Source organism: Ambystoma mexicanum, chromosome 3q, assembly GCF_040938575.1.
Source record: "Ambystoma mexicanum isolate Mex_15411 chromosome 3q, UKY_AmexF1_1, whole genome shotgun sequence".
Lineage (NCBI taxonomy): Eukaryota > Metazoa > Chordata > Amphibia > Caudata > Ambystomatidae > Ambystoma > Ambystoma mexicanum.
This window is the reverse complement of record NC_090926.1, coordinates 597,734,313-598,022,670: the sequence shown is the minus strand read 5'-3', so window position 1 is coordinate 598,022,670 and position 288,358 is coordinate 597,734,313. Positions and strand designations below refer to the sequence as shown.

Genomic DNA, 288,358 nt, shown 5'->3' with positions numbered 1-288,358 from the left:
TGACTCAGCTGGCCATGATGCAGGACAACAAGGCAGAGAAATGGCAGTGTTTCCGATGCGACTACGAGTTCTCACACAAGGGCACGTGCTCGGCAATCAGCCAGGAGCGCTCAGCATGCGGATGGGAAGACCACTTTCGATCTATGTGCCACTATTACAAAGCTTCTAGGTCGAACCAGATGGAACCCAAGACCCACATGTATAAATCTCCCCGTCACCAATCCAGACAAGAGAAACCTTGATATTAGGAGAGGAGACACAACCGGGAGAGATGCAGTGCCAGGACAAAGTGCTCCCCCTCCCCTGAAGCCTGGTGAAAAGGGAAGAGACTACCTGTGCACAGCCACAGTGACAACGAGTTAATCTGACTCCCAGTCAAGTACAGAACGAAGGAAGAGAGGGTGTCTCTACGCCCCAGGAAACCTTTCCTCCTCAGAACACAGCCCCACACTGCCAATCACCTTACAAAGGCAAGCGTTCCAGTTCCTCGTCGACTCAGGCACAACAGTTAACATGATGCCAAAATGCGACCACCAAAAGCTAGCACAAGCGCCACGACTGAAGAAAGCCTGCATGGACATTTATGCATATGGGGTGCAACAGACGCTCCCATGTCTAAGTGTGTTCATGGCTACCTGCAGACATAAAGGCAAGTATGACTGCCTACTCATCCACGTCATCGACACAGAAGCATCCTGTGGGTCCATACTGAGCTTCAAATCAGCAATCCAAATGGGGCTCATCCACATCCTGTACCACGTCATGGCAGGCAAGTAGATTACGCCGGCCACCGTGGGTGGAAGAACATTTTCCAGCTCTCTACAATGGTATAGGGAAATTGAAAGGATGCAAAAACCAACTGCACTTTTACACGTCAGTGAAGCTTGTGGGTCTCACTGGTCATACCCTTACCAAAGAAAGGCCCAGAAGGACAAATAAAGCTGTGCGTGGATATGCATGTGCCTAACCAGGCAATACTAAGGGATCAACACATGTCTTCGCGCATTACCGACATGATGCACCTGCTAAACGGAGCCAAAGTCTTCTCCAGGCTAGACCTGAACAAGGGGTTCCACCAGGTCGAGCTGAGCAAAGGATCCCGCTACATCACGATGTTCACCACACACCTTGGGCCATTTCGCTACAAGTGATTGAACTTTGGGATCTCTTCCTCTGCAGAAATATTACAGGAAGAAATCTGAAAGGTCATATGCCTAATACCACACTGCATTAACTACAATGATGAAATTCTCATCTTTGAAAAGCCACAGGAAGCCCATGATCCTGAAATGTACACAGCCCTCAGTGAAGCAAATCTGACGCTCAACAAGGAGAAATGTGCATTTAACAAAACCACACTCAAATTCTTTGGCCACATATTCTCAGAGAAAGGAATCAAACCAGACCCTGACAAGACCCAGGCCCTGACTGAAGTCCCCCATCAGACAAATGTAGCCCAAGTGAGGTCATTCCTAAGCCTGGCGAGCTACTGCATGCGCTAGCTCCAAGATTAGGAAGGACATCGCTGCGGCAGTCTGCATGTCGTATTTGGACCCCAATCTGCACACAGAAGTGACTGTGGACATGAGCACGGTCGGGTTAGGAGCCATCCTAGCTCAACACTCTGGCAGTGAACATGCCCAGAGGAAGGTTGTGTCATACACCAGTGAGAGCCTCACGGAAGCCGAACAACAGTACTCGCAGGCTGAGAAGGAGGCCCTTGCGGTGGTATGGGCCTGCAAGCACTTCCACCTATTCCTGTATGGCAAGCCATTCACCGTGATGACCGACCATCAAGCCCTTGTCACCATCTATGGAAAGCCTTCAGCCCAGAAGCCACCCAGATGCCACCCCGCATCGCACGTTAGGGGCTTTGCCTGCAGGAATACCAATTTAACATCATGCGTAATCCAGGCAAGGAAGAACAATGGGCCAATTTCCTGTCCCGCACCCGCTACCAGGACCACAATCCTCGGGGGGTAGAGCGGATGGATATATCAACTAAGTCATGCACCACCCCCAAACCGCAGGTCATCTACACAAACCTGAGATTGCACTTCAATAGTGATTCTGGAATTCACGTTTGTACTTCCCTACCCTCTAACCCAGGATCCCACACCTTTCAACCGCAATCGCAATTTTGCCTCTGTTAATTGTACCTTATCTGTATGTCTACATTTCAAAACTATAAATAAAGTGGAGTAAAAAAATCATATGCAGGGTTTACAAATCAAATGAGAGTATTCCAGGTTTAGACCATTGGTAGCGGTTGTAGAATGTTCAGACCCTGTATTTACACTGCATTTACTCCTTTCCACACGTTTATCCACAACACAAAACTAAACATGTGCATTTATGACATATTAAACTAACATATTTAAATAGACAGCAGCTCTGTGCATCATCCCTCCAGGTTTTTTCTCCAAGATGGGTTTCAAATCCCCCAAATGTTTCTGTCCTTGGTGTTTCAATTTCCAACGGATATGTAGCGTGTAGGGCACACTTGTGTTTGGCGTGAAATATAACAAAAAGTGGGTAAGATAACAGTATTTTTGACTGAAAGCGGATAATAACTAGTGCTTAAAAAGGTTCTACCATTTCAAACAAGCTCCCTGTTGTTGTCAGGTAAATTCGCATATTTATTATTGTTTAAGTGTGCAGTACAACTCACACTCCCTTCTCAGTTGGGTAGACCTTTGGGTGAGAAACAAAGGATTCCCATGTCCAGTTTCACCTCATATATTTGCTAGGTAAAGCACGGCTGCCAACCCTCAAATTACTGCCATGTTGTCATTCAAGCCCGGGGTGATTGGACATGTATCTTTCTTTCAGAGCACATCTACTGCAGGCCTGAGGGTTGAGGGAGAAACAGATGGGCAGGAATTTATGAAAATTGGATGCCACGTTCCCCAAAGTTGTTCCCACTGCAGGGGGGGGGGTATGGAAAATGTACCTTGTTGATTTGTTGACAGCAGTGGCTGCATGCCCTTCACGGGAGGACCTCCTGTGATTTTATTGTCTACATTTATGTACAATTTGTCTGCAGATGCTCAATACCCTCCATTAGTTGGTCATTCATAATGGGTACATAATCATCATGAACTAAGGCTGCCTGATGTTCTGCTTATCGATTTGCTTTCACTGTAATATTAAGTGTGTGGGTATGGTTCGTGGTCCTGAGTGGTCTCCAAAATGTTCTCAGATCCATAGACATAAAAGCATTCCACCAGAGCAATGTATCATATTCCCAAATGTTAAAGAGGATCCGTTTACACTGCCGACTTGTTTAGATGGGTAATAACAAGGGGGGTGTCTATTAATGCAAGTACATCTGCTCCGTCAAGCACTCCCCTGTGTCACTGGGACCCTCCACATGTTGCAGAGGATGCACCAAGCAGTCCCTTTGTAGAGGCAATCCTGTGTGTCACTGTTTTTGCACTATACGATTGCCCAAAAAAATGTTTTACGTAAATATGATGGGCACAGTGTTTTTTATCCTATAAGGCTGGGAAGTGCAGGACTTGAGCAAGCTATCAGAGGATGTCTGGACTTTCGGCTGCAAATAGAAACATCTTTTGCAACTTGCAATAAAGCAAAATACAATTTAATGAGATTATGAATTTTAAAGAGTGGCACACTGAATGCACAGAAGTGCTATCTATATCAGAGTGCAGACAACTCAAAAGGTGTTTTAAGTTTAAATTGACATCTCACTTAATTTTACAGGCTTTGAGATTGCAATGTGTATTTCCCACTTATATCAATGTATTTTGATAACACCTGCCCGAACCACCCCCTTTTTGTGAATTAGCGTGAAAAGTAGTTATAGAGACCATATATCAATTATTTTGGGAAAATCCCCTACTCATCCTTGGTTAATTTTAGAGGCATGAGTCTCAGTCATCATCAGGGTAGTCTCAGTCATCATCAGTTTTGCTTCTGCAGATGTCCTTTGAGGACAAGAGTCACCCCCTGGAACAGGAACCTTCCCTTCAGCAGCCCTTAAATTGGTCTCTCTCTTTAATCCATCCAATAGGATGCCTGTAGACTTTCAGCACTTTATAAGCATGTAAATAAAAAATATATAATAACAATAGGAATAAATGATGTTCTTTCCTTCAGCTCTTGCCAATTTCAGAATCACGCTCCTCTGTACTCACCCTGTTTTAAAGTCTTCATAATTCCTACCTTACGTCATCATTATGTCACAGTATGTGATTGGGGTCACAGTATGTGATTGGGCAAGTTCTTTCATTGACCAACCTCATAATTATACACTCCTACACAATAGACTCCTCACTCTCCATTGGATGGTTATGGTTTTTATACTTGTGCCCTGAAAAATGGCAGAGGCAAATGTACTCTCAATTTTTCTAGATGCAAAATCTGTTTTTCCCACGTAGTTCAATGCAGAAATATGACACATTAACGAAATACAGATTTCTAGAATGTGAACCTGCTAGCTCCTCCAGATGCATGCTTAACATGTGACATGACCTGATGGGATATTTATTTATGGCGTTATTCATTTTCATAACTATATTCCCCACCCTTTCCCCCCATAATTGTGGAAAATGAGAGTGTGGTGTCGAAATGAAGGGGTGGTTCTCAGCTTTGCAAAAGATCTAGCACCATGTTTCAAAATCTTATCCTTCAAAAGGTTACATAAGTGATATTCATTTTTGCATAGAGGATCAATGGGAAATATATCCTGCATTTAAACCAAGGGAAATATACATGCCTAGACTTGCCCTGTTGATTTAAATTGGAGTCTCATGATCAGCATATGGCTCTGTTAAACAGATCTACATTACACATTTAGTGGGGCCGTGCTCAAAGATTGATCTAAATCAGTTGACATGGCTCTTTGTGTTCTGCTCGCATTATATTTTGTTCATATGGATGTTTATGAGCTCAGGATCAATAGGTTGCTAACTAATGCACAAATGTACCTTTGAATGGAACCATAAAATAGTATAGGCTTCAACCATCTAGTAAATCCAGATCTTAATCTCTCAGGAGACCATTATTTCTATGTTTCTGGTCTGTCTGTTTATTTGTTATGAGATTGTTCCCTAGAAGACGTCCAAAGGTGGGATGGATTTTGCTCCATTTTGAAATGCAGGCCAACTTGAAGTCAGCAAACTATCAAGCTGAATCAAACACCAATGTTATTAAAACTACACAAAAGAATCACTGCTTTTCCATATATTTAAACTGTAAGAGATTATTAAAATCTATTATATTGTTATAAACTTTGTGCAATAATCTGGCAGTTGTCAGAGAAATAAAACATTACATTAAAATACCCCAAATGAATTATCATTTTTTTTTCAATTTGCATATGTAAAGCACTCACACAACCCGCGAAGGGCATTGCGATGCTGTTACCGGAATTATTTTTTGTTGCGTAATAGTTATTTTTTGTCTTAGTTGCGTATTTATAACGCGCTTAAATACCCAGAGGTTTCTAAGCGTGGACCTTGAGATCAAACCTGTGTTGCTTCGTGTCGTCTTGCTTCCAAGGTGAACATTAAAACTTCTAACATAGTCTGTGTTCTCTGGGTAACAGAATTATATTTTGGACAGATTCAGGCCTCTTTGCACTTTTAATGTTCCATTTTAAACTGATCCATTCTGCATCTCCTGTTTTCATTTGGCATTGATAACAACCCACTCTTTGGGTAGAATGTACGCAAAAGCCCAATGTGTGAGGGTTATCTCTCAGGTGCGTTGTTGTTTAGCTGCATCCTGCAGGTGGCCCATTGTTGTTTAAGTGAGTAAGAGGCAGAGCCCCTCATTAATAAAATGTTGCATTTGTAGGGAAACTTCCTTGGTTAAACTTGAAACTGTTTCCATTGGTCTTTGATGCTCCCTGCCCTGAGCCTTCTGCCACACGCTTTAAAGGAGCAGCAAAGTTTGCAGTTATTGTGTATCAATTTGCTTTAGGGGAAATAGTTTTGGGTTACATTTATTGTGACAGGTTCAAATAAAGTTTTTGTATTAAGTGAGAAAGTGTAAGCAGACATGTGAATATAATCTGCATTGCCAGAGTCCTTTGAAGATCAAATGCACGTTGAGATAGTTCCCATTTGTCTATCAAGCTTTTTATGAGCATTTGCTGTCCAATTTGAATTTTTATAAAGTTTTAATGGCAATGCTACACGTTTGTCAGTGGTGTCATATTACTGTAAATAGGATCACAATTGATACCTGGCCTTCCAATGAACAATCAAAGAGTAGTGTAGTGGAAGTAAAGACAGATGTGCTCTCTCCATAATTGACATATCATTTTGCAACAGAAGGTTTGGAAATTCTAGTTTATTCCTTAAACAAATGGGCAAGGAAAACAATGTTTCTGTGTGATGCCAGGAACCTCACTCATAATGTGATCAAATATTTCAATAGGAATGGGTTGCCCCTTAATTGATCTGCCTACATAGTGGGATGCCTTGGAGCAGCAATCTGGCTGCGCCTCTGTAAATGAAAGGGCTTAACATTTGAAGATTGGGATTCACTTCATTGTCAGGTCTCTAGTGTCTCATTTGAAGGCTTTGGTTTCAATCAGCTGATTAGCAGAGGCAAGTGTAAATGACATGGATTGGTTGTCACCACATTCCTTGTGCCCACTTCATATTACTGATGGTCAACTGTTGGAGTACACCTTATAGATGCACCGTCCCCAGGCAGTGATTTAGTTGTTGGATCAATGCTTGGACATGGGCACGGTACAGGCACTATTCAGTGTGGCCACATTTGGTGAAGGGCCAGTTTATCACATTATTTGCAACATTTATAAGAGGGTGTGAGGTAAGAACAACTCTCTGTGCTCTCTCCCTTCTCCTCCTCTCCCATTAATGGTGGCACCCGGTGGGAGGCCCTTTTGGCCTCCTTCCACTCCACCAAGGACATCATTAATGTTTTCTTGAATAGTACCATCTTGATCCAAGGCCTTTAAGCCAACCTTCTCCTCTTTGATAGACGCTTTCCGTGCCTCATCAATTTCCTTTCTTCTCCTGCTGTCCCCTCAACAGTTTCCTTGCCTACCCCTGCTGTTTCCCCCTTGTCTACCTTGCCCTCGCCTACTTCCTCTTCTGCCCCCTCTGGCTTCTTCTACACCTCCGCAGGGCGTACCTCTGAATTGTACCCCTGCCCGGAAGTCTTTCAAGGATTGCAAACGCACGCTCAGCTGTCAAACACTCCTCTGTCATCTGCCCCCTCCTGGAGGAACTTGACCTCGAAGTCCTCGGTCTCACCAAGACATGGTTCCCGGCCAGCTCTGTCACGAGCTTTGACACTCTCCTCCCTGATGGCTAAAAGATCCTCTCCACGCCCAGATCCAACCGTTCCACAGAGGGTGTAGCCCTGATCTTCCCTGAGTGGATTCCTGTCTCTGTCATTCCTATGCAGGCCTACTCCTCTTTCGAATCCCTTGTCTGCAGGCTCTCTCTCTCCTGGCCATTCTCTTACTGTGGCTACCATCTATCAGCCACCTGGTCAGATCTCCGCCTTCCTCGCTGAGTGGGCGGACATCTGCTCTTCCCTCCTGGTCTCAACCACTCAACTCCTCCTTCTTGGAGACTTTGACATCCACCTGGATGCTTCCTGTCCTTCCACTGGACTCTTTCTTGACCTCTGTGACTCTCTCTCACTCTCTATTCTCCCCTCTGGTCCGACACACTCTGCAGGGCACACTCTGGATGCTCCGACCTCTTCAGACCTCCCCCTTTCTAACCCTCTCAAAACTCCTCTCTCCTGGAGTGATCACTTTCTCCTTTCCTCCTATGTCACCCTCTCTACCCCTCAGTTTAAGCCAACTCCAGCACTGCCACCTACCTTCTTGGTTTTCTGACCCATGAAGCGTGTGTCAGTTGAGACTTTCGCCTCCACTTTCTCACCTTCCGTCCGCTCCACTCTGCAATATCTGACACTCTTGATGTACTAGCCCCCGTCATGAAGATCCGCTTGAAGCCCAAAGTCAATTGCAACTCTTGGTACGACTCAGACCTCATCCACCTCAAACGCAAGTGCAGGGTGGCTGAGCGGAAATGGCATGCTTCCCACACATTCTCTGGCAAACTGGCCTGCCGCCTGCTCCAAAGGCAATACAAGCTCTCTTTCCGCACCAAGAAGAGAGCCTACATCCAAACCCGTGTCTCCGTGGCATCTAACCACTCGGCCGAACTCTTTAAGATCTGCAAGGAGCTGGCCAATCCGGCTGCAGTCTCTACCTCTCCTGTCCCCTCCCAGGCCCTCTGCACAGCTCTGGCATCTCACTTCATCTCTAAAACTCAGGACATCCTGTCCACTCTCTTTCTTCCTCTCCCCCTCCTCCCTGCTCCTCCTCCGACCCTTCTGCGGCCACCTCTCCTCCCTCCTTCTCTGCCTTTCCCCTTTCTCCCTGACGAGGTTTCTAGACAAGTCCGATCTATGAAAGTGTCATCAAAACAGGTCCACCCCTGTTTCTCCAAAACCATCAAGGACCACATTGACACCCTGGCTCCTGCTCTGGCTGATTTCTGCAACCACTCCTTCGCCACTGGAGACCTCCCCTCCCGGTATCAGGTTATATTATCCCCACCAATATCGCCATATATATGGTCGTGGGGTAAGGCCATAGGCAATATTATTAGTGGGGATAATTTATGGGGTTATTGGGACCGGGGGTTGCGCGGGAGTCCCCCGCTCCAATCTAAAAAATGATGGGGGTTGTGGGGGTGTCCCCCGCAGGTTCCATGGCTTAATATCGGCGCATAAATATGGCGATATTCTTGTATGGCTATATTTTGGTGCTGATATTAACACATGGAGCCCCCCCCCCCACCTCCCTGATGCACTCCCTTGTGCATCCTCTTCTTAAGAAACCCTCTGCCGACCCTTCCTGCCCGGCTAACTATCGTCCAATCTCCATCACTCCCTTCCTGGGCAAACTCCTGGAAAAGCTTTCCAACTCTCAGCTTAACCTTCACACTGAATCTGTTGGTTGTCTCCATGACCATTAGTCTGGCTTCAGAGCTGCCAGAAGCACGGAAACTGCTCTCCTGAACATCTGTGAAGACCTGCTCTCTAACCTTGACTCCAACACCCCCTGTGTTCTCATCTTACTTGATCTCTCTTCTGCCTTTGACACTGTCAACTATGCCATCCTGCTCAACTGTCTCCCTGATAACCTGGCTATCACTGATCAGGCCCTGGCTTGGCTGACCTCCTTCCTCTCCGATCGACCCTCCCAGGTCCAACTTGGGTCCTTCCTCTCCTCTATCTCTAGCTCTATCTCAACCTGTGGTGTTCCCCAAAAGTCTAACCGCTCACCCTGGCTGTTCAACCAATACCTGGCACTTCTTGCCCACCGCATTGCCCCTCTGTGCCCCAACTTTCAGTGCTATGCAGATGACACCCAACTAATTTTCAGGCTCCCTTCCACCACTTCCTCTCCTTCTCTCATCCCCGACTGCCTTGAGTGGTGTGCTGCCAATGATCTCTGCCTTAATGCCAGTAAGACTGATATTCTCTTCATCGGCACACCTGCTCCCTCCTTTCCTATCCCTCTCTGGCCAGCCGCCCTTGGCCCTCTTCCCGCTTCCACCTTTGAGGCTTAAAACCTCAGGGTAATCTTCGACTCCACACTTTCCTTCTCTCCTCATATCTCTGACCTCTCTAAGAAGTCACATTATCAGCTGCACCTCCTCAGAAGTATTCTTCCTTTCCTCCCCTTCCACTTCCTCCAGAAGCTCACTGCACTGGCTCTAGAGCTCTGGTTCGCTCTAGGCTGGACTACTGCAACAGCCTCTTTCTCAATCTGCCTGCCTCTTCTCTCTGCCCTCCGCAACTCATCCAAAACAGGACTGCAAGAATTGTCCTTGGCCTCAAGCCCAGGGATCGTATCTCTCCAGGACTGAAATCACTGCACTGGCTCCCAGTGCCAGCGAGGATTAAGTTCAAAACCCTCTGCAATGTCCACAAGGCCTTCTGGGGCCTGGGACCTCAATACCTTCAACTCTCTTTTCCTAAATATCTTCCTTCTCAAGCTCTTCGCTCATCCGCCTCCAACTCCCTCAGGGTCAGTCACTTCTCCAAGCAGCGAGTTGGTGGTAGATTTCTTTCTTCTGCTGTGGCCTCCCTATGGAACAGCGTCCCAGCCCCTCTAAAACTTCAGGAGAACCACCTTTAGTTCTGGAAGCCCCACAAGACCTTCCTCGTTGATTCTGCTTTCTCACCTCCTCTCCCCTGCTGATCCCCTGACTGAATCTGAAACTGCACTGGTTACCTGGCTATCCCCTGATCTCGGGCCCATGTCCCATCCCTGCCAGTTGCTCACCTACACTGCCCCCCTGGCAGCCCTTGCACTCTGGGACTGTTCTGTACCCCTACAGCCCCGACTAGCACTTGATACCTGATGGCTGAACTTACCCTTTCACTTGCCACCTGCTGGCCGCACTTTTATTTATTGTCTTTATTTATTATCTTACTGTTAGCCTATGTACTGCACTATCCGCTCCCCTTTCCCTCAGCACTTTTCCTCTTACCGCCTCCACTGCACTTGCGCGATCTCAATGTAACCTGGCCTAATAGGATCGTTGTCTTTGTCTCCGTCTGTTTCCCCTCCCATGCTTTGTCACGCCTTGAAACACTTGTGTATAGACTAGTTATAAATGCCATATCATATCATATATTATAAGAGAATATTTTTAAGGGGATTTTATGGAGATGGTGGTGCTGTTGTTGGGGTGTGTGATATGAGATGTGAGATGTAGTGGTGGGTGTGGCTCCCCCCCATAGAAAAATGCAGCAAGAAATGGTGATGAAATAGTTACAGTGGTGAGTTGCACCTGACCCTGATCCAGGGAACCTCTTTGAGTATGTGAATAACTGTGCACTTTAGGAAGCCAGCACCTTACTTTAGGTAACAGGTAAACCTTCTTAATAGTCGTCCAACTGGAAGCAACTCAGTCACCCACCCACATACATACATGCCAAGAGTACATGTCTAAACAGTTCAAGACTGAACTGCTGATTTTTGAGTCTGTTAAATCACGAGCCAAATTGGACGTACAATTCTCAAGTTTTCACATCAATCAACATATGATCAAAGTGGTGAACCAGGTGCAGACACTTGGAGTAATACTAGACTCAACACCTAGTGCTCATGCCGAAGCTACAAATGTAATTAAAAATTCCAAGTAGTTTTTAAGACTCCTACGTTTGATGAAACCTTAATGTATCTTCCACAAACTGCGGTACTCTGGTTCGAGCCTTGATCTTGCCGAGTCTGGACTACTGTAATGTCCTACCGGGGGTACTGGAAAGGGCTGTGTAAGCTAATTACAGATATTGCAAAATGATGCATTAAGAATTGCAAAAAATATACCTAGAAGAGACCCTTTCTCTGAACACCGTAGGGAGCTTCACTGGATACCAATGGAGGCAAGAATTCAGTTTAAAATAAACCTCATCACCCATGGATGTTTGTTTGGTCAAGCCCTGTCTTATATAAAAAAAAAACGCGTCCTGGCTCGAAAATCGGTCAGAACTATCTGATCCACAGTGACGCTATTGTTAGTCTGCCCGAAAATAAAACGTGCTAGAGGAAATGGACACTCTTTCCCTGTGTTGGCAGGATGTTTCTGGAACAAGCTCCCACGAGAATTATGGTTCGAAAAAAAACATACTCACCTTCCAGAAGAAGCTGAAGGAGTTCTTGTTTATCTAGATAATTCTCCCCTCCATTGACTGTTGTGAAAGGCTCGTAGGCTGATATGTTTGTGGTTGATGTCCCGCGCCCTGATGCCTGAGGGCTTTCGGCGAGTAATAAGTACATGCATAACACAACATACATGGGATGCCAGGTCACCTACTGCGATTACAGTTACAGCACAACCAATATGTGAGTACCTAGGGTAGTTTGCGGTTTCTGTGCCATGCCAGCTGGAGTTCAACAGAATCGAGGCAAACTCTAAGTGGCAATAACAATTTTGTTTCTAACACAACCCTGGCAAGTCTCATGAGTTCACTGTTAACTGGAGGAGATATACATCAAACTTTCAGAGGTGCATAGTAACACAAGCTGTTAACAGGTTGTAGCTCCTAATATAAACGTAACAGTGAAAGTGAGTCCTTTTTTCTTTAACAGACACACAACTTTTATTAATAAAAACAGAGATGTCCATCCAAATGCATGTTACTTGCTAAACTACGCTCCTGCATAAGGCCCCACTGTGAAGAGGTTACTCTCTAAGCTGCGTCTTCCCTTTGTACTCCAAGGCCAATGTCCTGACCTCCAAATCTAGCAGACGAGCTCCACATTTTTCGACCATGTGGCATTCTTTCCTGACTGTTCAAAACGTGACAAAAAACGTGTAACTTTGTTCAACTATCAAGTTCAAATAAACCACTGTGATGATTAGAAATCCCTTTTGATTCATCATTCCATAATTGTTTGGTATTTTTCACTGCAACCCTCCTTTATGATTGTGTTTTCACTACCCCGACTTCAGTCGACACAATGTAATCAAAATAATATAATAATAAAACATAAAATCAATTTAAAAAAATAATATAAGAAATAGTAATCAAGACTAATAAAATAAAATATAATAATTCAGAAAAATGCAATGCTAATACATAATGTAATTCACAGTGATTCTTAAAATGAATCAAGGTTAACAAAAAGTAATAATTCATGAACAATCCAGTAGTAATAACAACAAAATAGATATTGATTTAAAAAATGAAGATTAATATGAAAAGGAATAATTCAGGAAAATAACGTTAATACAACATAAAATAAAATTACTATTGATCAGATCCAAAATTTAAGAATACAAAAATGGTAATAATTCATGAAGTGCAAGGATAATAAAAAAATTATTTCTTATCTATCATACAAAATAAAGTAAGATTAATCAAAATTATATTAATTCTAAAAATGAATTACATGTTTAATTGTTAGGTTCCTCCTAATTATTTTTAAAGAACGATGTACTTTAATTCTGAGCTCTGCAGGCCTCCCCATCCTCCCTCAAATACTACAGAAAGGGCCTGGCAGTGAGTAGCAAGCCATTACATTAAACAAAAAAAGGCCTGAACAAACAAAATTGCTTCCAGTACCTGCAGCTGGAGTCAATGCACCCTTCGCCCCTTCCTCGCCGCCAGATCCAGGTTTGTAAGCCCACTCTGCCATTGCCGCCCTCCCTCTGCCTTCTCCCTTAGTCAGTGGGTAGGTGTCAGAGAAATGTGTTTTTCTGTTACAGACGTTTGTAGCGGGTAACAATTCAGCCCCCAGAGCACTATTGCTCGTACTAATAACAGCACATGCATACTTTGATATCAGTAAAACAGCACCTGCGAAAAACGTTATAACTTTGTGAAGTTTGTGAAGATGTGTGGTGAACTTCACAATCTCAATGACTAGCCTTACCTTACATGTCTCACAGGTCTTGGCAGAGGAGAGGTAAGGCCGGTCCCCTCTGGTAGCCACCTCGACCTCTGGATGGGATCAAGAGGCAAGATGAAGACCCGATTTAGAGGGAAAACCCTCTGAGGGGGAACAAAACACTCATAGCAGAAGCTGCAGATGGTGATACTTGAGGTCATGTAGTCTCCAGCTGCCAGGACTGTATAGTACAGTAGAACCAAGACTGTCTGCCCGTCAGGGACCGGAACGGGATGCACACAAGGAACAACAGGGCCAGGATCATAGTCAAATGAAGTCACAGAGAGCAGGAGGACAACCAAGATGGAGGGCACAAAAGGAGGACAAGGGAAGATACAGGAGCAAAAACGAATTATGCAGGGACAACAAGAAGGTAAAAAAGCAACGAGGAAAGTTGCAATGCAGCACATCATCTGTGCAGCATGGAATTGTATTCCCATCTGTGGTTTGGTGCCGGGCGGTGGGCACTATCTTGGTATAGGCATGTTTTCTGCATGCGTCCACCATTTTGGTGGATGCCACAGAAATGTGAGAGACTCCATCTTGGTCTGGGACTAAAACGCTTCCAGCATTGCCAAAAGGACTACTGCGTGGGTAGGCGATGGTGATTACTAACACACAAAGTATGCAAAGGTGTAGTCCCGCATCTTCACATAGGGCTAGTTTCAACCCTAAAAGAGAATGAAATCCTATCTCTGAAGAAGAGCTATTCTTGCTCTAAAGCAGACAGGCCTAGGAAATCCGGGCTCTGGAAGAAGGCTGCTGAGTCTAACTTAGTTCTAAGTGCTGCTGCAGTAATTGTGACAAAGTGCTTAGTGTTCTAGAGGGCTGAGGAGGATGTTTAAATGATCTCATGTCAGTAGAGTTGGACAATAATGGAGGCCACCCTCAAAGAGACTATGGAGAAAGATTTGAGTGCACATACCATAACTGTTGTGGAAACAAGGCCAGCTTTTGATTTGACAAAACTGTGGGTGGAAAACAGGTTGCCTCCACCAAGCTTAGTATCTGATCTTTCAGTTTGAATTTTGTTCAATAATCTATGTTTCCTCTGTAAGAAAAAAAAGTGCTGGGGGTTGACCCGAAACGCTCATCTTCCATGAATGCTCCTAGTAACAATTAATTCAATGCACACGTTCATTGAAATAACGCAATAACAAGGTGCATTGATAAGAACTACTAGGATTGCAAAAATGTTAATTTCCTAAGAGATCAACAAATATATGTTTTGGGTAAAAAAAAAGTTATGAAAGAGGATTCAGGAGCGTATTTATTTTTATTGGGACCAAAGGATTTTCTTTTTAATTGAGGATAAGGAAGAAGACCATTTATTGCCACAAATACAATTGTTTCAAATGGCCAGGAACAACAAGAGGCCACTGGGAAAGGGGGAAGTGAGCCGTCTCCTAGGTAAAACAATTACCATGAACAAATGTAACTGAATTGAACTTTGACCCAAGCGAACATCATTTAGATTAATATTCAGGAAAAGCAAATATAAAAATCATTCCACTCGCCCCTTCCCCCGCCCCAAAATCAATACCAACTTAGTGCCTAATAAGTCAGCATGTCTGGGTCCGGGGAACTGTACATTATGCAATCCCTCCTTGCATTGCCCTTCCCTTATTCACCCAACTGAAAAGGCTCATGGCACATTGTCCCTAATCTGTGACACCATCCCACAGTAGTGACAGTATAGTGAATGGCATATATATGTATCTATTATGGCAAATAGAACAGTCCTTTGTGGCCACAGTCTCAAACCTAGTGCTGAAGAATGGTACCTGGTGTGTCCATCTCTCTTTCAAAGTACTTGAATTCTTTCCCTGCCCACAGCATCTTCCCCCACTCCCTGTACTCCTCTGCGCCCACCCCCTGGGCCCCTTCTAAAATAAAACCACAGACACTCTTTGCGGTCCTCTCTGTAAAATGGTAAGATTTTTCCATGCGTTTCTCTGCACTTTGTAATGTGATTTTGAGTTGGTGCGGAGGAATGAATGGACTGTGGTGATAGGCCTACCTCTATGTGGTGCCACATAGATCAACATATTAATATGCTGTACAAAGTTGCCTAATTTGTTTTTCATCTTACACCATATGCTTATTCCATTTTAACTATTGCAGCCATTTGAATTTGTCCATAAGCAGATTTTCCTAGCCCCACTTTCAAATTATCCATAATGTTTGATCTAGCGTTGTTGTCACATTAAAGAGAGCATACATGTGTTGCATGTATACGTGTATGGCACAAATCTAAATGATAAGCAGAGGAGTGCTGTAAAATGGGATGCACCTTGGGGTATACAAATAGGGTGCAGTTGTAGCACATTAGCTAGAATGGGTAGGAGAGCAGAAAGGGAAACTCCGTCGTGGGATGACTAGGATTAAGTGGACTGATCAGTGATTGCTGAGCTGTTCTCTGCAAAGTAGTTTTGTCATGTTCTTCCTAAAAGTGTGGGATGGAGTGGGCCAGTCTTGTCTGCATTGGTAAATTGTTATGAGATAGTGTTCATAGCAGGAAAAGGTGTGTTTCCTGTTTTTATTTACCTCTTGCAGTTTTTTGTTTCCAGCATGTTGATGCTGTGGCTTATGGTAGTGCACTGGCCTGTGGAGGTATCAAGAGGTAGCCATGCAGATCTTTGCGGAAGTGGGTGATGTGGTTGAGTTTTCTTAATCATGTGACGAGGAATGCTGCAGCATGCTGGGCGACTCCCAGATGGACAAAGTGGCATCTGGAACTACGGTGAGAAGTGTGTTGCCATGTCCATATGGTAGATGAACAGGGTTTGGACAACTGATCTGAAACTCAGATCAGGGTGTTTTAGTACACTTCCTTGCCACATTTAACAATTCATTTGATTACAATGTTATTTGTAAAATAATTTTCAAGTATTATTTCTAAATGTATGTAGTCACTTGACATGTTTCGAGTTTCAAAAAACATTGTGTGGTGTGCACCTAGACACAGTCACAAAGAATACTACAAACTTTGACAAGGCCAGCTCTGAGGCCTTGTCGCTCACCCCAACCTCACCGTGCCTGGATGTAAGTAGTCCCCCTCCCCTGTCTTGCTTACTGGCAATGATGGCGTCTCCAGCACTGTGGAATCCAGAGGGAGAGAGAAAGCATTGCAGCCAGGCTGCTGCAGGCCTCTCTGTACAGCAAGAAGCCGGAGCAGCAGCCCTTCAGGAAAGAAGGGGGGCAAAGAAGGGTTGCCATGGGAAGCGACATACCTTGCCCCAACACCACTAACCCACAAGGGATAGCTTTTCTATAATTAAAACCCCACTGGGCCACCACAGAACTTTTTATATTAATAAAGACCTGGGAAAGGTCTTTGAATCCACTAAAACACCAGGGATTTTCTTTTAGTTAAAACGGCCCACGAGACCTGGTCTCCATTACGGTCCATATTGGAAAGGAAAAGGGGCGGGCTTATCAGCCTTCTTTAAGCCCTCCTGTGGCATTCCTCTGTGACATCCCTTGGAAGCAGATAAGTGATTGGACAGGGTAAGTAGCCTTCCTGGGAGGGGTCCTTTTATCTGATCCCAGGGCTTCACATATTTTCCACCGGGGAAATACCTCCCTCACCAGAAATGTAGCTGCCAGTTTTGCATCAGGGTGCATGCAGGGACCAACCTCAAGTCATCGGGAAAATGGACACACAATTACAATCAAATACCTGAAATATTACACTTCTGTATCACATCAACCAAGTCAATGTGAAATTCTCTGAAAGGACTTGAAGGCCGGGGAATTACCCCCTCACTGCTTTCATGGTGTTACGAGAATTGAATTCTTTACAAACTATACAATTCCCTACAAACCTACATACCTGTTCGTGAATGTTTGGTATAAAACACTCCTCCTGGAGTTCTGTTGCTATTTGTTGTTGAGACATATGTGATGGGTAGTGTAGCTGCTCTAGAGCCACAAGAAGCAGTTCTACGGGCATTACTACCTTTCCCGTCAACTCCCATCTCCAAAACAAATCTGTGGGCGAGAGCGTACATCCCCTCTTTGGCCAGAGCTCGTTCTCCTCTTAAGGTACCTTTCCCAGCATTTCTACTATTTGAAGCAAAGGGACTGCAGTATATGGGACTGGCAATTGTACCTGTTGGGACACCATTTCAATTTATGGAGCTTCTAAAAAGGGTAAGCATGCTGCTTCCTTTGCCGCTCTGTCTGCAGCATCATTACCAAGCGCTATTCAATGAGATCTATTAGTATGTGCCGCACGCTTCACTATTCCTACCTCTAAGAGCAATGTTAGCTCTTTGATTAGTCGGGATAGCAGCACGGCATGCTGGACTAGGGTCCTGTCAGATCTTTTAACCCCTCCTTTCTTCCATCTAGATAACCCAGAATGTGCTGTGGAGGTGTCATACGCAAAGGCAGGGTAGATAGTGACTGCCTTCCCCTTACCCTACTCTAGCACCTCGATGAGTGCCACTAGTTGTGGCACATGTGCAGTATAATGGGGAGGCAGTCGTTTGTCCACTCCAACCCAGTGTTCCCCATCCACAAGGGCTAAAAGAGCTGCCCCTGAGTGCCTCTCACCAGTGCCCTGATCAATTATTGATGGCCCATCAACAAAGAGTACCTCGCCTGCTTCCAAGGCATCCTCCTTAACATTCGTCCTCTCTTCTTCCTCTCCCTCATAAGTTGAACAGTCATTAACAGTGTTGTCAGGTTTTACTGGTACAGCTAAGAATGTTGCCGGACTGACTAGGTGACGCCTTACCGGATGTATGGAAGCATTTGACAAAATATCTTCATACCCCGATACTCTTTGGGGTGTCAAAGTAGACTTAGACTTTTCCAAGATAGCAAAAACGGCATTCTCCACATACGTTGTCACTGGGCAGCCCATAGTAATGATTGAAGACTTTTGTATCACAAAGGCTGCTGCCTTGAGAGTTTGTTCACATGAAAACTGACCCTGCATAACCGAATCCAAAAGCCTGCTGTAGTAAGCCAAGGGTTTGTAACCTAATGATGTTTTTGAGCCAGGACTGCTGCCATTACCTTTCCATCTGTATGTTAAAATAGAAAAAACGGTTTCTGGTAATTCGGGGGTCACCAAAACTGGAGCATTACTGATCGCAGTCTTGAGTTCCCGAAAACATGCTCTCATTTCCTCTGACCATCTTATCAGACCCTTCTCCTTCTGTGCTTCCTTAATCTCTTGAAGTAGGGGTCTTGTGTAACTAGAGTAGTCAAACATCTATGACCTACAATAGTTAGAGCCCCAAAAACTGCTGCATCAGTTTTATCGTAACTGGCTGAGGCGTATTCCGGACTGCTTTCTCAGACATCATCTTTCTCCCTGCAGACAATAAAACCTGTCCCAAATATACTGCCTCTGTCGGGCAATACTGCAAATGATCTTTGTCCACTTTGTACCCCTTGTCTGCGAGCAGGGTGAGGAGCTTGATTGTGTCTCCTCGACACTGCTCTCCTAAAACGCTAGAGACCAATAAGCCATCCATGTACTGAATTACGGTACTGGGCACTTGTAAGTTCCCAATCCAATTGACCCAGTTAAAAACACTTGGGGATTCAGAGTACCCCTGGGGTAACCTTGTATGCTCAAATCTCTGCCCACAATACATAAATGTTCTGAGGTACCGGGAATCAGGGAATCGGGGTGTAAGGGGCCTGGGAAAAAAGTGTTTTTTAAATCAATTACTGTAAAATCGGTTGACCCAGTAGGGATGTTACAGAGAATGGTGGCAGGAGTTGGTACCACCAGACTCTCTGCTTCAACAATGTTGTTTGGAGGTCACAAATCCTGGTCCATCCTCCAACTGGACCCCTTTGCTTTCTTCACAGGGTAAATTGTTGTATTACATGGGGATACAGATGGTTGTAAAATGGCTTGTTTTAACAGTACCATAATGGTCTCAAAAATACCTTTGTCTGCCTCCTAGACGTGGGGTATTGCCTAACTCATGGAAATATTGCTCCCGATTTTAATTTAATCTGTACTGCTCCTACACTTTTCAAAAACCCCACATCATGAGGATTGCTTTCTCCAAATCCTCCTTCCAATACGGCAATGTTTTTCTAATGACGAGCATAGTCTGTGGTACTTCCCTTTGCTATATCATTACCTGGCAAGGCACCCCAATCTCAAAGACCATATTTCCCGTGTCTTCTGTGTCCTCAAACAATTGCTCATTGGACAGGCCTCTCAACAAGGAGGTTGGATCGATACACAAGATTATGCGCCAATCGCCTCCTTCCTCATCGGTGCCTGAAAGAACCACCCTGTCCTTCTTGACAACTACTGCTTCTAACAGAATGGTAACAATAGTCCCTGGTGCTGTCTCCTGTGACTCAGCAGGCTGAAACAAAAATTTAAGAGGTACCTGCCATGTTCTATCTTTTATTTCTGGGGACCCAACACAATACGATCATTATCCCATAGAGAAATAATGCTGAATGCACTAGCATCCCGCAAGTTGTGCTGTCACTGTAATACATGGCGGGGGGAAGGGGAAGTGCTGATTCTCACACCGGGTACAATCGATCAAAAAAGTAAATTGACATATTAAGTTTGCTCAGGAAGTCCCTTCCCAAAGAATTTACCAGGATATTCTTACATTATAACAAGGGCGCAGATAAAATGTGCTTACCTACCCTGATACTCAGAGCCTCAGTTTAAGGAACTGACAGGGCATCCCCAGAAAATACCTGTGTGTCCATCATCTTGGCTGACAGGGGAAAATCACCTTCTTTGATGCATGATTTTGTAGCCCCTGTTTCTATCATAAATGAAAACGTCTGCTCACCTACCTCTACTCCTATCCAAGTTTCCTTTTTTGGATCAGTAGTAACCAATAGAACTGGACACATCAGAGATCACTGGGGGCCCTCCTATTCCTGGTACATATGAGCACCAGGAGTTGAATAAGGATTTCCTCCAAACACACTTGCTCCGGTGTAGTGGGAGTCTGTCCCGTGGGGTAGAGGGATTTTGTCCAAAGCCTGTACCATTACCTGGGCTGACATGATCGGTGGGGGCACATAGATATGTGCCATTCCAGGTCCTGGGTTTTGATCAACCTGGACTTGCTGTGAAGGCACAGAGCTTGGAACGTATGGCACAGTTGGGGGAATTCATTTGTGGGGGACCTGCATTGAAATACTACAGCTGGCTTTGACATTCCCGTGTGACATGTCCCATTCTCCCACACGCTCAACACTGCACTCCATACCTTCCATGACCTTCTCCCATCGGCCAATTGAACTGGGGCCTCATATTACGCTCACCTGGTCTCTGCGATGGTGTTGGGGCACGGTTGGAGCCCTCCCTCGACTTGGCTCCCGTGGATCGTCTCTCTCTCCCTGGTGCTGCAGAATCTGCTGTTCTGGATGCTGGTATTGCCCCTGAGAGAAGATGAGAGGCAATGAGAATGGTGTGGTGGTGTCGTGACTTCCCTTGACCCTCTCTTGCCAAAATGAAGTGCGCAACCGTTTTCCCATGCAAGCTCACCTTTTGTGTTGTAATGTTGAGCTATCCGTCCTGCTTCTTATGGCAGGGGCATGTAGAATGGACATAGTCACTTCACTAGTCCGTGGAAGTGTTGATCCAGACCGGCTGTGACCAATCCACTTAGAAGGTAAGTCTTTTGGTTATGATTATAGTTTGTTTATTATAATGTCTTTTGTCTTGATCATATATAGTAATTCTTGCAATGTCTTATCTCTTCCCAATAGGTGTGAAGATGCAGATCGGAGTCATCCCCTGAGGATGACGGAGCTCCCAACGTAGCCGGTAAGTTGGCCTTTATGATGAAACTCTAGTCTCAAGTATGGCGCGGCCAAGCATTCGTTATCTATATGATTTCTAACCTGTTGTGTTCTTTTTCCCTTGCAGGAGAAGGCCGGCGGCGTGGAGTAAATCCTGGATGTTCGGTGCAGCTCTGTGGTTGCAGGATGAATGTACCGCAAAGGAGAAAAAAGGAAGTGGAGCTCTGAGTAGCTGGGTGCCCGGATCAGGTGAGAAGAAGACTCCGACTCCGATAGTGATGGGATGCAGGTAAGAGGCACGCACAGCAATGGAGTAGCTGGAATCAGGTAAGATGCGTCTTCAGTGGTGGAGTAGCTGGGTTCAGGTAAAAGGCGTCTTCAGCGATGGATTTGCTGGAATCCGGTAAAATGTCTTCAGAGATGAGCAGCTGGAATGAAGTGGATGCACAGGTAAGGACATCAGTAAGCGTTACGCTGCAGAAAGGTCCTGGCCCCTCCCTTTAGCCCCACCTAGTGGCTCCACCTTGCCCCTCCCAGGGACTCCTGCACATGCCTTCCAATGATGTTCTTTAGCCACGCCCGGCCCAGCTGCACGTGCCTTAGGCACAGAGTGTGCAAGGCACACTTTTTCATGAGCCTGGCGCCAGAGGCTTGGTCCATTTGGACCCTGGGGGTGAGGAAGGACTGGACCCTTGTCCAGTGGCCATGACACCCCACCCTTCCAAACCTGCCAAATGAACTAACACCCCATGAAAATCCACCCGTATCCCATGGAAACCCTCTCATTGGTCTCGGTACGTACCCATCCATCCATCCTTGTCCCATTCTGGTTTCTATTTGTCCCTGCTGTCCTGATTGTCTCTGCTGTCCCTCTGTGGAGATTGTTATCATTGCCCCTTCTAAACAAATCTTTGCCAACTTTTTCTGAACCAACTTGGCCTCAGCCTTCTGTGCTTGCTCCATGTTTTCCTTCTCCTGCCACCTTTTACAAAAATGCAGAATGTGTGCTTGAATCTCCTGCCAACTCTTGGCCTCTATTCCTACTACTTTATCCAGGTTGTGCTGAACTTCCTTGGAGAGCCCCTTATTTAACATGTGGTACAATAAAGCCACATTTTTGTCCCATGCTCCTCCCGTCTCTACCCTCCACATTTGTTGAATTAATTCAATATGGCCAGTAGGATCCTCATCTAGGTTAATTGTTTTCGACAAGATAGAGTTTATATCGGGCACATCAGGGTACATCATTCTCAATGCCCCCAAATGTGTGCCCTATAATTATTAAAGGCCGCTCAATCATGGGTGTTCATGTTCAATCGAACCCCCGGATATCCTTCTTTTTTCCAGAGCTCATCTGTCTGTTCTGCCATTAAGGCCATGAAAAGGCTTTTGATGTCCCCAATCGCTAACATTATATCGGCGATTTGCTTTTCCAAAGCATAAATCCACTTCCCTGCCCCTGCAGTGAGCGAAGGAAGCATCTTCATTTGATTATGCCGGTCAATGTGTGACCACAGGACATAATACGCCTTCCCCTGACCCTTCTGGAGTAGTGGGAATTGAGTTTCTCCTACTTTTACTGGGTCTTTCCCCATGTCTCCTCGGCCTCTCCATACAGCCATGTGAGCCCCACGGCACATCCAAAGGCCCCATGGTGTGCTTTCCCTAATTACAGCGGGAGGCACAACTACTACCCATGTCCTTCCTCTAAATCCACATTTACTCCCTTTATAACTTATTTATCTAACCTAACAAGGATGTGACCATGCTTCAATATCCCTTCCTCGACCCCCTTCACTTGCCTATTATCTCCTTACTGTTATTCACTCCTGCTCTGTTGTAACCGCATTACTTCATTCTCTGCTAACCTTACTGCTTCTTCCCATTTCTGTTGCTCCTTCTTCTCTACCACCATCCACAATCTATCTTTTATTCTAGTGACAGTGCATCTACTCCCTTCTAAACTCTTTATCGCTCCTTGCTATCGCAGTTCTGTCCTGCTCTTGTTGCTGCAGATCCAATTCCCATGCTGATCTAAATGTTGAATAGACTTTTCTCATTCCACCTTCCATTTGAGACCCATCAATAACTTTTACTAAATAAGGTGTTATTCTCCTTATACCCTAATGATCCCATCTTTTGAAGATTGGAGCCAACGGGGGTGGCACCCCTGTCCATCTTGTAACCGCTGAAGTGGTTACTCGAGAGTATGGAGGTTCCAACTCAGGGTGTGTATATCTTTCTGCGGGCAATGAAGTATAGCACCCTCCTTTCTTGTCCCCTCCTTAACAGTCATAATTGTATGGGTCTTCCCGTACTTTTCATACAACCTCCATAACTCCAAGATATTCAATCTATTTTCCAATTTCAAACTTTTATGCTTAGTCACTAGGAACGTATGCATGTTCTCCAGCATACCCTTATCATAAGACCCTTCATTAGGCTAGGACCTGACATAAATGATTCAATGGAGTCTCCATACTCAAGACCATTGTAACTCAAACAAATGTTCAAAAATTACAATATAAACCCCAAGAATCAAACCCACAGCACAACAATTACTACCTTCCAAAAATCCCCTTTTTCTTTCCCTTTTCTTAAAAAACATAGAATTTCCTGCACTCACTCTTCTTACTGGCCTTCACCACTACGTCGTCTCGGTAATCAGACACTCCTCAGGCACACACTAAAGACAGCATATTACACACGCCGGCAAAAAATACTCCTTACTTCTCTGAGATTTCTCCTTTACTCTTGCATATATAGGAGGGCAATGTTTTTCAGTACAACACTGCTGTATCCATCTCTTCTTTACTAGAACAACACTCCACTACAGTGCTATCCTTTCCTGACTACATGAAGATACCCTCCACTACTTTGATTACGCAAGCTTCGTCCGCACAATCGACTCAAAGTAAGAAGTAACCAAGGGTACACTGCAGAAAGGTATCTACAGGTGGTCTTACCATAAGATGCCACCTCATCCTAAAGCAAGGACTCCTGCCAACCAGTCAAGCAACCTGAAGGATATCAAGAATATTGTTACAATAGATGTGCAGGTGTGGGAGCCCGCACCTCTAAAACAACAAACTAGGTAAAAAGTTAAGGCATAGAACAATGCACTCGCTCCTCCAAACGCACTCACTCTTCCAACCTACTTGACCTCATCTGACCTTATCTTGCCCTATGCAAAAAAATGTAAAAAACAAAATTCTTTCTCTGTTACCCTTTTGCTTTACCTTCCAATGATGCACTCTCACGAAAGTGAACCCCAAAGTGCTCCAACATGGTGCTCCTTTAATCTGGCCTGAGCAGCCAGGCCATGGTACCAATCATCCACGTGGGGTGGGGGGTGACAGACCTCTAACCAATATGGTACCTGTAGCCCTCCTCCTTTGTAGAGCACGAAGACTGGTCCCTGCAGACAAGCTCTGCAGCCAAGATGGGTTAACCAGAGACCCTTAATGTCTCAGAGAGCCTGGGGCCACCCAAGGATAGCAAATGTAGGATTAGACCTTTAATCACTGTCACCAGATTCACACACTTTGTCTGTAAAGCAAGTTTATTGTGCAAATGGCTGGGAGGTGTTAGATGACATCAAAGAGTCAAACTAACCTTTCTCCCCTAACCACACAAAGAACACATAATTTATACAATTTGCAACAGTTAAAACACTCCCAAAGGTTTTTTTTACAGAGTCAACCACCCAAACATGATTGGTTAAACCTATAGAATGGGCCTCATTACACAGATGGCGGTAAGGGTTTACCGGTACCAGTACTTTACCGGTACCGGCAAATCCTTACCGCCTTACTACGAGGTCCCTTTGCGGGTTGGGGAATTTAACGTCTGCTTTTTGCAGGCGGCAAAAACCAACCCACAAAGGGACCAGGGAGCTAATTACGGTACCGCAATTTGCGGTACCGTAATTAGCGCCTTCCCCATTCCCATTATGCCCTATGGGGCAAAAATGAGAATGAGGAAGGGCAATAGTGGAAGGGGGAATTACCGCCCCACCAACCTTGGAATAGGGCGGTAATTCCCCTTTCCACCAAGACGGTGCCGGTATTTTACCGGCATGAACCATGGCGCTAATAGCGCCATGGTTCACCGCCATCTGTGTAATGAGGCCCAATATAACCATATTCCCTTTAGTTCCCACATTTCTTATTGAATAAATTAATCTAAGCACATCCTCTTTAACTTACAATTACATTTTTCATATTTACACTACACCCCTCTCTGGGGCCTTTCTATATTTGGTCACAGTCCTATCTCCTCGTTACACAGTTTACATAGTTACAAATAATTTCAATTATCATGGGTTCCATCTGGTTAGAAACCTTTACCCCTACTTGTGATGCACATGGCTATTCTATGGAAATTCCATTGATGTAAAGAGGAGGAGAGCAAACACATTTCCTATGGATCTATTTTTGGTGGTTTTATCGCCTAAACATGTTGGTGTCCACATTTCATTCTAAACTATGTGACTTACCGTTCCAGCCCACATGGCCCCAACCCACACCTTGATAAATCTAATAAAAATGAATGATCTATCGGTGCTCCTTTCCCCACAAGCAGCCCGCATCAGGTTTAATTGTCCGGCCCTACCAGGTGGCCAGAATCCTCCTGTGATTCAATAACAGACTCCTATAGATTTACAGAGATTGCATCTCCCCTTCACAATACACCTAGACCATAAAACAGACCTGCCCGCAACTGACCATCTGATATTCATCGCAACTGCTGCTGTCTTTCCCCAACCTTGTAGAATTAGTTTTTCAGTCACACAGAGTTCAATTGCCCAACCCAGGTTTTTAGCCAACTCAATTCCTAACTTGTCAGAGAACTCTGTGGCAAAACAGATCTGTATATTTATACTGCCCAAAACCTATTTCCCTAGAGACCCCCTTGCATGTGTACCTATAGATGTATGTTCAGTACTACCTCATCCCCTCACACTGATTTTCCTATTGCAAATCTCTTACCTCTCATGCACATGTAGAGCTTCCCGCTGCCTGATTGTTAAGCGCTATGTGGCATGACACACCTGTATTGTGTTTATATTGTATCAGGAGTTTTGACACTTCTCTTGCAATTCGAAAATGTATCAACTAAAATACAAACAACACTAAAAATAATGCATATCTCATTTCTATTAGCTACATTAGATTCATATTAAATTGCCACATTATGTCAACATTGCTGTCACCCCAGCCACCAATATTGCGCGTGCAATTCAAGCATCTCTTTACCTGTGGGACCCTTATCAACCACCCCAATAGGCACAAGCAGAAGATGCGGGGCGTCGAAGAGGTTTGGTCGCTGCGGACCTCCGGGGGAGAAAGTCTCGCTCTCCCCCCTCCTCCATGGAGAAGAGCAGAGACCGTGGAGGCAGAAAAAGCCAAGCGAGGAAGCGAGCAAAACAGAAGGGAACTGCTGCCTGAAACTAGTGAGTACAGAAGGGGAACACTCATAGCGGGGCGCTCCAAAAACTGGCAATAAGCCTCTCATGAGTTACAAACATTTCAGAAAGTGTTATAAACATGTTTAAATACTGAAGTAAGTGTTTACAAACAATCAAACTGAAACCATTACTAAATATGTGAGTTTTGAATACCGAACAAACTGAAAGCATTACTGAATACCATACAGAATGAAAATAATTAACAAGGATGATTAAATAAGCAAATGATGAGCATATTCTGAATGGAATAAAAGCAACGTTGTGCAGGTGGCAAGTACCACAGAATGAATTGCAAGTATTGGCAAAGCAAGTAAAATCCCAAGAAGGGTGCGAGAAGAGCATTTCCACGAGCCATGTGCTCAAAGGACCGCAGGTTAGAAGGAGACCTGTATCGGCAGGAGCCAGAGAAGTTGTGAGAGCATAACTAAGTGAATTGTGGCCAAGCTAGCCATGACTTGGAAAAAGTAAGCCTGATGCAAGAATTACTCTTCACTGTTAAGGGAAAGCAGTGAACCTTGGTTGATAAAGCAAATGAAAAGGGGTATCAGTTGCGTGACCTGTGATGGGTGGACTGTGTGGTCTATCAATTGCACCTAGACTGAGGGCACCCCTGCATGAGAGCTATACTGACAAACCACAGCCAAGAAAGGAGCATCAGTTGCATGAACGGTGATGGGAGGATCATGTGGTCTGTCAACTGCGCCTAGACTGATTGCCCTACATAGAAATGTAACTGAAGTAGAAGGCAAGAGTGTTGATATCAAGAGGAGCAAGTCTATGAAAATGTAAAGGAAGAGACTTGGATAACAAACGTGGGTTGGCGAACAAGAGAATAGTAACCCTGGTCAGGAGGTTGGGGTGGATCCTAAACCTTGGTGAACTGTTTTGTTTAGAAGTTAGGATTTTCTTGAACTTGGGGAAGGGAACCTCAAGAGACTTTGTGGAACTGCTTTGAACTTTGGGAAGGGGAGCTGGAAAGTAAGCCAGGAGCTGGAAGAAGCTCAGAACTTTATTTGGAACACTATCTCTTGTATTATTGCCATGCATACACATTGTTCAGTTTTAGTTGCAAGGGCAAGTATAGGTTTTGGACAAAGACAGACTTTTAAGTTGAACTTTATGACTCAGACTTTCCTTAGTTTCGTTATGTATAGAAATCCCACATTAGCAGATGTCAAGTTAGGCCTGCAGCCATCCTGACATTTAAGCTAATAAAGCCTTTCTATTTTGAATCGGTTGTCTGTGTCTTGCTTCATGATGGCTTCACAAAACGTATGACCTCTACCTTCACATCCTAAAGTCCCCTGGTGTGAGTTCCATCTAAATCTGTTGCATTAGCTCACCCTTCATTGGGGGGGGGCTCACAGGGAGACCCAGAGGTCGGGACTGGTGCAACAAACCCCCTGCCTAATACCTGGCATGACCCACTTATGCGTGAGATCAGAGGATGGCCTCTGTGGGTGGTCCTACCCCATAGGTGTCCTCAGCCAGGCCACCACTTCCATCCTCTACCTCATGCCATGTTTTTCTTTTCTCTAATCCTTTCTACACACTATACCCATAGCCTACTTAACATTTAAACTACATAGCCTTTTTCCATACTATCCCCTTGCATAACATTTACCCTATGACATAAGCGTGACTGCTGCATTCACCCTTTTTAGTAACTTCTTTTGGTCTGTCTCTCTGTGGCTTGGTGAGGGACCTTGATGATGGGGCCTGACCCCACTGTCCTTCGTTCTGTGGGGACACCCAAACACACTGCAGGGTGGCCCACGCCTCAAAGGGTCTGGCCTGAGTGGGGGGCTTGTCTACATTCAGCACCATGGCATGGCCTCACAGATGATGTTCTTGGCAGGCCTGTCGGGTGAGGGGCCTGCTCGACATCACCGCCATGAATCGCGGCCCATCCATATCTTTGGGGTGGCCTCCATAGCCTGGGAGGGTCACCTATACTCACCTCAGCATCACTGACCACTTTGCAATCTTATGGGTGGTTCCTTGCACTGGGGTGCCACACAGGTCGTGATCCCAGGCAGCGCTGCAGATGTTTCTTCAGCCCGGCTTCTCTCCATCTAGACTGGTTCACCATGGCAGCCTGTGGATTTTCTTCACGCAGGCTTCACCGTTGCACTTGCTTCACCCGGACTGCCTTGCAGGGAGGCCCGGGACTTTTCTCAGACCTATCTGCTAAATCCTCCCGGGCTGCCTGGCACACGCAGCCCTCGAGACTTAGCTGTTGGGCCCACCTCTCCGGCCATGAGGTGAGCCATCCGAGGCACAGCCGCGATGCCCAATTCAGATCACCCCCCCTATGTGACCCATTCTGGGCAGCTCTTTCATGTTTGGCTTGGGCAGCACCGCTCAATTTGCCCAGGTCCTGTGATGTAAATGCCCCCATCCTGTCTGGGACCTAGCAGGGCAAGAGTCATCAGGACCCTGTTGGTGCCTGGGCTGCTCCGGGCACACAGCCCTCGCCCATGGGTCGTCCCACCTTTGCAGCCCCACCCATCAAATGTCTTTGGTCCTGGGGCTGGTGGGGCGCTCAAGGCCACAGCCCCTTTCTTATACCACTCTTCCGTCTATCCTCCTCCTGCTTCTTTCTTGCTCTTTTTTGACCACCCTCTGATGGTTCTTTCAGTTTTTTAAACTCACCGGCCCAGACCATTCTTGTGCAGGGGAGTTCTTTCCCTCATTTTCTTCTTTCCTTTTTTGCTTCAAATTTCCATCCAGCTCCATGGTGGGTTTGTGTATCTTGTACTTAACATAGACACTTAGCACTTTAGTGAACCCGTATACCCAACACTAGGTCCTTTAAGACGAGGTAGCAATACTTTGAGTTGGATGGGGATGCAGAATATACTCAAACATCAATAAAAAGACTGACTCAGGAAGTTGGCAAAGTATGTCTGTTTTAATATCAATTGTCTAAAACAGGGAGTATAACGAACATCCACTCGATCTTCTCACTCAGCAAATTTCATACAAAACGCAGGTTATATAGAAAAAAACTCATCATCATTGACGTCAATCCACATGACAACCTACAAAAACCTACTTGGGAAAGTGATTGGCTTAAAGGGAACATCTAGGTATATGTTCCATACTTGTTCAGGAAAGTGATTTGGTCTCTAAAATCAGGTGGGGCAACTAAGCCCTCCTCTAGTGCAAGTCACTACCAACGTCATCAAATACAAGACATCCTATTGGTTACACAAACTATAGGGCTCTCAATTAAGTGGCCCTCTACAATTGGTTGGCACCTTTGTACCCCTCTGTAATATGCCACACATGCTAGCAGCATGCAGGCTGGCGCCCAGTTGCTGGTGGGCTGGTAATAACCATAGCTTCCCACATAATTAGCCTGCCATCTATCATCACTCTTGCTGTCTGCCAGTCAATTAGCCTTTGACCATGGCCTTGGAAATGTTCTCTGTGTCTGAGAATAAAAGGGAGTATAGGCAAAGTGTCTCTTGGTTTCTATGTAGCTCAACTCAGTATCTATTTTCATCCGACCATGTGCCTGGAGACCATGTTTTAGAGCTTTTCTGTATTTGAAATACTATTAAATGATGAACCTCATATGTCCTCAATGTTCATGCTCCTCACCTCAGACAGGAGTTTGTTCTTTTCACATGTTTTGTAGCTACTGCATGAACATCCAAGCTCACGGTGGCCTTGACTTCCTGGTGCTGGGCCAGCCAAGCTTCTCTTGAATTTACCTATTCAAGGGTCCAGACTCTGCTTAAGTGCATTGTGGAACATCCATAGTCTATATATTCCTATGCATATACGTTGGTGCATCGCCGCAATCTATTTACTACGTAGCCAGCCTTTAAGAATACTTGTCTGCTTGCGTTACTGCGTCTATACAATTGTAAAATGACTTGGCATTTTCTTCAGCGTTTCTGCAGCATGAGCATCGTCCTCTCGAGCCTGAAATGTTGCTCATCTTTAACACCTCTTGCTTAGATCTAATAGAATGTTTATGATCTTCAGCCTCTTTTCTGGATGCATAAGCTCTGCTTCGCATGACATCACCAATCTTCTTTTTTGCTCGATATCACACTTCCTCCGAGATTTCATTCAAATGACCATCATATTGTCATGAGTGCAGATATGGTTTCCTCAATCGGTCCCTCACTTCCAGGATTATTTTCGGTATAAGTATTTTCACCGGGACTGCACGTGTCTCACACTCTGGCTCCCAACATATAGGCATCATGGGGCAGAGCTTTGAGTGGGGGTACTTGGCTCCACCTCTACATTAGTATAGTTAGGAAGAATTCTAAATATGTCGAAGATCTGCTGCAATACAAATATTCACACTCCTCAGATATTAAGCATTGGGCAGCACTACAACTATAAGTGCTGTGCATGTGCATGTGGGGGCACATAACACAATATGAGCAAACAAACAATTGTGTGTTACTCTTTGATAGCTCAACAAGATCCCCAGCATCCGGGCACTTTTAACCATTGTTGGTGTAGCTAATATTATATTCATGTTTTTTATATATTGTAAATGTTGTCAAGCAGTGAAATGCTTTGATTGAATGTTAAGGTAATAATTGTTTTTATCAATATGCACTTTTTTGCACTTTTGAAATAAAAGATGAAATAATTTAGACCACTACAGTTGTCTGTTGAAGCAGAACGCACGCAAATACTGGCAAGTCACTTGAAATTTCTAGTAGGCGTTCTAATGAAAGAATTGATCATTTTATTTAAAGGCAGACAAATATTTCGAGTCATTTTACGATTTAGGTACTTCAGGTTACCCATACACTTTTTTAGCGTGGTTTTTCATTTGATATCCCTGCCAGTGTATTGGAATTATAGGGACCCCCTGAGTAGGACATGACTCAAATTCCACCATAGCCTAGAACTGTCCCTTTGGAAAAAGCCTTCTGCTGGTATATATCACTGGGCGCTGGACTCCATCGTACTCTTGAGAACACACTATCCTCAAACCCACCTTCGATGCACCTTATTGAAGATGGCATTTTAGACAGGTTTGTGACACAGTATACTTTTTAGTTCACCAAAACGTGCTTGATCCTTTTTATCCCAGAGCAATTTCTGGGGAGAGTTTTTTTAACTTATCCATTAGGTTAGCAGCTAGGATGGAATCATTTGGGATAAATCTCCTATAATAGCTGGTTAACCCAAGGAAGGCATGTACATCTCTTTTTCTCTTTTGGTTTTTAGGGTAGGAGTATGTTGGACGGCCTTTACTTTCTTTACCTATGGTTGTATTAGGCCATTTCCGATGAAACTTCCCAGGTACTTCACAATGGATGGGCCCAATGACATTTCCGAAGATTGGCTTTTAGCCCGGCTCTCCTGAGGGCATGGGGATGGACTACAGGCGATGAACATGCTCGGGTGAACTGTCGCTGAGAATCACTATTCCTCCAAATATGCTGTACAAAAACTTGAGAATGGTTCTGGCACGTTGTCCATTAGTTGCTGAAAAGTGGTTTGGCCTCTATGCAGACCGAAGAGTAGGGCCATGAATTGAAATGGGCATTGTGGCATTGAAAAGGCATTTTTTTTCCCCGTCAGCTGGATTTAAGGGGACTTGCCAGTAACCCTTTGTCAAGTCTAACGTTAATATAAACTGATCACGACTGGTCAGGCTTTGTGACTAAGTCAATAGGGGAGGACCAAGGGCTCTCGGAGGGCTCAATGATATCTGTCTTCAGCATTTCCTCTCCTTCTCGATTATTATTTTGGGGCTTTGGGAATCTGTAAGATTTTAAATTAATGGTCTTCCCTGTTGAGGTTTGAATGTAGTAGAAGCAACCCTGTCTGGCTCTTGTGAAAATACCTCAGGGAACTGAGAGTGTGGGTCGCTAATGTCGGTATGTTGGTAAGGTGATAGATCTGAGAACACTAATGCGTTTCTATGATCAGAGTCAGTGAGGAGAGCAGTCATGGTAACAGTGGTGTCTGTACTGGGGTCTATCTTTCACTCCTTGAGCAGGTTGACATGATAGACTTGGGTTTTCTGACATCTATCGGGTTGGGAGATAAGGTCATTCAAGGGGCCTTTTTCCCCCTCAAGACCTCATAGGGGCAGTACCACTTGGAAAACTTATTCTCTGACGTGGGAAGGAGAACTAAGACTGAATCAGAAGGATTGGGTTGCAGTGTGTTTATTGTAGATTGCTTGCTGATGTTCTATAGCTTGTCCCAGATTTATTTTTACAATTTCTCTCACTGCTGCCACATGGGTTCTCAGTTTCTGTGTGGTGTGGGAAATTGGTAGAAGGTGCCTCTCTCTTTCTTTCCAAGTCTCCTTTAGCATGTCTAACACATCCCAGAGTTCCCTTCCATAAAGTAGTTCAAATGGGGAAGATCCCACCAAAGCTTGTGGTGTTTTCTGGACTGCAGACAATGATCAGGGGATCATGACATGACAGTTTTTCCTGTATGTTTCTACTAGTTTCTGCAGTATTCTCGTTAACATCTGGTTGAAACGTTCTACCAAACCATTTGTCTGTGGATGGTTGACCAATGTTCTTAGGATTGTGACATTCTTTTCCTCTTGCATTAATCGAGACATGAAGGTCATGCCTTCATCTGTGATGATCTCCTTAAAAAATAATACACTTTATAGGAAGGGCAATAGGTGTTTAAATGTTTGTTGCATTCTGGGTCCATATGTGGCAGGTCAGAAACAGGCCACAGACACAGTGTTGACATTCCCACTGATGGTTTATTAAATGATAAGAATAATGCCTATATTTCTCTATTGCTATGAGGGTATACTTTCCCTATATAAATAACTAAGGTGCTCTTCAGTCGTCAGAAAGTCTCCAAACAAAAATAGTCCACTGTCCAAAAACTAGTTGTACCTGACACTAACACTACTCTAACCAACTAAATTAAGTCAGGTGAATGACTCCCTTCTCCTGACTGTCTCTTCTCAAAGAGTTTCTTCTTCACTCCAAAGTTCTATGCAAAGGCTATTTTTAAATAGTCTCTTGTAACCTTCTGTAGCAGTTCTTGCAACTCCTTCAGTAGGTTTTTGGGCTTATTTTCTTTTCTCTACACATGTTCAATTGATCCCTTTTTTCCTTCTGTCTTATCCTTTGATCCAGCCTGCTATGACTTTTGGATTCCTCCGACATATATTTTGTTAGCTGGGATAGGTTTACTTGGCGATTAATGTTCTCCCTCCCCTGAGGTGGCTTGTCCTTCAGGGGAGCTACTGGCCTTCACTTTGTACTCATAGGATTCTCTTTCTAATATTCTCCACTCTGCATTTCTTGCTCTATGGGATATTACGCATTTTCTTAGGGTATTTGTATCCAACGCTTAATGATCTCTCTTGTAGGTTTAATCGTGATTCTCTTTCTCACATTGTTCTAATTCCAGTTTATCGTCTTTCTATTCCATATCTCATCAATTTCACGCAGACAAGTTTTTCCAGATGAATAACGCTTCCCCGGGGGCATCCGGGTTCTCCCCGTTACCTCTGGGTTGGTAGGGAAATGTCCCCGGGACCAGTACTCGCTCGGGTCCTCCTCTTTGGCTCAATTTCGCTCTCTCTTGAACTCTGCCAGCATCCCGCTGTTGGTCTTCTCCTTATCTGTGACCAGGTATGGCTGCGGGTAACCAGATGCCTTGCTATTCACTCAGCATGGTGGTTTCAGCTTTGTTAGATTGGAGCACTGCCCATCACAAATCTGTCATGGTCACGCCACCACCAGGACTTGGATTCCTGTCTTTTGGGCTCTCCAGTGCGTTTGAATGCTGGGCTTTCAGCATTTCACTCTAACATTCAGGCCACGTCTGTAAGCCGCCTCTCTCTTTGGCTTCACCTCTCTCAGGTGTCATCCTGTCCGGGGACTTCGCCTCTGTACACTATGTCTCTGCTTCGCCTCTCCTCGGCGTGTCATTCCTTTCAAGTCTACTTTCTCACTTAAATGGAGGGGTCTCCTTAAAGAGACAGATTTGATTTCTTGTTTGTGGTTTTGTCTTCAGCCTGATCTCAGGATTTCATAATGTTATTTATACCATTAAGGTGAATGGCTTAGGGAGTTCCTCAGGAACGGAAGTCCTTGTCCCCAAAGGGGGAGTCTCTCCCGGTGAGGTTGCTCTTGCCCTGAGCCCTAGTGAGGGTGTTTTGCAGAGTGGGCTCACCTCCATAGCCTCACATGAGAGGGCTCCCCTTGCGGAGGAGCGACAAATTCCCTGGATTCATCACAATAGGTACCCCGCTGGTGGACAGGAGGCATGTCCACATCCAAGATTGGCAGGATGAGTCCTTGCAGAAGAATGTGTCTCCCCATCTGACTTCTCAGGTCTCCAGATTATTCTGATAAGAATTGGAAGGGAAGGTACATCGGGTCTCCCAGGAGTAAAACATTCTAGAGCCCAAAGGTAAAATCAGAAGATTCAGTAAACCATCGTAGTCCCACTTTCTCCTCTTTTCTGAGAGTTCAAGAATTCAACCACTCAATAAAGTACAAGGTTCAGAGGCAGAAAGTGAGCACCGGCTCTGGGGATCAGCACTCCCCAGATATCTTGCTCCCGGCTGGCAGGGCACTGCTCCATCTGCTCCAGTGGGGAACAGGCTCAGTCTCTTCAAAGATACCTGGGTATCTGCTGTATCATATATATATCTGGGTCTGAGAGGTCATCAAAAGGGAAGCACTGTGGAATTTGACTCTTGGCCCTTGTGTACAGGAATGCTGGCTATCCCAGCCCTCAGATCCACTGAAAAGTGCCTGCATGCAGAAGGTGAGCTAGCAGCTAAAGAGGAAGAACACTATGTGCCCAGTCACTCCAGACCGCATATAGCAGGATTGCTACTGTGCTACTGACGAGTCTTGTTCATCCCAAAAGTTTCAGGTAGATATAGACTTGTTCCCTACCTAATGGGGGTGTATATGTATGTGGTCAATGTGAAATTCGGAATGGAGACCCTCCAGCCTATCATCCCTTTAATAGCAACAGGCACTGGTTGGCCTCCTTGGACCTCAGCGATGCCTACCCGCATGTTCAGATTCATCCCCACCATCACTGGTTCCTGAGGTTTGAAGTGGGAGGGTCTACACTTTTGGTTCAACTTTCTATTTGGTCTCCGCTTTGAGGGTGTTTACAAAGATCCTTGCACCCTTGCTGGGGAAGATTCAGAAACAGACATGAGGGTGCATTGTTGCCTGGACAATTTTCTTATTCAGGGAACTTCCAAAAAGAATTTTGCTATGGCAGTAGCAAGGCTCACCTCCTTTTAATCCAGTCACAGATTTCCCATCAACAACAAGAAGTTGCATTTGTCTCCTGCTCAAGATCTCTTGTTCATCGGAGAACACTTTCAGAAAAAACTGGGCCTGGTGTGTCTTCGGGAAGACAGGGCCCTTCACATCATGCAGGAGGTGGGACAGATCATTTGGTTGAAGAGGACTTCAATCAGGAGATATTTACCTATTCAGGGAATAATGGACCACTGCCATTATTTGGATAGGGAGGCGTGCTGCACCTGTAAAATAGAATTGCTCATAACAGCATATAGGTTACACCCAGAGTTCTTACCTGATTAAACTGGACACAGACACCATGGTGGATTTAAATCAGGATCCCAACAGGGACCCTCTTCATTTATAAAAATATGTAATCTTTTAACTTAACAATCTGTATACTTATGACCCCTACCTCCACATCTTAAAGTCCCCTGACCTGAGTTTCATCTAAATCAGCTCCATCAGCCCACCCTTCCTGAGAGTGGTCACAAGGAGACCCACGGGGCAGGACTGAAGTAACAGACCCTGCCTAATGCCTGGTACCAGCCATTGATGCGTTGTTAAGACAGATTTCTGAACTCTGACCTGGTGGGCAGAGGTTCAGAAGGCCAGCCTAGTTTCTTGGAACAGGGTAACCTTCTGGACAAGCCAGACCAATCAAGGTAGCATTGGCGGCGGTCAAGACTAGGTCTCAGGAGGGGTGAGGGTAACTGAAAGACCTAAATGAGCACCCAGGGTAAAGGACACTTACAAATCACTGTCAGTATGATTATTATATTATATATTGTATATTAAAAATACAAATACATTTATTTCAAGGCCTTTGAGTTTCACCACACAAATAAAATCACAGTAATACTTCTAAGCCAACACAATCCGAACAATACATATATATACAAGACCAATGGGGTCTAAAGGGTTAATGCATGAAATGGGTCCACAACCTAAAAAGGGAAGCAGGTAGTGCAAATAGGCTTTAGGCCCTTCTGCATCAAATACAATCCTAACTGAAAGGCAGTCCAATCCCTAAGATGAGTGGATCCTATTGCTCAAGCGGTAATGCAGATAGGCAAAACGGGGTCTCTTGAAGGGTCTGTAGCAGCCCAGGAAGGTGAGTGAGGAGATGCAAAATAAGTTCCCACTATTCGTGGAGGGTCTCCCCAACAGGGCAGAGCAGGTTTCAGAGTTTGGGAATAGTTTGCTAGTTCGCACTAGCAGTGGAAAGGAGAGGGGCCCACAGGGACCACTGATGCATAGAAATGGGTGGATGCACTAGGGGCCACCGGTAAGGGTTGCAATTACTCACTGACCCCCAGCGCACTCCACACCAAACTTCGGCAGTCAAGTCCACTTCTGTTGCAGGTTCAAATGCGGCAACCTTGCGGCTCTGCGGCTTTCAGCAACGAAGATACAGCGTTGATTCCCAAATGGGACAGTGGCAATTTCTCCACTCCTGGTGGATGGATCAGGCCAGTTCTGCTGTAGCAGGCTTCACGGCACAGAGTGGCACAGCTGCAATGAACTTGCAAAGTTTGTCACCATGGCTGAGTGACACAGTAACCGCGTATACTTCGATTCGGGCGCACTCACTTTACTACAGACCTGGGAACATCAAGTGTACGAAATTCGGTGTGAGAGTGCCGTGTACACAGAGCTTGTGATGTACCAAGTTTCAAGGGCCTCCTCGAAATGACAGCAGTATCAGGGCAAAGGTCCTGTGCAAGCTGGTCAGCCCACTGGTTGGCCCAGGGACACTTCCGAAAGGGCTTACTTGCAGGTTTTGATGAAGGTGCCGAGAATAGTTGGTCCCACTATTCTAATGTGTCGAAGCATGTTCACAGACCTTCTATAACAACCAGATGCAGAGCAGGATGACAGCTTGCTCGGGGTACCAAACCTTCCAGCGGGTCACCAGCGGTTCCTCGACTCAGCTTCTTAGTTTTAGGATACTTGGATCCTATCCTTCGTTCAATGAGAACTCCAGAGATTGAAATGCTATGGGTGTTTGGAGCCTTCTGTTATCCAAAATCTCCTTCGTGCCAAAACGATGATAACCCAATGGGAGATCTACTCACATACAGGCATATCATATGTGGACCAATCATGGACCATGGTGCTCCCATACATTCACAGCACACCAGACTCTCTGGCACCCAGGATGCGTATTGGAACTGAACAGTCCAGCCCACATCCTGGGGGTGCACACTCAAGGCATGCAGAAGCCTTCAAAATCTTGGCGCTTCGTGGGAAAATGCATGCCCAAGAAAGGACTGACCCGGGTCGGCTCGACCTGGGGAAGGTGAAGGGGCAAGATGGCCAAAGGACAGGACAAATAACCTTGTGGCATGGCCATTTTGGAGCCAGGCCATCTAACAGTGCCAAACACGGTAACCACAGTTTACCTGGCAGGAAACGATTAAAAATACATGAAAAGATAAGCTGCCACCAGCCCTGTCCAAGGCACATCTACACTTCTGCTAAAAAAATCCTTCAAACGTAACTGGGGCCTTTAGAAATGACAGGAAGAAACACGTGCACTATACTGGAAGGTACATTGTGCACTTGTAACATGTTGAAGAAAAGTTGCAAAATTGACAAGGACTAAGGGAAACAAAGTCTCCCTGTACTGACTGTCTTTAAGGGCATGTCAGTTTCCCCAACAAAGTGAGCGAAAAGCCCAGAGGAGTGCAGCAGAAGGCTGTGCTCTTCTGCCAAAGTCAGACTAGGGTCTTTTCTAAAACTCGCCCCTCCCAGACCAAGGACAGGGGGAATGAATTCACCCCTGGATGAGTCTCATGTTCAGGTCGGTTAAAAATTCTGGACAACCCATTAGCATTGCTATGTTGGACACCTGGCCTATGCTCAATAGTGAAGTCAAGGCCTTGAAGGTTTATAGACCACCTGAGCAACTTTGGATTCTCTCCATTCATGTTCACTAGCCACTTTAATGGCTTATGGTCAGTTTGCACAGTGAAGTGGGTCCCATAGAGGTAGAGCCTCAGCTTCCTTAAGGCCCACATGACAGAGGAACATTCTTTCTCTACTGCTGACCATCTAAGCTCTCTGTCCTTAAGCTGGCAACTAACGAAGCCAATAGGGTGTTCCTTACCCTTCTCATCTACTTGTGATAGTATAGCTCCTATCTCAGTGTCAGAGGCCTCTGTATGCACAATAAAAGGTCTTTGATAATCAGGGGCCTGGCACAAGGAGTCTTTTAACCCATTGAAGGGCTTCCCACACTTTTCAGACCAAGTTACCTTCTTGGGTTTCTTAGGCATTGTGAGAACAGTCAGAGGGGCACCTATGGTGCCATAGTCTGACATGAATTTCTGTAGTGTACAGAGAGTCCTTAAAAGGCTCTCACTTGGGTTTGAGTAGTGGGGGTAGGCCAGTCGTGTACTGCTTGTACTTTACTTGGTAGAGGCTGTATCCTCCCTCCACTGAACCGTGTCCAATCTGGCACTTACAGGCCTTTATGGTCAAGTGGGCCTTGCGAAGAGCCTGCAACACAATCCTGAGGTGCTTCACATGATCCTTCAGGTGGCAGTGAAAATGACTATGTCATCCAGATATGCAAGACAGAATTCATCCAACCCATTAAGGACATGATTCACAAGCCTCTGGAAAGTGGCAGGGGCATTCTTCAACCCAAACGGCATTACCCTGAACTGGTAAAGACCTTCTGGTGTTGAGAAAGCCGTCTATTCCTTGCCGTGCTCTGCAAGGGCTATTTGCCAATAGCCTGCAGTGGGGTCAAATGGGCTGAGGTATTTGAAAGCACCCAAAGTATTCATCAGCTAATCTTTTCTAGGCAAGAGGTGTGCATTTGTCTTGGTGACAGCATTCAGAGCCCTGTAATCTACACAGAACCTCAACTCAGAGGTGCCTTCCTTTGGAACCAAAACCACAGGGATGGACCAAGGACTACTAGAGGGTTTAATCACCCCAAGATCCAACATTCTGTTGACCTCTGTCTTAATGTAAAACCTTACTTTGTCTGACATTCTGTATCCCCTACTTTTAGTAGGTACACTATCTCCTGTGTCAATGTCATGTTTGCACCAAGGTGTCAAACCAGGAGATTGTGAGAATAAGGGGGAAAATTGTCTCAGCAAACTTTTCACCTCAGCTTGTTGATCAGCAGTCAGTTGAGGGGCCTCTTGGACACCCTCAATGGAGCCATCTGAAGGACTGACATGGAACAGGTCAGGGAGAGGTTCTGACTCCTCCCCCTCAACATCTGAAGCCAGCAGCAGTACAGCGATTTCAACTCTTGGGATAAAGGCCTTCAGTCTATTTACATGGAACACTTTTGGAGCCTGACCAGCTCTTCCAAGGTCCACTAAATAGTTGACCTCACCCAGTCACCCAGTGACTCCACCACTGTGTAAGGGCCTGATCATTTGTCCTATAAAGCTCTAAGCCTTATATGATTCATGATCAGGACTTGCTGACCTGGTGTGAAACTGACGAGGGCAGCCTTCTGGTCATACCAATGTTTCACCGGTGCTTGTTCTGCCTTCAGTTTCACACTAGCCAGACCCATCAGGAGTACCATTCTCTTTCTGAGCCCTAACACATAGTATACTATGGTGGTAGTGATGGGGGAGTAGGCATCCCTCCTTGACTATTATTAAGGGTCCCCTCACAGGGTGACCAAACGGAAGCTTCAAGGGGCTGAAGCCAACACCCTCCTAAGGTACCTCTATGTAGGCAAACAGCAAGCATGGCAATAGAAGATCCCATTGTCTTCTTTGGGGCTCTTCCAGAGCCCCATCATTCTTTTTAAGGTTCTGTTAAACCTTTGTATGAGACCATTGGTTTTTGGGTGATATGCAAATAAAACTTATAGGTGACACCACATTCCTTCCACATGGCCTGCATGTATTTTGACATAAAGTCCCAGCCTCTATCAGTCACAACTTCTTTAGAGAAGCCAACCCTAGTAAATATGCCAAGTAAAGCTTTTTCAACTGACTTGGCAGCCACAGTCTTCAATGGCATGACCTCAGTATACCTGGTGGCATGGTCGACCAGCACCAGGATAAACCTATTGCCTGAGGATGTGTGGGTGTCAAGAGGACCAACAATGTTGATCCCTACCCTCTCAAACGGTACCCCCACTACTGGGATTGGTACCAGTGGAGCTTGGATTGTTGTGCTACTTTTTATGGAAAACTGGCAGGTGGCACAACTCCTGCAGTGACTTTCTACTTGCACCACCATCTTGGGCCCGTAGAAATGCATGGCTAACCTTTGCTTGGTTCTCTTGATGCCAAGGTGACCAGCAAGGGGCACTTCATGTGCCAGCTGCAGGAGGAAGGGTCTTACGGCAAGGAGAGCCACCAACCTCCTATGGTCTCCTTCTGTAGACTCTGTAGGCTCAGTATAGAGGAGCCCACCTTCCCAATAAATCTTATGCTTCCCAGGAGGTTCACCCTGATGCTGGGAGAAGGCCTGTCTCCTTAGGCCTTCCAGAGATGGGCACACACGTTGGCGCTTACTGAATTAAATCCTGTCAGGACCACCTTCCACTAACAAGTCTTATAGTTCAGGATGGTCATTGGGATCAAAAACTTCAGGCAACACCTCTACCTCATCAAGTCTAGGTGTTTGACCAACTACCTCCACCTCAGTGGTAGGTGAGTTAGAGGGGATGTTTTCTTTCCCTCTTCTGTCTGTCCTGACTCCTTTAGTCTTGGGTTTCCCCTTTGGCTTGGGCAAGGCAGTGGACTCACATGGACGGGCTGAAGCATGAAACTGTCTCAGGCACCAATGAAAAAGTGGCCCGCATTTGTAAATGGATATTCAAAGAATTCTTGTGATATTTAAAGAATATTTATTCAGCAACAATGGTCAAAATTACTAACTGCATAGTGAAGTAACTCTTCAAACTGGCCCACATTGGCCAAAAAGGTGGCCCATTTTGACTGGCCCACACTAGCATTTTGCATTTTTGGTACATGCATTGCCCTATAGGCCAGTCCGAGCCTGGCGACTCATCCATAATGGCGAGGGGGCACCTGCCCAATAGCTCCCTCACCCATTATGGAGGGGCTAAGGGGCCAGCCAGTGAAACAATGAGCACTCCCTCAGCTGCTTTTTCCAGCTGACGGAGTGCTCTTGGGCTGGCTGAACTGTAAAGGGAAACACCATACAGTCTGCGTGTCTGTATGTGCAAGGGGGAGCTCCTGCGCCACCTCACACATATGGACAGAGCAGCCTGGAGTAGGGTGTTTCAGCACCCACACGCAGACCAATGCAGAAGGTACATTTTCTGTTCATTTTTTTTATTTAAACATGTGTACGGATGCGTGTATGATTGTGTTATGAGTGAGTGTATGGTGATGGATGCTTGTGTGAATGATAGAGTGATTGGTGTGTGTGTGTGTATGATTGTGTTATGAGTGAGTGTATGGTGATGGATGCTTGTGTGAATGATAGAGTGATTGGTGTGTGGGTGTGTGTGGGTGCGTGTGTGTGTGTATAGCTGATTTTAGCAAGTGGTGGATAGAGGGGGGGAAGGATGGTTGTACAACAAAGGCATTTTAAAAATGCTAAATGCCTTTGTTGCACAATCCCCCTACCCACCTGCCAAAATCATCTTGTTCGGAGGCGCTGTGGAACAAAGAGGACAGGGATAGTATTTTTTTACTGGATTTCTATCATAGATGTCCAGTCAAAAATACCATGAGTTCCCCTTTGGCACTCCAGCGCCTTGCATACACACATAATCATGTTGATTGTGTTAGACCCAGTGGGGGACAGGGGTGGGATGTTTTTACTGGACATCTATCATAGATGTCCAGTAAAAAAAAGTGTCATGCCTGCCCCCTGGGCTCCCCAGCACCAATTGCAAACCGTTTGGCTATTCACCAATTTGTTTTGTAAAGTATGCGCTACAATGCAACATTTTCACCCATAATTTAAAGAAAAATCCACGGGGAAATCCCCCCCGATTCCCCATTGATTGGTTTGGGGTCCCTCGCTGCACTCGGTTGCTATGGCATTTTTGGGGGAAATAGTTATGCACCGCCACTTAAAAAAATCACCAGCCACCACTGGCCTTCAGACTGTGTTGGGCATGGGACGGGAGGAGCCCAGGGACTGTAGTGGGAGCATAATGGGCGGGAACCATGGGATAGGGGTGGGAGCAGGGTGGGGAGAGCTCACGGTCTGTGATGGGGTTGGGAGAACCCAGGGACTGGGTAGGAGTGGGATGAGGGAGCCCAGCAACTGATGGGAGCAATTGGGGGAGCCCATGGGCTATACTGGGAGTAGGGTGCGTTGACGGCGTGCAATACATACTGTCCATTTGGCATTTTTGGGGGGGCCCGGCTTGAGCAAAATTTGCTCTGGGGGGGGGGGCAGACCAAAAACATTTGAAGACCACTGCTCTGGATAGAGCCAATGTGCTCTGTTGCCAAGTCACTCAATTTAATATACTTGACAAACCTGAAATGCAACAGAATACCAAATGCCTCACATCTGACTTTAAACTAAGTACTGTGAAGAGCAGGATGCCAGGAGTCTGAGGATCACTCGGGAGAAGCAGAGTGACCAGTCTAGCTTCCCACAGATCCCCTTGGCCTAAAAGCAGACAAACCAGTGCAGGAGTTCACAAGGAGCTCAGCTGGATGACCGAGAGAGAGAGAGAGAGAGAGAGAGAGGGGGACTCCAAGGAGGAACTGCAGGAGCCAATCACCGGGCTTGCTGTCAAAGGCCAAAGGGGAAGAAGTTGCGAAGCAAGGTGAATGAGAACCCAAACGTCGCCCAAGCAAGAAGGTTGCTCGGGCTGCTGCCGATACATACCTCTGGGCACCCCAGGCTCTGGCTAACTGCCTGCAAGGCAGGACATGTAGCCAGGTGGAGAGAGACGCCTGCAGAACTGCTGCAGACCCCACCATTCACCCGACCGCTACCGGAGCCTCAAGGAGCAATGCAGCTCTTGGGGAAACCCTGGTGCCTACTGTGAAGAAGGAAACAGGTATGCAGGAATACCCAAGAGGCGTTGGAGGTCCAGGGAAACAAGGGGGTGAATACAATTGATGTAGAATGAGAATCTGGTACCCTGAAGGGACACTGGGAGTCTTGGACCTGCACCCATATGGAAAGAAAACAATAAAAGGGTTGGGGCCCCAAGAAACCCCAAGAGAAGGGAATCATGTTTGGCAGGAGAGTGAACCAAACTTATGTGATAAAGAATGGCGAGTCTGGGATCCGCACCCATGTGTGAAGCCAAGAACAAGCAAGACAGAGGAATCATATGTTTGGCAGGAGAGTGAACCAAATAGAAATGATAACTTCCTGCGAGTCTGGGACCCGCACCCATGTGAAATACAAAAGCCTAACGAAACGAAGAATAAGGGCACTTGGAACCCTGTGAGAGAAAAGCCCAAGAGAGGATAAGTCTGAACCCAGTTATATTGCGAGTTGAGGATCTGCACCCACATGAGTCACAAGAAGATATTAGCTTGGCAGGAGGGTGAACCAAGCTATATTTTGCGAGTCTGGTAGCCTCCCCCACATGAGAGAATTGAGAGGGTCTTGGACCCTGGAATTGATAGAAGGAACCCTACACTTGCTATCGAACTGTACCAAGTTAGCAGGATAAAGAGCTGTAAAAACAAGAAACCTCGTCTTTTGAATCGCTCAGTGACATTTGCCCAAGTGGATAAAAGGGGTTCACAAGCCCATAACAAAGAAAACATAGATAAGAAGAAATCTAGGGGAAAGGAATCTGACCCTAGCCTTGAAGCTTTACATTTGTAAACATCATTTTCATCACCTTTTGATTACTCAAAAGACTGGGAACTTTTATGTTGATTGGAACTACCAAGAACATTTTACTTTGAGGAAGAGATCATCCTTGCACAGTTGGTTTGATGTATTAGTGTGAGGGACAGAACAAGGCTTTTGTGACCTAACAGTGACAGACCTTTTAGTTTTGGACATTCTGAAAGGTTCACTAGTTTTCTTTGCGACAGGGGAGACCACTCTTACCTTTAGGGGTAGATGGGTATGCTTTAAACTCTTTATTGATTAATAAAATTCTATACTGAAAAATATGCCCCCATTGTGTCCCTGCTTTACTTCTGCACCCTTATATATGGTGTCGGAGGTGGGATAATCGTTCACTTCAACAAAATGTGGGGAACCCCGTACGTTTTCTTTCATGCTACTCTCCTCCCAATGTTGATCAATATAAAGGAGTTACAGGGTGAAGAGATTCAGTTAAAAGTCCCCCCAACGGAACCCATTTATACGATCAAGCAATTACTCTTGTGAAGTTAAAAGTCCTAATTTCCCAAAAAAAGCTCATCTATCTGACTACTCCATTGGTCCCAACCAGAAATTACATTTTGTTGTTAGACCCAACAAATACTTCCCACCTAAAGGCAGTTTAGGTATAAAACCAAGTCTAAAGAAACCCCCTCAACTAACTTCTTCACAACTTGTATCAACCCCTTCCTGGACCATAAGTTCAGGGCATGTTTCTGAAGAAAACTCTCAAGAACTTCTAAGAGCCCTGTGACAGACTTTCGTAGACCTCTAGACATTGAAGAGTTTATCTAATAATTCAAAGAAGACCCTTTTTTTTTCCTTCAGGACACCGGAATTTTCTTCTTCTGACCTCCTACCTGCCAAAACCCCAGAAAAAGTAGGTTCATCAGAATATCAGGACCCCTTCCAAAGATCAGTTCAAAAAAACACCATGGGTACCTTGGAAGCTCTCCTGGAATGTCACATAAACCCACCAAGTTGAAGCAGAAGCAATGTTCCAGGAAGATATTGCCAGGATAGTAGCAGCCCAACTAAGACCTATCCTCCCTCATGGGATTTTACAACGATATAGAGAAGGTGAAGATTTAGAAAATGGCTTCCTAAATTTCAAATGATTGCCCCAACAATTTCAAGAGGGAGTTCAATAAAAAAAATGTGTTTTCTAGCACCCTATTAAAGGGAGATTTACAAACGTTCTATCAGGCTCTTAATCTGTTGGGACATACTTCGTTTGATGAAATCAAACAGGCCTTGCTACTCAAAGTGGGTCAGACTGAACATTTTTATAGAAATGAATTCAGAGAGATCAGATTGAATCTAGAGGAAACCCCAGTAGAACTTGGGGCCAGAATCCAAAGTACCTTGTCATTATAGCTGGGATATGAAATCTCTGGGAGGCCCTCGAGGCTATGGCCCTGGAAAAGCTTACAAATAGCCTACCTCCATCTCTCCAGAGACCCATTTTGCAAACGGACAAACTCACTCTGGTCATTGCTATAGAAACCGCCCAAAGTCATGCAGAGGCCAATAAAGTCCTTAGTCTGTTACATAAAATGGATGATGGAAAATAGGATGTTAAAATAGGCCCACTGAGTCCTTCATACCCCAAAATAAAAAAATACAAACTAAAGAGAAGTTAAATTAATGTTTACCAAAAATCAGCAAGACAGGAACCAGAGAATCTGAGAGGGAAGAGAAAAGGCCACTACTAATTAGAAGGAAAATATCAAATCAGAGGGGACTGGAGTATTTAGATGTCCCTTACTAACTTGTTTCTCGTGAAGAGAAAAAGGACATGTGATTAGATTTTGCCCCACATATCAGAGAGAAGAACCCATGGAGGTTGGCTGAATGGCAGGTGAGGCATATGAATTTCTCCCTGACGAAGAAATTGATATCCGTTAATTGTTTTTGTTACACAGAACACTTTAAAACTCATGAACCGGTTGGGATAAATGGCCATCCTGCTTACGCATTAGTAGACTGGGAGCAAAAATACTGCAATCTGACCATATACAAGCCGAAGAGTTGAGGTGGGGAAAACCAGTTTGGTTCACGTGTGTTCATGGTGACCATGAAATATATTTAAAAACCCCAATATCAATTTTGATATAAAACAAGGAGTACATAATGAATTCAGCCATCATACATGGTCTCCTGAAGGAGGTTTTTATCGTGACAGATTTTCTTCGGTCAAATAATAAGTGATCTAAACCACCCAGACACAAAATATTCTCCTATAGATTTCTGGGAAGAAATAGAAATGATTGAGCCCCTACCTCTATGGGATTGGGAAAACTGGAAAGAATCCCACCATTGTAAGAAGACTCTGCAGAATTCAAGTGGGGGCTTTGATAAGAGTAGCCCGACAGAAAGGGGAAATGTATGTGACAAATCTGAGGATGTTGTCCTTTCTCCCCAATGGGGAGACCTTTCCCATGGGCCCAGGGTGACGTATCCACAATATAACATTCCCCCTGGGGCTGGTGCACTGAGCAAGGATCAGATGGGGAAGGAAGCCCCCTTGGGATTGGGGATGACGATTATCAGGGTACGCAGTATGCCCCCGCTGTAACACACCCAACCCCTTCTCTAATATCTAATCCTCCTTCCCACTCTCTAGATAGAGTCAATGTGCTCTGTTGCTAAATCAGTCACTTTAATAAACTTGAGAACCTGCTGAAATCCAACAGAATACCAAATGCCTTACATCTGACTTTAAACTAAGTACTGTGATGAGGAGGATGACCTGTAGTCTGAGGATCACCCAGGAGAAGCAGAGTGAGTGGTCTAGCTTCCCGCGAGTTCCCCTTGGCCGAAATGAATACAAACCAGCACAGGGAGGTCAAAAGGAGCTCAGCTGGATGACAGAGAGAGAGAAAGCCTCCAAGGAGAACTGTGGGTGCCGTGCACTGGGTGGGCTATCAAAAGGCAAAGGGGAAGAAACAGTAAAGTGAGGAGAACAAAAACCCAAACGTGGTCGAAGAAAGAAGGACTGCTAGGGCTGCTGCTGATAAGTACCTCTGGGCACCCCAGGCTCCAGAGAACTGCCTGCAAGGCAGGACACGCAGCCGGGCAGAGAGATGCTTGCAGAAATGCTGCAGACCCCGCCATTCATGTTAACGCTACTGGAGCCTCAAGGAGCAACGCAGCTGTTGGGGAACTGGCAGTACATACCGTGAAGAAGGAAACCAGTACGCGGGTTACCCAAGAGGCATTGAAGGTCAGCAGAAGCAAGCAGTGAATATAATTGTTGGAGAAGGAGGGTCTGGGACTGTGAAGGAACATTGCAAGTCTGGGACACACACCCATATGGAAACAAAACTATAAAAGGAGGAAGGAATAATATGCTTGGCAGGAGAGTGAGCCAAATAGATATGACAAACTGCGAGTCTGAGACAGGCATCCATGTGAAAGGCAAGAGCCTAATGTAATGAAGAATAAGAGGGCCTGGGTACTAGTTTTCTTTGAGGCAGGGAACCCCTCTTAGATTTAGGGATAGAGAGGCGTTTTTCCAACCCTTTCTTGATTAATAAAAGTCCACACCCACAAATATGCCACCATTGTGTCTGAGCTGTATTTCTGCACTCTTACAGTACACTTAAATGTATGCACAAATCGGACAGTTACTGACATGAAAACATATAATACATTATATGACAGAGGGGTGACTGCTGAAGTCAGTCATCCATTTTCTTTGCCTTCTATGGTTCTGTCTCACTGTGGCTGGGTGAGGGACCTTGATATTTGGGCCTGGCCCCACTCTTTATTTTTCTGTGGGGCTATCCCAACATACAGCGGAGTGGCCCTCTCCTCAAAATGTCCTTGGGCAGCCCCATGCCTAAGCGGGGGGCTTGCCCCCTTTCACCGCCTCAGCGTTCCTCACACATTGGGATCGTTTATAGCTGCAGCCCTTCCTTTGGCATCTATGTCTCCACTGGTCTTCAAAGGTATCAGACTTTGAAACTCCATTCCAGTCTCTCCTCAGGTGGTGACCTCTATCCAGTGGTGGTTGAACCCAATTTCCTCAAGTGGTTCCCCTGAATCCTCCCTTACTAGTGGTGATCACCACCAATGCCAGTGCTCCGGGTGGCGCACAATCCTGGAGACCACATCTATGCTGGGGCGATTGGAAGCCATACGACAAGCTCTAGTAGAATTTCACTCTTGGATCAGTGAGGGGCCTAACAGACAACATGATAGCTGCCTCCTATCTTAAACACCACGGGAGGATGGGATCTCCATCGCTGGTCTCTATTTCGCTCAGGGAATATCAGAAGAGTCCATGACACCCTCCATTCACCTCCTTGTCCATCAATCTGGCTGCTTTCTGCTTCATCACTCGCCACTGCTCCAGGGTTCTGTATGGTACGGGCTGTCCTTGCACTGGCCATTTCCTGGCCTCCAAAATTCATTTACATGTTTCCCCCGTCACCCTGGTTTCCAGGATTCTGAGATGAATCAGACTTACTTGGGCCTGAGTACGCCGATAATATCTTTCTTGAATTGGAAACTTGATTTCCGCTCCTCCTCCTGCTGGCATCTCACTGTCCCCTTCTGGGTTTATCTCTGTCCACTCTCAGTGCTTAGTGGATGGCCATCCAAGCTTTTAAGCCCCCTTTGGGTGGTGGTCCATGCAACAGATGGCATTGGGCTCATTACAAGTTTGGTGGTGTGGGAAGAAAGTGGCAGTATTTCCGTTACTGCCATTTTTTTTGGGCAGTAAAGTAATTACTGTAGTGGTTGCTTTAATTAAAAAACATCCTTGGACCCCTCCATCCCAGAAAGTTATCGCCCTATCTCTCAGTTGCCTTAACTTGCCAAGCTGTTGGAGGCTGAAGTGACTCATCAAATTCAGACTTTTGCTGCAGAAAATAAATGGCTTCATGAAGCTCAAGCTGGCTTTCTCCCCGCCCATAACAGATTCAGTAGTTACAGCGGCTCTCCACGATTTAAAAAGATGGATTCACCCGGGGGCACTGGAGTCTTGATGTTTTCGGACCGGTCGGTGACGTTTGACATTGTGGACCACAACATTCTTCCGGGTCACCTATATAACATGAGCTTGAGGAGGACAGCCTGGAAGTGGTTTAAATCATTCCTGACTGAGCTATCCCATCTGATTTTGAGGTCTCCTTTCCAATCTTTTCAAAAATCTATTATTTCTGGTGTCCTGCAGGGTTCATCTGGCAGGATTCTTCTTTGAGACTGCTTCTTTTTAGTTTGTACATGAAACATTTGGCGGGCCCCATTTTTTACATCGGGTTGCATTTTTATATGTATTCTGAAGCCACTCAACTTTTTCTTCATCTAGGTGTTATTCAGCCAGACCTTATGGGAGGTATTTAAGCATTTATTGAACAAGTTGTGTCATGGATGTCGTTAAATCGTTTTTACTCAATTCACACAAACTTGAGGTCTGGCTTTGCAAATATAATCCTTCTCGATCTCTGGGAATATCCATCCCTACACCTTTGGGAGAATTGAGTAGACTTATCTTTTGGTCGTCTTTGTTTGGCATTTGTTCTACCAGAGTTTCATATGTGGTGAACCTGGGGGTCTGGTTTGATTCTGACCTTTCCTTCTCAACCAAGATGAACACAGTTACTAGCAGATGCTTTTTTCAGTTTAAATTTCTGAAACGGATCATTGCTTATTTTGGCATTCCCGCGCGGATTCAGTTGATGAATGCTTTCAACTCAAGCTGCCTTGATTATTGTAACAGAGTATATTTGGACTTCTCAAAGAGAAATATTTTCAAACTTCAGCTCATTCAGAACGCGACTGCATGCCTTCTTTTCCATCTAAATAGGTGGGCCCATATCGGTTAAGTCCTTAAAGATTTGCCCTGATTGCCCATGGCCAATGGGATTACATTCAAGACACTGTGTATGGCTCATAAAGATCTTCATCACAATGGACCAGCTTTTTTTTCATGATCACTTAATATGTTATATTGCAGGCCGACAGCTCAGATCATTCTCGGCTAATTTGCTGGTAGTGCCAAAGATCAAATATCAGTGATGGGACAGCACATCATTTGGCTTTCTCACTCTCAAATTATGGAACAATGTCCACCTTCTCTTCAGATTATTTCGAGTCACACTGAAATTCGACACAGGCTCAAGACTTTGATGTTCTCAAGATAGTTTCCTCCTTCAGTTTCTGCCACTCTTGAACTTGAGGTGAACCCTCTCCCGGTTCCCGGAAGCACCTCAAGACCTTCCTCTTTGCTTCTGCTGTCGCCCCCCTCACCCCTGCTGATCTGTTCTCTCTCTGCACCGTGCACCTGTCCTACCCTCTGTCTTCCAGGCCCAAGTACCTGCTCACCCTGCCACGCACCCGTACTGCCACCGGGCCACCCCTCGCACTGGGGTCTGTATCTGTACCCATACAGCCCCCCCGCATTTCTTCCTGCACTTATCAGACATACCCTGTCTGCTGCCTTAAACCCAGCTGCTACTTGCTGGCTGCACTACCTCTGTTTGTTGCCTTTATTATTTATTTATGTGTTCTTTATTATTTATCTATTTCTCCTCTTCTCTGCACTATCCACTCCCCCCAGGCACTTTTTCCCTTTCCGTCTCCCATGCACTTGCACGTTCTCAATGTCACTGGGCCTAGTAAGATCGTTGTTTTTGTTCTCCCCTGAGCCCCTCCTTTTCACTTGTCGTGCTCTGGAACACTTGTGTACGAGCACGGTATAAATAAAATATCAATATCAATAGGGGCCTGATAATTGACCTGGTAGGGGTCTGACAGCTCGTGTTGTTTGATGTTAGCTCCTCGATGCCTCTTTGGAGGCGACGAGTTGTGCTTTAGAAATCTAATATCATTAACATTAACAATTCCATTCATCTGAAATATTTTTTTATTTTTGGTGGCCCTAACAAAGGTCATAAGTGTGAAGAATTACAATCTGGCAAGTGTGTGGAATCCCTGCTTTTCTATTGTTATCAAACAATAAAAATTATGCTGAGAATTCCATCTCAAAGGGTGGTCTACTAATCAGATTCCCCTTTTCCGTAAGTTCCATGCCAAATGCATAGCATACACCTGTGCCCTGCTGCATCAGTCTCATGATCGGCACCTTTTTTTCTCCAGTAGCACAGAGCAGGTTTAGGGGCCACAGGTGCCATGTTTGACAGCTGCGATGACAGCCAATGCACTGCAGTGCAGAGGTTGCATTTAATTTTACACCTCTGTTCTAAATTCCGTATGATTATGAAACATTGCTTAACTGGTGGAAGGGTAATATAATAAATAATGCCATATCCAATGTGGTATGGTGGTGGAGGGTTTACATAATTATTAAGAGCCACATCTGAATTGTATTTTACACATGTCAACACTGTAGGCTCAGATCAGCTGTGGAAGGGCTGTGTGTATTTTGGCCAGAAAGCCTCTCCCTGCCAGCGAGCAGCACAAGCAACTGACATACTTTGCCCCTCTTTTGATCCTTTGTAAGGTCATGTATCACCTCTCTCCAGCAGGAGCTGTCCTGAGAAACAGGAAACAAGGGGCACACCATAAATAAAGGGATTCGCCTAACACCAGGGTGTTTCTTGACAAAGGGCCTTTGATGCTTTGGGTCTGAGAAGGTGATGTGGTTAGTGTGGGGGAAGGGAGCTCAGGATACTAGAGAAAGGGTCCCAGCCTCTTGTTTCTCTATGCACCACTTCTCCCTTCCTATCCCCCATACTTCCTTTAGCACAAAGCACTTTGGGTATAACGCAAGAAGGCAAAGACTACTTGTCACGAGGACAGGGATTGGACCCCTTAATGCAGGCTTGCTTTTGTCCAATCATATGTGGACTTTGGCCTATAAAGGGGGGACTCTGACCCCTTCTTTGGTACATTTTGGGGTTCATTCCTGAACTGCAAGAAGAATTAATTTGGACTTCTTTCTGGAGAGTTGGCCTTTCCAGTGCCCTCTGCCATTTAGGTAAAGATTGAATGAGCCAAGGCAGCGGGAAGCTCTGCTTCCTACCGACTCTCAGGGGACATTGGGATGAACTGCTGCTGGAGCAAAACCTGCCTCTCTGCCAGCTGCACTGGTACCCACAACCTCAATGGAGGTAAAGGACTCCTGTTGCTGTTAGGCAGCCTCCCATTTTGGGAGAAAGAGAACAAGGACTCATGTCCCAGAACCCCTGAATTGGGACTCAGCAACCAAAGAAGCCAACCAGCTGGTCCTGTATTTCAACTGCACTCAAACGCATTCAACCCAAAGGAAACTGTGGCGCTGACGTTGTCACGTACTCAAAATCCTCGAACTGTTGTTGCTGCATCCTTGAACCAAATTGCTGCTGCACAACATTGCCTTGGCTCGAACCAGAAGCTTGCCGCTGCAGAAGAATTTGAGGCGCCACTTATTGACCAAGCACCTCAAGTCCCCAGCATCTTCATCTTCGACCCATGATTGAACATCGAACCGACTCTGATGGTCCCATGGGCCTGCTAAATTAGAATGAAGAGCACTACATTAAACCGTAATAAGCCTTATTTTGAACCTGATTTGACCCGTTCACATAACGAAAAGAAGCCAGGTTCGACATTGTAGAACCATGAAGAACTGATTATGGTACTTCTGGAAAGCTGCAGCCCCACTGGACCATTTTTGGCACCCTAGAGACTGACGAAGCCCACCTTTTTCATCAAGAGCATATCCTTTTTAACATTGTGGTGACTGCCTTTTTCCTTTGTGCTAATAATCCGAAGTGCTTGCATCTTTACATTCTGCATTTCTCTGTCTTGCTTTACAGAGCTGGGTTTTTGTTAGAATTTGTAGTACAGTTTGTGCTACTTATTGATGTGTTTAATTAAACTATATCTATTTTTTTGGAACCTTGATTTTGGACTGTTGTACTATTGCTGTTTCGATTGCTATGGTTACAACATTCATACCCCTCGTGAGAGTATAGCCTGCTCTCGGCCCATGTTCCAACAAAAGGTGAAGGAGCTATATGGCTTTATAATGCTCCCATTTCACCTTTGTGCTTGGGATCAGTCTTGTTTTGCAGAAGTATGAGGGCTGGGTAGGAGCTTCAGCCACTACTCATCCTTGTACTACCGGAAGGTAGAAGTAATTCTGTTGCAATAAGGCTCCCTCATTCTCTACTATTCATTTATTTATTCAAATTTGTAGAGCGCGCGTCAGCCCGGAGGCATCGCGGCGCTTGTTACAGGCAAAATCTTAGTTACATAGGGTACAGTAATTACATATAATACAAAAATTACAGTGGACATGTATACAATAGAGATGCAGTATATTTACATGGATTCCTGAGCGTTTTAGTTATTTTGCAAGGTATGAAGTTTTCAACTTCTTGCGAAAAATGGGAAGAGAGTTTTCCGCTCTAATGTCTGCAGGGAGGGCGTTCCAGGTCTTGGCTGCAATGTAGGGGAAACTTAGTCCTCTGGCTTTGGCTTTTTTGATGAGTGGGATGCAGATTAGGTTAGAGTATTGCGTCCTGGTAGGACGGGAGGAGGAAGGTTTGAGGATGGTTTCTGATAGATAGGACGGGGCGGAGAGAGAGAGGCATTTGTGAGTGAGGGTGAGGATTTTGAGAGTGATCCGTTCTTTGACCGGGAGCCATTGGGCTGAGTGCCTGGCCTGTATGATATGCTCTCTTCTTGGGATACTAAGAGCGGCCCGAAGAGCATTGTTCTGCGCGACTTGTAGTCTGTTTATGTTTTTGGCAGATGTGCCGGCTAGGAGTGCATTGCAGTAGTCCAATTTGGCTCCAATGGTTGCTCTAGCTACAGAGAGGCAATTAGGTTTGGAGAGGTAGGGCTTGATGGCATTTATGAGCTTGATGGTGTGTGCGGAAGCAGAAGTGATTGCGCTGACTTGTCTGGTCATGGATAGAGAGGAGTCAAGGTATACTCCCAAGGTCTTTACGGCTGTGGATACGGGGATGATGGAGTGGTCAATGGAGAAGTTGGCGTATAGTTTGTCAAGTTTGTCTAGGGTGTTCTGTTGACCTAGTATCATGATTTCAGTCTTGTCACCATTGAGGCAGAGGCCATTGATTGCCATCCATGCCTTTATGACGGAGTAGATTGTGTGGAGTGCCTTTGCGTCTTCGTTGTATGATCCTGAAAGGGGTAGAAGTACTTGTGTGTCGTCCGCGTAGTTCGTGTATGTAATGCCTTATGAGTCAAGTTTGTCAAAGAGGGGCTTGGTGAACAAGTTATAGAGTGTGGGTGCAGTGCAGGATCCTTGAGGGACCCCGCAGTGTATTGTCGTGGGAGTGGCGTTGGCGATGCCTGAGAAGACTTTCATGGCTCTTCCTTCTAGGAAGGAAGAGATCCAGAGGGCTGCTTCTTTGGAGAAGTTGGCTGAGTGTGTGAGGTGTGAGGTGAGGGTCTTGTGATCAACCAGATCGAAAGCGGCTGAGAGATCTAAAAGGAGCAGAAGAGCAGGCTTGCCTTTGTCCATGATTTGGGTGATCTGATTCTTCAGATCTACCAGGGCTGTTTCTGTGCCATGTCCTTTCCGGAAGCCTGATTGCCTAGTCCCGAGAATGGAGTGGGTTTCCAGAAAGTGTTGGATTTGGCAGCGTGCGGCTTTGTCCAGTAATTTAAGCAAAAAAGGCACTGTGGTTATTGGTCTGTAGTTGTTAGGTTGTAAGGGGACGAGAGTAGGTTTTTTTAGGAGAGGCCGGACCCATGCCTCTTTGAGGTTAGCTGGGATGATGCCTGTTTTAAAGGACGCATTGATGAATGCCGTGAAGAGCGGCATTAGTCAATGCGTCCTTTAAAACAGTCAATGACTGGAGGACATCATCTCACCTGCCAACTGCCTAGAAAGCCCCCCCCCCTTCCTGAAAATGTCGTAGGGACATCTACTAGAGAGGACCCCATCTCATGTGCAGAGACCCGGGGCCCATGCCTCAGGGACATTTGTAGGATGGCCACTTGGGCTTCTTCACATGTTTGCTCATCACCAACTATCCTCTGCCCATTCCGTTCAGATCAAGGGTGTGCCTATGCAGCATGCTGTCCCAGAAGGGATGTGTTGTTGCTTGTCTGGGCATTTAAGGTGCACTGGGTTGTTCAGTATACCTGGTTCTGGCCTTCTTAAAGGACAATTAGTTTAATTGGGAATCTTCATTAGTTGGGACTGGGACGTGGAACAGAGTATACGGGGTAATGTTCAGATTACTATTATTATTTATTAATTCAGTTAAATTTAGAATTTCTCACACACATTTATAATCAAATAAAAAATAAAAGACAATATAAAAACACTAAGATTAAGATACACGAGGTAGAAATGATTCACCCTTAAATTCTTGGCATAACTAATACTTTACATCCTTCCTAAACATCTTATATAACCAACAATTACTGATATTACTCACTAATATAGACATGTTCACTTTCAAAGGCCTGCCATACCTTTGTTACTGCAATCAATTAGAAGTGCTCCTTACCGAGATACAGTTCAAACAGAAAGGTTCTAGCATCGTCCTTACACATTCTTTTACAAGACCTCATTACATGTCGGAGCTGTTTAGGGTTCCCGAGGACCACTACATAGCCTACCCACACGTTTGTCCTTGGGGATACCTACCCAGGCACCCTTAACGTCCAAGACAGACAGTTTCATTAGCCTTATTAACATACATTGAAATTATGCACAGTATGGGACATGGGACCTGTACTATATATCTTCGAGGTTTCCCCATTGTAAATTGCATTCTACAAGAAGTACACAATGAGGAGAGCTTGGCAGTATGTTCTTGGTTAACAAACCAATCCCATTCCAATACTTTCTTCCTAAGGGTCTTTTGAAGTAACCCTTCACCTTCACCTTCATTCCATTTGGGAGACCAAGCTATTATGTCAAATAATTGATTGTTTAGGGTTTTAAAATTCCATCAATGCCGAACAATCGCTCTTCCCCACTCCACCCCTAGAATCCCAAACAAGGAGTTAGGTTCTGCACACATGAATTTAATATGAAGTTCCCCTCTATCCATTTTTATTACTGGCGCTATTGATGTCAAACCTAATTCCACCTGCGCTGCTTCTACAGGGGTCGCTCTAGAGACCTACAATATGACGCCAGAGGACACCCTCCAAACAGTTGGCCCGCTCATCACAGTTAGAAAAGCAGCATTTTAAAGCATAGGCAGTACTTGTTATTAGTTTTTGCCCATATAAGGAAATTACACCGCTGAGTGAATATCCTGAATCACTCGAGACAAAGTTCTTAATAGACAACATAGTAGCAACTGTCTTCCTTTGTCGCTTGTCAAAGAGACCTGCTTCCCGGGCACTGATGTCATATCACAGGTAACAGAGGTTCTCTACTCTGTCAACATGTCCCACTGTCAACACCATTTTCTGCTCATCCCTCGTCACTTTGCCAAATCTCATGAACTTAGATGTTAACATATTCACAGTCATTCCGTTTACCTATGCATTCTCCATTATTGCTGCCTCATGTTGTGTATTGTCCATTTAACTGTGGGCACGTTGCCCCTTTAAAACGAGTCATGACCTTGTCATGATTTGTCTCAATAAAAGGGGCTCTTCTGGCATGTGAGGGTCTCTGCAGCAGAGCCCCAGGAAGTGGCAACTCTGACTCTGTGTGGTCTTTTTGTCTGTCCTGCCGTGTGACCACGGCCTGTGCTGCAGCCCTGGCCTGGGTGCCTCCATAGCCGAGGCTGCTGTCGGCTGAGTGCCCCCAGCTCAGGTGGCCAATTCCAGTTATTTGGAATCTGCAGAGTGCCCCCTGCGGTCCGACTACTGCGTGATCGCAGTTCTATTGTCCTCACCGGATGCTCCCGGTATCCTGTGCGACCCGCAATGGTACCTGGGTGCGGGTCCCCACATTGGCGACGAAGGTGGTCCAGCCCTGTGCACGTCTCTGTGCGGGCTGCCGGAAGCCTGTGGCTGCCCAAGAAGTAGCATTGGCTGCGTGGTGGAGGAAGAAGTTGCGTCAGCTGAGTGTGTGGGGAGCGGCGTTGGTTGCACAAAGAGAGGGGCATGGCCTGCAGTATGCCGGGCCTGCAGCGGTGAAAGGGTGGAGCGCTGCGGCCTGGCTGGCTCCCCGTAGTGAACGGAAGGACAGCGTGTCATCACAGCCGGTACATCTTCAAGGTCAGGTGGGGCTATGTGGGTGCATGTGCAGAGCCTGTGCCAAGAACAAAGACTCACTCGGGTGCACGCTCTGTCCCACATAGGACCGAGGAGGAGCTGCATGTCCTTGCGCACCCGGGCCAGCTGCAAAGTGTGGCAAGGCCGCGTGGGGCGTATAATGAGTAAAGTCCCCAGAGTGAGGGGCAAAGAGCCATGAGTGGGGGTGTCCAACCACGAAGGTTCATGCTCACCACTGTAGTGGTTGTGTGAGCTGTCAGCTGTCCTAAGAGGGAGGAGCAAGGACACAAGAAAGCATGCAGTCCTCCATTGAAAAGGGAGACACATGGAGCAGAGAGCGTCCACCTTTCCATGTGCTGCATACGGGGCAAAAGCCACGGGAGGGCTAATATCTCATTAACTGGGAAAAAGAACAAGCAGCACATAATGAACTGCATCCATCTGCTGGTGGGCCCGGTGCAGGAGCACAAGGACAACCCCGATAGCTTTTCAGGGCCCAAAGTGAGGCTTTGCACCCATCAGTGGGGGGGCGCAGTGTAGGAGCGCGAGGACGGCCCCTGAAAGCCCATCAACTTCCCCAGCAAGGAGCCTGCCCTGTGGTACCCGGGAGAAAGGGGACAACAGAAGAAAAAAAAAAAAAGAAGACTCAACATCCAACCACATAGAGGGGGCTGCACTCCACATCCAGCCATAGGGAATCACACGAAGAGACGCCACAGGGTAGCAGCTCCAAGCGAGTGCTCGTGCGACCTGGTAACAAGGAACGGTACGACGTGAAGCACCCATAATGGGAGACGAGGAAAATGAAGCGGTGTATCGACAGAATGGTCAGCTTGCGCCCCTGTGTCCCTTCCATGTGGTAGGAGCACCTGCCGGTCTAGGACCCCGTTGGACGGCGTGGTTGGAGAACCTCGAGCTATATTTCGAGGCCATCGAGATCAAGGACAGGGCGAAACGCTCAACTCTCCTGTATTCAGCCAGGTCGGCTGGTCAGAGACTGTTCAAGAAATAAGAAATAAAATACAGGTAATTCCAAAAAGCTGCAGTAGTATAATTTATAGAAACCAATCCTTTTTTATTTTAGGTGTAGGTAGCCACAAAGCGGATATCCCTTCAGAGTTATCCCATTAGGAGTATGAATGTAAACATCAGTATAATTCAACACTTGAAATTTTTATTTTGAGGTTTTGGTTACAAAACATAAAATGTGTAAAACATGGACGAGGTATGTTTCAAACAAAACAGAGACACAGTTGTAGTCAGAATACAAAAAAACACTTTTTAATATTTTTCAAAAGGAGTGTAAAACAAAATTCTTTTCAGAAAGCAAACAATGTACAATAGAGAAGCACATAGGGTTTACTCAAAAAACTTCCAAATAGTCTATCTAACTTCTTGCTTTGCTCTAAGCAGGTCTGCTGAATTTACCACTAGGGGGAAGCAGACAAAAGATGGAAATTAGAAAATTGTTTAAAAAAAAATATTTACAATCAGGCACGGGAATGCCTTATAAATTGCATGTTTAATTCAATTTGACTGTACTCAATTAAACTGTCCTAAAAGAAACGTACCCAATTATTTAGTGGGTAGTCAAAGGGAGCCGGTAGTAACCCTTGTTGTTACGAAAAGCATAACGCAGTAGTCAGTTTCATAATCTATGAGCACAAAAAAACAACTGCTCATTTTAAAAACTAGCCATATGTGCTCATAGTATTAAAAGCTAAAATATTGGTTTGAAGTATAAATAGTGTATAATGTTTCATCATACCTGATCGGTTGTAGTAATTCAATAATTACCTTGCGGCCCAGAGACCAATCATATGACGCAGCCATTGCAGCACTGAACGAGTACTTCATGCCCATGATCAACCGGGATTATGAACGGTTCAGGAGGAGATGCGCGAGACAAGGAAGTGGAAGAGCCTCGATGCATTTCATGGCAAGCTTTGTGGCATTGCGTTATCCTGCATTCTGGGCAACTTCGAGGATGACACTCAGGATCAGGGCTCATATGATGTATGGCTGTAGCTCTGCTAAACTGCGGAAACAGGTCCTCAGCGAGCCAAGGCTGGGCCTCGATCGGATCCTAGAACTGAGTGGTGCACAGGAGCTGGCGAAGGCGTGTGCCTCACGATGGACCTCTCCCAGCAGCAGCTCAAGTTGGAAGCTCCCATGCAATGGGTGAAGCTGGAGGAGGTGTTGGCTGTGGGCAAATGGCAAGGAGGGAGGCCACCAAGAAAAGGGGAATGGCCAGGGAGAGCGCCAGGTACCACACTATGCCCTCAGTGTGGCTGGGGCCACCCACATGCACATGAGTGCCCTGCCAAAGGACATACGTGCGGGAGGTGTGATAGAGAAGATAATTTTACATGGGTGTGCCCAGCCCCAACACCTGCCAGCATGGTCGGGCCAGCAGCAGGCAATGTTGCAAAGGAGGCTACCGGGAGGAAGCCCCCAAAACAACTGTGGTCCAGGTGGCAGAGGACCACAGGAGGCCATATGAATATGCGGAGTATGAGGATGATGAGAACGTGCTATTTATATCCTGTAGCAGCACAATTGGCCACGAGCGCCATCAGCGAAAGCCAGGGAACCGGAGTGTAACTCCCCAGGGAGGACAGTAAAATCCAGGTATATTTTGATCCCAAAATGGGTCACTGGACCTCAAGTGGGTGCTCAGACTGGAATGCACCACAGTTTGCTGTGATTTCGTAGGTGACAGGTGTGGTGTGCAGAATAAAATATACCAAGGTTGTGGGCCGGTTCGAGGGTCGTTTTTATGTTTGTTTTGGTTTTGTTATAATAAAAGGAGGAGTGCTGTGTATTGCCCATTTAACTGTGGGTGTGTTGCCTCTTTAAGATGAGTCATGACATTGTCATGACTCGTCTCAATAAAAGGGGTTCTGCTGGCACGTGAGGGTCACTGCAGCAGAGCCCCGGGAAGTGGCAACTCTGAATCTGTGTTATCTTTTGTGTCTGTCCTGCCGTGTGACCAAAGCCTGTGCTGTAGCCCCAACTTGGGTACCACCAGAAGCGAGGCTGCTGTCAGCTGGGTACATTTATCTGCCCAGCAGAACTCCCCTACATCACCAAATCTCATCTTAGCAGTCCCCAGCAGAAAGGCTGCGCTGGCTCGGTTGACCACTATCGTCTTGCATTAAAACTGCACTTTGCAGTAACCAAAATGATGGCTGCGCTGTCTAGCCATACATGAGGCAAGATGAAACATGGAACACCCTGAGAATGGCTGCCCAGTGTTTTCTTTATGTGCACCAAAGAATTGAAAAGCAGTGCTGCTAGCGGCCAGAATTTCCCATAGAAAAAGAAAGTGTTCTGCAATTAAAAATGAAGGCACACTGATGCCCTGTCCATCCTTACAACTGTACACAGTTTTGTTCCAGTGAGACCCAGCTATATGCCTCCACCTTCAGGTTGTGCTCCAGCAAAAAGGGGCATTTATCGTTGAATGACAGGCTGTGTCAGGCAAGATCTGGGAAATAACAAAGAACTTCACTCCAAGCCATATGGAAAACGCTTGACTTTGGCAACAAACTATCACAGCCAAACTCTTCACAAGAATCCCTATCTCTCTTGGCTCATGTCAGTTCATTGGACCCTTGCTTTGAACAGATTCCTGTGTAGTAGAAATTGACATTGGCCATGAAAATGCTCAGAATAAAGATGCTAGGAAAAGCCGCATTTGAAAGGAAAGGAAAATTAACCATGTGTAAAATGGTGTGTTTTTACAAACAAGAAAATATCTGTTTAAAAGTGAAATGTTGAATTAAGACCCTGTCCTTGCATAGAAATGTGATGGGTGTTTGTTTTAAAACATATATAGAATATTTAATTCCAACAGTGTTGCTTTCTGGTTCAGAAATAAATAAATACATACATTTGCTGTGAAGCCAGCAATAAACAGGTTTGACAGCTCCTGGCTTCAGAGGGCCCTGCCTTTCCTGACTACAGGATCTATCTCACCCCAGGTGGACCAGCACCTGGGGCATACGAATAGGCAAGGGTGGTGGATCTCGCACCCTTGTCAGACTCTGTGGCAGTGCTCCAGCCTTGGACAAAGGATTTCTGGAACACATAGGTGTGCCTTTCTGGTAGCACCACCCCTCCACTCAAACTGGAGAGCTTCAAAGACAAATCCATGGCAACACAGGGCTAGTGCCTGACTGTTGGCTGTGGGTTGAAAAGAAATGCCTTTGAAAGACAAAGCCGGCCCATCTCGGGCAAAAGACTGTTCTTATTTAATAAAATTTAAGGCGTTTATTTCTGCAACGGAAAACGCAGGAATGCAAAAGTTTAACAGTTTAAATGTAATTTGTATGGAATTAAAACAAGACATTGTGGCTTTCCCTAGCATGTATGGGATGCAAATAGAAAGAAAATGTACATCATGGGAAAAGTGTACATGGTATAACTTTGAAATCGAATGCAAACCTGCTCTGTGATAATAGGTACACATATATAAAATTGTAAAATTTTAAGTGAAACATTTCCTACCAAAACTTGTGAAAGATTATTAGAACAACTAAACAACATCATACAGATATGGGAATTGTAATGACCGGTTCAGTGTAAAATATGGATCTGCTAATGTAATTTTCAAAAGTGCTACAACTGTAAAAATGTGCAATTTATGTCATAACTGATTTTGGCAAAAATAACTGTGGGAGTGCCATGGGCATTGTAAGCACACACCATAACAACTGATGGCATGTCCCTGAAGTCCAACCGGCTGACAGGAAGGCAGTGACTACCACCCCTGACCAATCCAGAGAGGCATGTCCAGCCAAGGCCTGTCCCCATAGTATAATCCTTTGATGTAATCTTCTTTATATAAGGTGGAATCACAAAGAGACATAGGACACACTCTTATGAATCTTCGAGCTCCTGCCTATCCTGACATTCCATATTCATCCTGCAAGGTTCCAGATTCGAGGCCAGAGCATAGTTGACTATCCAGGCAGAACAACCGATAAAAAAACCCCACTAAAATCCCAATAACCCAGGGAGAAAGGGGGGGAAAGCTGTGGTACCTTTTTTGAGAGTATCTTGTGATCAGACCGGCGTTTTGCCCTGCTACCTGCATGCCAGCTCTACCCTCGCTATCCAGTAACCAGACCAGGCCCAGCCTTCCCATTCTAGGGAAGCACGCCGCTGTGAACAGTGACCAGATATTGCCTTGCAGTCCAGAAACCTGATCCGCTGCCCAAACTACCCCATTCAAGGGCATGTTGCAAGTATTTTCCTTCCCCAACAACCACAATCTGCATCCCTTGCTTTGTTACCTTGTATGAGGTCCCATCCCATAGAAATCCCATTACTGCCTTATCAGAAATCCTTAAAACTGTCTGAATCCTCTGTGCACCCTGTCCTTGATCTCCAAATGTTAGCGTCATTCTTCCACTCATTTCTGTCTTTGTGTAAGTCCTTAGTACTATTTTGATTAAATACATTAATTCTCCCTTAAAGAGGGACACAGCGTGAAGGGGTTACAACTACTGCCTAACCTTCTTATTCACGGCTGGCATTTCTCTTTTCTAGCCACTAAAATCTAGTTTAAGTGAAACTTGTCATTTCCTTTCCAAACCAATTTTCTCTGTCAACTGTTTTTATTTTTAAAACCGAATTCCATTCCTGTTACGAATCTCATCCAGTCATTCATTTAGAGTTCCCTTTTCACTTTCATATCATCCCTGTGATGTGCATTTGTCCTTCAGCATAAAAACTGCATTCCTATTTTGTCTGTTTCACCCGTTTTTCACCCATTTTTAAAAGCTCATTTGACATTTAAACTGTGAAAATTAGTAAATGTAATTTCTCCATGTGTGATTTGCTTCACTGTGTGTTCCTTCCAAAGTTGATTTTCTGAATCGTATGCCTGTTACTAGTACATTGCCTTGTAGTTTATAAGCGTTCCGACTTCTTTGAGACAGCCATACTCATTTCTACCTTATTCATTTCACTGCACATGCAAAACAAATATTTACTAATTCCAAGTGCTATTTTGTGCAATTGCAATGTTTTTGCCTCCCATTTCGTGGGGGGAGGTCGGATTTTAATTCTGTTTGCTGCCTAGTATACCTGACTCCTTGCTACTCCTTTCTATCCACCCACAATTCAGTTAATCAGGGTTTAAAAGAGCGCTGCAGGGGGAAATCTTAAGTCGGGTGCTACCTACCCAAACAATAATATTGCTCCCATCAATTGTGCTTTGTGTATATTATATTAGAAAGTCAAACTAAGTGTATTCTATCATTTTACAGTGCAATTATCACCCTACTGGTGATTGCTGCCCAATATTAAATTTGTGTGATTTTGATGCAAATTTAAAAAGAAACAAATATTGTATTACCACCCACCGGCCTGGTTCATGGTCCACTGTGGCATTTGTAAAAGGGGGTGTAAGACGGGTTGGGTGCCATCTCAATCTGAATTGTTAGGAAATAAAGTAAGTGTTAATTGTGTGCTGCATCCTAGGCCAGTGGCAAGAGTCCTGGGCTGCTGTGTGACGCCCAATTAGTATCCTTAAAACAGCTCATGTCTCCGAATCTGGTGATTCGGGATTTGCAGGGTGCCCCTTGCGGTCCGACTACTGCGTGATTGCAGTTCTAATGGCCCTCATTACAACCCTGGCGGTAAGTATCCTACATTACTGGCATGCCGCAACTAACGTGTCCGTGCTGGAGCGAAGCCGTAAAAAGCGGCACATTACGACCCATCGGGCATGAGGATTGCGCCATGCCGGTAATGTAAACTACGCCATCGCATTAATGCCCCCAAAACAGCACCTACCGGCATCGTATGCCGCGTAAGGTGCACTACCGCCACCCCGGCCACTGATCTGAGCGGTGACCGCAATTAGCGGTGACCGTAAATAAGCGGAACCGGAAGTAGCGTCATCGCGGCGGAACGGGAAAGTGCATGGCAGCCATCTTTAAAAACACAATCCATTGGCATCCTCCGCAACCAGTGGACATCCGACCCTGAGACCGGCAAAAAGCATCAGCTACATATTTCCTGCAAGAAAATGCCTAAAGTTGTGAAGAAAACTTGTGACCGCCAGCGGCAGGACCGTTTCACCAGGGAAGAGCTGAACATGTTGGTGGAGACCCTCCAGGAGAACGCCACTGCAGTGTTTTCAAGCCAAATGACCAGATCGGCAATTGCAAAGAAGAAGGCCATATGGGCCCTAGTTGCACAGCGGATCAGTGCTGTGGGAACAGTACCCCGCAACGCGAGACAGTGCCGTAAGCGGTGGGCTGATCTCCGGCTCCGCGTTAGGAGCATCCTATCTGCAAACAGGAACATGGGCATGGCAACCGGGGGAGGATCAGAGTCCCCAATAAAATTGCAGCCCTGGGAGGAAATATGTGCCACTACAATCGGCATCGAGAGCATTGAAGGGATAGGAGAAATGGAGAGAGGAGCCCCGACATCAGGCGATGCAGTTAGGTGCCTCAAATCAAGCCATGCAAAAGTAGTCCTTCATGTGAAGCACAATGTTGCCCTATAGTGTAAATGCAACACATCAGCAGGAGACTGCCTACAGCCACATCCGACCTCAACCCTGTACACATGCAGTATGTACACCATAACTGTAGGCACCCACATACCTCCATGCTACTTCCACACAAAAGGGAGACAATCTGTATGCCCCTGCCTCAAATGTGCCGCATCTAGTAACCAAAATGATGTCAGTCATCACAATGCCCGCTCAATGTCCGCAGACCCATCAATAACACTTTCTCTCCTTTGCTCCACCACAGGCTCAAATTCCGACCTCGACGATGAAGACACTACTGCCACCACACCTGCCAAGAAGGCCAGGACCACAGTGCCAGCAAACCAACCCTCCACCTCTGCTGTACAGACCAAAACCCCACAGCAGCCAAAATCCATGGCAAAAACACAGGACAGGGCACTGACAGGCACCCCAGCAGGCAGCACTGTACCAGCAGCAGCAGCAGACATACCCCAAATGGTGGCCACAGAAGGGACTGGTTCAGCAGGAAGCAGCACAATCAGGGAAACTGCTGCCATTGTAGCTTCCTCGGACAGTGATGCAGGGAATGATGAGGAGATTGATGTAGGACCCCCCACTGCCCACCCTCATTCCCCCTACCTGTCCCAAAGCAGCCCGCATGAAGATGCCACACAGGGGCAATTAGATGATGAGGATTGGCCAGGCTCTCCATGCTCAGTGCATGATGTGCAGGAGGTGAGCAGCCCAATGGAAATACCACTGGCAATATCCATGGGCCAGAAAAACCAACAGTTGTTGGAGGAGATCATCACCCGGCAGCAACAACTCTCCTCCCTCCTAACTGAGCATGTGGCAGAATGTGGGGGTGCAAGGGCAGCAATGGAGCAATGTGCAGAGACAGTGAAGGCTGCAATACAGTCCTCCACAAAGGACATATGTGCTGAACTCGCTGCAGTGTGGACATTGCTCATTGCGTATGTGTGATTTATTGGTGAACAGTCCCCAGTGTCCATATAACAGACACACCCAGTGCCCCAATTGTCATCTCCATGTGACACCCCCCATCCGCGTGTGCTAGAAACATTGGTTGATCAGAGTACGATGCATTTCACGCCCCTCCTGTGCATCGCCGCCTCCCTGAGGTGCTTCCCCATCCCCACCCTCCTCATCCTCATCGTCAGGTGGTTGCAGTTCTGCGTCAGGGGGCAGGGGCACATTTCGTCTGATGCACATATTGTGCAGCATGACACATGCCATGACGATCTTTGCCACCTTCTCATGGCGGTACAGGAGTGCCCCACCAGACCTGCTGATGCAGCAAAACCGTGCCTTCAGTAGGCTGAATCCCTGCTCAATCACCACACGGGTACGTGTATGTGCACGGTTGAAGTCCTCCTCATGCTGGTTCTGTGGGTTCCAGACTGGTGTAAGGAGCCACCTCTTCAGGGGATAGCCTGCATCCCCTGTATGTGGGCAACAATGTATGTGTCAGTCATGACATCTAATTTAAAACATGACGTGCCACCATGGCATGCATTCAACTGTTACTTTGTACCACTTTTAAATGCACTAATGGATTCACACTATGTGACCAGTATATGTTCATGGCTCTCATGGACTGTTTTGCATGCCATCAACCAATGTATGGAGGGGGGTCAAGTGCCCATCCACTGTGTTCGTTCATGGTGTTTGTTTTGGTGACCTGGCACGTGTCCTGTGATATCAACGCTCACATCATTGCAACATTGCTGTCAGCCTCATAATGACCCCAATGAGCACTACTGATGTTGATAGGGACATTTTGTGGGCCTTGGTGTCTGTGTAATGGTGTATTGATGTTTCTGTCCGTCATGTGCCTCCTTTGTGCGCAGTTATGGGGGACAGGGCTTTCAGTTGATGGTGCTCGGTGCCGTGCATGTAGGTGCATTTCGTTGAAGTCAATGTGGTCCGAATCGGTACAATGCACTTGCAGATGGTTGTGTCATGGTTGGGACACATCTTCATTCACATGGTAGGGCTGCTTACATCAGGCATTATGTTTACAGGTGTCAGCTGACGTTTGTGCTGCTTTAGGGTATGAGCTGGCTCCATTGCCTCTGCTACTCGCAGCCAGCTAAAAGTATGCATCACCCCCCCCCTTTCAGCCAGGTGAAGTATGCATCATCCCCCCCCTTTCAGCCAGGTGAAGTATGCATCATTCCCCCCCTTTCAGCCAGGTGAAGTATGCATCATCCCCCCCCCTTTCAGCCAGGTGAAGTATGCATCACCCCCCCCCCTTTCAGCCAGGTGAAGTATGCATCATCCCCCCCCCTTTCAGCCAGGTGAAGTATGCATCATTCCCCCCCCTTTCAGCCAGGTGAAGTATGCATCATTCCCCCCCTTTCAGCCAGGTGAAGTATGCATCATTCCCCCCCCCTTCAGCCAGGTGAAGCATGAATCATCCCCCCTCCTTTCAGCCAGGTGAAGTATGCATTGGTACGTCGATCACCTAACCACTTCACATTTCCATGGTCATGACATGAGACTCACCGAGTAGCCAGGATCTTGGCCCTGCATGTTGCTCCATGTAGCGTGGTATTGTGGAGTTCCTCAGGACCATTGAATCATGGGTTGATCCGGGGAATCGGACACAACAATGTGTGAAGATCCTGTTGGAGTCACAGACCATTTGCACGTTGATTGAGTGAAATAGTTTACGGTTGCGGTACGGTACCTCCATGGCATGTGGGACCACCAATTCCACATGGGTGCAGTCGATGGCACCAATGCAACCAGGTATGCCGGCTAGTGCATGGAAACCCACTTTGGTGTTTGCAATCTCCTGGTCAGACCGAGGTAATGAGATGTGGTCGTCTGTGTGCTTGAGGAGGGCATCGAGCACTTGGATCAGTGTACGTGAGAATAATGGTTGTGAAATGCCATGCAAATGCCCCACTGTGTGCTCGTAGGTGCCTGTGGCCAGGAAGTGGAGCACGGACATTACCTTCAGTAGGGGTGGGATGGCGGTGGGTGTTTCTATCATGCTGACGATGTTGTTGTGTGTCATGTCTACGATGGCGGTGATGGTGTCCCGGTCCAAACTGTACAGGGTGTGGATCTGCTCAGCGGTGAGGTTGAATGGACTGGCTCTGATGCGTGGGATTGTGGGCTGCCTGTGTGTAGCACTTGCATTGCTATCAGGTCCTCCAGCCCCAACATTGCTAGTCCTATTGGAATTATTGTGGAGTGTGACTGGGTGTGGGAAGGGGTGGGGTGTGCTCTTTTTGTACTTGCTGAGTCTGTATTGCCTCCACCTGTGCTGATTCTGTGCACTTGTGGCAGCTGTATACACTGCACATGGCCATTTACGGTTGGATCGCGATGGCGTAATTAGCACCATGGCGGTAAGGTACTTAACAGGCTTTGTGATGGCGTTAGGAGCATGTCTGCTTGGTTCGTGATTTGCGTACCTTTGCGCCATGCCGGTATTTACGGCGTGGCAGGTCGCGTGCGCGCGGCCTTGGTGCAGTTAGCGGCAGCGTTAAGTACGATGCCGCTAATGGCATCGTAGTTAACGGTCACGGGTCATGATCGGCCCTAGCGGAAAACGTTGCCGGTAATCATTTACCGGCATCGTTTTTCACTTACCGCCAGGGTTGTAATGAGGGCCATTGTCTTTACCGGTTGCTCCCGGTATCCTGTACGACCCGCCCTGGTGTCTGGGGGCAGGTCACCACACCGCAGATCTTGAGATCCCAATATATGTTGAGTCTAAGACCACAAGGTCGCCTGCATAGGCAAGGTAGGTTGTTGGATGACTACCCAGGCAAGGCGGAAAATGACTTATTCCTCCTGTCTCTCCTCCCCGTGGGTACTTGCTTGCCCCATTTGCTTGGGTGTTGGCACATGACTAGTCGAGTTTCGTACCCTCCAGGAGTATTTAGAAAATAATTTCTAAAATAAGAAATTATTTTATTTAAGATGCTTTTTGCTGAAAAAGGTCTGGGGATAAAACCGACAGTCGGCTTTCATTAGTTAGGACTGTGACGAGGAAGAGCAGGGCCACGTGTAAGATGTTAAGCGAATAATACTGTGGTATTTTTAGGTCAGGTATATGATCTATTGGGTATTTGCTACAATACCTGTTAAACCTGGTATATTGTGCATCAGGTATTTGTTACGTTAGGAATGCTGTATCTGGGGGTTAGATTATGGGGTATCAGATATGTAATGCATGTTTTACGTCTGGTATGTGTTGAGCTGGATACATATTTTCGTTTTTTGTTATTTTAGGTTTCCGTTGTAGCAGGCATTTCTAAATCAACAGGCTGTTAACGGCAGCCCCTCTGGGCATAAAGGGCGCCTTGTTTGGACGCCGAAAGGGGGTCCTATAAGCGAGGCGGCAGGTTCGGGGGGGAGAGAGAGAATAGAAGCCCCCTCCGTGCTCTGTCACGAACCCCACCCCCACCCGGGCTCCCTGGTGCAGTCCGCTCGCCTGAGATAAAGAAATCGACTACATCTAGCGAGCATGACTCGCGCTTCCTGTCTACGCCTGTCCCCACCAAAGGCGCTGCTTTTTCTCTTCACCAACTTCCTTCCCCCCTCCAACCGCCAAGAGCCAGAGGAAGAGTGCGCCTAGCTAGCACCCGGACACGCAGGGGAGCCCAGCCAACACCCAGAGAGGTATGCGCCCCAAACGGCTCGTTTATTCTGACCTATTCGCCGTACATGTTTCTGTCCTCCCTCTGGCAACAGGGCGCCGCAGCAGCCGCGCTCTGCAGCATGTCAGCGGTCGTAATGTGGGGCGGTGTCCGGGGTTATATGCAGCTGGCCTGGATGCCGGGGAGTCTCCGGCGCTGCTTTGTCATCTCCCGGGATGCGGTGTGTGAACGCCGGTCTTCGTGAAATGGTGTACAGGACCCACAATTCTTAATTTGAACCCACACTCCTCGTGCAATCAGGTGACCGGCATTGTTCGAACAAGGAGCCTTGCTTCGGTGAATGCAGGGTGTTATATTGACATGTGGTCGCTCTTCCGGGAGCCTTCCACCCCCACCCCCCGTCTCTGAGATTGGGCGTGTTCAACCGGGGGGGGGGGGTCGTCACCGTGTAATGGGTAACTCGCTCCCCACAGAATAATCCCTTCAATCTGTTATTTTCTTTAATTGGATTATCATAGAGCATCTGCCGGGCGGGGCTATTCACACCGAGGCGGCATGGCGATGGGGTTGCAAGGTGGGTGGGAGCGAGGCGGCATGGCCTCGAGGTGGCATGGCGGTGGGGTTGTATGGTGTGTGGGGGCGAGGTGGCATGGCGATAGGGTTGCAAGGTGGGTGGGAGCGTGGCGGCATGGGGCGAGGTGGCATGGCGATGGGGTTGTATGGTGGTTGGGTGCAAGGCGGCATGGCGATGGGGTTGCAAGGTGGGTGGGAGCGAGGTGGCATGGGGCGAGGTGGCATGGCGATGGGGTTGTAAGGTGGGTGAGGTGGCATGGCGATGAGGTTGTAAGGTGGGTGAGTTGGCATGGCGATGGGGTTGTAAGGTGGGTGGGAGCGCCAGTTCTTAGTCGCTTTATCTCAGAGGGCGAGTTGTGGTGCTTGCATAGGGGTGACATTTGACCGGTTCACTATAAAGACCCCGCAGCCCACCTGGTGGCATAACGTGACACGAAATCTGAGCTCCGCTGCGCTTGATTGATTGCACTTGGGCTCATACAGACACACACGTGCGCACAGCCAGGGAACGGGGCCGCCGCCCCACAGGGCCAGATCGGGGGGGGGGGGGCACGGGAGAGAGCCTTCACAGTGACAACCTCCCATCCGCACCTTGGCCTCTCAGCCGGAGAGGTCAGTGACCTGCCAAACCCATGTCATGGGTGACAGCGTCAGCCACGGGCAGCCGGAATATAGACAGCCTTGCTTTCCATTCTGGAGTGGAACCGGTGCCTTGGCTCCTCCAATTACAAGAATCCCCCTGCAAACCTTAGCATGCCACAGTGTGTTGGATGAAAAAGCAGGCGCGGGTGGCGATGTCTTATGCTACGCTGGCATTTAGCCCCTTAATGTCTCAATAGGAGCATCTTTTGCCGATTGGACCTTTAATAAAATAGGCGTTTCTATTGCTCTTTCCCACGGATCGGTTTCAGCCGACTAGACTACCGGGGGACCGAATCGGGCTCAAGGAATTTCATTCACCCACCGATGCTTCGTGTCTGGGCGGTGCCCGTCATGTGCTTCTTCCTTTTGATTTAAAGGGGGTTTTCCGAACCGACTCTGGCGAGGGGTTCTAGCTCTTGACCAAACTCTCTGGTAGTGGCTAAGGCGTAATAAAGGTAAGCAAACACATATTCACAATTTTAATATCCAACTCCTTGTGAATCCTGGGTTGAGAGGGGCTTGCGTGACGCGCATCCGCAGTCATTCTCGCCGGCCATCTAATGCATGTGAATGTAGCACAATAAGCGATTGCTACCTGGATTTTGAAATTAGGATTTTAAATATTTTTAAAATGGGCAGGTGGCACCCAAGACAACAGTAAGCATTAAAATGAAACAAAAGTATAATCCATTTAATAAACCTAAGATTTTAAAAAAGGCAAACTTTATCTTGTAATGATGGACAAAGAGAGCACACCCTTTGGTAGAAAAGGGTTTCTGGGTATTGAAGAACAGGAGTCTGCAGTTAAAGTCTTGTAGAAAATTCAAACAAGTTCATGGATATGTCTGAGGCCACTAGGGCCCATACACCAAAGCCAAGGGGAGAGGCCCACTGATCTCTCTATACCTTAGCATCTTTCAAGGTCTTGGCCGCATCAAGCCAAACATTTGGGCACGCCAAACAGACTTAACTGGATTCAACCAAGCAGTGTGGTTTGCCAAGCGGCAATGTTCCTTTGGCTCGAAGAAGCTTGGAACAAGAATTGATGGTTGAGTCGGCGTAACTCTGTGTGGAAGGCTGCTGTGTTGTGTTTTTGCAACTCTAGAAGAGGCCTTCCGAATACTCGCAGGGTCTCGAAATTGCATAGAGCACCAAAGTCAGCTTCTACTGGTTCTTCGAGTGCTGTACGGCTTTTCGCTGGGACACTGAGGAAAGAGGAGTCAGTCTTTTGCCCTCACCAGCCAGGGACACTTGCAGGGCTGCCAAATCAGCAGGCATAGCCATGTGTACCAGTGTAGCAACATCAGGCTATCTTCAGAAAGTGTTTCAAATGTTACCCCGAAACTGTTGGGGAGAGTATCTGCACTCTCCTTGGGAGGCCCTTGTCTTCTCCCTATGGATGGTACTTTGTGCAGCTTTTATCCCAACAAGGTTCTATGGAAGTAGGTCCAAGAGATGCCTCTTCAAGAGGGTTCCTACAGATGATATATCTCTAGGGATCGATGTCCGCTACCTTTGACCCCATAGTTGGCTAATTTTAACGTAAGGGCTTTACACAAGAAAAGGTATAGGGGTGCATAAAAAGCTATAAGAAATCTTGAACTGTGACTTGCAGCACCACTGACGCCCTAGAACAGGAAATCAGTGGGGACCATGAAGCTTAACATAGACTTGTCGGTAGGAGGTTCGAAGCTTCATGCAGGGGGTAGCTCTGGTTCGGGAAAGACCCCAGGGCAGGGTGAAGATGTCTTGAATGTGGTTCCGGCAACATGGGAGGACCCCTTGGGAGCATCAGATGGGAGCGAACATTGCAATGACCCAAGTCTGGATTGGCAGGCTCTCTGGAGCAGCGCAGTCCGATTTTACGTTCCAGAAAGCCTTTCGTCAGGGCAGTATGTTGATGTGTTTCCATCAGAGCTCTGAGTTGCCAGCAATAAGGCAGGAACAGCCCTTTGAAAAACTGCAGCCCCAAGCTAGTCAGCTGCAGGATAAATGTAGACTGACATTGAAACGGTGATGGATCCAGAGCAGGGTTGGACATTGGGTTGGTTAGTTGGTTTAATGAGCCCAGAGGTGGAAGGCACGCATTTCAGGGTTCCCAGACAAATTGAAGGCAAAGGGCTGTAACATGATGGTTTCTTTGTCCAGTGCTGGTCACAGCAGTAGTCCTCTAGGTATAGTCCACCTGCTTCAGATGCTTGGATCTTGTGGTTCGGACAGAGGGCATGCCCCGCCCAGCGGAGGCTGTCCAATAAGGGGCCGCTTGCCACACCCCATTATGCACAGCAACATAAGAAACAACCCGACTGAAGTCTGGGGTTGGACCAGACGGCCCCACAGCCCAATTTCAGCCAGGACATTTACACAAAGCACTCGACGAATCAAGAGCTGCAATACTTTGTAAATACATGCCCTCATAAGGCAATTCCTGATCTGAAAAGGAAGGAAGGAAGGTGGCGCAAAGAATAGGGCTTGTGCAGCGGTTTTAGGCATATGGCACTTAATCACAGTAAATAATGAAGGTGCCTTGCTGTACCTCTGAAAATAAACCTTTTACTGCCACCATCCTGTTAATTACACATGCAAGTAATTGGACAATAAAAGGGACACACATTATCCCAGTAGCACTCCACTGTAGGTAGCTTGTGCTACACTGTAAAACCTAAAGGTGAAAAGCAAAGGGAGACCCATTCGCTCCTCTGTTAGCCCCAGGGACTGACCAGTGCACCCCAAACAAAATGGGAGAAGCTTATTGGGTGAAGCAAAAGGGTCACGCTCGCACACATCACTAAGGATCCAGAGCGCCGGAGAGCATGGAAATGACAGTGCTGTGTCAACTTCACGTAACACAAAGCAAATCTAGGGGACTCTCGATGGATTTCCCACACCTGTATCCAGATATTTTCCCCTTTTATAAAGCTAGGACTGCACCTTCCAGAACGAGCACCTTCAAAATTACACAAGCCTGTGACTATATCTACGCTATGTGTGCAGTAACCAGCAAATATCCCACTGGGATCAGAACACGTGACCTACTCGTGTAACAAATACCATGTCTGTCATGCGTGATTTTAGTATGATCTACATCTGGCTCACAACCCAGGAACGTTTTTGATCAGAATTGGCACCGGATACCTGCCCGTCACATGGGAATCTCTGAAACGGGCAAGTTAACCCAACGCGCCATGTTACTGGAAGTGAAGCCGTCACCTGCAGTTTTTTTATTTGTATTTTTTTTTAAAACATTTTTTTTTTAGGGGACCCAAATTACTCATGACATCACCATCTTCCATCCTGAAGTCCTCGATATGGGTGACGATTATTCCCGGGGTGGAAATTGGTCTTCATGCGGCAGGAGCTGGAAGGAACTCATGGGCATCAGGGTTTCCCTCTGACAGGAATTGACCATTGAGGTCCAGCCTCGTGAACAGAGTGCCTGTAAGAGGATGACTTTTGCTTTCTCCTCCACTGTGGCATGCACCCAAGAATTCACATTCTTTGAGCCCCCGCTTTCCATTCCCGTGTTATATCTATTGCTGACTATTTCTGTTAAATCCTGTCTCTTCCCTCTTTGCTTTACCTCTTCACGTTTTACATTCTCTTTTTCAATTGCTTTCGCATTTATTCATTGTATATTTCTTTTCTGTCAGTTCCTCCGTCTTGATGCTACCTCCTGTTACTGCACTAATACCTGTTACTGTCTCTTTAATGCCACAGATTGCTTCTCCGCTGCCACCCAAGCGGAAACTATTGCATTCGTGTACAGATGGGGAGAAATGGCATATGAGGGGGGGCACACAGCTTGCAGGTGTTTTTTAGTTATGTTCCCACCCAGTTGCTGCCCCATCCCGCTCAAAAAACCTCCCCATGGAAACACTTTGCACTCGCTGTAATCAAGCCTTAACATCAAACGTTGCCCTCAGATGCCTGCCAGTGATTTTTCAAACCAGTCTTTTGAGAGTTAGTGACTTAATTGGAGCTGTAAACTCACTTCTGTTGTAATACAAATGTATTAACCAGGCCTGCCTTAAGCCACACGAATTAAAAGCACTGTGCATGTCCTTCACTGAAGTCCTTCTAAAATCGAGCATTGGCAAAGCTAACAGTTTTGTCTCGTGTATACGTGTAAGGCATTTGCCAGGCACTGCTTATTGGATGCCCAGGCATTCACTGCGTTTTGCATCTGCTAACATCAATGGCCTGTTAATACTACTACGGCAGCGCTTGGTCAGTGCCTTTCCCAGGCCTACACAAAAGCCCTAAGTGTTGGCTTTAGCAATGCTTGTTCTTGTTCTCTCCCCCCGCCCCCCTGCACAGCGAGGCTCTTCTACACAATATGCAACAAATCTAACTTCCAAATTAGAAGTAACCATCACTTTGTGCAGAGTGTTTTACATGTCCTTTAAGGGTTTATTTTTTCAGCTTTTACGCAGATTCCCAGACGTAGTCTGACACGTATGTCTGCTTGGCACCAGTTGGCTCGGGATGTTGGTATCGAGACATCCAGGCTCTTCTAGGCCCAATGCAGGAGCTGAATAGAGCACATCTTCTGGCAGTTTCGAACCCTTTTAATTTATTGATGTCCACTCCTAGAATGTGCTGTGTTGTTAAATAGGGTATGGTTCAAAACATGGTTTACTAGTGACATGAAGTCACCTTGTTGATCTATATCAGTTACACTTACACACTAATCACAACAGCAGCTACACTATCTAGTTGAGCTGCCTGCCTGGGATTGTAACTTGTTCCTTGCATATCTATTTATAGGTTTTATTTTATAGATCTCTATAGGTGCAACATTTAACTAATTGTCCTCTCTACCTGGAATAATTGTCCTACAGGTTTTAAAGAACCCCGCAGCATGTCTGACGGAATACCCCCAGCTTTTTTTTTTTTATTAATAAAGTATGTGGGTAGATCTGTCTTTGAAAGTGAGGTCTGATAATCCCACCCTCCCTTCATAATGTTCTGCCGAAAAGGATAGTGCAAGTATGCAACTCTGCTGTGCCTTCCTGATTACCCCTCATCAACTGCCTGTAGTTTGGAAACCTAGCAGTAAAAAGTGTCTTATGCATTCCCGCCAACAGACTGATGGAGCCCAAATCTCCAACAGCCAGGATCTGCCATGGACACACCTGGTCCTATAATTTATTTATTTATTTTTGCATTTTTAATGTGCTCACACAGCCCGCGGGCATGGAGGCACTGTTGCAGGATTTTTTATTTTTTGCGTAATTGTTTTTTCTTAGTTGCGTATTTGTAACGCGCTTAAATACCCAGAGGTTTCTAAGTGCGGACCCGGGGATCGAACCTCTGTTGCTTCATGTGGTCTTGCTTCCTAGGTGAGCACGTTGCCGCTGAGGTGTTCTATAATTGTGTGCTCTAAAACCAATGTAAATCTAAGCCATGTCTGGTAATGATGACAGTCTTGCAGGGCTCAAAATGTACACTCTCCCCCTAGCAATTGGCTACAGATGATTGACTCTTGACGAGTAAGACCTGGTGTGCTTTGTGTACTGTGTAGGAGGTGCGTGACATACCTGGCTAGTAGCTTGCAACTTGACATTTTGCCGCCTGGTCTCTTAGGATCCGCAGTTATATTGGAAAAACCTGTTTGGTGTCAATTTGTTGTCATTGTTTAGTGTCCTTCCTCTCGGTGCCTCCTGTGTATTCACTGGCTGGGACTGAGTTCAACCCCAAGCAGCCATTTGGGCTGTGCCCCAGCAAAAGCCTTTGTCTTCCCTAGATTTGTCACCGTCTAAGAAGATTATTGCCCACATAGGGTAGGGAGAGGTGCATCGCCTCAAACCAAAAGAGCTCAAACCAGGGTGGTAAGTAGAGTTGGAGCAGCCAGGAGAAAAGCATCATTCCACAGAAGTGTTCCTCCATTCCCAAAGGGCTCCCAACTTCCTATAGCCCCATCTCCCCCAATTCCTGCAGACCAGGCATTCTGGAAATGACATCACCAGGCAGTGTACTCTGAAGCAGCAGCCAGGTTTGTATCCCATATTTACCAGGGGTAAGACCCCTACCACCCTCTCGTTGAATCATATTTTTGGTGACCTGCTGCTTGGCCAAGGCCTACCGTAGTTGAGACTACTGGTAACCAGGAACCCGCTCACTTGAGGTGACATTCCCAGTAGGTGCACTCTAAAAACCTTCCTGGCTGTCAAGGGTAGAAGAAAGTACTTGCCTTGTCGACCCTGGGTGTGGTTTCTCCACAGCACACGGGACTCGAGAAACCGCTCTGATGTATTTTTTCAAGATGGCTCAACCAACATTTCTCTAGCTGCTGCATGCACCAAGAGCCAAGAGCTGGTTTTAACACTCACAGATTTTATGTCTGATATCAGGCCACTGACTTAACCCATTGCCTGCCTGCACTCCAGCCACGTTTCGAGATGGTCGCCATTGAAGAAGAGAATTGCTTCATTCGACCTCTTTGCACTGGCTCACTCGAACAAATTCAAGTCGGTGACTCGACCCATCAACTACCTGCTCTTCACCGGATTCAAGACTATCTCCGCTATAATATTACACCTCATCGCTGGACTGTCTGGACCTGATTAGATTGTCTTGAAGCCAGCAATTCATTTAGAAGCATATTGATGCTGACCTAGCCTGCTCAACACTGTGGAGCCCCAAGAATACATATTGAAGGTATTTGAAGTGGTTCTCTCCTCCTGGCCTGCCTTGAACGACCCTAGTGACTAGTGAGACCCCCCATGTCTACCTTTTTTTTTTAAATACCTCTTCAGTAAACTTGATATTGCTGCTGTAATTTGCGTGTGAACACCCGTCTTCAGACTCAGTGTCCCCTTTATTACAAGTCAACATATTTTGTCTTCCTTTAAGCAAGTGTGTTCTAATGTGTTTGCTTAGTGGGTTTGTAGTTTTTTTTTGTTTTTGTTTTTTTTAGTTTTTTTTTTGTGCTCTTTTTTTTCTAGAACCTTTGTTCGACTTTATTCTTTTTATACCACTGCCCTATTTGTTGTAAGGTCTTCTTCTGTGCTAGCTCCCATTGCACCTGAAGAGTATAGCCTGCCCTCGACCCATGCACACTTGAAGAGTTGAAGTAGTTGTGTGATTGAGGTCACTGCTGATTTAGGAGTGATGTGAGGACAAGAGCTTTTCATTATTGACCCATGTGCTCCTGCAGGGCACTAGGCATTGGTCTGGGCTATTAGGTTGCAAAGCCACCTTTTAGCTGAAACTATTGCATTAAAGTACAGGTGGGAAGAAATGGCATATGAGAAGGGACACAACGCTTGTAGATGTTGTTTGGTTATTTGCCCACCCATTGACTGGCCATGCTAATTCTTATGGTCGTTCCCACCCAGTTCCTGCCAGTCCCCACCAGAAACACTTCCTCATGGATACTCTTTCAGCTTGCTTTATTCAAGCCCTACTATCAAATGTTGCTCTCGAAGGGCCTGCCAGTGTTTTTCAAAGCAGTCTTATGAGAGTTAATGACGAGCAGTAAACACGATACTGATGTAATAAAAATCTCTAAACCAGACCTGGTTTCAGCTACTCTATATATGAAAACTAGTGTCCTTCACTGAAGTCCTGTATTAGACATTTCCCAGGCACTACTATTAGACACCCAGGTACTCGCAACGTTGTATACCTGCTACCAACAATGGGCAGTTAACACTATGGCATTGCCTGGCAAGGGCCTTTCCCAGCCCTACACAAAAGCCCAAACTGTTGGCGTTGTACATCAATTAACTGCACCAGCCTCTCCTCCCCTCCCTTTAGGAAAATCTAATCTCAGGCCGGGGTGCAGAATTTGCACCTGACATTAGATGGTGGTAATTGACTCTTGGCAAGTAGGAAATGGTGTGCTGTGTGCATGTGTAAAATCAAGGCGACAAGTGAATTTGTACGGCTGGCTAGTAGTTTGAAACGTTTTGCACCCCTACTCTCAGCCAGACAAAACAGTCTCACAGAGTCCATCTGTTTGGCCAGCTATATCACTTAATGACAATGACCCCCTCCCTCTCGGCTCCCACACGCACCTCCTCCTCCTCATCACACCCAATGCACCAGAAATTGGTGCAAACTAGTTGTTTATCTTTTCCTTGATCTGCCACGTGCACAGGTATGTTCTGGTAGTGTCTCCATATCTTCCACTGAACCTTCTTCCTACCTACCTCACAAACGCAGCTTTCTAATGTATACACGAAGGGGTGGGGTAGTTGTATTCTGCCCTATATATTTATGGCATTTCCGTAACGCCCAAACTCTAGGGTATCACAGCGTTTGTACAGAAGAGACGTAATTAGTAGTAGGAGGACCAACGTGCATAGGAAGCAAATTCAGGGGTAAAATGGTGGCTAAAGTTGTAGACACAGTGTGTCATTAATTTTATTTATTGAATCACAAGGTTTGAGTCTTGACCAGCTTCTTGAAGGTAGCGTAGGAGCGATTTTCTCAGAAGAATGGAGGTAGGGTGTTCGCGAGGGTGGGGGCAGTAACAGCGAAGCTAACACAGCCACCTACATATATAAGCTGGCAAAATACCCCTGCATAAAGAGCATGCATTCTCCCAGCAGACAATGGGGAAACGACAGACACACCTGCACTTACTCCCTTTCTTCCCCACGCACAGGCCCATTGCGCCCCCTGGATATGGGGTACAGAGAAGTGCTACACGACAGAGCTCTAATAATAACACTTTGAATTGTATTGTACAATAGTTTCGGACTATAGAATATTGATTTCGAAATTTAATCGCCTAAAATATCCGTTTGAGAATTACTAATTGATCATTTTACATCTAAAAACAGAGTAACTTCCTCTGCCAAATCTTATCTCTCATCTCCTGACCTTAAAAATTAGAAGAGGAACATTTTGGGACAGAGGTGCAGAATGAATTCAATGGTAACTTTAGAACATTTCCAGTTCTAGCTTGAATGTCCAAATATCCCCCTCTCCCACACCCCAAAGAGGCATATGAGAGGTATGCAGTTGTTCGGATTCCCCCACCCCCCCAAACATCTAAAGCAGCGGTCTTCCTCAGTTGGCCCTCCTGCCTGAGGGTATTATACTAGAAAATAAGGGATGGTCCTGCTTCTTGGAAGTGCCAAAATTGGCCTCGGAGCTCTCATTAGTACTTCGAACTGTTGAAGCTAAGGTGGACATTCCTGGGGGGCATTGGAGGGATTTCCCAAACTCAGAACTTCCACCTGTGCTTACATTTTGAGACAAAATCCCGTGATATGAATACTCTGTTTTTGAGTATATTTTATGCTGGAAGGTTTTCGTACCCGGCCCATATCCCAGTTGGCAATCTTTCCACGTGTTCCACCCACATCATTGACGTTAGCTACACACCAACTATCCTTAAGAGAGCAGGCAACCTATGGCTCTCCTGGTTTTCAGACTGACTCCCTTCAGGCCTAGCCAGTATAGTCCATGGTGAGGGATCCTGGCTTTCATTGGCCAAAACTACAGGCTTTGTCCACCTCCCTTTTAAAAATGAGTCCGCCACATCCTAAAATGTGGACAAAATGCTTATTAGATGGCTATAATGGCAAAACTACTTTTAATCGATATCGTAGCTTGTCACCTAAAATGAGTGCATCCCGGCTTCAAGGAATTTAGCTCCTGTGCTAAACCTTACATGGAATTAATGAGTGCACGTGCTAATGGGCAAGGCCAGTAGAATGCCTAAAGGCATTGATGAAACCGTCCACCTGGGGATTTAACTCTGCACCAGGCCAACCACCACACAATGTTAATGCTTACCCGCAACAAAACCGTGTCTTAAAGCTGCCTCACATTACCACTTAAAGGGATGGTCTAGTAAAAATTTGTATTTAAAAAATAGATAGGCAAGATAAAAAAAAAAAATACTAGCATTCTCCGTTTTAAAACTTCCTATGTAAAATTTTGAGCTATTCAAGCTCAAAATTCGCAAAAGCAAGCACATGGGCGCATCCATTTTGTGAAATGGAGGCCCTCCTGTGCTGGCTTTTGCTGTTGCAGCACTAATGAAGGAAAAGCCAGCCAGCTGTAGTAAACAAAGGGTACCGCTGGGTGGCTTTCCCTTCATTAGTGCTGTAGGCGGAGGACGGGGTCCGGAGACCAGAGCAGGAAAGCTGCAGCTGAATCTCGGTAAGTGCTATTTATTTTTTTTTAAAAATAAGCACTAGCTGCGTTTTTTTTTTTCTATAAATTTTCCGGGCTGGAGGAGCCCGGAAAACTTAGAAATAAAACCGCAGCTTTAAAAACATTGTATTTATGTTTGCGGTCGCTTTTGAAGCGACCGCAAACATAAATAAAACGCTGCGGGTTTTCTTTCCAAGTTTCTCAGGCTGCTCCGGCCTGAGAGCCCCAAATGGGAAAGCAGATTCAGGCAGAAACAACGCGGCATTGCGGAAAACAACCGCGTTGTTTCTGCCTGAATCTGCTTTCCCATTTGGGGCTCTCGGGCTCCCCACGGGGAGCCCGAGAGCCCCAAATGGGAAAGCAGATTTAGGCAGACAACGCAGCATTTAGCATTTCCCATTTGGGTCTCTCGGGCTCCCCACGGGGAGCCCGAGAGCCCCAAATGGGAAATCGGCTGTAGGTAGAAACACTACACGACATGTAAACATAACCGCGTTGTGTTTCTGCCTGCTGTGGCTTTCACTTTGGGTCTCCGGTGCTCCCCTGGGAGCACCGGAGACCCAAAGTGATAGCCACAGCAGGCAGAAACACACGCGGTTGTGTTGGGAAACGCTGCGGTTTTTCTTTCCAAGTTTCTCAGGCTCCTGAGAAACTTGGAAAGAAAAACCGCAGCGTTTTCCAACACAGTAACGTTGTATTTATGTTTGCGGTCACTTCAAAAGCGACCGCAAACATAAATACTTTTTTAAAGCTGCGGTTTTATTTCTAAGTTTTCCAGGCTCCTCCAGCAAAAAACGCAGCTAGTGTTTATTTAAAAAAAAAAAAAAATAGCACTTACCGAGATTCAGCTGCAGCTTTCCTGCTCTGGTCTCCGGTCCCTGTCCTCCGCCTACAGCACTAATGAAGGGAAAGCCACCCAGCGGTAGCTTTTGTTTACTACAGCTGGCTGGCTTTTCCTTCATTAGTGCCGCAAAAGCCAGCACAGGAGGGCCTCCATTTCACAAAATGGATGCGCCCATATGCTTGCTTTTGCGAATTTTGAGCTTGAATAGCTCAAAATTTTACACAGGAAGTTTTAAAACGGAGAATGCTAATATTTCTTTTTATGTTGCCTGTCTATTTTTTAAATTTTTTTACTAGACCATCCTTTTAAGCCAAAGCAACTTTTCTTTCCTCCTCCTAGTTTACCCCACCTGGCTTCTACCACAGCCTGAAAAGCGCCATGTGGGCCCACCAATGGCAAAGACCATGCCATTTAGGACCCAATAACATGTCAAACCTTGGTAAAACCAGTCATTTTGACTTTTGTATTGGGGGAGGTTGTGTGTCTATTTGGTCTAACGTGCACCAGGCAGAATGAACTGCATTTGGGTGCAGTTGTTAACTAAAAATCGACTTAACTGTGAGGAACTGTACTTGCCCTTATTACTTAGATTCACTTAAATAAGGTTTTCAGTTCTTTCCTGAAGCTTTCTAGTGAGGTGTATGATCGTCAAGCAATTGGCAACTGGTTCCATAGCTTTGGGCCAAACACAGAGAACCTCCTGTCACCCTTTGAGGTGCGTTTGATCCGCGGAACGTCCACCAAGGGTTTCCTGACAGGAGATCTGTGGTTGGTTGATAGTGGTGGATTCTAGTGGTCAAGTATCTAGGTGCAATTTCATAGAAACATTTATAAATGAGACACCACTTTACAGATTTAACTCAATCCTCCACCATGAGCCAGTGGAGTGCTCTCCGGGATGTTGAGACATGTTCGCTTTGGGCAATTAGACTGACTGCTGCATTCTGTGCCCTCTGTAGTCTCAAGATCTGTTTCGCTGGAATCCCCGTCATCAGACTGTGACAGTAGTCAAGGTGGGAATTTACCAGTTCTCCTACAACCACAGAATGATCTTGGGGTGCTATAAAGGGGAGTATGTTCCTAAGCATACACAAGGAATGGTACACAGCTTTTACTTCAGCCCCTACCTGGGCTTCACTGGCCAGGTTCTTTTGCCTAGTGCACCCAAGGTTTTTCACTTTCTTTGAGAATGGGATCTCTTCACCCAGGATCTGCGGTGTTATATTTTGTTCTTCACTTCTCCTTTTTTTTTTTTTTTTTTTTTTTCTCTGATCTTAATAGTCTCACCTCTGTTTTCGCTGCATTGAGCTGCAGCTGGTTACATGCCATCCATTTCTTTATATCCTGCATGCACCTATCAATCCCTTCAAATTCTTCGGACAGGTTGTCTGTCTCCACATAAATCTGTGTGTCGTCGGCATATGAATGGAATCGTAGACCGTGTTTTCTCATAATATCAAACAGCGGTTGGATATACAGGTTAAAGATCAGAGGCGAAAGCGCTGAACCTTGGGGCACTCTACATCTCAGCTGTATTAGCTCTGAGAGGAAATCTCCCAGTATCACCTGCTGGGTTCTATCCTGCAGGAAGGAGTCAAACCAGCCCACCACTACTTTAGCGACTCTCCCTATTTTTCCAATACGTTGAAGGATGATCTTATGCTTGATCGTGTCGAATGCCGCAGACGGGTCAAGTGTCAAAAGTATTAGAGCTTCCCCTGTCTGCAGCTTCCAATTGATATCCTGGACTGCCAAAATGGCAGTCTCTGTCCCATGGTTTGGGCGAAACCCCGATTGATATTCATCTAAGAGGTCTTTGCTATCTACAAACTGCTGGAATTGGCTGCAGACCACTTTTTCCAGGATTTTGGTTGGCCAACATAGATTGGCGACTGAGCAATAGTTTTTCAACACCATGGGATCTAAGTTGGGCTTCTTTTTACTTGGACGCCATCTTAATTGCTGAGTCCTCCGACATCCAACCCTCCCCAACCCCTAGATGTGCTCATTTCCAATGGCTGCAGCTTTCTACAAAGACATTTCAAACAAGATGGGAGCAGGCTTCACCCAACATTTGCAAGCATCATGGCCATGCACCCAACTGGATGTCGCCACCATTTGCTCTTTTGAAAAATGTCTCCTACCACTTCTCACTCTCCTCAACGGACACACGTTGCATTCCACCTGATCTACAGACTACCTAAGTCCATCCTAGGCTTCACGGACTTGGTCACCACCATGGCTCTCACGCATTCCAATAACTGCAGCTTCAACATTGTTGGCAATTCAAGTCCATGAAGAAAGATCTCCACTGCTTTCTCAATACTCTTGAAGCTCGCACTACACAAGAAATACTCTTGAAGCTCGCACTACACAAGAAATATCCAAACGCAGAAAAGATAATCACTGCCCTGCCCACCCTCTGCCACTGCTCTCCTATCCCATTCGACTGGGATAGGAGACTTGCAATGTCGCACCACCCCAGTCAAGCAAACCCAACAGAAACCCAGCAAACTAACCTGTAGAAAATTAAGAACTTCCCAGTGGAATGTTTCACTGAAGACCTTGCCAACCTTCACCTGACTCCTCTCAACCCCCACGCCACTGAAACAACGCACCATCAAGCGTAAAAAAAACTTCCACACCCTGCTACACCCAAGAACTCGACCTCACCAAAAGAACCATCAGATTAACACTCTGCAGTGAATCGGGCTCCCACCCTCCGCCCCTCCTCAAGGAACTCCTTTGCCCTATATGCAGAGCTCTGACCACCGCTTTCAAGGCCAACTACTACCAGAACAACATTGCCAATGCCAACCACAAGTGGATCAAGCATTACATCCACTCTCTACCTCCCCCATATTATTTTTTTTATAACGCGCTTAATACCGAAGAGGTTTCTAAGCACGGACCTGGGATTCAAACCCATGTTGCTCTGCGTCGTCTTGCTTCCAAAATGAGCGTGTTGCCACTGAGCTATACTACCCGTGTCAAACCGTACTCTAACGAAAAAATCACCACTGTCAACTTTCTTGATACAAGATAAACATAATCCACCAGCACATAGACGCCAGTGCCACAAATGATACACCTTAAACTCGCAAAACCACCACTATGTGGATAATTATCAAGCCACTTAGGGGACACCTGCTTCCATATTTGAGATCATTCTGACTGAAGCCCTCATCCTGTAACTGGCAATTAACCGCTCCCTCGCTCAAAGCAACTTCCCCTCAGCCTTCAAGATAGGATAAATTCTCCCACCTCAAGAAACAAACCCTTGACCCTATGACATCAGCAACTACTGCCACATCACCCAACTTGCCTTCCTAGGTAATATCCTTAAGGAAGTGGTAGTCCTGCATCTCTTCAGCACATGAACAACCTCTTTCCTTCCTAATCTGGCTTCAGGCCCAGATGCATCATGGGGAACGGCTGCCATAAAGGTGATCAATGCCCTCATCCTCCACAATGGCCATCTTTGCCTCCTGGTTCTCTTTGACCTATTGGCCATGCTTGAAACAGCAGACCACCAGACTCTCCGACAATCTTGCTTTGCTGCATGAGGATCAGCGAGACCATCCTTGGATGGCTCGGCTCCTACCTTGCTAACCGCCACCAATTCGTCCAAATGGATTCCTTCAGATCACCAACTCTACCTATTACCTGTTCCATCCCCTCTCCCCTGATCTTCAACATTCACATGGAACTGCAAAAAACTTCCTCTAAACACATCATCCACCGATACACAGATGGCACACAGCTCTACCTTGAGATATCCTCCATCTAACATCTTCATAGATATCCAGTGCTTGCCTGAAACTCAACCCCTCCAGACTGAATACCCATTGCTGGCCAGCAACACTGAACACTCTGACATCCAGACCTTGCTCTCGGCTATGAACCTTAAGGGCTTCACACCCCAGATGACCACCTGCGCCAAGTCCCTTGGGTTTTACATCAACGGTTCCTGCTCCTTCAAGGATCACATAGCAAGGAAGACAGAGGGTTTGGTACCAACTTTTCCTGTGGAAAATCGATCCCTTCATCTCACTGAACAACTTCAGATCTGCTGATCAAGCCTTGGTCCTCGCCCATCTGGATGGTGACTGTGCCCTCCTAAAAGGCCTTCTAGCAGCCACGCAGGCAGCCTTGAGATGTGTCCTACGTGCTGCTACAGAACTTGTCCAAGGACTGCAAATTCGATCACACCACCATGACCCTAATTAAACTGCACTGGCTCTCCCTGCAAGCAAGTATTCCCTTCAAATTCTGCTGCATCATCTACAAGGCAGTCACCCTCCAGTCCCGAAGAAGCACCACATCTCCAGAGGCCTACAATCCTCAAGAAGCAAGGACATGTGCAGAGCTTTACTCCACCAGTGCAGGAAGGCAAGACCTAGGAGACAGTCCTTCTGTGTATGCCACCAGTCCCTGGAAGTGCCTCCCTGTCGATACCCCACTCGCCCCCTCATTTCTACAAGACCCCCACTTGCAAGGAAAGTCTCCTCCCTAACAATCTAGGTCCACACACCCTTCACTCCCTAACTAACCGCAGACTGGGCCATCTACTCCACCCCACCTTCCCCAGATTTCTCCCATGGTTGCTGCCAAATTGTCCACCCCTCGCCTATTAGCTCCCGAGTTCCACACTCATGACATTCAGATCGGTTCAAACCTAATAATAATACCAAGATTTTAACCTGTTTTGGCGACTACCCACTGATATGCAAGGTGCGCGATTAACACAGTGAGCTATCTTTCTACTGTGCATTTTCTATCACCGAATAGCCACTTATATGGAATAATCTACTTTTTCTTTGGTTAAAGTCAAGCAATGTGACTTCTCTTTCTGTTGTTGATATTTAGTGAACTGTGTGGTCCTTATTAGACTGTCTGAAAGTCTGGGAGACGGATTACAGATTACTAATGGGTTGTTAAAGAACTGGGCCATGGTGCATTTTCCAGTCTGCAGTAGGTTGCGATCTTGAAACTCAAACTAAACCTGGGCTCCAGTTACTCGATTTATTTCTGGGTTCCTCATTGATTTGTGGCAGTTTATTTTTCGCACTGCAAGTTAAGCCAGGTACGCCCAGGCCTACAGCACTCCGGGGATGGAATGGGCACATGCTAAATTCCAACAGCTAAATCACAGCTGCTACCGTTGAATCGTCTGGGTCTTACCTATACTGGTGGCTCTTGTTTTTTTTTATTTTTTATTTTTTCAAATGTTTTTTATTACAAATGGTTCAATGCAGCAACCGTGGCCAGGAGAGCATCACACTCGTGCTCCATAACAACAAAGAGCCACCAGTATAAATCGTAAGAAAAAGTTGGCACTCAATTGAAACGGCAATTTCTTGGAAGCAGTCCATTAAAATAAATCCTCATGATATAACATGTGGTTGAGAAATCAGAAGTTGGTGTAAACAAAATGTAATATTCTATTTGGCATTTGTATAGCGTCTACTGCCATTAGTATGGCATTGAAGCGCTGTGAGGATGAACGCCCTTGGGAAGGCCGTATTGAGTTCAGCGGTAGTGAGAGGAGTGGTAAAATGCATGTGTGCGTTTATAGCCTGATCAAAGCTAAGTAGGTAATGGCTAGGTCCCTGTTATTATCGGGTGTAGGATGGGCGCTGTGTCAAATTGTCAAGAGTATGTGAACAACTGGACCGAAATTTGGGTGGGACATGGATGTGTTCTATGGGTGGTGGCATTCTGGCCATGTTGTTGTATGTTTAGGATGGGGTGTAGTCAAATAGTGTGCATGTCAAATGTGTGTGGCTATGTGAACAGCTTGAAGGCCTACCCAAGCCCCCATGGAGCTCAACTGCATACCATCGGGTGCAGCATACAAATGTCACAAAATACAGCAGTGGGGCGATTCACAGCAGCAAACCCACACCCGGAAACACTCTGTGAGAACGCAGGTGTGGCATAACGCGAACAGTGGTGAGATTGAAACCGAAATCATGCGTGGGGGAACCGAGTCCCACAAAATGCAAGTGTGGCAAAAATACAGTGGCATACTTCATTGTAGACTTTTACCTGGCAGACACTATAGATGGAATAGCATAGCATCCAGTAGGGCTGGGGCACCAGGGCGAACGGGCAAACTGGGATGCTAAGCGCCCAAAGGAAGGCGCCCTTTGCGGGCTGCCTGGAAAAGGCTGCCCTGAGGGAGACCTTCAAATATGGTGTCCGGGTCTCATGACGGAACACCCATCTGACTGAGGCACGAGGGCAGGCAGTGGGGTGGGGCGGTGGAGCAGGGTCTCGTGGCCGGGGAGCGCTGGGAAGCACTAACGGTGGTCTGAAAATGCCTCCAAGAAAAACCTAAATACCAGACAAAGGCGGCACGAACCCTGGGAGTCTTTGTCTCGTGGCGGCGAGCAGTAGAATGGCTGTCTGAGTGCCTTACTATATCTTACTATATGAACTATTCTACATCCTTTAAATTTTTCTCACAGCTTTGTGAGTAAAGTGACACCTACGAGCCGAAATTGAAAAGGAAACTTCCGAAATGGAAGCAAGTTGCATCAAAACGTAGTACCACTTTAAAATCAAGGGGGTAATCCCCATCAGAAACCCTACAGACAGGAGCCAACAGAAGTTAAAGGGGGGGTACGTTTCCACCCTTGCTCCACCAGAGCCAAAGACTTGGGCTTTTTAGACTATTTAAGGCACTCTAGAAAAACAACTTTCTCTTTAAAATGTGGCAAGGGTTGGGAATCCATGGCTTCTCTTCTACTGGGCCCTGTGAGGAGACCTAGCCCCTACACACGAAAGCACGCGTCGCATGCATCAATTCGCCCCATGTCACAGGGACTCATTCCTGCAACCCAACACTAGTAGCTGCAGGCAACCTGGGACAGGCAGGATGTGGTGTGTTAAGAAAGGGTACCTACTCACTCACTCACTCGCTGGGCAAGGGCCCACATGGAGGCACAGAGGGTAGGTCTGCAACTCTGTTTTGTAATCAAGACGTTCCCAATGCTTGAGTTGGTGTAGAATATTCTTGTACCCCCACAATCTGCAAGTCTGGCAATATGTATTACTGCACTGGGATAAGTCCTATAGCGATTGATATGACGCCTTCATCCACATCAAGCGGCTAAAGGGGTCTGGGTATTAATAACAGGTGGCTTACTAGCCAACTCGAGTGAATTGGGTGATTCCCAATTGGCACTGCCTCAAGTCGTGTCCATTAATTTTACCACTATGCCATCTTCCGTTTCACTTGGCCTTCAACCATGGGTTCTCTTGGAGAAGATCCACAGCCTTGTAGTCTGCTTGTTACTCCTCGCTCCTTTCAATGGTAAAGTAAATAAGGTAGCAAAATCTCGCTCTGGACGGTCCTCCTGAGATTGCAGAAGTAATTGACAGCCCAGCTACATAGACCTGACTGGCCGCCTGGCCGCCTGCCCACCGGCCTGAATACATCTGGTCACATCTCCCCATCCTTACTAGCTCTATCAGTGGCTTCCAACAAAGGACTGGTGAACATTCAAAGTGGTTTCCCTAGGCTTAAGGTATTAGCTGGATACACTGCTGGCTACCTCCCAAGAATCATTGCTGGATTCATGCCAGCTGTGCAGACGCCTATGGTCGAACTCCAGCCCCCCACCCCCCTTTTAGTGTGTGTTTTTATTTTTTTTGAGGTAGGAATCTTTATCCTTCTTGCTTCCCAACATTGTAGCTCCTGGACCCTGCCTTCTGCCCACCCCTGACATTAAGGGCATAAAACAAAAAGCGCCTCTTATCCAGGGTGGCGGGCATGGGAGTCCTACAGCAGCATTATTCGCCCCGTCCCTGCCCCCACATTCATAAACCTTGCCCTAATTACCCCATAACTGTGAATAATACCCTTTGATGTCTCCAGTGCGTGTTTTCATCTGTTGGTATTCCCCCTCCACATTCTACTCACTAAAAACTATCATTGCTTCTAAAAGAGATTGCTAATGTCATATTCAAGAATGTCTCTCTTTATTTTTTTTATCGTTTATTTGTAAGCATTTGATATAACGGTGGATTCCCCTGTTATTCTCCCTACCTGTGTCCTCCAACACTGTTCTATCGTTACTGTCTGTTTTCTGGGGTTCTTTAATTTGGTACAACATACTTTCTTCGTCAGACTATTTTTTATATTTTTTTTTAATGGGTTTCTTTACGAAAATATTTCAATTAAAAAAATCGAAACATATAGGGGGTGGGAAAGTGCATACAATGGGTTGGGGCTTGGGAATAGAGAAAACAAACATGGGGTCAAATTCAGAGGTTTTTTTCGTTTTAACATTTTTTGTAAAAATAAAAACCCTTTGAAAAAAGTCTGGAACCCTTTAATTTGATAAGTTGAAGTGAACGTGTCCCAAAAATGCACATTTGCTATTTTTTTCTTTTTTTAACTTTTTACAAAGGAAGCTACCCATGGTAATGAAAAACCAAGCAAAGGGAATACTTCACTTGTTAATGTGTTACTGATCGTAACATTTCTCTTCAATGTTAAAATCCTTATTGGGTTTTTATATTGTGCTTGATGCCAGATTCCTTCCAAGCACTGTAACGACTACTATTCATCCCTTCCCCCAATTTAACAGAGCAATTTTCATTTTTTTGTTTTTTGGGGAAGTATGAGGGCATGGAATATAAAATGTACAGCGCAGCTTGGATCCATGTTAAGTACCCCTCAACTCATTAGCTAGTCTCCAAATACCCTTGTAATCTTTAGCCCTTAATGGAACCGCAAGACGGGAAGTTTTGAAAGGGCTCTGAAACCCCTTCCTGTACCCGTTAGTCTTTAAGGGGAAGTTCACTCAAGAATTGTATGGTTTACGGGCCATAATGAAAAATCTATACATCATTTTTTTTTCCTATGTAAAATTTGTGAGAAATGAACCTGTCTATTTTTTTTTTGTTTTATAAGCACTAGGGGGTATCAATTTTGTTAAAGGAATGGTTCGGTCAAAATTTCTTATTGCCCCTACGGGTCGGCCATGTGTTAAGCCTAAATCGCTCAATTTTAGAAAAATTTCCTATGGACCTTACCCGAGTTTTCGTCCATTAAACGCACGCGAAAACAGGCAGTAGGGTGCCGCCATTTTGCGATAATCCTATCACTTGCCGCCTCACCCTGGCTGACCTGCTTTTGCGGCACTAAATCATATCCCCCGTCCCTGAGCCTGACATTATCAAAACATTCATATTCCCCGCCCTCTGTGACGTTTCTGTGCTGCTTAGGCAAACGCGCCCAGTCGTCTTCTACGCGACTTCACACAGAACCCGGAAACCAACACAGATCAACTCACAACACCGCGCGCCACAATTCGGAATATGAAACTGTACTTTAAAATCAAACGGCAACACAGTACATTTGGTAAAGTATTTATTTGACATTAAATGTTTATAGAATATTCAGCAATTGCCATATGAACTCCGAGTCATTTATTTTCCTTTATCTCTATCCGCAAATCCATAAAAGTTATCGTGAGTCACGCGCTGTGCCTTTATGGTACACAGGGTGTTGGTTTTCGTTAAAAGAAGCACTTTTGTCGCACTTTGAACCGCAAGGCTGTTACATCAAGTAGGCACTAGGCCAGCGTAAAGGTTGATATGTTGCTTCTAGCCGCTAGTACCGCGTAAGGGCATATGGGCCCTTGATGATTGTCACATAAAATCATCAGGATTGAGCAGTTGTTTAAATTAAGCTGCAGCTGGCGGTTAAGCCGTCTGCCGGTGTCTGAAACTGGTGGCAGTCGGAGTAGGGAAGGATATACCTGTTTTGAAAACATAAAATTTATAATTGGTCTCACCAGCCGATCTTTATTAACATTATTCATTTTATTTATTGTGTCCGAGCTGAAACTATTTGCTTTCAAGGATAGTGCAATGGAGTATGTTTGGCTCTAAAATCAATGCAAAAACTAAATAAATAAATCGAGGTTAGCACACAATGAGAAACGACTTTTTGTCTACATGCGTGTGGAATGTGGACCTGCATGCCCATGTGCCCGCTACAAGGACGATCCCACAAACCTTTTCAAAGCTCTTCATTCATCCATTTATTCATGCATCCATTCATTAATTCTTCATTCCGGTATAAAAGCATCTAAAGAGTTACTTACATTATATTTGCAATTTCCATTGTGTCTCTGCGTAATGCAGTCCGTAAACCCCACTGTGCTCTTGACAACGATTTTTCATATACTGAACTAACATGAAACTCAGTCTAGTTTCAGAATTTTCTGCCTTATCGTCTCTTACTATTGCACCCGACACCCCCCCCTTCAAATGAAGTTCTTTCGGCATGGTCCCTGTCTCTCGAGGTCAAAAAACAATGGAACCTTCTACTGCCAGTGCGAGTTGTGGGCCTCTTCAGGGCGCGAGATGAAAATCAAAGCTGCTGACCTTCACTAGAAATGAGCATACATTCTTTCTTTGCAACATCCCGTAGTAAAGCCATCTGTGAGAACTTGAAGTTTCGAATCCATCTATGTAGTGCGACTCAATGTGCAAATGCTAACTGGCTTGTCTCCCATCTGCAACGGCTCGCTTGGCGCGTTCTAAGGCCCCCAATTTTGTCCGACCATGAAATAAGAGTGGCATGACAAGCAGAGTATACTTACTCGTTACTCATATTACGAGGACAAACAGTTGCGCGAAGTTCGTGCATAAGCACCATCATTATCCTCCTCACGGACCGTGTGAGGCAGGCTGCCCTGAAGTCTGGCAGCTCGGTGATGCATTGCGGTCGTGGCTCGCCTTCCGAAATGTAGGCCACGCATCCCGAGTTTTCACAGCAGCAGCAGTTCTCCTCCTCGGTTGGCATTAGCTTGCACCGATTCCATGTGCACCAGGTGGAAACACCGTCCATGCGACTAGGTCCAGGCTCTTCAGCTGTTGAATCGCCCTCCCAACTGCCGTCCGAAGACCCATCGTTTTCGCGTGTTTACCTTTCCAGTAGTTCCTCCTCGGTATACTCGGGCTCGTACATGTAGGGCATTATTGTAGCCATTGTGTGTTCAGAGCACAGAAACGAGTCACAGAATACTCAAAGTAACACAGAGAGAGGAATGGAATCGGAAATCTGCTGCTGTGTGTTGTGAAACGGTCTGCTTATACTTATTGAGGAAAGCGGCATCCTGCCATTTCCATGGCGACACGTCATTAGCTGAAGCGCAGCGAATGTTGACACGAGACGTGCTTTGGCGTTGTGAAATGGGCGGTACGTGTCTGCTGATGACAGACTCCGGGGCGGGGTATATCATTTAGTGCCGCAAAAGCAGGTCAGCCAGGACGATGCGGCAAGTGATAGGATTATCACAAAATGGCGGCGCCCTACTGCCTGTTTTCGCGTGCGTTTAATGGACGAAAACTCGGGTAAGGTCCATAGGAAGTGCTAAAATCGAGCGGTTTAGGCTTAAAACCACATGGCCGACCCGTAGGGGCAATACAAATTTTTGACCGAACCATTCCTTTAAATGAAGCAGCCCCCTCTGTTCATGTTAGTCTCTGCTCTTGCGGTAATAATCAAGCAAAACCCTGCAAAAACACCCAACTGGGAGCTTTTACTTATTGCTACCGGAGAGCAGAGAATGCTTGCCGGCTGCAGCTGAAGGACATGCTTCTGGTGAATGCTGGCTTTACATTGTTATTCCATTTTACCCTGCATGCATCTTCATTAGCTCAGGATCAGAGTTCATGAATTGCAGCTGGCGGCAAAGTATTAATAATTTCTAGTACTTTCACTTTTAGTTTCTCTGGAAGAATCTTCCTAAATGCTGGTACTTTCAGTTCAAGTTTCCTGTGCTTGGGAAACTTAAAATGAAGTCACAGCAATTATGAAGACTCGGCCGGCAAAGTATTTAGAATTCCTGTGCCTTCATTTTACGTTTTCTGAGCTCCCCTGGACCGGTAGAGCAGAGGAAACATTAAACATCAAGGAAATTAGGAATTTTATGGCAGCCTCCTCTGTTAATGTTGAGCTCTGCTCTCCGGCAGCAGTAAGCAAAAGCTCCCAGTAGGGGGATTCTGCTTGATTAGTGCCACGAGAGCAGAGCTCAACCTGAACAGAGGAGGCTGCTACATTTCACAAAATGGATGCCTCCATGTGAATTTTTGAAGCTCATTTCCTACAAACTTTACATTGCAACTTTTTCATTATGGCCTCTCTTTTTAAACCATAAACCATAACATTTTTGAGTGAACTACCCCTTTAACCTATGAACAGTGTTTGCTGGAACCCTCTACCCCTTAGTCCCCATTGTGTAAGATCCTGAAGCTGCACTTGTGCACAGAACCTGATACTGTGTCTTTGAATGCATGACTACTCCATGCGAAGTGCTAGTGCTGCAGCAAAACGCTCCAAGGATTATTGTCCTGGAGACCTATTGGGCTGCCACCAGAGGTGGATTTAATACATGGACAGAGGCTGTGCTGAATTTCTGGGCCTGTGTTGATTGTGCTTGGAGGAGGATGAAGCCGAGAGCAGCCTGGTGGCTCTAAAATAAAGTGAAGAGGGGCCGGCAGAGAGGAGGAGAGAGGGGATCATCAGCCCGCCCTTTTGGAAGAGAGGGGTCCAAAAGAAAAGAGCGCAGCATTCTTAACAGGGGGCTTCTCAGGCTGAGCTCCTCCAGGCTGAGCTCCTCCTGCCTGATCTCTGCGAACAGGAGCTGTGGGGTTTGCTTGGCCCCTGGGAGGTCTGGCATCCGGGCCTATTGGGCCCCTGTACACGACGCTGGGTGGAGGTCCGACCTGGAAGTTTTGACTCAAAAGGGAAGGTAAACCGGCTTCCTTCATATTTGCAGAGGCCCCACGTCCAGCAATCGGTACGGAGTATATCCTCACAGAGGGGGCAGGGGGGGGTCAGTGTGTTCTTGTGTCCCCCACCCTTCCCAGTTTACCAATGCACACGGAGGGCCGCTTTGCAGGTGACTAGGCCCACCCAACAGCAAGGATCATGAGTGTGAGTCATCGCCAAAGATTCAGCACACCGTGGTTGGTTTAGCTCCCCTCCTCACTGATGGACTGGAAAGCCTCACTGCAGCAGTTTCAATTTCCTGGAGCCCCCATCCCAGGCGCTTCTGCAACAATGCCATGGCGGAGGGGACTGACGATCAGGTGTCTACTAATAAGGACATTGCCTCTTTATTGCAAGAGATTAGGGCAATAAGAGCGGACATTGGGGGTAGACTGGATACGCTAGACAAGAGTTGACAAGATGGAAGAGAGATTCAAGAGGTAGAGAACCATCCATCCTCTCTGGATGCCTTGGAAGCACCGATGCACATGCGCTTGTTGGAATTGGAAATTATAGAAACCGAAATGACTTTAAAGATGGATGATTTTGAAAATGGGGACAGGTGGAATAATCGTTTTTGTGGGTGAAACGGAGGGGGGTATTTGCTCCTCTTTGGTGATGGTACTATTGACAAGGTCGAGCGCTATGGCCCATAGAGCCGGAGGAACGAAGAGAGCTGTCTGAGATCTGTCCCAGCCCATTTAATTACCCGGAGAAGATGAAACTTTTTGAGCAAGATCAAAACAACGGGCTTGATCCAGCAGGACCCTGCCAAGATCATGATCTTCCAGGTCCTATCCTCCTTTACGATAGCGAGACGCAGGATGTGTGCACCACTCATAAAATGGCTCCATGAAAAGTCGGCTATAGATGGGTATTCCCCTTCTCCATCTTATTTGAAAATAAGGGCTATAAATACCAGTTGATTATGGAAGACGACATACAGTGGGTTACAGATGAACTAGTGGGGAATCCAGATACCCCAATGCAAGTGAAGGTCGACCAGGTCAGAAGGGAGCCATGGCATACCAAAGCCCCCAACAAACGCTGCATGCCGGGATCAAGGAATTTCAGTTAACTGAATACCCTGCATAGAGGCATCTCCTGAAAGACGACTATAGTAAAGATGCTCATGCTCATGTCGGTATGGGGACTCGCCTCCTGGGAGGGCCTATTGTTGCTTTGACAGTGGGGATGCCATTTATAGTGCCTTTTTGAGTTATTGGAGAGGGGATCCGGAAGTGGAAATGGGAGATTCGGTACGGGGCAATGAGGGAGTGGGGGCTGTGAAAGAGGGGTTCTGGGGGGGGTCACCCTCACTTAGCTGGTTAAAGAGGCGATTGGGGAGAGGTGGTGAGGGTGGGAGAGAAGGGGAGAGTGAGGCATAATAAATACAGTGGATGATAAGTGATGTCAGATCTTAAAGTTTGATGGTTCTAGTTAATGGTTCACGTTTTGTGTAGAAGGGCATTGGCTCCTGGTCTAGGAAGAACGTTTGAGTTAACTTGACTCTACATTACCCCAGCGAGGAGTAAGGGCGGGGGGATTTTGGGGGCTAAAAAAATTGCCATTTGCTTGTGCAATTAGACTAGTGGACCAGGATCGCCTGGTCCAGCCACAATCCTATAATGAAAGTGCCGAGGGCCTGGATGCCAAACGAGGGGAGAGCAGTAAAAGGATTTTCATGGTGATCACTCAAGTTTCGAGCGATGTTGGATCCTAATGGAATAGTAGGAAAAAGTCTGGTGTATTTGTTATGTTTTCAATGCATGGCAGTCGATGTGGGGACAATGGACAGACTCTATTCTTATTTCCAAATGGCAAGACAGGAGGGAAATTGGATAACTGGTTCTCTCAATGCCCAGCGGCTCAACTCCTCCACTAAACGTTTGTTATTAGTACAGGAGTTTTGCCGCTTGAAGCTCAATTTTGCTTTGGAAACTGATTGGTTGAGGGGAAAGAAACCTGGGCTGAAATCGAAAGCAGTAGGGGAGGTCTTCTGCACATCTGCGGTTGGAAAAAAAGAGGGGTGTTGCATTACTGGTGTCAAGTAGAATTGGGATGGTGGTGGAAAAGATACTTGGAGACCCTGAGGGCCGCTACATTTTTGCGGGTGCCCAGTTTCAAAGGAAACCCAGAACGGTGGGATTGGTATACTGTCCGAACGATGGCTTGACTACATTGTGGGATGCAGTTAGAGTTGCTGTTGGCCCTTTATTGGTTGGGGGGGGGCTTTAATGTGGTACTTGACTCCCTTAGGGATAGGAAGAGGATGAAGGATATTAAAGTGACCACCTTTCAGAGAAGTGAGGCTGAGAAGTTCAACCAGATTAACCAGGAATTGGGCCGACTGTGTCCCCCCCCCTCACCCAACCTCCCCCCTGCCATCGGGGGGACCCTTCATTCACCTACTACTCCCAGACACACGACTCCTTCTCAAGAATAGCTATTATATTAGTAGATGTCACCTTGAAGGGGTATGTCTGGGCTAACTTGGGAACTTGGCTGGTCTGAAGTAGTTCAGGGAGATGGAGATGTAACGACTTCCTACTTAATAATGACAACAGCGCACACTGTACTGACGGAAATTAAAGACTATTTAGAGTTTAATGATAAGGGAGACACTAGTGCCCGTTTTCTTTGGGACGGTATTAAAGCAACATTGCGGAGGCACCTCATACGGATAGGAGCACTTAATTGGGAAAAACAGCGCCTAGAAAGGGACTTATAGGGAAAACCAGAGTGTGCAGCCTGGAGGACCCCAGGGAGGTTGGGTGTTGCCAATGCAGGTGGCACAGCTAAAGCAGTATAAATCCCATTTGAAGGCCCTCCTGGTTCAGGAGACGGGAGGGGGTGGGTGGGAGCTCCTATACTTAAAACCAAAAGTACCATGAAAAGGATAAAATCTTACCATGGAGGCTGTAGGAGGAGCGTAATTCTAAACTGGTGCTGTTGGTGCAGGCTTTGACTCAGAAAGCATAGCCTAAAGCATAGTCTAAGGAGTTCCGGTCCTATTATGAAAGGCTCTACATGTCAGAATATGTGGGTGATGGGTCCTACATTAATGGTTTTCTTAATGCCATTTCACTCCCAGGCCTATTCAGTGAACAGGTTGCAGATATTGATGAGGCGATCATAGAGGAGGAAGTAGTCTATGCAATAAGAAAATATGAAAGGGGTACAACGCCAGGGGTTGATCGATTTACAAAATGTACTGCTCCCCATACTTGGTTCGGGTATTTAATGATCTCCTGAAAGGAGGTTCCCTTCCAGAAACCATGCTGGGAGGTATAATTGTGGTTATACGCAAGGCTGGAAAGGACCTGGCGACCTGCTCCTCATATAGGCACATGTCCCTTTTGAACACCAACGTGAAGATTTTGGCAAAGCTACTGGGGAACAGGATCGAGGGCGCCCTGCCGTCTTTAATTCACTGTGACTAAGTAGGTTTTATAGGGGGTAGGTACGGGTCGGATAGTATAAGAAAAACCTATTGACCTTCTGCACATAGCTCAAAGGACGGCCCTGCACGCAGCATTGGTTGCTATAGATTCGGAGAAGGCCTTCAATAGAGTGGAATGGCCGTACCTAACAAAAGTTAAAATGGGATTTGGGAAGATCTTTCTAAACTGGGTGATGGTGCTTTATAGCTCCCAGAGGGCAAGAATTCAAGTTAACAGCTCTTTAACAGACATGATCGTCCTGCCCAGAGGGACGCAACAGGACTGTTTGCTCTGCACACTGCTATAGGCCTTATCAATGGAACCCTTGTCGATAGCAATACAAGCTAACTGGGATCCACTGATTCATAGCAAATGGCAAGGAGATTTGTGAGTGGAAGTGGATGACAATTTGTGGGACCAGATGTGTTGTAGAGCGTACAGGGGTTCCATTGCTTGCCAGTGTAAACTCCATGCGATTAAACTACTCCATAGGTGGCAATGTGACCCGGTACGACTCTCTAGGGATGTTTCCGGAGGCAAGTCCTCTCTGCTGGCTTGAATGTGGGGAGCAGCTGACTATTGGCACATGTGGTGGGGCTGTGAGAGGGTTCAAATATACTGGGATGAGGTGCTTGGATGGATTAAGGAATTGGAGGGAGATGCCATTATTGGTATTATTTGATCTGGAGGCCATTGAGGAGGAATACAGCAGCCTCCCACGACTACCTTATTTTCTACTGCTAGTGGGCAGGGCGTGCTTGGCAATGAACTGGAAGAGGTTGTTGCACCCGGGGCAGAAGGAATGGGGAAATACCAGGAAAGGAATATATGTGATGAAGAGGATTACAGCAGCCATACATGGCAGGGGGCAAGTGCTGAAATGGAATGTGGGGGGAGGCAGGTATTTGCCTACGGAAGACTGAGCTGGAGGTCAAAGAGGGTAAGGGGGGCGGAGGTGGTGGAAGGTTGAACTTGTGCAAGAGTGGAGGTGGTCAAGGGCGCAAGAGAATGAAAAAGTAACCGATTGAAACAGCTAATGATCTGGGCAGCCCGTACTCTGGGGGGGGGGGGGGGGAGTTTACTTGAGTCGTGTGGTAATGGATGCATGAGCTTTGAGGGGTGGGGGGCAGGATCATATATTTGGGGAGGTTTGTTGGGAGCCATTGTTGTGGCTTATTCTGGCTTTGGCTATACTGTGCATTGTTTATTGGAAAATGACAAAGTTGAATTTGAAGAAAATGTTCCACAATGGTATTATCCTGGTACGGCCGAATTATATCTGCTATCCCCACCATCCTTCTTGATAGCTATTTTAGAGAACTGCAAGTCATGTTAAAAATAAATATATCTTGCAAAATAAAGTTCAGAGAATGACTCCATGCTAACATTGCCAAGGGATTGGGGAGGGTTTTGATTTCCTGACATTTATTTCTAGTACAAGGCCTCCCAACTATGCGTCCTAGTGGTATACAAAAGGGTAGACTTGGGGCACTATTTACTTGGAAGACCTAGAAACTCGCCCCATTTACTATGGTCTTCGACTAAGTTGATTCCTAAAAATATTACCGACACTGGAAGTATTATGGTCCCTCTGGAAGAAGAAAGGCGGCAAACGGGATCCGTCTTTATGGCAGTCGCCAGTGACATCAGTGTGGGGGTCCCCCTCTAGAGTTTACACAGCATGGGTTTCACCACACACAGCAATGGTCAGACAGAGGTTTGAAAGGAGTAGGGCATCTGTTCGTACCAAGGTCCTTCATTGAATATGACGCTCTCTCCGGGAAGTTTTGGGCCCGGAGGCAATTTCGGCCTTCATGACCCCAAATAGGAAAGGGATACTCTCAAAATTTTACAAAGCCCTTATCACCTCACATGGGGAATAGACAGAATTTAAAAAAAACGCCCTGGGACAACTTGGTTTTCAAAGAGATCCTCTCTGGATATGTCTTTTCAGGTACCTTTCATGGCAACCTTTTCATGTCCGCCTATCAAACACAATTTTTAAATGCGTCATGGTTGGCACAGATACCCAGTTAAACTCTCCAGGATGTTTCAAGGTGCATCACCATTCTGTCCAAGGGAGTGTGGTCAAGTTGGCTCTCGATTTCCAAGTGGTGGCGCTGCCCGAAAATTGAGACTCCTTGGCGAGAAGTCTTAAGCTGGATTCAAGATTTAACTGGAGGCGAAATGGCAATGGACCCCTTGCAAATGTTGTTGGGCATACCCCCAATGGGTGTGAGGAGTTTAGACTCCCGAAGATATGCAGGGCTTTGCTTGGGGAAGGAATAGCAGTAGCTCAGAAATGGAAACCACAGGATATGCCAAGAAGGGAGGAGTGGGAGCAGAAACTTCAGGACATGTTTATAATGGAAAAGTGGTTAAGATCACATGGGGTTGTTTCAGGAATAATGGGGCCGGTTGACAAAGTGGGAACTTGACGCAGAGATCCACAGGGGAGTCGTGGGGATGAGCCACAGTCAGTGGCTGGCCAGGATGAATAGGGGGGAGGGGGATATTCATGAATAAATGCAATGATCTAGATTTCATAACTCTCTGCTGATGTAAAGTATGAAGAGGATGCATGTCCCCTGTCAGTAACACAATCTCAGAACTTGGAGGACTGAATCAGTTTGGACGTCATTGAGCACTGCGCATAATAACTCCATCCCACTGTAATTCCAGCGGTTATGATTCTGTGATCAAGCCATTGATTTATTTTGTGATATCCTTTTAGTGTGTAAAAGTGGGGTTAAAGGAGGGCCTGTGGGGAGATGCTATGGAGTATTAGTGAGCTCTTCGTTGTTCTGACAACAAAAACATCAAATAAAAAAAAGGTTTAAAAAATGATATGGCATGTTATCTACTCAAGTGTTGTTACTCCTTAATTAATGAGTCGGAAATTCCTTGATCATCTGTTTAGCGAACGTGGGTGTGCCCAGGGACATCCATTCACCAAAACGCCAGGTGTAGTGCAAGTAACCACACAAGCCATGATGGTTTACTGGAAGTAATAGCACATCACCTTTGACCCTGAAGGCCGAATATCTCCCTTTACATTTCAGTGGATGTAAAATAACTGAATTAAGCTTACTTTCAAACATTTTTTTAAAGTTACTAAAGCAGACAAAAGACATTCTATTTAACTACCCCTGAGCCAGAGGTTGCAAGGGCAGTGCAGTGCGCTGGGTACCAAGAGATGTCCAGGTTAGCAGCTGCCACCCCTGGCTACTCTCAAATATTATCCCTGGGTGTCCCCTCTTCTTTGAATCAAACTACCCCGAGGCTCCTTAGTCTTTTACACACCTTTCCACGCAAAGGCAGTTGAAGTGATTGGATACCTACTGCACACATGTAAATTATGTGTTAAACAAAATGTGACCTATTCCACCAACATGATTGGTTGCAAAGCAAGCGATAGCGGGGCCCTCGTGCGTGCACATACATGGAGCTAGCACAAGCACAACAATTGTGTGCAATGTCTATGCTGGCTGGAACTTTGGATTAAAAATAAAATTGGCATGGCTAGTAGCCCTTTAGGAAAAAATTGTGAATGTTTCTGATGTGGGCTAATGATTTCGAATTGCCCTTCACCAGAGCATGGGTTTATTGCATAATCCACTAGTTTTCTTGTGCTATTTGTATTTGGGGTTTTTCACATGTCACCTAATTGGATATGAGCATGTGTTGATGTATTCAGGTTTCTAAATGTCTGCCTGTACCTATTTACAGTATGTGCCTTCCTTTTGTAATATCTACTTATCACTGCATTACAGTATGCAGGGTTCAAAGCAGTGTGTGACAGACTACCACCTGCTTAATAAAATGATGCAGGCAATTCTGTTTCTGAAAGTGGGATTTGCTAATCGGATCCCACTTTCATAATGCACGAAAAAGCATGCATACATGTACCTTGCTGGGACAGTCTCCTGACATCCCAGCAAATGACCTGCAGTGGCAGCAGGGCAGGTTCAAAGGTCAGATGTGCATCCCTGAACACAAAGTTCCAACAGGCAGAGGTGACTTTTTAACTGTCTGCACCTCTGGTTCAAAATATCATTGTGGTAACCAGACAGGCTGGTGGCAGTTATTAAAAGCTTAGCAATGTCTGGTTTAGACACTGAGATTACACAGTTCTACAGCGACAAACTTTGCATGTCATGGTTTATAGTGACTATTTCGAATGACGTTTTTTCGAATGTCATTATGTAAAACATTTCGTTTTTTTTTTTAACACTTCTTACAAAAGCCACAAAAAAACGTAGTAAGTAAAATTATACATTTGGAAAAAAAATGTAGAAAAAATGTTTTCGACATAATTGCATTTCGAAAAAATGCATTTGATATACTGACTGAATACTGCATGTCATATTGTCAACTTGGCAAGCAGTGACTCTTGATTGACTGGTCCATTTTTACCCACAATAAATAACCATATGGCACCCAGCCAACCTTCTTTAATGCCTGCCCACCACCCCACCAAGGAAAGTCGATTACTTATGGGATCTCAACCCAGGACGTCCACTGGGGCACAAGGCTTCAAAGAAGGTCCTGCCTGACACTGGCCCTCACACCAGGTTGCTGATAACTGGAATCCTTTTGAAGTAATCAGATAGCCATCTTCGTTTTTCCTAGGGCTCCTAAATTCCTGTCTCCACATTTCCAGCAGACAAGGCACTCTGGGTATGACGTCAGGAGACGGACACTAGTTACGGCAGCCTGGATTGTTGAACTCTTGACAACTGGCTTTCTCTGGACCAATCTGCTGTAGAATATTGTCTATATAAGGGACCCCCCCCCCTGCACCATTAGTTGATTAGTCTATACACCCTATAAGGAGGAGGATTCATTGGAACCTGATAGGAAGTCTGTCTATTCCAAAGTAATCAATCCGGAGCTTCCACCCCTCACCAAAATGCCATCCCCATAATCCTGACCCCCCCCCCCCGACAAAACACTATCCCCATGACCCTCCCAACAAATAATATCCCCCACCCCCTTCTCAACTAGAATGCACTTACCTGGGGACTCAGAGCACCAGCAAACAGGCAGGCAGGCAAGAGATCTGAAGGGCAGGCTGGCTGGCGAGGCAGAGTGGAGTTAAACCTTTTCTGAAAGTGTACTGCGGTTTACATGACAAGGCTGAAATGCCTTCCGGCAACAAGCCTTTAGCCACATCAGCCGTAGTCCTGGCCCTCGATTGGTGCAGGACATGCACTACGTGACTCGTAAGAGCCTCGTAGTGCATGCATTGATCCAATGAAGGGTCAGTATTTTTACCGACTCAGCAAGGCAAACAAAGACTTTCCTAATGGAGGGCAGCCATTGCTGCTTGCAGGCCGCCATCCATTAGGAAAATCTTTAACCCTGATGGGCAGTGACAAAGAACATGCCAGGCTGTACTTGGCCCGCATGTTGTGCACCCATGCACTGGGGCCTGGGTAGGGGTTATACAGATACAGCTATGACTCCCAAACGGACAGTGGCGATTTCTCTGCTCCGGGTGGAAGAATCGACCCAGTTTCATTGCAGCAGGCTTCAGGAGCAAGATGGTCACAAATGCAGCATACTTGCAAAAGACATTGCCGTGGCAGTGCAACACGATAACTACGTTCACACCGGTCCTGGCGCACTCGTCTCACTTCAGACCTGGGAATGCCAAGTGTACGAAATTCATGTGAGGGTGCCGGGGACACCTAGCTAGCAGTATACCAAGTTTTGAGGGCCTCCTCGAAATGGCAGCGGTGACAAAGAAAAGCAACTAGGTAAGCTGGTCAGCCCACTGGTTGACCCAGAGACACTTCTGAGAAAGCTTACTTGCAGGGTTTGATGAAGGTGCCGAGAATAGTGGTTCCACTATTCCTATGGGTCGAAGCGTCTTCGCAGACCTTTTAGGATGACCAGATACAGAGAGGTCCCACGGGACAACAGTGGGCTCAGGGTGCCAAACCTTCCAGTGGGTCATAGGCGGTTCCTTGACTCGGCTTCGTGTTGCCAGATACTTGGATCCTATCCTTTGTTCAGTGAGAACTCAGGAGATCGACATGGTACTGGTGTTTTCAGCCTCCTCTTATCCAAAGTTCCCTTTGCGCCAAAACGAAGAGGACCCAATGGGAGATCTGTTCACAAACACAGACTCCATACGTGGACCAATCACGGACCACAGTGGTCCCAGTCATTCATGGCACTCAATACTCTGTCAACCAGGATGTGTATTGGACTCAGACGTTCCAGCCCACATCCTGGAGGCACACACAAGGCATGCAGAAGCGTGCAAAAGCATTGGGTTTCGTGGGAAAGTGCATGACCAAATAAGGACTGGCCCGGGTCGTCTTCACCTGGGGAAGGTGAAGGGGCAAGATGGCCAAAGGACAGGACAAAGAACCTCGTGGCATGGCCATTTTGGAGCCAGGCCACTTATTTGTGCCAAACGCGTTTGTTTAACATGGCAGGAAAGGGTTAAAAATAATGCCAAAATATAGCTGCCACCATCCCTGTCCATGACACATCTGCACAGTTCATAAAAAGTCCAGTGAAGTATCTAGGGCTTTGGGGGGGTGGGGGGGAAATGACTATAGACCCAAGTGTGCTGTATGGTAAGATATATTGCACACTTGTTACATGTTGCACAAAAGTTGCAGCATTGGAAAAGGACTAAGGGAAACAAAGTCTCCCAGTACTGACTGTCTTAGGGGCATGTCATTTCCCCATAGAAAGTGAGCGAAAGCCCAGAGGAGTGCAGCTGAAGGCTCTGCTTCTCTGGCAAAGTCAGTCAATGGTGTCTAAACAGCAGCAAAAAGTTTGGGGGGTGTACACATGGAATGGAAGATTCTCGCACCACAGGAGAGAGCCGTGGCCTCTCCTGTGGTAATTGTATGTAATTTTCCCAACACCATCCCTCCCACATGTATTTTTTGGGCCACTATAGGCGGCATGTAAGGCACATTCCGCTCTCTGGCAAAATCAATTGTGCACCCCTGACCTGGTGCCTTTTTAATCCCCTTCTGTTTTAGAGGGACCTATTCATAAATGTGGAAATTTTACTGCTGAAATCTTTGCTGGAGACCACAATCTACAAACACAAGGCTGCTTTCTTTGTGTGTTCCCCAGGGCTTTAAAGGCGTGTAAGCCGGGTTCCTGCCGGAGCCCACCCCGACTAGTGCCATTCATGCAGACACCTCTGGCAGCCATTTTGCCAAAGTGCTGCACAGTTACATGCACTTCCTGCAGGTGTCCGCAGTTCGGAAGTAGTGACATCTGCAGACAGCCAGTGTAACTGTGGCTTCTGTTACACGGCTACCAGATAACTCTAAACTCCCAAACAGGAGGAGGGCTTGGCGGGTCCTGTCTCCTTTTTTCCGAGTAAAGTCATCATGCAGCACAAAGCCTTTTAAACGAGACTTCATGATGACTCTTTAATTGGAAACAAAAGGAGAGACTGGGGCCTCCAGCCCTCCTCCTGATTCGAAGTACAGAGTCAAAACGCAGCAGGCAGCCCTTTCATTCAAGGAGCCTGTGGTTTTTAACCACGTGGCGCCTTGCATGAAAGGGCTGGTGTGAGAGCTGGGGCACTCTGGTGTCACACCGTTGGTGCACCCAGCCTGGGCGCACCGAATGTATTTTAATGCCAGTGCGCCCCAGCTCCCTTCACCCCACCCCTGCCTCCCCCTCCCCACACTCCTCAATTAGCCAGGGGGTGGCTCTTGTTGGGGTGTGTTGCTTAAGTACACGCACACACACTTAGGCCACGCCCCCTAACGAGAGCCCCCCCCCTCGATTTAGCATCCCACTTAATCCACTGGTGTTCCCTGAAGTGGTTGGCCAGTTTTATTTTGGTAACATTGTACTATTGTTGATCGTGTTGCGTCTGTGTCAACTCGGGCCGCTTATGAGAGTAGCCTGCCCGTGCCATGAAGAGAGTCATAGCAGGTATACATGTCGTGTTTTCTGCTTGGGGAGGGGAAGGTGGGCCTTCGTCTCCAGATCTGCGTTTTCTCTAGCACTCTTCCGCTTCCTCCCCCATTCCTGTTGAGGCACGTGGCTGCTGGCCACTATTCTTTTTTTCACCTACATTTCCCCAGGGCTCTGCATTTTTAAGAGTACGTGCTCGCAAGCCCTAACCTGCTTTTCCCATTCCAGGGCCAAGCCGGCTGCTGCGATGTACCGCCCGCCCCTTACCCCATCCCCGGGCTTTCTGTAAGGTTCCGAATCCCACCCCCTGCTCCAGTCCCACGACCCTTTATTATTTTATCAGAGTTCAGGCGAAAGAAATAAAAATAGATGTGACGTGGGCGGTTGGCTTTTTAGTTTGATGTGATCAGTAATGTAAACAAACGCGTTCACAGGACGCTGAAAAAGTGATTGTCGTGTAAGATGTTGGAGCACCCGAACCGTCCAGTCTGCGCATTTATTTCCCTGCCGTCTCTTCCCCCAATTCCTTTTGTGGTCTGCCACTCTACCCTACTCGCTTTGGTCTAGAATTGCGTTTTACGAGTAAAAAGAGTCTTCCCCCTCCCCACTTACATCCCCTCCCCCCCCCCACCCCAGACACCCTGGCACACGCCGCCATCCCCAAAAAATGCTCAGTAGTTTGTAACCCCCACAAGAAGGGCAGCGCACTGCGCTGTCTTAATACGCACGCACGCACGCACTACTTTAAGAACTCTTTGGCACCACCTCAAACTTAAGAAAATGCACCTGCCCTCAGTAGTGAAATGGGGACCCTTCACGAAGTGCCCAAACATGCCACACTGCATTTGGAAGGTGTTCCAGTCATGTGTTTTTTTTTTTGTCCTTGGCGTTGTGCGATTGTAATTCAGAATTGTCTATTACAAATCCAGGACTACAAAAATCCCAATATACACAGATTCTCGCACCACAGGAGAGAGCCGTGGCCGTGAGTTCGGTGCGTGTGCGCCCTTTTGTGGTTTTTGGTTTCACTGTGCACCTCGGCGTTGCTGGTAATAGTCGTGGGACGAATCCTCCGTGTGAAAGGCAGGCAAAGGAGGGTTTTGTTGAACAAACAAAAAAACTGCATGTGATTAAGTGTCACCGCATGACATATATTGTGTATTCGGTTAGAGCCTGGTATTTCGGAGGCAACGCACATCATTGGGTGGTGAAAAAAGCAAAAAAACAGACGTGCGTTATAATGAAATGTGTTTTTTACCCAAGTCCAACTGTTTTAAAATGTGAAAAATGCAGCTCCATACATGTGAAACGGGTTCTGGTTAATTACTCTGACCCACGGTAGGTCCCCCCGCGCCCCTCCCTGCCCCCCTGCACATCTTGCTGCCTAACAGGAAACGGTTGCAGAGGAATGCTTTTGTTTATCTAGGCATGCACACTTGCTTGTGACTACAGTGTGGATGTTACTATGCCTGGAATTTACACCCGCCCCTCGATGGACAAGGGGCGGAGAGTGAGTATGGATAATTGGCGCGTTCTGCTGATGACCTAGGGTGCACGTGAAGGAGATGCTCTAGACTACTGCAACACGGCACTGGGGGCGTCTCTTGAGGAACACGCCTGGTTTCAGGAGGGATGCCAAATACTTCTAAGCCTGGAAGTGTCTTAGTGTGGGGGGAGCCATGCAGGGTGTGACGGGTGACAGTAATAGTGCCATAATGAGGAGGCCAACTATAAGGTGAGGTGGAAAAACTTTGGCCACAAGCTTTGTTGTACTTGAGCTATGGTGCGTAAAGCATAATGAATATTTTGGGGAACAGGGCATCGTGAGCGGGGACCCTACTCCCATGTAGGGCCAACTCGAGGCTGATCCCTGCCGCCCATCATACAAAAAGCTTGTGGTGTTCTGAGGAACCAGCGTGTGAGCTGTGTCCGGTTTATTTGTTTTTTATTTTTAAAATTGACCTTCATACTGCATTCTTCTTCCAAGAGATGTCCCCTTTACTTCGCCAATGGCATTCCTTTTTTCCAAAGTTTACTTGTAATAAACAGTCTTTCTTTGTTATAGTGTTGGCTCCTTTTTTGCACTTGTTCTTTCCATGCAACCTTGGAGACATATGCCCTTCACCCACTATTGTGTGCCTTTTCCTTGCCTTGAGGCATGTGTAGACCTTCCTTAAGCTCTTATGATCCACTTGTGATGTGGCCCCTTGAGAGGTGCTATTCATTTCTTTATCCTCAGAGGTAGATTCTGGAGCTTTGGCTTGAGGTAGATTCTGGAGCTTTGGCTTGAGGTAGATTCTGGAGCTTTGGCTTGCCTTCCGGCTGTTTTTGGAGATTCTTTTCCTTCTACCCTTTGTGGGGAGGTGTATTGCCTTTTCCTCACTGATCCACTTGTGATATGGTCCCTTGAGAGGCGCTATTCATTTTCATCCTCAGAGGTGGGTTCTTGAGCTTCCACTTGCATCCAACATAATCCGGTTTTGGGCATTGCCCTTCCCTTGTCCTCCGGGGAGGCTTTCTGCCTTTCCCCCACTGCCAAGTGCCCTTCCTTCACTTTCCTTTGTGTCAGCATAGTGGGATTGTGCCCCTTGTGAGGTGTTACTGATTTTTTAATTTTTTTTATTCTTGGAGATGGATTCTGGAGCTTTGGCTTGCCTCCAACAGGCTTTCAGTTTTGGGGTGTTTTGAGGCATATGTAGACAGTTCTATAGCTCTTATGACCCACTTGTGATATGGTCCCTTGAGAGGCGCTACAACATTTTTTATCCTCGGAGGTGGGTTCTGGAGCTTTGCCTTGCCTTCAACAGACTTTCAATTTTGGGGATTGTCCTTTCCTTGCACCCCTTGTGGGACGTGTTTTGCCTTTTTCCACTATATGTGGGCATTTTTTCTGCTCTCTGATCCACTTGGGATATGGCTCCTTAGAGGTGGGTTCTCGAGCTTCGGCTTGCATCAAAATTGATTTGAGTTTTTGGGATTGCCCTTCCCATGGGCCCTGGAGAGGCATTTTGCCTTTCTCCTTTGTCGTGCGCCTTTATTCTTCATTCTGAGGCATGTGTGGGCATTGCTTATGCTCCATGATCCACTTGGGATTTGGCCCCATGTGAGGCGTTATTAGTTCTTATCCTCAGTGGTGGATTCTTGAGCTCAGCCTTTCATCATCTTACTTCAAGTTTGGCAGCCTGTCCTCTTTTTTTTGGTTATTTACTTGATTTTCTTTCTGAGGTGTTTCCCTTTTAGGTTATCTGATGCCTTTTCTTCCTTGGTGGGTAATTCCTAGGCTTTGTCATTCATCAAAATTCCCCAGGTTTTGGCAACCTGCCCTTGCGATTGAGATACTTATTTAGATTTATTGAGTTCTATAACTTCTTTAGTTTGCCTGGTCCTCTGGACTTATGTCTTTTAATTTGGTGCCTGTTCTATCCTGAGAGGTTTTCCTATTTTACCATTAGTACCTGTCCTATTTGATCCCTGATTAATATTACCACTATTTTGCGGGAGGGTTTTTTAATCCCTGTCTTGCAGCTCCAGTCGCTGCCAGGACAGGGGAACATGCTGGCTGGGGGTCTATCTTGCTCGCCTTAGTTATAGACAAGAACTGGCCTAACCCTCTTTCATGCATCAAAGTCTCTCTTTCTCTGCGAAATTCACAGATGGATCCAGCAGGGGACACTTCCGCAACCCCGCATCATTTTTTTGAATGTGCTGGGGGCACCCCCGCTCCCACATAATATCCCCCCAAAAATATTGCCTATGGCGAACCAAACAGTGCTATTTTTGGTGGGGATTTTATGTAGAAAGAGTGCCTGTGTCTCTCTCTCTCTCTCTCTCTCTCTCTCTCTCTCTCTCACCCTCTCTCACCTCTGTACCCCCACCAACACCCTGACCCATTCAACCCACAACCACCCCTATCCTACAATCGGCCTCACTCCTCCAACTCCCACCACAGATCTTTACCTCTCTCTACACCCCCACCCTACTACCCCACACTCTCCCACTTCTGTCCCACCTTCCCAAAGAACTCTTCCCCCATGACTTATGTTTACAGCTGCCCACGGCCTCCCACCTTAGCTCACCCCTTCTCCCTTAACTCGCACTTACACCTGCAGCCCTTACTCCTATCGCCATGCTTCCATTGGAAAAAGATGTCCTGACCTCTGTTCTAATGTGTCTTTAGAATTACTGTGTAAGTAGAGCCCAAGGATCTACTTACCTTACATGTAAAATGAAACAAACGGCAAGCACTGAAACTGTTGGCTTTGCCTATTCTTGTTTATTTAATGAATGGTGGAGCTTCACTTTGCTTCTTCGTGTTTCTTGTAGTGGAGGGTGACTTGTTGGAGCAGTTGTAGACTCCATTTCTCAGCATCACCATGTAGCTGTAGTTTAATGGCAATCATTCTGTAGTACAGCACCGCGTGCTCGCACAGAAGCCATTGATCGTGCACTGGCAGGCGTGGCGTGAGGCACGCCCCTCGGCCCATTTGCAGTGATCATGTTGGGATCAAATGGAATGAAGGAGTATTGATTGGGTGAGACGAGACGGTGTGGGCGGTGGCGGGGGAACCAGGAATTGTTTCAATCGTTGTGAACTGTGCTTTTGTGATTCCTTTTTGTCTCTCTTTATAACCTAGTGTTTTGCATCACTCCACTTAATCATGAATCTAGGGGTATGTCATCTAGGTGACCATCTATCCATTTAGAAAAAGGGTAAGTGACATTTTCCATATCATCCATAAGCAACATCTTTAAAAAAAAAAAAACTTTCTTTATTAACACAGCAAAATATCACATTGCATAATATTTAGCGTTACAGGCGGTAGCTCCACAGGGGCCCAAGCGGGGTGTCGCATGGACCAGGATTTGGAGGGGGAGGGAGGGAATTGGGGGAGGTGGTCCTGGATGACTGTCAATCGAGTCTTATCCACAGGTGGGAGCATAAAGTATCACATTTAGGAGTCTGAGGCTGCATCAGCAACTAGTAGCTCACGTAAGGTGTATGTTGTAAGAGGTCCCCGGATGTTCCTTGGACAAGAGTTAAACAGTTGCATAAATGCCCTGTGTTCCTCTTTATCATTGGCCCACATTACATCTCTCAACCAATGAGCCTTGTTTGGGACGTTTGCACTCATCCATCGTAATAATATGCATTGTTTAGCAAGTAGAAGGCATCATTTTACATATTGGGTAGTCGCACAGCATATGAAAGTATTTGGCATCGGGACAATTGCATCGAGGGCACGCCCCGGTTTCCTCACCAGAGAACAGGCGTAGTCTGGCTGGCGTGTAGCGAAACCTGTGAAACACTTTCAGCTGTATCAATTGGAATTTAGAGTTGTACGAAAGTGTGTCTGTACGCACATGATTGACCAGAGGTAATCCGTTATGTCGCTCTGCAGGTCGGCTGCCCACTTGGAGCAGGCACTATACTGTGGTGTAGTTGTGTATCATTCGCTATACGGATGATACCAGGCCCCTATTTCCATTCGCGGTCAGAACTTATTCTAACAATGTGTCATCACCAGGTTCTACCGGGACGTCCATCCACCGTGTTTTACACATCTTGCATAGGACCGCGTATTGTAACCACTGTTACAATGGACAGTGTGTAAGCATTGGGGTGTCTCTTGGTTGAATAAAATTGCCTTCTAAGTAAAAGTTCCCTAGTGTATGGAGTCCATGTCGTGTTCATATTTTACGTGAACCGGAGTCCATTTGTGGCAGGCAGGGTACACAGTCCCACAATGGGGGTTTTCTTGGTATGGTATGGGTCAGGCGAGCCAACTATTTTCCATATTTTGCGCCAAGCGAGCGTAGTGGTGCTTGCAGGGTGAAATCTGCAGTTGTCTACGAATTGGGTGTGGAAAATGAATGAGCGCATGTCTTTATCTCCTGATGAGTGTTATTTTATTTTTTTCAAGCGTGTATGTGGAGAAGCAGGTCTCGAGTACTAGTATGTAGCAAAGTGCACTTGTGCAACTATCCAATACAAGCCACTGGAGCTGCAAACCCTCATCTGACGTATGGTTGCAACAGTGTGCTCCATTTCAGGCGCACTGCCCCCGAGTGCCTTACATATTTGCATTGACTGTTTCTAAGCCCAGTAAGAAATGTCTGTCCTGGCCACATCAGTATTTTAAGGTAATAAATATAGCAATTTAGGAAGCACCATCATTTTAAGGAGGGATATTTTGCCAGCAATCGTGATGGGGAGGTTGGGCCATCTTTTAACTTTATCCCGCAGTAGTGTATTATACACGTTCTAGTTATATTCGTATAGTTCATGGCAGTGTCTGGCAATGGCGATCCCCAAATAATATGGCTGAGGGGGCCCACGTGAATCCCTGTAGGTGAGGGGGCTGGACGGTGGCATCTGTGGGGGGGGGGGGGGGGGGGAAGTTCTGATTTACTGCAGCTGACTTTAAGGCCTGATAGTTTGCCGTAATGAGTGACTTCTGACATGATGGGCTCCAGAGGGATAGAGGGGTCCCTCGCATATAATAGCATAGAGAAATTATTTCAGGTTCCCCCGTCATCTTGATCCCTTGGTGCCTGTTTATGACGTATTAGAACTGCAAATGGTTCGATGACTAACGCAAGTATGAAGGATGACAGCAGGTAGTCCTGCTTGGTGCCCCTCTTTCGCAAAGGGCGCAGATAGTGTCCCATTGGTGTTGACCGTGGCAATCGGGGACGTCTATAGGAGTCAAAGAACCTGGCTTGGAACTCTGGTCCAAGCCCACATTTCACCAACACGGCATACATGATACTGAGTCGAATGCTTTTTGGCCATCGGAGTAGCCGCGACCGCCTGGGTTTCCGGGTCTATTTGAGCCAATATATTAAAGGGGCGTCTTAGATTTAATGCTGTGGATCTCCCAGTAATGAATCCTGACTGGTCAGACATGATGTACTTATTGTTTATTATGGGGAGACGACTCTGGCTTCAGTGTGGACCCATACTTTCCACTATTGTGCCAGATAATTATTCTAACTGGATCCCTGAATTGAAACAAAAGTGAGGATGACTGGCAATTATTTTAAAAATAATCACCTTGGGTGACTGAATCAATCCTGAATGGGATGGGATGGGATTGCCTTAGTATGTATTCCTAATCTGCACGTTAAGAGCGTAGGGCTTATTACCGACCATTTTCAAGCAGTGCAAATGTATTCTCTCTGCATTGAGTGCCTTTTGCCCGTAGATGCTCGTATTCCTCCTATTGCCAACCAGATCCATCCCCACATAAATTTAAATGTTGCTCATTAAACACTATGGGCCAAGACAGGCCCCTGGAGCACTTTGAGGGCAGGCAGACCTAGTGACTCCCACCCTGACCAGCTGAGAGTGCCCCAACAAGGAAGTGCAAAATGCCACCTACCGCAGCCCACTGCTCCTCCCCTGTGCAAACGCCATCGGATATAGCATGAAAACCCATGGGCGATTGGACCCAGGGGAGTATGGCTGCAGAATTACTCCTGGCATCATTACACTGGCAGAATTGTGTTGCTCTTTCATTAATTGCCCCAGAATGCCGCTGGTCTGTATGTTGCCAACATTTTCAGGTATACTGTTCCATTTGGGGGGGAATCCCTTGATTCACCTGCTTCTCCAACCCCCAGTGTTCTCACCGATCTCCCGATCCCATTACCCTGTCTCCCCTTCTTACTCCGAATTCCCTCCCCTCCTTTATTATGTATCTACTTACCCATCTGGCCGGAAACCACTCTATTAATAAAAAGGTGTACAAGCTTAGAGCCTAATTGCCCAAAACATTTTACTATATTCTGTCCTCTTCAGGATCTGGGATGGGGGAGGGGGGCTGCCTGGTATGAGGCATTTTAATCATGGTAGACTATGGTGCAACTAAAGCCGTGGAATTTCATTTTTACAAGCTGTGATATAAAATCATTGGCAGTCTTGAAAATGGTCTATAAGACTGAAACAGCACTTGAAAACCTGACTTCAAAGACATTGTGTACATATTGTCTGGCTGCGTTCGCCAACATTTGATGCGTTTTGAGTAAGCTTTTGGCTCCGCCAATAAGGGATGAGGATTCAGAGCACTAATACCAGGTATTCACTCGTATTCCTCGTTCCTCCCTGGGTCGGCCAAATGGAAGTCTCTTCAGAACTTTGTTGGCTCTTCTTTCCTGTGCCCCACTGGCCCCCTCTGTCCATCCGCTTGCTGCTCTGCTGGTGTGCCTGTTCTTCACCCCCATCGCCGAGACCGTCTTCCTCGCATATGATGTGGCTGTTCCGCAGGGAGGTCACATTTTTTTCTTTCCGACTTCCGCTCTCTTCTATGTTCATGTGTGTCTGGGACATTACTTGTGCCTTACTTGTCAACCAACATGCAATGCCACATTGCCATTATTACATGGCACCAGCGGCACGTCCCTTAATTCCCTTTTCACTGTACTTGCCTCTGCCCTGCCGTTCCCCACCCATTGGTAAAAGCCTTTATACCCTGCGGTTGGTTGGGTAGTGTTTCCCTCCCCCCGCCCCCACGACCTCCCCAGCCATTAGGTGCCCAAAGCCATCCTTGATGGCCTCTTTGTTTGGGACCATAAGTGGGCCTTCCCGGGCAGCTAATGGTCCGGATGTGCACTTCCACCAATGGACCCAAGGCTTAGTTCTCTGCATTCCACAAATGAAACTGAAGAGACTATCCCAGCCCTGTAGTAACTGGGCATGCTGAGAGGAGTACTCCACTTATTACCTCATTTTTAATAATCATTCTTTAGAGACCGGAGTGGCTCCCCTTTCTTCACAACCAGAGATCCTTATTCCACTGCTAAAAATGCAATCTCTGGATCCCTGGATGCTTCATAATTCTCGTCCCATGGCTGCCGGACCTTGGGCCTGTTCCATCACAGATTCATGGAACCGTTTAAACAGAAGACATTCAGTCTTGTTTTCACCGTAATCATTGTAGTGAGACTACTTTGGTGGCCATCTAGGATGATCTTCCTCCTGCAAGTGTGGGATCATGTATTTTTGTTCCTTTTCTTTCTTTCATCTGGATCTTAAATTCCACCATAGACTGGTTCAATCATTAATAACCGATGAGAACTAAGGGGGAGGGGGGGAACCTTTGAACTTCCATCGACTCCAGTCCATCTGAAGTGGTGGAGGGCTCAACTGGTTCCCCCCCCCCCCCCTCTCTCGGCCCTGCTCTTTATCTGTCCACCAATCTAAATTCCCATTAATGCCTCAGTGGCAGATTTAATGGAAAATGCCCCAGTTATCTTTAACGGTAGGGCCTTCAAATGGGTGCTTTGTGTAGGTGTGGGTTGGATGGGCAGAATGTAATGTCTTGGTTGCGACTATGGTTAGAGTAGGGCAAATATTTGATTTTAACTTTGCGTTCCTGTACAAGTGAGGACTAGAAGTTTCAGAAGGCAAGAAGTGAGCCTAAAAGCCAAGACTGATGTATTTCAAACCTGGCATGGACAACTATTCTGCCCCGAGAAGTTGTTCTACTTTCAAGCCTTATACGTACCTGAAAACATGTGTGATCAAGTTCCATGCTTCTAGTCATTTTGGCACGTGCATGCATTATTGTTTTTGCATGACTTCTGCAGATACACTAATAACTTTTTTGTGCATCAATCAAGAAAATCTGCAGCCTCTAATAGGGTGTGCTCTGAACACAGTTCACCAGTGGCAAACATGGCAAGTTGGGCCTTGGAGGCAATATGGGTGGGTCTTGCCCCCTCATGCCACAGTCAAACTGCACCACTGATCTAGAAATCACCGCATCGCATTATGGCTGCATGTATTACAGGCAACACCAAGACTTCCTTCTCCACATGATAGTGTGAAGCTAGAATGTGCGACTGCCTACTCCTCCACCCCGCCCCCCCCCCCTTCAAATTTTGATACAGCTGCCAGGACCACAAAGTGGTCTGGCAGCTGGCATGCTGCATACAACACTGCAAATAATTGGACCGGTTTTAGCATGAAGTACCAACATCTAGTGACCTTCAAAGATGGATTAGCCACCAAACCCAGTGGACCAGAAGCAAGTGCTAACATATGAGCAACGTTTTAAATACAGATAACCAGATTCAGATACACAAGCACGGTATGCAGTGATTGAAATGAATAGAAGATAACAAACAACATTTTATATCTAAACATTTATAATGAACAAATATAGAATAAAAAGAGTATATATATTTCTGAGGCTTGTGGAATCTGCTTGGATCACATGCTGTGCATAGGCCGACATCTAGTGGGAGCCGCAGAGTATTAGTTGTTCGAAAAGGGACATCGACAGGGCGTGCCAGTAATACTATCCTTAGTGTGACGTCCACTGTACCCATGGTCCTTCACGCGTCAAGGTCCCTCGGATTGTTTTTTCCACCATCATAGACGGACGCTGTTTTGCAGAGTTCCCTTTCGGCTTATCGCCATTTAATATCATACTAGAATGTGTATACCCCTTTTTGTACACTACATTCGCCTAACTGCCGTGTCATTTCGTTATGGAAAGGACCCCCTTTAAATTGTGCAACAAAGTTTCCGTGGGTCAACAAACGCCTTGTGTGTAACTTGTAACCCATTGAGGGTTTGTGTCGAGTGTGTAGGCTCTTCAAACCCAAGACATTGAAGGACCGCAAATAAACGCTGGACCCACCACACCAGGCAACTGGAGGCCATGGAAGTTGAAGGTGTTTAGCGACGGCAGTAATGCCGCAGTATCTGAAGGCGACTGGGTTACTCCGGTTTCCCAAGCGCAGGCCCCTGACCCCAACAGACAGGCCGGAGGCCATATTACGGGGACAACACCCGGCGGCGACTGCGCTCTCATTAACCCCCCCCTCCACCAAACACACAACCCACTGCCAAGACTTGACACATGTGTCGAGCAAACAGCAATGCGTGATGTCTCGAGAGGTCTGTTGAATCGCTGTCCTCTGGGCCCTCGAGATCGCCGCTTGACAGATCCCGACTGTCAAAAGACAGAACAGACGTCACAGAAAAATAATTCTCGAAGATCGTCAGTCGGCTGACTAAGACTTCGGAGCTAACTGTAGCCGAGATTCGACATTCCTCATCGATTGCGGGAGAAAAAAGCCCAGACAGGCCGGGCTCAGTTAGTTAAAAAGCATGTACCGGAAGGCCTTATAAAGCGAAGGAAGTCTAAGAAGAGCTCCTCTAAGACCCCTCACAGGAATAAGGCACAGAAGGATAGGTCCCCTCAGAAGAGTAAGGAACCACAGTCACAGGATTCCCTGTCAGCCTTAAAGAAGAAGGCTCCACCTTCTAAGGTAATCTCTCCCACTCCAGAAGATCTAAGTCTCTCACCCCAGTCTATGGTCATTCCTAGTTCTGCCCAACGGTCAGCCGAAGATCTAGATGTGGGTCAAGAGAAGAATGTCTTTCATGGCAAATATTTGAGAAAGAACCTAGCTACTTCTCGAGCTTTCACTCCACCCCTCCCACAACAACGGCCTCTGGGTCGCAAAACCCTGTTGAATCCCAAGATCCAACTGTAATTTAACTATATGATCCGGGCACTGATCATGATGACAAAGAAACCGCATAACCTTATTACAGAGCTAATGAGGGTGACCCTGATGCAGACCTGTATATCATAGATTAACCAGTTTATCAAGACCCCCCCTATTGTAGATTCACCCATTGATCATCAACCTCCCTGAACAAGGTACTTATCAAAGCAGCTGAACATTTTCAAATATCTACCCAAGAGGCTTCAAAGGACAAGGATTTAGTTGACAAAATCTTGGGAAATAAAAAAGCTATTACTCAGTTTATTCCACTACTAAAGCCTGTCCAGCAGAAGGTACAACCATCACTGGAGACGCACAATCAGACGAGGGTGTGAACCCACGCACTGAAAAACTTTTCAGACCTGCACTATCAGACCCACTGTACATTAGGGGTCAACTAAAGCCTGACTCGCTGTTACTACAACAAGAAAGAGAGCAGGTACTCTCCTAGCCTCCTCTGATGCTCCCCCAGATAAAGAAAGCAAGAAGCTTTACACAATGAGCAGGAAGTTGGCCTCTTCTTCTGCATTCCAGACCAGAATTGTTAATAACTTGACCTTATAAGCTAGTTATAGCTTCCATAAATGGGACGAAGTCTTTGCGTTACTCTAGTCAGCCCCGGAACCACTCAAAACTCAGCACTGGCGGCTGCAGAAGGGAGGGCAGTGTCAAGCTGCCTGCTAAAGAGCGGCCTTGACACTGCGGACAGCACCCGAAGAATCATAGCTGAGGGTACTATTATTAAATGTCATGCTTGGTTACACCAATCTGGATTTAAGCCAGAGATGCAGGCTACTCTCATTAACATGCCTGTGGAGCCCAATATATTCTTTGGCAAGGCCGTCGAGGATGCCTTGAAGACAGCCAAGGAGGAGTATGATGCATTGAAATCTTTGGGCCAATTCACTAATAAATATCCTGGCCAAAGGTGAAACTGCAATTTTCGTCGCACACAAGGACAATTCGCCCCGAGGGGTTCCTATAATCACAGTCAAGGTACGGCCTGGGGGAACAATAAAGGCAAAGCCTCCCAAAAGTTCCAGAGAGGACCGCGCCTCAAAAGCAGTGAGATCCCGCTTCAGGTGCCCTCCCATGCCACCCCAGTGGGAGGGCGCATTTCCAACTTCACCCAAGCAGGGAATCAGACAGATTGGTGCTGTCCACCATAGTGGGCGGATATTGTATAGAGCTTCTCGGACATCCCCGGAACCACCCCCCATGCCAGAAAAAACCCACTCCAAAGAAGACCAAGCATCCTTCTCGAGGAAATCATCATGCTGCTCCAAAAGGACACCATAGAAGTCGTCCCGGCCAACCAGGTAAACAAGGGTATTTATTCAATTTACATCCTTGTGCCAAAGAAAGATCTAACAATGCGCCCAGTATTAGATTTTCGCCCGTCAAACAAATATGTCAAGCCACAAAAGTTTTGCATGACTACGCTACAAGAGGTAATCCCCCTACTAAAAAAAGGATTACATGGCAATAGGGGTGTCACGGTATTAGTTTTATGATAACCTTCTTGCCAAATGACGGTATATCATGGTTATCGCGGTATAGCCGGTGATGTTAACTAATCTTAACAAATATTTTCTAAAAGGTCATAAATTGTCAGATTTATCATCACAAACAAAATCAGGAACCCAGGGCCAGAATTGGGCTTTTCAACATACTTTCCACTGAAATGCCACCCCTTGCTTCCACCAAACACACGTGTGGAGAGGAGGAGGAGGAGGAGGGGGGGGGCCCTGCTGCGACTGGCAAAGCAAACTGAATAGCTTTTCTTAAGTGGTCATTTAGGCTTTTAGCTCCCCCACTGGCTACTGGTGAAGATGAACATGTTGCCATCTTGATAACCTGCATGCCACAGATCAATGGAGGCTGATGGTAGTATACGCTTGTGCGCATACACACACACTCACTCTCTACGTTACAGCCTTTAGTTTACTTGCGGGCCAAAAGGTGTTCAGTAATCACGGACATGTTACCCTTTGGTATGGCAGCAGGGAATACCCACAGAGATGAGTACATTTTACAGTGTAACTTATTATATGTAAATTCAATGATAGAACCAGGGAAATCCCCCATCCCAAAGTAAACCCTTTTCCTTCTTAGCACTATTTATTCTTCCTATTGCTAACATATTGATTTTATGTCAGGCACGTGTGATTTATGGAATGGCATTAAAAACTGCTCCAACTGTAACTACTTGGCAGATGGCACATCCAACAGTGCAAGACCAAGACTGTGCAGCACTTGCTTACTGCAGCCTTTCCAAATCAGATTGAAAAGCACACTTAACGGTATAAACAATGTGACGGTTATTATTATTCAATTAAGTGGTTCACGGTATCTTTAACGGTATACCGTTATACCGTTACATCCCTACATGGCAACACAGGATATGAAAGATGCATATTTCAATGTTCCCAGCACGCAGAAGATTCTTGCGTTTCAAGATAGTGAACCAGCACTACCAATTCAAAGTGCTGGCCTTTGGAATAGCATCTGCTCGAAGGTTATTCACGAAGGTACTGTCGGTGGTGGCAGCACACCTGCGCAGGGAGGCAATCCCAGTGTAGCCTTACCTGGACGACTGGCTAATTACAGGGGAGCAACATTCAAAGAGCTATCAAACTTCTTTTTCAATTGGGCTTCTCCATCAACGAGAAGAAATCAAGCTTAGTGTCGAGCACAACCAAACAGTTCCTAGGAGCTGTCTTAAACACAGAAGAGGGGTTGGTCTTTCCGTCCGAGGAAAGGTCCAAAACATGTTACTGCAAATACCACATTATCAGGCCGGCCGCCAGATAAGGGTGCGCTAATCTTGTATTTGCTAGGCATGGGCATGATGGCATCTTGCATTTACCTGGTACCACACGCGCATGCCACCCCTGCCGGAGTGGTTGGCGAAACAGTGGTCTCAGGCAAGTGGTCAGTGTGGTAATCCAGTGGTCGTTTCGCCAACACCAGTACAAAATCTTCGCTGGTGGACTAGAGAAAATCTGCTGAAGGGGGAAACACTTCCACGATCCGAAAGTACAAGTGATTGTCGCAACAGACTCCTCACTCGCTGGGTGGGGGGGGGGGCTCGTTACCTTCACCACACAGCTCTGGGACTGTGGTCTCGGGCAGCTGCTCAGAACCACATCAATCTGCTGAAACTACTAGCAGTATTCAAGGCACTTCAGGCATTCGAGTTTCACCTAGCGAACCAATCTGCAATTTCTGACAGACAGCACTACAGCGATGTTCTGCATCAACAAAAAGGGGAGCACGCTTTCTCCAAATCTGTCCAGGCTTGCACAACAAATTCGGAGATAGGAATATCTTCTGGTTGAGTGCCCATCGTCGCAGCACGTGCCAGGGGAACTCAAATCTCTGGCAGACTCACTGAGCAGAGATCCTCTACTAGAGGAACACAAATGCCGACTACACACGGGTCGTAGAGCACCTCTTCTCTCAATGGGGTTTTCCCCACAATAGACTTTTTTTGCTACAAGCAAAAACAGTCAATGCCCAGACTTCGTGTCCAGGTTCCCCCAGCCAGGCTCCAAGGGGAACGCCCTATGGATGAACTGGTCAGGGAAATTTGCTTATGCTTCCACCCCCCACCCCCACTTCTCATGAAGAAGGCGGTCAACCAGATCCACAAGGAACAGATGACGCTCATCCTAGTTACTCGTATGTGGGCAAGACAACCGTGGTATCCACATCTGGGCAAACTGGCAATGTGCGAGCCCATCAAGCTCCCGTGACCGACCAATCTACTCATTCAGCATGGGGGGCAAACAGTGCAACCTCACTCAATTAACTTGGCAGCATGACTGCTGAAGTCATAGAGTTCAGACATCTTAACCTACCACAAAGGTGCAAGGATATCTTGAAAGAAGCAAGAAAAGCCAACACCAGGCACTGTTACTTCAACAAGTGAAGATTTGTTATTTGGTGCCAGTCTAACCAAATTAACCCCATAGAATGTACTTCATCCCACATTCTTACTTGAATGCTCGCGTAGTATTAGTATTCAACTCTAAAGGTCCACCTGGCGGCCCCGGCAGCCTACACCACCTCCCACAATAAAGTCTCATGGTGGAAGGTGACTGTCATCAAAGCATTCATGGAGGGGGTGAAGAGACTTCAGCCTCCAATTTCTAATCCGCCACCAGGATGGGATCTCCATGTTGTACTTGCTAAGCTCATGGGACGTCATTTCGAGCCGATGCACAACACCTAACTTGCAAAACTGCATTCTTAGTGGCTATTATGTCCATAAGAAGAGTGTGTGAAATACAATCATTGTCAGTCCAGAATCCTTTCTTTGTCTTACACAAGGATAAACTGGTTTTACGTACTCATCCTAGGTTCTCCTCTATGTAAACCAGTCCATTGAGATACCGGCTTTCTTTTAGAACTCCACCAGCTCAGCTCAGCTGAGGTAAAACTCCACACACACTAGATGTGGAGGGTGATCCTTTACTATGTAAACAAGACCAGACTGTTAAGAAAAACAGACCAACTGTTTGTCTCCATAGCTACAGGCAGAGAAGGAGACCGCATTTCCAAGAATGCCATCTCCAGATGGATAGTCAGATGTATACAATTGTGCTATTCATTCTCAAACAAGCCACTGCCTTTCACGCCTAGAACTCACTCCACAAGGAGCACATGAGCCACTCTGGCTTTCATTGCAAATGTCCCTCCTATGCAGCATTTGCAAAGCAGCTACATGGAGCTCAATACACACTTTCACTCCGCATTACTGCATTGACACTCCTTCCAAGACAGATACACAGGTGGGACAAGCGGTTCTGTTCGCCTATGAACCTTCTCACATCCCACCACCTTCTCCTAACCCTGCTATATGCACAGCATGTAATCAAGCAGATTCGACAAGTCTCAGAAGGGATACATTACTCACTGTAACTGTATTTCTGATGCTTGTATCTGCTTAGATACATATGCGCCTACCATTCCTCCTGCGGAGAGAAGGCGCATAGATGCTTATGAGCTTGTCCGATAAATATCTGCTTGGATACAACTGTACTCACGCTACTTGGATACAACTGTACTCATGCTACCTCATGTGAGAAAAATAACAATCTGAGGCACATCGACGCATGAAGGACCATGGGTACAGTGGGCGTCACACTAGGGATAGTATTACCGGCACGTCCTATCGACGTCCCTTTTCGAGTTTCGAAAAACAACTGTAATACTCTGCAGCTTCCACAGGATGGCAGCCTATGCACAGCATGACAATCTAAGCAGATGCATGCATCAGAAATACGATTATGGTGAGTAATGTATTATATAGTGTGTGTGTGGGGGGATTAAGGGGTGAAAATGGGTTGGGAGGTGGTTGGGGTGGGATTATAAATGAAGTGAAATTGGGCTTTTGGGGGTGATTTCCCCCCCCCCCCAAACCCCCAAATAAAAAAAATTAAACCTTTTTGGTATTTTTAGATAGTGTTTGTTATATTTCTGTTCATTAAAATCACATGTAACCCACAATCACTACCTAGACGGAGTGCTTTGTAACAGAAAAGAGCAATCCAAAGCCGCTGCTAGCACCCAAACCTATCATCGCGTAAGGAGCTTGTGAGGCCTCACAGCCAATCTGACCCTCCACACCTAGCGATTCCCCACGTAGCATATTCACACCCAGACACCTAGACAAATAAATAAGACTTGTGAACGAAGAAAAACGCCACAACCTGGCTAGGGTTTTAAAATGGGGCACAATCAACACGTTCTAATTCAATGTTCTGTCAGACAATAACAAACTAATGAAGAATAACCTGTTTTTATTTAGTTATGCATGCTTGATTCAACCCTTGTGTAAGCGGTGCAAATTACCCAATTAAATGGGACTCAATTAATTGACCTCCGAAAGATGAAGGGCTGAGATGGCCTGCTGTGCTTTACCTGTAAGCTGTCCTCCTGGACAACAGAGAGAAGCAGGAGATCTAGTGGGAGTATTGGTGGAAGCGTTTGTCTAAGAAATAGAAAAACAGTGATGTGTTGCCATCTGTGAGAGTGAAAAAGCCCTATCTCTTCGTCAATAAAATGATGCAGGTAATTCTGGCTCTGAAAGTAGGGGGGGTGGTCTGCTAATCAGACCCTTTCTCCCCACCCTTTCATTGGCCAAACTGTAGTACAAACATGTACTTTTTTTTAGATGGTCTCCTGAACCTTGCCACAAGCCCTACAGTGGCATAAGGCATGTGCAGAGGTCTTGCATGACTTCCTGACAGCTTGGACACACATTTCCTGCAGGCAGTGATAGTTTTTATTTTTCTGCACCTGTTTGCCAACTTAATAATTGTATGCCTTAGCAGGCCTAAAGCATAGTGGCACATACACCTTTAAATATAAGCCATTCTTGGTTATACCATGGTGACTTAAGAGCGCAGCAATTCGATATCGACTAGTGTCCGCTTGAGAGCAGTGCCCAGCTTTAACATGACTGATGTGGATGTATTTGGTCTACTATCTTACAACTCCCGTGTGGTTCAATTGCTAGGATGCTTTCTTTTTGATCCCTCAGAGGAAGGCCAAACCCTTCTTCCCAGGGCACAGTCACCTCCCATAGGTGGTCTCCTGGGAACCAGTGCTTCAACAGCAGCTCATATCCACACTCGCACTAGTGTGGTGGCCAGGGAGTCTCCATGAGGACCACAGACATGGGATGGGGGCTGAGATGGTGTAGCCAGAATGGAGAGCTGGGCTGCGAGGGGTTCCACCATCTTGGTTTCTATTAGGATTTAAACCACTTCCTGACATGCAGTCCCCTCTCCAATTCCTGCAGACAAGCCACTCCGGGTGGGATTTCGGAAGGCAAGGGCACTTGTAACAGCCTGGATTGGTCCTATTAGAGCATGCTTGCTTAAGACCAATACCCAGTTACATTTAAACTTTATAAGGAGAGAAACTCCTTCATCTTTGGACTCTGAAATGAGAAGGAATCATCTAGAGCTCTTTTAGGGATGCAGTCTATTGCAAAGTCCCTTAAACCTAGAGATGAAGACAGAAGCTTCCAAGTCGGAGGAGAGCTCTGTCTGCTAATCCTCTCCAGGGAGCAGTGGAGGTGAAATTGGTGTTGGACCAAGGGTACCTCTTCTGGCTGTGCACTGAAACCACTGTATATGAAGGAACCGCCTGTAGGTGCTGGACAATTGGAGAAGAGGAGTGGTGCTCCCAAACCCCCCACCTCCCCCAGGCTTGCCCCTGGACACCCTGGACGTGGCCCCTCAGTAACCCAGAAGTAGAGGAACCATTCTATGCCCAGATAACTGCATTGAACAGTTTGTGAGCTGCACCAACCCTGATATCGCCTACCTTTCCCACTTCTGTTCGTGACACGTACCGATGCTGCAATGATCACACTCTGTGGTTGACCCAGTTCACTAGCTCACCAACCAAATGCTGAATCACTGCTTATGGAAGCTCCACAGGCATGGCGCAACACTGAGTCCTAAAAGACCGCAAGCCAAAGGTACTGTGAAGAAGTTGCGTTCCACTGGCCCACTTGGGAATCATGACAACTTTTAAGCTGCTTCTCTAGCTTTCTTTTTTTCCGACCAAAAACAAATTTTTGATAATTCCGATTGTTGCCCAATCGGTTTGCCTGAACACCCCTGCTGATCAACCCAGAGACACCAGTGTGTGTTCTGTGTTTATTTTAAGGGGACGTCTGTTCCTTGTGTTTTCTGATTTATTATTTAATTCAAGTCCCTATATTTTTATAGGGCCTCCATTGGAAGTCTTTTTATTTTGGAACCTTTGCACTGAAATTGTTTGTGTTACTACTGTTCAGCTTGCGCCCCTCATAAAGACATAGCCAGCCCTCGGCCTGCTCTACCATAAGAAGCGAAGGAAGTACCACTTTTTTTGGCTGTGCTTGTTTCAACTTTTGATGGGATCACTGCCGGTTTAGTAGTTGTGTGGGGCATGGTAGGTGTTTTATATACTTCTGCAGAGTAAAACAAAAAGGGGATGTGTGACTCTTAACTCTTCTGTGTAAGCCACTAATGGTACCTCTACAGTAATATTGCTACTCATTAATTTGGTGCGGTATAGCAGCATGGACCAATGACCACAGACTCAAAGTCCCGTATGAGCCTCAGTGATAACTAAATGGATTCTAAAGTGCCTGCCACTCAGTCTCTAACACAAGCAATTAATATGCCATTCATTCATCAAACTCCATATTTAATGCAATATAATGATATTTTCATAAAGTGCTTGGTCTTGCCAACACGTGTTTTGACCTCAAACTTGGGCCTTCATCAGGGATTAGCACAATCTTATTCAAGTACACCATTCACGATATTCAAGTTAATCTTCTCTATTTAATCTTCTCTACTTAATACCAACCACTCAATCAATACTCAAAATACAAAAACTCCAATATTTCTATTACTGTTTTCAATCTTCCACTTCTCTGATTCTATATAATGCTTTTGATAGAGTGAGTAAAGCAACCTCATATCACCCTGCAGCGAAGTAATGAATTAAATGAAAATATAAGTTTGGCGCACTTTACTAACCCCATTACCAAGCTTCTGTTAAACAATTAAGTATGGTTTTATTAGATGCGAGTCAACAAGTGTGCAGTATACATTGTTTTTTTTAATTGTTATAAATGAATAAAATATACATATTTTTTGTACATTAGAGGTTGGGTGGCTCTTGAATAAATGGTGTGTCTGAACAGAGAACAGTGTGATTTGAATGGTGGTAGAGGAATAGAAAGCAACATTCATTCAAAGTGTTTCTTTTAGGTGCTTTGTTTGTGTTGAATGAATTCCATATTTGCTTTAATCTTATTCGTACTACCTTTTAAAATGCACGGAATTAGTATGTTTGGAAAAAAGTGCCTTTGTGAGTAAAGTACTGACAGTAAAATTATTTTCAAGTAAGGGTGATGTGTACGCCTTTTTGAACAATAAGATATGAATCTAGCTTAAAAAAATATTTCTTTGCTGTAACAGAAAAGAAATAGTAATGCTACGTCGTTGACTACAATGCTGAATAGTTGTCTTGAAGTAAGAACTATATATGAACATTTTTGTCGGTCACCTATCACACTCACAATTTCATAGGCAAACAACATGAACCGCTACATTGTATAAATGCCAAACCTGATCATTACTTGGAGAACGTGGGTGAACTGTTGCTCTAAGTTAGTGTATTGGGATCATCATTCTCAAGACTGATCTTATAAGACATGCTGCCTTGAAGTCATGCATCTGGGTAACACATAGCAGTGGAGACCAAGCAGCCAGAGTTTTCTCTTCAAAGGAAGCTTGAGAACTATCTTCAGTTCCGGAAGCACCTTAAGACCTTCCTCTTTGCTTCTGCCTTCTCTCTGCCTCTCCCCTGCTGATCTGTCTGTTTGGGCACCTGGCTGCCCTCTGATTTTGGGCCCAGAACCCTGCCCACCCAGCCGTGCACCTGCACTGCCTCCTGACAACCCTTGCATTGGGGCCTGTATCTGCAATCCTACAGTCCCTTTCCTGCAATTATCGGACACCTGCTGTCTGAGCGTTATTCTTGCGCTTGCCACCTGCTGGCCGCACTACCTGTGTGTTGTCACATGTTTAGCACTCCCCCCCCCCCCCTCTCCTCCATCTCCCCTGCACTCGCGTGTTCTCAATGTAACTGGGCCTAGCAACATTGTTTTGTTCCTCGCTTGTACCCCTCCCTTGCCCCGTTGCTCCCTGAAACACATGTGTATGGGTGCAATATAAATGACATATCATATATAATAAAGCAGTTCTCCACTAAAGTTGCATTAACTCACATCGAAGGCAGGTAAACCAAGTGGAAACATCTTCCATGCGACTTGGATCAGGATCCTGTGATTCATCATGATTTAACAGTAGCTTGGCCATCTCTTTCTCTCTCAAGCGTTTCCTCTTCCTTATAATCCGGCTTGTATAGATGGGGATCAATTGTTGCCATCATGCTTGAGAATTGAAGAAGTATAAAATGAACTGTGTGAGAAACCGTAAAAAGAATTTGTCATTTGGCTAAAAAAATGTAATGTTAAATAAAATTAAGAAAAGACTGACATTTTCCAAAATCCCATAGTGCAAAGACGAAAGGAATGGGCCCAAACTTGGAAATTTCGCAATGGCACATGTAAAACATAAATCATGTAAATATTAAAATGTTAAATGGTTTTGTAAATTCTATAAAAAGTTAATATAAACCACCAACACAGTTCTTGGTATGTCGAAGTTAGTAGATAGCTGAACACAGCAAAAAAGTTGTGGAAGCTCGGAATGGAATAGATTGACGGGAAGGAAGAAGAAAGTCTGTCGTCTGATCAGAAAGGGTTTATTGATACTTATCAAGGAAAGAGGAGTCTTGACATTTCCATGGAGACACTTTGCGCACAGAGGATATTCAAATGAGACGTGCACTGCGGTTGTTGGAAGGGGTGTAAGCGTCTAATGATGTCCGCTTGAAATGGGGTGATTTGATTTACTGCCGCGAGGGCACTTGATGGGTCAACGGATAAAGTTAGCACAAGATGGCGGTTTACGACCTTTGTGTTTTGCATGTGTAAATGTGAGAAAACTAAAGGTACAGTACAATGTATTTGTTTTTCGGATCCATCGCTATATGCTCAAAAATACATACCCGATTCTTTGCGCCAGTGCAATTCCTGAGAGACCTTCCCCTTTAAAGTACTGGGCTTACTCCTACTGCTAGTCTATCCCGACTCTTCGTTCCTGGTCTCTTCTCAACCTACCTGTTACCCAGCCTGTACTGCACCTAGATTCCTCTCATTCTAACCACTGTTGCCCTGCCACGGGAACTCCCTATTGTTCCACCACATAGTCAAGTACATTGCCTCTATTTGAGGGTGTCAAATGAGCTTCTTGAAGGTTGTCACCCCCCCCCCCCCCCCCGGTCCCCTTCCGTCATTCAGCATTGTCCCACTGTTCTCGGCCCCCTCCTCCACTGTATATTAATGCAAATAACTTACTTGAATGTATAGTTTATTTTGGTAGTTCTTTATAAAGATGTATCCTGTCATAGACTGTATGCAGACCACTCGACAATGGTGAAGAACTCACCCCTCTGATGTGAAGAGAGGCAAAAGAATTCCCATATATTGGCCCTTTGTGGGGCAGCACTCTGCTTCAGTGATGCGGCTGAATGTTAGATAAACGCGAATGTCTAGAGGGGTGTATTTGAATTAGAGTTAGAGCAGTTGACGTGCCCCAGAAATTGGCTAATCTTCATAAAGGGTGGCCTGTGACAAAGAGGGACCAATTTGGTTGTAAGATATTCAAAATGTCTGAGGCAAGGTGTTTTTATTGTCTACACAGTGCCAGAAGTAGCCCCCAACTAGAACATGTTTTCATTGACTGCTGTGTATTCTATTCTATGCGCTGTAACCATGAAGCCCTTCATATGGGACTATGTTGGTTATTTCCGGACCTACCTGTGAGCAAATATGCTGCTTTTCCTCGATGTCACCGAGCAGATGATGTTTAAAGACTGATCCTTTTTACTGGTGCCACTATTCAAATGTACATTTAGTGGGGGTGCACATAGGTTTTCAAGGTTGTGCATCTCGGAAACTCCTTCCGCATAGGAGTCCAAGTGCTGACTCCTATGGCTTTAGGCTAGGCTCTAAAACCCCTTCTTGTGTTCGCTTGTCGCTTGCTATCAGAGTGTAGTTCTCAGCGGGTTACCTTTCATGCCTAGTGCATTTCTGCTGCAGTCACATTAAAGCAATAAATATTATGAAAATATAGGGCGTCCCAGTGGCTCCCCTGAGCAGCATGTATGCTACATCAGGGTACAAAGGTTGCACTCTCCACTAGCCATTGGCCAGTGATATTTGACTCTTAGCTAGTTAAGACATGGCGTGCTGTGTGTATGTGTATAATTGAGGTGGTGAGTAACTAATAGCTTGCAACTTGAATGTGTGCACCCCGTGCTTCAGTTTTTGCAGACCCCAATTCTACATAGTTTCATACTAGGGGTATCTATACCTAGGTGGCAGATAAAGACCTCCAGGCTCAAGCACCCCAAATGCTTTCCTTCCTGCTGCGGCATACTACACATGATCTTCAGCTCTGCCTTTGCCCTTATATTATGCATGGTGTAGCTTTCTTTAATAACCTAACTCTAATATCTTAAATGTTTTTTGGCAAATATTGCTCCCATTGTTTGTTTTTACGATGATTTAGTTTATTTGTAAACTTTCATCATTTCCGTCATTATCTGTAAATGGTAAGAGCTAATGATTTAAATTGTATCTCATGGTGTTCTTTTGTTGAGTTCCAATATAGTACTTAGAAAAAGAGTGATTGTATATGTATATTTATTGTTATATCCACTGAGTAGGGCGGCCCATCTTTCTCGAGTGTTCATTTGTTGGGCTGAAAGTTGGAAGAACGCTCCAAATTGTTTACGCTGAGACGAAAGTGTTTGGCATTCCATGACCAGATGAAATATGGTTTCTGGGATCGCTTGATCCTTACAGAATCGGCAGTAGTTGTTTTTGACGTCAATCTTCCTCGTTATTGATAGATATGAGTTTGTAGGTAGAATGTTCAAACGTAATCTTAAGAAAGTTGTTCTAATGCTCTGGTCTGGGAAGATTTGAAGGTATGGTGGTAGCACATGAATTTTTCCTGTTATCTTTGGTGCATTGAAGATTTTGTTTTGTAGACGTTCTTTTTTTTTTTTTTTTAATAGTTTGTATCCAATCATTTTGAAGGAGTTTTATTTTTGTGTTTTGTGGGCGTAGAGTTAGCAGTTCTTCTGTGATGTCCTCATTATCCATTTCCTTTCTCATTGACTGTTTCTATTTTTGTAATACTGTGTTGTTGAAGGTGTTAGCTTGGGCTCGGAGGATTTGAATAGCTGGGGTTTTTTGGTCGGAGAGTATTTTTCGGAAAATGTCTAGTCTTTTCCATAGAACAATGGATTCAATTGACTGGGTTGCCATTTCATATCGAATTCTTGGCATTGGATATGACTCTGGTAGGTGGAGAATTTTACGCCAGAATACAGCTTCAAATTTCATCCAGTTTGTTGTATGGGCGTTCAGTATTGCTTCTGTTCCATATGTTAGTATCGGGATGTACTTTTGTCTTTAATAGGCTATTATGGGTTTGAATGAAAACTGGTCGTATTTCCTGTGAAGTATACATCCTTGTCTTGCTAGGGTTTGTGCCGTTTGTTCGATTTTATCGATCCATTGCTCCTCCCGAGTTTGATTGGTTTATTAGGACACCAAGGTATTTGAAAGTTGTCACATTTTCTATTTGGTTCCCATTGATATTGAAGCTCAGTTGGTATGATTTTTTTGTGAATGGTTTGGCTAGAGTCAATGTCTTAGTTTTTCCGATGTTGATCATTAATTTGTTTTTTTCCATATAGCTACTCAGAGCTATCAGAGATGCTTGTAGTCCAGTGGGTGTTTTGTCCGACGGAACAATATCATCTGCATATGCCATGGCAGGAACTGGTGTAGAATTTATTTTCGGTGGATTCGTTTTGTTGACTTTTAGATGTTCTTCGATGTGCGACGTGAACAGGTTGTAAAGAGTTGCTGCCAAGGGGCAGCCTTGCTTTAGACCGTTTATTGTTGGGATTGCATTAGTGGTGGCTCCTTGTTTTGATAATCTCACTTTTATGGTGGGTCTGAATAGAGGAGAATGATCGGCTCGAGGATGTTCGATGGGCAGTTCCATGCTCTGAGTTTTGCCCATAGTTTGCTCCCATTCCTTCTGTTACATAGACATAAATTTTGATGTTGAAAGCCAGTTTGCCAACACAAGTTTCACACTTTCTCAAGGCTTTGTCCACTGAGCTCCAGGTTCCAGGTGAGAGTCTGTGTACAGCAAGGTGTGTTGACACACTGGTTACCTATAACAAATTGTCAAGGCTTTCAACATTGAAATTGTCTTGCACAAGCACCAAGGTGTAGTCCTTTTCTCTGCTTCTCAGTACTGTATTGGAAGGAGGCTACCATCTACGCTGGAGCGTGCAAGCAGGCACCCCAGCCATGCTTCTTTATACACTACAAGGAACCAGCAAAGTGCAGAGACTGTGGTTGCAATCCTTCTGGTCCCAGGCAACTCTGAATGAAGCACCTTACAAATGGCTATCTTTTACTAACACTGGGCTCGAAATTAAGTTTGGCTAAGCAAGAGTTAAAAGCAGCTCTTGGGGATCCAGCATTATCCAGTGACCAGGAGCTACCACTGAGGAACAAGGAGCTAGTACATAGCGTTCTGCACATCTAACTTCCATACAAGATGGAGTCATATAATTGTGTCCATTATGGCACTTTATGATTTCAATTGTGTAAATGATGTATCCTAATGCTGATGTATAGATTGTCCCAAACACACAAAGTAAAGTTCACATGCATGTGTTTGTTTGCATCAGTTGGCCTAGGGAGCCAGACGTAGCTCCTGGTAGATGCTGTTGTCAAGCTAACCAGGCTCTTCTAGGCTACAAGCAGGAGCTAAATGGCCCATAGCGCCCGTTTCGACCCCATGAGCTTGCACACGTTTCAAATCACTACTCTACACAGTGCTTTAGAGAAGATTTTGAAGTGGTGGTATTTTACTTTCCATTTTTAAAGTTGAGAGTAAAATGATTTTTTTAGGGAGTAAAAAAGTCCCATTCCCAGTATTTAATAAGCAAGTAAAAATGTTTTACCTGTAAATAAAATGTTTGGCAAGTTATTCATGCACATGAAAAGGTACATTTTTACCTCCTCAGATTAGGAAGTACTAATAGTAGAGGACACTGCGTTTACTACAGGTCCAAACATATCCATGGGTTTGTGTGGATGAAAGCGGGGGACATGCTCTGATGTGTGCTTCCCATTATATATACTGCCCAATTTTACTTTTTGGGAATATTTGCCTATTTTTAGGGAGTAAAAATGGCTGATGTGTAGGTCTGAGTCTACACAACTATAATGTTAACACACCCATTGTCTTGCCTCATGCAAACAAGCTTAAAAAGGGGCTTATGGCATGGTTGTAGGGTTTTTTTGGGGAAGAAGGATTTCCCCTAACTGGCTTGAAAAATAACACCTTTTCACTCTCACTTTTTAACATGACAATGAAGGTGTGAGGAATCGCCCAAAGTCGGAGGTGTATTTAAGACCTGGACAAGGGACAAAGGTCCACTAGAGGGCTGCCCTGCTCTGCCTTTCTCACATCGGAGGCAAACAGCCTGGGCTGCACAGGGCCTCCCAAGGAGATCTTATCCTTTTACTGGGCTCAGCAAGCACACTGCTTGCAATGGGAGCTGATTGGTGATGTTAGCGGGTGACCATGCATGCAACATTGTCGCTGACGTTCATGAATGTTGCACTTGTGATAGCCATTAACTCCTCCCACCCTAAGCTGCGCCTATCTTGGCCCTCTGTGCATCTTGCCTAAGGGTCCCTTTGTCTTAAAATCTGCTACTGCCCAAAATAGGTGGTGCTGTCCCATAATTATTATGGCTATAAAGCGTCACCTATAAGCTGAAGCTATTGCATTTGAGCACAGCTAGGGAGAAATGGTATATGGGAAGGGGCACACAGTCTATAGGTGTTATTTGGTTATTTTCCTACCCAGGACCATGCTAAACCGATTGCCATTATCACCCACTTTCTGCCCCTACTCGCCCAAAACGCATCCTCTTGGGGATCTCTTTGAGGTAACTTTCTCAAGCCTTAACATAAATCTTTTGTGCTCAAAGTGGCTGCCAGTGCTTTTTGAAAGCAGTCTTCTGAGACATGACGTAATTGGTGCTGTAAACCTGCTAATAGTGTAAACATGTCTTAACCAGGTCTGCCTTCAGCCACTCGATTTATAAGCACTATGCCTGTCCTTCACTAAAGTCCTGTTAAAAACAAGTATTGGTAAAGCCAACAGTTTTGGCTTGTGTAGAAGTATTGGGCATTTGCCAGGCACTGCTATTAGATGCCCAGGTAGTCGCAGCTGCTGCTATTGTTGGCCAGACATTTCCACAACGGCAGTGCCTGGCAAATGTATTACCATGCCTGTACAAAAACCCAAACTATTGGCATCGCCAATGCTTGTTTAGATTGTTAACTGACACGAGAGAGCGATAGTTAATATGAAGTTTGCTGTTGTTGACGTGTATTATTCACGGTTTTTTAAGTTGATTTTTGTTTCATGTTATATTTTTCCGCTTTCCAATTTAACATCCTTTACTTTTGTGCGAATACAAGCAAATTACTCGATCGCAAAGGGTAAGTCCAACAAAGCCTTGGGCAGTGGGGACAGGAATCTTCACCCCCTCCCCCGTGACATCAACGTCCGCCCAGTCGAGGGTGCCCAGAGGGAAGGGGGCGGAAGGGGTGGGGGGGGGGTAGTGCTAGATATTGTTCTATACAAAGTCGGCGATCTTTTATGCGAAGGCTTAACGTGAAAAGAAAAAAAAAATCGGAAGTGAAACTGGTGCATAGCTGTCAACTGACCCGTGATTCGCTGCTCTAACCCGCATAAAGGTTGAAGCCCAGGAGCCACGAAGGCTTTCTGGAAACCTGTGTGGCGGGGTCAGTGATTTATAACCTGCCACCCTATCTGTGCAGTTTTATTCCTAAAGCTGTGCCCTGGGTTTCCTTAAAATAAACCACTAAATGATGGAGGCCCGGAAAAGAATCCATAGCGTGAGGGGCAGCACTTCCGCCTGCGCATGTGAAGTTTGACATCTTATTGAAATGCTTTGGTATGTGCGACTTTTTCCAGATACACAGCAGGAATCCTTCTTTGGACCAACAATGTACCCACAATGAGGTTAACTATTATTGCTATATGAAGTGCCCTCTAAAGTGGCAACAGAAGTTTGTGGTCACAAGGCAATGCTTAGTAGATTGACAGGAATCCTACACTAGGCAAAGCACACACACCCCAATCCTACTTCATGGAGTGCCTGAAGTTATGTAAAGCATCTTGATATCTAAATGTTTTTTTTAGAAGCGCAGGATTCGGTGGGGAGAGATGATGAAACGCATGGATAATGGGGGAGCGTATTACTATTAAGCCGAATACATGGTGAGCGCAGGTCTTTCTGCATGCGAGATTGAGCCTAGCAAACGAGTTGTTTGACATTCGTGGAAGAGTGACTGCAGTTCATGTTCACATATGATTTAATTCTAAAAACAGAATGTACTCCATTACGAGAGATGTATTAGAGTGGTACAACGTGTAAGAGCACGCTAGACTCTACTGCAAGTCCATGACACGTAGTGAGCATAGTCGCATCAGTAGAAAGTCGTGTCCACTAGACTATAACAAGTATTTCCCTTGTATATCCCAAGAGGGTTTGGCACGAACTGAAAAAAAACATTAAGAAAACAAATGTGGTCGAGTGGGTCCATGGGTCTTTACGTATATGATTTAAAGCTGAGCACACATGACCATGGATCTCATCGCCAGATACGCCTAATTCAAAACCTTCTATTCTTACATTCGAGTAGGTAAATAGTAATGTTAAAAGAGGTGAGTTGGCTTAAAGAAATAACTGTTATGCAGGACAGTTGAGACCAGCTCTGTTTGGTGTGCCTCATCTGCCTAAGGTTTGGGCTGTTTGAAGCAGATGTCCGAAGGAAGCTGAAAAAAATGGAAATAAAAGCTAATGAGTCCATGACAAACCATGATCCCGTTTGGCAACATTTTTCTCCAGCATTGGTACTTTTCATGGATTCACATGCTTGGAATATTCCCCGGCGACAGACTGGGAATGCTTATGATAGAGCTTTTAAGCTCACTGTAGTAGCCCATCCATTTACCGCCTCCGCCAATGGGACTCCGAGTGACCAGCTCCACCCAGGAGGTCATCTTCAGATTATAATCGCACATCACACTGAGGAGTCGTGCAGGCTTTCTCTCCTGGAGAAAAAAGGCCAGAGACCAACAACTTTGAAATGCTTCTTCACAATTTTATAAAAACATCTATATAGATTAGTACTCTTTTACTTTCATAATATGGAAGTAAAACGGAAAGCTCCTTTTCAAGGCATGCCAGTCATGTGGAATAAAGAATGTGTATGAGGGAGACAAGCATTCTGAATGCATACATATATTTCTGATGCTCTGCTTAGATCACATGTGCATAGGCTGACCTCTAGTGGAAGCTGCGGAGCATTCGTTTTTCGAAACTCGAAAATGGGCGTCCAAATAGAGCGTGCCAGTAATGCTATCCCTATTGTGACGTCCCCTGTACCCATGATCCCTCACGCGTGTGGGCCCCTCAGATTGTTGTTTTCCGCCATAATGAGCGGTCGCAAAATATAAGTCCATTTTCGGCGTATGCCGTTGAACTTTATTAATTAAATAAGTGTTTCTTCCTGTCCTTCGCCGACGCCGTGACTCGACACGGTAATGACTGAAGAAGACTTCGAAGCTGACCATTGGACGGAGACTTAGACGGCGCCACCTGGCCTTGGAAGGCCCCTTCGGCCTCGGCCTTACAGTAGGGAGAGTGGGGGGGTGGTCATAAATATGTATATTTCCACCCTTTCCCATAGTCACCCAGCTGCCTACATATATCATGGAGCATACTCCCTTTACGTTCTGCCCCTCTTGCAATAGGAAGTTCACGTGGTTCGACAAGCATAGGGTCTGTAACCTCTGCTTGAATAGAGACCACGACGAGGTGCATTGTCGGGCTTGTAAGCTTCTCTGACCGAAAACCCTCAAAGGCGGGCGAACTAAACGTTGGGTCCATCACGCCTTGCAGGCCAAGGCCTCCATGGACGTCGAAGAGGCATCCAACAACGGCAGCGACACCTTCCCTTCGGACGGCGAGGGTGACGGGGAACCTCCAGGTTCCCCAGTGCCAGCCCCTGACCCTAGCAGACAGGCCAGCGGTCCTGTTACGGGGAAGACACACGGTGGTAAGTGCACCACACTCCCCCACAGTGATGCAAGTAAGGTCGCACATGAGTCGATGGTGAAGCGCAGATCTTCTGATCAGACCTCCTCTGGGTACTCCGAATGGCTGCCGCATGACAAGCCGAAGGTCACCTGACTTCAAACTGCCCAGTCAGGCCTGGCGACGGCAAAAGACCCCGCACAAGCCATCCCTGTGGTCGAAGTTCGGCCTACACCTGGGGACAAGCCCAGGGAGTCCTCCGGAACCCACTCTTCGACGCCGAGCTCCATAAAATCATCTAAGAGCAGGGAGCATAAGGAGAGAGACAAATTCAGTTCCTCTAGAGGGAGGGACTCACTTAGCAAGGATAAGGCTAGGGAGCAACCCTCTAGCCAACATAAGAGTATGCCCCTACAGGACACTATAGTAGAGTCTGATCATGCACATCAGCCTGACTATCAGTCTTGATGAGGAAGAGGAACATACACCTGTTACCCCCACACCAGCCTCCTCTGACCCGGGGTTAATACCCAGTTCAGCCAGATGGTCTGCACAGGATATTGACAGTTATGAGTCACATGACCTGCTTAGCAAATTTCTTTGAAAAACATCCACATGTTCTAGACAACTTTGCCTCCACGCCTCCCACTACACAGGTGTCTGGTTCCAACACAACACTTACAGCCTCTCAGTCCCAGACAACGGCTGTACCATATAAAAAGAGATCTCTTTCCCCAGTGGAATTGGCTGTTGAACCACCACACAAAACTCCTTGCCTCTCCTACGACCTTTATGACTAGGATGTAGGGGAGGATGAACATTTAGACATGGGTGAACCCTATGATGGTGACATCGAGGGTTACGACGCTGGGGGAGAAGACGATCAAGACCATGGACACAGAGGACGCAAGACACTGTTTTACCAGACTCCCCTGTGGATAACCAGCCACTATTCAATGATATACTCATAAGGGCTGCAGAGCATTTCGGCATCGAACAAGAGGCCCAGCAGGACAAGGATTTTGCAGAGAATATGTTGGGCGATTTTAAAAAAAACGGCAACCCAATTTATCCCCCTGCTAAAGGTCTAAAGAAGGATTCAATCTTCCCTAGAACTACCAAACGATACCGGGGCAGTGAACCCAAGGATCGAGAAACTCTTTAAACCAGCACCATCTGACCACTTCTATATAAGGGGACAACTTCGACCTGACTCTCTGGTTGTTACCACCACCCGCAAGAGAGCTGGTACACCCTTGGCCTCCTCCGAAGCCCCTCCGGACAATGAGAGCAATACATTATATGCTATGGGTAAGAAGGTAGCGTCCACTGCAGCATACCAGGCGTGTATAGCAAACCATTTCACCTTGCTAACCTGACTGCACCAAGTGGGATGAGGTAAAGGCCCTGGCAGAGTCAGCACCAGAGCCACTAAAGGCCAAACTCTCCCTTCTGGCTGCCGAAGGCAGAGCTACAGCAGGTGTCCTGAAATATAACTTTGACGCTGCTGACAATGCTGGATGCGTTATTGCAGAAGCCACCATTTTAAAACGCCATTCCTGGCTTAGGCAGTCAGGCTTTAAACTTGACTCGGGCTACCCTACTAAATATGCCAGTTGAGCAGAATGTATTATTTGGGAAAGCAGTTGAAGAAGCCCTCAAGTCCGCCAGGATGAATATGAGACCCTCAAATCCCTGGGCCAACTGACTAATAAACAACCAAACCAAAGAGGTATTAATTTTCATCGCTTTCGGGGGCAAAGCACACAGAGGAACAGGATACAACCGAAATAAAGGTTCCTCTTGGAATACCAATCAACAAGCCACCCAGGGTTACCTCAGGGGTCAACGCAGGGCCTGTGGAAGTGGAAGAGGCTCCCTCACCAGAGGTCGAGGGACACCCTCTAAGCAATGATGCCCCTCTATGGGTTCCCTCCCATACCTCCCCAGTCGGGGGACGAATATCCTTTTTACTCCAACACATGGGAGGGTATAACATCAGACAAATGGGTGTTGTCAACGGTGACGGGGGGTTATTGTATAGAGCTTCAAGGAAGACCGTCAAACCTGCCCCCGTGCCAAAAGAAACCATCGCAGGAGGCACAACTTATCCTGCTAGAAGAAGTGAAAGCTCTACTCTTCAAGGACACCATCAAGGTCGTGCCACACAGAGGTAAACAAGGGTATTTATTCAATGTACTTCCTTGTTCCAAAAAAAGATCTGACCATGCACCCGGTACTAGATCTGCGCCCTGCAAATAAATTTGTAAAACCACAAAGATTTCGCATGACAACGCTACAAGAAGTAATCCCTCTGTTTAAAAGAGGGTGATTACATGGCAACATTGGACATGAAAGATGCCTATTTTCATACCTCAACGTTCCCAGTGCACAGAAGATTCTTGCGATTCAAAGTAGCAGACCAACACTATTAGTTCAAGGTGCTGGCCTTTGGAATAGCCTCGGCTCCAGTGGTGTTCACCAAAGTACTGGTGGTGGTGGTGGCAGCGCACCTACGCAGGGAGTCAATCCCCAGTGTACCCCTACCTGGACGACTGGCTGATCATGGGAGAAAACTACCATCTTTGCAAAGTAAACTCGCAAAGGACCATAGACCTTCTCTTCCAATTGGGCTTCACAATAAACGAGATAAATTCAAGTCTAATACCAAACACATCAAAACAGTTCCTAGGAGCTGTATTGGGTACAAAGACGGGCTTAGCCGACCCATCCTGGAAAGAGTGCAAAATATGCTTCGGCAAATGCCCCAGTTTCAAGCCGGTCTCCGGATAAGAGTACGCAAAGCAATACGCCTACTAGGTATGATGGCATCATGCATTTACCTAGTCCTAGCCCCATTCCCCCCCCCAACGCGCGCTTGTGCATGCGACCAATGCAGGAATGGTTGACGATACCATGGTCTCGGGCAAGTGGTCAGTGGGATGATCTAGTGGTTGTTTCACCAACACTCTCTCAGCAGAGACCCTCTACCAGAAGAGCACGAGTGGAAAAACACAGACGGTGTAGACCACATCTTCTCTCTTTGGGGATATCCCTCTCTAGACTTGTTTGCTACAAGAGAAAACAAGCAATGCCCAGACTTCGCGTCCAGGTTCCCCCAGCCACACTCCAAGGGGAACGCCTTATGGATGAACTGGTCAGGGATATTTGCTTACGCTTTTCCCCCCCGACTCCATTCAGCAGGATAGTGAACAAAAGAGACAGGGAACAGATGACCCTCATCCTGGCTGCTTCTATGTGGGCGAGACAACCATGGTTTCCACATCTGCGCAAGCTAGCGATGTGCGATTCCCATCAAGCTAACACGAGGGGACAACGATACACCCACAACCTCACTCTGTTAACTTGGCTGCATGGCTCCTGAAGTCATAGAGTTCGGGCACCTTAATCTTCCACAACAGTGTATGGACATCCTAAAAGAAGCAAGGAAACCAAACACCAGACACTGCTATTTCCACAAGTGGAAGAGATTCGTCATTTGGTGTCAATCTAAACAGATCAACCCCATATAGTGTATGCCATCGCACATTCTTACTTGCATGCTCCACCTGTTGGATTCAGGGTTGGTCTTTAATTCTCTTAAAGTCCACCTAGCAGCTTTATCAGCATACACCACCTCTCAAAGTAAGATCTCATGGTGGAAAGTGCCAGTCATCCAAGCTTTCATGGAGGGAGTGAAAAGAATACATCCTCCAGTCTCTAACCCCCCCCCGCCTGGCTGGGATCTTAACGTAGTAACTAGCAAAACTCATGAGACCCCCATTCGAGCCTTTGCAACAGGCTACCCTTAGAGACATTACATATAAAACTGCCTTCTTGGTGGCTATCACTTCCATGAGAAGAGTCAGTGAGATCCAAGCATTGTCAGTGCAGGACCCCTTCTTTGTCATCCATAAAGACAAATTGGTTTTACGGACTCACCCTAGATTTTCACCTATTCCAAGTTTCACGTGAACCAACCTATTGAGCTCCCAGCCTTCTTTCAAAAGCCAACTAGCTCAGCTGAGGTCAAACTCCACGCACTAGTTGTGAGGAGAGTGGTTCTCTACTACGTAGATAAGAACAAACCGCTTAGGAAAACTGATCAACTGTTGTCTCCATGGCGACAGGCAGACAAGGAGAGCGGATTTCAAAAAGAGCGATCTCCAAATGGATAGTCAAATGTATGCAGTTATGATTCATTATCACGCAAGACCGTGCCTTCTACACCTAGAGCCCATTCTACAAGGGGCACTGGGGCTACATTAGCTTTTCTTGCAAACATACCATTAGACAACATTTGCATAGCAGCTACATGGAGCTCAGTTCATACCTTCACTCAGCACTACTGCATTGACGCACATTCCAAGACCGATTCACAGGTGGGACAAGCTGTTCTAAAACATCTATTTGCTGCTACTCCTTCTCACAACCCACCACCTTCTCATAAAACTGCTCGCTAATCTATGCATAGCATGTGATCTAAACGGATTACACAAGCAGCAGAAGGAATACATTACTCACCGTAATCGTATTCCTGGTGCTTGTATCTGCTTAGATTCACATGCGCCCACCCTTGCTCCCCTGAGAGGTGTATAGATGTTTACTTGAGCTTTCCATATATGTGTGTATCTGTTTGGGAACTCTATACTCACACTACTACTCATGTTACCTCATGTCAGAAAAAAATCCAATCTGAGGGACCCACATGCGTGAGGGATCATGGGTACAAGGGACGTCACAATAGGGATAGTATTACTGCCACGCCCTATTTCGAGCTTCGAAAAACAACTGTAATACTCCGCAGCTTCCACTAGATGTCGGCCTATGCATAGCATGTGAATCTAAGCAGATACAAGCACCAGAAATACGATTACGGTGAGTAATGTATTCCATATCGTTGCAAACAGCCTTGACTTCCTTGCTGTCACAGAAACGTGGCTACACCAAGCAGCAGGACCTGCCCTCTCCCTTGCCCTACCTGAAGGCTACACCATTATCGGGGCAGACAGAATTAAGGGCAAAGGCGGAGGAGTGGCCTTCATTGCCAAAACCCAACTATCCCTCAGAGCCATTCCCTGTGCTAGCTTCCCCTCTGCATAACTCCTTTCAGTGAAACTAACCCTCGCACCCTCCTGCATCTTATCTACCGCCCCCCAGGCCCTTCTCCCTCCTTTTGAAGAGGACATCCTTAACCGCCTTTCTACTCGTACCAAACTTGGATCCCAAACTATCCTTTTAAGAGAGATGAACCTTGGCTTCCTAGACCCTAATGATCATCATGCCCTAGCTGTCGACAACTCGATCTCTAACTTGGGCTTTATACACAGTCATAACACCCACCCACTCCAAAGGTAGAACACTGGACTGGGTTGCCAACCTGAACTGCTCTATATCCATTACCCTAAATTAACTTTGTAGCCTGGTCAGACAATCATCTCATCCTATTCTCGATCCCTGGACCTTCTCCAACCAAAACCAGTTTAGCACCTCCGACACTATCCAGAAACTATCGCAACATAACCATAGATGGCCTCCAGCCACTTTGCAGCGACATCCTTAATGAGACCCAACTTAGCAACCTTGATCCACCCAATTTGGTAGATCTATACAATCACACTCTCAAATTTGCACTGGATCTTGCAGCCCCTCTTAAACTCAGGAAAGCCAAACTTCTGGCTCACCTCAACAAATGGTTCACCCCCAAACTAAAAAGTCTCAAATATAAAAAGATCAGCCGAATCCACCTGGCGCTAATCCCCCTTCGTCATAAATAAAACTGCAGTTATAGCATCTGCTAACTACAAAGCAGCTATCCTCGCAGCCAAAAAAGATAGAATTCCAGAATCCAGAATACAAATTCCAGCTTCAAGGAACTCTTCAATATCCTAAAGGAGCTCGAATCCCCTGCACCGCCCACACAAAAATGCATCAAGGATGCAGAGTGGTGACTAAAATCCAACAGGCACTCGCAGATAAAATCACCATGCTCCAAAATAAGATCAGCGCTAAAAAACACGCCTTTCCATGGGAGCCCAGCACACCTCTGACCCAGAGAAGTCTGGAACCTTCTCATTACCATTACCTAGGAGATATTTGCCCTGCCACAGTGATTAAAGAAAGTGCCAAAGATCTAGCCCCCTTCATCACCACGTTAATTAACTCCTCATTCGCCACAAAGTACCCAACAACCTTAAGGAAGCCTGGGTTATCCCCCTGCTAAAAAAAAAAAAAAAAAAAACGCCTCAATCCAAATGTCCCCACTAACTACAGGCCCATCACCACCGTCCCATTCTTTCGAAAAAATATTGGATCATGTGGCCTATCTGCAAATACAGAAACACCCAGAGGAAAATGAACTCCTGGGACTGAGACAGTCAGGCTTCAGACCCAGACATGGAACTGAGACAGCCCTCCTAGATCTTAAGATTCAAATGGATGAGGCGAAGGACAATGGTAATCTAGCAATCCTCCTACTCCTAGACTTATCCGCTGCCTTCGTCCTTGTCGACCACCAAATCCTCACCAAACACCTTAACACTGCGGCAGCCTTCTCCTCCAATGCATCTGATTGTGTTAAATCATTCCTATCAAACAGGACCACTAGAATCTTCTCTCCATCAGCTTCAGCCAACCCCACACCGATACTCTGCGGCGTCCCACAGGGATCCTGTGTGTCGCCCACACTCTACAATATATTTACGAAGCTACTCTTCGACTGACTAAACAACTTGGGTGTCAACTACACTAACTATGCAGATGACACTCAAGTTCTCATCCCACTCACTGGCTGCTACGACCATGATTCCAAACTACTAAACGCATCTACCTCGAAATCCAGGCCTGGATGGCTACTAACAGCCTTTGCCTCAATGACGACAAGACAGAGTTGATGATCGTGGGGACTCGAGCACGCCTGAATAAACTCAACATCAAATACTCCTCTTTCGTCATTGACAGCAATATTATCAATGTGCCCAAAGAAATAAAAACATTGGGGGGGGGGGGTCTACCTCGACTTAACTTTCTTTCTCAAACAGGTAAACAGCATGGCCTCCTCCATGGCCTATACCAACAAATTAAGCTATAGCTGAAAAGCTTACCTCCCCACAAGCAGCTGCTTAACCCTGGCTAGAGCACTCCCTCTATCTAAACTCGACTACTGTAACACTCTCTTCCTGGGCTCTTCTGAACACAACCTAAATAAACTCCAGATACTTCAGAATAACTCTGAGAGCAGCCCTCAACATTCCCTGATCCTGCCACATCATCTCACAGACAGAACGCCAATTGGCTACCCATCTGTGACAGAATCACACTGCGCACCTTGGCCATAACACACAAATGCCTCACAAACTCATCTCCGAAATACCTGGCGTATAAATTCTGCAAACACCAGCCTACACACACTACCAGATAATCTCATTCCCGCAGCTTGATGGTATCGAGATTCAATCTAAAAACAGCCGGAGGAGCTAGCTTCCCAATACATGCCACGAAATGCTGGAATTCCACTCCCATCCCCCTCAGACGGAACCTTCCTTCCTCACCTTTAAAGCCAACCTTACCACTGCTTATTTATGATTTGCCACTCTTTTGTCTGTCATGACTTATGACCTGGGAATCATTTGTCTGTCATACCAAACTATGCCTTTGATCTCGTACCGGATCCACCTGTAACGGGGTCCCTCTGTTTTTTATATTTGACTGTAACATGAATGCATTACACTTCTGTGTATGTAACCATCAAGATTCTCAAGCGCCCAGTTAACCCAGGGTTTGGTGCGTGATACAAATACAAAAATACTGTCTCTACCCTAGTAACATTCAGGAGGATTGTGAAATTGGTGCCATCTTTAGCTCAAAAACCCTCAAGGCTAGAAAAAGGAGGCTAGCCCTTTGGCTGAATGAGGGCGGTTACCCCCTTCAGAGGCTGAATTCTTTAGTAGTGTGGTGGAGGACAGATCAGACAGGCCAAAAAACCTATGAAAGTGTCAGGTTAGAGGAGAGAATGTCTTCTTCTGCTACCTTAAGAGGGGAAAAAAGGAAGGAAAAATCTGTTCATCTGTTGACACCTCGCCAACTAGGGACCGTCCGAGGACAAAAACTATGACGGAATCCATCAAAGAGCGCAACAATTCCTGCCGTTGCACAAAAACCACTGCCATGATCGTCCACATTACAATCATTGTCGATACCATCAAACCATTGTCGACTGGTAAACAGACAATCTTTGTCAAAAACAATAACGCACACACCCGTCGACAACCGTGCCTGCAAAGACCCCGTCATTGGCAGTGTTGACTACTTCACCATCGACAACGATGGGGTCGACACAGGCAGCATTGACGATACATGGAAAGTCACCAACACCTTTCCTGTCTGCGCCGTCAACAGGTGTGGGCCTGATAAAGGAGCTCAGAGCATCCTCATCTACGAGCACGCAGAAAATATTTTTTAAAAACTGGAAAACTGAAGCACAAACACAAGTCTGGAGACCTCTATATACCAGAGAGAAAGGAACAAGAGGCAATAGAGGGCTCTGCACTTGTACAACAAGGCCCAATATTTGTTAAACTGCCTGTCAGAAACCAGGCCATAGTAGCAGAAAGTGGGGAACCATCTTCACCCGAGTCACCCGAGGGAGACACTGATCACCCTATTGCATCCGGTCTCGTCAATTCTTCCAGACCAGATACTGGAGCACCATATTGATTCAGAATTTAAACGGGGGTACCTCATCTGAGGGAGACCATATTCACCATGGGAAGGTTACTGGAGTTAACGGAGCTGATGTTGGCGACCCGACTGCCCTCCACAGCCAACATAACATTTACTCAACCCACAGTGCCTGTTATCGTTTGTGCAAGGTCAAAAATGCTCATGATTACCTGACAATGACAGCAGGAAACAAGACGCATTTAGCAATAAAGATCTGGTCACAGGAGCCACCACTGTAAAAGCGGCTAATTCACTGGCAATAATCTCAAGGTACAACCGAGATGTGAGACCAGATGTCGCCGCTATTGGAGTACTTTCCAGAGGATAAAAGAAAGCAGGCCTTGGACATCCTACAAGACTGGGAAGACGCCTCTATATCATGCGATCAACATTGCAGTCGACCAAACCGGTTTTAAACAAATCGGTAATGGAGTCTTGCTATGAGACAGGCATGGTTAAAATGCACAGATTTCAGAGCGGATGTTCAGGTACTAGACACGCCCTTCGAGGGAGACCAACTCTTTGGTCCCATAATTAAATAACATCCTGAAAGCGATAAAAACACACTGCGGGATCGCTCACCATAACAGTGAGATGCATTTTTCCCTTTTTCCGAGGAGCCACGGGTCATTAGACATCAAACAAAGAGGACACCTCAAATTCCAAGGAACCCCTCCTCCAATGCCCTGAATATTTCAACACCAGCAAAACTGCTCATAAAAAATGCAATCTTAAACATCAGAGGGACAAGGAAACCTGCTCCAGATTCTTAGTGGTAAAAAAACAGATTACTCATGGTGACCAATTCTGGACCTAGAAGTAGAAACGCATATGTAAAGAAACAAACGTTAAAAAGTCAACAAGGGAGGACAACTTCCTAACGTCACTGGATCTCGAAGAAGCATACTTTCACATTCCCATTCGCAAAAGCCACAAAGTTTTTAAGATTCGTCATAGGCACAAATCACTATCAAAGCCCTCCCGTTTTGTTCTTTGCTCAGCCCCAAGAACATTCACAAAATGCCTAGCCCCGATAGCTGGATCGTTCAGGAAAATAGGATACCACCTGTATCCATATCTCAACAATTGGTTAGTACGAGCACTGTCATACCAGGCAGCTGAAATAGCGATCCGACAGGTGTCCCAACACCTTCTTACGCCTCAACTTCGCAATACATTCAAGCACATCTTGATTCAAGCCATCAAACACACTAGTGTCCCTAGGGTCACAGTTCAATACGGTAGAGAGGGCAACATCAATACCCCGTCTCATCATGAAATTCTACCTCAACTGAACTTCACATCAACGTACTCGAGCTGAAGGCAGTGGAACACGCCCTTCACTCGTTCCAACCAGTGCTCAAGGGCAAAGTGGTAAAAATCTTCAGACAATACGACCACAATATATTCTGTACGAAATGGGGGGGACCCGGTCGAGGGTGCTCTCCAGAGAAGCCCAACGGCTGTGGCACTGGGCTATCAAAAACAACATGCAACAAGCATTTCACCATCTGGGGAACAAAAACAAAACTGCAGATGAACTGTTCAGAGCCAACGACCAGTCGCACAAATGGCATCTGGTGGACAGGAAGCTCCTACAGAGCTTCAACAAGTGTGGGACACCGACCATCTATTTATTTGCCACATGGGAGGACAAGAAATGCCCTCTGTTTACGAGCAGATATCTGCAACATCGATAGGCGGTGCATTTGCAATGTCGTGGGAAGTAATCTTCGCCTATGCGTTCCCTACAATGCCAGTCATACACAGGGTCCTGCAAATGATTGCGCCATACAAGTGCATGGTCATTCTCATAGCACTAACATGGGTGAGACAACGGTTCTTGGAGCTTGTTCACCTGTCCAAGGACTGCCCAATCCCTCTGGGTCAAGAACCCGACCTGCTGTAACGCTCACCTGGTTCCCATGGGGACGCTGGTCTAGTCTGGATTGCTATGGTCTCTTCTAGCGTGATGCGCAGGACCCGGAACGCCGATTGGACAGGACCTCCAAATCGTGCTTGCCTGGCCCGTAGGAATATCCTTCTGCAGATGAGAAAGGGGATTAACAGTCTGCAGAATAGTGTGCTAGCTCCCCCCTTTCCCCCTTCGTTCCTTTCTAACTTCCTCCAAACCCCGGTTTAAGCTCACCTTATGGTTTGGAAGGATGAACTCTCCATCCTGCTTCTGGTGCAGGGGCGCACGTTCGTCCAGTTACTTCACTGGTTTTCAGAATGGCGCTGTCAAAATCCACTTGACTTTCCTGAGCGATGCGCCGTAAGTATGAAAGTTCAAAGTTCAAGTGAGGCCCCCTTTATGTTGTCTTTCTAACCTGTGATCTGTCCTTTATTTCAGGTGCAGAATGAAGGCGATGCGTCGAGGGGTTAAACTGCCGAGGTGAGTAGTGATGAGGGCGATCCCTCTAAATGTCCTTATCATTCCCCAGAAATGTCTCTTGTCCTTTCTCCATAGGGTCCGGGGTACGGTACCTGCCAACGGGGCGGCGCCGACCCGAAATGTGGAAGAAAAGCCGGTAAGTATTATGGCTGTTAATCAGGCTTTCCTTCTGCTCACCTTTTGTTTCTTCCTCTCTCCCCTAGGTGCAGAGATGTGGCGTCCGATGCTGACAGCCGCGATGGAGCCGGGAGATGTCTCGAGGACAGGTGAGTGAAGCGTGGCGCTGCAGCGAGCAACGCGATGCTTTTAAATGGAAGTCTTTCTTCAGGGATACTGGCGAGAAGATTCAGGATGCAGGTAAGAAGTTTGAAATAGTCCTTGGTGTTCACCTTTCTCTTCTCTTCCTTCCTTGCAGGTCTTCCAGGTTCGAGGCGGGCGTGGCTGGAGTCCAGGAGCAGACACGGTGAGCGTTAAGCTGCAGGAAGCAGAACAACGCGAAGCATGAGCTGCTGTCTGGGCGTGGCTTAAATAGCCTCCAAAGAAGTCCCAGGTATGTATCCTTCCCCAACTAGGTATGTATCCTTCCCTGGCCACGCCCGAGTGAAAAAATAGTCCCTATGAAAAAATAGTCCCTTTCAGGTCTCAGGGAGGCCTGAAGCGTGCAGCATGGTCTGCATCAGGTAAGTGCACAAAACACCTCCCTTTATGAGCCTGGCGCATATGGCGCCAGGACTGAGTCCAAAGAGCCCCTATAAAGGGCCGCTGGGCTTTTACCCGAGGGCATGATGCCTGCTTCCGGGGGTGCTGGGCCTGGCCTGGTGCTCCGGGGGTAGGCATCATGACAGCACTCCCTCCCCCTCCCTCCCCCAAGGCCCCTCCCAAGGTCGTTCCTTCTGGAGGTTTCGGTTTGTTTGGGAAATTTCTGATGGAACCTTTTTACCAGCCGAGGTGCATGTACGTGATCACTGGGTTCCCAAGACCTTTCCTGAGGCCCGTACCCTTTCCAATCAATTAGATAGAAAAGGTTTGATTTTGAGATCTTAGAATCCAAAATGTTCTTCACCTCGAATTCAGGCTCCCCATCTATCTTAATCGGTTCTGGTGGCTTTGTTAATCTGGTTCCTGGGTGCACTGGTTTCAAAAGTGACACATGAAAAACGGGGTGAATCCGCATGTTAGCTGGTAGATCGAGCTTGACTGCCACTGGGTTGATTATAGCTTTGATCGAGTAAGGGCCTAAATACCTTGGATTAAAAGTTTGAGGCCCCTTGAGTGATAGGTGTTTGGTAGCCAACCATACTTGATCCCCTATTTGGTATGGAGGCGCCTCTCTTCGATGCAGATCTGCATTCTTTTTGTATTTCCCTTTCGCATGTTGCAAATGTGCAGTTGCATCCTTGAGGGCTTGAGTAATCGTAGAATGCAAATGGTCCAATGCGGCATTTCAAGGCTCAGAGGTGAGTCCAAGTCTGAAGTACGAGGGTGATTTCCATATAGGGTATAAAAGGGGCTCTGACCAGTTCCAGAGTGTATCGAGTTATTGTATGCATATTCAGCCACCCATAAAATGTCCTTCCAATTACCCTCCGATTGGTGCAACATACATCGTAGATATTGTTCAAGGGTCTGGTTCGTTCTCTCCGTCTGACCATCGGTCTGTGGGTGGTGGCTGGTCGAGAGTCTTGCGTCGATTTGTGCCAGTTGACAACACTTTTTCCAAAAATTAGAAATAAACTGGCTTCCCCGATCGTAGACTAGTATGGACGGGAATCTATGCAAACGGATGATATTTTCGAGGAATTCCTTGGCAAGAACAAAGGCTGAAGGTAATCCTTTCAACGGAATAAAGTGGGCCATTTTGGAAAATAAATCCACCCCGACCAGAATAGTATTGTAACCATTACAAGAGGGCAGGTCCGTGATAAAATCTAGTGACAGGGTGTGCCAAGGTGCTGGTGGAATGTCTAAGGGCTGAAGAAGACCGGCGGGTCTTGTCTTTTGACCTTTGTTTTGGGCACAAACTCCACAGGACATCACGAAAGATTTAATATCCTTTCGCCAGGAAGGCCACCAGAATTGTCGTTTAACCTTTTCCTCTGTTTTGGCAATGCCAGGATGTCCTTCCATCAGGGTATCATGATGACTGGAAATAACCAGTTCTTGCAATTCCTTTTCTGGCAAAAATAAGCGTCCTTGGAAGTAAGGTAAGCCATCCTTGACTGAAAAGTTAGACCCCCTTTTGATCCAATCCTGCAAGGCTGAAGAGTCCAGGAATTGTTTCACTCGTGCTTGAATGTCTTCAAGGGTTTGTAAAGTGGTTATCCCCAAAATTCTTTGTTCGGGAATTATCGGCACAGGTTCTGAGTATTTCTTCCATTCCAATTCGGGATAGAGCGTCCGCCTTACCATTCTTATAGCCGGGGCGGTAGGTGATTACAAAATCGAACTCAGCAAAGAACAAAGCCCATCGTAGCTGTCGAGACGATTGAGCCTTGGCAGTTTTTAAATATTGTAAATTTCGGTGATCAGTGATCACGGTGATGGTATGCCGGGCGCCGAGGAGATAATGCTGCCAAGCTTTAAAGGCGGACTTAATGGCTAATAGTTCCTTATCGGTGATCGCATAATTTATCTCCGGCGGTGAGAACTTTCTGGACCAAAATGCTACGGGGTGCAGTTGGTTGGTTTCAGGGTCTCTCTGAGACAGGACAGCTCCCATGGCTAAGCTGGACGCGTCGGTTTCGACTATATATGGGAGATCGGGACGCGGGTGCTTCAAAATATGTGCAGACGTGAACTTAGCTTTCAACTCCTGAAAAGCCTGTTCGGCTTCCTCGGTCCATTCAAAACATTTATTTTTTCGCAAGAGTGCAGTGATGGGTTGCACCACACGTGAAAACTCCGGGATAAACCTGCGATAAAAGTTGGCAAAACCAAGTATGCTTTGGACACCTTTCACCAAACTAGGTGATGGCCATTTGAGGATGGCATCCACTTTCCGTGAATCCATTCGGACCCCTTTAGATGTCAGGATGAATCCGAGAAACTCAACCTCAGTGGTATGGAAAACACATTTTTCCAGCTTGGCAAACAGTTTGTGCTGGCGCAGTTTCTCTAGGACGGCCCTGATATGCTTTCTGTGATCAGATTCCGAAGAGTACACAAGAATGTCATCGATATACACGACAACACAGACATCGATGAGTTCTCGAAGGACATCGTTCATGAAGAATTGGAAGGCTGCAGGCGCGTTGCACAACCCGAAAGGCATCACCTGGTATTCGAATAGTCGATATTTTGTACGGAAGGCCGTTTTCCATTCGTCGCCTTCTTTTACTCGTACCAGATGATAAGCCCCCCGGAGATCTAACTTGGTGTATACGCAAGTGTCCTTCACCTGGTCAAGGGGTTCAGGGATCAGAGGCAGAGGGTAACGATTTTGAACAGTTATCTGGTTCAATGCGCGGTAATCGATACAAGTTCTAAGGTCGCCTTCTTTTTTAGGCACGAAGAACAAAGCTGAGGATGCCGGGGACTTTGACGGGCGAATGAAACCATTGGCGAGGTATTGATCTAAATATTGTCTCAAATGCAGATTCTCTGGTTCAGTAAGGGCGTAAATCCTGCTACAAGGGGGTTGTGCACCGGGCACCAGATCGTACGATCTGTGGGGAGGTAACGTGTTGGCCTGTTCCTTTTGGAACACGTCCTGAAAGTCTTGGTACTCTGGAGGTAGTTGCACGGGGACAGAGGTTACTGATGCTAGATTAATCTTTGGATTTTCTGGGTAGCAGGTTTGTGCACAATCCGGGAAGGTTATTCTCTTCGCTCGCCAATCAATTCGAGGATTATGTGTCTCTAACCAAGGGATTCCGAGAATAAGCTGAAACTGTGGAGCCTTGATTACATCAAACACAACTGCCTCCCGATGGCCATCCGGACCTACAAGTGTCACCTCAGCTGTGGAATGTGTTACCGGTCCAGAGGCAATTTCGGTTCCATCTACTGTGGTGATGACATCTTTGTTGGTTTTAGGATGCAGAGGGAGGTTTATCCTAGAGACCAATTCTCGATCCACATAGTTTCCTAGAGCCCCGCTATCGATATATGCCTTTATAGCATGCAACCGTTTAGGCTGTTCCGGATCTACGAGGACCATTGGCACAATGAAATGCGAGGTCTGAGAGTTAGTTTTCAAGCTCGGCAAGCGGACCCCTATGCTTGCCGGGCGTGGTCGTTTCCCGATACAGAGTTTCCATGGATTTTATCAGCGGCTCCTACCACCTTCTTGGGCGGCTTAACCGGGCAATCTCGTAGAAAGTGTCCAGAGGACCCACAATAAAGGCATAATTGCATCTGTCGTCTTCTTTCCCGTTCTTTTTGAGTTAGGGGTCCTTTAACCCCTCCGATTTGCATAGGCTCCGAGCCATCAGCCCCCTTGGGATTAGCGTGGGTCTTGGCCAACACCCGGGTTTCAAACTTGGACCGATCTGCTTTTCTGTTTTGCAGCCTGTGATCCAATTGGACCACTAAGTCTATATATTCAGTGCATTCTTGGGGCGGATTTACAACTTGTGCCAGGACATCTTTAAGTTCTCCGCGTAGACCTCGATAGAATAACGTGATTCTTTTATCCTCTGGCTAACCAGTTTCCACAATTAGTCTATTGAAGGTTGCAATGTAGGATAGAAGGTCTTGAATGCCCTGTCGCAGAGATAGAAGTTCGTCATCCAGAGCCTGTCCCTGGGAGTGTCGAGCAGATAACCTTTCCATGCTTGTTTGAAATCCTTGAAAATCACGAAGAATCGGGTCATCTTGAGTTACCAGTGGGACTGACCAATTGGCAGCACAGCCGCTGAGATATGACAACACAAAGGCTACCTTGATCATTAGGGAAGGCCCCAGGTCTGCATAGCAAGTGATTCATGAATACAGCGAATCGTTTGGGGTCCCCAGCAAAGCGTTCAGGTGGGGCCAGCGGCATGTTTCCAGGTAGATTAATCTGCACCGGGTTACTGGAAACCACAGGAGCGGGGTTCCCCCCCGGAACCGGGGTAAAGGAGTTTGTCCAGCTTGACCTTGCAAAAGCTGTCCAGCCAGGTCATCAGCTCTATCCTTTATTACAATCACTTCCCTCCTGAGGGCACTAGTCTCTTGACGAGCGGCGTGTACTTCGGCCCGTAATTCCCCCAGTAATTGGGCCAACTGGTCAGTTTCGGAAGTTTCCATAGCGCCTGGGTGGGAATTTGTAGGAAGGCTTCGCGTTCTGTAACGCTCACCTGGTTCCCACGGGGGCGCTGGTCTAGTCTGGATTGCTGTGGCCTCTTCTAGCGTGATGCGCAGGACCCGGAACACCGATTGGACAGGACCTCCAAATCGTGCTTGCCTGGCCCGTAGGAATATCCTTCTGCAGATGAGAAAGATGATTAACATTCTGCAGAATAGTGTGCTAGCTCCCCCCCTTTCCTCTTTCGTTCCTCTCTAACTTCCTCCAAACCCCGGTTTAAGCTCACCTTATGGTTTGGAAGGATGAACTCTCCATCCTGCTTCTGGTACAGGGGCGCATGTTCGTCCAGTTACTTCACTGGTTTTCAGAATGGCGCTGGCAAAATCCACTTGACTTTCCTGAGCGATGCGCCGTAAGTATGAAAGTTCAAAGTTCAAGTGAGGCCCCCTTTATGTTGTCTTTCTAACCTGTGATCTGTCCTTTATTTCAGGTGCAGAATGAAGGCGATGCGTCGAGGGGTTAAACTGCCGAGGTGAGTAGTGATGAGGGCGATCCCTCTAAATGTCCTTATCATTCCCCAGAAATGTCTCTTGTCCTTTCCCCATAGGGGCCGGGGTACGGTACCTGCCATCGGGGCGGCGCCGACCCGAAATGTGGAAGAAAAGCCGGTAAGTATTATGGCTGTTAATCGGGCTTTCCTTCTGCTCACCTTTTTGTTTCTTCCTCTCTCCCCTAGGTGCAGAGATGTGGCGTCCGATGCTGACAGCCGCGATGGAGCCGGGAGATGTCTTGAGGACAGATGAGTGAAGCGTGGCGCTGCAGCGAGCAACGCGATGCTTTTAAATGGAAGTCTTTCTTCAGGGATACTGGCGAGAAGATTCAGGATGCAGGTAAGAAGTTTGAAATAGTCCTTGGTGTTCACCTTTCTCTTCTCTTCCTTCCTTGCAGGTCTTCCAGGTTCGAGGCGGGCGTGGCTGGAGTCCAGGAGCAGACACGGTGAGCGTTAAGCTGCAGGAAGCAGAACAACGCAAAGCATGAGCTGCTGTCTGGGCGTGGCTTAAACAGCCTCCAAAGAAGTCCCAGGTATGTATCCTTCCCCAACTAGGTATGTATCCTTCCCTGGCCACGCCCGAGTGAAAAAATAGTCCCTATGAAAAAATAGTCCCTTTCAGGTCTCAGGGAGGCCTGAAGCGTGCAGCATGGTCTGCATCAGGTAAGTGCACAAAATACCTCCCTTTATGAGCCTGGCGCTTATGGCGCCAGGACTGATGTCCAACATCTGGGCGAGGCAATGCATTTTTCCGCTCATCCTACAGCTACATCTATATTGGGGAGGAGAATAATGCTGTAGTGTCCATTGTCTTTGTTTAAGAGTGGGTCCTCTGACTGGCAGTATACATTGTGCTGTTTTCAGCTTTCATTGGCAAGCTTACTCTGAAAGGGCAAGGACTGTCCTGTTTATGGGTGAAAGGAAGAAGGATGGCAAGGGTTATCACCCTTCCTACAGCACAAATGGCAAAGGCTTAATCCTCCGGGTTGCTTAAACTTGTCTCTAAGACGATAAGATGTATTCATGGAATAATGCAGAGGGGGAGGTGTCGGGACTCCCATATGGTCTAGGCCCCCTGATGAGGCTGCTGAGAGCCTTGGTTTGAATTTCCGAAGATTCTGGTTGATGGCATGAAGGATAGGAAGGGCTGTTAACCCAACTGATTTTTTTTTTAGGGAGGATCAGCCCATTACAGACCTGAGATGCAAAGCTGGGGTAAGCCCCTATTTTGAGCATCTCTCTGTTGCCATGTCGTGCCTCTCATTAAAGCTCTGATGTGCTGGGTCAGGCCCTTTTGTAATCCTGGTGTCCTGCCTCGTTTAGTTGAGTGCAGCAGCTGCTTCCCGAAGAGTTTTCAATTGGAGGTATATTCGGATGTATGCTGTAGCTCTGCTGTTGAGTGAGAGTGCTGGGAATAAGGGATGTGCCTGCAAGAATTAACCTGCCTATGTAAATGAGTGAAGTGGAACAATACTATTGCCAAACCTCAAAATGGCTGCTACTCACATCTGAAATTGGGGTTTCATACATCCAGAATTCTCTTGCCCCTCTTAGCTCCAGGTGGGGCCTTCCCCATAATTTTAACTGAAGTGTTTATTTCTTGTTTGTGGTTGTTGGATGGTGTTTGTATCAACAGTGATATGATGCACCTTTTATAGAAAACGAGCAAAATAAAATTGCTGTACACAATATTAATCTACAGTAGAGGCAGGTAGCTCGGGTGACAATACTGGATGACATACATTCAAGGTCTAGTGGGTACCCCTTTAGAGCTTGTTTGAGATCCTGGAGAGTGGCTAAGTTCTTGCTTTTGGGAGGCAGGGAGTTTTTCTGCCAGAGCACCTGGAGGAAGAAAGAGTGGAAGCCAGTGGTATCACAGGGCAGGTGGGAAGCAAGTAGGTTGAGAAGAATTCTAGGGATAGAGTAGCAGTAAATGCCTTAGCCAGATGTAGTGGGACAGTTATGGATGGATGTAATGAACATGAGAAGGATTCTGAAGAGCTAAGGGCAGCACGTGGACATAATCGGCAGCCATGCATTTCTTTTTTAAATCTTCTTTTTGTGTGTGATGAATTTCCATCTGGCAAGGGTGCAAAAGCACTGGCTTTGATGTAAAACAATAATGAAATAATAAATGATGCTGGGCAATCTGCTGTTAAGATTCCCCTTTCATAAGCTCCGTGTCAAAAGCATATTGCTATGTGATCTGCTGCATCAGCATCCGGATTTACAGCACATGCTCTACCAGTGGAACAGAGCAGGTTCAGGGGGGTCACAGCTGCCCATTTGACAGCTGCAGTGACAGCCAAGTCTTTGCAGCGCAGTGGCTGCATTTAAGATATGCGCATCTGTACCAAACTTATAACCATAAATAGTCATGATGATGGCAGAATAAACTGTAAGAATAAAGCTATGCCTGTGTAAAGGCATGGAGCATGGCCCCACTTATGATCATTGCAGCTGCTTTACATTGATTACGCACATGTTTCAGCCCTGTGGGCCCAGTTCAGCTGGTGAAGGATTGTGTATTCCTCCCAGACAAAGCCCATGTCTGTCCCCTGACCGGACTGTAGCCTTGCAGGAGGAGTCTTTTTTTTTTTTTTTTTTTTTAATGTATTTATTTTTTGTTTGTAAGTGCAGGTATCGCCTGCCCCTCCTCCCCCCCCCCCCCACTCCCAGGACAGCCACTCCACAGGACGCTGGCCTGTGAACAGAAACCAAGAGGCACACCCATTCAGAGAGCCAGGCCTCGCACTAGGGGGCTGCATTCCTAAAGGGCTTTCTTCTTGAGAAGGAAGGGTGTGGCGGTTGGTGTAGCCACAGAAGGATCTGTAAGTTTTGGGGAGGGTTCTGCCATCTTTTTTTCTTTCCTGTCACTTCTGCTTCCTCTGGAGCAAAACACTTCAGGTGTGACTTCAGAAGGGCAAATTCCATACATTTCAAGAGCAGGGATTGGACCCCTAAAGTAAGATAGCAATCACCTCGGAAACTTTGACTATAAAAGAAGTGGCCTCCCATCATCGTGAAGCATCATTTGGGAAGGTTTCACTGGGCCCTGCGGAGAGGGAAGTCCTTTCTAAAGCTCTCCCGTTGTGAGGTGAAGGCAGAGACTAGCTCTGTGCCCCTAACCGTTCCCAGTGACCATTGGGGGTGAACTCTGCTGTTGAACCATACGCCTGCCTCTCTGCAAGCCACCCTGTTGCCTACAACCTCGCTGTGTTGCAGGTTCCCTGGAGGTGTGTGCCAGCATCCCCCATTTTTGGGAGCCAGAGAAAGAGTGACATCGGCCCTTGAGATTCTGGAACCTAGAAATAGCCAGGGTCCTGTTAATGACGATCCGCTCCAAGCCATGACTCGAGCATGCTCGACGCTGAGCAATCTAGCAGGACCCTTAAACGCTGCCTTTTGGTGTCTGTTGTTCTCTGAACAGTTGTTTGAGTCTGTTTGCCACTGCGCCTGCAAAAGCAAGTTGTTGCCTCGGCTCGAACAAAGTACCACTGCCTTGCTTGAGCCGCCATCCAAACACCAGCTTCATTACTGCTCCTGTAAGTCGATCGACCTGACCCTGGTGTTTCCTTGACCCAGCCTCTGCATAGAATCCACTCACCCGCACATCTTGGTACCAGCTGACCGCTGTCGTAGTGCAACCGCTGATTGAACATGGGGACTGTCTGAGCTGCGCAGCGCAATTCGAGACCGCAGCCATCTTTCGTTGGACCCTGACTGGATGTGATATGATATGATAGGTTAGTTATAACGCGCTTAATACCCAGAGGTTTCGAAGCATGGATCCGGGGATCGAACCTGTGTGCCAGCTTGCTGCTGGGCCAACGTGACTGCTGCATCCTCGGCCTGAGCTAACACAGCGATGAGCGCAGAGTCTGGTTCGGTGCTGCCGAACGACCAAGAACTGCAAAGTGGGCCCTATTGACTGCAACTGGCCCCTTGGTCCATTTTTGGGTCTTATACTTGTGAGCAAAATAAGGCTAAAAATGACCTAACCAGTCTGTCCTTTTATTCAAGAACATTGTTGCTTTTGCTTGCCTGCCACCCCTGATTCATTACCCAGTGTGCTGCATATACTATCTTTGCTTATTCTGTGTTCTTTCCTCAGAGGTGGCTTTGTGTAGTGAATTTCTAGTTAGCTGTTATTGTCTTATTAATATATTTTTATTGTACCTTGATGGGACATTCCTTTATTTTGGACTGTTCTACTTCACGGTTCGGGTTGCTTCTGAACCACATTCACACCGCTCGTGAAAGTATAGCCTTCTCTCAGCCCATGTTACCACAAAAGGCGAAGGAGGTATGTCTCTTGACTGTGCCTGTTTTACCTTTTTATTATTGTTGGCTCTTGGTTTGTAAAAGTGTGAGGGCTGAGTGGGTGTTTTAGCCTCTACTCATCATTGTACTACTGCCGGGCAGAAGTCAGTAACAACCCATAAAGGGTCTCCTGCGAGATTTTACAGTGCTCCTTAAATGTGCCTATGAAAATCAGACTCTTTCATGAAGTACTCTGTCCCACAATCCCATGTACTTCCATATGTGCCAGGCCCACCTAAATACATGCACGGAGCAAGTAATTGGGGAGTGAAGTAGTGCAACAGAACTATGAAGTGTAAAAAATCCCCACAACGCTTGGGAATGCCGAGAAACCACTTCCCACTTTTCTCCCCTAACCTCTCGAGTGAGAAGGGATGAGTCGGCATGCAGTAATACCTGTCGTATTCTGCAGGCCTAGGTCCTTTAAGCACAGATCATTTGCATTCTTATAATTTACATGTAGTTCATTTATGATATAAATGTAGAAGTACAAATAGCAGAATTAAATATATGAAACTAAGTCAGGACTGGCTATTACACGTTTGATATGAGACCACTTGAGTGCCGTAAACTGTCTAGTGAGTTACTGTGCTTTTAAAATATAAAGGCACAGCCCAGAAGAATTCTTTTGACGTAACCGACTTTTAGGCATTGTTTGATACAGGCTTACAACGTGTTGCTATGAAGTATGTGAAAGACACAGTGCTACAAAAAGAAAAGCTAACTAACAGTTAGAATGGTTTTCCAGGCAGTCCAAGATCTACAAACATTGGATGTTCTTTGAGAATCGATTCACTTTGCAGGAGGCATATTGAAACTCGACTGAAATGCATAGATCTCAATCCCAATGCTAACTGGCAATCATTAATGCTCCAGAAGCTGAAACGTATCAGGGTTTTTGAACATTGATGGCAGTGTCTGCAACAGCCCTGTATTACAAAAGCACTGCTTAACAGGGGGAGTCTGTGTGAAAGACAGGCTGATTTTTTGCACTATGAGGAACACTATAGGAGCAGACTTGGGACATATCCTGATGGCACTGCTGGACCTAGTTCACCATACTTTTGTCAATGTTTTGGTAGTGCCTTGGCCCCCATCAAGCATGTAGCTGGTGCCACTCCTAACCACTGGCATGCCGTTGATGTGATTAAGTGGTAGATGATCGGGGGAGATTATCAAGGGGTCAGTACTTTGTTAAGAGGCTAAAAGGAATGGAAGGTTAATTTGAGGTGGAAGCTAGAGCAGTGGTCAAGATGATTGAGGAGGTCAATGGTGGTCCATGTTCTGATGGGACGATGGGCAAGGGGGGGGGGGGGATTTTCCAAATCTCTAGGTGATTTACCCTGGCCACTGTTCTACGGTTGATCAGGCCATGAAGTGATGGAGGTTAAGGTCACTGAGGGATCGAAATCAAGATTAGATGAGCAGGAGCTAAAAGCAGCTCCTGGGTCTTCAGCATTAACCAGAGACCGGGAGCTACCAGGGGGGAACTAAAAGCTAGTACATACGTTCTGCACATGCAACTGCAACAGAAGATGCAAATGTAACCTTGTGCTCATTCCTTTTGACCCCTTATGCTTTAAATGTCCTATAGATTAATTTGTCCTCATGCGTATTCGTAGATTGTCCCAAATGCACAGAGTTAAATTAACATAGGCGTGTTAGTTTGGATTCAGTTGGCCTGGGGAGGCAAAAGTAACTCCTGGTTCCTATTGGTGTCAAGCTAACCAGGCTCTTCTAGGCTTCAAGCAGGAGCTTCATAGCTTCAAGCTCCCCTCAATTGTGAACCCTGTCACTGTCAAGATCCCTGGGCGACAAAACGTGTGGGTTGAATGATGATGATGATGAAAATGGGGAGGGGGTTGCTTCGGTGTTGAGCATGGGGGCTGCAAAGAGCCATTCTATGACTGATGACAGAGACAGTTGGATAAACTGGACAATAATCCAAGATGGCAAGGAGAATATGTGGGGGCCATCCGGTGACCAGAGAAGCGGAAAGAGTAGAGGAGCTTGCCTGGGGATGGTATGTAGGGGGTGAAGAGGAGAGTGATCTGAGGGCAGAACCCTGGAGGACTCCTGCCAGCAAGGGAATGGAAGTGCCTGTCGTGTGGAACTCCAGCTCTGCGTTAGTTCATGGATGGTAATGTCCCCGTGCATTGGGGCGATTAGAGAAGTTGTAGGTTGGTGTCAAAGGCAGCGCATACAGCCAGGAGGATAAGAGGATTAACTAAAGAATAAAAACATTAAAAAAAATTATCAAACTGGATAAAAGCAGCGACTGCGTTACCATCAGTTTTTGTATTTTATTTTTAATAGGTTGGTGTCTACTTGCTACAAAGGTATTCCCTTTGTACATGTTTTCTTTCGATGATCTTTATTAATTCCCATTTTCCTCCTGTTTGCTGTGGGTTTTACTTCTCATCCTTTTTGGCATAGTCTCCTGATTTTTTTTTTTTTTCTTTCATGCCCTTTTATGTTGCTTCTGCATTTTTTTCATGCCGTCAATTTTTTAATGCTTTTTTCCTGTGCGATTTCTATGTCATTTTCTTTCATTCTTACTCGCCCCCTCCCAGTTCCTGCTTCTATAGCTCAGTTCCCTGTACTGCATTGTGCTGCTAGCCCTGCAGACCCCCTGCTTTCTTCTTTCACCAGCTCTGTTGTTTCTGCACTTCCGCTTTTTTATTTTTAGCTTTTGAACTTTCCTCTTTTCTTTATTACTTTTCTAGGTGTGCTCTTACCACCCCCACGCCTCCAATAGAGCCCCCTCTTCTGTAAGCGGACCCCTTGGTGTGTGAACACAATCTCTCTGAAACCATCAGTGAGTGTGGAGTGGCGGCTGCTTGCTTTGAATTAGCACGGGCTTTTAACATCGGAACCCGATTATTAGGAGACCATTGACCAACGCGGACTCCTACCGCCCCCCTACCCCCACCAATGGCAACATGTCTAAATTTCCTCGCCTCTGCCCATGACTCCAGACTCTATAATACAGACCTAGATCTGCCTTACTTGCATGATACCCACATGGCACATACCTGCTGCGAGCAATACGGGCTGTAATGTGCCTGAAAGCACGACTTGTTGGCACTAGCAAAGTGATGGCAGATTACGGCCCATATTGGCAGCACGATTGGGCAATAAACCCATTAGACCGGGCGTGAACTGGGTACTCTACTTTGACCCTGTGGCGTCTCCAGAAATCAATATGGGGGCAATAGGGGGCGGGGGAACAGGAGGCACACATAGAACAGGGGGTGGTGGGGTCGTGGCACATCACAATAGTCTAACGGGGCCAACTGGTTAAGTAAACATTTATTTTACCCAGCTGGTTAAAAAGGTTACATTATGAAAATTCATAATGTAACCTTTACAATACATTTTGCGTCATGTTAATATACAACTCCTGTTCAAAAATTGCAAAAAGTCTCCAAAGGCATACATTTTTTTATATTGAACACATTTTATCAATTGTTGCTTTAATCTAAATGAATGAAACATTACATAGCAGAAGAAATGAACATTTTGCATTAACCCCCTTGTACCGCCCCCCCCCCCCACTCTTCCTTTCATTCCGGTATGTTCAAAGTCAAATCCACTGCGTGCTGAATGGCACCCCAGCCGATCTTCAATATTACAACACCAACCTGACAATTCAACCTTATTCCTTAGTGCCGCCCCTGGCTTTAAATGGATTAACCATTTTCGATTTAACCGTTATCCATTATTTCAAGTTTAACAATAATAATCCCATTTTATCTAGCTTCATGATGGACACCTAACTCATCTAAGTGCTGTCATGTGTTACAATTAACATTTTATAGTAATGCATATAATATGAACTGGATCGGGCAGTGAATCTCTGAAATTTGTGGTGGCATATGGATTTGCTGAAACAAGAGGGTAGGTACAAGGGAAGGGCAGATACTAAACATGTGGTGTTGATGAGCGTGGGCCAGTAGTACCCGAGTATTCAGTGCTGGTATGTTTCTATGTTTCTTGCATTGAGTATGTGTTGAAGATCTAGTAGATGATGGCACTGGGAGACTGGAGCCCATGACAGAGCACAGCATGTGATGGAGCTAAAGATGTAGAAGGCTCTGAGCTGCTCACCAAGGTGCCTGTTATTGGGATGGTTCTAGGAGGCATAAATCTGCAGTGTGATTTTTAGTGGTGATTTGAAAGATTTTGGCAGTAATGGATGGTTGAGGTTAGGCGCCCTGACAGAAAATAAGATGTGTTGGGGGCTGCAATTGGGAGCAAGTTATGTCACTCTGCCAGGTAGAGTGGGTTTGCTACCATAAATTGCGCACATAACCAATATTGCTAAAGCTCATTGAGCAATATTTAATGTAAATCAACACAGCCGACACATGTTTTGATCAACAACGCTCTTCTTCCAAGGCTGCAAAATTATATCACATAATTTTTGTACATATTTAACATGATCATATGTAGTAAACCAGATATAGCAAACAGTCAGGCCCAAAAATCAAAAAGGGGGGGGGGAAGGTAGTATTGCATTTCGGACCAAAATAGATATTGCCCAACATAATGTTTCAAAATTGCATTGGCAAAAATAAACAATAGTTGAAGGACACCACATACTAGGCAAAAGAATTTCATGAAAAGGATATGGAATACTGGCAAAAAAATAGCCAGATGTTGAGAACAATTGACAAACATAATAAAAGAAAAACAAAAAATAAAATTGATTAGAAAAAATGCAAGACTAAGAGCAATCGTGTATGCGCAAAAATGGTCACCCATTGTGCTATGTAATTACAAAGCAGGAATTGCCATATTCAAAAACCAAATGATTACCTTGTGAGGGCTTGAATTGGAATATTAAATGCCAAGGAGAAGAATAAAAAATACCAAATAATATTGGATGATCAAGAATAATATTTCTGCTTATTAAAAAATAACTCGTAGCTAAAGATAATTGAATATAATATCCTTACCTATAGGGTATTGCAATTAAGGACTTCAAAAATACAGGGTGGGTTCACCGGATCCACTGCAAGTATAAAACATTTGTAAATTGTATTGCTTGTTACCTTTTTAATTTTTGAGCAAAAAACGAATAAAGATGAGGTTAGTATAGGCATGCAACCACATACCTATATAGTTGCAATTGGACTCTTTATCCGTAAAATGAAAGCAATTGTGGAAAGCTTAAAAGACAGCATGGAAGCAGCATCACGTGCAAGGGGAGACAAAAACAACCAAATTAATGGTACTAACCGGTCATCATATTAAACTAAAAAATGTGAGGTAGTCACATGCGTATGGCCCCTGCTTGGTACGAGTCTGCAGGGGTCTGCGCGAAAGCCTAAATTTACTGGCGTTTCCGCACGTAGTAGGGGGAACAAGAACCTTGCGTGTGTGCGCGGCTGCTCCTGTATAAGTAAGTTGCATGAAGCGTGACTGCCGCGCTGAACCCGGAAGCATGGCGCATGCCGGCGGCCATATTGGGAGTAGTGCTTCATTATGGGCTGAATAACAGGCTGAATAGCAACCCGCTTAAGGGCTGATAATAAAAGGGAAATTTCTGGCTGCCGCATTAATTACGAGTCAAGAGAGACAAGGTGCCAATTAGCGGGAGAAATTAGGTATACCACATACGTAGGTATATATAGTACAATTGAGATAACAATGGGCTAATACCCTAAACATCAAAATAGCTGAAGTCGTGAAAATCACTAATACAATGCTTGCTTCTGCTTGCTGGAAACTACTTATTTGTTAATGAAAGTACAGAGCTTGTCAAGATTGTTAATATATGGAGCGGTTCATGAGCCGACCAATAGTGCATTCACAAAAATTGCACCCCTGGGCGGACGGTGCCTCCATGTAGTCAATTGATAAAATGAAGCTTTTAATTAAAAATTGAATTTGGAGAACCTAAGGTGACCATTATTGACCATACAAGACGACTCCTATTACAAAAATTATATATATGCACATGTAGCATGATACAACCAGATAGTCATAGGCATTTTGACAGTGTGATTTCAAAGGAACACCGAAAATTCATGGTCACTGTTGAGGCCAATTGATACAGTACGATATTGACAAATTAGCCGTGCTTCAAGTTGTCTAAGTTTCAAAGTCAGATTGCCACCACGTTGTGGCAAAGTTACTTTTGCCATGCCGTCGAACCTGATGTCGGTCTTATTGTCCAACTGATGATTTCTTTGCCAATGTGTTGCCAGGGGATATTTAGAATCCTGACTTGAAATAGTGGACACATGCTCTCGTATCCTTATCTTAAGAGGTAGAATTGTACTACCAATGTAGTATTTGCCACAAACGCACAATATACAGTATACACAAAATTTGGATTTGCAATTAATAAAGGCATTCACTTTGAACAAACCCAGTTTACCAAAATCAATTTGAGGATCCTCTAGTCCATAGCAACACATGGAGCATTTTCCACATTTGTGAAAACCATGATTAGTATTCTGACTGAGCCAAGTAGTAGCAACTAGTTGGCTAGGCATAAATGATGGCGATACCAAGTTTTTTAGTCGTGTCGTTTATAGGTTCGAGTATACGGAACACGACCACCAGTCTGGCTTCAGACCATCCAGACCATCCAGAGGCTCGGAAACTGCTCTCCTGAACACCCGTAAAGACTTGCTCTCAAACCTCGACTCAACACTCCGTCTGTTCTCATCCTCCTTGATCTGTCCTCTGCATTCGACACTGTCAATCATGCCACCCTCTTGAATCAACTCCTTGATACTCTGGGCATCACAGACTGGCTTGGCTGACCTCTTGCCTTTCGAAGCGGCATTCCCAGGTTGAAATGATCCCTTTTCTCTTTTACATCAATCTCTACTTGCAGTGCCCCTCGGGGTACTATCCTCTTGCCATGGCTTTTTAACATTTACCGTACCCCTCTTGCCCACTTGATCTCCACTTTCTCTTCTCATTTCCAGTGTTATGCGGACACTCGGCTCTCCTTAAGGTTCCCACCTCGCCTTATCTGGCTGCTATTCAGGCATGGTGTGCTGCTTACAATCTGTCTTAACGCCAGTAAGACCGAGATCCTAGAACCCCTCTCATCCCCCTCACCCCCCCCCCCCCTTACTGTCTGCCTGCCCTCCCTGGGCCCCTCCCCTCACCCTCTTGTGAGGCAAAAAACGTAGGTGCCCTCTTCAACTCCTCCCTCTGCTTCTCTCCTCGTATCGCTGACCTTGCCACGAAGGTCCACTTTCAGCTTCACCTCCTCAGAGGCATTCTCCCTTTCCTCGACTTCCTCCAGAAACTCAATGACTGTATATCTCTGGTTCTCTCCATGCTGGGCTACTGCAACATCCTCTTCCTCAATCTGCTGTTCTCCTCCCTCTGCCACCTTCAACTAATCAAGAATAGAACTGTAAGTCTTACCCTTGGCCTCAAGCCCAGGGACCGCATCTCCCCAGCCCTAAACTCTCTCCACTGGCTCCAAGGATCAAATTAAAGACTTGCTGAATCATCCACAAGGATTTCTGGGGCCTGGGACCGTGCTACATCCTATATTCTCTCTCTAAATACCTCCCTTCTAGAGTCCTTCGGTCCTCTAGCTCTAACTCTCAGCACGTTAGATGTTTCTCCATAGTGAGGGGTAGATTTTCTTCAGCAGGAGCCTCTCTCTGGACTGGCCTCCCCTCCCCTCTGAGACTTTACCCAGATCTCAAGTTCCATAAGCTCCTCAACACTTTACTTTTCTCCTCCTTCCCTCTACTCCTCCCTTGCTAACTCCCACTGCAACTGGCTGCTTGGTCCCTTTTGGAGTCATATAGAGGCCAGACCCTCCCCCAACCAGTCTGCCCCAGCAACCCCTTACCAGCACTTGACTTCGGGCACCTCCCTTTACTAGACTACTGATCCTGGTCCATCCCTCCTCGCACTTGTTGCCCCTATCCTTCTCACAGCGCACTTGGTCTACAGTCTCCCCTTGCATTACCCAGCCCCTGGGGCCCCCTCCCTGCTGCATCGTCCCCCTCCCCCGACCTTCCCTCTTTCCCTGGCCTGCCCCTCCCCCTCGCACTTACTTCGCTACACTTGCGCAATCCGAATGTCACAAGGCCTAGTTGGAACGTTTATTGTTGTGTATCCTCCTCTCCCATATTTTTGTGGCACCTGGAAACACTTTCTGCTGTGTAGGCACCATACAAATGCTCAATAAATGAAGTAAAGGCTGGCAAAGCGGCAGGTTCTTGTGCAATTTTAGGGTTATATTGAATCAATGGACTTTTTTAACCATCTTGATGAGGTGTTACTCTTCTGGGTTCCATTTTTATGGTGATTGTGGGGTGGTGTCGGAGTCTTGTGCGCGATGGGGAACAAAGGTCAGGAAGACTGACCCGACTGGGTTCTGATCTCCCAAGTATTCTTGATTTAACAGGGTTCACAATTGTTGTGAGCTATTTGGCTCCTGCTTCAACCTTAGAGAGCCTAGTTAGCTTAAAACTAACCGTTACCAGGAGCTACTTTTGGCTCCCCTGGCCAACTGGTGCCTTACAAACATGCATATGTGACATTAACTTTGAGTGTTGAGAATGTATATAATGAAGAATTAGGTCGCATCTGGGACACATTTAAAATATAACATGAGCTAAAAGTTAGATTTACAGTGCACTGTGTACTCCCTCCTGGTTCCCCAGCGGTAGCTCCGGTCTACTGGATGAGGCCCGACACGCAGGAGCTGTTTTTTCTCCTGATCTTTTAATCTCAAACCATAAGTGTTGTGTACAGGGTCTGTGTATGTCCGGGAGGTTGACCAAAATGGCTCGGTCTCTATTTGGTCCCATTTATTCATTTATTTATTTATTTGAGTGGTGCTCCCATTAGTCTTTGTTTGTGATGGCTATTACATTGTTAAATTCCAAGTGGTCTATCTCATGGGAGTTGCAGGACCCCGCTGGTTCATCTGAGGGGTTCTGGTGGGTTTTATGAGTCCCAACCTGGGGTAGCTAAAGGTTGAAAGTGCTCCTAGGTCTTGTCTTTATGGCGTTTTATTTTGTGTTCTTAGGGGGGATAGCCAGGTTTTTCATAGATTTTCAAAATAACTATGTGATTGTCCTGTGTGGGGCGTCACAGGGGCATGGAGTTCCATAGGTTGGTTGATGTGGAAAGGACTTCAAGGTACTCTATTGATGGGCTTCTGAAGGATGAAGGGCCACGTTTGATCTCCCAAAATTCAAATGTGTAACTTTAGGTTGCACACAGATGTAGAGATGAATGGTTAATTAGTCGGAATAATGCAGCCAGAGATCCTTGGTGTTTTCCACACATCAACCCCTATTCTGGCTCCTGAGTCTTAATCTTTCAAACTGTGGGCTTGGCTAACTTGCAGCGAATACTGGACCTCAAATACCTATGGAAACTACAACCTGCCTCAGAAACCACTTCAGAACACATAATTACTCGAGCATCATTAAGCATGAACATTTAGGAGTCCAAGTCTTGGATGTAGGCGGGATAGCTGCATGGAAATTAAAATGTTGCCAAATGCTGAAATTGCATCAAAGGTGGGTGGGTGTGTGAGATCAGCAGGGGAATGTGTAGGTGTGGCTGTAGTTTGCAATTCCTGTACCTATTCTTTGCGGGAAGCTTTCACTCATACTGCGCATGCAATCCTATTGCCTGTGGTGCATTGCACCCCATTTATTCTGTTGGATGATGAATTCTTTGAGATACCATGACACATGCTAAAGTACAAAGCTACCAAGTTAGCTCAGCAGGTTGAATGACTTTCTAAGTTTTATCTTCAACGCTGGCTGCCAATCTTGTGGCTTTTTACGGTTCCTCATAAAAAAAATTGGTGCTGTAAAATGCAGTTCACTCATACTTTGGTAGAGGGTGGGTTACATTTCTGCCCCCAAGCTGGCTCCTGAACCAACCACTCACTTTCCTAAGAACTGCTGCCCACATAGAAGTATTTGCTTTTGATTGAGTAGTTTCACAAACAGATGACACCTTTTTAGATGTATAACCTTCAATAAATTTCAAAGGAAGGGGCACACAAATTGGAGGGTATGTGTGCGGATAGTTCAACAAAAAAGAAACCCAATTTAAACACGCATTGGCTATGCCAACAGTTTGGGCTTTTGTGTAGGCATACGAAAGACATTTGCCAGACACTGCCGTAGTGTTATTAACTGGCCACTGATGGTAGCTGGTGTAAAATGGTGCGATTATCTGGGTATCTAACAGCAGTGCCTTGCAAATGCTGAATACTTATACACAAGCCAAATATGTTGGCTTTCCCACTGCTGGTTTTTGCCAAAACTTCAGTGAAGGACAAACACTGTGCTTATAAATAGAGTAGCTGAAGGCAGATCTGGTTTAGACTTTGGAGCTGTAAAAATGCCACTGGTGTAATACAATTTTACCAACGTTACCAGGGCAGCCCCACAGCTAAGAGTCCTTAAGGCAAAGGGCGGCTCCCGCGGTAGCGGCTCCTGTTGTGTCTACAGGTGTCCGCAGGGGATGCCAGTTGCAGTTGCCTGTCTGCCTTCCAGAATAGTCCCACTAGCTTCCCAAATTACCCCCCTTCCACTAGGGATGTAACGGTATTACGGTATACCGTTAAAGATACCGTGAACCACTTAATTGAACAATAATAACCGTCACATTGTTTATACCGGTATACCGTTCATACCGTTAAGTGTGCTTTTCAATCTGATTTGGAAAGGCTGCAGTTAGCAAATGCTGCACAGTCTTGGTCTTGCACTGTTGGATGTGCCGTCTGCGAAGTAGTTTCAGTTTGAGCAGTTTTTAATGCCATTCCATAAACCACACGTGCCTGACACAAAATCAATATGTTAGCAATAGGAAGAATAAATACAGTGCCAAGAAGGAAAAGGGTTTACTTTTTTTTTTGTTAAAGCGCTCACACAGCCTGCGGGCATCAAGGCGGTGTTAAAGAAATTGTTTCTTTAGTTGTGTAATTTGTGCATTTATAACACGCTTAAACACCCAGAGGTTTCTAAGTGCTGACCCAGGGAAATCGAACCTGTGTTGCTTCGTGCCGTCTTGCTTCCAAGGCACGCACGTTGCCGCTGAGCTATCCTCCTGAGAGAGAGAGAGGGAGAGAGAGAGAGGGAGAGAGAGAGAGGGGGAGAGAGAGAGGGAGAGAGAGGTGTAGAGAGAGAGGGAGAGAATATACTACCATCAAACTCCATTGATCTGTGGCATTTAGGTTATCAAGATGGCAACATGTTCATCTTCACCAGTAGCCAGTGGGGGAGCTAAAAGCCTAAATAACCACTTAAGAAACGCTATTCAGTTTGCTTTGCCAGTCGCAGCAGGGCTCCCCCCCCCCTCCTCCTCTCCACAAGTGTGTTTTTGTTTGGTGGAAGCAAGGGGTGGCATTTCAGTGGAAAGTATGTTGAAAAGCCCAATTCTGGCCCTGGGTGCCTGGTTTTGTTTGTGATGATAAATCTGACAATTTATGACCTTTTAGAAAATATTTGTTAAAATTAGTTAACTCTACCTACTATACCGCGATAACCATGATATACCGTCATTTGGCAAGAAGGTTATTGTACCGTCAAAAAACTAACACCGTGACACCCCTACCTTCCACCACTCCTAAATACAGCTGTGCTGTACCCCGCGCTATTATAATATGCACTGTATCAGTATTTTAAACAGTTGAATTGTGAAAACTAGGCCCTTTTCTCCCCCTTCAGGATTCTCAAACTTAGGTGTGTCTTCTCCCTATTACTCAACTTGATTGCCTCTCGCTGTCCTTGCTGCCTACTCTAGTGTCCCTCGCTAGTGTCTTCCCCCTCTCCTCCCACCTACTCTATGGGGTTCTCTATCTCTCCTATCTTTTCTAACTGCTTCTCTATTGACTATCCTGCTCTCCTCACTAAAGCTGGTAGCGATAGGGAGGCCTGGGTTGGACACCAGGATGTCCTTTTTGAACTTCTTCCTGACACCTAAACCAGTGCCTCCTCCAAGGAAACTCTCACTGACATCCTCTTTGTTGTGCCTTTACCTGATTTATGGACCCTTCATATGGTCTCTGTTCTCTCTCCTTTCTCCTCTTCTCCCATTAATGGTGCCACCCGTTGGGACTCCCTCCTGGCCTCCTTCCATTTATTTACAGTCATCATTAATGTCTACTGTAATCGGACCGTCTTGGTCCAAGGCCCTCAGGCCAACCTTCACCTCTTTTGATAGACGCCTCCCGGGCCTCATCAACTTCCTTTCTTCTCTGGCTGCCCCCTCTCCTCTTTCCTTGGCTACCTCGCCTTCCCCCTCACTCTCTGCCCCCTCTCGGGCTCCTTCTACTCCTCGGCAGGGCATACCTCTGATCTGTACCCCTCCCCGGAAGTCATTCAAGGATGGCAACCCTCTCCACATTGCCACTCTTGCTCTGCTGTCAAACACTCCTCTGATGTCTGCCGCCATCTGGAAGAACTTGACCTAGATATCCTTGGTCTCACCGAGACATGGTTCATGGCCGGCACTGTCACCAGCTTTGACACGCTCCTACCTGACGGCTACAAGATCCTCTCTGCGCCCAGGTCCTACAGCTCTGGTGGGGGGGTGGTAGCCCTGATCTTCCCCGAGTGGATTCCTGCCTCTGTCACTCCTATGCAGGCCTACTCCTCTTTTGAATGCCTCGTCTGCAGGCTCTCTCTCCCCTAGCCATTCCCTTACAGTGGTTACCATCTATCGGCCACCTGGTCAGATATCCTACTTCCTTTCTGAGTGGGCTGACCTCTCTTCCTCACTCCTGGCCTCAACCACTCAACTCCTCCTTCTTGGAGACTTCAACATCCACCTGGATGCCACCTGTCCTCCCTCTGGACTCTTCCGTGACCTCTGCGACTCTCTCCCTATTCTCCCCCTCTGGCCCGACTCATTCTGCAGGGCACACTCTGGATGTTCTTATCTCCAGACCTTCCCCTTTCTGTCCCTCTCACCACTCCTCTCTCCTGGAGTGATCACTTTTTCCTTTCCTCCCATCTCACCCTCCCTGCCACTCGGGCCAAGCCACCTCCATCACTGCCACCCACCTTCTCGGTCATCCGACCCATGAATCGCGTGTCAGCTGAGGCTTTCGCCACCACCTTCTCACCCTCCACTCCCCCTTTGGCTGACTCTCACCCTGACACAGCCCTCTACACCCTGCTATATCTGATACTCTTGATATCCTTGCCCCTGTCATGAGAATCTGCATGAAGCCAAAAGCCAAGTGTAACTCCTGGTATGACTCGGACCTCGTCGCCCTAAAACGCAAGTGCAGGTTGGCAGAGAGGAAATGCGTGCTTCATGTACATCCTCTGACAAACTGGCCCGACGCCAGTTCCAAAGGCAATGCCGGCTCTCTGTCCTCCCCAAGAAGAGAGCTCATATCTAAGCCTGCGTCTCTGCGGCATCTAACAACTCGGCTGAACTCTTTAAAATCTGCAAGGAATTGGCCAATCCTGCCGCAGTCTCTACCTCTCCTGTCCCTTCCCAGGCCCTCTGCACAGCACTGGCTTCTCACTTCATCTCTAAAACTCAGGACATCCTGTCCTCACCATCCTCCTTTCTCCTCCCTCCCCCTACTCTCTGCTCTTCCTCTGGCCCCTCTGCAACCACTGCCTCTTTCGCTGCCTTTCCCCTTTTCTATGCAGACGAGGTTTCTAGACCAGTCCGATCTATGAAAGTCTCATCGAAACAAGTTCGCCCTGTTCCTCCAAAACTATCAAAGACCACACCGACTCCCTGGCTCCTGCCTTGGCTGATTTCTGCAATCATTCCTTCGCCACTGGAGTCTTCCCATCCACCCTGCAGCACTCCCTTGTGCACCCTCTCCTTAAGAAACCCTCTGCCAACCCCTCCTGCCCGGCCTACTATCATCCAATCTCCATCACTCCCTTCCTGGGCAAGCTCCTGGAGAAACTGGCCATGTCCTAGCTTAATCTCCACACTGAATCTGTTGGTTGTCTACATGACCATTAGTCTGGCTTCAGAGCTGCCAGAAACACGGAAATTGCTCTCTTGAACATCCGTCAAGACCTGCTCACCAACCTTGACTCCAACACCCCCTGTGTCCTCATCTTGCTTGATCTCTCTTCTGCCTTTGACATGGTCAACCATGCCATCATGCTCAACCATCTCCTTGATAACCTGGGTATCACTGGTCAGGCTCTGGCTTGGCTTACTTCTTTACTCTCTGACCGACCCTCCCAGGTCCAACTTGGGTCCTTCCTCTATGCTATCTTTTTCTCTACCTGTGGTGTCCCCACAGGGTCTAATCCCTCTCCATGGCTGTTCAACCAATACCTTGCACTCCTCACCCACCTCCTCGCTGCTCTCTGCCCCAACTTTCAGTGCTATGCTGACGACACCCAGCTCATTTTCAGGCTACCCTCGGCCTCCTCCTCGCCCTCTCTGACTGTCTGTCTGCTATCCAGGAGTGATGTGCCGCCAATGACCTCTGCCTTAATGCCAGTAAAACTGAGATTCTCCTCATCAGCACACCGGCTCCCTCCTTCCCTGCAGCTCTCTGGCTGGCCTCTCGGCCCTCTTTCTGCTCCCACCTGCAAGGCTAAAAACCTTGGGGTAATCTTCGACACCACACTCTCCTTCTCTCCTCACATCTCTGATGTCTCTAAGAAGTCACACTACCAGCTGCACCTCCTTCTTCCTTTCCTCTCCTTCCCCAAGAAGCTCACTGTTTCAAGAGCTCTGGTTCTCTAGGCTGGACTATTGCAACAGCCTCTTTCTAAATCTGCCACTCTCCCCCTTCAACTAATCCAGAATAGAACTCCAAGTCTTACCCTTGGCCTCAAGCCCAGGGACCGCATCTCTCCAGCCCTAAACTCTCTCCACTGGCTCCAAGGATCAAATTAAAGACCCTTTGAATCATCCACAAGGTTTTCTGGGGCCTGGGACCGTGCTACATCCTAATTTCTCTCTCTAAATACCTCCCTGCTAGAGTCCTTTGATCCTCTAGCTCTAAATCTGAGTATGTCAATACCTTCAACTCTCTTTCTAAATATCTTCCTTCTAGAGCTCTCCGCTCATCCACCTCCAACTCCCTCAAGGTCAGTCACTTCTCCAAGCAGCGAGTTGGTGGTAGATCTCTTTCCTCGGCTGGTGCCTCCCTCTGAAACAGCCTCCCTGCCTCCCTTAAACTCGAGGAGAACCATCTCCGGTTCCGGAAGCTCCTCAAAACCTTTCTCTTTGCTTCTGCATTTTCTCCTCTCCTCCTCTGACCTCCTAATGCAACTGGAAAGTGCACCGGCTACCTGGACACCCTCTGATCTTGGTCCATCATGGTCGGAGTTCTTTGAGGAAATGCAGTTTGTCTTGAGACTGGTTAGGTCCACCAGTCTAAGGAAGGAAGTTGTCCGGTCTGGATCTTCCCCATTGAGCAGAAGAGGTTGGAGGAGTAGGGGTAACCCTGCAGTCGCTGGAGGTGGCTGCAGAGGTCCTTCATCCTCGGAATTCTTATTTCCATTTGGTCGACTCTGCCTCTCTGCCCTTGGACCTTGCCTTCTATGCAGGAAAATCTTCAGGATTCACCAATATCCATTCAAGCCATCATGCAAATCTGGGTGCTGGCTTGCCCAAAAGGACAGCCAGCCTCCCAGTTCGAACTTGATCCAGGCAGATACACTGCAGGACCAAGACCAGTGGAGTTTTAGTCACCTCCCCCACTTCCTGCCCTTTTCGGGCACGCAGAGTGGCTTGGCAGGTTTCTCAAGGAAGTCTGCAAAAGACAAAAGACCTAGCAGGACCTGCCCCACACAATTAGGTATAAGAAGGCACAAGAAAGGACAAATCATCAAAAAAAGTAGAGCCACCATTTTAGGTCGATGGTGTGACGCATGTGTCCATTACTGCTGCTGCGATAGCCTCTGTGTACAATTCACAAAAAGTCGGTAGAAATCCTCCACTGTCACCAACCACTCGGATGGATGGACTTGTCACTGTAACTAGAAGTTTACAGGAGAAGTGGGTAAAAGGGATATGTTGTGTCCCCTCAGCACTCCACATAAGGTGGCGTGTGTGATTCCACAATGTCAGGTAGGATTGTCCTTGGTAACATTTGTTATCACAAGGGGCGGGGTGCAACTCATTGAGCTCCCAGCAACACTGCACAGAAAGTGCTTCATGCTGCAATAATAAATAGCAGATGCCTTTAAAAGTTAGAGGAAAGCATGACTACATAGTGATGGTCCCCGAAGGTAGAGTAAAAGACGGAGTGTGGAAAAAGGTTCCTACTTACTCGGGCGAACTGGTAAAAATCCAAGAGTCCAGCAGAAAGTACTGGGGGACTCACAAGTGGGAAGAATTGCACATGAAAAGAAAATTCTACCTAACAGAAGTAACATGATTTTTGTTGATTCTTTGCCTGAGCTACAGTATTAGGCCCTGTTCAAGTTTTCATCATCTTGGTTAACAGGTATTGTATCTTTTGCATCCTGCAATGTGCATGTGATCTGCCCATATTGGTGTCACACTTAGAATGTGCTGGAAATTGGGAGAACCTGCAATCAACACTGTGCTCATGGAAAAAGGAGACATTTCACACAAGTAGGCTGCACTTTTCAAATAACAAAGTTAAGTAGTGCCCGATAATCAAGGTTGATGTTTGCCCAAGAATCTCTATATATAATGCAAAATCTGGAGTTGGTGCAATTGTGCCTGGGACAATAGCCGCAAGGGCAGGTGTTGAGTAAATACGCGCATATCAACCATTCATCGTTCTAATTCAGGATACCGCAATTAAAATGCTGGTTCTGCACCAGCGTTGCTGTCAAAGGTTTCCCCCCGGCTCACCTGAGTTCTCTTCTTGTGGCGTTCCGCGGAGGACTTGTATAAGTGCACGCGAATCGAGTCTGACTCCAGCGCGAGCGTTCAAAGTTCCAGGAAGTTGCGTGTTCCAGGACGTCCAGGAAGAGGATCGAAGAAAGGTAAGAGATACTGGAAACAGGGGAAAAGGGAAAAAAGAATAAGGGAGTTGGCCAGGAACTTGGAAGGGTAACGTCGAGCAGCACACACACGTCGAGACACTACCTAGAGATAGCGTTGAGACACGCGTCGGCGTGGGGGCGTGGCCCATTTATAGAACGTGCCGTGTCCGACGTACAGGCTAGTACGGCACTGGGCACAGCCATGTTGGAAGTATCAAGGAGCACACTCTCCGTCTGGACCAGGAAGACCAGACGGGGCTATGTCCATGGTTCATGACAGTTGCATCAAAGTATTATTTCATAGGGCCGCAGCAGTTTAAAACGCATTTGGTTGGGTCCTCCACATTAGGGCTGCCTTGTAATGTTTGCCTTCTGCTTATCGGATGTGGACATGATCCGTTATCTGGGTATTCCCACTGCAAATGACGGTGCTCCTCTCTGACACCCATCCTCTCCCTCCCTCCCTCCCTCCCTCTCTCCCTCCCAATACAATAACTCAATCTTTGTCCAAAAGAGTAATTTCGTGCATGACCCCATCTCATGCACACCATATGCACAATGTCGCTTTTTTTTAATAGAATGTAAACCACAGCGAGGATGCCACAGCTGCAACCATGAAACCTTAACTGCCGGACTCAAAGGGTACCCCACACTGGGCAGGGCATTCCCACTGCATTGTCTGTATTTGGGTTTTGTGTAGCACAAACCTAGCTAGGACTTGGGTAACTTATGATGTAAGGAAGGGGGGGGTTCCGATATGCGGCATGGGATGTTCTAGCCATGAGGTGGGATGTGATGGAGTAATGCGGGTACCCTAGGTGGCACCTGGGTAGTAAGTGAGGAGTAAGGTTTTGAGAACTGCAGTAGCATTGGCGTGGTCCTGATTGCCAGAGCGCAGGGAGCCTCACTGAACTGTAGGCTTGACAAGAGGGCCTTATGCAGGATGGGTGACCCTCCCTGCACGACTCCAACTGCCTCCGAAAACCCTAAACTCAATGCCCAGTGCCTCCTCATCTACGCAAATCCACTGCACACCAACATGCATTAAGCGGCTCTTCCTGCAGGCGTGACACTAGCACACCTGACACTGTACACTGCATTATAGAAAGGTACTTGTTACTGCGGATTGTAATTAGTGTGGCGTGCACAGGTCAGCTGTGCTGCAGCAACTTCCACAGGACCCCGTCATTGCCAGGGGACCCACAATGTAAAACTAACACAAGAGCACTTCACTACAGACAGGGCACCCCCCGTATTGTAACGAGATGCAGTATTTAGTCTGTTTGCTCCTGAACCAAATGGATACCCTGGCCCCCTCACACACATCACAAGTTAAGCAATTGCGTGTAACACGTGGCAGGGCTGCATGTCACGTTTTAAATCCCAGCACGGCCGACTGGGTTCTTCACTCACCCTTCCACGTTCAATAAAATGAGCACCATTACATTGGGTAATAGCTATTATTACAGTCCTTGCTCCAAGATTTTGAAGTGGGAGTATTTTACTCCCTATTTTTTTTTTAATTTTGAATAAAATGATTTTTTTGGGGGGGGGAGTAAAATAGTAGGTCCTATCCAAAAGGGGGTTGGTCACCCTGAGTTACCTGGGGGCAACCAGACGTGGACTCCCTGCTCACTGTGCTCTGAGAGGCACAGCCACTGATGAGGCCCAACAAGGCTGAAACACGTGTATGGGGTTGCTGGTGGTACTCTTGTTCAGAGAGGAATTGCCATAGCATTTCGGTGCTGGACTGCCCATGTGGGCGGGACAAAGACTGATGTGCAAATGGATATTTCCCATCTGTGAAAAATACAGTGAGCAAAAAGCGTGTGTTGCCAACTCTCATCTCAGAGCAGGTTATCATGCCATGTTCTTTCTGGAGAGGAGCGCCTGCTACCTTTTTTGAAACTCCTTGGGATACTGCACACACCTTTCCCTTTGTAAGAGACATCCTTGAATGGTTTGAGTTCTGAGTTCTCCTTATCCTGCTTTTGTGTCATTGTAAAAAATCTGCAGAATAATGTTTAAATCTTGTGTACAATACACGTTTATCCTTTGCCATTATCAGAACCTGTTCTTTTAGTTTGCATTGACATGTCTGAAATAGTTGTTTTAATATGCATTTTTCATTCGTCAATTTGTGGATTTACCAGTTAACCATCTTTAAGAAATGGCTAATGTAGTTTTTGATCTACGGAAGGGGGTCTGTAACCTTTGGCTGTCCAGATGTTTTGGACTAACGCTCCCATCGGCAGTCGGTGTTGAGGTATCATGGGATTTGTAGTCCAAAACATTTTGCGCGCCGCAGGTTACAGCCCCCTGAAATACAATGTACCCACTAAAAATAAATTCAATTAAGCCTGTGGATGACCATGAGGAGGGAGCGCCTGAATAATCCTCCCATAGGCTTACTGTCCAAAGTTGATGACCATGCCGTTTGATCACCAAAGCGGAGGTAAACTTTGCATGTAATGGCTAACCAGTTTAAAATGGATGTTAGTAGTTGTCCTGCTGTTTTATCTGTGGTTGTACTTAAAAAAAAAAATTAAAAAAAACATTTATACGTTACAATTTTGTTTAAACCGCACATTCATTTCAAACTTTTTGTCAAGAACCTGATCGTAAAGTCACGTTGTGAAAAGATTCATACAAAGTGTGAAAAACTGCTCGGTAACGGGGGCCCCAAAAATGTCTGTACCTAGGGCCACCTAAGCAAGTTGGAAGGCTCACAGAGCTCCCCATTTGTTACCTCAATTGTCTGATGTCTTCAGGACTGTAAGTAAATTTGGTATCTGTAGGCTTGAGGGGAACGGGGTAAAACTGTAGTTGCGTTGAAAAATATATTGAAAATTCAGGGTGAGATGCCATTACGTTTTCAACTAATAGACTGGCTTCCATTTGATGTTTCGGGACAATGAGTGAGTATTTGGAAAGGGCATGAGATACACAGGTGATAAGGTGACCCGCAAAATAATTTTTATGCAGGACAAGAACACATGGGCTCATCAATGTTGTGTGTTTTGGTGCCTCAAATGCTTTGTTCAGCCAAAAGGAACACCTTCTTTGATTGACCTGAGAAAATATTTTGGAGGAAATACCTGGTTTTGAAGAGAACTTATTACCAACATGACCTCTTCACATCTGTCCTGCTCCCGAGTTTCGGATGGTCCTTCATGCTGTGCTTCTCCCTAAGCCGCGACTGACCAGGGATGTTCAAAGCAGGATACACATCTCCCCTCCCTGAGACTAGGCTTGTTCAAAGCATCTGTCCACACCCGAGAGACTAGACCTGTTCAAAGCAGGACATGCCTCTGCTTTGGCCATGCTTTCCGCTCGGGGGGGGGGGGGGGGAGGGGAGATGAGCAGTGTTGGGGGGGGGGGGAGAGAATATGTGTATCCTTCTTTGGTCATGCCTTGTCTCTCAGGGTGTGGGGGCGTACATATCTCCCCAACGCCTGTGACTAGGCATGATCAAAGCAGGTCACACCTCTCCGATCCCCAAGAGACCAGGTTTGTTAAACACAGGGCACACACCTCATCTAAAGGATGTATAAACGCAGATTGTGCAAATTGGGGCTCGTGGTTGCTCTCCCCTCCATCCCGCAGGAGAAACGTCCTTGACAAGCAATGGCTCCAAATTTCATTACATGGTTCATTTTCCAGTCTCACTATTTGCTCTGATGGTCTGCTCCTGGGGCCACGACCTAGTCGATAATCTGGTGTGTGGGTTGCAAGCAACAAATTAGGGGCCTACATTGTCTTGTGTTGCTACACAATTAAGACCATATGCGTTGTAGTTACTCTATCTGACTATGTAGGCCTACATTTTCTCCAGCTCTGTCTTTACCTTAGTGTTGCATTCACACCCATCCCACTCTCGTTCTAGGCTGCAATGACTGAACCAGAGCCTGAGACCCCTGTTTTGGCAGAGGACGACGATGAGGTGGAAGGGAAACTGAACTACAAGCCCCCACCACAGAAGTCCTTGCAGGAGATCCAGGAGTTGGACAAGGACGACGAGAGCTTGGCCAAGTATAAGAAAACATTGCTAGGAGATGGACCTGTGGTAGTAGGTAGGTGGAGGTGGCGGCCCCGGGGAGAGTGAAGAGTGTGGTTTTGCACTCCTGGCTATGAGGGAACCTTGGAGGTCAAAGTGTCTGATCACAGTGAGAAAAGGATTGCATCTTCCCTCAGACAGTGTAGCACTTTGGATGTCTGCTTTGTGTAGGTCATTTTGGCTGAGTAAACTCAGATAAGAGAACACATGTTTAATGGATCTTTGTATATAATGAAGAGGTGGTTAGTAACCCCCTGTATATAAAGGAAGGGTGGCCTAAAGTAGGGCTGTGTGAAAATAAAATCACTGGTATCATTTAGTGAAATCGGCAAAACAAAATGGCGAGGACTTATACGTTTTTACTGAATCATCACCTCTGCATTGCTCAGAGCATCCATCCAGTCTGTCATTGTTCAGCCAGCGCAGAGCCTCGAGCCTGCTGGGCCAAGAGAGCCAAGCTACACCTCACTGACAGCCAATTAATCTGAAACTTGCCTGGGGTTGCTTGTGGTCTTGTGCAGAAGGGATGGTACCTAGCATTTTGGGCTGGTCGGCCCCTTTTGGGGGTGGTGTTTCCCTTTCTGCAATGGCTTGGCAGGCTGAAAAACAATGGTCTAGAGGTTTCCTCAAAGCAACGGCCGTGGCTATAATTGGTTGAAAAAACGTTCCATCTATCACAATTTTGCAGATAATTGGGTGAAATGCATTATTTTTTCTTTCACTAAATGGTATCATTTTATTTTCCAATTCGGTTTCTGGTGAAACTGCTGGGGAATCCTGCAAAAGTTCATGTGTTTGTGGAAAATGTTCCAGCAGTACTGTTGCTCGCTGTTTGTAGTCATTTGTGCAGATTGTTTAGATCAAGCTTTTTTTCAGACTTGTCCCACAAATTTGGAAATCAAATGTTTAAATGTACTAAAATGTTGCCAATTAAGTGACAATTGGTAAAAGCAACATTTTCTAAATTCATGCACCCACTTAAGTCTCTGGCACATATGGGAAGGTTAATTAAATAGTACCACCAATATTGGGTTTCGGGCGTTGGCAAATAGGACATTTCTATTACATTCCAACCCAGACGAGCGAGCAGCCCAAACTTTAAAGGTAATGATGCATTAATGCAAAAACAAAAGTTCAAAACCCACTCTATAGTCAAAGAGCATCAGTGGTGGTTGGCAAACTCTCTTCTTGTGTCTCTTAGATCCAACAGCTCCAAATGTGACAGTCACGCGGCTCACACTGGTCTGCGACGACGCTCCATGTCCAATCACGATGGATCTCACAGGTAGGTCAAGTTCCTGGTTTCATTAATTTTCTTTCTCATGGTTGGTATGTGTTTGAAGGTTCCTTCTGATTGGATTCATGCCAATGTTTCTCTTTCCTTGAGATAGTTCCACCTTCTAACGTACCTTTCTCTGAGGTTGATTCATTCTTTTAATGTTCTACTTTTTGGGGTGGAAGTCTTTTCCTCTGGGTGTGGATCGAAGTAATAGTTTTCCCCCTTGTTCTGCTTCATTCCCACCCTATTCCCCCCCTCCACTCAAACCCCTTCTTCCTCCTCCTCCCCAGCCTCCTCTCTGGATCTTTGCTGTGAGGTTCTTTTTTCTAAGATGGATCCTTGTTCTCAGTTTAGCTTTCTCTAGAGCTAGTCCTTCATTTAATTTGTTTTTTCTAAACGTATTATTGTAAATTAACGGTGTTCGAGCTGTGGGTTGTGTAATGTGGGGAAATCAACAAGGAGAGGGTAAGTCAATTGGCTTCAATGGGGTATTTATCAGCAGAGTGAGGCGGGGGAAGGGGGAGTCAAACCAGGGGCAGGCGTTCCTGTTGATTTATAATGAGTCCTCATTGCTTGATTGGTTCATGTTGACCCTTCGGCAAGTCCTCATTTTATGGTGGGGTTTTCTGATGGGGAAAGGGTTGGCTTGGTAGTGTAGTTGTCTTCGAAGTGTTCAATGCATTTCTGTTTCTTGGGTGTAACCATGCTTGTACAGGTATCTTGCAAACCCAATTTAAGGTTTTCATTTTCTGAAGTGTGCCTGTATTTTAATGTTCTGTGTCTCTGATTTCAGTCCATCTTCTACAGTTCTCTTTCTAGGGAGGTACTGTTTAGGTTCTTCAGTTATTGCTATATGGGATCTTTTAAGCTGATATACTGTACATTACATTTATATATCACTTTCCATACCAAAGGAGCAAGTATCCTGTCACTTGTAAACTGAAATGATTATGGTGAGCGTACAAGGATATTTTCAGTGATTTGCAGACATGTGTGAGCAGGAAGGCTGTTTTAGCACCAAGGAGCTAGGAAGGACAAATTTAATTTTTCACCAGTAAGTGCCGAAGAAAAGATGCGCGTAAAGTTCCAGTGGTACAAGGATGGAACCATTTAAAAAAAAAAAAAAAAAAAAACCCTGTTTAGAATAGAGAGCCTTACAAATAAAAACACACTTCAAAAGCACTGCACTAGTGAAGTAGTAACAAGGAATTGGAGCTTGTGCTATATATGTACAATGTGACTCACTTTGCTTAGACAAGATTTGCGGCAGAATTGTGTACCAAGTAGAAACCACAGCGATAGTATATCTCTGAACAAATAATGGCATCAGCATAGAAGTGACTCACCCACAACACACCACCAACAACTATTAACCAAAGAAGACCTGAAGAACATGTTGATTGTTCATGTGGTGTAGAAACCTTAAATCAACATGGGAGAGAACATGAATACAATATTTAGAAAAAGATGATTGTTTGAGTTATGCAGAGTACTCGGACAACAGAGAAAAAAGGACTTTGATGCTTTGCTGGGAAAGACCCAGCAACACGCAATCGATGGAGGAGGAGAAATCCTGTCGCAGAGAGAGAGTGAAGCCTCGGAGTTTCGAGTCAGCTGTGCAATGAGAGTTGAGCCAGACTAGGACGCACAGCTTACAAGTGTGGAAGAAAGCTGGCAAGTAAAGGCGACTGGTGAGCATCCTGGAGCGAGAAGAGAAGAGGGAAGGAAACCTCAGACAAGTTACTGTGTACAAGGTGGTGGTGTGACTGAGTCCGTGGATTGCTAAGTACGACAGCAATCCCGAGAGACCACAGACCTGTTCACAGCACAGTGTGGCCCTAGAGGTAGAGTGAGAAAGGAGCCCAGCAGATTTGAATCCGCTACGAGGACGTAGCTAAAGGAGGCAGACACACGTCTTAGATCAAACTCTCCTTATCCTCCTGATGAACCACCAGACTAAGGTGGGGAAACGCGTGTAGAGGGATGTAAAACATTTCTTGAGGGATCATTCTTGCATATACAAGACAATTAGAAAAAACTCTATCAATTGAAGTTTAAACTATTTTGTTTTTTTGGCGCAAAAGTATGGATTCCTACCTTCTTCTTTAACTAACATTATGATTATTGGACAGCTTCAATAATGGCGAATCCGGATTTGGCAGCCTATTCAGAACAAATCAACAACCAGATATTCCCAAAAAAAAGGGACTCGTCATCAGTTGCTCTAAGGCTGTGACTTTCATTCAAAGACACACGACTTCAGATAGGAGAGGAAGGTGGCATGTCGGACCGGATAATACACCCTCACAAATGAGAGAAAGAGGGAAAGCTGAGCGAGTGACCGAAGGAGAAGGGCCAGGGAGCGGGCCTCAAGAGAAAGGTGGTGGCATGACTGAAGACTGGTGGACCAGAGAGTCCATTAACAATGCTGAGATCACTTACCTGCAAGCCCCACAAACCAAAGAAAGGATACCATCCTGATCACAGGCACAATGACGCTAACCTCAAGAGAAAGAAAGTAACTTGGAAGATGAGTGACCAGGGAGGGATAGTGGATATAATGAGCGTCCGAATCATACTCTTCCCAGTAATAGAAAAGTATTGAAGAACAGTTCTTCACATTGCTGGAACACTCATACTGATCTTAGTAAAGACGAAATAACAGAATACTAAGAGTTCTGATGCTTGTTAATCTGCTTAGAATCACATGCTGTGCATATGGTCCGACATCCAGTGGTAACCACAGAGTATTGCATCTCGTGTTTCGGGGGCTGAATGGGGGGCATCGGCATAGGCGTGTCTGTAACATTATCCCTTTCGTGACGTGTAGTGTACCCAAAATCCCTCACGTGCCGAGGTCCCTCAGATTGTTTTTTTCTGCCCAGATAACTGGTCGCCCTATAGCGGAGCTCTTACATAAGAGACATTGTTTATCTTATACCGACTTGTCTGTCACTTCGGTCACAAGAACAACTTCGGCGAAGACTGCAGGGGATTTGTCTACGGTGGTGGATTTCGGCACCCAAGATCCGGTGGCCGGAGCTTCCATGTGGTCGGGCCCTCTGGCCGACTTTTACAGTAGGGAGAGAGGGGTTGGGGTGGCCATATTTTCGGTATGTCTTTCCTCTTTCCCCCTCTTGACCCTTTAAGTCTGGTCATCTTCCTCTTTCGCTATGGAAAGGACTCCTTTTTAGATTCTGCCCTAAGTGTAGGGCCAGATATCCTTGGAAGAACGAACAGAGGACGTGCAACGCCTATCTCTCCTTCGATCACGACGAGAAGCAGTGTGCGGCTTGTAAACTCCTTATGCCTAAAACCCTTAAGGAGTGCCGTGCAAAGCGGAGGGCCGCGTACGTTATGTCGCAGGTGGAATCCCCCCACTGCCACACTCGCCGGAAGTGACAGGGGCACCTCCGATGACAAAACATATGTTGCGGATGTGTTAGACCTTGTGGCGGTCACTTCTCGGTCCGCCACGCCCGTCCCCGACCCTTTAAGGCCCGACTCTGGCCTCACTTCAGAGACAACATTCGGCGACATAGGCGTACAAGCGCATTTCACTAAGAACACAACCCCTACACCTATTTCGACAGGTACATCAAAGAAGGTTAAAGCGCCAGCAAGGCCGTCGAAAATTTTGGCGGATTCCTCGGCTCGTACAGATCCAAAGCCTTCCCCCACATCCGCAGCAGAGTCTAGCGACTGGGCATTAAAAAACAAATGAGGGCACTACCCCTAAACCGGGTTTACACGTCGAAGCGTGGAAATTCGACGGTCCCGAAGGCTGCGTTAGGCCCAAAAATCACGACTAGGCCTCGAGTTGAAAAACCGACTGCTAGGCCCTCTAACGCTACGGAAGGCACCAAACCTACCAATAGACCCTCGGAACCACTATGTCACGGCGATTCGGCAATAATCGAAGACCGCATCGAGAGAATTACTTCGGCTGTTGGGCTTATTCCTGTTCTGCCGAAAAACATGAGGCAGACCGCGGACAAATCTTTGGATACGCCATGGTGCCCCGATTCTCACAATGCCTATGAGGACAGTCTAGAGCCTCTTTCTAACCCCCTGAGAGACCATTTTCAGCGCCGTAGGGCGGAAGACGACGACGTTCCACCCGTAGGCCCTTCTGGGTCCTCTAAATGGACAAGGGAGAAATTTGATGGTCCATACAAATTTTTGTATGGACCATCTGGAAAGAATTATACATTTTTCTGAACATCCTTCCCCGAAAAGGTCTGGTGGGGAGCCTAATCTTCAATCTACTTCACATTTCTAAGAAGTTCAGCCTCCTGTCCCTGTCCAGCATGAAGACATCGTCCAGATGCACACTTATAGGGACATTTACGATAAAGATGAAGAACCTTCCTTTCTACAGAATTACGAAGAGGAACAGGAGGATGCCCAGCAAAGGGGAATGGACCCATGGATGCTTCCCCATCAAGATCAGGACACCGATGTATAGTGCCTGGATTCCACTCCATCCTCTCCGGCTCACCAGGCCTCTCCTGTAGACGACCAGATGGCCTTCAATTCCATGTTAAAGAAGGAAGCTGAGCATTTTCAAATCTCTACTCAAGAGGCAGTGCCTGAGCAGGACTTTGTAGAGGATATTCTTAAGGAGAAATCTCCCTCTAGCCAGGCCATTCCCCTCCTAAATTCCATCAAGAGATGATTGGCTCCCTCCCTGGTATCGCCAGCTCAAACCTGGGCTGTGAACTCAAGAGTTGAAAAGTTATTTCAGCCAGCTCCTTCGGACCAACAATACATTAAAGGACACGCCACCCCCGATTCTTTGGTAGTGACTAGCACCCAAGAAAAGGCAGGAGTACCCCTTGCCACAGGGGATAGGGAATCCAAGAGGATGTATGCTTTAGGCAAGCGAGTCCCCTCGGCTGCCGCATATACCACGCATATAGCGAATAATACTACGCTGCTGGCGAGTTATGCTGACGCTCAGTGGAACCTACTTCAGGAAGGCCTCCAGGAGGTCCTAGAACCCGTCAAGTCCAAGCTTTCTATTATGGCCGAAGGAAGGCAGGTGAACCAGATTGTGATAAAGAACACGCTGGACACGGCTGAAACAGTAGGCAGGTCTCTGGCCCAAGGGACCCTACTCAAAAGACACGCTTGGCTGCGCACCTCAGGGTTTAAGCCCGAAACACAGGCCTTGCTCGTCAATAAACCGATTGAAGAAGCTAACCTCTTCGGAAAGTCTGTCGATGAGGCCTTGGAGACAGCCAATAAAGAGCATGAGACTCTTAAGTCTCTGCAACAAATAACTCAGACCTTCCCCCCCAGAGAGGAAATTACTCTCGGCGGTCCTTTCGAGGGCAATCCCGTGCAAGTCAGAACTATGGCACAGGGAACTTCAATACCGGACAAACATCAGGAAGCCCTGCATTCTACCTTCCAAGGGGTCAATGACACAGCAAAGCCAGAGGTAGAGGCCCCAATCATAGAGGAGCCGCAGTTTACGGTCAGAAATGACCATTAGATCCAGGTCCCCTCCAATGTCACCCCGGTCGGGGGGCGCTTAACCTCTCTTCTCACGGCATGGGAGGGAATAACTTCAGACCAGTGGGTCATAAAGACTGTCGCCCACGGGTATTGCGTGGAATTCACCCGACCTCCACAATTCAGACCACCACGCTCACTGCACCCTTCACCGTACCATCTGGAGATCCTGAATCAAGAGTTGGAAGCACTGCTGGGAAAGGACACCATAGAAGCTGTGCCTATTCTTCAGGGTATTTATTAAGTGTACTTCCTTGTACCCAAAAACGACCTCACCATGCTTTCTGTTCTAGACCTGTGCCCAGCGAACAAGTTCATAAAACCTCAAAAGTTTCGCATTGGTAAGGCTACAGGAGGTGATCCCACTGTTGAAACAGGGGGATTACATGGCAACATAGGACATGAAAGATGCATACTTTCATATTTCAATGTTGCCAGCGCACAGAAAATATCTAAGGTTCATGATAGAGGACCGGCATTACCAATTCAAGGTACTCCCCTTCGACATCGCCTCAGCGCCAAGGGTGTTTACGTAGGTCCTGGCAGTAGCTCCAGCACACCTGCGCAGGTAATCCGACCCGGTTTACCCTTCGACAACTGGCTCATAACAGGGGATTCGTACAACACATGTTTTTTGAACACCCAAAAAACTGTAGACCTTCTCTTGTGTCTGGGGTTCTCTATCAGCGAGAAGAAATCCAGTCAAACAAAACCATTTCTGGGAGCTCTAATCTAGACGAAAGACGGCCTTATCTTCCCCTCCAACGAGAGGGTTCAGAACATGCTTTTCCAGATCCCTCAATATGTAGCCAGTCAGGAGGTGACGGTGCGCAAAGCCATGCGCTTGCTAGGAATGATGGCGTCATGCATATACTTGGTTCACCACGCGCAGCTGCGCATGCGTCCCAAGCAAGAGTGGCTCAACAGCCAGTGATGTCAGGCCAGCGGACAATTGGAAGATCTGATAGTTGTCTCGCCAGCCCTCATTCTCTCTCTCTGCAGTGATGGTCAAGAGAAAACCTCTTGAAGGGGGAAGACCTTCACCACCCCTGCAGTGGAAGCCAGTCTCATGACAGAGGAATACCTCACGGGGTGGGGGCCCTCACCTGCTTCAGCAGACAGTACATGGAGTGTGGTCCCCTCAAGTAGCGTCCAACCATATAAATTTACTGCAGCTATTGGCGGTGTTCAAGGCATTACAGGCCTTTCAGATGCAACTACAAGGGAAGACAGTGCTGATTCTAACAGACAGCACTACAGCCATGTATGACCTGAACAAACAGGAGGGCATTCACTCTCCAGGGCTATCCAAGCTGTCCCAAAACATTTGCATATGGGCTTTCAGGCACAAGATGTTTGTCAGCCCAACATGTTCCAGGGGAACTCCATCTTCTGGCAGACGTGCTCAGCAGAGATTTTCCTCTGCCCGAAGAATATGAATGGCGTCTGCACGAATACATTGTGTCAATGTCTTAGCAGAATGGGGCTTCCCATAGATCGACCTGTTTGCAACTCGGGAGAACGCCCAATGCCAAGACTACGCCTCCAGGTAACCCCAGAACCACTCCAAGGGGAACGGTCTCTGGATAACATGGTCAGGGAAATTTGTCTATGCTTCCCCCCCCCCCCCCCCGACTGCCCTTCTCAACAAGATGGTGCACAAGGAACCAGATACCATGATACTGGTGGCCTTCGTGTGGGCCTGCCAACCCTGGTTCGCTCATTTGATGGAAATGTCCCTCTCGTCACCAGTAAAACTACCCTGCCTGTACAACATGTTGTCTCAGGACAGGGGGGGAGACCCTACACCCATGCCCACAAACTCTGAATTTAGCAGCCAGGCTCCTGAGATCATAGGATTTGGACACCTACAGCTCCCTCTGAGGTGCATGGACATACTCAGGGAAGCTAGAAAACCTAACACACGTTATTGCTATGCCAGCAAATGGAAACATTTTGTCATCTTGTGTAATTCCAAGGGTGTCAATCCCATCGATTGCTCACCCACACACATTGTGCTGTACCTTACCCATCTGTTAGACACTGGGTTGGTCTTCAATTCCCTAAAGGTTCATCTGGCTGCACTCTCAGCCTGCACCACATATCAACAAAAGGTGTTGTGGTGGAAGATACTGATGATCAAGGCCTTTATGGAAGGGGTTAAGAGGATTTATCCTCCCATTTCTCACCCAGCTCCTGGGTGGGACATACATGTGGTTTTGACCAGGCTCATGGGAGCTCCCTTTGAGCCAATGCATAAAGCAAGTCTAAAAGACCTCACTTATAAAAATGGCCTTCCTAGTGTCGATCACTTCTATTAGAAGGGTTAGCGAATTACAGGCTCTTTCTGTTCTAGACCCCTTTGGTACGGTCCACAGGGATAAGGTAGTTCTACGCACTCACCCCAGATTTGCGCCTAAATTCATCTCGAAGTTCCATGTGAACCAATCGATTGAACTACCTATTTTTTTCCAGAATCCCACTTGCATGGCCGAAAGAAGCCTACACACACTAGATGTGCACAGGACAGTCATGTTCTATCTGGAAAGAACTAAACCACTTAGGAAAACGAACCAATTTTTAATTTCAGTGGCAGCTGGTAGAGCAGGGGATCCTGTCTCTAAATCAGCTATCTCTAGGTGGACTGTCAAATGCATCACACTATGGTACACTCTTGCTAAGAGAGAACTGCCCTTCAAGCCTAGAGCACATTCTACTCGAGGCACTGGGGCATCCATAGCATTAATTGCAAATGTTCCCCTTGAGTCCATTTGCAAAGCGACAGTTCTTTACAAAACACTATTGCCTAGACACTCACTCTAGGTCTTATTCTCAGGTGGGACAAGCAGTACTAAGACATCTTTTCTCTACTGTTCCTTCTCACAACCCACCTCCAACTCCGGGTACTGCTCGCTAGTCTATGCACAGCATGTGATTCTAAGCAGATTAGCAAGCATCAGAAGACATGCATTACTTAACGTAATAGCATTTCTGAAGATTGTTTCGCTTAGATTCACATGCACCCTCCCTACCTCCCCGCTCTGGGTAGAAGGAACATGGGCCTCTTACTAATCTCTTCTTCATGTACTCACTCACAATAGCCTTGGGCTCCCTCATGGCAGAAAAAATACAATTGGAGGGACCTCCGTGCGTGAGGGATTTTGGGTACACTACACGTCACGATAGGGATAGTGTTACAGACACGCCTATGCCGACGCCCCCTTTCGGTCCCCGAAAGACAAGATGCAATACTCTGCAGTTACCACTGGATGTCGGACCATGCACAGCATGTGAATCTAACCAGATGCAAACATCAGAAATGCTATTACGGTAAGTAATGCATGTCTTATTATATGCATCCTGATACTCATACCAATAAGGAGAGAAACGCAAAGAACCAAGAGAATCATTACTGGTACCTACATATTCATCCCAGTAGAGCCAACAAGGTGGAGAAAAGTGAGAATCATTACTGGAACAGTCCTACTCGTCGACATTAAGACCAAAAAAGTTAAGTCCAGTAAGAATCGTTACTGGAATCTTCACACTGGTCCCAACAGTCAAGTGAAAGAGGAAAGTGAGAATTCTTTTCTAGCTGGCCCAGCCCAGGAAAAGAGTGCACCTTGTGTAGAGGAAGAAACATCAAGAGCGAAGAACATCAGAAGGGGAGAGTAAGGTGTCAAGGACATGATGGAGAAACTACAGAACCCTATTTCTGAACTGTTTGAACTGGAAAAAGTAGTTGCCAATAATTACCTACGAATAAGGGCTGAAAAGCAAACCACAGGAGACTCCGTCTCCTGTGCCTTAGTTTATTTTGATCTTTGAAGGGACAGAATAGATTAGCTTTGGACAGAGGACAGATCTTCCTTTTGGACTCACTGACGAGCACCCTAGTTAGTCTGTCTTAGGTAGGGAAAACCCATAGTTTAGGGATAGTTTTCGAGTTTACGTCATTTCATATTGTTCAAATAAAAGTCCTGTAATGGAAGATTCTCTGTCCTCTTTCTGACCCGCAACACAAGTCAATGAGGAAATAAACTTCAAATAGTGAACAAGAGCGGGTCGATCCCTGTGGGAGTCCAAATGAAACTGAGTGATGACCAGATTTGAGAAGTGGGGCAGCAACCACTTGTGTAAGGTCCGCAAGAAATTACTCAACCCATTTCAAGTCATGGTTGTGTACCCCAGTGCTTCTTTAGACCTTCCAGTTGGCTGTTAGTGATATTTATCATGTTTATGCTTAATCCCCTCTCCTTTATTCCTGAATGAGTGGAGCCTTTTTCCACTCCTTAATCCTTATGGTCTCTGTCTTTTGGAACTCTGTGGTTTACTGTCCTATGGAGTCTACTTTCCTCCATACCTCTTATAAGGCATATGTATTTTACTTTTGCAGCACACAGTTGCTTGCAGTGTTGCTGGCAATCATTTGGGTTCTCCTTGGAGAATCTTTTCTATATCCTAGAGTAACTACAGTTGTTAAAGCTAGAGAAATTCTTTGCATCTCTCCTAAAATGTTAGTCTGAGAGATTGGCACACACCACCTCATGTGGAGTGGCAAGGGGATACTTAGTATCCCCCTTCTCTCTGCTCCTGTGACCTTTATGTCACATTGGCATTCTCCTAGTTATGGCTGGTGGCAGCGGACGTGCTTTAACAGCTATTGTTTGATGTTCTATCGCAGGCTACGTTCATAGCCCCAGTTAAGAACAATTGGGCCACCCAAGTACTAAATTGGTGGCTCCTTTCATTTTCCGCCATTGCTAGCGTGATTGTTCTTTGTCAGCCCTTCCTCTAATGTCCTGAGAGGGGGAGGGCTGTGTGAGTGTTTTTACCTTTGGTGGGAACCCTTGGGTGTCCCCGCCTAGGCACCAGTGTGTCTGGGCAGACAGGAAGTGGGGGGAGGAGATTTTCACTACCCTGCATTTTGTCTGCGTCTGTCAGAGTGCCTGAATTGAACCAGTTCCCACTGGGGGTCTGGCTGTCCTGATTGGACAGCCACCAACCCCTTTCTGTAAATTGCTGAGAGCTTGCAGAGGAGTGTGCTGGAACTGTATAAACGAAGTTCCTGAGGTGAAGGGCAAGTCAACGACTGGAGACTGAAGAAGACGAGAAGAGGTGCCCAAGACCCTCTGCAGCACCATGAAGTGACAACTGCTGTCCTGACCCCATTTCTGTGCAACAGAGGAACTCCGAAGAGGACGACGACTCCTCTTTGACAGGTGAAAAAAAACAGTCCCAAGACAAACTTTAGTCTGAGCCATCCTCTGCAGTGCTGTGCCTCTCCATAGCTGCGGAACCCCAATACCAGGAGATCTCCAGCCCAGTTGAAGTCCATCATCGTGGAAATGCCAAAATCATCCAAGCCTTTGCACTCCAGGTGAACCTCCAGAGAGACAACCCAACCCATCCAAGTCCCCTCAACACAGTGCAGGACTTCAGGAACCAGAGAATATTGTCCAGGCGAATCACATCCTTTGTTGGTGTTGTAGAAAAGGCGATAAAACTGCAGAGTGAACCGAGAAGTTGCTGAAATCCATGCCAGAGGTCCACCCTTGAGACGAATCCAGAGGTAGGGTCCAGCGCTGCCACATCGAGGAGAATCCAGCCACATACATTTCATCAAACCAAAGGTACTGTGGGGAAAAAGGTATTGCTTACTTTAATCTGAAAAGTTGCTCCAGAGCGTTGCACGTAGAGGTGTCCAGGTCAACCTCCTCTTACCTCAGACCCAAGCTGCTGCTTGTGTCCCTTTAGCGAGTCCTTTAACAGGGTCTCCAATGTTGGTTGTATCCTCTTGAATCTTAGAGACTAGAAAATATCCACAGGAGATTTTGTTGTTCTGCTGCTTGTCTAGATTTTGAGCCCTCTCCGAACTGCCTTTAGCTAGGGTTGCGTTTTGGACTTGAAAAAACTTGCTGTGTGAAGAAACTATCCCTAGAGCCCTTGCTAGCATTACACCAACCAACTATTTTCCTTGCTAAAAGTCACTATCTTATGTGAGTTTGCACAGTAAATGTACTCCTTTCTTTTAGTTTCGCGAGTGTGCGTTAGTAATGACAATACGATAGAACTATCAGTAATATCGAAAGCTGTAACAATTGTAACTGCAAGCAACTACAAACTAAGCAGTGACCTCTTAAAAGTGTTGGTTCAATGTGCTGAGTATTTAAAACTAATTCTTGTTTATTTTGCTACACATTTGAGTGTTTATTTGAATTGCTTTACTAACTAGGTTCAGTGTACTAACCTACAGCTCACATCTTACTCTTATGATGAGCTGAATGCTCTGCCACTCTACCAAGTTCCCGTGAGTAGTACAGTCTGATAATAAGAGTTGGGGGATCTACAAACCATTGGGATCATTTTGTGAAGTCCTACTTTCCAGAGGACTCGTAGGGGGGGGGGGTGGAGGGGGGAATCCTCTTAAGTGCCGTGATATTAATTAAACCGTGTGAACGTTTGCTGATTCGATACTATCCACACACAGACAACATTCCTGTGGGTGGTTGTGACCGAATGCCATCTGTGAGAGGTAATAGACTGAGCTTTTGGGATTTATTTATATCCATACAATGATGCAGGTAAATTTGTCTCTGTGGTCTGCTAATTGGACCCCACTTACATAATGCATCATGCTGCAGTATAGTGCAGATAAATAACTTTGAGCCTAACTTAAGGCTGCCTTGTAGTTTGTCAACATGTTGGCTACAAAGCGATGTGCATTCTTGACAACAGTTGCTTGATTGAACTCAAAGTTCCAGCAGACAGGAACTGCCTATAATCGTGGACAACTGATCCACAATTCAATAATTGTGTGCTCTCAGAGCTTGGTGGCAGATTAAAAGCTAAATATGTAAGCCATGTCTGGTTTTGACATGGTGACCTTTGGGAATCTATAATTTACTGGTCAAAACCTTATTGTTGGCTTTGTTGATAGTGACTCGTGTCACTGACATGGCCATATGTTTATCTCCCCCTAGTACTGGGTTTCCCCTCAAAACAACCATTTGGGCCCAGTCAAGAAAGCTGTCTCTTTGATCTCTCTGGGAAAGGTTGTCTTTCACCAGAGGATAGTAAATTTCCCTGGTGGTTAATCGTAAACCACTGCTTCAAATGGCAGGCTCTGGAAGGACAATGGAAAGCTCACCATTGTGGTAATGACCAGGTAATCGTTATGCCATGCAGGCAGGAAAGGGGGCATTGTTAGAGTAGCCAAGAAAGAATTAGTCCACAGAAGGATACACCATCTTGGATTCTCCCATGGCTTCCATGCTTTGTGTCCCCCTTCCCACTTAATGCTTACAAAGCACTCTGGGACTGACATCACTAGGCAGATGGCTCTGAACACTGCAACCGGGATTGGACTACTGTGAAAAGAATGGGGACTATTCTGCTCAGCCAGATTGCTTTTTTAAGAGGATGAGACCATCCCCTTTGTTCGGTGGCATCATTTTTGGACTCGAGGGATTTAATCTCAACATTGTTTGGTGTACAGTCTGCCCCAAAGTCCTCTTCCATGGAGGTCAAGATCAAGACTTCCAGGAAAGGAACAAGCCCTTTCCCTCCATCATCCCAGATAAACATTTAGTGACATTTGCTGACTAGCTAACACCTGCTGCAAGCGAGACCATTACTACCCAGGAACGCGCTCATTGTAGATGACAGCCCCTGCAAGTGCTCTATGGGAAACATTGTGGCTGGGAAGTGCAGACTCCATCCATCTTGAAGTAAAGAACCCGCTCTGGGCACTGTTTGCCCACTTTGATACACTTTTGAGCCAGCTCTACCACTTCAAGATGCTTTTCAAGCACTGCAGGCACCCGTAGCTCTTTTTAAAACTCACTGTGAGGAGCAAGACGCATTCTCCCTAGTCACCGCCTCCTCACCCCCACCCTATTGGAAAGACCGGTGAGGGGAGCCACAATTGGGAACCCATGTACAAGTTTATGCAACATGTCCATACCACATTGACTATATGAAAGACCATATGTACTCAGGCAGACATTCAGAAGATACCCTCACGTTGAAATAGTGGAGGAAAGCTACCAAAAAGATGTCCCTTGCTGAGTTGCCAGAATGTAGCCATGAATAAAATGTTGCACGACATGGAGGTATGTTAAAGTCTAATGGCCGCAAAAGAATTTTCCCCTAAGAAGATGTATGAATCTATGCTGAAACTATATAAAAAATACTTCAGAAAAACAATGTCACTGAAGTACTAAGATAAATATGTACTCAATGATGTACATGTGAACACAAAGAAGAATGAAGTGACCCATTGGTCAATAACTGTAAATATGCTGAAACGCGAGGTAGAAAGAATATAGAAGCTTGCTCATGAGAGGTATATATTCAACGTTTAGGACGACCATTAGAAGAAGATGGCCGACGGCTCGCGTCAATCAACCCAACTACCTCAAAATACGAGCCCAGGATCTTAACGTGGAAACATGATGAAGAAGCGGTTTTCCTTGCAAAATGGGGGCGTACATTGGCTTAACATCAAAGATACTATTTCCAAAGATGAAGGAAAAGCACAAAGGGGGTCTACCAGCAGACCATGTGCAAGGACAGATTTCCCAGAGGTTAGGAGGAACAAAAACATTTATGGATGCCAAATATTTGACAATTAAAAGGGAATGAAGTTAATATGGGATAGAATAAACCTCTATCCCATTTGTCTATCAAGTCTCTAAAGGACGAGCAGCAACTGCGCCTAGCATAATTGAATCAAATGGTGTTAAATGCACCGTCGATGTGGACAATTTCATGGTCTTGTAGCACGTGATGGAAGATCTTGCAAACAAGGGCTATCCATTAAGTCTGAAGCTAAGATGGAGATGTGCCTATACTCCCTGAAATGTCCCAAGACAGTGCAGACTTGGAAGGTCAACCTTCAAACAGAAGACACTGGCATGAGGCCTATCGAGTGTAGACTTAATTGGGGGAAAAGAGAGGAAAGCTGACGTATCTCCAAGCACCTGGGTTTCGTGTCTATGTACGAGCTGCCAGCAAGCCGAATGTCCAATGTTGGATTTGGGTTGGCAACCAATTAGAATAGCCTGCTATGCACCTTTACATACAATGTTGAAAAGTGTTATTCTGCTGCCACATTCTGTGCTATGACCAGGGCCTTGCACCACGTGAATTGAAGTATCTTACAGATAAGAGATCGCCAATTAGGGAATAATATGCGTTTGTTCTATAAGTAGATGTGATCCCCCCCTAATCCAATCCGACCCCTCTATAGGTTTTTTCAGTTTGCCACATAGGATGACATCATAGATGACCATCTAGCATCATATAAACTATGAATGAACGAAAAGAAATTCTGATCCTGCATGAGTCGATATGATTGTTTATTCGCCCTGCTTTATTTCTTGAGATTAGTCCAGTATTTTACCATCTCCTTTGAGTCTGTCCGGTTATTTGGTCTGAGATATATTGTTGGTAATTCCATCTAGCACACAGATGCTTCAAGGTGCTAGAGCACATTACTGCTTTCCAATCTGCTGTCAAGACACCGACTTGACATACCACCTGCCTGCGCTCTAGCTGTGTACAAGCCAATTGCCACTGAGTACTGCCCTACATCTTTGCGCCTCTTCAAGCCGACTATACCAATTTGAGATGCCTCCCTGCATGTTTCTCCCCAATTTGAGAACAGCACCGCAGTAAGACTGCACCACATCGCTGGACCACCTCAAGCAGACTCGACTTTCTTGATGCATGTGATCCATTGGGGATAATCTCACTCGCAACTTCTTGCTGCCTACTCAATTCCCATTGTAAAGTATCTAGAAGCATTGCTTGACGCTATCGACCCCCAAGAACAAGCCCAAGTTATTTTTCCTGACCTGGCCTCCCTTAAAGGGCCTTATTGATAAGTTACACTCCACTTTCTACCCTTTTGAATGACCTCTTCAGTGAACTTAATATTGATGCTGAATTTGTCTGTACAAACCAGACTGCTGAAACCATTCCCCCTTTCATTTTTAAGTCTGCATATTCTGTGTCTTCACTTACAGGTACAGGTTGTAGTGCAGTGTATTTGTATTTTTAGTTTAATTAGTCTTTTATTTTTATAGAACCTTAGTTGGACGGTATTTTATTACCCCCTGCACTATAGCTGTTTGCTAGCTCACATCCCTCCTGAAGTGTACAGGATGCCCTCTGCCCATGTTACCACACCAGGAGAAGGCGATATCCCTTTTGGGCTCTTCCCGTTTCACCTTTGTGTGGGATCACTGCTGGTGTATTAGTGGTATGGGGGATGAGTAGGAGCTTAATCCACTGCACATCCCCTTACTGCTGCAGAGCAGTAGTCCTTTTGTCTCAATGGTCTAAGATTCCATTGGTCTGGGGTGGCTCCCTAGTCTCATGCACTTACACTAGGAGAAATGTCGTCAGGCCTAGTATGCTAGTTTTTCTGTTTTGATCATTCGGAATCTTCAAGGCCTAAGAATGATGACTGCATTCCCTTGGAGCTCTGGCTGCTCCCCTCCGAGCTGCAGGAGCAGCACCACTATTACCTTCACCCTGCTGGGTGTCAAGTTAAGCTCATGGGTATTTCCACATTAGCCCAAGCTATTTTTGTGGATGAACCGCATCCTGCGATATTTTCACCATTGGATCTGCAATCCTGCCTACATTGCAACAGAATTCAGCATATTTAAACAAAAAGCGAAGTTTTCCCTTTATTTTCATATTAGAGGCTCATCCGCCATTGTCCAACACGAGGACTACCACTTTCAAACATGGCTGCCCCATGGAATGCAACCCTCCCCACCTCGAGCCATTGACCCCTGAAGTATCTGGATTGGCTGCCAGAATAATTTGTAGCCAACCACATCTCGCTGGCAGGCGAGCACCGGCCCACGAAAGAAGGCACACGGAAAAAGGCTCCTGACTGAGGGGACGGAGCTGGCCATGCTGCCTGATGCTCTGGGTCCTTTACTTTTTCTCTCCCGAGCCCATAAACTAGCCAACCCAGCTTGAACCACAAGCCTGCTAGGCTTCTACGGTGAAACTCAAAGCATTAATACCACCTTGTGTACAAGCGCACTATACATTGCAGCCACTGACCTGAGACTTAAGCCAGTTGCTTCTTGCTGCAATACAATCGCTCCTGGTGCACAGTAACACCCTTATTACCTCATACAGATCCCTGCTACTTACCTGCCTAATGCAACCAAATTGTAGTGCCTTTTATTATCCTAGCGCCATCTGTACCGAAGTTGCTTCCTAGCTGCCTAATGCCAATTGCTTAGAAGTTGCTATTTACCTGCCTAGCACTATCTGTACTGAAGTTGCTATTTACCTGCCGAGTGCAAACCACTCTGAAGTGCCTCTTATTGACCTAGCACTATCTGTATTGAAGCTGCTTCCCATCTGTCTTGTGCCAACTGCATAGGAGTTACTATTTACCTGCCTAGCACTATCTGTATTGAAGTCACCATTTACCTGTCTAGTGCCAACTGCCTGAACCAGCACTCTTATCTACCTAGTGCACTGGGTTAACCTTGTATCTTACCTGGCCAGCAACATTGTCATCTTTACACTGTATCTGACCAATGACATTTAAGTTGTAAAGGCATTCCACCAAATCGGTACCATCCTATCTGAATCTCCAGGCAATCTCTGACATGCCTGCCTCATAGCTCCTAGATATACTGCCAGCCCATGCTACCCACTGACAATGCCTCCCTGAGTCCCCAGTACTCTACACTCTATCCCGGCCCTAGAGATAATTCTGATCCCACCGTTTTAATCACACGAGCAAGTCATGCACCTGCCAATGGTCTATACTGTCCTGCTAAGGACTATTCTACACCTTATCAGCACCTTACATCCCATTACGATTCCTACCGCGCCATTAACAGTTATTAGACACTATCCAGTGACCTATAACAACTAACTCCCAAGTCAGAAAAATCTTGACACCAGTCCGTGCAGTCTCCTGCAAAGAAACCTTAAACCTCACGCTAGAATCCCCAAAATGTATGAACCTCGAGCTAACACTTTCCACCCTCTCATAAACAATACCTCTAGTAACCTACAGCCTAACTCTAACCTCTCCCTCCACAAAGCCCTCAAGACCAAACGCCCACTCCCGCTCAATAGCCGGCTTACCCGAGACTTCAACACCCACCCTAAAAACCTCCACGATTCCCAGTCGCCATCTAAGGAACCTACCCAGACCAGCTTAAGAGGAGCCCTTATAAATGCCCGTCCCATGGTAGCCCATGCAACAGAAATTGCAGACCTCCGCCAGACAGAAAAATTGGACTTCCTTGCTATCACAGAATCTTGTCTTCGTTCCGCAGCAGGCCCAGCAATCGTGCTAGCCATCCACACTCCTTCGAATAGATTGCACTAAGTCTCGAGGTGGAGGCCTCGCCATAATTTCCAAAACTAGTCTATCACTGAGACTCGCCACACCCCAAAACCTAGACTCTTGCGAATCCCTCACGGCCAAGTTAATCATTTCGGACTCCCAGACCATGTCTATTCGCCTTATATACAGACCGCCTGGTCCCTTAGGCTTCTTCGAAGAAGACCTAACTAACATTTTATCAGATAATCTCAAAAACCTCTCACTGTCTTCTCCTAGGAGATCTTAATTTAGGCTTTAATGATCCATCCAACACCACGCTCATCAACGACTCCCTTGAGGAACTGGGCTACACCCAAAAAGTGACAGGCGCCACCCATACCAAAGGAAGAACCCTTCACTGGGTAGCAGATCACAACTGCCAGACCACCATTTTGTCCATCAATCCTCAATCTTGGTCTGACCACCACTTGATCTCCTTCTCTCTAGAGGTGACACCACCAGCACCCACTAATATGGCCCCAGCTATCCCCACGAGAAATCAAAGAAACATCACAGCTGAAAAACTCACCCCATTGATTCTTCCCACCTTAAACTCGCTCCCTGCCAACAATGACCCTTTCACTATGGTAGAGGAATATAACAAAATAATGTTCTCATTAGACGCTATAGCACCATTAAAAACTAGAAAGAGTAAACCTACAAAACTTGTGAACTACTGGTTCACCCCTCACCTGAAAGCTATGAGACTAGAAAAACATAAAAGCGAACGAATTTGGAGACGAGACCCTTCCGAGACTGACAAAAACACTCTCCGCAAAATAGCCTCCCTCTACAAAAAAGAAATCGTACTCGCCAAACAATCCTCTTTCAACTTGCGGATTACGGAAGCCAACTCTTGGACCAAAACTGTTCACAATCCTTAAAGAAATAGAATCTCCCATCAAAGCACCAGATACCTGTCACAAAGACAAACTATGGTGCACCAACATTCAGAGCACCCTATCGATTAAGAGACACTCATTATGTCCAAACCTCTGCCCCAGCAACTTGCCACCACCTTCCGTGCAACATACACCCCGCTTCAAATTTAACAGTTTCCATTTTAGAAATCGAAAAAATCATCCTTGGACTAAAACCCTCTAACTGCCACGGTGACTCGTGTCCAGCCCAAATTATAAAAGACGCTGCACAGGACCTCTCACCTCTCACCTTTCATCTCCAAACTCATAAACGCCTCTTTCTCCACTGGTACCATACCTAACAATTTGAAATAGTCTTGGGTTCTCCCTTTACTTCCTTGACCCCTCCATACCCACTATCACCCCATCACCACAGTCCCATTCTTGCTTAAAATCTTGGACAAGGTGGCTTACCTCCAAATCAAACAATTCCTGGAATGCAACAAACTGCTAGGAGTACGGCCGTCAGGATTTAGACCGCAACACGGAACCGAAACGGCGCTCATAGACCAAGTCTCAGATTGACGCGCTGAGAGACAATGGTAAAGCAGCATTACTATTGCTACTCAATCTCTGTGGCGTTTGACCTAGTGGACCACAAGATCTTGTGCAACCACTTGCACTCCGCCGCCCACATCTCACCAGAAGCGATAGATCTATTATCCAAAAAGGATTGGATCCATTCTATGTGTGTCTTCTCCCCCATAGAAGCAGCTGACCCCATACCGCTCTCCTGCGGGGTACCAGAGATCTTGCATATCCCCTACTCTCTACAACATTTTCACAAAGCCCCTTTTTGATGATCTAGACGACCTGAGTATCACCTACACTAACTATGCAGATGATACCCAGATCCTCATCCCACTAACAGGTGATTACAACAAGGATTTGGCCTTTGTGAATAGTGTCCCTCATCATCCAAGCATGGATGGCCTCTCACGGTCTATGCCTGAATGATGCCAAGACGGAACTCCTTATTCTAGACACCTCTGCAAATATCAACAAATTAGGCCATAACTATTCCAACTTTATAATAGATGACAATAACATCACAGTAGCCAAGGAAGTCAAAACCCTTGGCTTCTATTTAGACTCGACACTTCAAAAAGAAAATTATCTCCATGGCTTCATCAACAGCATACACCTGCAAACTAATTAGAGCAGCTAAACCCTTCCTCTTCCCCAACAACTGCATTACCTTGGCAAGAGCCCTTGTTCTGTCCAAACTGGATTAGTGTAATGCCCTACACCTAGGGAGAAATAAATACATTACCAATAAGATCCAGATCTTGCAAAACCACGCCTTAAGAGCAGCCCTATGCATTCCTAAGAAAGCCCAGATTTCTGACTAAAGAAGATCTAATAACTGGCTATCTACGAATGATAAAATCTTTCTCAAAACAGTATCCCTCACACACAAATGCCTTCACCAAGCTGCCACAAAATATTTCAGATTTACTAGATAACTTGCCAACCGACCTACAAGAACTACTAATGCCAACCTTCTTATTGTGCCCAGGTATAAACGCACAAAGACTGGCGGGAGTAGTTTCCCGGTTAAAGCTGCCCAATCCTGGAACCCCGCCCCCCCCCCCCCCCCTTTGAGGGCTGACCTAATATACTCAAGCTTTAGATCTCATGTCACCCGCTGGATCAAGGAGAATGACTACTAACACCCCAGCATATATTCACTGAAACCTTTGCTCCTACTGGTACTCATTGTTTATACTACCTATTGAGCCTTTATTATGTACTTTGCATTTCTATTGTGTAACACTTTTCATGCCTTTCCTGTGCATACTCTCCAGATTACCTCTGACTGTATATAAATGTATGATATTGCGCAGCACAGTAACCTAAGCTCAACAACCCCCTTGATGTCCATTGCGCGCCGATACCCCCGGGTCTGGCGCGCATTACAAATAATAAAAACAAACAAACTTACTTCTTAGCTTTCTGCCTTGAAGCGCCTCACCTGTGTAGAAGTACTACATAAATAAATACATCTCTGGGGTATTAAGAACATGTTGCCTTGTGGGAACTTCTGAGCACATTTGTACATGTGGATGAAATGGAAAGGACGTTAAATGCGGGCAACGGCAGCACGTTCGATGATGCTGATTTGCAGGATGATGAGATAGATGGAGAGAGACTGGAGGTAGTCTACATTTTCAGTTGTCATTGGAAATTGGCAGCCGATGTACGGTTGGTAGTTGGAGTCAAAGATAGGGTTTCAGTATCTTTCTTTAGAAGGGTTAGTTCATTTGGATCCAGAGGATGGATTTGTGGTGTTGCTTACCTTTTAGGCCGGCCACTCTTAGGGATTGTGCCTATATTTAATTTAATGAAACTTTTTATGACTGATGGTTTAGGACTTGTTAGACTGAAGGATCCTGCCCCGGGCTTAGCAGAAGGCCAGATGTACCGGGACCTTTTTCAGCACTGCCCAATGCATTGGTCATAGGATTTTAACCTTGATCCTTGAGGCGACCAGAAGCCAAGTAGGTGCTTTTAAAAGAGGTTTTTATAGGATGAAGGCCAGGCTGCTTTGTTGCGTTATTTATTTATTTAAATGTAATTCTCTTCAAACTGGTTTTCGAGTAGGTCTAAGAAAAAAAGGTTACAATTGGAGGTGGGTGTAAACTGTAGATGTTTTACGCCCCAGACAGGCGTGCAGATGGGGCGAAAAATCTGCCATACTACCTGTGGGGCACACAAATAGTTTTGCTTTGGGTACAGGAACATTTCAACCACTTTTGGAAGCACAGAATGTTTCAGCTTCCTAATTTGCCACCATCTTTTTTCGTAGGTGCCAAAAGGTGCCAATAATATTGCACCATCTGAAGGAGTGAAATTGCTGGGAATTTTGCTTGATAACAGTCCAGATGTGCCATCACTACAGATCTAGACCACTCCACCCAGTATGGAAACCTTTTCGGTAGCACAGAAAGCTGGAGTTCTTTGACTCCTTCTTTGCATTTGTCTGGTAGAGAAGCCAAGTTGTGAATTGCACATTATGCCATTTTCTTTCTCTTTTTCTAGGTGCAACCTTTCTCGGGGTGGATGTATAATCTACTGCCTTTGATCACTTGGCTGTACCCTGTTTTACAGTGCTTTCTGTTCAATGTATCTACATTCTAGGAAGTTCTTTCCCTTTTGATGGATTTGTGTTCTACGGTTGCTTCATCAAAGTTGGATCATTGTTCTAAAATTAACCTTCTGTGAGTGCATCCAAGTCCTAGATTCTGCTTCTCTGGGGTGAATGTGTTTTCCAGCATGGCGTCTGGCATGGATTCTCTTGCTCGTGAATATTCCCTGATGTCAGGCCGGGAAGCCTCAGTAAAAGAAAAAACAGTTTCACTTTCACTTATAAACTGTCTTTCGACCTATAAACCAATTGCTGAGCTTTGGATCATAGTGCCCTCAGCCAATGACTACCCTCTCCCTAAGCCCCTCCTCTGGCAGCCATCTTCCGATGTTTACCACACCTTCAAGTGTTGAGAGTCCTCGTGTGTTGCTCTTAAAGCTTTCTGTATTTTTTGTGCTTTTTTTGCTAGGAAATTCCTATTTTTGTTCGACTGAGCCCGTGTGCTCCTTCGCATCTACATCAGACTAACGGGGATCCATTTTTTGGCATCTTTCATCGCCCCTCAAGAATCATCAAGTGCTTCTCTTAAATGTTCTGGAAGGCCATCGGGCCTACCCCATGGCGGAGGAGAAGGATTGCTCTTCCCTTTTCAAAGTCTGCTCCATCTGTGGCCTGTGTCTTCATGGAGGACAAGCGTATTTGTCTTCACTCGTCGCTCAAGGAAGAAGATTGCGAGATCTGTAGTGTCTTTAGCAAACGCACTATGCAAGATCGACACAGCTAGTTGGCGGCGTGGCTCAAGGCCAAGGCCCCTGCCTCATGCAGTTCACAGGGGCATGCCTCTTCCGGATCCAGCCATCCAGAGCGGGTCTTGCAGTCCTTTTGAGAGCGCTCCAACTGTGGGGGCCCAAGATAAGGCTAGGTACCGCAGGTCCAGTGCCGCCACGCAAGCAGGGGGGGGTCCCACGACAGTTAGGGCGCGCTCCTCGTCTCTGGCGGCTTCAGTCACCAGCCATCCCTCGAGTTCTTCTCCAAGGAGAAAATCAGTTACCCCAGCGAAGCTATGCGAGAAACAGGAGAAGGTCAAGCAGGACAAGTTGTCCGACCTGCCTGTGAAGGCCCAGGTGACGCAGGCGAAAACATCCTTGTCGATCGAACTGGTGGTGGCTGCCCTCTCCAAGGTGAAAAGTGCGGTCCTGGGTACACAGATGGCTGTCAGGGTGACTCTTCCTCCAAGGGGGGGAAGCTTCGACCCCAGTGGAAAGGACCCCTGAGAAGAGGATGCCGGCCCGTAGTCCGAGGCTGACCCCTCCCGAAAAAGGGGGCGGGGTGGAAAAACTCCAGGGCACGGATATTTCATCTTCCGACGGAGAGGACGCAGGGTCTGTCCACACCATCCAGGAAGAGAGAGGTAGTGGGCGCCAGAGATGGCGACTACTACGTCGGCGGGGACGACTACATCGGCGCTGGGCCCAGTGTCCCTTCTCCCCAGGTACCTCCTAGAGATCTGTCACATGACATTCTTTTGACCCTCCACACTCTAGTGTTAGAAGATACAGAAAAGAATTCCTCCACTGATGGCACTGCCGGCGATGACCCTTTTGAAACCGGGGACACAACCGCTGAAGTAGAGGAAGAGGCATCTCACGCCTCCTCTCCAGCCGCCAGCGACACATGGATTGGCACTATGTTGACGGACACCGACCTCTCTGCCGCCAAGGGCTACTCCCCTGCCCCCCCCCCCACTCCTACCTATGAAGTGGATTCCTTTCACTCAAGGAATGGAACTTTTCCAATGCCAACCGGAGGAGAAAAGAGAGGTTTTCCTCTATCAATGCCACCTTAGCAGTGCCCCTTCTGGAGGACGTCTGGGATGAGAGTTTGGTGCTGTTGAAGGACCACAGCCATTGCCGAACTCTGTGGTCTCTGCGGTGGCTCGAAAGAAATCATCCAATCTGTCGTCCTCAGCCTCCGTTCCCTCAGATGGCGAGGGGAAGAAGTTGGACGCCGTAGGGAGGAAGGTTATCTATTCGGCGGCGACGACTGTGAGTGCGGCTAACGTCATAGCTATCCTGGCCAAGTAGGATCTGGCGCTAGGGTACAAGATGGCCTCAATACTGGATTTCCTCCCTGAGGACAAGCGGATCAAGGCAATGGAGATTCTACAGGAAGACGAGGTGGCGTCGGACCACGCCATTACTGTGGCCCTGGACATTGCAGACATGGGGTTCTGTCAAATGGGGAATGGAGTGTGCCTCTGTTGTCGTGGATTGTTAAAGGCCACCAACTTTAGGTAAGAGGTTCAGACCCAGATCCTGGACATGCCGTTCGACTGAGACAGTATTTTCGGGAAGGCGATAAAGACCGACACAGAGACGGCCTGTGCCCTAGGCACGCTGCAACAACACCGTCCGTCCTTTCGTTCATCGGGAGGGAAGACAGGCAGATCCTTGCAGGGGTTTGCCTCAATGCCAGCCTTCTCGTTCCACGTCCCAGGAAGCTTACAGGGCACGCTCCAAGAACTTCGGAGGTGGCCACTGCTGTCGTCCAGGGTGGCGCACCAACCGGCAAGCAGAATTGAACCAGCCAGGACGTTGGGCCTGCACCCCAGCGGGAGGCCGGCTGGCGAACATAGTCAGCATGTGGGAAAATCTCTCCACTGATCAATGGGTGCTGGACGCTCTTGCCCACTGACACACTTTAAAGTTTCAGTGAAATTGTCTGCGAATACCATCTTTGGCCCGGAAAGAACAGCACGTCCCTCAACTGCGGCTGGAGGTTTCGGGCCATGTTAAAGAAAGGGGTGATAGAGTTGGTTCCAAAGCTATTCTGTGGCCCCAGAGTTTATTCCAGATACTTCTTAGTAAGAAATACCGGGGGCTGGAGGCCCATTCTCGACCTACAAATACTCAAGTACATTAAGGTCCAAAAATTCAGGATGGTCACGTTTCAGCACATGCTCGGCCAACTGGAGGAGGGAGATGTCCTGTCGTTTTTGGACCTAGATGACGCTTACTTCCACGTCCCCATTCACGAGAAGCATTGCAAGTTCCTGTGCTTCGTCGTACAAGGAAACCTTCCCAATTCAAGGCTCTCCCTTTCAGACTGGTCAGCACACAAGAGTCTTTACAAAGTGCCTGGCCCTGGTGTCGGCCCACCTGCACCTGCAGGGGATTCATGTGTATCAGTACCTCGACTACTGGCTCATCCGGGCCAAGTCAAGGGACATTGCTGTCGATCACACGGAGAGGACCATCCGGTTGCTGACGGATGTGAGGTTCTCGGTGAACTATGCAAAGTCCTGCTTGACTCCATCACAGGACACTCTGTTCCTGGGGTCCAGGCTCAACACGGTCTCTTGCCTGGTGGCTCTGTTGGAGAATAGAATAGCGTTGATTCTGGGAAAGTACAACGGATATTAGCACTGAAGATCGCCATGGTGAGAACCGCCAAGTCGCTGCTCGGCATGATGTTGTTGTGCATCTACCTGATCAGGCTTTGCAGGTTTACGGATGCGACCACTCCAGGAATTCCTGGACGCCCGTTGCATCCAGGTGTCTGGGAACTTCAGACAGGATTGTACTTGATCGTTCCGTCGAGCGATAAGGTGGTGGGACGTGCGCTCTAACATCGCCAGGGGCACAGACTTCCAGAGTCCCCCGTACCAGGAGACTTTCACGACTGACGCTTCCTGAAGGGCTGGGGAGCCCACACCAGACGTCTCCATGACAGAGGCCAGTGGTTGCCAGAGGTGAAGGCACTCCACATCAACGTCCTAGAGCTGCATGCAGTGTCCTGGGCCCTAAAGTAATTTCTTCCTTCTCCAGCATAGGGTCTGGCATGGATTTACATGCTCATGAATATTCCCCGTCGTCAGGCTGGGAATCCTCGGTAAAGAAAAATCAGTATCAGTATCAGTTTTGTTTCTGATCTCTTTCGTAGTAGAAACCAATCACTGATCTCTGCGTCATACTGACCACAGCCAATGACTGCCATCTCCCTAAGCCCCGCCTCTGGCAGCCATCTTCAGATTTTTACCGCACGTTCAAGTGTTGGGATCCTCGTGCTATTGCTCTCGAGCTTTAGTGCTTTTTTCGCGCTTTTTCTTACTAATGTTTCCTCTTTTTCGGTCAAAAGAGCATCAAGCTCCACCGTTTCTTTATCCGATCAATGGGGACCTGTGTCGGATTTTTCTACGCCCCTCAAGGGTGAAGATTTCGTCGAGCCACGCTTTTGGAGGACTCCAGAAGTTTCTCAGGCCCATCTCGATCATGGCCCAGGAGAAGGGAAGCTCGACGCCCGGAAAGCTGTTCAGGGTCTGCCCTGGATGCCAGCTTCAGAATGTCTTTAAGGAGGATGAACACTCCCTTTGCCTCTACTGCCTGCATGAGGACAAGACGCACGTGGAGAAGGACTGTGCGTTTTGCGGCAATATGTCGGAGTGGGCCATGAAGGACCGGCATCTGCGTCTCGCCAACTGGCTGGAAGGGAAGAGCCCATCAGGCGAGAAGGAGGAAGTCCGAGCGGTCTTCTAAGACCTTTGAGGGCGCCCCGGCGACGGGGGTCCAACAGAAGGCCAAGCACCGCGAGTCCGCTGGCACCGGGAGCGCCAAACGGTCGGGCTCTACGGGCGCCAGGCAGGGCGCATCCTCCCCGGCGCCATCAACCACGAGCCAACGCTCTGGCTGGGGTAAGAGGAAGACCGAGCACCCGGCGAAGCTCCTGGAGAGACCCCGGTTGAGCTCGAAGGCCCCATCGGAGGGGGAGCGAGGCAGTGACCCTCCCTCCCCCCCCACCCCCCCCAAGGAGAAGGCGGTGAGCGCACCTAAGGTGGTGAAAGCCTTAATCCATCCGGCCAAGGCCTCTATCGAGACAGTCGTGGCGGCCCTGGCTCAGCCTGTGGAGGCTACACCAGTGGTGGCGACCTCGGGGCCCAGGGTCTCCCTGCCACCGCGGAGGGAGTCCTCTTTCATGCCCATCGACAGGACCCCTGTGAAACCTCCGACGGAGAAGAAAAAGCAGGGGGGCAGGAGGTCGTCGTGGATTCGGCCTCAACCTCTGAGGAGGAGCTGATCGAAGTCTTAAGCCACGGCGTTGGCGTGGAAGAAGACCAGCCCGTCAGGAGGGACCCCGACATAGGAGACGTCGAGGGTGCCGACGAGGCTCCTGACCGCCCGTCGGACTCCCCTCAACCAGTGCCGCAAGACAACTCGGCGGTCATTTTGTTGGCTATACAGTCCTTATGCTCGGAGATAAGGACGAGATTGCTGTTACCACCAACGGAGGAACCTCTCCCGATGGGGCACCCGGACCCAGGCCCTTCTGGGAGCCGCCCTCCTAAGAGAAGGATTCATCCTCCACCTCCTTTTCAACCATCGCGCCCTGCTCAGCCCTCCTCCCCGTCCATGACCCGTGGGGATGATACGGGGACTGACACGGCCGCGACGGGCACAGACGATGAGGTTTACGACGAGGATCTCCTGTCGTCACCTCCTCCCCGGGCTTCCCCGCCCGACGACATTGGATAGTTTCATGCCATGATCGCCAGGGCATCCGAGCTTTTCCAGCTCTGCCCGGAAGAGAAGAAGGGTTTCCTTTGTCAATGGCGCGAGACCAAGAGGAAGACGGTCCTCGCTGTACCTCTACTGGACGATATCTGGGATGAGGGTCTCGCCCTCCTCAAGAACCCATCCACAACGCCTGCAAGAAGGGATCGGTACGAGAAGAAGTACCGGGTCCCGGAAGCGGCCCCCTTGTGCCTTCGGGCACAGCCGACCCCAGACTCGGTCGTCTCCGCGGCCAGGAAGAAAGCGCAGGGGGGGGGCCTCGGCCTCTACGTCAACCTCCCCGCCGGACGGCGAGGGAAAGAAGTTGAACACGATGGGACGCAGAGTCATCTCATCGGCAGCGACGACGATTAAGGCTGCTAACGCCTTGGCTATCGTAGCCCGCTACGACAGGGAGTTGTGGTCCAAAATCGCCCCCCTGCTGGATTTCCTACCAGACGACAAGAGGGCGGAGGCCCTAGAGATCTTGCAGGAAGGAGAAGTGGCGTCGGACCACGCCATTACGATAGCGACGGACATCGCTGACACTGGATTTCGCCAGTTGGGCAACGGCGTGTGCCTTAGACGGCGTGGATGGCTCACGGCATCTGACTTCCGTCAGGACGTGCAGACCAGAGTCTTGGACATGCCGTTCGACGGGAGCAACCTGTTTGGGAAAACAGTGGACGATTCCCTACAAGCCATCAAGACGGAGACGGCTCGGGCTCTTGGTGTTCTCCAGCAACGACGGCCGCCCTTTCGGAGCGGCGGAAGCAAGCAGGGTGCCTCCAAAGGTTCCGGCGGCAGATTTTCCACCTATCGTCAAGCGGCCCGTTCTTTGTTACAGGAAGCCTACAGGGGACGAGGCAAGTCGGGCAGAGGACAAGGCGGCAAAGCCTCGTCGAAGCAGGACTGAACCGGCCGTGGGGTCGGGCCCCCACCGAAGCACCCTGGTGGGAGGCCGGCTGGCGAACTTCGTCAGCGTGTGGGAGTCCATCTCCACCGACCGTTGGGTGCTGGACGCCCCGGCCCAGGGTCACGTGCTCCAGTTTCTAAAGAAGTGCCCGCGCGTCCCCCCCCGTGGCAAGGAAGGAACATCACGTCCCTCAACTTCTCTTGGAGGTAAAGGCGATGCTCAAGAAAGGCGCCATCGAGCTCGTCCCAAAGAGGCTTTGGGGCTCCGGAGTTTACTCAAGATACTTCCTTTTGAAGAAGAAGACGGGAGGATGGCGTCCCATCCTGGACCTACGACGACTGAACAAATTCATCAAGCACAGAAATTCCAGATGGTCGCCCTCCAGCACGTCCTGGGTCAACTGGAGGAGGGCGATTTCCTGTCGTCGTTGGATTTGGAGGATGCCTACTTCCATATCCCCATCCTAAAGGGACACCGAAGGTTTCTCTGATACGTGGTCCAAGGGCGTCACTACCAGTTCAGAGCCCTTCCCTTCGGATTGAGGTCGGCACCCAGGGTGTTCACCAAGTGCCTCGCACCGGTGGCGGCACGGCTGCGCCTGGAGGGGATCCACGTCTACCCCTACCTGGACGACTGGCTCATCCGAGCAAAGACAAAGGAGCTTGCCGCGGAGCACACGGCGAGGACCGTCCAACTACTCACGGACCTGGGATTCTCCATAAACCACGCCAAGTCCCACCTGGTGCCCGCGCAAGACGCGCTGTTTCTGGGAGCGAAACTCGACACAGTGGCGCTTCTGGCCTCTCCGTCGGAGGAAAGGACGAGGGCCATCTTGGGCAAGGTGCAGCGGATGCTGGTTGCGGACGCGGCCTGGGTGAAGTGCATCAAATCCCTCCTCGGAATGATGTCTTCTTGCATTTATCTCATCCGCCTGTGCAGGCTTCGGATGCGCCCGTTGCAGGAGTTCCTGGACGCTCGCTGGATCCAGATGGGCAGCTTCGAGGACAGGATCACACTCGACGAGAGCTTCCGACGAGCGATCCGTGGGGCACCCGCGTGCATCTGACGGCGGGCATGGCCTTCCAGACCCCGGGCCACCAGAAGACCGTGACCACGGATGCCTCCCTGGAAGGGTGGGGAGCGCACACCGAAAATCTGCACGTGAGAGGCCTTTGGCTGCCGACGGAGAAGTCCCTCCATATGAACGTCCTGGAACTCCGTGCAGTGTTTTGGGCCCTCGGGTCCTTTCTTCCGTCCCTCAAGGGCAAGGTGGTGAGGATCTTCACTGACAACACCACCACCATGTTCTACATCAGGAAGCAGGGCGGTACCAGATCCCCAGCCCTGTCCAAGGAGGCTCAGGATCTGTGGCATTGGGCCGTCGCCCAAGGGATGTTTCTGTTGCCGTTTCATCTGGCAGAGATAAAAAAACACCATCGCCGACTCGCTCAGCAGAGAGCTGCGCTCGTGCCATGAATGGAAACTGTGACAGGATCTAGTGGACCGCCTCTTCCGACGGTGGGGCACACCCCAGATCGATCTGTTCACGACGGCGACGAACTCCAAGTGCCGGAGGTTCGCCAGCAGGTTTCCACAGCCGAGGAGCATGGGCGATGCTTTCTCGTTCCCCTGGGAGGGCCTGTTCCTATATGCGTTCCCTCCATTGCCGCTGCTGATCCGGCTCATCAACCAGCTCAAGAGGTCACGGTGCAGGATGATCCTCGTCGCACCTGCGTGGCCGAGGCAGATATGGTTCCCGGACCTTCTGGACTTGTCAGCGTCCTCGTCAATCAAGCTGCCAGTGGACGCCGATCTTCTCTCCAGGGAAGGAGGCGCCATCCTCCATCACGACCCGTAGTCGCTGAACTTGGAGGCCTGGCTCCTGCAGCGTTAGAGTTTGGAGGTTACGACATACCGGCCGACTGCAGAGAGGTTCTTGCAAAGGCCAGGGCGTCCTCAACTCTTAAATGCTACGGACACAAATGGAAGAGGTTCTCTGTCTGGTGCCACGCACAGAAGATTAACCCTCTACGGATTACGGCTCCTCAAGTACTGCCGTACCTGCTGACGCTGGCCAAGGCTCATCTTGCTGCGATCTCCCGATACACCAGAACCATGGGACGGATGTCTTTGTGGTCTTATCGTCTGGTGAAAGAATTCATGAAGGGACTGTTCAGATCGTTCCCGCCGGTGAAGGCACCGGCCCCGGCGTGGGAGCTCAACGTGGTGCTGACCAAGCTCATGGGACCTCCGTTCGACCCTCTGCACTCAGCTCCGTTGAAGTTCTTGTCGTGGAAAACAGTGTTTCTTCTGGCCATCACCTCCGCACGACGGGTGGGAGAGATCCAGGCCCTTTCCTGCAAGCCCCCGTACTTGACTTTTCACAACACGAGGGTAGTGCTCAGGACGCACCCCTCCTTCATACCCAAGGTGGCGTCGGACTTCCACCTCAACGAACCCTTGGTGTTGCCTGTTTTCTTCCCGTCGCCTTCGTCGCCGGCTGAAAGGACTTTGCACTCGCTGGATGTGGCTAGAGCGCTGAACTTCTACGTGGACCGCACAGAGTTTTCGGAAGACATCACAACTTTTTGTGAACTTTGGACCTGTCAATCAGGGGAAGGCTCTATCGAAGGCTTCCATTTCCAGATGGCTCTCCGGCTGTATCATGTACTGTCATCGGTTGGCAAACCTACCGCTGCCTGGCCGTCCGAGAGCCCATTCCACCAGAGCGATCGCAGCTACCACGGCGTTCCTATCTGGTGTGCCCTTGCTGGAGATCTGCAGGACTGCTACGTGGAGGTCAACGCACACCTTCACTAAATTCTACTGCGTCGATCGGGATTCCAGGGAGGAGTCCAGGGTCGGCCAAGCAGTGCTGCGCAACCTGTTCGCCTAAGGTGAGCCTGGTGAGGAGGTAAGAATTGCTTAATGTTGAGTTTTGGATGTAATGCTTAATGTTGAGCCTTTGCCACCTCCCGTGGTTGTGCATGTGTGTACTGCTATGTATTCTTTTATTCATGAGCATGTGAATCCATGCCAGACCCCATGCTGGAGAAGGAACAAGTTACTTACCTGTAACTGTTCTCCAGCATGGGTCTGGCATGGATTCACATGCGAACCCTCCCGCCTACCCCTCTGCAGCTCTTCACTTGGTCATACTGCCACTTCACGTGCTACCAAATCTGAAGATGGCTGCCAGAGGCGGGGCTTAGGGAGATGGCAGTCATTGGCTGTGTTCAGTATGACGCAGAGATCAGTGATTGGTTACTACTACGAAAGACAGATCAGAAACGAAACTGATACTGATTTTTCTTTACCGAGGATGCCCAGCCTGACTGGGAATATTCATGAGCATGTGAATCCATGCCACACCATGCTGGAGAACAACAGTTACAGGTAAGTAACTTGTTCCATCTCTCAAGGGGCAAGGTGGTGAGGGTCTTCACGGACAATACCACCACAATGTTTTACATCAAGAAGCAGGGGGGCGCCAGGTCCCTGTGCTCTCCAGAGAGGTGCAGGAGCTGTGGCACTGGGCTGTCGCCCAGGGGATGTTCCTCATTCCTTTTCACCGCGAGAGCAGACTCTCTCAGCAGGGAACTTCGCTCTTGCCACAAATGGGAGCTTCAGCAGTATCAAGTGGACAGTCTGTTCTTCAGCTGGGGCAGACACCAGATTGATCTATTTGCAACGTTGACGAACAGCAAGTGCCTGAGGTTTGCCAGCAGGTTCGCCCAGCCGGGGAGCACGGGGGACGCATTCTCGTTCCCAAGGGAGGGCCTGTTCCGGAATTCGTGGCCTCTCCTTTTAAGAGTCATCAGTCAACTCGGGCGGTGCAGGATGATCCCGTCGCACCAGCGTGGCTAAGGCAATCTGGTACCTGCACCTTCTCAGCATGTCAGCGGCACCTCCAGTCAAGCTACCCGTGGTCTTAGATTTGCTCACCAGGGAAGGAGGTGCAATCCTGCACCACGACACAGGATAGCTGAACGTAAGACCTAACTCCTGCAGCATTAGAGTTCGGTGGATACGAGCTACCGGCGGACTGCAGGCAGGTCCTTGCCAGGGTCAGGGCTTTGTCGACTCAAGTGCTACAGGCACAAATGGAGGCGTTTTGCAGCTTGGTTCCGGTCACAGAGGATTAACCCCCTGAGGGTCACCGCCTCTCAAGTCCTTCCGTACTTATTGTCATTCCCTAAGTCTGGCTGGTGCACGCCTCATCTAGGTGCATCTGACGGCTATCTCCCACTACACCAGGTCTACGGGAAAGCCTTCTCTTTGGTCACACAATCTAGTCACGGAGGTAATGAAAAGACTCTTCGATCGTTCCGCCGGTGAAGGTTCCTGCTCGGCGTGGGAACTCAACGTGGTGCTGAATAGGCTCATGGGGTGGGGGGTGCATTCGAGTCTATGCATCAAGTTCCATTCTTGGAATAGTGTTTTCCCGGCTATCACTTCTGCCAAGAGTGGGTGAGATCCAGGCCCTGTCCTGTAGTGTCCCTATTTGACATTCCACAAGCACGGGTCGTGCTACAGATGCACCCCTCCTTCATGGCCAAGGTTCCATTGGAATGTCATCTCAACGAACCCTTAGTGTTTCCTGTGTTTTTTTCCGATGCCTTTTTTGCTGCTGATAGGACTCTGCACTCGCTGGATGTGGCTTGAGCGCTGAAGTTTTATGTGGCCCGCATGAAGAGTTTCCAGAAGACTGCTCAGCATTTTGTGCACTTTGGTCCTGTGAACCATCGGAAGGCCAACTCCAGGTGGCTCTCTGGGTGCATCACTCATTGTCACCAGCTGGCAAACTGACCACTGCCTGGCTGTCCGAGAGCCCATTCTGCTGCTACGATGGCATTCCTATCTGGTGTGCCCCTGCTGGACATCTTCAGGGCTTCTATGTGGAGGTCTACGCACACCTTCCCGAAATACTGCTGTGTCGACTGGGGTTCCAGGGAGGAGTCCGGAGTCGGCCAGGCAGTGCTACGCAACCTGTTCGCTTGAAGGTGAACCTGGTTAGGAGGTAAGAGTAATTGTTTCTGTTGAGCCTTACCACCTCCAGTGTGTGTGGGGGGGGGGGGTGTACACTGCTATGTATTCTTTATTCATGAGCATTTGAATCCATGCCAGAACCCATACTGGAGAAGGAACAAGTTACTTATGTCTAACTATAGTTCTCCAGCATGGCTACGGCATGGATTCACATGCAAACCTTCCCTCCGGCCTTTCTGGTCATACTGCCACTTTAAGTGCTACCAAATCTGAAGATGGCAGCCAGAGGAGGGGCTTAGGGAGAGGGCAGTCATTGGCTGGGGGCAGTATGACCCAGAGCTCAGTGATGAAAGACAGTTTCTAAGTGAAAGTGAAACTTTTTTTTTCTTTTACCGAGGATTCCTGGCCTGACGACGGGGAATATTCATGAGCATGTGAACCCATGCTGGAGAACAGTTACAGGTGAGTAACTTGTTCCTTTTTCAAAGGTTCTCTTCCTGGTCAATAAAGTTCCTTGTTTCTCTTTCTCTTGAGTGGATGTACTGAAGCTACTTCTTTCTTTCCCCTACAGGAGACCTCTGTGCGCTCAAGAAAAAAACCTTTGTATTAAAGGAAGGCTGTGAATACGCCGTCAAAATCCACTTCAAAGTGAGTGTTTTTTTGTGCGCGCGTGTGTGTGTATGCGTGTGCAGGTATGTCTCTTATCATGTGTTGCTCTATTGATTGTCTTTTTAGGATGTGTGAACCATCTATACTTTTTTGAAGAAACGGGGAGATTACAAATAACTCTAAATTTACCTTCGACATCTGCCACTTAGGCTGTCACTGAATTGAAGTATACATTGGTTCCTCTGCACTCATTGGAATTTTATGATCCCTGAAATGGTTTGAGTATTGATCCCACTTCTTTGGCTTTCCTCGCCATTCTAATAAACTAATCTGTGGGCAGCCTTTCTATGGTTGTATTAAGCTGCTTACCCTTATGGGTACTTCTTCCTGAAAATATAAATATTTCACAAAAAAACAGGTGAAATGTCGGAGCACAATAGGCCATTTCAGGTAATATGTCGCACATGCTGCCGTGCCACCAAGTAGCCATTCCTGGAGGTTCACCTCTAGTTCAGAGCTACTGAGCAATTCATTGTCTGTGTTTAAAAAGACCTCAAAAGTATGCATTTTGTTCCTCCCATCTTCCTAAAACGGGTGTTCATGCCACCAATGTCCTTGTGTGCAGGCTCTTTTGCCCTGCCTTGGAAAGTGATGCCTTTTCCTGAATCTGTCCCGTGGAAGAAATGTTTGGTCCTTTTTGTATTCAGTTGGACCTACTGGAACGATCTATTGCACTTTATACCCACAACATGCTGCCAGTGGAATTGGATAAAAGATTGGCTTAGAGCTTTCCAGAGCCGTGCTGGAAATACCACCCATCCTCACTGCCACTATCAAATAATTGATGCATTTGCAACCCTGTAACTGGCAGCCCTATCCACACAGGTTAAAGTGCTTACCCACGTGAAATGGTTTCCTTGGTCAGGAAGGAGACTTTGCAGCAAGGAAGGTACTGCATGTGGCTGTTGCCAGGAAGAAGAGTTAGCTCATGAACTCCATGTTGGTCTCCACTGCTGGGAGGGGAGTCCACACTGCCACTTGAGCTTATCCCACCCTCACCATGCAGAGGTTCCTGCATGCCACAACCCCAAACCGATCTATCACACTTTGTCCCTCGTTTTCTTCTTCCACTTTTTTCCATTTCTCTTTCTTTTTTCTATTGATCTCATGTCCCTACTCAAGTTAGGGATGAAGGGCTTGACTTTGAGGAGCACAGTTGCTAACGTGCTATTGAGGTCTTCTTGGCAGGTTGTGATTTTCAATGAAAGGTCAGTCATTGGTAAAGCCGGATGATTTTTCACTGGTTGAGATCTGGGGTGTGAATGTATTGAGCTTCATTTCCATCAGCTAACTGTGGACTTGTGCATACCTGATGGGGTCTCCTTGTAGCATTCATTCAGTTTGTTGTGTCGCACTTCCGGTAGATACTTGATATCCAGGCTTGGATGAGGGACAGACCAGGCTTGTGGTGATTCATGTTGTTGATGCATTTGAGCTTCATGTGCAGCTGTGTATCTTGATATCCGTGTTGGCAAGGCCTTGACCAGAGGTTCCTTGTAGAGATCATAGGAGACAGAATGGAGCCTTTGTTATTACTGGAATTTACTGCACAGCACTGGATCTGTTGGCACTCATCTGGATGGGTTTGTCTCCCTTGAGGTGATGGGTGTGCCATTGCAGGACTGTTCTATCGATCCCCAGACACGAGGCAAGGATGGAATGTTGAAAATGGCTTCATGGTCAACTGTATTGAAAGCGGCAGAGAGTTTGAGTAGGCGTGCATCCCCTTTGTCTAGTATGTGGGGAATGTCCTCTCGCTTGGATGGTGGTGGTTGTCTCTGTGCTGCATCATGTTGGGAATCTGGATTGGAAGTAATGGGTTCCTATTGATTGCATCGAATGGAAAGGTTTCGGAAAAAAATGCATCGAAAAATGATTTTTTTAACAAAATTAATGGGGGGTCCCCCCAACCACCATTTTTTACCCCCTAAAACCCATTATATTTTTTTTTAAAAAAAACCTTTACCTACAAAAAATTTTTTTTTTTTTTTTAGATGCATTTTTTTCGATACTTTTGCATCCGAAACTATTCGAAGCAATGCCTGGATACCAGTAATGTAGGAGCTTTTGCTGAATGATACTTTAATGCACCTGGATCCCACTGGTCTCCTCAATCACTTTGCAGAGGGAGGGGAGATATATGACGGGTTGAGTGTGGGTTTCTTCATCAGGATGAGGTTTTGCCCAGTTTTCAGTGCATCTTGGAAGGCACACCTTGCAGGCATCAATTCCTCATTTCGTTCGAGCATTCTTGGAATGTTATCCTTTCAGTCACCAAAAGCAGCTAAAAAGGCTCGTTGTAGGGACAGGGCATGAAAAGTAAAATGTCTGTGTGAATGGCACATGGGCACAAGTGGAAGTAGCCTTGGAATTCATCCTGTTGAATCCCCTGGAATGTTCCTGTCCTACGTCTATCCCTGGCATGTTTAGAGTTCCCTCTGCTTTACCCTCCCGTCATCCCCACATTACCCACCACTCTTCAGCTTCTTCTTGCGCTCTTGAGAACATTGCAAGCTGTAGACCATTTTACACCAGGAAACAAACACAGACTAGCTAAGACCATAATACGAGTGGTGAAGCAAATAAGGGACGTTTCTTTAACACTGGTATGGGCCATGGACAGACAATAGCTCCTCTTCCTGTTTCAGGGTTCACTAGCTTCATCTCCTCCCCTTTTGCTGACTCACTAGGATGTGTGTTCTAAATGCCACATTGTATACTCGCCCCTTGTGTCTTGATATTCATAAATAGGGGGACAGGAGTCTTTAGGGGGCAGTTTGTGTTAAAGAGTGATATTGGATTTTCCTAGGATCCAACATCCCTTTTCCCTTTTCCTTAACCGACCGTTTCTTCTGGTTACAGGTCAATAAGGAAATCGTGTCGGGGCTGAAGTACGTGCAGCATACCTACAGGACCGGCGTGAGAGGTGAGATGTCGCTGGGGGGCGGGCAGAGCTTTTACATAGTGGTCTAGACTGAGAGGTGTTCTGGGAACCTACCAGGCTATGCAAAATGCGATGGTTCCTCAGTGGAAAGGGTCTAAGCATTAATCTACAGTAGTAGGGTTACATTGGGTCAAGGGGTCATAGCATGAACATGTTAAATCAGGGTAAAAGATGACCGATGGATCACAGCTTTGCTATGTCGGGTATGGACAAAAGTGGGGCGAGGGTGTTTGATTGGAGTGTAACGGAACAGCTATACACTGTAAAGGCATTGACCTGGGATAAGAGGTGGAAAGGGTTGGAGCATTAACCGATCAGAATATGGTCAGATCTGGCTGAGCATTAATAACACATCTTGGGTAAGAGTAGAAAGTTAGTCGGAGAATGAATCCATCAGAACAGGGCCAGAGGTGAGACCGACAAAGCATTAAGATGTCAAACTGGAATCATTGCAGGTGATTTTTGAACTGCTCCTGTTTAGGGCTCTTACCAGATCAGATGCTGTGAGAACTATTCAAGGTAAAGTGGAAAATAAAGACCACTGGATTCCGCTGGATGGATGAATACTTTCATTAGTTAAAGTAGTAAGCAAAACAGATGACCAACGGCAGCACAAGACTTTGGCGCAAGTGAACGCCCCCCGTTCCCCTCCCCTTCCTTGGCCCAGGTATCTTATACTCCCTGGATTACATGGGTGCCAATGGAAGGGGAGGGGGGCGGGGTCTTAGTCTTTGGCAAGGTCACACCTTTGCACTTTATTGCTGACCGAGACGCAAAGCCCTTCTTGTGGATATACAATGGAAGTGTGTGACGGCAAGCATTCTTGGAGAACGGGTGAGGCACTCATTGATCAGTTACCTACGCAGAGAGGTTCAGTACATTACATTGTTCGTGGGGTAGTAACAGTGTCAGAATATACTGTTATACACTGGTGAAGTACTTGGGGGAGTACATATATGGTCATGCTTTATTGCTTTAACACATTTTCCCCCCCACACAGTCCCCTCTTACGAGACCGTCACATCAGTCTCATTCCACACGTTTTTAATCGTGCATACTTCACAACCAGGCATGTCATAACAAATTGTATCTACAGTCACCTGGCAGTACATTACATGAGCAGTTGTGGAGTTTCTGTACAGTACTCACTTTTTACGACGGCACAGGTGCCCCATTGGGAATGCAAGCATGATATCTAGGGCTATACGGTTATGGAGCACCATCGTGCGGACGGACAGCTGTTCACAGGAAAACCATGTCCGGGAAGTGATAGTGACATTAGTAATGTTTTCCACTAGATGGCTTAGTCAATTGGTCTGTTTATTTTGACCCCATTGGCTGGTATCTGGTACACCACGCTCATTACAAATGAATCAGTCTCTCTCTTGAGTGGCAAAAACCAAGGTGTGGCCCACTGCAGGGAGGATATATCCCAGGTAACAGATCCCTCCCCAGTTGATGGGCAACCAGGCATAAGCTTCATCCCCGCAGAAGTTCCGGAATATGTTGCATACCCGGATTGAGTGAATGTAAACCCGGGATCAAACGCAAATGGGACATTGTTAATGACCACTCTGGAGCGTGTAAACATGTAGTTCCCATGTACAGGGGGCACTTTGTGCTGAATAGGAGCCCATTTGCTGGGGTGCAGTGTTTCAGTGGCCCCCTGAACTCCATGAGTGACTGGACATCTTGGCAGGGACTGGGGCCTAAGGACTGGGTAGTTAGCTTGAGGTCCAGACCGACGTCTCCCCACTGGGCAGGTAATGGGCCAGTGGGAACTGGGCTGACATGTCGTGTGGGTAAGTGGGAGCACACCCAGCAGTCAGTAAGGTTGACTATGCAGGCGTACTGCTATGAGAGGTGCAGATAGGTGTTTGCGCTATGGGTCCAGGGATGTTCAGTGTGACCCTCATTACGATGACAAGACATGCAGATAGAACCAGACACATTGACATTGGTAAACATTATTAACTGTACAACTACTACAATGATGGATAGGTATCCAGACATTTTTGATTCTGGTGAAGTTCCCTGAGTGCACGGGTGCGCATGAAATGGCCAGGCCCACGAGAATGCTAGGTGGAGCAGTTTTGGGTGGTCCGTGCCTTCACTCAACGTGGCAGAGGCAGAGGGGTAGATGCCAAGAGTGAATTACAGTACGGAAAGTTCAAAAATTCCAGCGATTGGTGTGCCACAGATCGAAGTTAGAGTTTTAAAAAAAAAAATCCAAAGAAAACCGGTGGTGTCAAGGGCTGGCAGTTTCAAATACCACCAGTTTCAATGACCCCGTCTCCTTCTAAGGATACTGGCACTACAAAATTCGCAGACCAGAGCCAGACGAACAAGGTCAGGGTCACAAAAATAAAAACCAACAAGTGATAGCAGTAGGGGCAACAACTCATAGCTGCCGGGACTATAGCAGAGATGACATAGATGCTTTGCTCAGAGACCACAAATTCATGGTTGTTGGTGATCTAGATCCAGAGGTGAGTACCTGGACCAGTCAATACAGATATGACATACAGCTGGGGAGTTGTATGAAATCTATCTGCCTCTGCAAAAACAGAACTTCTGGTATAGGACATGCAGATAGTTTTGTGGTTAAGGTTCTCCCGACATTGTATGATAAGCATGTTGCACAATGTTCGCAATAATGCTGGGCCACAGAAGCTAACCCAGTTGCTGTCCAATCTCTCTGGAGTAGCGTGATCATGGCATTTTTACCTTAATGGCCAAACCGTGGGCTTTGCGTACCAAATAAGGGAGCAATACTTTGGGTCATACCAGGTGGCAATCTGGGGCGTGCCACAGGGAGTCTACTGTAGGTTATACGTACGTGGATTCCAGGTCACCTTATCAGTCTCCGCAGCTTGATCTTGGAGAATCGCCAGACTGGCGAGATACAGGATGGGTGATCGTGGAACTGCAATACAAACAAGACATCCGTTAGGAGCCAGGGACCCTCTGAAGGCCGCTGAGCGAGCTCCACCATCCGCTAAACATTTCCTAGAACGGTAAAGGATTGTGAGGGGTCGTGCCCTCTTCACTTTACAATTGCTACTGATGCAGGGAGGAGCAAGGCATCAAATAGAGCTGTTTTCCATTCTGGATTGGGGTACCTGTGGCTGGCAAGTATCCACACTGTTTCGATAACACGCCGAAGTCGTGGCCCATCCCATGGGCCTACTAGAGTCTGTGTAGATGGTTGTCGATCTACTCCAGGCCAGAGTGCACGCACGTGTAAAGACCATGACCTTGGCTTTTTGTGGTGACTTGCCTGTGGGTAATCTGTATGCTTCTAAAACTGTATGGGGTGTACATACGGCATACTCTGAGACCAATTCTCTGGTTTCTGGGACACGGATGAACAAGCCATCCATGAGGAGGATGAGGTCTGGGTTCAACAGGGGCACATCAACCAAATCAGGGTAGGGGCGGCAATAGGGCTTCTAACCATACCTTGACCGTCCTGTGGCTCACCATCCTCTGGGTTCGGGAAAACTGGGCAGGGTTCAGGACCGGGCAGCGACTTGAGGTCACATTTGCAGTGGAAATCAGCAGCTGCTCGTACCTCGTAAGACGGGAGTTGGACACATGTTAGGTTTTACCTTCAACAGTATTGACAATACGTCATGAGGAACAGAAATCGTGACAGGATGCCCTTGGACTATTGAGTTGGTTTTCTTGATCAACAGGGCAGTGGTGGCAACAGCCCACAGACAAACTGGGAGCCCAACTGCCACTGGGTCCAGGGCTACGCTGTGGAAGGATAAAGGTCTGTGCTCATCACTGTGCAACAGAGTCAGCACTCCTTTAGCAAGCCCATTGCGCTAATCGCGATAAATAAGACAAAGGGCTTGCTATAATCCGGCAGACGTAAAGCCGGGGCCGTTGCAAGAGCCTGCTTAATGGGGACAAAGGCATCTTCAGCTTGCTGGGACCATGGCAGAGGCTCGGGGGTCAATCGTGCGTGAGGTTCAAGGACCCACTGTCTACTACTGTAACTAATCATCCCGATGAACCCTCTCATCTGTTTCTTGGTCCGGGGTTTAGGAACTTTCTGGCTTTTGGAAATTTAAATCCTGGGACAGGTGTCTTTCCCCAGCAAGAATCTCATGGGCCAGGTACTCTGGGCAGACGTAACTGTAAACCATCCTTAGATGCCTTGCAAGCGCTTTCAACAGGACCAGTGTGTCTTCCTTGCATGCTTCCAAGAAGGGGGGAGGCTAGGAGCAGATCGTCTAAATACTGCACTAGCATCGGCCCTTCTGGGAACTGCACTGAATCATTCTAGAACATTTGGAGAACAGTGTGTGGCTCTACATACCATTTTGGGTGTAGAGTGAACATATAGTGCGTAATTTTATGCGTGAACGCAAAGAGATACAGACCCTGGGTGTATGGGTACAGAGAAAAAGGTGATATACAAATTTACAACAGTAAAATATTTGGCAGTGTAAGGAATACATGGCCAATTAGTGTCAGGATTGAGTACCATGGGTAAAGCTGCCAGTACGGCAGCTTTCTCTGCCCTGAGATCCTGAATAAAATGATACGTCTCTTTTTCTGGTGCAATAGACAGTATGAGTATAACGGGGACTTCGGGTATGCACAATGATATCTTGATTTCTCCAGCATGGGGTCTGGCATGGATTCACATGCTCATGAATATTCCCCGTCGTCAGGCTGGGAATCCTCGGTAAAGAAAAAATCAGTATCGGTTTCGTTTCTGATCTGTCTTTCGTAGTACTAACCAATCACTGATCTCTGCGTCATACTGACCACAGCCAATGACTGCCCTCTACCTAAGCCCCGCCTCTGGCAGCCATCTTCAGATTTTTACCGCACGTTCAAGTGTTGGGATCCTCGTGCTATTGCTCTCGAGCGTTAGTGCTATTTTTTCACGTTTTTTCTCAAATTTCTCTTTTTCGGTCAAAAGAGCCTCAAGCTCCACCGTTTCTTCATCCGATCAACGGGGACCCGTGTCGGATTCGTCTACGCCCCTCAAGGGTGAAGATTTCGTCAAGCCACGCTTTTGGAGGACTCCAGAAGTTTCTCAGGCCCATCTCGGACATGGCCCAGGAGAAGGGAAGCTCGACGCCCGGAAAGCTGTTCAGGGTCTGCCCTGGATGCCAGCTTCAGAATGTCTTTAAGGAGGACGAACACTCCCTTTGTCTTTACTGCCTACATGAGGACAAGACGCACGTGGAGAAGGACTGTGCATTTTGCGGCAGTATGTCGGAGCGGACCATGAAGGACCGCCATCAACGTCTCGCCAACTGGCTGGAAGGGAAGAGCCCGTCGTGCGAGAAGAAGAAGAAGTCCGAGCGGTCTTCTAAGACCTTTGAGGACGCCCCGGTGACGGGGGTCCAACAGAAGGCCAAGCACCGCGAGTCCGCTGGCCCCGGGAGCACCGAACGGTCGGGCTCTACGGGCGCCAGGCAGGGCGCATCCTCCCCGGCGCCATCAACCACGAGCCAACGCTCTGGCTCGGGTAAGAGGAAGGCCGAGCACCCGGCGAAGCTCCTGGAGAGACCCCGGTCGAGCTCGAAGGCCCCATCGAAGGGGGAGCGACGCGGTGACCCTCCCCCCCCCCCCCAAGGAGAAGGCGGTGAGTGCACCTAAGGTGGTGAAAGCCTTGATCCATCCGGCCAAGGCCTCCATCGAGACAGTCGTGGCGGCCCTGGCTCAGCGTGTGGAGGCTACACCAGTGGTGGCGACCTCGGGGCTCAGAGTCTCCCTGCCACTGCGGAGGGAGTCCTCTTTCATGCCCATCGACAGGGCCCCAGTGAAACCTCCGACGGAGAAGAAAAAGGGGGGGCAGGAGATCGTCGTGGATTCGGCCTCAACCTCTGAGGAAGAGCTGATCGAAGTCTTAAGCCACGGCGTTGGCGTGGAAGAAGACCAGCCCGTCAGGAGGGACTCCGATGTAGGAGACGACGAGAACGTCGAGGGTGCCGACGGGGCTCCTGACTGCCCGTCGGACTCCCCTCAACCAGTGCCGCAAGACAACTCGGCAGCCATTTTGTTGGATATACAGTCCTTATGCTCGGAGATAAGGACGAGACTGCCATTACCACCAGCGGAGGAACCGCTCCCGACGGGGGACCCGGAGCCAGGCCCTTCTGAGAGCCCTTCCCCTAAGAGAAGAAGGATTCATCCTCCACCTCCTTTTCCGCCATCGCGCCCTGTTCAGCCCTCCTCCCCGTCCATGACATGTGGGGATGATACGGGGACTGACACGGCCGCGACGGGTACAGACGACGAGGTTTACGACGAGGATCTCCCGTCGTCACCTCCCACCCGGGCTTCCCCGCCCGACGAGATTGGATCGTTTATCTCCATGATCGCCAGGGCATCCAAGCTTTTCCAGCTCTGCCCGGAAGAGAAGAAGGAAGGTTTCCTTTATCAACGGCGCGAGGCCAAGAGGAAGACCGTCCTCTCTGTACCTCTACTGGATGATATTTGGGATGAGGGCCTCGCCCTCCTCAAGAACCCATCCACGACGCCGGCTAGAAGGGATCGGTACGAAAAGAAGTACTGGGTCCCGGACGCGGCCCCCTTGTGCCTTCGGGCACAGCCGACCCCGGACTCGGTCGTCTCCGCGGCGGCCAGGAAGAAAGTGGGGGGGGGGCGCGGCCTCTACGTCGACCTCCCTGCCGGACGGCGAGGGAAAGAAATTAGACACGATGGGACGCAGACAAACTGGCCCCCCTGCTGGACTTCCTACCAGACGACAAGAGGGCGGAAGCCCTAGAGATCTTGCAGGAAGGAGAGGTGGCGTTGCACCATGCCATTACGATTGCGACGGACATCGCCGACACTGGATTTCGCCAGTTGGGCAACGGCGTGTGCCTTAGGCGGCGTGGATGGCTCAAGGCTACTGACTTCCGTCAGGACGTGCAGACCAGAGTCTTGGACATGCCGTTCGACGGAAACAACCTGTTTGGGAAAACAGTGGACGATTCCCTACAAGCCATCAAGACGGACACGGAGACGGCCCGTGCTCTTGGTGTTCTCCAGCAACGACGGCCGCCCTTTCGGAGCGGCGGAGGCAAACTGGGTGCCTCCAAAGGTTCCAGCGGCGGATTTTCCACCTACCGTCAAGCGGCCCGTTCATCGTCACAGGAAGCTTACAGGGGACGAGGCAAGTCAGGCGGACCCCGCCGTCGTCGCCAAGGAGGACAAGGGGGCAAAGCCTCGTCGAAGCAGGACTGAACCGGCCGTGGGGTCGGGCCCCCACCGAAGCACCCCGGTGGGAGGCCGGCTGGCGAGCTTCGTCAGCGTGTGGGAGTCCATGTCCACCGACCGTTGGGTGCTGGACGCCCTAGCTCAGGGTCACGCGCTTGAGTTTCTAAAGCGGTGCCCGCGCGTCCCCCCTGTGGCCAGGAGAGAACATCACGTCCCTCGACTTCTCTTGGAGGTAAAGGCGATGCTCAAGAAGGGCGCCATCAAGCTCGTCCCAAAGAGGCTTCGGGGCTCCGGAGTTTACTCAAGATACTTCCTTGTGAAGAAGAAGACGGGAGGATGGCGTCCCATCCTGGACCTACAACGACTGAACAAATTCATCAAGGCACAGAAGTTCCGGATGGTCACCCTCCAACACGTCCTGGGTCAGCTGGAGGAGGGCGATTTCCTGTCGTCGTTGGATTTGGAGGATGCCTACTTCCATATTCCCATCCTAAAGGGACACCGAAAGTTTCTCAGGTTCGTGGTCCAAGGGCGTCACTACCAGTTCAGAGCCCTTCCCTTCGGATTGAGGTTGGCACCCAGGGTGTTCACCAAGTGCCTCGCACCGGTGGCGGCGCAGCTGCGCCGAGAGGGGATCCACGTCTACCCCTACCTGGACGACTGGCTCATCCGAGCGAAGACGAAGGAGCTCGCCGTGGAGCACACGGCAAGGACCGTCCAACTACTCGCGGACCTGGGATTCTCCATAAACTACGCCAAGTCCCACCTGGTGCCCGCGCAAGACGCACTGTTTCTGGGAGCGAAGCTCGACAGTGTTGCTTCTGGCCTCTCAGTCGGAGGAAAGGACGAGGGCCATCTTGGGCAAGGTGCAGCGGATGCTGGTCGCGGACACGGCCAGGGTGAGGTCCATCAAGTCCCTCCTCGCAATGATGTCTTCTTGCATTTACCTCATCCGCCTGTGCAGGCTCCGGATGCGCCCGTTGCAGGAGTTCCTGGACGCGCGCTGGATCCAGACGACGGGCAGCTTCGAGGAGAGGATCACACTCGACGAGAGCCACGGATGCCTCCCTGGAAGGGTGGGGAGTGCACACCGAAAATCTGCACACGGGAGGCCTTTGGCTTCCGACGGAGAAGTCCCTCCATATCAACGTCCTGGAGCTCCGTGCAGTGTTTTGGGCCCTCAGGTCCTTTCTTCCGTCCCTCAAGAGCAAGGTGGTGAGGATCTTCACCGACAACACCACCACCATGTTCTACATCAGGAAGCATGGCGGAACCAGATCCCCAGCCCTGTCCAAGGAGGCGCAGGATCTGTGGCATTGGGCCGTCGCCCAAGGGATGTTTCTGGTGCCGTTTCATCTGGCAGGGATAAAAAACACCATTGCCTACTCGCTCAGCAGAGAGCTGCGCTCGTGCCACGAATGGGAACTACGACAGGATCTAGTGGACCGCCTCTTCCGACGGTGGGGCACACCCCAGATCGATCTGTTCGCGACGGCGACGTACTCCAAGTGCCGGAGGTTCGCCAGCAGGTTTCCCCAGCCGAGGAGCATGGGCGATGCTTTCTCGTTCCCCTGGGAGGGCCTGTTTCTATACACGTTCCCTCCATTGCCATTGCTGATCCGGCTCATCAACCCGCTCAAGAGGTCACGGTGCAGGATGATCCTCGTTGCACCTGCGTGGCCGAGGCAGATCTGGTTCCCGGACCTTCTGGACTTGTCAGCGTCCCCGTCAATCAAGCTGCCAGTGGACGCGGATCTTCTCTCCAGGGAAGGAGGCGCCATCCTCCATCACGACCCGAAGTCGCTGAACTTGCAGGCCTGGCTCCTGCAGCGTTAGAGTTTGGAGGATACGACATACCGGCCGACTGCAGAGAGGTTCTTGCAAAGGCCAGGGCGTCCTCAACTCTTAAATGCTATGGACACAAATGGAAGAGGTTCTCTGTCTGGTGCCACGCACAGAAGATTAACCCTCTACGGATTACGGCTCCCCAGGTACTGCCGTACCTTCTGACGCTGGCCAAGGCTGGACTGGCGCACACGTCCATCAAGATTCATCTTGCTGCGATCTCCCAATGCACCAGAACCACGGGGCGGACGTCTTTGTGGTCTCATCGTCTGGTGAAAGAATTCATGAAGGGACTGTTCAGATCGTTCCTGCCGGTGAAGGCTCCGGCCCCGACGTGGGAGCTCAACGTGGTGCTGACCAAGCTCATGGGACCTCCGTTCGAGCCTCTGCACTCGGCTCCGTTGAAGTTCTTGTCGTGGAAAACAGCATTTCTTGTGGCCATCACCTCCGCACGAAGAGTGGGTGAGATCCAGGCCCTTTCATGCAAGCCCCCGTACTTGAGTTTTCACGACACGAGGGTAGTGCTCAGGACGCACCCATCCTTCATGCCCAAGGTGCCATCGGAATTCCACCTCAATGAACCCTTGGTGTTGCCTGTTTTCTTCCCTTCGTCGCCGGCCGAAAGGACTTTGCACTCGCTGGATGTGGCTAGAGCGCTGAAGTGTTTTCGGAAGACGTCACAACTTTTTGTTAACTTTGGACCTGTCAATCGGGGGAAGGCTCTCTCAAAGGTTTCCATTTCCAGATGGCTCTCCGGCTGTATCATGTACTGTCATCGGTTGGCAAGCCGACCGCTGCCTGGCCGTCCGAGAGCCCATTCCACCAGAGCGATCGCAGCTACCACGGCGTTCCTATCTGGTGTGCCCTTGCTGGACATCTGCAGGGCTGCTACGTGGAGGTCGACGCACACCTTCACGAAATTCTACTGCGTCGACCGGGATTCCAGGGAGGAGTCCAGGGTCGGCCAAGCAGTGCTGCGCAATCTGTTCGCCTAAGGTGAGCCTGGTGAGGAGGTAAGAATTGCTTAATGTTGAGTTTGATGTAATGCTTAATGTTGAGCCTTTGCCACCTCCCGTGGTTGTGCATGTGTGTACTGCTATGTATTCTTTATTCATGAGAATGTGAATCCATGCCAGACCCCATGCTGGAGAAGGAACAAGTTATTTACCTGTAACTGTTGTTCTCCAGCATGGGTCTGGCATGGATTCACATGCGAACCCTCCCGCCTACCCCTCTGCGGCTCTTCACTTGGTCATACTGCCACTTCACGTGCTACCAAATCTGAAGATGGCTGCCAGAGGCGGGGCTTAGGTAGAGGGCAGTCATTGGCTTGGTCAGTATGACGCAGAGATCAGTGATTAGTTTCTGATCTGTCTTTCGTAGTAGTAACCAAACTGATACTGATTTTTTCTTTACCGAGGATTCCCAGCCTGACGACAGGGAATATTCATGAGCATGTGAATCCATGCCAGACCCATGCTGGAGAACAACAGTTACAGGTAAGTAACTTGTTCCTTAGCAGGGATTCTATCACAGGGTGCTTTTCAGGAAAAGGGCTACTCGGGGACACACAGTAATGGTAGGCAGAATTCAGTGTGATCTTGACTGGTTCAGCACTTACATGTACCCAGTATCATTTGCATCGATCGACAAAATAGATCGGGACCTAGTCCAGTAGCCCCTGCTGTATCCAGGGGGGGTAGAGGTCCGGTCTTAAGATTTCGAGTGGCCGACTTCTTGTAACACAGCTATCACCTCATGCTCTATGTGAGCTGGCATATCCAAATGTACCCCATCAGGGACCAATAAATGCTGCAACTCAGTTTACACAAGAAATCTAATCCATACAAATTCACAGGAGAACAGGGGCTTAGTAAAAATGCATGTGGTTTGGAAATGGGTCCTAACGTGACCATCAGAGGGGTGGACACTGGGTGAGGTCAGCGTGCCTCCTATGCCAACGGCATTCACTCTCTTCTGAGTGAGGTTGCTGGGAAAAATAGCATGCTCTTAAAGTGGAGCGTGATGCCCCAGTATTCGCTAGACATAACATATTTTAGTCTGCAACACTACTTTCAACATAGGGCAGTGGTGTCAATTGATATCAGCGGTGCAGCAAGCTCTGTGAACCTTGGCAAACCTATACATCGGTCATGAGTAATGGCTAAGGGGGGCAGGACACGTGTTGCTTCTTCCTACTGTCAGACTGGGCACTGGAGGGCTGAATCGACCTCAGTATATTTGCAGTAATTACACTGGTCCATGTTCAGGTAATATCCATCGACAACTTGTCCTGCCAGAAATGACTGGGGAGCTCCTTCATTCCTGTCTCCAGAACCCACCCCTTCCCAGAGAGGGTTGTAAACTCTGTATCTGGAGCGCCATAAGCTTGGCTTCTGTCGCTCTGTATTTCAACCCGATTGTGGAAATGTTGAGCGGCCAACAAAACCTCGACCAGCCACTTTCCTTCCCATCTGATAATTACAGCCTTAATCCCTTTTGCTACTTTGGATTGCAACCCCATAACCAACTGTGCCCCTACGTAATCGTGCCATCCGCAATCCCTGAATATTGTTCAAAACTTCGTTTCAGTTGTTCAAGATACTCTGCAGAGTGTTCTCCCTTGGCCTGCTTGCAAGAATTAATCTTGGCCCAATACATTTTTGGGGACAAATTGTAAGAATCATTTTTACCAGTCTATCAATAAAGGTTTTTAAATCTCTTGGCACTGCGTGGGTTCTTCAGTCGACCAATTTGCCCATGCTTAAAGCAGAGCAAACGTGTCGGAGATTAACACTGCCCGCAGGGGGGGTAACGCTGCCCGCAGTAGCTTGTTTAAGTCTGCACACGTGGGGTGGTAACAGTCTATTATTACTTGGAGCTCTTCCTGCAATTTGACAGGGTCTTCTCATATTTTGGGGAATCTCTGGACCATGTTAATAAGTCAGTGGTGCTCCAAGAGGCATGCACTGCGATTATGGTGTCCCCTCCTCCTGGGAGCTGTCTGAGTAGGAATATGCCACTGCTGGAATTTAGGGTAGAGCCTGGGAAGCCTTCAAGCGTGTTTGAAGATGGTGAAAACAATCTAGAAATCTGAGCTTGTGGTCAGTAGGTGGTTGTGAGGAATCAGGGTTTTCGACTCGTTGATTTGGCAGGTTGTTCAATATAGCCAGGTTATGAGTGATCAGAATGTCTTCGGGCCTTTATTTTTGCAAAGACTTTCCTTGTAGGACTGGATAACAGTTTGTATCTGTTTTTGTGGGACGGCACCTGCAGGTTTGTGAATTCATTATTTATGGATTTGACTTGCTCCTGGAGATTTATCCGCCAGTCTTTTAATGCCCAGGTCCTGGATTCCGTGCCTCGTTTAGTGACTTTGGTATACCAATCAAGTTAGCTGTCCCATTGGTGCACACGTGAGCTCTTTTTCTCTAATGCTGATCGCAGGTTGTTTGTTCTATCCAAATCGAATGTGCCTTCTTGGGGAAAGTATCAAGGTGACGGTCTGTGTATATTCGTGCCATGTTCCATGTACTTGCATACTTTTTGCGAGTAGTGAGTAAACATGAGATGGGCTGGACTCTGTTTGGGAGGGAGCAGAATTTGTCTGGACTGCTCTGAACCCATTGTCTTGGGGGTAAGACAAGGTATGGCTAACCCTGCCTGCACTGGGATGCCATTGAGTCCCGTGGCTGGCGATGTAGGTACGACTCCTGAACGTAACCGCTCTGCCATGTCTATTCGGGGGCTCAAGTATCACCTGGGGCCCCGTTCCTCCCCCGTTGCGGTGTCTCTGAAATTTCTGCAAGTTTTTGGTCAGATTCAGATACCTGTTGTTGCACAGTGTATTTTCACCCCATTTTTCTACCCACAATGCAGAGCAGTAGTCGGTTCTTCAGTGACATGGGTAGGTAAGGGTCAACAGTGTACTCCGGAGACCCCCTGCCGGCCCATAGAGCTGAGGTTTGCTCCGAAGTACTTTTAAGACGAGATAGCTGCACCCTTAAGATGGATGGGTGTGCAGATGTATTACTCCAACGCCAATCAATAAGGAAAACGCAATGGTTTGGCAAAGAGTCCTTTTCATGACCAGCACAAAAAACTGGGAGTCATGGAAATCAGCAGTGATGCGATTGTCGTTCTCGCTTCAACTCCAACGAACTGCTAGGCCCTGAAGACCCTTGCATGTGGAGACTAAGGCACGATCACCATATACTTAGTGATACGACAGAAACGAGGTTCAATTTTTCCAAGTACTATGGTTTATTGCAAAAGAAATATGCTCAGTCGGCCGACTGGGTCTAACGTCTCACAACGTGTGTCACCCAGACCTCGCGAGACGCAAAAGAGCGAACATCATACAAACAGTTACATATATACAAAATAGCCTTCAAGGCACATCAGAGCCGCCCATAATGTATCTTCTTGAGCTAGGGTTCTTATTCTTAGGAACAGTTGCAGACATAGTTCTTTGTTATTAAGAACACAAAGCACTTGCTCAGAACGAGGATATCGTGTTCGTTAGAAGAGAGACATTCCAAAGCATGTTATCTATTCGTGAACTGGGGGTCAGCCTGTTCTAAGGAAGCTCCGCGAGGGAGGACCGCTAGAAAAGTATAATTCATGCTTTAACTGCCTATTGCTGCAGCTGTAGTGAGACAAGCCGGCACCTGGTCTGTTGATTAAATGCCGTTTCTACTGGCTCTCAAGGACTTAGTAAGGGAGGAAAACCATGTATTTCTGCACTGCTTGGCATTCGGGTCTGGGTTGATTTATCAACATGCAAGCTGTGGCCTCGTACCGTGTATGAGCTTTCGGAGCATTATACGTTTTGCAAAAGTGTTTGACAGGAAAGAAAAAAGCAAAATGGTGAATTACACAAGATGGAAATCCTATGGTTATACTGACGAATCTGTGTTCGCGGTGTTGGTTATGTGATGCGATTGGTTTACGGCCAACATAATGTACCTTCTATACTTGGTTACGGCCAACATAATGTACCTTCTATACTTGGTTAGGGTCGTTTTTCTAGATTTACAGAACATCATACAAGTAGTGACATTTATACTCAAAACATGTCATAATTGAAGTGTAACAACATGCAATTCTATTGGTTAGGAAAAGGTAACATTAATATAGGTACTAGATCTGTATATGGTAAGAGTGAGGGGATTGGGTAAACAATGTCAGGTGGGCATCTAAGCCCTTCCTTCAAAAATGACTACTGTAGACGTCACTAAAAGTATCATTTCCCTTTGGTTCTACTAACTATAGGAGCCTAGATTATTTGGTCCATTGTGATTGGGTTGGCACCAACCCCATGCATACATTTCCACTTTGCTTAGCAGCACGCAAAACTGTCAGCCACGTGCAGGGTGGCCCTCAGCTACCCGGCCTTTCTCCAATTAAGGTTACAATCAATTATCACTTCAGCTACTATGTGTCAATTATTTTACTGTGGTTGGCCTCCAAACTCCATCTTCTGTCTGGAAAAGTTCTGATATCTCTGCATGGACGAATGCCAAGCGTAGGTGTGAACTTGTGCTCCTTCTTGCTCGGCTGGTCACGTGATGCCCACATCGTGAATTTGTCTTGTTTCTCTCAATTTGTGTATTTGATTATTTAGCTCAGCCACCTGCCTACGCTTCCTTGTCTCGAACTTTCAGAGACAGGATATTCTGTTCTTACGCTTCAATTAGATGTAACTACTCTTAGTTCCTTCTATTGGTATGACCTTGGCTCTCCAGGCACGAGTTGCATCTGCTGAGTTTCTATTCAGCCGTCTCTTCTCATTTTGCTAGCTGGTTGAATATCTTCGTCCTGCTTACAGCTTAAGCTTCTTTGTATTTCCACATAGTTCTCCCCTTTTTGGTTCACAATATCTTCATTCATGGCGTTCCATCTCTGTGTGTCATTCTCGGGTCATAATTTCTTCTATCTGTGAGACTGTCCGGGTCCTCGTGACGTCACCATTCGTCTTCCATTAAGACTTTTTGGTTTCTTCCGGGACGGTACTTGGGCAATCTTCATTACGTCTCATATGCTGGTAGGGTTTTCTTAATGAATACCTTACTTCCATGGTTTTGTGGGTATTCGTACTTCAATAGGCGTTGCTCTTCTGATATGTACTGGGCAGAGGCCTACTGCGGCTCTCTGCTGGTTTATTTGCTCATCATACATCACATATTTTGGTGTGAATGTTCCTGGTGCTTCAAAATTGGTGACTGGAGTGCAGGCTTTGTTTGGGACCACCTCTACAACAGACAAGACACAGAATTGCTAGAAATACACCCTGTTACAGCTCCCGTACTAGGATAAGTGTGAAATATTAATGAGGGTAGCAATTTGCGTTTCCAGTAACAAGGTCTGGGTTGAGACAAGACCATCGCAAGGTTCTCATCCACGCATGCATACAAAACACATTCTTCCTTGTCCCTACGTGGCCCTACACTAATCTCACCGGCATTGCGGTCTCGTGTTTTCTTTGTCAGTAGGGAGCATGGATGCGCAGCTTTAAAGACTGCAGTGGCCAACCGCTTTACTCTTTTGACATCCGATTACTCGTTTTTTTTAGACGGGGTACCTTCCCTCGTCTTACTCACAGATACCCTACTTTAAATCCAACTACTGAGATTTTGACCAGTTCAAACCATACAACATCACATTACATTGATGCAGTTACCTGTGTTCATAAACCCACGATTTTCTGATCAGCTTTTACTTCTGCATCTGCTCTGTCTGCCCGTACTGTGGTCTCTGGACACGTCAGCCAGTTCTCCCCTCCTACAAAATCTTCCTTGTTGGGCCAAGGGGGATCACTGTGAAGTGCACACGGCGGCCCTCCTTTGAGCAGCGGGTAACTGACGTCTAAGGCAATGGATCGTATTTGTATATAAAGATAACTTGATTCCGGTGGATTGATGAATTAGTTAAAGCAGTAAGCAGCAGCACAAGACCTTCGGCGCAAGTGAACCCCTCTCCCTCCTCGGTCCCAGGTATCTTATAGTCCCTGGATTACATGGGTGCTAATGGAAGGGGGTGGTCATAATCTTTGACAAGGTCATACCTTTGCACTTTATTGCTGACTGAGACAAAGGCTTTTTTACACAGTGTTTCGATACCAGCTGCATTCCGCAGTGCTAGTTAGTGTTATCAGTAAGCAGAACAGTGCAAAACTTTTCTTCACAGTAACTATACTCCCTAATGCTTCACATCTTGCCTCGAAGCAGGCCTTGTAATATGACGACCTTTGTCTGCTAAAGCTGCGAGAGCACAAAACGCGTATATCTGTGCCAAAACATGTGTTAGATGCGTAAACAGTGAAGGCGAGCATTCTTAGAGAATGGGTGAGGCACGTCTTGAGCAGTCGCATGCAGAGTGAGGTTCAGTAGATTGCGTTGTGCGGCTAGTAGCAGTCTTTCAACATGGCGTGAGACAAGCAGATTATACTGTTATACAATGGTGGAGTACTTAGGGGGTGGGGGGACATGTGACCATGCCTTCAAAACAGGAGGAATGGCTAGGGTGGATCAATGGTTATTGCATTCTATCATACTGGGCTGGCTGAAAGGGGAAACGGGTCCGAGCTTTAACCTATAAAGCCAGATATGATGACGATCATAGCCTAAAGGGGACAGAATTTGCAGAGGGGTTCCGGTTACAACCAGAATCGGGGTTCATTCTGGGGGTGCCAATCGAGGACAATCCTCTCAAGGCTTCCAAAAGTGCCAGCAAAGATCTCACGGTCCAGAGGTGGAGCCACACCCCCAAAGCAATGACCACCCGCTTCAGGTCCCCTCCCATGTCACTTCAGTAGGAGGATGGATAACGCACTTCACCCACTCATGGGAGGGAATCGCCTCAGACACGTGGGTGCTTTCTGCAGAGCGGGCGATTATTGCATAGTTACTGCAGTTACCCTCCAACCATCCCCCGCGACAAAGAATGACCATAAAGGAGGAACAGCGCATACTTCTAGAAGAGGTTGCAGCGCTGCTGTTAAAGGACGCTGTCGAAATCGTCCCGGCGAACCAGGTAAACAAGGGTATCTATGCAACTTACTTCCTTGTGCCCAAAAAAGATCTAACAATTGTGCCCCGTGTTAGATCTGTGCCCTGCAAACCCCCATGCCAAGCCACAAATAATTCCACATGATAACGCTACAACAAGTAATCCCACTGCTTAAACGGGGGGGGGACTACATGGCAACCTTGGATATGAAAGATGCCTATTTTCATATTTCAATGTTCCCAGCACACAGAAAATTCTTGCGTTTCAAGATGGCAAACCAGCATTACCAATTCAAAGTTCTACCCTTGGGAATAGCATCTGCTCCAAGGGTATTCACCAAGGTACTGGCGGTGGTGGCAGAGCACCTGTGCAGGGAGGCAATCACAATGTACCCCTACCTGGGCAACTGGCTGATCATTTGCAGGCAGAACACACCAAGAACGATCAACCTTCTTTTCCAATTGGGCTTCTCAATAAATGAGAAAAAAATCAAGCCTTGTACCAAACAAGACCAAAATGTTCTAGGAGCTGTCATAAAAACAGAAGAAGGGCTAGTCTTTCCATCAAAGGAAAAAATCCAAAACAAACTGCAGCATATACCTCAGTATCAAGCTGGTCCCCAGATAAGCGTACGCAAAGCTATGCGTTTGCTTGGCATGATGGCATCTTGCATTTACCTGGTCCCACACATACGATTGCGCATTTGCCCGATGCAGGAGTGGTTGGCGAAACAGTGGTCTCAGGCAAGCGGTCAGTGGTATGATCTAGTGGTCGTTTCGCCAACACTAGTACAAGCTCTACACTGGTGGACAAAGGAGAATCTGTTGAAGGCAAAACCCTTGCGCAACCCGGCGGTGCAAGCGGTAGTTACAACAGATACATCACTCTCGGGGCGGGGGAGGCCCATCACCTTCATCTCACAGCACATGGTCTGTGGACTCGCATCGCAGCACAGAACCATATCAACCTGCTGGTACTTCTAGCAGTATCCAAAGCGCTCCACGCCTTCGAAGCACACCTAACAAATTAGTCAGTACAAATTCTCAGACAGCACCACTACAATGTTCTATATCAACAAGCAGGGGGGGCACACATTCTCCAAATCTGTCCAAGCTAGCACGGAAAATATGGGAATGGGCACTCAAACGGGGGATGTTCCTGACTTCCCAACACGTTCCAGACCCTAGCAGATTCGCTAAGCAGAGATCCACTACCAGAAGATCACGAGTGGCGACTCGACAGAAATGTCATAGAACACATTTTCTCACAGTGGGGTTACCCCATGCTAGACTTGTTTGCTACAAGAGAAAACAAGCAATGCCCAGACTTTGCATCCAGGTTTCCCCAACCAGACTTCAAGGGGAACGCCCTATGGATGACTTGGTCAGGGAAATTTGCCAACACTTCCCTCCAACTCCACCAAAACTGGGTGGTGAACAAGCTTCACAGAGAACAGATGACGCTTATCCTAGTTGCTCCCATGTGGGAAAGACAACCCTGGTATCCACGTGCGCAAACTGGCGATGCGCAATCCCATCAAACTCCCGTGCCAGACCAATTTGCTATACCAGCACAGGGGGCGGGGGGAACAACTTTACACCCCTCAACCTCACTCGCTGAACTTGGCAGCGTGGCTCCTGAGGTCATAGTTTGTACATCTAATTTACCACAAAGGTGTGTGGATATCCTCAAGGTTGCACGTAAACCAAACACCAGACACTGCTATTTCGACAAGTGGATAAGATTTGTAATTTGGTGCCAGTCTAAACCAATAAACCCCATACAATGTACTCCATCCCACATTCTTCAGTACATGCTCCACTTGCTAGACTCGGGGTTAGTCTTTAACTCTATAAAGGTTCACCTGCCGGCTTGATCAGCATACACCACCTCTCACAATAAAGTATCATGGTGAAAGGTTCCCGTCATTAAGGTATTTATTGACGGAGTAAAAAAGACTCACCCTCATATTTCAAACCCACCGCCAGGCTGGGATCTCAGTGTAGTACTTTCAAAGCTCATGGGACCCCCCCCTTTGAGCATATGCAAACACCTCACCTATAAGAATGCTTTCTTAGTGGCTATAACATCCATATGAAGAGTCAGTGAACTTCAAGCATTGTCTGTGCAAGACCCATTTTTGTCACCCACAAGGACAAATTGGTATTGAGAATACACCCTAGGTGTTCACCTTTATTTCCAAATTTCACGTAAATCAATCCATTTGAGCTACCTTCTTTCAGAACCCAACAAGCTCAGCTGAGAAAAAACTCCAGACAGTAGATATAAGGAGGGCGGTCCATTACTATGTAAATGAGACAAGATCGCTCAGAAAAACAGACCAACTGTTTGTCTCTGTAGCACTAGGCAGAGAAGGAGACCGCATTTCCAAGAATGCCAACTCCAGATGAATAGTCTGATGCATACAGCTCTGTTAATCTTTATCAAGCAAAACGCTGCCTTTCACACCAAGAACTCAATCCACAAGGGTACAGGAGCTACTTGGGCCTTTATTGCAAAAGTCCTGATGGATGCTATTTGCAAAGCAGCTACATGGAGATCAGTACGTACTTTCACTCGGCACTACTGCATTGAAACGCACTCTAAAGCAGATACCCAGTTGGGGCAAGCGGTTCTAAAACATCTAGTGCCGCTGGACCTTCACCACTTTCTCCTAACACTGCTCGCTAATCTGTGCATAGCATGTGATCTAAGCAAATTCCATTAACCTCAGAAGGGGTACATTACTCACTGTAATCTTATTTCTGATGCTTGTATCTGCTTAGATTTACATGCGCCCACCTTTCCTCCCCTTGGAGTAGAAGGTACATAGATGTTTTCTGAGCTTTATCTGATACATACCTGCTTTAATACACCTGTACTCATGCTACACTTCATGCAACCTCATGTCGGACACAAAACCATCTGAGGACCTCGGCGCGTGAAGGACCATGGGTACAGTGGATGTCACACTAGGGATAGTATTACTGGCATGCCCTGTTGACCTCCCTTTTTGAGTTCCAAAAACAACTGTAATACTCTGCAGCTTCCACTGGATGTCGACCTATGCGTAGCATGTGAATCTAAGCAGATGCAAGCATCAGAATTATGATTACGGTGAGTAATGTATCCCATACACGAGGCACAATCGATTCTAAAATGCAGCAACTAACAATAGCATTGAATTTGAAATGGAATTAAGGTATACATGAAACAATAATGCAGGGGAGTAACTTTTGGTTATACTTTTCATATCCAGCACACAGTGATGTCAGTTTAGGCCAGTAAAGCACTTGTATCACCTTTGCAAAGTTGAGTATGGAGAGAAATAAAGGTTATACAGAAAACTGTCTAGCAACTGTTAATAACAAGTACACTCTCCCAGGGGGATATAGGCAGTTTGGTTCCTAGCAATAAAAGTGTTCACAATTAAAACCTATGGAGGACCCAGCATTGCCAAAGCCATTAGGATCAGAAGATAGCCCTTTTGGGAACCAGTACAGCCAAGGTCAAATGGACCCTTCCAGTTCTGATGAAGATCTTCAGAGGAAAAGTTACTTAATCACTCAGTAGTTCCTGAAGACGACACCGGCTCAAGGGGAGCCTCACCGTTCACACACAGGCTGCAAAGCATGCACAGAGGAGTTGAGGTCAACTCTGACTGGAACAAAACAGCACTTCCCAAACTAGGAAGCACTGAAAATGGCACAAGGTAATTACACACCAAGGCCCACAGTGCCTTAAAGATTAAGCATACATTGTAGCTGGATTCCTTCTAGGTGCAACATTGCAGACCCAGATTCCTGCTCCTTGGTCGTGGTGATGAAAGGGGGGGAGGCTTTAGTGGGCTTCTGAGGCAGCAGTTGGGCGAAGGGGTCAGCAACAATGGATTCAGCTCACTCTAGCCACTCTTTGTGTTTTTGGTGCCTTTTTCTCAAGAAACGAATATCGCCGGTTGTATTCTCTTCGATTACTCGGTCCAGAACTCTAGTGAGGGGACTTGAAGAATACCTGCTGCTAAAGGTCCACACGGATGCCTGCAAAGTTTCAGCCAGATTCGATCTTCAGAAGATGAGGCCCTCGATAATGGTCTAGGTACCCCAGGTATTGGTGTAATGCGGCCCGGATAAGTTGCAGGATGTCGGGGAATGGCCCAAAATGAAGAAGGTCTTGAGGCTAGTTGGTCCCTCCAGCTACTTGGTGGGTCTTCCCTGTCGATTTGAATTTGGGGTCAGCAGAGCTGCAGGGCTTCACAGGTGCTTCTGCGGTTTCGGAAGGTGCTGCTGGCATCTCTGCTAGTCTTCAGCTTCGAATTCCTCATTCCAGTGGTCTGCAGTCCAAAAATCCTCTTCTATCCTGGAACCCATCCATTCACTCTCATGGACCTGCCAGTCACTCAGGGGTTGGGGGGGGGGGGGAGGCTGTCCTGCAGACAGGCAGCCGCCCAGTTAGAGCTGGTTTCAGGCACACCTACAGACAAAGGCCTGAGGATTCCGTCTCCTCCCTCCCTTCCTGCCTTCCCAGACACACTGGAGTCTGGGCGGGATTCTGGGTTTAATCCCACCAAAGGCAAAAATCACAAAGGACTCAAATCTACTCTGAAGGAAAGAAGAAAAGCCCAGAAAGGATGGACAAATGAAAAATGGCAAAAAAAGACAGGTCCATTTTGGGGAAATGTTCACCCATGGGTGTTGTACTGTAGCTGAGAAATCAGCCTGCTAGTAACCTGCCCAAAAGGTACTAAAAAGAAACCACTCAATGCCACCAGCCATTTAAGTTAGTCATTGTAACAAAGTTATGACGAGTGGGAGAAGGAGTTACAATGTAACCCCACTTAAGCTAGTGTGTCCTGGAACCACAAAGAGAAGGGTAAGTAAGATGATTTATATCTTACTACTCTTTCTTACTACTCTTGGGAACTGTAGTTCTCACAAGAGAATGTATTTAAACATTACTCAGAAGTGCAAGGGAATCCTCAGTGACACTGCACAGAGGGTGCTATGCGTCACGAAGTAAAACACAAATGCCTATATTCCCATATGGAGGTTACCAAACTCCATAAAACAGAATAAAAATCCCAGTCAGAGAAAAAGAATGAGTGGCAAAAAGTTCCACTCAGGAGTTTAAAATTAAAGTCCAGAGTCCAGCAAACGTTCTGGGGGGTCTCTCAGTTTAAAGGGAATTGGCACAGAAACTGAACATTCTCCCTAACAACGTGCACAGAGTCCAGATTCCTAGTCCTTTTTTTTTATTATGAATTGATTTCCTCCGTTGAGATAGATGGGAAGTAAAAAGTTGCTGTCTACACTTTTTGTAAAAAAAAGTCTTTTTATTCAAAATGCTTCCTTGTCACTCGTTCTATTTAATGGTGCCCATGACAACGATACCACCGTCCATGTCGGCTGATTTTGATCATGTTTTTGTTGGGTTCACAAGAGAAAAGTGTCTCTTTCAAAATAGTCATGGATGTCTTCTACAGGCTTGGATTGTGTCATGGCCCTGTCTTTTGCCTTCAATGGTATGTTTGGCACGGGTAGTACAGCTCAGTGGCAACGGAAGCAAGACGACGCAGAGCAACACGGGTTTGAATCCCGGTCCGCGCACGTTATTAATTACAGGCTCAAGTCGAGGTTACACGCGGGGGGACTGAGTCCACTCGCCTTTTCCAGCTAAAATGAGAAATATTGAATGTCATATTTGAATTTATGAATTTTAGCCACCTCGGTGTTCGAAACGCAGTTGTTTGCAGGCTGGACACTTCACCACTGCACTATATAACCCGATGAAAAAATAACAAACAACTAAAGGTGAAAGGTCCCATTTTGGCACTGCAAGTCCCAGGGAAAACATTTGTATTGGTTCTTGGAATTTGATACATGCACACCTTTAAACGTTTTCAAAAACACTATTAGAAGAAAATATCTTCTTGGTTTTGGGTGAGCGTTTGATTTTATGAAAGGCAAAAGCCATTCGTCCTGTGCAATTTGGGTGGTTAAGCAAATTCAATTTAATGAAATGTGCGTATTTCACCTTGATATGCTAATTTCCCATGAAGTCACATCCCAATGCATTTGTTGAGTCCCCCCCACCCCCAACTTTAATTTTTAGGACTTGACCCCTGCTGTTATGTTCTCAAAATGCAGTGCTGCTGGGGCCCAAGTGTTGTGATGGTACCGGATGTGTTTAAGAAGTTGCAAGCATGATGTCTGGTACATCCTTATCGCACTATACAGTTTCGGCCTTGTTCAGAAGGTTTCACTCCGATTAGTGCACATGTTTAATTTATGATGGTGCAACACTGTCTCGGCTTGCTGCATTCAGCAGCTCGGTGGATGTCGCGTACCAGTCATTTTGAGAAAAGAAAAGCCTAATATGTTCTTGTAAATGTGTACTTCCTGGTTTAGTTGCTTTACTTTTTCGTTTAGAGCCAACCCTTGAACTTGTTTATTTAGCTCGTCCATCCAGAATCTGCCCGAGTTGCATTCTCAAGCAGTCTCTTCTGCTCCCAGAGATCATGGTCCTCTTTTTATGTTCATTTATTTGTTTTAACTTTCTCTGTCGTATCTAAAATCGGAATGAACCTCCACCATTCCCTACTCCACTCCAGTAAAGTCGCGATCATTACAAGAGACTAATTGGCAGCCCGTCTGTGTTGGAAATCCTGTGCAGCATTCCCACCCCCAACACAAAGTGGGACACGCTAAAACAGAAGTTCATGGCAAATACACAATAAAGGCAGTGCTATTGTCCCGGACATGATTACATGTAGGAATGCCTCATATGACAAAGTACTTGATGCAGATCCAACCAAAAGCCTTTGTGAAATTGGACAGGGATAGAAATTGCTGCAAGCTATTTAGCGCCTGGTATGCACCAACTGCTGCCAGGAGCTACCTTTTGACATCCTAGGTCAACGGGTGCGATACAAACATGCATATGTGACATTGGCTCCGTGTATAATGATGCATTACAACACAACCAATTGACCGTGGAAATGTAATGGGCCATATACAATTGACAGTCTGCATCTAACGTGTTTGTTAGATTGACAGCATATGTTGTGCCCGCTCCTTGTTACCCATGGGTAGATGCTGCATACAGGCTGGGCCCTGCTTTTAGCCCATGCTCAAAATCTATGTCGATCCCTATTGGCCTTCTGACAAATGGAGGCCAAGGAGGCTGACCAAGCAACCAGACCTCTTCTTTCTTGTTCCAATAGCCAGAGCAGTGTTCACCTTGCCAAAGGGACACAAAGACCTGCATCATTGCCCGCTTCTGTGTGTGTGTTAGGAAGCAACCTGCCCTTAGAATATCGGTTAGTGAATGTGGAGCATTTTATTATGTATCCACGGCGCACCTTGCATGATTAACATAGTGAAGAACCCGCTGCCAATCACAGATGGTGACTATTTGGTAACTTTGGACGATTCATCCCTGCAACAATGTTCCACAACTGGTTTTTACTAGAGATGATCAACCCGTTTCCAGACACACATGCTGGAACACACACAGTTCCTAAAGTTTCATCAGACTGTGCCAAAATTGCACCAACGGTAAACCATTTCATGTCCTAAAATTGGTACTCCCTCCACAGCAAGGGAGCAGTGTTGCCATGGTCTCCGTAGAGGAGGAGTTGATGTACTGCCCTGGTGATACAGATGGAGAAACAGTCGCTCAGATGAGTATAGAGCGACTTCCACACATGGATTGATGCAATGCCGGTATTCGCTTTTCCGGAGCCTATATTCCCCATTGAGCACCTTCAGAACATGGAAATGGCAGCGGTGTGCGATAAACCAACTTAACACGACCAAAGAATACACTTCTGCATTTCCACATTTAGCTTTCAGTTGTCTTTAAAATGGCACCAACATAGCTGGTATTGTGGGATACGGGGTAGCAGCACAGCAGGCGTGATCCCAAGATTACAGCTACTCAAGAATGGAAAAGGGGCCAAGAAAAGACCAATCTGTACTGACTGAAGAAATGTTCGTAGAAAACCTATTAATCCAAGTATTAACACATGGAACTGCTTACAGCAAAGTCAATAACTACAGGTATTGACTGCATTCTGAGCATTCTGTTTTCAGAAGCAGACACAGATGTAAGTGCAATTTCTAGGCAAGTTTTCTTTTTTCTTTCTCCAACAAGACACTTCCTCTTTGGGAGGACTTTTTCATTTTGCTACAGCAGGCTATTTACCACAGGAAAGAGCAGGGTAAAACACTGGGAAATGCTTTTCTTAGAGAAACTTAACTTTTACATGACTCCTAATGCAGGCTCATGTTCAACCTGTTCCCGTGTACTCTTATTTAAATACTATCAAATAAAACCACATTGAATTTACTAACTAGGTTTGTCTATTCACTGTAAACACCACTTCGCCATAAAAACATGAATTGCTACCACCACCATGTGCTAATAATAGCCTCATGGACCTTGGGAGGGGTAATTATCACTTGGGATAATGGCCCTTCCCCAATGGCCCGAGGCAAAATACCCTGCGATGATGCCCCCTCCCGAGGTCTATAAGGCTATACTAATCGACTGCTGTCCTACTTTTGGCCCACTCAGCAATCACATTAAAAAGACTGATGGATAAAAGCTGGCATTTGATGAAACTAGGAGATGGACGAGCGTCTGAACTTCGGTTTCCATTCAAACAGAGCCACAATCTGGAAGAGGCTGGAGAAAATGGCCTTCACCTGTGCACCGATACCAGTAAAGTGTTGGAATACAGTTATGTAACATGGAACAAAGTGGAACATGCAACAAAGTGGAACATGCAAATGTGATTTAGCGGACACTTACATCATACAGTGGTAACCCTGGACCGGTATTTCAAATAAACATTGGTGCATTACAAACAAAGTAGCAGCCACACCGTGGACCCACGTGTACAGAATTGCACTGCGAGTCAACATGTTTTAACATTAACATCCAAACCGCGCAACCCTTGTTTTATATCCGCAGTCCATGGTTGTAAAACACTCTGGCGGGGTCTCAATGTGCTACTTGTCGGGCAAGGTTCGGCACCGTAAGACCGCTGTGGTGGTGCTGGGCACGGTATAAATACCGACTAGCAAGACCTAAAGCAAAACCTCCAGGGATGACATCCCAGGAAATCCCTAATCACCTGAGCAAAAAATGTGTCCAGAAACTAGTATTTCTGCATTGTGTACAATATGTTTGCTGGCTGAGGACATGGACATTGTGGGTCCCCGATGCCTATGCAAGGCACTCCTTCTCCTTTGAGTATGCAGAATACTAATGGAGAGAGTGTAAAGACTAACTGGCATATATTGCGTAGGTCTGAATCCTTGAATCCTAAAGACCAGTGGCAATCCCATACAAAGCACACAGTAAACAAACTCCCAGTTTTTCTTCACCGGGGAGATCACCTCGTTAACAATGTGAAGCTATCATCATCGGTGATTCAGGGAGGTACAAGGGGTGTAATGCTGGAGCCACAATGCGCACTAACAGAAAGACTGTGCAGCTAAGTGCACATGCGTGGTGGATAATTTGTTTTTATATATAATGCGTAAATCCTGGAGGAGAGATTATTTGGATCTATAATAGCGATGGAAAAGCGGCTTTAGACTGTTCATACCTTTCCTGCGGACTGAAGAGGGAGAGAAGTGGGTGTCTACCAAGCTGCCAGCGCCGCCCCCCAAAACGTTGCCCACTAGTCCCGATCCGTCTCGTCGGGGCTTGGTCTTCTTCTTGCTGATAGATTTTTATCCATCAGCGGTGATTTTTGGATACCGAGGCTTGAGCCTCATCTTCTCGGGTTGAGCATGTAGTCTCGTGGCTTAATGTTTGGAAATGATTTGCTTAGAAATGGGCATGTCCCGGATCCGAGACCCGGGGGAGACCTCTGGCCCAATGGCCAGGGCTGTGTTTGTTCCTATAAACTAATGGAAATGCGTCCACCAATGGTGGGACAGTGTATGCCAGATGACGCAGAGGATTCAGCCCTCCCACGTGGAGAAACCGGCGACCAAGGAAGCGGTGTCTCACTAAAAAAAAGAAGAAATCCTTGTGTAGCGAGGTTACAAAAAAATAAATAAATCACGAGGCCGTATTAAGATTCTTCTCTGTCAGTCCACATTAAAAATCTAGTAATCCATACAGCCCTAAAATATGTATTTGTTATGAAAGATGTTGTTTCTTTACTAGCTCGTCATACAAGTGCTAAAACACGAAGATCGGTCGTCGACCTAAGGTCTTACCAGATACTAATCATCTGGCCAAAACACTCGCCCTATTAGGAAGAAATGTGGCGTCATTCTGCATAGCAGCACTAGATGTGCTTCGGAGATTTCACGAGATTTTAAAATGGTTTTTAGGTTAGTCTTCATCCCTACGTTTTTCAGCATCTAATAGACCCACATATTCGTGTGCATCAAACATTTTGAAGATAAGATCTACCGGTACTTGCAATCCCTTTTATGCAGGGGTCCAGTCCTAAGAATTAGTGGGTGGGACTCATCAACAAACGCAATGGGATGTGACATCACCAGAAATTAGCATATTAAGGTGAAATATTCACATTTCATTGAATTGACTTTGCATTACCACCCAAATTGAACCGGACGAATGGCATTTGCCTTTCATAAAATCAACACACACACAAAACCAAGGGAGGATATTTTCTTCTAAAAGTGTGCATGTTAATGTTTTCCTTGGAACTTGCAGTGCTGAAATGGGACATTTCACCTTTTAGTTCTTAATTTAATTTTTTTAGTTCTTAATTTTTCATTTTAGCTGGAAATAGTGGGTTTGATTTTATTTATAAAGTGCAAAAAACCAGGCCCAGGGGCAACCAGGCGTCCCCGACTTGAGTCCTGCTTTTATGACTAATTATATGAAGAAAAATGCATGTAAGTGGTTGTGATTTTTAAGAAACAATCTGATTTCATTGTGTTGGTGTTTACCCCTGGACGCTAATAAAGAATTCTGAGACGCAAGTTTTCTTTGTATATATTTTATTTTTAATAGTAAAATGTGCTGTTAGTGAGGGAGGCCTGTTGCAAATTGCTATATTCAAATATCGGGGAACTTGTATGTGGCAAACCATTTTTTTGCTAATTAACCAACGTGTTCTCTACATCTTTTCAGACTACATAATCCTGCATAATACTTTGGAGTCGTAAAGTTTAGCTTTGCTGCCACATCCTAGCACCCACTCATGTGCTCACTGTGCTGTATATTGTGTACTATTATACATAGTGTACACTGCATTCCTAATGCTTTTAATAAAACCGTGCTTGTTTCAATGGTTTTTCTGTAAAGCACTCGCAACATGTCTTAATTGCTTTTTAGCTTAATTGCTTCTTGGAGCTTTTTGGTAGATTCCAGGGATGAACTGTGTGTCCATAAAGTACACACAGTCCTTTCGGTATCAGCACTGAAGTGTGATGATTAAGCCACCTAAACGACTAGAGATGCCATTTCTGCGTTTCTGCCTGTCTGCAAATATACCGAAATATACTGAAATAACCGAGTAGAGTGCTGGTCCCGAAAACCCACTTTTGATATCGCTTGCCTGAACACATTATTTCTACTTGGGTGGGAAGGGCCGATATTCTGTTTAGTCTGGAATGGGTGCGGGATGGAGGGATGAGGGTATGTGGGCTCATCACCTACTGCAGTGCAATCCTTGACCAGCCCTTTCTTCTCTCCACATGTTGCAGTGGACAAAGCCACTTTCATGGTGGGCAGCTACGGACCGCGACCGGAAGAGTACGAGTTCCTAACGCCCGTGGAGGAGGCACCAAAGGGGATGATCTCCCGTGGAAGCTATCACAATAAGTCCTTCTTCACTGATGACGACAAGCACGACCATCTGTCCTGGGAGTGGAACCTGTCTATCCGCAAGGAGTGGACCGAATGAAAACCGACCCTGTTTTGCTACTGTACTTTGTACAACCCTTCCTATCCTTCTGGCAAATTTATTATTTCCTTTCCCGTCAACCACAGGTCTCCCATCTCCATCTACAATGCAGCTTTCCTCCTACTAGCCATCCTGTCCTCCCTATACACTGTGGTCAGCCCATCCTGTCCTTTCACTCACCTCCCATCATGGTCACATTGCCCTACCTACTAACGCGTTCATTACCTCTCTTCCTCCATTCTACTCTTGCTCACAACCAGGGTGGACCTCCTCAAACTTCTAGGCCCACCGCCACCCACTGCACACTGTTGGTTGACATTGAGCAATGACCCGCCCACTCTGCCCAAGGCCCCTGGATGGGCATTGGTACCCTAGGCAAGAAGGTTCCACCAATCATTGATCTGCCCAACGTGCCAAGAGTATAGGTCATGCGTGTTTGGAATGTGCCCTATAGCCTGTCTGTGTCATGCTCTCCCTGACTGTTCTGAGGATCTCTGTACAGACCAGTCACTTCTAGCCCACAGTTGAGAGCGTTTTACTGCTAGCAGATGGGTCCTACATTGTTGTTTGTTGCTTGTGTAGTGCCTATGCTGCCCCAAGTCTCTTAAAACCTTTTTGGGGAGCAGATGAGAAGGAAGGTGGAAAGTGATTGGGGTTTTAGGAGTAAACTAGGGTTATTGTTGGTATGAGATACTATGTTAGGGTCTGGTAGTGGAGGTCTGAGGATCTGTTGGGAGGCACGCAAGAGTCTTTTCAGTGTTATGCACGGGTCTCTGGGAGGCCACATGAGAGTAGTTGATGTGGGGGCCTGTAGGCATCTATATTAGGATCTCTTAAATGAATGAGGGTGTTTTGTGCTATGTGAAGATCTCAAGGATTTGAGTTGTGTGACCCACATATATTTATATAGGTTTTTATATATTTGTTTTGGTAGGGGTGGATGCATTTTTGTTTTCTTCTCTCAAACAGCAAATCCTAAACATTTTGATGAATCTGTCACAGAGCAGCGCTATGAATGTCCCCAAAGGATGGCCCTAAATATCACTGCATGTGTTGCACCCCGTTTGCGTTTCTCTGTCCCCTCTTGCAACCCCTCCATAATACACTGGACATTCCCATGGGTACCAAACCCGTCAGCACTCGCAGAGAATGCTGTTCGCTTCTTCTCCTCCCCAACCAGTCACTTTCTTGGTGTACATCTTCAGATAAGTTAATCCCTCTCGTGTCTTTACTGTAACTCTTTCAACTCGACTGTGATGTGAAATAAAGAGAATTGGATATGTTACACCAGTGGGGCTTGCAGTCCTAAGCATCAGCGCTTCTTGGCTTTATTATCAGCTTTCCCAAGGTGGGTATTCTCTGAGAAAGCGACCACCACACCCTCCGCTTCGTTTTCCACCTGAATTTGGGGGTAAAAAAGGCTTTCCTTGAGATCTGCCTGGGGGGAGAGTATGTGCTGTCTGCTGTTAGTATGGCTTCCAAGTATAGACTTGTGTTCCACATGCCAATGCCCAATAAACACGCATTGGCAAAGATCATGCTTTGGCTGGAGCATGTCAAATGCAGCCTCAATAAACGTCATGTCATGACTAAAGAAAACCAAGGTTCACACCATCGCACATCACACAAAACAGGCACACACTTTTTATATGAAGTTGAGCAAAACCAGCATCTGACAGCTAGGACTCGTTCTATTAAGCGGACAGCAGAGGCAACCAAGCCACACACCGGATGTTCACCTCTAGTGCCAGTGTAAGAATGAGGGAGTGATCTTTCGGATGTGTATACATGCACATTTGCCATCTAGCACTATTCATGCCAGTGTCCCCTTATAGCGCAAATCGCTCATTCTGAGCATGATTTTATTGGTTTATAGTGATAGCCTCGACTGCAAAAGCCTCGAAAATAAATGCATCGAAAAAAAATGCATTTTAATGGGGGTGTCCCCCAACCCCCCCTTTTTTTTTTTTTTTTTTTTTTTTTTTTTTTTTTTTTTTTTTCCCTTTTAAAACCCATTATAATAAAAAAACTTTATGGAAAAACATTTTTTTGAGGCTTTTGCATTCGATGCTTTTGCATTTGAGGGAATCATTGGATAGCGAATTTATTAGTAAATACAATTGGTATTTTAAAAAACACTTTAAATGCAACTACATTTTAAATTGAATGGCATAGGTTTATTTACCACACAGGGTACATATCAAGTATGGCATGGGGTGAATGTGCGTTATTGACTCCATAATGCACTTTTGTAACCCATGGTTACACCGTGGGATCGGAGTTCATGAGTACATGTTTAAAAATAGGCATTTATATTGCCAATGGGTGTTAAAAGCCAGAATGTAAACCGCGGTCTGCAGTCACCAGGTGGCAGCGGACACCAGTCTCCTTGCACCTTATAACAAATACTCTGGCTATGAGGCAGCAAAGATCTGCGGCAATAGAGGATTCTCACTTCAGAAGTCTGGTCCATGGACAAAACATGCTTATTTTGCTAACGGCGCTTGATTCTGAAATAAGGGAGCTAGCAGCGTGCATATCCGCCTCTGACGCCATCGCAGACGCACGTGCATCATTGTTGCAATACCTCGGATCTGAAAAATCTTGCAAACTATTCTCTCAATTACGTTTTAATACATGGTAGACTGCAATACCCGTATAAAAGCCTATTGGAGGCTACTTGTGAGATCGCTACTGACCTTGACCTGTACGAAGAAGAAAATGAAGTCTCGACCGGTATCAAATCCGTAATGATGCGTCAGTTGTGACGTCACAATGCCTGCTGCTTGAGCCAGCACAGAGCAGAATCCCAGCAGCACTTTCAGTTGTCACAGATTTTCTAATTCCTTAAAACTTTCTGTGACTCTTTACAGCCATTATATGATAGGTTACTGTGTATGGTATTCTGTGTATTTTGTGCATTGCTGGAGTTTGAGAGCAAGACTCTGCCTGATTTCTTTTAAAGGGGAACAAGTGATTTTTGGTATACATTTTATTAAACTGTTTAAAGTAGTTTCTGCAACGCATTAGACGCTGCATATTCGTTTGTTTTAAACCTCCAATCAGATTGTAAATGCATTCTATGTATCAGCAAGTGGAAGATCTCTTGCATTACAATAGGCAAGACGCCATCTTTTAAACTGCTAAAGATTGTGTGGCCACGCATTATAAGGAGTGAAATATCCTCTGACCTATGTTGTAAGGATACTTGTAAGTCACCTCAGAGCTCTGATAATGGATCTCTGCCTTTGGCCTCGTTCCACATTGGATCACGGAGGTCCTCGGTGTCTTTCAGTAACGTTAGAACCTATGGTCTGTTGAACAAAATACACTTCACACACCACAATACTCCACCCCCCGCCCACCTTCGTTGTAGCTACTGGGTGGTGATGTCAGGACATTCTCGAAGGGAGCTGAAGAATTGATCCCTTTCCCTGGCAGGATTTAGAAGCAGGCACATGACAGTAAGTCCCGTTGCCAAGTGTTTGTTTATCTTGGAAATACACTTCCCAGAATCCCATGAGATAATCTGTGTATTCTCTCTCCTGGATGGTGAGCAGGGGGCGCAATGAGAACCTATGCGTAGCTGCCATCTGGCAAGTTTCACTAAAGAAGAGCACCTTTAAGGCTGCCTTGGGTATGGGCCTTGCCGCAGCATTAAAATGGTGTTGGCTACAACGCCAGGGCAGCTTCATGCTGTCCTCAATGATGAGGGGCTAGCTGTCCGCTGTGGCAGGGAGTGCCAACTGCATATCGGACACACTCTGATTGTGTGCCTCTATGACAAGTACTTTCGCTTAGACCTGCGCTTATGTCCTCGTTCTGGCATCTACAGAAAGGAGAGGTATGGTGCAGGTCCTTTTTTTAATAAAAAAAAAATCTGTTAATCTAATTTAAAACACTATTGGGTTCCATACCAATGTGGTTGCATCAACTTCATATACAGATAGTCATGGAACAGCTGGACAAATATAATACATCTGTACACCAGGATATTTTGTTTTTATTCACATCTCTTCACATGGTATAATATATTTCTGGGGCTTGTGAATCTGCTTAGATCATATGCTCTTTATAGTCAGACATCTACTGGTAGTCGCAGAGTACAAGATTTTTTTCGGAAGTCGAAGCTAGTAATACTATCCCTAGTGTGACGTGTAATGTACCCATGGTCCTTCACGTGTCAAGGTCCATCAGATTGTTTCTTTCTGCCATCGTGGTCGGTCGCAAGTTGTGGAGTTTTCCAGGCTCATGCCTTTTGACTAGTTAAGACTATCCGTAGACTTCTCTTTCTTTTAGTGTCCGCTTTGCCGCAGTGTCATCCAACTGCTAATCGGCCTTCGACGGACAACTTTCATCTACGACTTTGACTCGATGACCAGACGCGGCCTTCACGGGCTGCTTCGGCCCTTACATTAAGGAGAGAGGAGGGAGGTCTTTCATACCGACTTCTTTAGCGAATGCATATTCTGCCACCCCTTTTCGCTTTTCCTCGCCTAACTGACCTTTCTATTTATAATGGACAAAACCCTTCTTTAAATTTTGCCCGAACTGCCATAGAATATTCCTATGGAAAGACACACACTGAGTGTGCAATTACTGTCTCCCTAGGGACCACCCCAACAAGCAGTGCAAGTCCTCCAAACCTTTTTGCCCAAAAACACTCAAGATCGACGAACAAGCGCTGGGCCGTCCACGCAATGCAGGCCAAAGTTTCCATCAACCTGATGAAGGACTCCAGCGAGGGCAGCATCAGTGTCCCGAGTGACACCAAAGGCGACCAGAGTTCATCAGAACCCCATAGGCGGGCCCCCTACTCCAATAAGCCACAGCACAGACCCATCCAAGAACATTAACCACATAGACATTCGACTAAACCATCGAGCGTCGAGACCCACACAGTGTCCGCTGAAAAGGCCTCTAGATCTTCTCTGTCCTCTGGGCCATCACTTGTGCTTTTGCCTCATGACAGACTGCAGAAACCGGCCACCAAAGTCATTTCCGACACCGCACACAAAAAGGCCCTCCTTTCGTGAGCCTGAAAAACAGGCAGCGAATGGCACATCTGCGTCTCCTAAACAAATGCCGAAAATGCAATAATATATTCCTGTTAAAAACAGTCACCGAAAAAGTAAAACGTTGACGCCTTTTATAGCTATAGATTCTTTCACCCCTGCAGACAAACTCTCGGGGGGGGGGGGGGGGGAGGAGGGCAATGCATCACAAGTACCAGGCACCCTCCCAAGCCATCCTTACCATGTCAGGCTTCCCACCTTCATGTGACTATACTGAACAATTTAACAGAATTATAAAAAGGTCATGCTTTGTTGACTTCATAGACAAGCATCCATTAGAACTAGAGATGCCTCACAACCTAGGGCATCAAAACATCAACCCCCTGCCAAAAACCTCCCCTTGAGCCACATCCTAGCACTTCCACCGTAGGGTAGAGTTCCTTTGAGAAGGAAGAGCTGAAAGTGGGACTTCTTGACAATGTCCTGAATATGTTCATGTTAAAGGATATTTGTACCACACACTATCACCACTGGCATGGTCCTCTGGCAGATCTGAAAAGGAAAGTGGGTGGGAGATCAGTTAGTGGGAATGAGCAGCATAAGTGAAATGGAGATATGAAGGAAAAGGAGGAGTTGAGGATGACTCGGAGATTCCTGGCTTCAGTGGAGGGGTTAGGGGAGGTGACCGTGGAGGAAGACCAGAGTACAGGGAAGAAGTACAGTGTAGGGGTCCCAATAAGGAGAATCTCTGTTTTGCTGGCATTGAGGCAGAGGTCATTAGCAGTGCAGAAGGCCTGGATGGCAGAGAGGCAGTTAGGGATGAAGGAGGGTGCAAGGGCGTTGGTGGGAAGTTTGAAGATCGTCATTGTAGCACTGGAAGTTGGGTGAGAAGGAGGAAATGAGTCGTACCAGCAGAGAAAGGTACATGTTACAGAGCCAGGGTGAATGAATGGAGCCCTGGGGGATGCCACAGGTGGCAGAGAAAGTAGGGGAGGAGAAAGGGCCCATAATGGTTTTGGAGGAACAGTCCATAAGGAAGGAGGTAAGCCAGTCCAGTGCCCGCTCCGAGAAACCAAGGGTGTCGTGGAGCCTTTTAATGAAGAGTGGAACGATTCACTGTGTCAAATGCAAAAGAAAGATCAAGAAGGATGAGGTCAGCAGAAGAGTTGGAGTTGAGAGATACGAGCAGTTCTTCACATGTGTTCAGAAGAGCAATTTCTGTGCCTCTGGATATACGGAACCCAGACTGTTGGTCATGTAAGCTACCAACAAGTTCGGTATGAGAGTGAGTTGGGGGAGGGCCAGCTTCTCGGTCAGTTTCCCCAGGAATGGGGTGATGGAAATGAGGCAGTAGTTGGCTGGGCAGGAAGGGACTGCAGAGGGTTTTTTAAGGATTGGGTGAACAAGGGAGTGCTTGAGGGAACACCTAAATATGTTTACTGAATAAACCACTGAATTTTTTTAAATATTTAAATATGGGGTGGGATAAGGGGTTAGAACGGGTGGGGAGTGGGTTGGGGTGAGATTATAAACAAAGGGAAATGGGGGATTTTGGGATGGGGACACCCCAAATAAAAAAATAAAATCAGTTTCTTTTTTTAGATAAAACATTTTAACTGAACATTTTTATTTGTTCATTCACTAAAATCCCATGTAACTGGGACTCCCATTGTCAGCCAAAACCATGGATAAAGTTGTCACAGTGCAGGTTCAGGATCGTGTAGAAAAGTTTGACCTACTGACCCCTACCAATCTGGGTTTTGACCAGGATTTTGTACGGAAAAAGCTTTGCTAGGAGTCTTGGGTGAACTTCTATGGGTTTCAGATGAGGGTGAGATTTTGTTGCTTGTAATGCTTGACTAGTTTGTGGAATTTGACACCGTAGACCATAGTATCATGCTAGAACGCCTAAGGAAGGTCTGAAAGGTTTCAGACCATGCTATTAAAATGGGTTGGTGCTTTATTTATTTATCAAACCTTGGCAGTGGGTAAACCAGGGAGGATTCCTGACTCCCTTTCCCAGAGTTGTGGGCTGCCCCAGGGGTCATCGTTGTCTCCTCTGCTGTTCAGCTTATATATGCAACCTTTAATGGATATCCTGAAGAAGCACGAGGTGGATTTCCAATTCAATGCTGATGATACCTAGATCTTTTTGAAGCTGGGTAACTTCAGGGACTAATTTCTTAAAGCTGGATGGTGCTTGGAATATGTTGGGAACAGGATTTCCTTGAACTGGCTCCAACTCAATCCTAGCAAAACTGAGATGGCTCTGTTCGGGCCTAAACACCCTTTTCCTAGATAATGAGAAGTGCCCACCCGCTCCACGTTTTTTTGGGTTGCAGTCTGAATTTTGCATCTCAAATACAAAATGTAGGCTGCATTTGGCAGGACAATTTAGGATGTGAGAAGCAGTTAGGAGTGAAATGCCATTCAGTCGTTTACTCCTTACTGCTACTAAGGCTTGCTCTCCCTTATGTTCCATCTGGAGACCGTGCCATTGTGGTGGGGGCACTGGTCAACTCTCAGCTGGATTAAGGCAATAGCATGGTAGGCCCTGCAAGCACATGAATTGGCTACAAAAGGCACAGAATGCGGCATTGGGGTTGATCTATAAAGTTTCTGTGATGTAACTGCCACCAGTTCTTTAGTTACAGTCGCAAATAGGACATAGAAGATATATACATAGACACCACCGGCTCCCATCACCCAGGCAGGGTTGATGTAACTGCCACCACTGAGAACCCTCACTCAGAACATTCTACCATTCACCCATCAACACTCCACATGACATCACCAGCTACACAACATCACAGACCAGCACTACACAACACACCTCCCTCCTTTACCAAAGCACACATACACAAGGCACATCGCAGGCAGGCACTACACAACAGTTTCCATGCCATCTCACGTTTCTGCCCTATGTCGCTCTCTCCACTGGTTGTCTGTTGGAGACAGAATCCAGTTTAAAATCCTTTGCTCTACAAATGTCTAAATAATTTGTCCCTGTTGTATCTAGTTGAAAAACTGAAGCGATATCAACTGCATCAAAATCACACATATATATATATATATTTCTGATGTTTGTTAATCTGCTTAGAATCACATGCTGTGCATAGATCCGACATCCAGTGGTCACTGCGGAGTATTGCATTTTGTTTTTCGTAGTCGAAAAGGGGACGTCGACGGGCGTGTCTGTAACACTATCCCTATAGTGACGTGCGTTGTACCCACAATCCCTCACGCGTCGAGGTCCCTCAGATTGTTTTTTTCCGCCCAGCTTATGGTCGCCTTACGCGGAGCTCCTAGAGAGACATTGCTAAACAATTACTACGGACCTCGGTCCTTAATATATACTTACTGTTAAAGATCCCTCCCCTCGACGTTAGCTGTGAAGCTGTTTCTCCGCCGAGCAAGTTTTCGACGGAGGAGAAGAGACGGAGGGGATCCTTCGGTGCTGCCGAACACCTGGCCAGGCCTCGCCGGCCAACATACAGTAGGGAGAGTGGGGGTTTCGAACTTTTACCTTCTCGTCGAGAATGTCTTTCTTTCTCCCCTATCTTTCCCTTGGGGTTGTTATCACCAGTTTTTATTGCCTCAGCTATGGAGAGGACACCTTTTAAGTTTTGCCCACGCTGTAGGGGCAAATACACTTGGAAGGACAAACACAAGCTCTGTAATCGTTGCTTGCCCCTCGATCATAAAGAGGACAGCTGCGCGGCCTGTAAGCTCTTGAAACCAAGAACTCTTAAAGAACGGAAAGTTAAGAGGTGGGCAGACTACGCTATGTCGAAGTCAGTTTCCTCACCCGCCGCCGCTGTTACAGAAAGTGGCGAGGAGGGTGATAACTCGACGTCCGTTACGGAAGTCATTAACCCCCAGAAGGAGCGCTCGCGCTCCTCGACGTCCGTCCCCGGCCCCGACGGGCTCGGCTCACGCCCTGCTTATGGGGATGAACACCCCGGCGACAAGGACGCACACAGACCCCATAGGCCTAAGCACACAACCCACGGCTCTTCTTCGTCCAGGACGAAGGATCCACCAGCGCCGAAGGGGACGCAGGGCACTCTGGCGTCGACCTCAGACCGCAAGGGTCTCAAGCCCCACCCGCAAACGCAGCCGCGACCAGCGATTGGGCTTTCATCTAATACGGGCGCTACCTCAAAAACATCCGACGTAACGCTCCATAGAGCGGCCGTCGAAAAACAACGCGCAACGCAGGCAACGCCGACTCCAGAACCCTCGACTGACGAACTCGTCGTCGTCGAGAGTCTGGCGAGAATTGTTTCCGAGGACAAACGTAAGCGGACGACGAAACAGACGTCGAAAACCGCATCCAAGGAAATGGAAACGCCGAAAAAGCACAAGAGTAGCCAGGAACTGCCCCATCCATCTAAAGGCACTTCTGAACTACCGGAAGGCTTTTCTGAGGGCGACGGAAACCTTTCGTCGACGTTGTGGGAGCGTTCGAAGCGTTTTGAAGGTGATAACACTGATTTCCCCCCTCTAGACTATTCAGGGGTTCCCCATGAGACCATGGAAAGACTCCATTCTTGTATGGAAAAGATGGAGAGGTTTTTGGGTAGCCAAAACCCACCCACACCCAAAAGATCAAGAGAATGGACCCAGGATGACCCTAGGGTCAAGATTCCTAGGCTGTTTCCCCCTTCTACAGATGCATATGACCTCACTGAAGAGGAGCAATACCTCCAGGAAGATGAGGAGTGTTTAGGTGGAGAGGGAGAACATGAGGAGGAGAGGTTTGAGGAAGACCCTTACACTAGCGCAGGAGCTTTTGAGGAAGATACAGCTACCTCACAGCCCTGGCACTCCCCATCAGTGCAGCCTTGGCAATCCCCATCAGTGCACTGAGACCCTGATGTCTTTCACCCTTCTCCTCCCAAGGACTCACCTATTGGGAACACCTCCCCCATAGATGACCAGCCTTCACTTAATGCACTATTGCGCAAGGCAGCAGCGCATTTTGAAATAGACACAGGGGAGATTCTTCCGGACATAGACTTTGTAGAAAAAGTTATTAAAGAAAAAGCCCCGGTCAGCCAGTCCATTCCGCTCCTGGCTTCTATAAAGAGAAGAATAACTCCTTCCCAATCCGGCCTTAGTCAGAGGGGTCAACCCTCGGATAGAAAAGCTCTTCGTCTTCTGACCCTTTGTACATCAGGGGACATTCTATTCCGGACTCTCTGGTAGTGACAAACACAAGAAAGAGAGCGGGGGTACCACTATCTACTAGTGAGGCACCACCTGACAAAGAGGGCAAGAAGCTCTATGCACTTGGGAAGAGAATCACGACCTCCGCCGCCTTCTCAACCAGGATCGTGAATAACAATTCCCTACTAGCTAGCTACGCAGATGCACAGTGGAGCAAGCTGCGCAGCGAAGCAGAGGACGCACCAGAACCCCTGCGTTCACGCCTGTTGGCTACTATATCAGAGGGAACTCTTGTAAACCAGGGCATCGTAAAGAACTCCTTAGATGCCGCAGAGACAGCTGGCCGTTCCCTGGTTCAGGGAATACTTCTCAAACGCCATGTCTGGCTGCGCAATTCGGGATTTAAGCCAGAAACTCAGGCTTCCCTAATAAATAAGCCCATAGAGCAAACGCATCTGTTTGGGAAAGCAGTTGATGAGGCCCTAGAACATGCGAAGAAGGAGTTTGATACCATCAAGACTCTTGACCAAATTTCTAGGCCACCTAACAGACGCAGCTATGGCAATAGACGCTCCTTTCGTGGCCAACGCCACCAGCAAAGCCAACAACAATTTTACTCTGCTACCAACTGGCCCTCTAACCAAAGCACCCAGTTCAGTCAAAGAGGCCAACGTCGTGGCAAAGGAAGAGGGCGCGGCTCCAGTCCAAAAGGCCCCACGCCCAATACCAACAAATGACCCAAAGATTCGGGTCCCCTCCCATGCATCACCGGTCGGGGGCCGGCTAACAGCGTTCCTTTCAGCATGGGAGGGAATAACGTCAGACCGCTGGGTATTATCCACCATAGCCCACGGATACTGCATCGAATTCAACGGTTCCCCGAAATACAGACCCCCACGGAACCAACGCATGACACCGGAACACCTCACTATTCTTCTTCAAGAAGTAGAAGAGCTACTGAAAAAAGAAGCTATAGAGGCTGTCCCCCTATCTCAGGTAACAGAAGGTATTTATTCAGTGTACTTCCTTGTACCCAAAAAGGACTTAACCATGCGCCGTGTATTAGATCTGCGCCCAGCGAACAACTTTGTCAAACCCCAAAAGTTTCGTATGGTGACCTTGCAGGAAGTAATCCCACTGTTATCACAGGGGGATTACATGACAACACTAGACATGAAAGATGCATACTTTCATATTTTAATGTTGCCAGCGCACAGAAAATACCTCAGGTTCAAGATGGAGAACAAACACTATCAGTTCAGAGTACTACCCTTTGGGATAGCATCTGCACCAAGGGTATTTACGAAAGTACTGGCAGTGGCAGCGGCCCACCTGCGCAGATTATCCATCCCGGTTTACCCGTACCTCGACGACTGGCTCATAACAGGGGATTCTTACGAAACATGCTTCTCCAATACCCAAAGGACCGTAGACCTTTTGTCCCAACTGGGCTTCTCCATCAACGAAAAGAAGTTCAGCTTAGACCCCAGCCAAATCAAACAATTCCTAGGGGCTCTAATTCGAACAAAGGACGGCCTCGTCTTCCCCTCCAACGAGAGGGTCCAAAACATGCTGTTTCAGATCCCCCAATATGTGGCAGGTCGAGAGGTGACGGTACGCAAAGCAATGCGCTTGCTAGGGATGATGGCGTCATGTATTTATTTGGTACCTCACGTGCGCCTGCGCATGCGCCCAATGCAAGAGTGGCTCTACAGCCAGTGGTGTCAGGCCAGCGGACAATGGGACGATCTGGTGGTGGTCTTGCAGGCCTTGGTTCTCTCGCTACGGTGGTGGACAAAGGAAAACCTGTTATTAGGGAAAACTTTTGCCACACCCGCAGTGGAAGCCACTCTAACCACAGACGCATCCCTTACAGGATGGGGGGCTCACCTATCCCATCAGACTGCTCACGGAGTGTGGGCTCCGAGCTTAGCATCCAAGCATATAAACCTGCTGGAACTATTAGCAGTGTTCAAAGCACTGAAACCCTTTCAGGAACACTTACAAGGAAAGACAGTGATGGTCCTCACAGACAGCACCACAGCCATGCACTATCTCAACAAGCAAGGGGGCACTCGCTCTCCAGGACTGTCCAAGCTGTCCCAGAATATATGGAAGTGGGCTCTCAAACACAACATGTTCCTACTATCACAACATGTACCAGGGGAACTCAATCTGCTAGCAGACAAACTCAGCAGAGACTTCCCCCTACCCAAAGAGTACGAATGGCAATTACACGAAAACATCGTCTTAGACGTCTTCACGCAATGGGGTTTCCCGGAAATAGACCTGTTCGCAACACTGGAGAACTCACAATGCCAAAGTTACGCCTCCAGGTACCGCCAGAACCAGTCCAAGGGGAACGGTCTGTTGATTCAATGGTCAGGGAAATTTGTTTACGCCTTTCCCCCGACTCCCCTCCTCAACAAAGTGGTGCACAAGATGCACCAAGAGCAGGTTACCATGATACTAGTAGCCCCAATGTGGGCCCGGCAGCCATGGTTCGCTCACTTGATGGAGATGTCCCTATCCCCCCCAATGAAACTTCCCTGCCCGTACAACATGCTGTCACAAGACAAGGGCAGGACGCTGCATCCATTCCCTCAGACCATGAACTTAGCAGCCTGGCTCCTGAGATCATAGAATTTGGACATTTACATCTCCCTCAGAGATGTATGGACATCCTCAGGGAAGCCAGAAAACCTAATACTCGCCACTGCTATTCTAGCAAGTGGAAAAGATTAGTCATCTGGTGTAGAAGTAAGAACATCAACCCGGTTGACTGCTCTGCCACTAACATTATTCTGTACTTGACCCATTTACTGGATTCAGGTCTAGTGTTTAATTCCATTAAAGTCCACCTAGCGGCACTTTCTGCATACACTACTTCCCAACTTAAAGTGTCGTGGTGGAAGATACCAGTTATCAAGGCCTTTATGGAAGGGGTAAAGAGAATACACCCCCCGATAGCTAACCCAGCTCCCGGATGGGACTTAAACGTGGTACTTTCTAGACTCATGGGCACTCCTTTCGAACCCATGCACAAGGCAACTCTTAAATACCTCACTCTTAAGACTGCTTTCCTAATAGCTATCACCTCCATTAGGAGAGTAAGTGAACTACAGGCTCTTTCTGTACTAGACCCCTTCGTATCCGTTCACAAGGACAAGGTGGTTCTTCGCACACACCCAAGGTTTGCACCAAAATTCATCTCGAAATTTCATGTAAACCAATCTATAGAACTACCAACGTTCTTTCAAAACCCTTCCAGCTTGGGAGAAAAAAGTCTGCATACACTAGATGTACGCAGAGCTGTCATGTTCTACATGGAAAGAACCAGATCACTGAGAAAGACTAATCAGTTCTTTGTCTCGGTGGCAGCAGGAAGAGAAGGAGATGCAGTCTCTAAGTCCACTATATCTAGATGGATTGTACAATGCATCACTCTCTGTTACACTCTTGCTAAGAGAGAACTACCCTTCAAGCCAAGACCACATTCCACTCGAGGCACGGGGGCTTCCATAGCATTCATTGCAAATGTTCCCCTTGAGTCCATCTGCAAAGCGGCTACCTGGAGTTCTGTGCACACCTTTACAAAACACTACTGTCTAGATGCACACTCTAGATCTGACTCCCAGGTGGGACAGGCAGTATTAAGACATCTTTTCTCTACTGTTCCTTCTCATAACCCACCGCCAACTCCGGGTACTGCTCGCTAGTCTATGCACAGCATGTGATTCTAAGCAGATTAACAAACATCAGAAGACAATGCATTACTTACCGTAAAAGCATTTCTGATGGTTGTATCTGCTTAGATTCACATGCGCCCGCCCTTCCTCCCCGCTCGGATGGAAGGAACATAGACATCCTCTACTATATTTCTCTCTTTTCTGTACTCACTCACGTCTAGAAGGCTCCCTCAGGGCAAAAAAATACAAACAGAGGGACCTTGACGCGTGAGGGATTGTGGGTACAACGCACGTCACTATAGGGATAGTGTTACAGACACGCCTGTCGACGTCCCCTTTTCGACTACGAAAAACAAAATGCAATACTCCGCAGTGACCACTGGATGTCGGACCTATGCACAGCATGTGAATCTAAGCAGATACAACCATCAGAAATGCTTTTACGGTAAGTAATGCATTGTCGTATCCCACCAGTGAAGCCTGTCCATCCAATTTACTTGAAGCACAAATGCAAGTGGTACGCTCCTCCTCAACCGACTTGACAGTCAGGCTACTACACTTTGTAATAATAATTTGTTTTCATTATGTGAAAACCTACACACAAATCAAGAATACCATGAAATGAACGGTTGGTTTTGGGAAGATGGTAGGTTCCCCTATGAGAGATTTACAAGCTTCAACGCCATCGTGCCACCTCAGGTGTGTCCCCATGTTGATAAATGGAATGTCACTTATGAGTAACTTCGCTGAGATTACATCATTTTGCTTTTGGTGCAAGTGTAGTATTATTTATTCCCCACGGTCTCGCCACGCATGCTTAGGGCTAGCCCGACTGGTTGGTAGCACTTTGAGCCTGTGGTATATGCCTTTAGATGAAGGGAAAGCTGTCGGGTAATGACCGTACCCGTTAGATTGCCAGTGAACAGTGGCACGCCCATACATTCTCAAGGGAGTTTGGTGCAGACAGTCTATGCAGCAGGACATCCTTAGCCTACATTCCCTTCTACTCTATGGTCTCTTCCGGGCCAGTCCAGGCATCCTCTCTGCGGAATCTGGCAATGTCTGTAGGGGAGGGGCTCGTTCAAGAGCAATCCCTGGGGCTCTCTGCTGCTCGAGTGCACGGGGTTGCCCAGAGTAGTCTAAGAAGATTGGGGGGGCTTCTGTACGGGACCTGGCAAGTATTTATGAAGCGTACGTTTTTCGTGACGTGCCGTCTTTCTGTGTCATTCCAGAGCAACACCTGTTTCAGCATAAAATCTTCATTGCAATTTAGGGAATACAAGCATTGTTGTTTTGAGCTCGATGCCACGGCTTGACACTACTTGTGGCGCAGCAGGCATTGCCTTTCTCAGGAGTGCCATATGTATTTAATCCGAGAGTACACGCACTTCTTGGAAGTATACCTTTAATGACGCCGTACATCGCTTCTCCTGATCTGCTATTCCCTTCGTGGGAAAGTAGCAGCACTTTTCACAAGGGTTGCTCCTCTGTACCCTTGGGCCTCTTTATGAAAGCGCTGCTTGCCTTTGATGTTCGAGTTCCACCACTTGTTCTCCGCAGTGAGACACGTTAACGGGTGAATGTAATGTTGGCATTTGCATAAGAAGGTACACTGGCAGGTAATGTGACGAGATTGCATTGCTGGAGGGGGCTTAAGACAATAGCGCTCTTAATCTGGGGTCTTGCATGATTTCTCCAACTACCATGGCGACCAGTGACTGACGCTGTTCCCGCGTTTCTGAATAATGTCATGATTTCAGTATAGAACAGGTCATTTAGATGCGAATATGGCCGAGGCAGAGACGGGTATTACAGAAAATTGAATGACGGTGCTCGAACCATATTGGCTTTTCAAAGCCTCACACGGGGCAGAGTAAGATGCACTTATACGTGGACATTCTGGGTGCATTTTAAGCCCTTTTCCCCCCCAAGAAAACAGAAGACCAACACATTTGTTCCAATCGGCAACATGAATATGAGTGCCCAAACAAAGTCTCACAAATGTCCTGCGGTGGTATTTGTATTTTATTTGCTTGTAAAGCGCAACCGAGCCTACAGGCAACTGGGCGCACTTTGAAGAAGGAAAGTTACAGTTTACAATCAGTAAGGCCGCAAAGAAGCAGGCTCATCCAATTTACAAACACATATTGGTATAAGCAGGGTGAAGTACAAGTACTGGTGAAGTGAACAATATCCCAATATGTGAATAAGTGCCAAACCGGCGAGGCATTGGCCAAGTACCTAGTACAGCACGGCTGATCCAGGTACTAGTTCCGGGCAGCTATAAGGCCGCAAACGTAAGAGCAGGATAAGGCAGAGTTGTCACAAAACAGGGCTTGGGTCTGCAGGCCATGTCGGGAGTGGCACAAAACAGATGTCAATTTTGCGCGAAGAGCCATGTCTTGGTTTTGTTCTTGAAAGAGTGGAATGACGGCACAGATCTAATATCAATAGGGAGGGAGTTCCACAGCTTGGAAGCCAGGACCGGGAAGCTGGCACCCCCTGGTTTTTGTAGTTTAAATCTCGGAAGGGAGAGAGTGTGGGTTTGGGCTACTCTCATGGGTCGTGTGGACCAGTGAGGAGCAAGACGGTTAGCGAGGTAGGAGGGGGCCTTGTTGGCCAGGCACTTGTGCGTCAAGGCAAGTGTTTTCAGAAAGATTCTGTGCTTGACAGGCAACCAGTGAAGATTACTTCTATGGTTGGAAATGTGTTGGTTTCTCGGGATGTTTAATGCCGCTCTAATAGCATTGTTCTGGGTAATTTGAAGTTTGATGTTGGACTGACTGGTCCCTAGATAGAGGGCGCTGCAATAATCTGTTAGACATGATGGGAGTTATAGCCAGGATAATGCAGTTGGGTGTGGAAAGAAATTGTCTGCAGGCGGTGATCAATTTTCAGGTGTAAGCTGATGCAGACCTGACTGCATTAATTTGTCTTGTCAGTGAAAGAGTGGAGTCAAGGTAAATTCCTAGCGGTTTGGTGTCCTTGGATACCTTAATGACGTTGCCGTCAATGGTGAAGGATTTGAAGGCATGGTCTAGTTTAAGACGTTGGGTAGAACCCAGAAAAAGGAGTTCCGTCTTGTCATCGTTGATGCACAATTCATGTTGGGTCATCCAGGCTTGGATGACCAAGTAGACGTCATGCAGGGTTTTAGTATCGACACAATAGTCGCCTGTGATGGGGAGCAGTATCTGGGTGTCATCCGCATAGTTGGTATAAGATACACCCAGATAGTCAAGGACATCAAAAAGTGGTTTGTTAAAAACATTGCAGAGTGTCGGGGACACACAAGAGCCTTGAGGGACACCAAAATGAATGGGGGCAGGGTCTGTGGCTGCTGAAGGGGAGAAAACCCGCCTGGATCTATTATTTAGGAAGGATCTTATCCAGGCCGTGGCAGAGTCAGAGAAATGGGCAGCAGATGTGAGGTGCTGGTAGAGGATTTGGTGATTGACCAAATCAAAAGCTGAAGAGCGTTCCAGAGTAAAAGCAAGGCTAATTTCCCATTGTCTTTTAGGACCTCGATTTGTGTTTTGAGGTCGATCAAGGCCGTTTCAGTCCCATGCATGGGGCAGAAGCCAGATTGCCTCAGACCAAGAAGATTATTGACTTCAAGGTATTACTGGATCTGCAGGTAGGCTGCTCGATATAGAATTTTGAGCATAAACGGGACAGTAGTGATAGGTCTATAGTTGGTGGGTATGCTAGGGTCTAGGGCCGTTTTTTAAGCAAAGGGATGACCCACGCATCCTTGAGATTGTCCGGGACAATACCTAATTTGAAGGAAGAGTTTTTATAAAGGCTGTGATGAAAGGGGCTAAATCATTTGAGGCTTCTTTTATGATGGAAGCAGGGCATGCATCACCTTGACAATTAGGTTTAATTTAGTTAATTATACCTTCAACTTCTGCTATGGAGAGAGGAGAGAAGGTGAAAAGTTTAATGTTTAAGGTGGCCGACGGAGAGGCACTCGTAGGAGTGGAGTGGGACTTGTCCGTGGGTACGCAATTTTGCTTATTTTTGATTTTCACTTGGAGGGATGCAATTTTGTCTAAAAGCACGGTCTGAATATTAGTGCACCATTTGCTGTCTTTGATACAAGTATCTGGTGGCGTGGCAGGTGATTCGAGTTCCTTGAGAATCTTAAATAATTCTTTTGTGTTAGTCTGCTTGAGAGATCCGGTTGTTAGTTCTCTTTTTTTTGTTTTGCCTGGAAAATTGCTTCTTTGTAATTGAGGAAGGCTAGGATGAGACTGTCCTTCTGGACTTCGGAGGGGTGACTTTTCCAGCGTTATTCCGCACAGCCTTTAGCTTTGTGGAGCACTCTTAGCTGTGGTGTGAACCATGAGTTGAGTTGTACATGCTGCTTAGCTTTCCTAAGTTTAGTAGGGGCTATAGAATTTAGAGCTCTGAGCATGACGTGATTATAGGTATCAACTAGGATGGAAGAATTGGCGCAGGAGTCAGTAGCCTTATTCAGGGTAGGAAGAATAAGGGGGAGAAGTTTGGCTTTAGTTATGTCCCTTTTATTTCTTGTGGGCAGGGCAGGTGCGATTGTGGGTCTAATGATCGCTTCAACATTGAAAGTTATGATGTGGTGATCCGACCAAGTGCAAGGAGAATTTGATAGTAAGCTAATTTTGCAATTAATATCAGCTAGCCAATCGAGAGACCTCCCTTTGATGTGGGTAAATCCTAAGTCAGTTAGTGTATTAGCGAAGTCTAATGCAATAGGGTTGTTGGGATCTTGGTAGCCCAAGTTAAGATCTCCCAGGAGGATAATTTGCAAGTTAGATTTAGATTTGTCTAGAACTTGAGATGTGATCTCATCCACAAAGGAAGTTGCAGGGCCAGGTGGTCTGTAAATAAGGTGTAATGTAGCAGTTTGATTTGGCGATAAAGGTATCTTTACCGAGAGAGTTCAGCTGACTTGATGTTTAGGTTGGCAATAGCTTTCAGGCCAAGAGAGTTTTTGTGTACGAAGGCAATGCCGCCCCCTCTAGATTGAAATATGTTGCAGTTGCATTTCGTGATGGCGTAATCAGAAGGAATGGAAGTGACAGTAGGGGACCGCAAGCTGCATGTAGCCATGTTTCTGATATAGCAATGAAATCGAGCTCTTGTGACTCAATAAGGTCGGCAATGTCTAGTGCGTGGGCAGTGGGAGATCTGGCAATGACCAAGGCACCCTTAATCTAGGTCTCTTTACTAGAGGATGCTTGGCAGTTCTCATTAATCCTAAGAGGTGAGTGGTGCCTGGGATCGGGCGATGGGGGTTTGGCAATGGGCAGAGGGTTTTTAGGGTGAGCACTCGAATGGGAGAATCTGGATCCTAATCTCCTATTTCTCAGGTGTAGTGCACAGGGTTGGTTAGGTGTCGTTTTTTTAGCGAAGTGTTCCATCCATAAGGCAGGGGCGTTGAGGTACATGTCGGTAGATAAGTTATCACCAATCAAGGGCTATCCCGTGGTGTATCTAACATGGTGAGAAGTCAGTTGGGGTAGTTGATGCAGTGTTGCATGGTGTATAGGGTTTAGCATCATGGCAATGTGGGACAAAGTTGGTCGTGGGCTGGCACATGGTGGTTGGACAGACAAATTTAGGGCCCAAGATTTGATGATTAGCAATATGCCTAGCAATAGGCAAAGGTGTAATAAGTTGCCCAAGAGCATGATAAACAGTTGAAGGTACAGTATGGGGAAAATGGCTATGGCCACTGTTGGAGCAGTCTATTGACAGTAGGATCATACATGTAGTAATAAAGGAAAAGCTGGGGTTGCAACAGGTGTTAGTGACCAAAAATATACACTACCAAAAGAAAGTAGTGGCATTTCCTATGTATGCAAACGGGTAATAACGGCCACGGTGCAGTAGAGAGCAGCTAAATGATAGCAACTTGGATTACGGATAATGCATTTAGATAAACTTATGAGGGCAGCACTGATTAAGTTAGTCAAATTTCTGAAACTGCCGCTAAACTGGCACATGAGATACAAGACAGTTGGAAATCAAAGGCAATCTTGCCCCATTTGTGAATTTACAATGATGGGGAGAGCTGCACCTCAGCGTCTAGGTGTGCAGTCAATAGGACTGGCCTTGAGATAGGCTGAGAACTATGCTGAATAAACAATATCACAGTATACACGGTTGCATGGGTTTTGGCAGCCAAAATATAGAAGTGGTGGAGGAACAGATATGCAAAGGCGGCAGTGCCGCAGAGGAGCCGTAACAGATAGCGACATGCAAGTACAAAATCAAACACGGAGTAACAAAGCAGTATAAGTCAAATGACACGTTAGGTTTTCGTTATAGGTAGAAGTAGGCGCTTACAGGAAGTGTGCATGTATGATTAACACAGTAAAAATAGACAGATGCGCCATATGCAGGGGTTCTGAAGAGGCAGAGCATTGAGTCAGGGTGCTGTTAACCGTTGGGTATGACTAGAAAGTACTTACAGGCGCACAGTCTCCAGCTCGACCAGCCTAGACAGGCACAGACAGGCCTGCGCCTTATTGGGGTGCCTTCGTGGGAGGGCCGGCTGCCGCCTTCCGGCGGTGCAGTGAGCAGAAGTTGCTGCGTTGGGCCAATGGGCAGCAAGGCTCGTCTGTTGCTTGTATCTGGGCAATTCAATCAACAACTAGCGCGGCCGCCATTTTAGACAGAGCCTCCTGTCTACGGCACGCTAGTTAAAACGAAACAAATTGAGTGGCAGCAATCGGTTCGCAGGGGAAGCTAGATGAGCTTACAGGGCTGTGGGGCTGAGGTGAAAAGTGCCAAATGCACAATCTTGGCACCTTACCCCCGATGCACGCTCGGTGCCAACGTCTGGATCGCTTTCCTGATGCTCCAGGGACGATGTGGGCTGGGCTCCTGCCCACCCAAGGGTCGCCACTCTACGCTGCCTAGCTAGATGTGGGCTTTTCTGGTTCCCATATCTTTCTCTAGCTACCATGAAATGTCACTGCAAGTTTGAATGGACCTGTTCCTCCCCCAACCCCACCCCACCCCTGAAAACACTTCAATACACCTCTCTGGTGCCTCCTTCATCAGGTGCAGTTCTACTAGAAGCTTCTCAGGGGTTTGGAGTTGGAGCCAAGGGTCCCCACTAGTCCAACTTACTTCCCGGGTCCCTCTTCACCTTCAGACAAGTACTCCTGGTCGTGTTTATGGGCATACCTGCTCTTAGCTTTAAGAATGGGTCTTGTACTTCTTCCCACATCTGCTGCCTAAAACAAGCCGGCCACCTTGTTCCTTCGTCTATTCTGGTTCCAAGATCACTTCCTTCAGTTGTTCCAACTGTTTCTTGTCACCCCTACCTCTTGCTTCTGCCACCGCCTCTAATGTTTCTTTTTAACCACTGTGATACTATCAACTCTTCACTGCCTCCTCCAGATTTTACCACCACCTCCCACTCTGTGCCAACTCCTCCAGATATTGCCTCCCCCAGTCTTAACCACTGCCTCCAGATCTTATCCTATCCTTCAGCTCTTAAGCACTCGTCCAACTCTTCACCGCCTTCTCCAAAGAAATGACCTTCAACACTTGCCACTTCCTCCAGATCTGATCATCTTAGCCAACTGCACTTCCACTGCCTGATTCCTGCTTCCACCTCCACCTCCACCTCCAACAACCTCCATTTTGCCACCATCTTGGTATCGCGCCCCAACGCTCATACACCACACGCATTCTGAATGGAAGTCCTGGTGTATATACGTCAGTAGCCCTCCCCTTGGGCAGGCATTCCCTTCATTGTTTCGACCTTTGGAGAGAAGGCGGCCCTGGGCTGAACAGTGGTTGGGCATGGGACCAGGGTCAGGTGGGCTGACAAGGGACTGGCCTAAAGGTATATCTAGGTATGCCATAATCGTGGCTCGCATAGCTGGTTTGGACCCTTGGCCACACATCTGCTCACTCCTTGTCCCCCCTCCTTTGTACTGCCCAGTAACAATTTGGCCTTGTCAACTCCCTTGCAGTTGCCTCTAAAGTCAGGGAGCTGCTTTGAGAGTTGGGGAGGAATGGTTCACGGTTGAAGACGTTCCTCCCACACAGAGAAACAGCAGCCATGTAAACGCAATGTGCTGTGTGAGGGCCTGCTGAAATATTCTGAATGTCTAGCAGGAAAACTCCACAGTCAACACAGGTGAGTTTAAGTACAAGAATCGTGTTGTGTGACTGATTTTGCATCCATTTTTCAGCACGGCCGACACTTTACAGCACTTTCGAATGGACTGTACAGCAAATTCTCAGAAGGCTGATATACTTTGAATATGCCTATGGGCTTGAGTGGAATATTAAGAGAAGAGTCCTCTATTGCCCTGTATTATCAATAGAAGATCACTGCATAAGTATGTGTATTACGAGAAGAACCCCAAGTGCCTTTGTTATGAAGAGCATGGATCTGGGGAGACGATTGGCTTTATTAAGAGAGACCACTGAGTTGATATGTATTCTCAAAAGCAAATACCTAGGTGACTCCCCATGCGATTATTTATTAGTATTTGTTTTTCAGTTCATAAGAACTTCAACAACAAGGAACATCATACATTGAAAACAGAGCCGGTCTCATTCGAGTACAATTTCATTCAAGCCAAAGTCATCATTCTTCTTACAATAGAAATGCTTAATGAATCATAAATAGTTAAAACATACAAAAGTTCATATACAAACGAGATTTCATCATAAGTGCCAGGCAATGCAATTACACAATTTACAATCGAGATTGAACCCTGGTAGTTTTAGGTCGCTGCCGCCACAAACATGCATCTTGAGCTTCACCGTCATAAACATCCAGCCCTTATCTGTTCAAGCCTTTCAATCTGCCTGTAACCAAACGCGAAAAAAAGTGCAATGTGCAATGAATCCGATTATGAGTTGAGGCAAGTCCAAAAATCCTCAGACTTTATCATGTCGTAATTGTGCATAAATTTGTCAAAACTGCACATATACACTGTTCCGAGTTTCCTACATTTGATGGTGAATATGTGTTTGGCTGATTCTGGGTGGTTGGACCGCTTGCACATGCGACAATACCTCTTCTCATGAGGGATTTTTTATTGCGATCCCCAGATTCGGAACTGGTTTGTGCTTACGTACCTTCTTTTTGGTCCTTTTTTGAGAGCGAGCGCACTGGGAACACTTCTGTCCCCAGCACGTCCGCTCCCAATGGGCGCCATGGAAAGGGAAAATGGACTTAGTTTTCCCTTCCTCTGCGGCCATTTTCTGGACATTTTTTGTTTGTTTTGTTTCTATTCCGAAATGCTGCACACGACCAACCCATCGTAACCCACACAAAACAAAACACTACCACACTCCCGAGGCACTGAATCTTACCCATACGGTTACAATGCACAAGGCTTCTCACAAAACTACCACTTGCAAAACAACACTCAGACACCAGTTCTTCCTGGTTCTGCATCTATCCTCTCACCCTATCCCCGACCCCCCCCCCCCAAATCCCCTCTAGCGACGCCACTGACTACAGCTGTCCATGCAGCAAAAAGTCCACTTCATCATGAATATGTGGACAAGTTGGCGGAACATTGACTGCATTGCTGTCATAGCACACTGGGTGGTCTCTCCTTTCTCCTACAGCCAAGAGGGGTGCAGTAGAATTAAAAAGGGTAGCAGGTGTGTGTTCATTCGGCACCAAGCAGTCCTGTGCAGGCAATGGTTTGGGGGCAAAAGCCAAAGGGGTGTTGACATTTGGGAGAAAGTGGAGGAGGTGAAAGCACAGTAGCTAAGGTCTGTCTCATAGTTTTTATTTGGGCTTTGTGTCAGCAGACAATTGCTCAAATGTCCTTGCTGCCTTATGAATTGGCAAGATAATGGTTGTCTCTTCTTTGTGCATGTCTTTCACTTTTGGTCGCACGCTTTATCACTAATTTCCAGTCTGTCAAAGAAAGGGTCCCTGTTGCAGAGAATATAGGCTCTCATTTCAGCTGGTCTTACCATGCCAAAAAGCATTTATGTCAACTTCAAGTGTGACGTATGTTCCTGGTGCAGAACCTTAACCCCTTGGTGGTGATCCATTGGAACTCTACTTGCACATGCTAGATAGACTATTTGGGCAGTGCAACACCATCACTGATTACTGCAACACTCATTGAAGAGCTCTAGATGGGGCATTTTTAGCAATGCATCAGTGGCAGCTGCTCTCTAATGTCTGCTCTGCGCTATGATCTATTGAGTAGGCCACAAAGTGGATTAGCCAACACAGTGCCATCCTTTATGTGGTTCTCCTTCAGGTGCACCTGCTTGAGCTTCAACTGGCCAACATAGAAAGAGTCCTGTGCCTAGACAGGTGATGCCAATGTGGCACAGCTAATGAGGGACCGGAGTTTAACCCTGTGTAGTTGGATCTACGAGAACTTGCTAGCTTTTGCTTGTGGACCTAACTTTCTAAGTAAATGTGGTCGCTTTTCTACTGGATGTCTTATTAGATGTGGCCTCACAGCAAGCATCACAAGGAAGAAACACTGAACTGTTAGAGGATGCTTTGCTGCAGCAGAATCCTTTGGCACAAGAATGTAGGCAGCAGCAAGAACCGCAACCAGCCCAAACCAGGCATATAAAGCTCACAAATGATGGCAATGTTAATGGGCAGTACCTCACTGACACTTGTTTAAAGCCTTGATCAACCTACTATGTGGAGGAGAATCTATGGGAGTCCCTCCTCAGTGACTCATACATCTTGAAAACAAATGGGTCAACAGGAAAAGACGGTAGACCATTAGCCAAGCAGATCATTGATGCATATTTACTGGACACTTCACTTGTGGGAAGGGATGATGGGTGGTTACAGTGTTGGTATAGAATGTGCTTGATCTGGTCAGGAGCGCTTGCATAATATGCTGTACAATCACTAAGCGCTCTCCACCCCCACAAGTGTGCAGTCCAAGAGAGTTTTTAGTGCTGCCGGGACTATAGTGCAGCATGTAGAACTATTGACATTTTATAAAAAGGAACGGTCACTTAATTGCAAAATACTACGGGGCATCTTCCCATAGCCAACGCACCAGCTCAGAAGATGACAATGATTTGTTATCCAGTACATATCAGATACTGAAAAGTGGAGGGGTTTTTGTTCATGGTGCATGTGATACGAATAGCTGCAGTAGTGACTGTGACTGCGTAGCCCTTACCAGTTGCTGCCTCTTACATTGTGTTGCCTTGAATATATTGCAAGTAATGTTTTTAAATCCTCATCACATGCTTGTCAAACTGTTTCATGCTTGCCACCCTCAAGTATCTCGTTATTTTACAGGATGAAGCCACCCACTAAGGTTCTGAGGGTGAACTGCTTACTAAATTTCGCCAGCTCTACCACAGACTGCTGCCTCTCTCGCAGGTGTGGTAGCCCCCCACCATTTGAGGCCAGTCCCTCCCTCATGACTGCATTATTCCTTAACTGCTGTACAGTGCCCTACAGGAGGGATAGGTGGTATTCCTCCATATGTCTCCTCAGGCTGCCCACCACCCTTACATGGTCCAGCTCTCCAGAGTTCAGTGACGGGCTCCAAAAAGAGTAGCAGCGTCCTCATGCCACATGATATTTTTTTTATATTTTATTTATTTATACAATTTGCACAATAACAATAAGCAGTCTATAAAAGCAAATTAACCATGAACAATGTAACAACATGCAGATTACAATATACATATTTACAGATAAAGAACTAGTACAAATTCAGAAAGTTATCCCAAATCTTTGCATGTAATGACAATTTCCCTTGTCTCTTGTAAATCACTCTTTCCATATTTGCAAGACTGGTCATCCCTTCAATCCAATCCGCAACAGTAGGTGCAATCTGAGATTTCAACAAGTGGTCATGTCCAAATCTACATGCTGTTGCTGGTGGTGCACCACATCCAACTGCTTTTGGGAGTAGAGCCACCAAAAGGGGCCTGCAGAAGCCCACATTGCCACTGCCGCTGATTGGGTAGGCAGAACGGGTGCAGGAGTTTGACATTGACAACAGCATGCCGAATATTGGGTTTTTGCTGAACCACAACCCTGGGACATGTTGGAACACTCCTCATCACTGCTGGAGGTGAAAGTGTTGATGGCAACATAGTTGCTAGCCTCTGATGACACATGTCCCCTGTAGACCCTCCTGGGACACCAGCACAGAAGGTTCCTCATGTAGGGGTGGACCTATAATCACCTTAACACAAAACAGGCCAACCACTTAAGAATCGAGTACACAGTTGTGCATAAATCAAGTTTATTGTAAAAATGATCTGGGGAGCGGTTGGATGGTGTTGCAGGACCAAACTAATCCAACTCTCAATAATACATCAGTTGGCAGTTTATATACTTTTTGCAACACTTTAAAACACTCCCAGATGCATGTATTACCCTCCACCCCCCAAATATGATTGGCCAAAACCTCTTTAAAGAAATCCCATCTTTCCACAATTTTTACATTTTCATTGGTCAGACTTCTCTTATTATCTTCAGATCATATTCAAAACACCCTGACATAGGTACATGGTTAAACATTGGTATTGAAAACACACAATTCATCAATAGTTTTATAGGTTCTCCTCTGATTTTTTTTTCTCCATTTTATTATTAAGTGTACACTGTATATAATGAGTGAGGCATGGGTCATTGTATATAATGAGAGAGGTGTGGCTCTTGTCTCAGTTAAACTCTGAGTTGGTTATTCATGTATTGCTTCTGGTGATTTCACTGTTGCCATTGATTTCACCAAATCAGAAATCTTTGAAAAAAAATGTCCTCGAAGTGGTTAGGTAAGTATATACATTTTGAAACATAGATAGGGTGGGGTAAGTGGAAAGGATAAGGTAGAGGGAGGTTGGGGTGGGGGGTTTCCCCCACATAATAAAAACAAATGTAAAGAAAAAAGAAATTCAAAGATTTCTCCTAGGCGAAGTAGATTTGGTGAAATCAGACATCCGATTTCACAGCATGTTAAGGCTGTTTTGATTGAGAATGTTGATAAATGGCCAAATGATATGGCATTTATAACACGCCTATACACAAGTGTTTCAAGGCACGTCGAGGCAAGGGAGGGGGAACAGATGAAGACAGAGACAATGATCTTACTAGGCCAGGTGAGATTGCGCAAGTGCACGGTAAGGGGAAAGGGCAGTGCAGTACATGGGATTGACAGTAAAATAAATAGAATAATAAAAATAAATAAATATGAATAATAAAGTGCGGCCACTGGTGGCAAGTGCACGGTAAGTCCAGACATCAGGTGTCAAGTGCTGGTAGGGGACTGTAGGGATGCAGAAAACAGCCCCCAACTGTGGGGGTTGCCAGGGTGGCAGTGCAGGAGTGCAACTGGTGGGGGAGGGGATGTGGGCCAGAGATCAGAGGGTAGCCAGGTGACAATGCAGTATCAGTTTCAGCCAGGAGTTCAGCAGGGGAAAGGAGGAGAGAAAGCAGAGTCAAAGAGGAAGGTTTTGAGGTGCTTCCAGAACTGGAGATAGTTCTCCTCGAATTTCAGGGAGGCAGGGAGGCTGTTCCAGAGGGAGACCCCAGCCGAAGAAAGAGATCTACCACCAACTCATTGCTTGGAGAAGCGACAGAACCTGAGGAAGTTAGAGGCCGATTAACAAAGTGCTTGAGAAGGAAGATATTTAGGAAGAGAGTTGAAGGTAATGAGGCCCCAGGCCCCAGAAGACCTTGTGGACAATGCAGAGGGTTTGAACTTAATTCTTGCAGCCTCTGGGAGCCAGTGTAGAGATTTCAGTCCTGGAGAGATACGATCCCTGGGCTTGAGGCCAAGGACGAGTTGCAAAGGGCGTAGAGTACAAGTAGGCAGATTAGAAAGAGGCTGTTGCAGTAGTCCAGCCTAGAGAGAACCAGAGCTCTGGAGACAGTGAGCTTCTGGAGGGAGGAGAGGAAAGGAAGAATACCTCTGAGGCAGTGCAGCTGGTAGTGTGACTTTTTAGAGATGTCGGAGATGTGAGGAGAGAAGGAGAGTGTGGAGTCGATTTTTTTAGCCTCACAGGTGGGAGCAGGAAGAGGGCCAAGAGAGGCCGGCCAGAGAGTGACAGGAAAGGAGGGAGCAGGTGAGCCGATGAGGAGAATCTGTCTTACTGGCATTGAGGCAGAGATCATTGGTGGCACACCACTCTTGGATAGCAGACAGTCTGTCAGAGATGAGAGAAGGAGAAGAAGTGGCGGAAGGGAGCCTGAAAATGGGTTGAGTGTCATCCGCATAGCACTGAAAGTTGGGGTAGAGAGCGGCAATGCGGTGGGTAAGAAGTGCCAGGTATTGGTTGAACAGCCAGGGAGTGAGGTTAGACCCCTGGGGACACCACAGGTAGAGCTAGAGGAGAGGGTGGACACAAGTTGGACCTGGGAGGGTCGATCGGAGAGGAAAGCAGTCAGCCAAGCCAGGGCCTTATCAATGATACCCAGGATATCACGAAGATGGTTGGGCAGGATGGCATGGTTGACTGTGTCAAAGGCAGAAGAGAGATCAAGTAAGATGAGGACACAGGGGGTGTTGGAATCGAGGTTGGAGAGCAGGTGTTCACGGATTTTCAGGAGAGCAGTTTCCGTGCTTCTGGAAGCTCTGATGCCAGACTGATGGTCATGGAGACAACCAACAGATTCAGTGTGAAAATTAAGCTGGGAGATGGCCAGCTTTTCCAGGAGTTTGCCCAGGAAAGGAGTGATGGAGATTGGGCGATAATCAGGCTGACTGGATGGGTTGGCAGAGGGTTTCTTAAGAAGAGGGTGCACAAGGGAGTGGTTCAGGGGGGGCAGGGAAGACTGGAGTGGTGAAGGATTGGTTGCAGAAGTCAGCCAAAGCAGGGGCCAAGGTGGCAATGTGGTCCTTGATGGTTTTGGAGGAACAGGGGTGAACCTGTTTTGACGAGACTTTCATAGATCGGACTTGTCTAGAAATCTTGTCTGGGGAGAACATCGGAAATGCAGAGAAGGAGGGAGGAGAGGTGGCCGAAGAGGGGCCAGAGGAAGAGAGGTGAGTAGAGGGAGGGGGGAGAGTAAGAGAGTGAGGACAGGATGTCCTGAGTTTTAGAAATGGAATGAGAAGCCAGGGCCGTGCAGAGGGTCTGGGAGGCGACAGGAGAGGTAGAGACTGCAGCAGGATTGGACAGCTCCTTGCAGATTTTAAAGAGTTCAGCCAAGTTGTTAGATGCCGCATAGATGCAGACTTGGATGTGGGCAGTCTTCTTGGTGCAGACCGAGAGCCGGTATTGCCTTTGGAGCAGGCGACAGGCCGGTTTGTCGGAGGATGAACCGGAAACGCGCCATTTCCCCTCAGCCACCCTGCACTTGCGTTTAAGGGTGGCCATACCCTACAGCAGTTCCCCTTATAGCTGGAAGAATGTGCTTTAATATTCAACACCTGGCACCACTTTTCTACAAAATGTTGTGATGGGATCCCAGGCCCCCAAACCTTTTCACTGTGGCTAACTCATTTGCCCCTCTAGGTCTTGCTTTGATAATGAGATTGCTCTAGGCCTTTATGATTGAGGTGGTCCTGCTAGCGAGCACCCCAGTCTGAAATGTGTTTCAGTGCCACTGATGTTCTGTATTCAATAAGGTAACAAGGTGATTCTGCCAACGAAACTCTACCTTTCTGATGCAAGCACAGCGGCACCAGAAAGGATGAGCTTCATTGACAGAATATATATGACAGAATATAAGACGCTATAAGCGCTAGCTTCTTTCCACTCCCTATCACATGGATTAATCATGTCATGACCACCACCTGCTCCCAGGGGCGTTGCTAGGGGGGGGCTAAGGGGGCTATAGCCCCTGATCTTTTGGCTGTAGCCCCGGATAGAATCTCAGGAGCTACAGCCAAAAGACTAGCTAGCCCCCAGTCCCAACAGTTCTGACATCAGCTTAGCCCCGGGTCTTTTCCAGACCTAGCAACTCCCCTGCCTGCTCCCAAACTCCTTGCGCAGGCATCATTGCATTTCCTGCTTTTTATTTTGCCAGTACACTAAAAAATCTAAAATTGCATGGGATGATTCACAAAGAGGTTACTGACTTTGCCTTGACTTGGAGAGGGCTATTCAACTCAAAATTACTATGGGTATCACTTGACTTGCTCCAAACCTACTAATAATGAATATTTACATTTATTGAATATTTGAGCAGCATTTCAAACAGAAGGACACACGTAGGAAGCAACATAGATGACCGAGGTAGTGACTGGGTGCCTTTACAAAATACTGTAGTTAGCTGATTGGGTGTTTGGTGAGGGTATTGTAATTGGACATTAACCAGGGGCAAGGACAAGTAAATAAAACAAAGATAATGCGGGTGTGGTGCCATGGCATATGGTAATATGCGTATTTACATATGGTACAAACATATGAGGCTTAGCTGGGAGGGGTGGGCTGGAGTCAGGTGGTGGGGGGTGTATGGGAAGTGGCCCTTCACAGGCTAATAGGTGGCCCTTAAGACTGGTATTAACTGGTTCAACAGATGGGCTTGCTTTGCTGCCCGGGGGAGGGCATTTCAGTGGAGGAGGGCAAGGTATCGAGAAGCTGTGGAGGGAGAAGAACCACAGAGTTTGAGGGAGAAGACAATGAGATGCAGCCAGCAAAGTAGAGTGGGGCGAGACCATGATGGTTATGAAAATGAGCAGTAGAAGTAGAAAGAGGGAACGATTCTGGATGCACACTCATCCAGCATTGTTAAGGTGGATAGAGGTCAGGGAGGATTGGGGTAGCTTGTATAAGGCACATGTAACAAAGTTGAGGGGCAGAGCGAGAAGAGGGGAACGCCAAGGATTACGCTTGAACAGTGGTTGTGTTTGTGTAGCACAAGAGTAGAGATTGAAGTTTTTGACACATGGTAGATGAGGTGGGGTGGCTTTTCCTAATATTGAGATGGTTAACGCTTGAAGCTGTGTCATGATAACAATTAGGATTTTAAGATGGCTGACGAAGACGATTGGTGGTAGCGAGGGAGACAAGAGACGGGAGTGTGAGGTTCGCATTGGGGGTGGGGAGAAAGCAGATCTACAAGTTAAGAGCGATGCGTCATCCCGTGTCAGGTGTGAGATGTGCAGCTTACCCTGACTTTCCAGCTCTCGTGGATTTTGCCTCGCGACTGGCACAGTTTTTCTCACACACCACACAGGGAGGAAACGTGATCGTGGAGCAAAACTCTTGGCTTGTGTTGGGTGTGGGTTCCTGGAGTGAACATATATTTCATTTTTACGCTGTTGGCTTTTTTTTTTGCACCACATAAAGGTATGTTTGTTCCAAAAAAGTTTATGGGTCGTGGAGCCTGGCCCAATTTGAAAAGTAAATGTTTCTAGCGTGACTGGATGCGTGAACCTCCAGGAAGCTCGCGTGCCCTCCCCACGGCCACTTTAGGAGTAAGGGGCTGAGCTGGTGAGGGAATATGCGTGGGGGGAGGGGCATTTTCCATGAAAACTGTACTTCAAGCATGCACGCACTCTTGAAGTGGTGAAGGCAAACACAGAGGGCCTTATTTTCCAGTCTCCGGAATGTAAACAAAGGTGTGCCTGTCTTAACACCTTTTTTTTTTACGTTCAGGGAATTTTGTATGTTTGCCGGCCGGCCGGGGCTCAGAATGGGGAATATAATTTCCTAGCAATTCCATGGCGTCTGCAAAAAAGGAGTGGTTTATGCCAGCACGACATTGTCATACTGGCACAAAACGAAAGGATTCTTATGAATGGACCTTCACCTGCAAGGCGTCCATTGTAAGCGCCTCCCGGAAGCGTGCATTTAGAGAGGCCATTTCACCATAATGCCAGGGGTAGTGGAAGTGGAAGTGAAATCAATGACCTTTGACCTCTGAGGACATCACAGCAATTGATGTCATTTGACCCCACTCCCAAGTGACATCATGGGAAACGAAGGAGGACGATCTTTTACCCCTTGACAAAACAGTGGCAACAATATCACTGTACTGTGATAAATATTTCATAGAAAATTTCATACCATATCTATCAGCAGAAAAAAACATGCTATAACTGCAACTTGCGAAAAGCAAAATTCATAGTCCGAAACGGATGCTTATTCTACTCTAAATGCTTTTTGGAGTATTTTGTCTCCATTGAAATTTGAGGAGTTTAAGAACAGACTAAATCAGCGACTCACCCCCTGATGTTTACCTGAAAGAAACCTTTAATGAGTACAGCAATTATTGTATAGAATTCCAGGAATTCCAGAAAGACAAATTAATTGTTATTCCTATTCTTTCTTATTTAGGGTAACTGCTCAAAGGGTTACATTTGTGCAACCCCCTGTTTTTTTTTTAAAGAAGCCTGAACAAGAAAGCCAGCCACTCTAGAAACAAAGAGCACCATGGCATTGGGCCACAGTCCAGCAGCTTCAATTTGTGAAGAAAAAAAAAACATCTTTTTTGTTTTTTAGGGATAGCAAGGGAGATCCCCGGTGACCCCTAAATGACGCCCCTGAGGCGTTTACGTGTCTTTGCAGTGGGAAGTGTAAACGCACGCACTGTCCTGGACCTGCCTGGATTTTACACTTCCTTGTTCAAATGTCCACAACTGCCCAAAGGGCACCAAAGTGGGAGCCTCCATGAAATACACCTACCAGTGAAATGGCCCCCAGTGAGGGACTGATTTTCCAAATCCCAGTGATTGCCTGTTTTACCACCCAGGGGGACTTTCAGTGCTTTGGCAGGCAGAGTGAGGGCACAGAGGGGGTTACCATGTCCATCTAACTCGGAGGTCTTCAAACTATGAAGCGTGTCCCGCTAGGGGGCATGGCCATTATCCTGGGGGAACTGGCGGGGGGCTTTGATAGCCCAGCATGAAATGTAAAAAAAATATATATATTACACAGCCACGGTAGGCTGTGTAGTTTTGGTTAAGTTGCTGTTTCCATAGGAAGAGCCCTTGTTGGGTGGCTTATAACTTCGCTCTGCCTGGACGAATCCTCACCAAACTTTGTAAAAAAAGTATATGGTCACTCAAAGTTTGGTGAGATTTGGTCCAGGGAGGGCAACGTTATAAGGGGGGGTCCCAAAACTTCTTTTTTTCCCATAGACTGAATGGGAAAAAACCGTTGCTCTCGCCTACAGCCCAAACCACTGGACGGATTTTCACCAAATTTGGACCAGGAGCAGCAGCTTGGTCCCAAAAGCGTGCTTTTGCAAATCTGGTGAAAATCCGTCCAGTAGTTTCTTTTAAAATGACCAAAAAGTAGGTCACAAAAAATTAGTGATATCTATGTTCGGTCCGTGGACACACTTCCCTGTTCGCTCCGCCGACAGTGTTCTGATTGGCCAACCAGCTAGCGCCATGTTCGCGGACATGCAACTTGTTCGCTGATTGGACGGTGAAGAGCATGAAGTGCGTCAGATTTTCGGGAACGCCCGCCATCTTGGATTCACGGACGTCTGAGGAGAGCGCGGTGAAACTTGGTGTAAAAATACTATTTAGTAGAGTGTGTTGGTGTGTAAGACTGCTTGGGGACGGTGGGGGAGTAAGAGATGGGTTAAATGTTGTATTTATTTAGGTGGTAGGCCCCCTTGTTGTGTTTGCTTTGTCCGCGGACAACACGGATGTCCTGAAATGTTCTAAATAAATGAAATGGGTGTGTCCTGAGGACCGTATGCCTGTCTGTTTTTGTTCGCAGGCAAGCTGAAACTGTTCTAAGAACACATCACTAAGAACACGTCCTGGGATGTTCGTCAATAAACAAAATGGTGGTGTCCTGAGGACGGTATGCATGTCAGTACTGTTCGCAAGCAAGTTGAAATTGTTCTAAGAACACATGAAGTGTCCTGGGATGTTTGTAAATAAACAAAAGGGGGGTATTCTGAGGATGCTACATCTGTCCGTATTGTTCGCAAGCAATCTGAAACTGTTCTAAGAACACTCGCGGTGTCCTGCAATGTTCGTAAATAAATGAAATGGGTGTGTCATGAGGACGGTATGCCTGTCCGTTTTCTTCGCAGGCAAGTTGAAACTGTTCTAAGAACACATGCAGTGTCCTGAAATGTTCGTAAATGGACGAAATGGGGGTGTCCTGAGGACACTGTCCGTATTGTTCGCAAATTGAAAGTGTTCTAAGAACGCATCATGTGTCCTGGGATGCACATAAATAAACAAAATGGGGGTGTCCTGAGGACGCTATGCCTGTCTGTACTGTTTGTAGGCAAGTTCTAAGAACACTCATCTCTGCGGACATTAAAAGTGCCCATATGGCATAGTTAAAATGTTTGACTGTATGGGTGTGATATGCTGCGGTGGTTGTGGCCAGGGCATAGTGTCTTGGGTGCATGGCCATATGGCATTGCACCCAAAACTCTAGGCCCTGACCACAACCACCGCAGCATATCACACCCATAGTGGCTTATAACTTTGGGATCCAAGAACAAATTTATAAGCAACGAAGTTATAAGCCACTATGGGTGTGATATGCTGTGGTGGTTTTGGGCAGGGCCTAGAGTCTTGGGTGCATGGACAAGACCAAATTTATAAGCACCGAAGTTATAAGTCACTATGGGTGTGATTTGCTGCGATGGTTGTACTTATTATAATATACTTACTGTTTGGTTTAGCAACTGGAGTACATGTATGTCTTGTTCATTTCTGTGATAAAAGAAAAGATCATGTTAGTATTGGTATTTTGTAACGACTCATAACGTTGAATAATCAATATTATTATTTTTTTTTTACCCTCATATTTAGTAGATTACAAACCAGTGTACTGTGCAATTTGCTCAGTTTCTGTGTTTGTTGCTGAAATCATTGGGTCTATGGGAGAAAAAAAAAATCAATGTTGGATTAAAAAAAAACGTTTTAACAATCTGTTTGTTTGTTTTCAGTGTTCACTTGTTGTTTCTGGCTAATGCTCTATATATTGGCTTGTTGCAGATTTTTGGAGCAGTTATATACCTGTTGACATATTGTAACTGTGTATTTTCTGTTATGATGAAGTGGTATTGATTTATCTGTTTGGTTACTGAAAATCTTAGGGCAGTTAGATACCAGTTGGCGTATTCTAACTGTTTATTGTTTGATATAATTTAGTGGTATTCATTTATCTGTTTAGTTGTTGTAGAATCTCGGGGCAGTTAGATGCCTGTTGGCATATTCTAACTGTTTATAGTTTTTTTTATAATGATGTAGTATTGATTTATCTGTTTGGTTATTGTAAAATCTTGGGGCTGTTAGATACCAGTTGGCGTATTCTAACTATCTATTTTTTAATATAATTTAGTAGAATTCATTTATCTGTTTAGTTGTTGTACAATCTTGGGGCAGTTATATAGCTGTTGGCATATTGTAACAGTTTATAGTTTTTTAATAGAAGTTTAGTTAATGTTTAAGTACAGTTTAGTTAATACATTTTGGTTTTAAGAAGATTAAATAAGCGTTTGTAAGATTTGCAGGTAATCTCTGCTTTAGAGTAATGGTACCATCATTACATTCGAACCATCCACATTTATTTGTTTATATATATATATATAGTGACCTCCATTGGCTGTGGCTCCTGTGTGGTATATTAGACCTATTGTTGTGAAGGTTTCCTTACCAAGTGATACTTGACCATGTGTGAATCCAGTCAGCTTGCAGTTGTTTTTGATACCATCTGCATTGTAACGTAGAAGCATTAGTATTACGTATTTACTATGTGTTTGTATTAGTAAGGTGGAGCGATTATCCGAATTGCAGATAGTACATAATCTACCATGGTTTGCATTTTGTACAAGTTGCTGAAATGGAACGGATTCACAATTAGGTATTGATACATACATGAAGCGCTCATTGGGGATGTGTTCCTGTGTCACATTGTTGCAGAGATTGCATGCATGTTTCCACATGAATGAAATCTGGAAGATTTTATTTATAGCTATGTTTTTGTTTTCCAGTACTTGTAGTAAGTACATTAGAAATTCTTGTGGATCTTCCTGTGAGTTTATAGTGAATTTCACCATTCCAGCACAGTAGTCCAATTGTTGTCTTATTCCATAAACACTATACGTGTTGTCAGGATTGTTTGTTGTGTTTCTATGAAGTACTAACATTTGCAAACACACTTGGTCTGTACTGTGTAAGTAAATGTTGTCAACAATTGGTGGTAATTGAAATAGAATATTCATTGCTACATTTGCGTACCAACTTACACCAATTACATTTGAAAGTTTAAATGGACTAGGTAGTTCTGTATCTGAGTGTTTTTTTTTAGTTTGTCTTCCTTTTTTGAAGAAGTACCGGGTTTACTTTCCCTAATAGTTTATTTTTTGTTTGTGGTACTTGATGAAGTATTTGTTTTTTTTATCCTCTTTGGAGGATTTGCAGTTACATCCTGTTGCATTTCTCTTTGAATTAGTTTTTAGTTTTCTTTTAGAACATTTTCCTTTTTGTGGAACAGGATATGTTTTTAGATGGGGGTGTATAGTGAACAAAGTCTTTTGTATTCTAAAATGCAAGGAATATTTACTTGCATCAAAGTTGATTAGAAATAGACCCTCAAGTGTACATAACCGTGATAGTGCTACGTAGCTCATGCCTTCTTTAAAGACTGTGCTACCAATGTCTATCAATGCTTTGTCTAGGGTAAGACCTTGTGATTTATGAATGTTGACTGCGTATGCAAGAGTTACAGAAACTTGTTCTCTGCGTACATACATCTCTTTGAAGAGAAGGACTCGAGCTGTTGAGCATCCTATCCTTTTCACTTCTGAAAGTTTGTCAAAGAGAAGAGAATATTGACAAACTGAATGTTGTTGTCATGTGGGTATGTTTGAAAGCCAACAACTGTACCCAGTGCTTCATGAACTAGTCCTTGATCCACATCAAGGTTATGTTTAAGCATTACTTTTAATAGTTTTCCCAATCCAGCTGTGTTGGAGATTGTATTTTCTAAACTATTTAGTCTCGTTGTGGCTTGTTCACACATGGGTAGTGTCATACCATGTATGTCTAGTTTGTCTGTGGCACTAATTTCTATTATTGGTTGCATTTCTTTTTTTAACTTTGTTTCATTGAATTTGAAACAGCTTGCAAGAGTTGGCATTAAGGCCATGCAATTGACATTTTTGTGGGCTAATTGTTCTATAACATCCGTAGCACATGCATTATCGCATGAAGTGCATGAATGTGCCGGGTTTTCAATTTTGCTTGTGCTTCTTGAGATAATATACCAACTCTAATACTTTTTAAGATGTTGGCATAAGTGGGATCTGCAGATTGCCGCATGTTTTCTGGTAATTCTCTGTATTGGAAATGTTGCCAAAGGTTCACATTTCCAATGCTGCCAACAGTTTTACGGCAGAGTTTGTGTCCTAAGGTTTTAAAAATAGGCTCACCTTTCACTGGTGTCAATTGAAGATTTCTGAAAACAATAATGTGTTTTCCTCCAAAGAGCTCTTCGTAGTTTGTTTTGAGTACTTCTTGTAATCTGAGGTGAATCAAAGCCAACATTAGGTTGGAGACCATGCTCACTTCATCTATTAGTAGCATTTTCATTTGTTTTAATACTCTGCGTAGTTCCATTGCAGCTTCTGTAGAAAGTTTGTAATAGTCTAATTTATTTTGGTGTTCTACTGGCAGGAGTAGTAATCGGTGTAAAGTGTATAATGACACCGCCTATGTTGTAGGCAGCTAAACCTGTGGGGGCAGTGATAACAGCTGACAGTTTGTTGTTTGCCAATTGTTGAAGGAATTTACTGATGATTTCGATTAAGAATGTTTTGCCAGAACCAGCTTCACCACTGACGTACATTAGTATAGGTTTGTAATTTTGGCAGGTGCATTCTTTGTTTTCATGTTGTACACCATGTGCAATGTCTTTTGTCACTTCTTGAAAAATGCTACGTTGCTCATTATTTAGTTTTGATTGTAGTATAGTTAAGTCTTCTTTATCTTCATACTGACACATGGTGTTTTCTACTTCCGTCATAGCTAATTCTGCCTCATTTGTTATTAGTGGCTCTCCCAGTGGTACTTGGCTTCCTGTTACAGAAGGTTGACTACTGTCAGGAGTGTCCTTATCTAGTTGGGCTTGTAGTTCTTCTTCGTGTTGCTGTTCATTGTGCAACATTGTTTTGTACTGTGTAAAGTTTACATCTGTTATAGTGCTTTCATTTGCTTTGAAAGCGTCTTCATAGGAGTCATAGTTATCTAGTATTTCTTCTTCTTTTCTCCATGGTTTAAAGAGTTGTAGCAGGGATATGTAATATAGTTCTTTATGTTGAGGAGTCTTTAATGACAATTTGATATGATTAATTAAATTTGGTTTGGTGAGTTTTACTAAGCTGCCTTCACAATTTGACACTCTGTATTTACCTTTTTTTTCATCAGGTTTTATATTATTTTTGTATGTGAAGTTTTGGGCTATGTGGTATAGACACATGGTTTCCAAAGTGGTACTTCTGTTTGGGTAGTATGTGTGCAGTGCATTTTTAAAAAAAAAAATGTCTTGGCTGTTGGGGTCATGTTTGGCTATTGTTTCTATATTGTCGTATGATTTTAGAACTCTTTTTCTAGATTTAGCAGGACCAAGACTTAGCCATTCTATATTTTCAGATTTTCCATACAAAGCAGTACCAGTTAAACGATCTGCTGCTTCATAGGAGCCACATTCACTATGGGAGAGCATTTTTATGCCCAAACTGTATAATTTCTGAGACAGTGTTTTGTCTGATAACAGGTCATTCCAGAGGTCTTGGAGCTCTGTTTTCTCTGCTTTGGTTAAGTATGCTGTAACATATCGTGCAACTGCAGTGGAATTGACTGCAATGTACTGCACATCTATGTTTGCATTCCATAAGTGGGCAATGATTGCATTGTAATCATTGATATATTTTTCTTCTTCTGTTCTTTTTATGTAATATGTATTTTTAGGTGATTTACCTTTAATACTATGTCTAACTGAAGACATGAAGTTGTTTACTTGACCTGTTTTTGTAACCAGTCAAGGGAAACCAAAGCAGCATTTGGTGTAGTATTTCCCTTTGTTTTTATATTTGCGACGACAATATTTGCCACATTGGTCTCTTTGAAATTGTAAAATTTGTGCATGAAGATCACTATTTGTTGCTTCTGATGGAATTTCACAAGTTACATATTTTTCAATAAACTGTAACACAGTGGCATCATTGTCTTGACCAAATTTAGGAGCATCTTTAATCAGTAAAAGCATGTGGATATGTGGTGCTCCTCTGGCTTGGTATTCTTTTCTCCAAAAGAAGTGTTGCACTTCACCGAGGGGAGGAACAGTTTTATTAAAAATAAAATGTAGCATAGCAATGAAGCGATGGTGAAAATATCTTGAAACATTAACAGGATCCAAAGAACAAAGTTCTCCAGGTGTTAGAATATCTATGTTTGTTTTGTTTTTATTTGATATGCGTAGGAAAGCATGTAAATCTTCCCATGCATATTCTGCACAACTTAATGTAACAAACCAAGTGGGTGGGCCAAGGTTTCTTATCATACAACGTACATCTCCATGACGTCGAAACCAGTACTCTTTAGTACCACGCATATTTGCTAATAGATTTGTAATATTTGATTGTAAAACCTCATCCTTTTGTTGCACTTTCTCTAATAATTGTGTAGCTGACATATTTTGAAAGTGGGATCCTGATTTTAACATGTGTGCAACTCCGTAACATAATGTTGCTAGTTCACTTTCAAAGAGTAGGTGGAATATGTATTCCACATTTTGTCTAAATCTGGGATCTTCAGAATACATCTGTAACGAGCGGTATTCTGATGCTGTTATTTGAATAGGTCTATCATCTTATCTTCCTCCTTTGCCCTTAGGAAAGAGTAGAGGAAAAGCACATGCTTCTATACTTTTTTCCCATATGCTGATTGGTGATCCTTTTGTTTGTCACATTTGGTACGTTTCTAGTGCATCTTCTACGGTGTCATTAGAGTGCAATGGATGAATTGTATAATGGTCTAAAATAATGGATACTGTAGCAGGATCTAGAAGCTCAAATTGACCAGCTTCTGGTGACTCTTGAATTATTTCAGTGGTTTCGTTCAAGTTTTCTTCAATATTAATTTCTTTGTAGTATTCATTATTGTTTTTTAGATATTGCAAGGCTTGTCTAACTTTATGTAAATCTACCAGTTGTTGGCAATTTCTTTTGTCTTTTTTAGGTACACCATTTACTAATATAATTTAAGATTGCTCCATTGGACGTTGCACTCCCAGAGTGTGCACATTTTGTTTTAGATCTAATGGTAAATACACTACTTTTCCACGAATACCTTTCACTAATTCAGAGGGAGGTAATTTTGCTGTTTTTGGTTGAAGGCTTATTATTGCTTGAAAGGGGTGCACTGTTTGAATTATGATGCTTTCATATAAATTGAGTTGTTGTAGGGGTTTTGGTAGTGGAAATAGTTCCAAATTATTTGTGATATCACGTGAAGGAGTTAGGTTGTTGTCAAGTTTTGTAGTGCAGTAACTGCAAGTATTAAGGGGTCAGTTATTTTGTATTTGTTTTCTGCTATAAGGTAGAGAGCTAATTCAAACCATTTAGAATCTTCATTGTCTTCTATTTTGTATGTTAGGTCTACAGTTTTTGTGTTACTTTTATAAAAAGTTCTGCGGCAACATACACACACATGGTTTGGTACTTCAGCAGATGTACTTTTAAATTTCAGTATTTCTTTTTTGTATGTGTGTAGTAGAAGGTTGCCATGCATAGAATTGTTGCCAATTTGTTTTAAAGCTATTACATTCTGTAAGTGGCTTTCACTTCCAAAATATTTTTTCGGGATATAGTCGATTTCTTCAAGTAGGTGTTTTGCTGTACCATGTAGAAGAATGTTATTTAAATTGGCTAGTGCTGAAGCAGGACTTTTAGCATAGTACAGTTTATAGACTAGATTTCTTATAGTTGAATGATGTGGTGATATCATTTTGATATAATGAAAGGTGGTTTTGCAAGTAGGTCCTGAAATACAGGCCAATGAATGTCCTTGTAGTCCTGTGTACTTGCGCACTAGACAGGTATCCATATTTTGCAGTAGTTTAATTTTGATTTTGTCTTTGCCTTTCATATATTGATTGAAGAATTGGCGTAAAGATTTGAAAGATTTTTTGGGAATGTTACACACTGACGTGCATGGCCATTTGTATACTATAAGTTCTTATTCAGTTGAATTGAGAGGTAATTCTAAGTTTTCTGGGGCTATTTTTGTAAGCAGTATTTCTTGTTCCATTATGGTATTATTGACTGTTTCATAACCTCGTCCACTGCTATGTATGGCAATTGTATTTGTTTGCTTTTGTTTGAATGCTTCTTCATTAAAATATGGTTCTGTGCTTGTAGTGTGACTCCACTCACCTCCACAGATATTTAAGCAGTTATTTCTGTTGACATTTCGTTTATTGAGAAGTCTTTTTTGTAATTTAGTCATTCTTTTTTTAGTGGTTTCATTTTGTTTAACACTAAAATAAATAACTTTCTTTTGAGAAGGATTGCACTGTCTATCAAAGCTTCTAAGATTAATTTCCTACGATAAGTTTAAAGGGTTGTGCCTGATTTCTCTCCTGTTTTTATAAGATTTTGAAGGACTCTGTGATGGAACATTTTTGCTAAAATATTTTTATTGGTATGTTTACTTGGCACTATATCAAGATTTTATAGCAGTTGTATCAGTAGTGGTAGCTGAATTTCTGTTAATTGTTTTCTGTTTTGTTTTACATTTTGATAGAAGAGGCAAGGTTTCTGTACTTGAAGCTTGTTTTGCTAAATGACTGTATTAGCTGTTTTGTTAGAACCTTTTTTACAAATTCTGCTGGAGATGGATGCTTGTTTTGGACACTTCTATTTTCATTTGCTCTACTTCTATGTTGCTTTCTACGGACTTGATATTTGGTAGGAATTATTTAGGGTCTGTTAAAAAAATAAAGAAGGTATGGGTTGGGGTGTTCTGCAATGTATGTGTGCTGTGTGCATGAGTGTCTGAGTATGATGATAAAGATGTATGTGATGGTGTGTGATTGTGCATTGGGCAACTACAACTAGTTGGGATGGGTATTCTTGAATTTATGTGCTACTAAACTGGGGTTCAGGTGACAGTAGAAAGTAAGCTAATGGTGTGGAGAAATACAAATAGTAAATCTAATGATATACAATTAAAACAGTTGTTTGTTCTATAATATCAAAATTCTAGGGGCTGAGTTGGGTCATTTGTGCGTCGAAAAATGGGAATTTGTGTGCCATTCTGCCTGTAAATCTCTGTTTAAGAAATGGGGGTTTGTGGACAGAATGGTGCACAATCTCTATTTCTAGGTGCAGAAATAGCATGAATTAACCGTACAGTGTGTTTGAGTAATAGTACAAATATTATGGTGGTATTTAACTTACTTTTTTTCTGGAATGAGCAGGTTTCTTCTTAGTTGTTCTTTGTACCTCAAATTCGGCTGCTTCTTTTCAGGAGAGTGGTCTTCACT

General features: G+C 46.5%; 1 protein-coding gene and 1 non-coding gene across 3 annotated transcripts; both read left to right on the top strand.

Annotated features, from left to right (window-relative positions):
- The first annotated feature begins 6,323 nt into the window (after nt 1–6,323).
- LOC138448184 (U12 minor spliceosomal RNA) lies at nt 6,324–6,472 on the top strand. Its single transcript, XR_011260031.1, has one exon. It is a non-coding gene; the product is annotated as a U12 minor spliceosomal RNA (small nuclear RNA).
- A 63,205-nt stretch (nt 6,473–69,677) lies between these two features.
- Nucleotides 69,678–247,366, top strand: ARHGDIB (Rho GDP dissociation inhibitor beta). Of its 2 annotated transcripts, none has more exons than XM_069654457.1 (6): nt 69,678–69,974; nt 178,713–178,899; nt 180,085–180,168; nt 214,092–214,168; nt 217,052–217,115; nt 245,882–247,366. In XM_069654457.1, exons 2-6 carry the CDS (start codon nt 178,719–178,721, stop codon nt 246,079–246,081), a joined length of 606 nt encoding a protein of 201 aa, XP_069510558.1. In that variant the 5' UTR covers nt 69,678–69,974; nt 178,713–178,718; the 3' UTR covers nt 246,082–247,366. The 2 variants fall into 2 exon arrangements, with proteins under 2 accessions (XP_069510558.1, XP_069510559.1); XM_069654458.1 differs by lacking the exon at nt 69,678–69,974 and adding an exon at nt 70,469–70,526.
- The last annotated feature ends 40,992 nt before the right edge of the window (nt 247,367–288,358 follow it).

What these genes read in the sequence shown, in the direction of transcription:
- ARHGDIB (XM_069654457.1), top strand. Translation starts at nt 178,719, where the DNA reads ATGACTGAACCAGAGCCTGAGACCCCTGTTTTGGCAGAGGACGACGAT. An exon ending in AATCACGATGGATCTCACAG is followed by an intron (nt 180,169 to 214,091) that starts GTAGGTCAAGTT and finishes TTTCCCCTACAG; the next exon opens with GAGACCTCTGTGCGCTCAAG. An exon ending in CTACAGGACCGGCGTGAGAG is followed by an intron (nt 217,116 to 245,881) that starts GTGAGATGTCGC and finishes CACATGTTGCAG; the next exon opens with TGGACAAAGCCACTTTCATG.